Source organism: Neopsephotus bourkii, unplaced genomic scaffold (genome assembly GCF_033783945.1).
Source record: "Neopsephotus bourkii isolate Nb327-2 ecotype Australia unplaced genomic scaffold, CSIRO-AGI_Nbou_v1 NB_1328, whole genome shotgun sequence".
Lineage (NCBI taxonomy): Eukaryota > Metazoa > Chordata > Aves > Psittaciformes > Psittacidae > Neopsephotus > Neopsephotus bourkii.
The window spans coordinates 5,031,579-5,319,936 of record NW_026901808.1 but is presented as its reverse complement, the minus strand read 5'-3'; the positions used below and the strand labels follow the sequence as shown (position 1 = coordinate 5,319,936).

The 288,358-nt window shown below is 38.3% G+C and overlaps 2 protein-coding genes across 4 annotated transcripts; one reads left to right on the top strand and one right to left on the bottom strand.

The window, feature by feature from the left end:
- Window positions 1-92,613: 92,613 nt before the first annotated feature.
- On the top strand, window positions 92,614-215,043 carry SEMA3C (semaphorin 3C). Its single transcript, XM_061366376.1, has 18 exons — window positions 92,614-93,045; window positions 96,107-96,247; window positions 162,696-162,856; window positions 165,286-165,348; window positions 169,142-169,261; window positions 172,969-173,059; window positions 176,905-177,024; window positions 178,549-178,691; window positions 180,736-180,850; window positions 182,011-182,080; window positions 184,438-184,582; window positions 188,012-188,234; window positions 197,316-197,404; window positions 201,516-201,557; window positions 202,815-202,972; window positions 205,915-205,982; window positions 209,148-209,278; window positions 211,133-215,043. The coding sequence occupies exons 2-18, from the start codon at window positions 96,145-96,147 to the stop codon at window positions 211,544-211,546; spliced, it is 2,256 nt and encodes a 751-aa protein (XP_061222360.1). The 5' UTR covers window positions 92,614-93,045; window positions 96,107-96,144; the 3' UTR covers window positions 211,547-215,043.
- Window positions 215,044-233,337: 18,294 nt separating this feature from the next.
- Window positions 233,338-264,099, bottom strand: CD36 (CD36 molecule). Of its 3 annotated transcripts, none has more exons than XM_061366379.1 (14): window positions 264,083-264,099; window positions 257,250-257,486; window positions 248,326-248,486; window positions 246,064-246,208; window positions 244,283-244,462; window positions 244,051-244,142; window positions 243,539-243,585; window positions 241,827-241,896; window positions 239,978-240,165; window positions 239,078-239,196; window positions 237,678-237,751; window positions 236,854-236,908; window positions 236,491-236,655; window positions 233,338-235,783 (listed from the first exon to the last, which is right to left on the bottom strand). In XM_061366379.1, exons 2-13 carry the CDS (start codon window positions 257,367-257,369, stop codon window positions 236,491-236,493), a joined length of 1,416 nt encoding a protein of 471 aa, XP_061222363.1. In that variant the 5' UTR covers window positions 257,370-257,486; window positions 264,083-264,099; the 3' UTR covers window positions 233,338-235,783. The 3 variants fall into 3 exon arrangements, with proteins under 3 accessions (XP_061222363.1, XP_061222361.1, XP_061222362.1); XM_061366377.1 differs by lacking the exon at window positions 264,083-264,099 and adding an exon at window positions 260,408-260,561; XM_061366378.1 differs by lacking the exon at window positions 264,083-264,099 and adding an exon at window positions 260,408-260,555 and having other exon boundaries at window positions 257,250-257,483.
- Window positions 264,100-288,358: the final 24,259 nt, after the last annotated feature.

The following is a 288,358-nucleotide window of genomic DNA, read 5'->3' as shown; positions in this document are numbered from 1 at the left end:
TAACAGTCTAAATAAATAGCTTGAAAACAGCACTTCAGCTCTGAAGTATAGAACTCCTTTACATACTATTAATTATTTGAGGGTTGTATTTACACCACTAAAGTAAACAGGGCAGGACTCTAGGTTCGAACACCAATAAGAGGTACTGCGTACTGGTGAACATGCCCTGTGGCATGGTTTTGGCTTGTCCCAACTAATATCCTCTGAGATACTGCTAAGAACAGGGCTACTTCCAGCAGACAGCATGGATAAGGGTGCTCTGTCTAGCAGAGGAACAGAGTTTAGCAGTATAGATAAATACTATGGACATTTGGTGCCTGAGAGGCAGAGAGTGAACCCTATCCTATTTTATTTTCAAATACAGATGGAGCTTAAAGGAAAAATCAAAGAGGTTAACTCAGGCTGCAAGCAATAAAACTTTTACAAATAAGCCTTCACAGAATCATTTGGGTCTTTGTCTCAATTGCAAGTTTAAAAGAGTTTTTTGAGGGAAAGTCATGAACAGAGTAAAAGTGCTGTATTTATCACACAAATCTTACTTGGTGGCAATTTAGCCAATTTTAAATTTGGTTCTTTGCTTCGTTGGGAACTAGACTTGTTTATCTGAACACAGAAAATTGTAAATGTTCCAAAGAATTTCCTGAGGGAGATTTATACTCCAGAAATGTTAAACATTATATACTTCCATCATTATGACAAAGGAATGTTGTCTACAGCGGTAAATTCTACAATTGAAGATTCTAAGGCTTATTTTTTTTTTTTTAACTTAATATAAATACATAACTCTATTAAAGCAAGTTCTAGATAATTTGAGCATGATTTATTGTTCAGATATGTTGAATGCCTCAAGGACTAGAGGAAATGAAAATAAGAAATGTGTTTAAAAAAATTCTTCAGTGTATTTAAAGTATTCATGGGTGGTAGACGAAGGTTTAGGTAAGTTGAATGCATTGTAGACTGTTTATCATGATCAATGTGGTTAATCTTAATTGAAAGACAACAATCTTATGCATGGAAGTGAATGTTTTACTTTTTATTTTTGAGTAACCATATATTAAAATAAAACAATTTAATCCCTTTTCCTGAAGACATAACAGAAGGTGATAATAAAATTAACAGATGTCATATTTCACTTTAAAAGCTACATTTAACAAGCCTTGGGATGTTGTGAAGTTCAAGTATAAAGCTGGATTCCAAGAGGAATTACAGAAATTCACAGAGGAGAGAGGACTCTGGGGACTATCAAACAGCAGAAAGATTTCATATGAAGTGACCAAACCAGGGCTGCCAGAGGCCAGGGAAAATGTCAGGCAATGCTTTCACTGTTCTTTTATTGTTTCCATGAACACTGATAGTGGAACTGTTAAACATAAGATACTGGAAGACGTGGACCTTTCACTAAACAGAATAAAGTTGATATATGCCAGTGAAGATGCTCATTATTTGCTCTTCATCCGTTATCGACTAAAACACATGTACATATTCATTTTGAACTCAGAAAACATACATAAACTATGGTAGAGCAGACTCATAGGACACTTCATAATCAGTATGTCTCTGAAGTTAAATACACAATAACTTTATAAATGAAAAATTAAAATATTAAATTTAGAAAATAACAACTAGCTGGTGGTCCACTATCTTACATTAAGATAACGCTGAGATTCATATTTATGTGACCACCAGTGTAAACTCTATAAGAGACTGAAAGAAAAGTTCCAAAAAAAAATTTGTATAATTCATCAAAATGGGAAAGCCAGCAGTAGAGTCTATACATCTAGGATGGTTTTGGTTGGGGTAGAGTTAATTTTCTTCACAGTAGCTAGGATGGGGCTATGTTTTGGATTTTGACTGCAAACAGTTGATAACACAGGGATGTTTTAGCTAGTGCTGAGCAGTGCTTCCACAGAACCAAGGTCTTTTCTGCTCCTCACACCACCCCACCAGTGAGCAGGCTGGGGGTGCACAAGGAGCTGGGATGGGACACAGCTGGCACAGCTGACCCCAGCTGACCCACGGGATATCCCACACCATATGGTGTCATGTTCCGCATATAGAGCTGGGGAAAAAGAAGGAAGCAGGGACAGTTGGAGTGGTGGTGTTTGTTTGTCTTCCCAAGTAGCTGCTACAAGTGATGGAGCCCTGATTTCCTGGAGATGGCTGATGCCTGCCAATGGGAAGCAGAGAATGAATCCATTTTGCTTTGCTTGTGTGTACAGCTTTTGCTTTACCTGTTAAACTGCCTTTATCTCAGCCCACGAGTTTTCTCACTTTTATCTTCCAGTTCTCTCCCCCATCCCACCATGGGGGAAGTGAGCAAGCAGCTGTGTGGGGCTGAGTTGCCAGAGGGGGTAAACCATGACAGTTCATTCTGGTGCCCAACACGGAGCTCGAAGGGTTAAAGGTTATAGGTTAGACTGGAATATGCTAGATCAAATTTATAACCATTATTGCTGTATAGCTATTAATCAGCAGCCTTCTTTGCTTGCCATGGGGCTTGCCCACCTTACTGTATATTAGAGTCTAGTGCTTGTTAGTGACTGCTTTTTGCTTTTGATTTATCTGTGTTGCTTACCATCTGACTCTGCTGTACCAGGGAACATTCTGATAACAGCAGTGGCTGTGAGCCTGGGCTGGCAGATGGCCAGGGTGTCACTGCTGTACTGGGCAGGCTGGAGCTCCATTGTGAACTTAAGTCGAAGACACTGTGACCTGTATAAGAGTTCACATGGGAGCAGGACACCCCAAAGCATCTATTGCTATGAATAAATCCATACCAGAGCAGACACATCTTGAAATGCCGATGGCCATGGTTATGTCTGTACCACAGCAGGAATACCTCTAACGGAATTGTGGCCCAAGGATAAATCCATGCTGGAGAAGGTACACCTTGAAGCATCAGTGTCTGTGCATGAACTCACGCTGGAACATCTCAAAGCATGTGGCCATGGATATGCCCACAGCAAAGCACCTATACCCCTGCAGGAACTGCAGCCATGGGTAAGGCCATGATGGAAGAGGTGTACCTCAAAGCAACTGTGGCTGTGGATAAGTCTATGCTACAGGAGGTAGACCCCAGGAGACACTGGTTCATAGATAAGGCTCCACATGGAGCAGGTATATCATTAAGGGAGTGGAATTTGTGGGTAAGTCCAAACTGGAGCAGGGGCAAGGGGAAGAATTCATTCCCCCATCTTGCCACGGGATGTGAGCGCGTGGCTGTGCAATGCTTAGTTAGAATCATAGAATCATAGAATAGGTAGGGTTGGAAAGGACCTTAAGATCATCTAGCTCTAATCCCCCTGCCATGGGCAGGGACACCTCACACTAAACCATGTCACCCGAGACTTCGTCCAAACCAAACTGTCCCCTTGAACACTGCCAGGGATGGAGCATTCACAAACTCCCTGGGCAACCCATTCCGCTGCCTCACCACCCTAACAGGAAAGAATTTCCTCCTTATATCCAATCTAAACTTCCCTTGTTTAAGTTTTAACCTGTTACCCCTTGTCCTGTCACTACAGTCCCTAATGGAGAGTCCCTTCCCAGCATCCCTATAGGCCCCATTCAGATACTGGAAGGCTGCTGTGAGGTCCCCATGCAGCCTTCTCTTCTCCAGGCTGAATAGCCCCCACTTTCTCAGCCTATCTTCATACGGGAGGTGCTCCAGTCCCCTGATCAGCCTCGTGGCCCTCCTCTGGACTTGTTCCAACAGATCCATGTCCTTTTTATGTTGAGGACACCAGAACTGCACACAATACTCCAGGTGAGTTCTCATGAGAGCAGAGTAGAGGGGCAGGATCACCTCCTTCGACCTGCTGGTCACGCTCCTTTTGATGCAGCCCAGGATACAGTTGGCTTTCTGGGCTGCAAGCGCACACTGAAGCCGGCTCATGTTCATTTTCTCATCGACGAGCACCCCCAAGTCCTTCTCCGCAGTCCTGCTCTGAATCTCTTCTCTGCCCAGCCTGTAGCTGTGCCTGGGATTGCTCTGACCCAGGTGTTGGACCTTGCACTTGGTATGGTTAAACTTCATGAGGTTGGCATCAGCCCACCTCACAAGCGTATCAAGGTCCCTTTGGATGGCATTCCTTCCCTCCAGCGTATCAACCGAACCACACAGCTTGGTGTCATCGGCAAACTTGCTGAGGGCGCACTCAATCCCACTGTCCATGTCAGCGACAAAGATGTTGAACGATCCCTGAGGGACACCACTCGTCACTGATCTCCACCTGGACATTGAGCCATTGACCACAACTCTTTGCGTGCGGCCATCCAGCCAGTTCTTTATCCACCAAGTGGTCCATCCATCAAATTGATGTCTCTCCAATTTAGAGACAAGAATGTCGTGTGGGACAGTGTTGAACGCTTTACACAAATCCAGGTAGATGACATCAACTGCTCTACCCCTGTCCATCAGTTCTGTAGCCCCGTCATAGAAGGCCACCAAATTGGTCAGGCAGGATTTCCCCTTAGTGAAGCCATGCTGGCTGTCACCAAGCACTTTGTTGTTTTTCATGTGCCTTAGCATGCCTTTCAGGAGAATCTGCTCCAAGATTTTGCCAGGCACAGATGTGAGACTGACTGGTCTGTAATTTCCCAGGTCATCTATTTTTCCCTTCTTAAAAATGGGGGTTATATTTCCCTTTTTCCAGTCATTAGGAACTTCACCTGACTGCCATGATTTTTCAAATACAATGGACAGTGGCTTACCAACTTCATTTGCCAGCTCCTTCAGGACCCGCACATGGACTTCATCAGGTCCCATGGACTTGTGCACGTTCAGATTTTTAAGTTGGTCTAGAACCAGATCCTCTCCTACAGTGGGCCCAAGGTCTTCATTTTCACAAATTAGTTGCTGGCTGGGGTTAAACCACAAGTACAACCAGTGATGATTAGTCAAAATCATGTAAGAAAAACAATTGGGAATCACAATGGAAGGAAATGTTTAAATCAGAACCTTTCATTATGGGAGATTACTCAGAGCATCTGTCTAAAATTTAATTCGCCACAAAGTACGAGATGTATAAACAAAATCAACAAGAAAATGCCAGAATCAGAACATAGTAATCACCCAAAAGTTGTTTGGGCACTCCAAATGGTGAAACAGATGAAATGTTAATAGTAATGTGTAAACTTTTGTAAAAATTGCCATGATATAGAACTAGAAAGTGGCAAAAACTTTAATGGCTCCAGGGTATTTCTGAAGGATACAATACTCCAAGTCTGACTTTTGCTTTTACCAAATTACTAGAAACAGTAATAAAGAAAATTATCTGTGGCTGCCTTCACATATAGTCGGCTTAGGAAGAGTAAGCATAGTTTTTAGAAAAGGATACACTGTCTTTAAAACCTAATTAAACCTTAAACCTTTAAAACCTTGAAAATCAACAAAAGCACGGGAACAAAGGTATGTTGTTGATACAGTTCTGCTTGGATTTCCAAAGGTTTTTGGCAAACCCTCTCAGTATTAACATCTAAGAAAACAAGGAGCAATGTATAAGAAAGAATGTTCTGGCTTAGAGTAATCATTTGTGGAAAATATCAGGCTGAAAAATATGAGCAGCCTTTGCAACAGAGGGACACCAGTGCAGTTCTGCAAGGAGCGGTACTGAGTTATCTTACAGATAATTGACCTAACGCCAGGGGATGATGAGTAAGTTAAGAAAGTTTACAAAGGTTATTAAAATGTGCTTGTTAAATCACATAGTGAAGATGTGATTTAATGATTCTGTAATATGTGTTTAACAATAGAGAAAATGACTTTATGAGACCGAGCTACAAAATAAAATGAAAGATGGTAACCAAAATGGATAAACATAAATCTGGGGGGAAGAGAATTCCAATATCACATGTAAAAGGACGGGCTCTGAGCCACATGGGTTGTGAGAAGTTGGAGTTCTGATCAGTAGTTATGAAAACTTCAGTGCAAAGCTCAGCCAAAAAAAAGTCCAAAATCCAAGCAGTATTAGGAATTATTGGGAATGGAGTAGAGAAGAAAACAGAAAACTCTGTATACATTTGTCTGGACAACTGTATATCTAATCTCCAGATCTCCAAAATTACATTAATACAACTGGAAGAGGTGCAGAGAAGGTAAACAAGTGTACTGAGTAGTTGGAAACCATGGTATGGTTTCTGTAAGTATTATAGGACCTTTTCCATCTGGAAGATGATGACTTGGAAGGTACAGCAGAAGTCTACACTATCATGAATGTCAGGGGAAAGAAGGTTAAGGAAGTACTGTTCATTGTCTTCCAGGATAAAAGCAAGGCAGTACAGGTGAAGTTAGGAGGGATTAAGTATGAAGCAAAAAATGTGATACTTCACGCAGTGGAGAGCAGATGCGTAGAACTCTTCTCCAAAGGATGGTGTGCATGCTAAAAAGGAGAGACAGGGAAAGTTCATGGGGAAAAATAAAGATCACTGAAAATAATAAAACTACATCTATCTTAGAAAATTCCCTGAGCTGAAAACAGCTACAAGCTGGGACAGTATATGGAGAAGCTTCTGTATAGGGTTTCCCTGTTCTTATTCTTGTATAAGTTTCAACTTATGTCCATTGCTGGAGGCAGAATACTGGGTTAGGTGAATAGTTCTTCTGAGCTGATACCATCATTCTTATGTTTCCTTGTTCACACCTGTTTGCAAAAAGGAATAATACGGACCTAATTCACAAGAAGATGGGACACCCTCCATCACAGGGTGATGAACAAAGATGCAGCCAAGCTGCAAATGGCAGTGAGTATTCACATGAGAACACTGTGAAAACAGTTTTTATCATGGGAGCACCAGCCTGTAACTCCTCAAGGAAGATCTGCAGATTGAATGAATGAATGAATGAATGAATGAATGAATGAATGAATATGTGGTGCTTTCCTTCTGCAGTTTTCTGACAGCTTTCTTTTAATCACATCATTACTTATAAGCAAATTCTCAGTCACTGGTGGAATCTACAATGACAAATTTCACATTAAGTCAGTTTAAAGGGTGTTTTCCATGCACAAATCAACATAAAATGATAGCTTTCTTTATTATTTGTATATTGAATTTCATGTGCTTTTTGGGTTAATAGTATTCTAACCTCATTAGCCAACATAATTATTTTTGCTCTCTGCTAAACAAATAATTTTGTAGCAGAAAACATAAAAAGACAGCTAACTGACTCAAGCCTCATAAAGTTTTAAAGTCTTAGAAGGCTTCCTTAGTTTTCCTTTCGTGAGAATCTATGCAGTCCAGCCACTTAAAATACAGGACAGCAAACAATAGATCAGACACCAAAGCTTGACTAATGCTGTAAGTTCAGAAAGAACAGATATAACAGGTCTTATGTGAAAACACTCCATCATTTTGCAGTATAATTTAAATGTCTTTTGCTTCCATCATGTTATTTTACAGGGTTATTTAATTTCTGTCCCTAGTAGTGAGGCGGGGCGGGGGTGAGGTGGGGGGGAAGGGGGGGGGGGCACATATATGACAGCAGACTCAAAGGCAATGGAAATGCATTGCTTAATTTTTTCCTTTATCTACATTAATAAAAGAACCTCAAACATTCATTCAATATCAGAAATTGCTCCTCACCTTTTTAGAATGCAACCATATTTGCTTTTTAAAATGAGGTATGAAAGGTGTTTATATGCTCCCGTTACCATTTCTGTTGCCTCTTCAGAAGTATATGGAAGCTGTAGAAAGAGTCAGACTCAGTAATTTGTTATTAATAAGACATTACATTTGTGCTTTTTCAACTTTATGCTACTTTCCCAGATGCAGGGAACTACAATAGTCTCACCAATGCCATTGTAGTGGCCATAAAGTGTCTTTATCTTGGCTATTTTGTAGCAAATATGCTAGTAACATAAAGCTGTATCTAAAGCCAAAGTTCACTCCACATGATCAGAATTAACAGTTTGTTTATATTTAACTGTGGTAATTGCAACCTCCTCTACAGGAATGTGTGGTTATTAGACTCTTTTTTTTGGACTACTTAGTGGATCCACTGGCCTGATGTTTAATGCCAGGAAACAGCTATGAAAACTGTAGAGTTATAACTACATCTCTCGAGTATGAGCCATTATGTCATATGGAACTAGAGGATCTTAAGGTCCTTTCCAGCCCTAGCTGTTCTATGATTCTATGATTCTACGAATGAGGAAAGAAATAGCAGCTGCCTAGACTCCTTGTTACTTCCCTTGCCTCATCCATGAGTTGCAACCTGGACTGTGTTATCAGCTCACTGAAGAACTATTTGAAGAACTTATCCTACTTTCATATGTGTGGTAAAGAGTCAGGAGTCACATTCCTTTGCATTTTGTAACTCAATGATTCTTATGGGTCACTTCCAAATTGAGATATTCTATGATCCTGTAACTTTCTCATTTGAAAAATTGATCTAAGACTGGGTAATTTTCAAAAATGTATACTTTGGTTCAGCAAAATACATATGAGTTTGATTCAGAACTTGCAAGGAGAGATTCTGCAGCCTATATCATGCAGGATGTGAGATTTCAACTGTATGAAAGGCACAAACAAACCAGTCCTATTCTTCTGTTTTCTGCTGCAATCACCTTCAGGCTGTAATCTGCAGCTAAAATGTAGCGGGAGTTCAGAATACATCTTTAATGATGGTAACATCTGATTCCCAAATTTATGTCACATCAAGTCCTCCCAGTAGAAAATTAAATGTAGCCACCAGCAAGGTAATCAAATGAGATGGCAAAGCATATACTTGTAAAAATATACATGATTTTTATTTATAAAATATTTGAGGTTTACCTTCAAGTGTCAAAAAATGCCAGTGAAGACAGAAGTGTTTAAATATAGCCTCTTTTCAGAAACTATTACTCGCATAAGGTCTAAGAAGTAAGGAAAGGAAAAGGAAAGAAACTTTAATAATTGAAGGTCTGTTATACTTAAGGCTATATGCAGACCGCCTTGGGCTAAATGATGGGGACTTCTGAGAAAAGGGTTTGCAGCCGTTAGGTCATGAATCCTCATCTGTTCCTCTGAGGTTATATAAAGATCAGAAACCTTTAACTGCTTCATTCTGCTTACTTTTTTTTTTTTTTTTTTGCTTTTTTGGGGTGAAAAATAATCAGCTTTGGTTTTTAAGACCAGCTAGGATCATAACGGATGAGTTTGTGGATCTTTCAAAGGTCTGCATCCTGATATTGAGTTTTTGTACTGATTCTTCCTAACTAGGACAGACTTTGAATTATTTTTTTTCTACATGTATGGTTTTATGCTTTTCTTGAATAAGCTATTTTATCTTTATTTTTCTCCTATACAGTGTCTCAAAGGATATTTGAGGATTTTAAAAGACTATGTTTTGATTGATTTGTTGCAATATTCATAAAATTTTATTTTTATTTATAATTGAAAACACCCAACAAACATAACAAAAAGCATAAACCCCCTTGTCTAGAGAAAAAAAATAAAGACAAACCATAAATATTTTGTTAGGCTTAGAACTGACACTTGATATCTGTAAATATTAACATATTTATCAATATAAATGTACCAGAATATATATTGGAGTGGCAAGACAAAATATCCTGTTCTAAATAGCTCTAAGGTTGTAAGAAAGAACTACAGTACTACAGTCTAAGGTCTTGGGGGGGGAGGGGGGAGGAGAAAAGTAAGTATGGATTTAGATACTTGCATTATTTCAGAAAACAACCCATGAATAAATATTTGCAGCAGTGCAAAATAAATATAAATTAAACAGAGAGTAATTCTTTCTACGTATTGTTAAATTTATTGTTCATGCTTATCTGAATACAACAGGTTCAAGAATATAGTTAATGAGCTCCATTATAAATTTCGCTTTAAAATGTAGGGCATATTCTCCACCAGTTAGCTGGGCTTTTTCTACAGGACTTAGGAGAGAGAGCAATGCACTCCAGAAAGCAGTTCACCATGTCTCTGCACACAAAATGCAGCCAATCAGTATACATTAGTATCTGCCTCTACTGTATACCATCCATAGCTTTTATCAGTTACTGTAATTGTTGGTTGGTTTATGTCACCCTGAAAGACGTCACAAGCAGCTGAAATTAGAGTCTGTGGTTTCTTTCCTGATTTTGAATCCTTTTACTAAGCACACAGTAAATGGCCAATTTGCCAACTTCTTCACAGCTATGTAAAGCTCAAGGACACACCAGTAATTTATTTCTTTTTAAACGTGTTCACTTTTAAAAAGATTAGTCTAATTTAGCTCACAGAGCAAAGTGAGTCTATAATATTGCCTGTTTCTGAACTAAGCTGCCTTGTGACTTTTTGAGTTTGGAGCATTCATTTCACTCTTGCTCAGCAGTCTAGTTTTTCTCCCTCCTTCAGCTCCCCCTCCCTGATGCTACTGCTTCCTGTGGGAAGTAGATGATCTTAAGGTCCTTTCCAACCCTAACTATTCTGTGATTCTACAATTCTATTATTGACCTTTCCAACACCTGTCTTAATTCATTCTACATAAGGAATGCACGGAAAATTAGTGGGTATTGCACAAAAGCATGCATAATTACATCTTTACAAAGTATTAATTTTTTTGTGAATATTTTGAAATATCTGAATGACTTCATAAAGTTTTTGTGTGGAATGAGGAAGTTTACTTTTTATTAATACTTGTGATCAATATGAAATATGAAAAAGAGGAATAAAGAATGTATGTAATGCTTATTCATACGCCCTCAAAGAGTTTTCATTTCTCTCTTCTCCAGTGCCTTCACCAATTCCAGCTTTATTTCATGCAGGCTTCCCTAAGTACCATAAAGAGAGTGCCTTTTGGAGCTGGTTAACTAAAACATATAAATCATACATGCTTCTGAGACTTCCCTCCAGACATTCACCTAAAGAGCATTCAGTTTTGCCAGGGAAAGCAATTTGAATGGATAGCTGATCAGGTCAAGTCGAGAGATCCTTTCTGTATCTGATGACATCATATTAAATTAGGGGACCTTGGAGAGATCCTAGCCTGAGTTTAAAGTCTGGGGGTCTTTTGAGGCTTTTTGGAGAGAAGATGATGATGAAGTCATCAGACAAGCTCTTATTTCCCATTTTTAGCTGTGAAAAACTCCTTTTGAGAATACAGCTTATTTCTTAAGGTCTAATCCTGCTGTGGAGGATGCCAGACCCATTAAAACACACCAGCAACAACAAAATTCACTAGAAAAATTGTTCAGCCTTACTGACATTAGAGGACACACCTAAAGTGTCATCTTTGGGCAGATTAGGTAGCTCCCAAGATTTCAGAAAAAGAGGGAAGGAAATGCCATCCATAGCCCTGACCTCTCTTCTGACATCCTTTGCCTCCTTCTGTCCCTTTTGCATTATAAAGGAAGAGGATGGATTTGTCCCTGTTGTTGAAAAAGTTTCTAACCATCCTTCCCTGCCTTTAGCACTAACACAGTGTGTGCTGTGACCCTGAAGCCAGTAAGGCAATTCCAATCTGGCAACAGAACATTTATGTCATGCAGGATCTTGACAGAGGAGACTGATACTAGCCTAGGGATAAGTGTGGTATAGACATACACTTATATTTCCATATGTCTGCTGAGAGCATGACTTTTGGTTTCATTCCTGCATGAAATCATCTCACTTCATAAGCATCGAAATTATATACCAATATGTTTAAATTTTTAAACAATCTTCATTGTATTAGGCAATGTCTAGACAAAAAAACCCACCACCCCACAACCCAACCAAATCCCCCCCTTTTACAGGGGCTAGTTTTGAAAGTTCAGTAATAGTTTTAGCAAAAGTATAACATCCATTAGTTTTTTTTGGGGCAGCATTATTAAACAAACTGATGGCTAACAAAGCTGTGTTAATACAGCTTCTAAAGGCATTAATTTCTGAATCAATTTTAGTGATTTTCACTCAGCAGGTTTATAATTAGGCACATAGATATACTTGTTACAACTGCCATGTATTTAAATCTATAGGAGAGTTAAAAAAGCAGAGCAGCTGAGTGAAGCAATATTATAGGGTCTTCTATATTGAGAGAGGGTGAAGAGATGGGATGATAAAAATGCATTTGAAATTTAATATTACAGGGGAAATATATATATAGCACATATTACTAATGTGTGCATACCAGTACTGGAAAAATAAAACTTGAACTGAAAAGCAATCTCTGATACGTAACTATTCTCTGTTGGTGTTATGATCATGGGAAATTTGGGATTCAGAGATGATGTAGAGTAAGGAGGGAAATCAGGTATATGCTCAAAGTATATTGGCTCATATCATTAATCATTAACTAGTGCTGAGCCCACTTGAAAAAATAATAATCTCAGTTTCCTGATAGCCCAGGTTTCAACTTTTGATGCCTTTCTTTGAGAAAAGGGAAAGTCTTCAGCAGGACAAGAGTGTTAGTGAAATCAATCAAGCTTGTTTTAATAGAAGAGTGATGCTATCTGCAACAGCAACCTTTGTATCCATGCTGCAAAGATTCGATATCTCATAGATTCACATTAAAGCTGCAAATAATGTAACAGGGTAAAAAAAAAAAAAAATGGAGAAAGGGGGAAGAAGCCAAAAATAAATAAATAAACACCCCCCCCCCCCAACATTTGGGGGGTTTACATGGGAAAAAAATTGTGAAAAATTCAGTATATGATGAAACATACGATTTTTGTACATGACAGAAGGAATGAAACATTCACACCAGATTAAAAATGTTTGCCCTTTTTTCACTTGCACCAAGGTTTTTAAAAGGATCAATCAGGAGCTCCTTAGGGCCATCTGCTTTTCTGCTAGCACAGCCCAAAGGCTGCCCTAGCCCTACCCAGCCATGTTCTCTAGGGAAGCATGCATCAGTTGTGAGACAGCAAACAGGCCCAGGTACACTCTCATCTACCCCAATATAGAGAATGAGGAATTGGCTGGCTGCCTGGAATAACTTCACAGAGAAAAGAACATGGAGAACTTATGCTTATAGATCTGGCTATGGTAAATAAATACTCTCTGAAAGAAGACAGGAGAAGACACCATACAAATGAGGTTTAGACAACATAGCCTGCACAATGTTCATTGGAATAGTGTAAGCAGCAATTCTTTACTTTCAACAACATGGAATACTAAAACATGCATGGCCTACACCTTCATAAATACCACCCTCACTCTGTTTTTTCTGATATTTGCAAAGATTTAGGATAAAACTAGTCTTTTGCAAAAGCAAGTTGTTTTTGAAGCACATTTGGTTTTCATGACATTGAAAACTGGAAGATTTTGCAGTGAGACAAAAACTTATAGTCTAGGGATGGCACTGGTTCTTATCATTTCTTCAAACTAGAGACAAATCTGAAACACTTACTTATGTTTATTACCAGTTTTCCCCATAAATAGTTCCTTTGAGCAATTATATTTCTTTACCCTTTCCTGAGCACAGTCTTATATGTGGCCATGTATAATGCACTACTGTTTGCCTAACCTTTTCCTGTCTGCTTCTGTTGCATTTTTATTGGAAAGATTCCAAAAATCTTTGTTAAAAACTGTTCACAATGAGATCAACAGAACACTTGTGCTTTGTTGGAGTGCTGGTTGGGAAGCACGCATGAATAGCATTCCCTGTATAAAAACATGTTAAATATGAAACTCAGTAAAACAAAATTCATGATTATAGAAGAACACAGTCACTCAGACGAAATCTCAAATGTTACAAAATCACACAAGCAGTGAAGCTGTCTATGCCTCAAGTAAAAAAGAAACCACAACGTGGTGTCAACGAGTAATTCTTGGGTGACAGTTTTGCAGAGAACATTCAGACAACAGACAGAAAACTGTGCATGGTCAAATACATTGAATAAATGCATGGAATAAGTCACTGTTATAGGAAAAACTAAAAATGAAATGGATTAATTAAAATGTATGCTGTGGATTGTGACTGATCAATTAAATGCTAGAGAACAAGATACTGGAACAAAGGTTGGACTAGAATTATTAAATGTTATAATAGATTTGATCAAGCTCAAACTGTAATTAGAAATAACAGATGATAACTTATTAATCACCTCATGACCTATTCAGCCATTCTAAAAGTGTCCATATTTACCATTCCAGGGGTAGTCACCACAGTTTTTAGGCATCCTCAACAAATTACAAGGAACCCAGCAGAAAAGGAGACATACGATGCTTTCAATCTAATTTAGCTATTTAAAACTTAAGCATCTCACCTAGTCTTACTTAGGTTCAGGCATCCCTCAGTACTCTGAAACAGGTTTCCTAAAAGGGCCATTTATGGTGTATTAAGACAGGCATCTAAGATAATTCAGACAAATAATTATCCGGAGCTGCTAGTGGGGATTATATGGTTAATTTAAATATTACTTAAATATGTTCAGAATAAAGTAATGAATGAAAAGCGCCTGAATATTTGACCCCTCAGTGTCTCTACTGAGTTGTTGAATGCAGGGTGTTATCATCTTTCATCAGAGTGCAATAAGTAGGATACTTCAGAGGCCATTGCTGTAAGTTTGCCATTATCTAAAGGGAACTCTAGTGTAGATTAGCCACATAATCAGTTCCTGTTTTCTCATGTAATCATAATTCAAATATAGACACAGGATTGATTCTTCACCAGGGGTGTATTTTTCTAATGCCATAAGCCAAGAACACAAGCCCATCATCTTCTTGAGAGCTTAGAAAAGAAAGATGTAGAATTTGTACATTTTGCTTTGAAAACAACAATGGAAAAAAGAAGGAAATCTGTCCAAAAGACCAATATAGGAGTCTAGACAGGAAATATCTAGGGCATGAACTATTATTTTTGCCCTTGATAAAAGTAAAAAATCTGAATTGTTGCGATACTAAGCTTATTTAATGTGAGTGATCTGGCAATTGTACCAGTAAAAGTAGCAACATTTAGACTAGTGTGAAATCACTGATTCTTATAGATGAAACATGAATTAGGTGTGAAGAAATGATTTGGGTAAACTCTCTTTGACATTGCTAGAGGCAGGATTTCCTCTGTGAGTGGAAGCCATAGCACATTATAGCAGAAGCATCATACATCTGCTTACACTCATTTTATGCAGGTGTGATGTGATTAGAGTTGGCGTAAATACTTTCTAGGAAAAAAAACTATTTGCTTAGCATTACAGAATTGCTTTGTAAATCTGTATTCATCTTGTTAAGGCACAAACTGATGTTTCAGTATTTAAAAAATGGATCTATTTGAAATAGTTTTCTATCTGGAAATTCTTTTTAGTTTCTTAGAAATCCACAATGCTTTTAAAAGCTGGAAATTGAAACCAAACATTTGCTTTTCACAAACCAGAATGTTTTAAGGTATTTAAAATTAATCTTTTTTGCTTTGTTATAAATCTCAAAAACCTGTGGATTTTTTTCAGAAACTTTTGAAAATATTTTAGCTTAATAACGTGAACATTGCTATGCGTGACTTACTTATTTAACATTTAATTAATCCTACTCACACAGGCCCAAACTACAGTATCTGAGGAAAGGTCACAGTAAAAGCAGTTTCTAAATATAGATTTTACAGTTAAAGATGAATTGGACATTAGCCAGACAGTTCTAAGAAAACACCAGTACCCTGTCTGTTTGTGCATGCTTCTGTGCAAATAATAGCCTTGCAACAGCAACTGAAAGACCTTGCTTAATTGAAGGCCCAAAAAGTGGGTATGCTTTTCACGGTAGCAGATGTGTAACTGTGGCCACAGCTGAGTTGTCCCTTAGCTAAGCCTCCCCTAATAAAGTGTGACCCTCAGTGACTCTGCTCCTACTCTGCTCACCAGCTCAGCTGACAGCCCCAGTTGTATTAGATAGGAGAGGACTCTCAGCATCAAACAGCATTATCCCAACAGTTGGTACTAGTAGTGGGGCATTTCTTTTAAACCCATGGTGGATAATCAGTGGTTCCATGGTCACTGATGCTTGATTTGTGCACTAAAAAGCAACAGAAATCTGATCTAGGTCTGGTGTGAGCATGTGATAGTGTTTCAGTTGCGGCATGCGAGCTGTGCCAGAGCACACCATATGGTGCTTGGGCTGCATTTGTGTAGCTGCAGGAGAACAGATGATACTTGATCTGATCCTGAGTCTGCCAGGACAAAATTACCCTATCAAAATATTTTGAACAAATTTGAAGCAGCAGTATGAACTCGCAACCGTTCTGTACTTAGTGAAGTGTGGCTTCAGCTCTTTCAGTCATAGAATCATGGAATAGTTAGAGTTCGAATGGACCTTAAAGATCATCACAACCGATGACAAGAAGCTTCCAAACAGTCTTAATACTCTGAGAGACTTCTTAACTTTTTAGAAAAGCAGACTTTCTGATGTGAGCTGCATACAGTAAAAAACAGAACAAAAGGATATTTTCATTGTAGAACTGGAAAGTAAGAGAACACTCTTGATCCGCTTAAGCTACATATTCCCACAAGGAAAAAATCAAAGTATTCTTCCAACTAGATGTAAGTCCAAAGGAAGAAAGTTAGACTTGAAGCCTAGAACTCATTTCTTAAGTGTCAAGACTTTCCAGACTATACCCGTATCTCCCAGAGACTGGGGAGAAATTCAGATATTGACTTGCTTCCATCTCCTTCTTGTAGACCCTTTAGAAAAAACAAATTAGTCTTTTGTTCTTTGTTTAACTAAGGACTGCAAAATGAAAACACGGAGGCCTGGAATCACACCTGCATCACTGGGATTTCCAGACTAAAGAAAAATTCTGGGTTTTTTTAGAAACTTGCCCTCAAACCCAGTAAGCTTTTGGTTAATTTTAAAACATTTCAATCAGTGTTCAATAGAGAATGAGGAATAATGTCTGATTTCAGATCTGGCATTCCTGAAGAACTCAGGGAAAACACCCAGGTAGCACAGGAAATTAAAGTAGGTAAAATCTCCTCAGAACATGTCTGTTTCAACCACAGCCCAAGTCATTAAAGTTCTTTTTTTAACTTTCTAAGCATATATACTAATTTCCTTCGCTTCACTTAATTCTTCTGGTGTTTGTTTTATAGTAAAGCCCTTTCTAAGAGATGGAAACGTCCACATAATCAGTTTCCGAAGGGGATGTAGCTGCCAAACCCAGCTTCTGTTAGCTGCTGCTCATTTATTTCCACTTTTTCCTCTTCTCTGTCTTGTTTATTTAAATATTTTAATGAGCTTGATTTTAGTATCTACATATTGCCATATGTGGCACCAAGCCAGAATTACTTCTCAGGTCATGCACTAAAGAGTTTGGACCACAGAGTATGGTGGTTAATGTCTCTGAAATCTAATCCCACTTTTGTTCTGTCAAGTCTTGCATGGCTGATAGCAACTCAGCAGTAACGAAAGGTCAACTTGGAAGTCAAAGACTTACAACCTCTAAATCTCATTTGTCTGGAGACCAGGCAAGACTTATTTCTTTCCCAGTACTTAAAAATGAGAAGGCCTATTCAAGAAACCACCTGCTTTAGAAAAGACCCGTATTCATTTCCCTGTAAAAATACAGTTCTGGATTAAAACAGAAATAAATTAAATGGACTCAAGAGATAAGTTAAAACTGATAGCCAAAACTTTTGCCCCCATGAGGAGACTCACTATCTTTCAGGATAATGCTCAATAGAGTTAAGGCAGTGATCAATAGACTCCCCATGTCTTAAGTCAAAGTCCTTGACTATGGTCATTGCACACACTGCACTGCACTGCACTAGTAGTGGCCTCTGTGCTTATTTTGCCTTGGAGAAATAAACTTGCTGTATCGTTTCTGCTCTGAACTGCATTAACAGGAAATTACAGCACTTTTAGTTGTTGGCTCCATTTTGCTAGTGAATATCTTTTGAAATGGACTTTAAGGCTCCTGTTGTTCCCACCTTTTTTGCCTATTTCCTTCAGGAGAAATTGTGAGGTCAGAGAAACCTGAAGAACAATATCCTGGGATGGGTATGTGCGAGAAACAGATGTAAGAGACATTGCTTCACATTGCACCCATATATAAGCACATAATTCACCTTCCGTACAATATAGGGCAATATTAGCTCTTCCAGAAACAAACCTAAAACCAAGACAATATCCTAGTTTGCACCAGCAGGTATTCGGAGGATTTTGATAGTTTTTAGACTTTGTTCTTTAATTCTGATTATTTATATATCTCTATGGAGGTCTGGCAAGGTAATGGAAAGGATGCACGTATTCCTTCTGCTGATTACCCTGGAAGCTGTATATAGATTTGAGGACAGATATTGCACAGTGGTTCCTATAAGGTCTTTCACAACAGGCTTTTTTTCTCCGCAATATATGGTAGCTGTCTCTAATTCCCAAGATCTGTTATGAAAGCTTTTGTGTGTGCACCGAGGCTTTTGGCAGAACATATTTCTAAATAATGAAATAAATGAAGAGATAAAATAAATGACCGTATACTTTGCTGTTACTTTATTGTTTGCATAGTATACTTAAAGCAATATATCCTTTCCCATTACCTTTTTATTTCTATTTCTTTTACACTATATTTTAAACCATGATGGAGGGAAAGAATAGAAGTTCGAAAGGTTAAATAACTGTACCAGAATCAGGATAATGCCATGGTTCATTTCAGTCTTTCTTTCAGAAAAAAAATTATTAACACTTTTTCCTTCCTCTTGTGGCTGCTTAATTTAGAAATTATTTAATTTAACTATTATAAATGATCCTGTCGAGGGAAGAAAATCACCGTGGCCCAAACAAATCATGACGGTATTACAGCTTCTTAATTAGAACAAATCGCTAGTCTCAATTAAAAATGAACATTGGTATCAAGAGTCAAAGAGGTTTTATTTCTCATTCATCTTGACAATTGAGAACACATCTGGTATGTTTTAAATGCATTTTCAGTGCTAAAATAGGTGTAATCTTGTTGCTGAAGTCTTTAGTCTGTCTTTCTGTTCCACTACAAGACTCTGAGACAAGCCATGATCCTGTAGTAAGCTTCTTGGGAGAAGACTCCTACAGAGGTCCCATTACAGGAACTGGGAAGGGGCAGATGTCCACAGGATGGGTGAGAGGATATTGCCAAAACAAGAACATGCCATTACACTACTCTGCAATGAGGAGACCCTGCATTTCTTCCCCACTTTGCTAGATTTGCCCTCAGGTTTGTGTGCTACAAGACCATGTATAAGATAATTTGCTTTCAATCAGTTCACTGGAGAAAAGCCCTATGGCTTGCCAGGAGTACACCTGAAGCAGATTGTTTTATTGATGGCACAGGACATAAATTTAATAGAGGAGTGAGGCAGAAATCTATGAGGAAAAATAAAGCCTCAGAAAGACTTTTAATAGCCGAGAGCTTTAAGGTGTGAAGAGATGCAATCCAATGGTATTAACAGGGATTTTGAGGCACCTAACAGATGTGGACAATTAAGTATTTTCCTGAAAGAGCAAGACTAAGCTGAAATGAAGATAATGTGAAAACAACCTGATGTTGTGTGAAGTCTGTTTTCTAAGGAGAATAAGACAATTACTCTATGACAAAACACATTTGTACCTCCTACAACAAGTGTCAAAACATGAGGTAATAGGGAAAGAAGGATCCTACCTGGGAAGGAATAGCAACACAAAGCAATGGTTCATTTTAGGAGAAAGAAAGGGCAAAAAGGTCAAGAATAAGATGAAATCATGTAGTGGAAGCTGACCAACTATAAAATAAAGGCAAAAGAAACACACTCTCACACATTTTAGGGGGGATGGGAAACTCTCTGAAAAAATGCTTGCAAGTGTGGTAATAACCAGGCTTGAAAATGTGAGAATAGAGAGAGCAATACATACTAGCACATACAGAGACAAGATTAAATGCCTAGGTTTTATTTTCAGTCACTAGGAATATTGCTTCAATTAAGAACTCATGGAGTAATTTTTTTTCATGGGAAACTATATTTGTACAAAATGGAACAGAATAATTTAGATAAAAGGAGATGCAAGAATGTTTAGTTAACTAAAATAGATTAAATGTGTCATTTTATTCCTTCTGCTAGTACTGAAACATATAGCCTTTCCTGAATAAAATTTCATTAAAATCTTCCCTCAGGGTAATCAGGATCAACTACAAGTCCTCATATAAATATAAAAATGTTTACCACAAATCATTCTTCTCCTCAAATATTTTAAACTAAATGGTTCTTCCATTAGAAACACCCATTTGCCTATTCCTAGTTTGACACTAAACTTCAGTTGTGAAGACTTTACAGCTGAAAGCAAAGCTTGCTTAGTTAAATAGGAAAGAGGCACTATATCTATATCGTATTCTGAGTAACCAGAAAAAAATAATTTGTATAATGTCAACAATAGGCAAGAAATATGCAGGACCACACACATGAATCAAATGAACAGAGTAATCCTCAGTGTTCTGTATTATATAACTTTGCTCTAGGCCACACAGCTTGATCACTTGTCTTTTTATAGGTAACTCCAATCATCCAAAGCAGCCAGGTCCAGCTACCTATGATCCTTATTGCAAACAAGGACCAATGGTGGAAAAGAAAGATACATAAGGAACGCTGCTTCTGAAATCTTATGTTACTCATAAACAGTTCGCGTATACTCTTACAGCCAAATATCATTTGAGAGCAGCGCCCAACTGAACAACAAGATTGGACAGTGTCTTTTAGTGTTTCAATACTTTCACCAACAGTTGAAACTTGGGAAGTTGTCAGAACCTGAGGAAAAGAAATACACAAATGCAAAAGGAGAATTCAAAATATTAAGAAGGGTTCTTACATTTTCCTTTATGTAAAACCTTCATGGAAAATAGACTTTTCAAAATTACTGCTAAAATTGTTATGTATCTATTTCATCTATAATTATTATACTGGTGGCTAAAGTTTATCTTTCCCTGAGGATAACATGCTTTGGGGGAAGTTTTGAAAAGTTCAGGACATCAGTGGACCTCATTTGCATTAAAGTTTATGCATGTATAGATAGATCTATTTACATTTCATTCACGTCTGTAAATTCTAAATATTCAATGACAAAACAAAAAATTGTATACACTATCTTCTTTATACAGATAACTCCTACAGTAAATAATTGAAGATAAGTATATCAGCTCTGATGAAAAGAATTTTTTTTCTCATTGGCTGACATATAGTGGAAGTTATAATTTGATCCAGAATTAGAAATCATCAGCTGTTAAAATCTTTAATTAATTCCTTCCTTTTTGGAATACCTGGATCTTATTTTAACTAGTTTCCTTTCTCAGATACTTTAGCATAATAAATTAATCTCCTTTCAAATTATAGATGGTCTCTATCATGAATAGGCCCATTTTCCTTTAATATTCAATGGGCTTACAGTGGAGGAAGGAACAAATTACTTTCTGTGCTTTGCTTCTCAACATGGAGGCTGAGAGACCATACTCTGACCTCTTACTAAACTATTAGTTGAGAAATGAATGAGCTATTTTCCAGGACTTTCAGGTCCAAGGAGCTTCTAACATGAAAAGAAGCTGAGTAGGGAGGTGTATTTGGACCACATGCTGTGTGCAGCTGAGCCCTGTCCGTCTCCCAGAAGTCAGGCTCTGGAAACCTTATGTAGAAGCTGATCTTAATCTGAAACACCCTTGTATTCAGTGCCATCATATGTGAATACAGCCCAAGAGACATTTAGCCTTACATTTCACCTTTACAGCCATCGCTACAACACAGAGATTGTCGTGGCAAACATGTGCAAAGCAGGCAGAAAACTGTAGGATGGGAATGACTATGGGTAGAGCATCATGCCCCCTGCTGAAGTTAAACCAGGCTGCACTGAATAAGGAGAGATGGTAAGAAACTTTATGCACTGGCCTTGAAGGAGTTTCTTTGCCCTTTGTGCACATTCCTTGCTATGTTTTTTCCTGGTAAGTAGCGATACTGCTTTAATAAATGACACAGCCAACTGCCACAAGCAGATCAATAGGTACGTTGTAACCTTCTGTATCTTCTACAGATGTGCTCTTAACCATTTGCATGCAATATATTGCTTTCATTGTATCACACATAATAATCAGCTGTTAACCCTTCATAAACAACATATGAAAATAATATAAAGCATGAGGGATTTCTTAATAATAAACATAATCTAAAGCAGAACAAGACCAGAATGCAACTGTGGAGATACGCAGTTTTTCCCATTAGGGGTAAGGATTCAGGGGTATCTTTGCATCTTTTAGATAACCAATCACTCTTTGAAAGTGTGCAGCTTTCAGATAACCAAGCACACTAAGAACCACCAACAGAAGCAAGCTAAGCACCACTGGTTTAGATGGTTGCTTTGATCCCATTAGTCTCTGTTATTTTACTGTCATAAGACTATCCCTCATTCTGAGCTTCATTTGAAGTAATTGGTTGAGGCTTACTGATATCTGATATAAGTGCTTTAATTTAGGCACTGCAGATCTCAGTGTATCAGTTGTCAGACCCACTTAGATAAACTCACACATATTACTAAATGGGGAGTTGAGATCAGGGTTTGCTTTGGCATGGTGGTTCAGAGTCAGAGTTGCCATATACGTGGTGAACCACAGAACTGAGCTGTGTTACGCTTGTCTTCTTTTCAAAGTTTGATTATACAGTGCAGGACACATTGTGGTAGGTCTGTGTGAGGAAGACCAGAAATGTGGAAATAATGAAAAAAAATAAAAATCTTTCCCTGTGGTTTAGGATGTGTTAAAAAACCATTCCTAAACATAACAGAGTGTAATCCAAAGGGATACAGATACTATCAAAGAAAAAGAAAGAGCATTTAAAAGCAGTTAGAATCCTTAAATCCAGTGCATATAAGTCCCTGCACCCCACTCATATATGTCAAGTCATGGGGACTTCTGGCTTTAGCCCAAGGGGTGAGGTTCCCAGAGCTGTGGTTCAGCACACAGTCTCTGCTGCCTTTACAGCCCTGGAGCTCAAATATGTATGTTTAAGTCTTTCTTCATGCTTCCCAGCAGTATGATAGCCTTTCATGGCAGGGTTATTCACTTTTCTGTCATTCATGAGCTCAAGAGTTATGTATTGGTCTAACAATCTCCCAGTCATATAGATGAGATACATGAGGTCAGGAAGTAAAAGAGGGATGTAGCTTAGAATTAGAGAATAGTTAGGGTTGGAAAGGACCTTAAGATCATCAAGTTCCAACCCCCCTGCCATGGGCAGGGACACCTCCCTCTAAACCATATCACCCAAGGCCTCGTCCAACCTGGCCTTGAACACTGCCAGGGATGGAGCATTCACAACCTCCCTGGGCAACCTATTCCAGTGCCTCACCACCCTAACAGGAAAGAATTTCCTCCTTATATCCAATCTAAACTTCCCCTGTTTAAGTTTTAACCCATTACCCCTTGTCCTACCACTACAGTCCCTAATGAAGAGTCCATCCCTCCAGCAAAGGCTGTGCTGGGCTCCATATACAGCTCCTCTGTGTGTATGGCTCCCAGCTGCATCTATCACACAAAGAATCACATCACATGTGTTACCCAATTTATGTCCTTTTACTGGGAAAGTGGATACCTGTGAAAGACACACTGTGCCTGAGCTGTTCTCAAGAGGCAGAACTGCATCTGTCACCTGGTGACTGCCCAATGAGCTGAATAGGGGGCACAGCATTAGGAGAGATGCCAGTGTGTCTCAGGATTATATGCTCCCAAAAATCATCTGCAGCTTTGATGGCAAAGTGGCTTCAAAGCAGCACTCCCTGAAGGCATGCTCAGAGGATAACAGCAGGTATTTGGAAGCACAGCTCGTGGTAAATAAAAAGCCCTCAGGTCTGGGGCTGAAGCATGGAGGGAAAAATGTTTCCTTGAAGCTAAATCTCATTTTGGTTCTGGAAATCAGTAAATTCTATGGGGAAGATACACCTTTAAAGTCTGCTTTGGAGGAACAGGCAGGGGAAAAAAGAAATGACATTGAGGATAAAAAATTATCTGAATGCAGAAAAGAACAGACAATCAGTAGTAAAGAAATGCTTATGAAAGGTCATTTATTAGACAGAGAGAGGGAAAAGCTGAGATCAGAACTGTGATCTTAACAAGATCCAGGCCAGGGTGATATTCCTTAATGGGAAACTTCTGACAGATCACAAGGGGAAGTAGTTTGAAAACTCATCTTCCCAAAGGCCCTCATGTGATTTTGATTTGAGAGCATGAACAGCTCTGAACCCAAATGGCAGGACATCTGCTGACTAAAGCCTAAGAAAGTGCTTTCAGTTTCCAGTCATTTCTCAGTTGCAACAAATTTCCCCATAGTTTACAACCTTTCTGTTAACTGCTTCTCCTCCATTCTCTCAATATGCATTTTAATGTAAAGTTTTAGGAAAAATGTTTTCCTTACAACAGGTGTCTATTTTTACAGGATAATTGCAGTTTTCCCACGATCTCATATCCAGTTAGCAGTGTTGTAAAGCAATGTCTAGGTCTGTTGACTTACACAAAACATACTTTGCATTTCTGTGACAAGATTTTGTATATCCTTAAATTATGTACAACATAAAAACAAGTAACCAAACAGTTAAATTTTATTCTGTATTGTGGTTCCAAAAGTGATGAAATTAAGTAGGCTTTCACATTCATTTCAGCATTTAACTTGTGCCTTAGCCCAGGCATATGCATCTGCATATATTATGTACTGATGTTTTTTATGCTGTAGATGATATATGCATATGCCAAAATTTGTAACAGAATTGTGAAGCATGTTGGCTATATATGATAGCAGCATTTATGAGTTACTAGATACATATATTATCAGCAACATGCTGATGTGCTCAGCAGTTTGTTTCATAAGATGGTGGTAGTTGCAGCTTAAATGAAAGAAACACACCATTAATCTTCACCTTTGTTATCTTCTGTTGAGCATAAAAATGAACAACTGCAGCACTCCCGCTCACTGCAAAGTGGGACAGATCTGAGGTCTGTATCAACAGGTGGTTTTCCTCTGCCTGCCCCTGGACCTTGTACCCCTTCTGCTGTCCCTGCCATGTTCCTCACTGCCACTACACTCCCTACTTTCATTACTTTAGGACCAGATGCCTACAGAAATGACAATTCACAAAGGTATTTCTTAACAACAGAAACAACGAGTGAGTTGGATCTTATTTACACTGATGTAAATCAGTGATACACCATTAGGTGAGTTGAGAAAGTGGGAATACAGGAAGCAACAGGAGAGTTCAGCTCAGTGTATCCGAGGCTATGTTTGCTTAACAGCCAGTGCCTGGTGATCATAAATTTAGGGACTCTATAAATTTTCTGGGACAATCTAATTAAGGCCAAGCTTGAATAAAGTTCATGAAAAAAACAAATCAAAACAAAAAACCCAAACACTCCCCCCTCAACCTTCCCTTCAACTTCCTCCCCACCCCCAAACAGGGGAAGGAGAAAGAATGAAAAAGAGTAAGAATTGCTGCCCATCCTGATGTGTACAGCTTCACCATCTCCCTGAAGCAGAGTTTGGTATGTGATGTTAAACACCCTGTGAACTAAATGTTAAGACTGATTCTGAGTGACAAGAACCCACCCCTTCTTTCCAGAAGGGCAAAACCAGCTTTCACAGCAGACATTGTGATTTCCTTGCAAAAACTGCAAAACTGTGTCTGTTCTGTAGTTACATACAAGTAACACCCAGTAGGAAGGAATGGCTCAGGACTCCCTTGGTGCCTCAGGGAATTACTGTGATACAAATGAAAGAGGGCACTTTTGCCACAGGGTTCTTACAAAGGCCCACAAAAGTGACCACAGTAGCAATGGCGGGATGGTGTAGCTCAGACAAATCTTTTGCACATTTTCAGCTTATGATTTTTATATGTTGTCAACTTATGATAATAAGTATATTATGGTTTTCTGCCTAAAAAATTCAAATTGAAAAATAAAGGAACTACAAGGCTGTATTTATCATATTCCTTGCATCAAAATCAAAGCATTTGGCCTAAGTTATTCTAAATCATAAATTTATAAGAAAGCATCTGTTTACCAGCTGGCTCAGTAGCTGCCCAAGCTAATCAGAATGACCTCAGCTGGAACAGGCTGACCTCCATCAAGTTGAAAAGTCAATTCCTCCTGTGCATACAGATTCTGCAGAAGTTTTGAACTACAGCCTAGAAACCCATCTTCTGCCTTCTGCACCATATTATTTCCATATATTATCTATATGTCTCAAACTTACCTTTTTATGCACAATAAAATTGGCCAATTTTCTTGTTGGGAAAGTCATGTTTCTATAACATGTTCCTCTGTGGAGGGTAAAACAATTGCATCTAACCTTATCCTTCATTTGCTATTGCCAGAATATATAGATATTTCAATTATAGCAATAAACATTATACTAGTGCCAACGGAAAGAGAAGCTTACACAGCATCTGCCTTGGGATTTGTAACAGTTGTGTATTGTTCTAACTGTTTTTCGAGTAGCAGGGGAGGTTTGCATTCCAGGTGCGGGTTATTTCCTCCTTGACAGAGCAATGAATGGAAATGAGAACAGGACAATGTCCACCTTTGTGTTAATATATAAGTCCTTACTTTCTTGTACAGCGATAATGAATGGGGAAGTATTGACTGGTAAATTTAGAGTTTTAAGTATGTCTAAAACTCTACCTTCAGCTCTTATTCAGGCACTTTCTTCATGGTGGCTGCTTCCAAGACACTAATCCAATTACTCACAGTTGTGAAAACTTTCAGTCCTTAAAGACATGCTAGCACAGGCCCTTTTATCCTGAAAACTGCCCAAATATTTTACTAGGTTCTGGGGGCTGATCCAGTTATGAGTAACCTCATAACTCCCTTCTCTCCCCCAACTGCACATGTGATTGGAAGTTTTGCAATGGTAAATGACCTCAAAAGTCAGTTTCCCTTCATACACGTGGAACATACATGATGTCAAAAAGTTGCAGATTTACTTTCCAGTTCTTTTAGACACTCCTCTCAGTGGAAAAAAAAAATATTGCAAAAGTGATTGAAAAAAAAGCTACAAATCAGAATTACAGTATTTCCAACCCGTTTTAGAAGGCAACTCGTAGTTTACAAGGTATAAAAGAGAGAAGGGGCCCACAAAGTGCTCATTGCAGCAACCACCATGATGTAGGAATGGCTGCACTATGTTAGACGGTCATATGCAAACCACTTGTGTTTGGTTTGGAAGGCAGTATTTTGATTTTGGGTTTTGTTGCTTTTGGGTTTTACATGGAAGAGTTGGAGGGAGGGAGGGAATAAAAAGAGGAAAGGAGAAAGGGAGGAAGAGCATGAAAGGAAGGAAGGAGAGAGGTAAGCATGGAGAGATGGGTGGAGAGAAGGAATGGCAAGGCAAATCAGGTTTCAAGGAATATTACATGTTTCAAACAATGCCTACTTTTAAGTAGGAAACACACTTTCAACAGGAAACACACTACACCAGTTAAAAGGATCATGCAATAGGAGATTCTAATAAGTAACTCAAAATGTAGAAAATAAAAACCAGAAGAAAGTTAGTATTAAAACCTTCATTGGCTTTAGCTGGACATGGATTGATCTCTCTTGCATTTGTTCTTTCAGCTAATCCTGTCTCCCCAAAGATTCCGTAGGCCTTGCTGGATAGAGGTTCAGCCACTCAATGACTTAGTACTGAATCCTGCAATATGTTGTCATGGTTAGAAAAACTGCACTAGCAGAAAATGCCTCTAAACAAGGGTAACTCCTTTTTTATTTATTGTTTGAACCTAATCATACAGTTTCCTGCCTTGCACATCTGGTCCTAGATAGTCAGATCTGGAAATGATAGCTTTTTACATTGTTAACCCCACCCTGTAAGTGTTAGTAAGGACTTGATCCAAATCACAGTTGGAGTCTTTTCTACTGACTACAGTGGAACTGGATCAAGCCCCCACTGAATTACTGCCTCCAGTGGACTGGTAATTAAGAAGAAAAGATTTGAAGAAAAAAATCTGTGTTTTATTGTGCTTGTAAGAAAAGAGCTTTTTTTAATTGCAGCACTTTTGTGTCACAGAAATCTTCATCCCTTCGTATTTATTAACTTATCTCAGTGAACTGAGGTTCTCAATTGCTGTTAAAATATGATTAATTTAGGATAAAAACAACAGACTTGATGCTTTTATTATGTGTCATTCCAGGTTTAACTTTTTTGTTTCATGTACAGATTTATCTTATCAACGTATTCCCCTTTAAAATACTCCCAAGCATCATCACAGTGAAGTAATAGGGGTTTCTTGAAGGGAATAAAATAGGAATCATGTTTCTTGATGCTACTAGTTGTATGACATGACTGTAAAAATGCATTAATAATTTAGGATACATTTAGATTGAAACCCTAGTCAGTTATCTTCACTTAAGAGTGAGACTTGAAGGCAGTGTTACATTTTCCATTTTTCCTTTATCATAGAATCATAGAATAGTTAGGGTTGGAAAGGACCTTAAAATCATCTAGTTCCAACTCCACTGCCATGGCCAGGGACACCTCACACTAAACCATATCACCCAAGGCTCTGTCCAACCTGGCCTTGAACACCACCAGCGATGGACCATTCACAACTTCCCTGGGCAACCCGTTCCAGTGCCTCACCACCCTCACAGTAAAGAGCTTCCTCCTTATAGCAAATCTAAACTTCTCCAGTTTAAGATTTAACCCGTTACCCCTTGTCCTATCACTACAGTCCCTAATGAAGAGTCCCTTCCCAGCATCCCTATAAGCCCCCTTCAGGTACTGGAAGGCTGCTATGAGGTCTCCACGCAGCCTTCTCTTCTCCAGGATGAACAGCCCCAAATTTCTCAGCCTGTCTTCATATGGGAGGTGCTCCAGTCCCCTGATCATTCTCGTGGCCCTCCTCTGGACTTGTTCCAACAGTTCCATGTCCTTTTTATGTTGAGGACACCAGAACTGCACACAATACTCCAAGTGAGGTCTCACGAGAGCAGAGGGGCAGGATCACCTCCTTCGATCTGCTGGTCACACTCCTTTTTGATGCAGCCCAGGATATGGTTGGTTTTCTGGGCTGTGAGTGCAGAAATAACACAGAATGTTTGAGTCCAAAATCAGTTCTGGGAAAGACAGACTTCTTTTACTAGCTGAATTACTGAAGAGCTCTACATAACTCAGGAGCCTTAAGAATTGGTTTGAGACACTCTGCTCTACTGCTGTGGAGTACTTAAGGACTAAAGGATTCTTGCCACAGTACTGTAACCACATGGAAGTATTCCATCATTTTCTGACACATACAGACCTTGTGAAGACTGTTAACACCAGGCTTGCAGAACTCTTTGAAGTAATTCCACTGATAGGGTTTGTATCTGTAGGAAGCCTGAACATCAATGTAGGTCACAAAACTTTCTGGGCACTTTGAGACACAAAGCTGGCACATCATAACACCACTTTTTACAAGTGACAAAAAATCTGCTTTTAGGAACAAGCAGAGCAGTATGAGCAATATCCAACTGTGGACAGGGACTCAAGTATGTTGGCTTTCTGGGTAGTTTCTTTTACAAGGATCAGCATTCGGGGCTGAGGAAAGGAACAGGGAAAGAAAGTGCTGCATCGCTCTGGAATTTTGCCCATGAAGAACAGATACAAGCAATGTCCCTGAATGAATATAAACACAAGGTGTGAGACAACAAGCTTGAGGATAGCACTATTCCCCAGTCACCTGAATAGAAAGAAGGAAAAAGAAGTCTAATTTTCTTGTGCAATAATTTGACCCTGTTTCAAAGAAAAATTCTATGCGTCCATATTAAAGAGACCACATATGTCCCATTTGTAAACCATCCAGCATGGCAGTATCTGGGACTATGGAACAAAAATGATTTTCATGTTTACCTGGGCTATGGTTCAACAAGTCACAGAATTTGGCTTTGGGGCTCTTCCTATCAGATCCATAACTCTGTGGCCACTTGCCACACAGCACTGATCCTGTATAAACCTATTCTGCTGGTTCAGATTTGTTCAAAACAGTTTGAAGGATTAACCAGTGGGCTGTGTGCTGAACCACAGAGCATTTGTCCTCACACAGCCAATAAAAATCTACCATAAAAGCACAAAATACCAGCTAATGCAGTTCCACTTAGTCTGGTTCACATATGTTCTGGATCACATGTGTGTGAAAGCACTAGATTTGTACCACACTGAAATCAGGGATTACAGCACTGCAATAGTGGCCAGGCTTCTCGCTATCACAGTAGTTATCTCTGAACAGCTTTGTTTCTGCGCCGCCTCCACCAAGTTGTTTTCTTTATTCTCTCCCCAATAAATACCCTATGCAGATAAAGTGTATCAGAAGTGGGGCAGGCATTTCATAATGGAATTTAACCAAGTACTCCCAAAAGAGATATAGCAAGGCAAATGACAGCCCTAATATTTCTGAGATTTGTGAGTTTATAGATTTGCTTATTTTCAACTTTAAGAGCATCTATCACTTGATGCTGCTAAGTGAACTGTAAATATTTGAAATAATTCATATACTTCTTTATCCTGGTCCATATTAAAAAAAAATAGTCACATTATTTACCAGATATCCACCCTCCTGTTATCTCTGGCTGGAATCAAGAGCTACAATTTCCTTCCACATTAAAATCAGAACTATGTGATACTTTCCAAAACTCACTTAAAACATTGAACATCTTCTACTGATGTCACTGAGACTATAGTCATTAGCAGCTAGTGAACACAGCTGAGTACCCAACACCCTCCACATACAGATCTCAATTGGATGCACTGCTAGCAAATATGACCTCAAACAACTGTGCCTGTGAGGGCACAGTACAAGAAGTAATTAATTTAGATGCATGATGTTTGTTTGTGTCTATGAACTTCTTATTTCAAAAACTCCTCAGCTCAAAACTCCTTGGGAACTCAGAGAGAGCATTCAGCTGTTTCTGTAACAGTACTCCAGACTTCACAGAAACTACTGACTCATTTATACCAGCAAAATGTTTTTAAATATTTCACTAGGGCTTAAGCAGGAAAAATATGTTGTAGTTCTGGTGATTCAACCTAGGACTTCATAGCTACGCATCATTAATGCCATAAAATGATCTGTTTCATTTATTTATTCATTTATATTTCTCTTATGTCTCCTTTGTTAGATCTCCAGAGATTTTTCTTACAATTCTCTTATATTCTTAAGCTGGAAACAGATGATTTTTTTAATTGTCATTTATTCATCTGAATGCATGTTTTAGTACTTTGAAAGGTGAAAAAGCTTAAGTGAGGGTTTTTTTTTCTCATGCTTCTCTTAGTCTATTCTCTAAATTCTTTTTCACAGATATTTAAAATACAAATAAAAATACCTGTGCTAAAAACATAGACAGCTGCTGTGGAGTAAAACTAAGCAATTCTGAAGCAGCATAGAAACATTGTAAATAATGCATAAAATGGGTTGGAAACTGTATGGTTTTAACATGTTAAAAATATATTTCAGTACTTGAATCTTAATATTTTACTGGATATCCTTTATTCTTACTACTCCTATTGATTTACAAGATAACATAGTGTTTTACAGAGTAAGTAATCCAGAATATTTTATAGCAGCTGTCAAACAAGGAGTAGTATACATGTGACACTGTTTCTACAATAACAAGAGTCATCATTTATTAATTCAGGAAAAGCATTGGTCTCATGTGGTACTATTATTTTGGGACAAGCAGATGCTGTTTTGGGATGTACAGTGTGGTGCTCTGAGCCTTTTGCCCTACTGACTTGATTTGCTTGAGTCTCACTGAAGCACAGTATATGTGTGCACAGTAGAAATTGCAAGTTGTATTAGCAGGTGAACTGAGGTTCCTCATAAGTTTTATCCAGAAAAATCCCAACATTTTTGGTACACAGAGCCCTTATGTAAAAACAATGCCTTAGGTTCTTATTCTTTTTCAAGAGAATAAGTTTTCCACATAATTTTGCCTGCGTAGGTCATGCAGGTTCCTATTTCCTCATCTGCTTTCATGTTCTGTTACAGTTTCCCCTTTCCCATTTCCTTTGTGTTGTTCTCCAAGGAAATTCTTGGAAACAAGTGATTCCAAGTGATTTTGCAAAGCAAATTTTTGAATTTGCAAAGCAAATTTTTTACTACTGTAATGTTAGCTGCTATTGTTTCCTCTCTGAATATATGTCCATTTGAACATTGTTCTTAAGGCAAGAAGCACCTAACTGTGTGGAAGTTGCACTATGCAAATGGATGTTGCAGGATAGTCATATAATAAAATCATCCATTGTGGTCAAATCTGCTCATGAGTAATTTCCAAAAGGTTGAGCTATAACTACTTTACAGTTTGGGAGCCAGGCACTTTCTTTGAAGATTATTGGATCCCTTGTGTACTTAGATGGAGCATGTCTGTTTGCCTTGCTCATTTCAGTTAAATAAAGTTCTACTTAATAATCTCTGATTACTGTTTCATGATGGGATGGCTTTGGAGACAAAATCAATGTAAGCCTTTTTTTGTACCTCCTGATGCTTCTTTCTTATTTTCATATCACATTCTTCCAGTTGATCCAATCAGTACGATCATTTGTATGTACGTGGTGCAATTTGGATTACTTGAATAACCCAGGCTAAAAATAATTTCAGACTGAATAAAGAAATGATTTGAACTTTTTTTGTTACTGAAGCCAAATTATTATGAAACTATGTGTTCTGTGAGCAAGAGCTTGACCTTTATCCTTTCCATAGAGGCCACGTGAAGTCCAGCATGTTTATGAATTACTTTTTTCTGGTTAGAGAAATACATTAGTAACTCACTTTTTTGAGATTCTGAATTTTAATTTCATCAGAAACTTGGAAAGAAAAACAACCTTGTGGAGAAATAATTTGTTTCACACTCATGTCATTGACCACATCAGACTCAGTCGAATCACGAAAAATAAGCATGTATCCACAGAATCATAGAATCATAGAACAATAGAATGGTTCGGGTTGGAAGGAATCTTAAAGATTATTCAGTTCCATGGGCAGGGACACCTTCCACTAGAGCAGGTTGCTCAAAGCCCCATCCAGCCCAGCCTTGAGCACTACCAGGGATGGGGCAGCCACAGCTTCTCTGGGCACCCTGTGCCAGCGCCTCAGCACCGTCACAGGGAAGAATTTCTTTCTAATATCTAGTCTAAATCTACCCTTTTTCGGTTTAAAGCCATTCCCCCTTGTCCTGTCACTACACGCCCTTATAAAAATTCCCTCTCCAGCTTTCTTGTAGGACCCTTTAGGTACTGGGAAGCTGCTATAAGGTCTCCCTGGAGCCTTCTCTTCTGCAGGCTGAACAATTCCAGCTCTTTCAGACTGTCTTCATAGGAATCCTCTGATATTTTTCATGGCCCTTCTCTGTACTTTCTCCAATAGGTCCACATCCATCTTACGCTGGGGGCTCCAGAACTACATGCATGGTCCACCTTTCCTCAAAGGGTTGTTCATTGTCTACAAGAGTTCCATAAATCATGATCAGAAAAGACCCATTACTGAATAGATCGCAAAACAAATATGCAAGGTAGGCTGTCTGTGTATGCCAGAGTGAACCTGCCTTTGAGGTACAGAGAGTGCTGAAGCTTAGATCACTGCACATGGTACTGTGAAGCTGGTAACCAGCATCTTGCTGAGTATGGCTGAGATTACACAGGCCAAGAAGGGAGACCATAGACCTGTTAACCAGCACCTAGGACATTAGAAGCATCATCAGGGATAGTATGCTGTTATTCTCTCTGCTGAAAATACTAAAGATGAAAAATCAGTGCTAGAAATCTGTCTGCAGCTCTATTCTGGCTGACAAATGGAGAGCAATGGGTCCTGATCACTGTGTTCTTTGGGTCTGCAATCTGCTGCTTGGATTCTGCCGTATAACTGATTTTGTACATGTCATAAGCAGCACCTGCTACACTGTGTAGCAATTTGGAGAAAGCCAGGCAAACTGAATACACATATTTTCCTCATGACTTCATATTAACTAAAAGTCTGTGACACACAAAACTTCATGTTGTTACAAGTGCTTCTTCTGAGTAATGACCTCTCCCTCTCTCAAGGGGCAATAAAAGTTTGAGCTGGAAACCTGGGATCCAAATATCTCCTAATCTGATTTGATTTTTCTTTTTTTCCCAGAGGCCCATGCAGAAAATTATGCCTGTTTGCAATGTATCAGAATTACTACATTAATGCATGGAGATTTTTTTTCATATCAGTAACTCTATGTTGCTCAACACTTAGGGTAGGATCTAGAAATAGTGGCTGGAAATACTCATCATAACAGCAAACATTTTGACAATCCCTAAGCGTCTTGCAGATAATAATTAGGTCTAATTTTTATTTTCTTATACTAACAAAAATTAATAGTAACAGGAAATAGATAAGCACATAAAAATGCCTTTGTTATATAGACAAGAAAGAACATTATAGTTTTATCATCCGATCTTTCTAAGACAGGACTAATTCTGCTCAGTCTCACAAACTTGTGCCTCATCAGCATCTTTTCAGTCAGATTAGAAAAATTGTGATGCCTGAATTGTAGTGCCACAAAAAAGTTCTAGGGCAAAATACCAGATGCAGTGGTAAAGCTTAAGGAAAAAATTATCCTCTTGGATCCATAAAGCCTATGTGGACTTTTGTTTTTCTTCCTTTTCCTTATACACACATAAAAACTAGTTTTCAGCAGCAGAGGTTAAATATATTATCAGAAGGCTAAGCTGCTACAGTCTCATGGATAAAAAGAAAAAAGATTTTGTTCCACTTCTCAAAGCTTTTATTCCATTTCTCTCCCTTGCTGGCGCAAGGGCAAGGCTACTCCTGCTTATCTCTGCAGCTGTGTACATACAGTTTTATATACATGCTCTCATATCTTGAAGTTATGGAGTTTCTGTATTGGTATTGTACATACTAGTATTGGTATGATGGGGGAGAAAGTCAGACGATTAACCATCAAGTCATTACAACTTCAATGTGATAACTAGATGTAAAAGCATGCAATAAATCTACAAAGTCATGAATCGGAAAAAAAACATGGACTGGCCTTTTTAACAAAGAGTAAATGTATTAGGTAACTAATTTCTAGCTATGAGAAATGATGAAAGCTCTGTTGTCTTTAAATGAGACCCATCACAGTAAACAACTTTCTAAAACAAAATCATATTACCAAGAAAATAGGATGGATAATCCAGCTAGCCTTTTATATAACGTTGTATGGCTATGGAAGAGCAACCCTATAATATGGGGCCAAAGATTCATTTAACAAACAGTGGACACCCTTAAAGGTTTAAGAAAAAGGCATTTATTTAACAGTGATCTGATACATCACCATAGACTGTATCTTCCTGCTTAATAATAAAAATATCTTTGCATATCTAATCATTTTGAACTCATGTTATTTGGTGTTCCTCTGCACCTTGCCTGCTAACATTAAACAACCTAATTTGTGGAAAAGTAGCTTTTACGGATTGCACCTCCATTAGCTTTCATAAATCATGCCACTGACCCAGCTACCGGTTGAGTCCATTTCTGTCATGAGAGGTTTTGCTAAAATGCTCTTCTGTCAGTCAGCCTGGAGCATGCCTGGAGCAGGGGCACGGTAGGGCCCCTTGTCTAGCTAACTGCAGTAGTCCATCCCCTCCCCTCCTTTGGGGCCAGGAGCCTGAGCTCTTCCACTGACAGCGTCCCAGTAAATCTGTATCTACCAGGTATTTGCAGGCAGGGCACTGACTCTGCCTAGGCAACCTGCATACAGCATCACTGAAATGAGGCAGCACCCCTTAGGTCTGTAGGAGTAACACTATTTCTTCTTGCAGCAGAATTAGTAAGAAGTATGAGTGCAGATTAACAGCGTGGTACATCACGTAAATTGCAATACTTCACTCAAGAGATTGCAACCAAATGCATAAGAAAATGCAACAAGAGGGTACAACAGATGTTCTGGCATCATTAAGTAGTGCATCAGGATAAGTGAACAGAATGTCCTGCCTGGCTATCTCCTACTTATTAAGCTCTGCACAGCATTTCTAACTATACTCCACTACATCTTTGAATGCACAATGATTGCTAGCATAAAGTCAGCATTTCTCAGCTATGCCACCCAAGCTTTGTCACTTTATATTTCTTCCTGTGTCTGAGAAGGATATAATTGCTGAATCTCTACACTTAGGTTTTTTTATGGCAGCTACTATAATTTGATTTCTAACTTTGATGCAGTTTAAAGGCCTAGTAGAGACAGATATTTTATGGGTTTAACATATTTTTTAATTTACCAAGTTAATATTAAATCTAATTTATAGGAGAGATAAATGAAATATTGCATCCAACAGACTAATAAAATCCCTTAATTTGTTCTCTAAATGACAGGATTTGCTCCAAAATACCATCAAATGGAAACAGATGACCTTAGATAAAGATGTGTTTCTGTGCATACAGATATTCAGCAACTTCTCTGAAGTTCCACACTGAACTGGCCATGATGAAGGTTCTTTGTGCTTTATAGGAAAGCACTTATCTCATAAACTATTCACCATAGAGTTTTATGCCCAGGCAGTTTCACATTTAAAGACAGTTCCTCTAACACAAAAGGTAAATGCTTTGAAGCAATTAATCATGTACAAAACTACATTCAAAACTGGAGTTCAAAATATTTAGGGAAGCAATGTCTGATTGGAAAGTCATTTCTTTCTAAACTCTCCTGTCTTCCTCTGGTTATACAGTCCACATAAGCATGAAAATAACTTCTTTTTTAAAAAGTTTTTTAAATATAGGGTGTGGTTTTAGTTTGACAGAATAGGTAGCTTTAAAGATAAAGATGAAACCTGCAAGGCATCCTTTGTCCCTTCTGTGTGGTAAACAAGACTTAGCTCTTAATGTGGTGTCAACATCAGGAGAAGGAAAAAAAACACAAGACAGTTATACAAAATCTACATAGAAAGGTCTGTATTGCTTGGAAAGGCCTCACAAATTGGTGCAGATGCCTCAGAATGAAATGATTAATTGCAGAATTGCATGCAAAAATAGATTATAGGCAAATATCCCAATGTTTTACCCAAAAAACCCTGATCCCTAGGGAAATAATTTTCTCTGTTCATTGTCACTTTATATTACCCATCCATCATTCGGTCATCAATTTCAGCTGTTTACTTGATGCCAAGTCTATTTTCAAGTTTCCACATTCCGTGTCATTGCATCTTCCCTTTCTCCTGTAATGTGCTGACTCTCCATTTAGGTCTTCATGCTGGGTTAAATATAAAGTATGTTTGGGGTCTTGACAGGGTGTTTTGATTTTTTAGGGGCTTTTTTTTTCAACCAATATTTTTTGCCTTTTGTGCTTGCACAGCTGCTCCATTAGTTCACCCAAGAAAGCTGATGTTACTGAACAAGAGTGTGAGAAATAACCTTGCAGAAGTATTTGTGCAGTCGTTGTGGCTCCATGAATGAGATGATACTAATTGTACACTCCTGGGGTACTAATTCATTGCTGTTTATTTGCTTACAGTAGGATGCAAATGTTTCTTTTTCTTTCCATTAAGACAGAGTATTTCCGTTTGTATTACATTTTCTGAGAACCTATGGCCAAATTTCTGTTCCAGCTTACTGTCATCTGAATCTGGAATTTTTCCACTGAGTTAAAACAAAATGTAACTTTCTGCTCTGCTTTCCTTAGGAAGCTCCTTTGCAAAATCCTGTGCGATACTATGATGGCTGGGGCACCACTTTGCTGGAGAGTAATTTGTGTTGTGTTACTTGCAGGAGAAGTGAAACATAAAGTAACTTCTTAAAGGGCACATCCAGAACAGAGCATATGTCTACTTCCCTGGCCAGCTATACACATCTTACGGAATACTTTAAGGCAATTGTTCTTGTAAAACCAGGGAACAAATGGCACACTTCGAGTGCTGCCTTGACTGCTGCTGTGCTCTTCTTTCTACTCTCGTGTCATTTTGTAACCTGAGAAAACAGATCTCCTCAATCAAAAATGGCAGTAACAATAATATCAAAAATTTGTTCCGGTATTGTTGCACTTGAAAAAAGAGGTTTTCCACATCTCAGATAAGTGCCAGGCACGCACCTAAATTCTGCAGTCTTATTCCAGCTGGGGCCACAGGACATATCTTTGTAAGTTCAGCCATCACTCTCGGTAATCTTTGCTAACAAAAGGTACACAGGTAAGTAAAATATAGGTAAACAAAAGACTGATGGGAGGAAGAAAAGGGCTTGATTGGTTCTGTTTGTTTTTTTGCTCTCTAGCAAATCCATCTTCTTAGTAGCCCTTAGTCAGTGTAGAGATTAACCTTTTAAAAACAGAATTACCCCCACTTGCTAATGTTCTCTTTAAAGTAGCATTATCAAAAACAACTGACACCCAGGACATAGTAAGCTATTAAGACTGATTAAGAAAGATGTGGTTGTGCCAGAAAATTACCTGCTTAAAGTTAGGAAAAAATAAAATCAATCGGTGTTTTATCACTTCTATGCCCACACCCAAGTCATTGTCAGCAGGACTAGCTTCAGCCACCAGAAAAAAGCACCTTCTCTGTACTGCTCATTTAGGATCCCTATTCTGGTGATTCTCATCACTAAAAGATGATTCTGACTTAATTTAGTATAATTATTCTAGCATGAAAGTACAGATCAGTGGTATAATCACCTGTATTACTGATTTAGCAGCATTATCCCTGATTTGGTTTTGGCCTGGAACAATTAGGATGATGACTCACATTGTAAAGGCAAGTTTTGGAGATTGATTCATACCAATGACCATGCCCAAAAGGCAATTTTGATGAAGCCAATATGGCTTTGGTAAGAAGATTTAAGCACATAAATGCAGTGTGTGTCATGACAATTGGTCTCAGGGCAAAACCAGTAATTCACCCAGTAGAAGAGCTGCTAAAACAAACTAGAACTCACCAGAAAACAACCAAGACTGCTCCATTTCTTGCCACAGAATTTGAACATTTTTTCATCAGACTTTGGTTACACAAAGAATGTGCCATACCTTAACAAAAGCTGTCCCTCAGACTCTGTTGGTGTCCTCCAAAAATTCTCAAAATAAAAAACAAGGTTCAAAACTCTCCTGGATCCAGAGTCATGCAACAAATTAGGAGTGGGCTTCAGCCTTTGCTGAGGGGACAGCACTTCTTGGAGAAGTAAATTTGTCTGTGTAGATGCATGTATACCTGCGTATAGGTGGTTGGTGGGAGATGGGCAAATTCCCTGATTTCTGGTTAAAAAAAAATATAACATCAAAGTCTTCCATGTGATTTGCTGGCAGAAAGATGTGTCTTCTTGCTTGATCACTGTTTTGCTGTGTCATTTCTTCTAATGTCTTCCATATAAGTATGCATTTTTAATAATAAACCACAAGAATTCAACAATAACATTTGAATGTTACTCTTTTAATAATATTATTGATAACTGTTTTAGTAAAACAGACTTCTTTAAGGTATTGTGTATCCAGAAAGAAGAAATCCTTTTAGTTTTAGTTGGCTAATTAGACTTTTTAATGGCTTTGCTCCCTGCAATGCTCCCTATAAACTCTGCTTCCAGATGTAAACTCTTATCTTCTTTCTTTTATCTTGGATGAAAAAGTAAACCAGATATAACAAAGAACCCACAATAGAAACATGTAAAGAAGAATCTCACAGAATCGGAAACATTGCAAGGCTTGATTGCTTCCCAGGCAAAGACCAATAATCTTCACTTCTTACAACTTGGATAATTGTCTTCTAGAGGTAGAGTCAATAAGAAATGAAAGGAAATGCCTCCATTATCTAATTTCACTATATTTATATACAGCAGAAAAGATCAGACATATACCAAATATCTCAGAAGGGTGGGTCTCTGAAATGGAATGCTGCTTCTTTATCTATTCAGAGGAAAATGAAACCAGAACTTCTCTTTATTTGCCAAGACAACCTTACACAATATTATCACTTTTTTTTATTGCTTACTCTCTTCTGCACCAGTTGGGTGCATTTTTTAATTTAATTTTTTAAATCACAAAGCAGTTTATTTCTGAGTCCGCTTCCTGCTGGCTTTTTAAAAGATCTACATTTGGCAATTGTGTGGTAACATTTTGTTATTATTAGCATTTGGAGGAAAAGAAACAAAATTCAAGTACTTCCCTTCAATGAAGCTTCAGCAATGTAGTGTTTTCACTATTGTTTCCACTGACAGCAGTAACACAGAATTTTAATTGTAAGATACAGTCCTGGCTCAGTGTTTCTCACCAGCATAAGTAAAAACGTAATACCATTCCACAGGATCTTGTTTTAATCCTTATGGCATTAACATTCAGCTTTGTGGCTTGGCGAAAGGACCAAGAGGTGTTTGCTGCAGTAATGAGTAGCTGAGATTGTGATGGATAAGCTCAATGCTTGCCTTTGCCTCTTCCCTTCTTGACAAAGATGAAGGCGAGCAATCAAATCTGTTACTGTAACATAGCCATAGATATCAGAAGTGCTGAGAAAAAAACAACTTGCCTTCACTTTACTCACAACTTTTTCCTTATAACTGGGATATTTCCAGCCAGGGTGTTCTTTAGTGAAACCAGGATCCAGGGAAACATAAAGCCCTGATTTTCCTATCTTTATCTAAGGAACTACCTGCTATCTCTGCCTGAAGGCTGCCCTGGAAATATATAACCATTGGAATATGGATCCGTAAGAACATGCAAACACAACTGGGTTTGTTTTGGTTCATTTCCTTAAGCTGAATAAAAGTAGCAAGGCTTCCTCTTAACTATGCTGCTGATTTTTTTCCTGTGCTAATTATACTTCTATAAAGTTGCTTTAATTGTCCAGCTTTCACACTTGCCTTTTTGCTCTAGCACTTGTCTTAATTTAGACCACAATTGGCTCTATCTCTGGGCTAAGTCTTAAACTAGCTGATTTTTAGTTCTGTTTTCAAAAGTGAATAAGCAAACAACTGACGAAACTCATTGCTCGGGCTCATTCTCTCAATTCCAGTCCTTGCTACCATGATTTGGTTCTTCCCTTCACTCTTCTGATGTGTGCATCTTTTTCTATAGGGCACTTGTTTCTTGACTTTCTTTTTTGTCTTCTTCACTCATCACCTTTTCCCTACTACCTATTGCTACTTCTGTCTTCAGAACATTGCAACCATTTATTTTAGTTTCTAACCATGATAAACCCTGTCCATGTAAATTAATCTGGATGCTTTTAAACAACCCTAACCTACAATGACAGAAGACATTAAGTCATTAAGCTATCTTAGAAACTTACTACCCAAAGAAATTAAGCTCCTATGAGCATTGACTTCTGCCTCTCTAAAAGTCTTTGGTCTTTTTTCTTCTTTTTTTCTATTTTTTTTCCCTTTTATGGAAAAGACATTAAAAACAAACTACTCATTTATTTGTCATGCTCTACTTCAGTCATTGTACAATGACACTTCACCTGTTTGATATCTTACATCCATCATTTGGACAGTGAGGAATAACCCTTTAACCTCCACACAACTGGAACTCACAATGTAGGGAATGTTCATTGTCTCAACTGGCCTTGATCTAGTTTACAGTATGCCATGGCTTTCTGTTATATTTGTCAAGTGCATGAATGGACCACTCGGTGGATAAAGAACTGGCTGGATGGCCGCACACAAAGAGTTGTGGTCAGTGGCTCAATGTCCAGCTGGAGACCAGTTACGAGTGGTGTCCCTCAGGGATCGGTGTTGGGACCAGTCTTGTTTAACATCTTCGTCGATGACGTCGACAGTGGGATTGAGTGCACCCTCAGCAAGTTTGCCGATGACACCAAGCTGTGTGGTTCGGTTGATACGCTGGAGGGAAGGGATGCCATCCAGAGGGACCTTGACACGCTTGTGAGGTGGGCTGATGCCAACCTCATGAAGTTTAACCATGCCAAGTGCAAGGTCCTACACCTGGGTGGGAGCAATCCCAGGCACGGCTACAGGCTGGGCACAGAAGAGATACAGAGCACCCCTGCGGAGAAGGACTTGGGGGTGCTGGTCAATGAGAAAAAGAACATGAGCCAGCAGTGTGCGCTTGCAGCCCAGAAAGCCAACCGTATCCTGGGCTGCATCAAAAGGAGTGTGACCAGCAGGTCGAAGGAGGTGATCCTGCCCCTTTATTCTGCTCTTGTGAGACCTCACTTGGAGTATTGTGTGCAGTTCTGGTGTCCTCAACATAAAAAGGACATGGATCTGTTGGAACAAGTCCAGAGGAGGGCCACGAGAATGATCAGGGGACTGGAGCACCTCCCATATGAAGATCAGCTGAGAAAGTTGGGGCTGTTCATCCTGGAGAAGAGAAGGCTGCGTGGAGACCTCATAGCAGCCTTCCAGTATCTGAAGGGGGCTTATAGGGATGCTGGGGATGGACTATTCATTAGGGACTGTAGTGATAGGACAAGGGGTAATGGGTTCAAACTTAAACAGGGGAAGTTTAGATTGGATATAAGGAGGAAATTCTTTCCTGTTAGGGTGGTGAGGCCCTGGAATAGGTTGTCCAGGGAGGTTGTGAATGCTTCATCCCTGGAAGTGTTCAAGGCCAGGTTGGACGAGGCCTTGGGTGATATGGTTTAGAGCGAGGTGTCCCTGCCCATGGCAGGGGGGTTGGAACTTGATGATCTTAAGGTCCTTTCCAACCCTAACTATTCTATGATTCTATGTTAGAAACAACTGATGGTTAATGAAAAGGAAGAGGAATATGCAAGTTTTTACAGCTGATTCATTAAGTCATATGATCCAGCAAAAAAAAAACCAAAAGGAAACAGTCCCAACAGCTGAGTATTGCTTTATGTTGCATATGGACAGATTCAACCCTTGCTGACTTTAGAGGAGAAAACTTCTGCTTCCTTTCTCCCTACCTGCACTCAATTGCACTAATTTAGACAAAAGTGAAATTTAAAGTGGAACTTCAGAAATGCTCTATAGCTTGAATAAAACTCCTTTTTGTTCTGACAAATTAAGAGAGCTCCAGTTTGAGCAGTGAGTTTTCAAGGTTCATTCCTTCAAATGTCAAGAAACACAAACATCAGTATAGGCTGAATACTAATTTTAAATTTGTGGCTTATATATATGTACAGAGCTGAGCTTACAGTACTTATTTTAATACCCAAATACAAAGTCAGGTTTGACAGAAACAAGACACTACTAAGGCATCTGGATGGAAATGGAGGAGTGACCCAACATTATTTTCAGATTTTACTTCCTTTCCTTTTCATCAGTTATTAATTCTTTTCAAAGTTCTTTGTGTGTATCTCCTGAATGCCTCTATTGGTATCTCATTCTAATCTTTATTACTGTAAGATTTGAAGATGAAATTACACCTAAAGTGACTTACAGAATCATAGAATCGTAGAATGGTTAGGGTTGGAAAGGACCTTAAGATCATCAAGTTCCAACCCCCCTGCCATGGGCAGGGACACCTCACACTAAACCATATCACCCAAGGCCTCGTCCAACCTGGCCTTGAACACTGCCGGGGATGGAGCATTCACAACCTCCTTGGGCAACCTATTCCAGTGCCTCACCACCCTAACAGGAAAGAATTTCCTCCTTATATCCAATCTAAACTTACCCTGTTTAAGTTTTAACCCATTACCCCTTGTCCTACCACTACAGTCCCTAATGAAGAGTCCATCCCCAGCATCCCTATATGACCCCTTCAGATACTGGAAGGCTGCTATGAGGTCTCCATGCAGCCTTCTCTTCTCCAGGCTGAACAGCACCAACTTTCTCAGCCGATCTTCATACAGGAGGTGCTCCAGTCCCCTGATCATTCTCGTGGCCCTCCTCTGGACTTGTTCCAACAGATCCACGTCCTTTTTATGTTGAGGACACCAGAACTGCACACAATACTCCAAGTGAGGTCTCATGAGAGCAGAATAAAGGGGCAGGATCACCTCCTTCGACCTGATAGTCACGCTTACATTTATCCTTTTTGGTTTTGCCATAATGCATCTTGTCACCCTAGGAATTTGTGTTGACATTTTCCAGTCATTCTTTATTGATTTTTTTACAAACTGTGAAAATATTTTTTCCTTTGGATTGCTGGTATAAAACCTGAACATTATATGTAAATATGTTTTTACAAGATAATTTAGGTTAGAACTATTTTTTGAGACATCGTGAAGAAAAATAATGAAATGTAAAAGCATGCAATAAATCCACAAATTCATGAATAATAAATAGCAAAGCAGAGGATAGTACGTTTTAAAACACATACTGCTGAGGCAGCACAGAGAGAAAAGAGTGAGTCAACAGTGAAAGCAGATAGCATACAGTCCACAGGACGAAATCATGATTTGTTAACTTATAATTCAGAAAGAAGACAAAGAAAGGAACTAAATACATGTTTTACGACTAGCAGTCTACCCTGGTCAAGAAGTAACTGAGTATGTGCTTATGCAATAAATGATGTGGTTATCAATTCTGTGCAGGTAGAAGACATTTTTCTCCTTTGTTTTCCACCTGCAGCAGGAAAATTGAATAAGCACAAGCAGATCATTGCTAGTGAGTCTGTTACCTCTTCTGTATCTTTATAAAGCTGCTATTCACAGTCATATTTATTGTTTAGTATAACATGATCCATATACAGGGAAATATCACTTATGTATATGCACATCACTGGCAAACCTCATCCACCTAAAACTGTTTCTAATGTAAATACAATAAAATTGGTTTAGAGATACATTTGGTTTTAGTTTCTTTCAAAAGTACCTGAGGATTAGATTTAAAATCACTGTTTATTTTCTATTTGTTAGTTTATAACAAGCTATATTTTCAAATACTTTTGCAATGAAAAAATTACCCTGGAGATAAGAGATTCTACATGTCACAGAAGAAAGGATGATGAAAATAATTTTAACTGCAAAAAATAGGTTAATATATCAAAATTTTATTTTAACAGCATACAAAAGCATCATATGAATTAATTCCACTACCTGGGAAGATGTCCAAAGGCTTATTATCAGGAAAGCAAATTCTTTCCTGGACCAACCCACACTTCTGGGAAAATGTTACTCCAACAGAGATCATCTGCCTAAGTACCATCTCTAGAGCTCCTTGAATGCTCTCTGGAAAAAGACATTTTTCTGTGCCATTCATCCATCTCTGAAAAATTGATACTGCAACCAGATCATCTACCTCTAAGAGTAAAAATAATGGCTTTTGCCTATTTTCTGACTAAATCAGAGAAGATCAGCCACCTACAGAGCAAGAATCAATAACCACCTTAACCACAGTCCCCTCAAATTAGGCAATAGGAAAGTACCAAAAACAAGCTCCAAGAAAAGGAGCTTTCAACACGCAGAGGGAAACAGATACAAAAATCACAGTGAACTAATAAAATTTTCACAGAAGACAGAACAAAGATTCTAATGCCTGTGATCTTTTTGCATTTTCAAGCTCAAAAAACAGTTTCCTATTTCTCTGTTCTATAATTTAATCTTTTGATGTTTATATTTTGCTGTGGCATTGACAATAACCATTCTACGCTTAAGATCACTCAAGATAGGTTTTTTTAGTATCTAAATTTTAAACAACTGATTACTTTAGGATAACTTCTTCTATTTTATTTCTTCAAAACATTTCAGTTTTTCCTAATGTGAATTGCAGGGAAAAATAAAAAATAAATTTTAAAACTTGTAGATATATAAAAGAATTTTGGAAGGGTGTTTTGTTTTTTTTCTTGGTGGCTTTTGGCATGCATTTAACTAATTGGCCAGTCTTATGGTTTTAGAAGAGGAATATGAAATTTTACAGGTGAAAGTGATGATGCTGGTTAAATTTATAAGCATAAAATTTGGTAAGTATGTATGAATCTTATTCCAGTATTATGAGCTAAGGTTCACCTATGGAGAGAAGTTAAAGTAGAATACCTATTCTTTATTAACCTCCCTACTTAAACACACACTGATTCTAAGATAGAACTGTAATATTTTTGACTACTTTAAACCACTGAGATGATCATGGCAAGGTAACTTATAATCTCTTTCTTTACCAGAACTATGAGATGGAGCTTTCTGGAATCCCTTGTCCACAATGGCAACCCAATTTTCTGGGCACCTTATAAGCTAATTAACTTAGATTTTGATTATTTGCTTGAATAAATGTTTTTTCTGGACAATAAAACCCCAAAGAATTAACAATGATGATTGTAATTGCTTTTACTATTCACTATGGTCACATTATACATGAAATCTGTTTCTAATTCATGCTTAGGGATCTGGGAGACATACTGAGAAGTGCTTAAGAAAATTATTTGTGTAAATAACCATTCTCATTCTTCCAAGCACACTCAGTGATCATCAAAAAAAAAAAAACAAATAATGCAACAGGCTGAAAACTGGCTTTTCAAAAAAAATTGAGGCTTTGTCACCTTGAGGAGTCTTTTATAATACCAAATTTTCAATAATGTAAATAAAAAATGCTCAATATTCAAATTTTAAATGCCTATATGAACAAAACTGTACCATCCTTTAATAAAGTCAATGTAAAGAACTTAGAAATTATAAGGAAATGCCTTATTATCTGTTTTAAATCTAGCATTTAAACAAGAGGGTTTGCATACTAAAGTGCTTTTTATCAAGCATGTATTTCAGGTAATGAAGTAAGAAATTTAGTTTTCAAGATTCCGGAATAAAACAAGTATTGGCATCTGATTTCTCACTTTTTCTATAAATAGTAGAATCATAGAATAGTTAGGGTTGGAAAGGACCTTAAGATCATCAAGTTCCAACCCCCCTGCCATGGGCAGGGACACCTCCCTCTAAACCATATCACCCAAGGCCTCGTCCAACCTGGCCTTGAATACTGCCAGGGATGGAGCATTCACAACCTCCCTGGGCAACCTATTCCAGTGCCTCACCACCCTAACAGGAAAGAACTTCCTCCTTATAGCAAATCTAAACTTCTCCAGTTTAAGATTTAACCCGTTACCCCTTGTCCTACCACTACAGTCCCTAATGAAGAGTCCATCCCCAGCATCCCTATAGGCCCCCTTCAGATACTGGAAGGCTGCTATGAGGTCTCCACACAGCCTTCTCTTCTCTAGGCTGAACAGCCCCAACTTTCCCAGCCAATCTTCATACGGGAGGTGCTCCAGTCCCCTGATCATTCTTGTGGCCCTCCTCTGGACTTGTTCCAACAGTTCCATGTCCTTTTTATGTTGAGGACACCAGAACTGCACACAATACTCCAAGTGAGGTCTCACGAGAGCAGAATAAAGGGGCAGGATCACCTCCTTCGACCTGCTGGTCACGCTCCTTTTGATGCAGCCCAGGATACGGTTGGCTTTCTGGGCTGCAAGTGCACACTGAAGCTGGCTCATGTTCATTTTCTCATTGACCAGCACCCCCAAGTCCTTCTCCGCAGGGCTGCTCTGAATCTCTTCTGTGCCCAGCCTGTAGCTGTGCCTGGGATTGCTCCCACCCAGGTGTAGGACCTTGCACTTGGCATGGTTAAACTTCATGAGGTTGGCATCAGCCCACCTCACAAGCGTGTCAAGGTCCCTCTGGATGGCATCCCTTCCCTCCAGCGTATCAACCGAACCACACAGCTTGGTGTCATCGGCAAACTTGCTGAGGGTGCACTCAATCCCACTGTCCATGTCAGCTACAAAGATGTTGAACAAGACCACTCCCAACAACGATCCCTGAGGGACACCACTCGTAACTGGTCTCCAGCTGGACACTGAGCCACTGACCACAATTCTTTGTGTGCTGCCATCCAGCCAGTTCTTTATCCACCGAGTGGTCCACCTATCAAATTGATGTCTCTCCAATTTAGAGACAAGGATGTTGTGTGGGACAGTGTCAAAGCCTTTATACAAATCCAGGTATACAGTATACAGGTATAGTTTACCTAGTATACAGTATCCACAGTATACAGGTTTTGCCACTGAAGAAAACATGTGCTGGTGTTTCTAGGAGTAGAATCATTAAGGTGCCACAAAACAAAAAATATGAGTCATTCCAAAGACTCTCCCACTGTTATCCCCAAATATCAGTGAATCCCTGCTTGAGAAGTCAGAGGCAGCTAGATATGATTTCCCTTTACCTCAGGAACTAGCTCATTGGTGGAATTCAGCTTGAATATCTCCTTGGCCCTTGTTTGATGTGCTTGAATCAGATCAAAGATCAGACTGCTGCCATCCTGTTGCTGTTTCACACCTTTCCATTTACACAGCAAATTTAAGCAGCTTATTCCAGGTCACAAGGAGGCAGACTTACTCCTGAAGATAGTGCTAATCTTTGTAAAATCATAGAAGAGCCATTTTGACCTTAGTTTCTATAGGTGTCCGCTGCTGATCTGGGTCAGGCTACACTCACTGTTCAATGCTCATTTCAACTATATATTTTACTTGCTACAGGGTGTATTACATTATAACTGTCACAGCTGTTCAATGTTTTCCTACTGGTTATTATAATGGAAGAAAATATTTTCAGTGAAAATACCTCTTTGCCTTTTGAAAACATTTTAAACAAGAAAACAACGTAGTAGTTTAAATATTAAAATACTTTTCATTTATAGTTTCATTTTCCTTCCTTCCCTTCTCTTTTCTTCCCTCCTGTATTTTACTAAGGTTTTCTTCATGTGTATGTTAAAAAACAATTATCATTACAGTCTGTGTAATTTTTCCTTTCCCTAATCAATTAACCTTGGAAGTCCCTCTGGATGGATTGCTACAGGTCCTTTCCCTACTGAACTGCCTTACTTGCCCTGCCTTCTGTGCACCTGTGATGCCATAAATTAGTCGCAGATGTCCTGCTAAGATATAATCACTATCATTTCTCATGAAGTTGATAGCAGTATCACTTTCTCTTGCTCTGCAGAATCTTCTTGACAGGTCAAAATTTCTACCTCTGTAAGATCTTAGGAAAGACAGAAAGAAACAGATACAAGGGTCAAGCTCAGACAGGATGCCAGCCCCTTGAAATGGAGAAACAAACCTCATATTGGATGCCCATAATCCCTCTGTGCTGGGTGTGGAAACTTTAGTGCTGGACCGTGAGAGCTGAAACAGTGAGCATCATGAGATTTCCAACCTAATGCTGTCTTGTAGTTATCCAGAGTGAGGTAAAACACAAAAGATGGAGGCAGATGAGGTTTTTTTTTTTTTAAATCCTAGAGCCACAATGAGGTGTCTCTGTCCCTGCACTCTCACTACTGAAAGATGTTTTTTGTTTGCTTTTTCCTTTACTCTGAAGGCATGAGTCAGAAGAAAAGGATTTATTTTGTCCTTGTAATAATCTATTAGTTATAGCATCTGCCCAGGAAGTTAGTAAGTGGTGTGTTTTCTTTTTTCTTCCCTTACTAACATACAGAAATGTCTCTTAACTTTTCCAGGAGGACCTATTCAGCTTTCGGGAAAGGGCCACAAGCAGCTAATCACCCTCCAAAGTGCTGGCAGGTACAGCTGTGTGAGAAAGAGCTCAAGATGAAGAGGAGAAAAGGCACCTGACTGTATTTCTGGTAGTGGAGATGTTAACCTTAGGAGATCCAGACCTTGGTTTCACTGCCTGTCACTGGAATCACTGACATTCAGATCAGAACATCACTGGCCTGTGGAGCTGGACAGGCAGGAACAGAAACCTGAGACTAGAGCTTAAAAAGTCCTAGTGTAAAAAAGGCTTCATCTGTCTACCATGAGACACTGCAGGACTTGTACAGACTTCCTAACAGTCTTCCTGGTTACAGCAGTTCTTTGTTCTTGGATCTTCTTGCAGGTGTTCATTCCTGTTTCCCAGTAAACTTATTTTTTATATCAGTCTAATTTTAATATCAATCTTAAAGGTAGATGAATTACTAAGTTTGGCAGTTTGCCACTACAGAAACTGCTATAGTAAGCGAAACATTTAGTAAATATCAATTTTCAAGGGTTTTTCACCCACTACAGTAACTGGTATTGGAGAAGAGAAATAGCAAATGACCAGGGTTTTGAAGTCAACTTTAACAAGACAGATGAACCTTGGAGCCAGAAACCATGGACACATCTTTCAGGAGTGTGACAACGAACTTTTGGATGCTCGCCTTGGAATATTTCCCAGGGACGAATGTCTGAAAATCATAAACCTTTAAAATCATAGCCTAGATGTCCTGGTTTTCACCACTAGATTATGTTTGTGCTATTACTTTTGCCTCTCAAAGTTAAATCTCAAAAGCTTTACAAGAAAAGTTGTGAAAGATTCATCTTACAAGCCCAGACAAATGATCTGCATCCAAACAAATCAGAAATTGACCTCAAACCAGAATAAAATTGGCCCAACAAGATATTGGGACCTGATGATGTCACACTTTGTCCGCATAAAGTTTATCATTAATGTAAAAGAATAGCTAGCAGCTGGTGCTTATTTACAAGGCAGCCTGTTCTATGGGTGTTAAGAGTGTGTTATGTAGCTGAAGAATTGCTTCATGATGCTCCTACTGTAACCTCTACTGAAGCATTTTTAGTTTTTTATCAGGAAAATTTTCATTGATTGAAACTATTTTCCACTGCTACAGTTATACTTTGTACAAACATGCCCATTTCCTAAACTAAAGGAAGGAAGCCAGATTGCCACACACCCTATCAGTGTCCAAACCACTGTCAAGTAACAAAATCATTGTAAAGCATTTCTGTGTTCTACTGAGTATTTAAATACACAATACAACAAAGAAAAACTCCATCAGCTGTATACACTGTAACAGGATAAAGACAGACCTTCCTGAGAAAACAGACGCTATCTGTGGAAATATTTTCACACAAATTTAGAAATACTGTGACCATTTTAAAGTCTAACTTACAGAATAAAGGGGATTTTCTTCCTTTCCTAGCTCTTCCATTCCCTTTTCTCCTCTCCGTCTTTTCCTATACAAAATTACCTGGAAATGTTAGTCAGCCTGTGAATAGAGTTGAACTGATTTAAATTGCTTTTTACAGCAAATTACCTTTAAGGTTACCAAATTCACACAACTCTTTCTTTAAAATAATCTTGCTCCATTTAAGTTTGTTGGTAACAAATTCTGTCCCAGAACATGCACACATCAGTGTTGTACTGCTCTTAGATTCTGCTTTCATTTTGCATGTAGAGATATTCTTGCCTATTATTTATATCTCATTGTAGCTTTTTTTTCTTAGGAGTTTATTGGCATGTTCCCAGAGCCATAACTTCAAACAAAACAGTGGTATTTATTTTGATGAGGCTCCACGTAGGTGAATTTAAGTGTCATATTTTTGTCAACATTAGCTAAAGCAGGACAGAGAGAAATTTGAACATATTTAATCACAGAGTGCTGTCATGCTGCTGTGGAAAGTCATAAACAGTCAATTCCAAGCTGGGAACACTGGGAACACTGTGCCAAACATTTGTATCTGGGACAGTACTGTACGTTCCACCAGTGTGCTGCAACAGGGAGACTATAACGCAGGGAGTTTGGTACAAGTAGAGAAAGCTTTCAAGAATCAAGGCGGTCAGGGCAGGGGGATGGAAAGCGCCTGGAGCATGTCGTGTATCCAGAAAAAAAAGAAAGAATCATGTCTTCTGATCTGGGACAACACTGAGTAAAATTATTTCCTATACAATCCATTCTCCTATACCACCCATTCAGAAAAGAACCAAGGCAAAGAATTCTTGTGAGACAATGTTTCCAGTTTTCTTTCTATTATACTTAAAATAAGTTGTTATGAGTGACAGACAACTGAATTCACCACAGTTAGTATACATCTTCCACACTGGCAATAAGATCAAACTGAGGGCTGCATGAACACTGTATACCCATCATGTTACTAAAAGTTTTGGTAAGCATAAGAAGGAAATGATACTTCTTTGATGTTACTTTTGGCTTTCAGGTCCAGGACTTGGATGAAAAAGGACTGTAATGATATTTTAACCTGCTTATAGGGATTCAAACCCATATTTCTCAGCAGAGTGCCCTAACCACTCTGTGGTTTGGGGAAGGAAGCACACTCCATATGCCTACTGCTGAAATTGCTCCAGGATTCACTGGTGGAGGGAGAAAAGGTTGGAGAGGCAGATGGGAAACAGATTGTATTCCTGTGGTAAGGCCTTAACCTTGGAGAAACACAGTCCCTCTGCTAATATTTGCACTATCACAGGGTGTGGGTGGAATGCAAGCCTCCTTCCAGGCTTCAGTCCCAACATCTGGGATCAGTCCCAACAGCCTGGATCAGCTCAGTAGCATAACTACAGAAGTTTTTCACTGAGTTAGAACAGCAAGTTCAGCACCTTAAACACCAAGTGCAGGGTCACACTTTCCTGTAGACTTTCTAGCTTCATTTTGATCTTTCACTTTCAGAAGGTAGGATGAAGTCTGTTCTAAACATTGTCTTTACCATATAAACTATCAGAGCATTTGGGACCCTGTGAGTTGAGCAGAGAAGCCTCGATCTGGATCTTTCAGGGATGAAGCAAGAGTGCAGATGCAGGTCTGCACTAAATACGTTCCTGCTTAAGTGCAAGTTTTGAGTCATCTTCCTGATATTTCTAATTCTCCCCATGCAGTTACTGGAGAGTCAGTGAGTTTTATTCAGTGTTTTGGCTTGTTTGAGGGCCAGGCTGACACTCTTCAGGGCACCATGCTGCCTTACTTGCAGATGCCTGCATCTGTGTTCTATGCCTTATGCTCTACTTCAACACAGACTTATATCTAATTCCTGATTAAACAGTTCCTGTGCCATGAACTTCTTTTTTTCTTAGTCTGCAGGTATTCATGAGTTCATTTGTACTACTAAAGTTCACCTTATTTCTAGCTCTCCAACAAGATTGTCCCTCTCTTGAGCTGCCTCTGCTGCTATGCTGGTCTTTGTCCAACTCCTAGTCAAATATGCTCAAATTTATGCAGGTGGCTTAAAATCTATTTTAATTAGTAATTGAATGAGAAGTAAAGCAAAATCAACAGACACTTCCCCTTAGCATACATGATGTTTTCTGTTATCAGACTGTTTAAATTATGGAATGTCTGGTCTATGCCTTTTGCTATTTCTTGAGAAGCACTTAGTTCAAGTAAACAGGGTAATTCAGCAAAAAAAACCTAATCTAAACAGAACACTCCTTGATTTACTCCAAAAGTACAAATTAGAATAAAGACAAGTCTATATTTTCTTATATCTCTGTTTTGAGTGGTAAACAATGACTCTGTGGGCCAAATTCCCCCTTCTTCAATTAGAGCTGCATATTGGTTTCACAATCAAATGACCACACACAAATTGTTCTGGTCTAGTGCCCAGACAGTACATAGATTTCTTGTAGAAATTATTTTAAGAAATTTGATTTCTGCATTTTATATCTTGTTTATTATTTAAAAATTTGATATGCATTTTTTCTATGTAAAGTGCTTTTTACTAAGGGGATACTCTTACTCCAGATTTCCATAAAAAAATACTGCATTTGCTTTTATTTCCCTTAAGTGCTCTCTAATACAGTTCTATCATTTCAATGGTTGTTGGATTTTTTTCCACCAAAACTCTTTCCCCTTTGATACCAAACCTCAAGGTAGCTGAAAACCATCATTCAACAACATGAGCAGGAATGAGAATCCTAAAATTAGGTACCTTTAGAATAATTTCAGATTTGCCCAGACAGAAAACTGCCTGCTAAATACCTGCCAGAACATTAAAAATCCCATTTACTTTAATTTCAGTCAATCTAAGTTGCTTGAATTGAAAAAAAACCTAATAGTTTGTTTTAATAAAGCAAAATAATACAAGTTTACATGTCTTCTTGCTATTGTTTGATTTCCATCTTGTTAGTTTTGAGAAATCCTGTATCACTCACATATACCTCTAAAACTGGGGGCTGTTGCCTAGGATGAACAGGGCAAACAGTTCTTAATCTACACAGTGTTTTTCCCTAGTGTACACACCCTGTAACTTAACTGTATCCCAAATATGCTACAGTCATTTAAAGAATATGTGTCTCGGCTTCCATTCAACAACTTTTTGGGCTTGAAAACCATACATCTGTAAAGCTGAGTCAGAACAATCTTTTACCTATTTTATTAAGACAATACAGAAGACAGCATAATAACAATGACCTAAAGTTACCCTTCCTGACCTCAGTGGAGTTGCTGGGAGTTTCTCACTGACTTCATGGAGCCAAAATTTTGACCTGGGTTAAGTCCAACCTTTGAAGAGAACAGGGTGAGCAGCAGTTGCAGTCTCTTTCACACTACTGAGTTTATTAGGATATGATGAAAATAAATATTTTCTCCCAAAATGAAAGCTTTGTTTAGGCACCCTTATGATTCAGCTAGAGGAAGATAGCAGAATTACCCCAAGAACAGTGGAATTAGTTAGATACAGAAATATTCATATCAATCTCATGTGTTTTACTTCATGTCACTCAGAACAGAGCCACAATGAGAAATGACACTCATCATCCTGCAGAATATGGGCTCCCAAAACAAAGTGATGCGGAGCACCTTTATCGCAAGATTTTCTGTATCTTTCTTTCTGAAAGAAGATATAATAATGTTAACAACAAATGATATGATTATGCCAACAAAGCCTACTGAAATTGGTGTGTGTGATTTCAGCTAGTTCCCACAGAGTGTAGCACTCACTGCTATGAATGATGGTTAATGACCAAGAGCAAACTTTAGACGATTAAATGCAAACTAAAATCACATTAAATTTTTAAAACAACTTTTTCCTGCCTTGGCCTTTCTCCTCTCTCTTTATGTACCACAAGATAAGTCTAATGGCTTTGTTATCCTTCCCTTCTGCTCCACAGGTACCGTCTTTCTATCCCACTGGATAAAATAATAACAAAAGACCCAGAACAATCATTCTCAACTTTTTCCCCCAATGATGATTTATTCTTCTCTAATAAAAAAATATTTCTGACTGCAAACTTTGCCCTGCTCAATAGCATCTTTAGATCTATCCACAGGTAACTCATTTCACACAAATATTAGCACTTGACATTAAGGTTGTAAGTTAGGTAGTGAAATAATAACAAAAATATTTTATACCATTGCTGTATTTCAGCTATTGTGAAAGCAATGATCAGCAAATTATGAAACATCAAGGTTGCTTTTGTAGTGTTTCATCCTTCTTGCCATGCTGGAATGAGTGTGTCAAAAGCAAATCTTCGTATGTTCTGACTACTTGATTATACACCATGTTTATTTAAAGAAGAATTATTGTCTCAGTTCATCAAACTGTTTCAATACAGTGACTGGAGGCTACTAAAGTGGTGTGATTTTACTTGTAAGAAAAATAATTTATCACCAGATATAGAGTTAAATTCTATAATTTATAGAGTTAAATTGCAGTTATTGGCATAACCTGATAGTTTTGCAGGACAGGGCCTAAAGTGCTTAATTCAACATTTAAGACCGAGTTTCAGTAAAAGGTATGCTTTTCAGTTCAGTGCCATAAGCCATAAAATCCATACTTCAGCTCTGCACTCCATGCTCATCAAACATTGTCCAATTTATCTTATTTCCTACCCACCCTTGCCAGCACAGAAAAATCCTGGGCTATGAAGCTCTTGCTTAAAGTCCAACTGCAGTTCAGGGCCAAGGGAAAGAAACATCTTCATGTCCAGGAAGAAATATGGTTCATTATGAGTGCCTCCAAATACAGGTTTCAGCACAAAGCATTGTTTTCACTTTGTTTCATTGTGATAGTGACCTTCCTCCCACTATCTGCATAACAGAATCACAGAATCAGCTAGGTTGGAAAAGACCTTTAAGATCTTCAAGTCCAACCATTACCACAGGACTACCAAGACTAAGTAATTATCACTGAGGGCCTCATCCACACGGGTTTTGAACACTTCCAGGGATGGTGATTCCACCACTTAGCTGGGCAGCCTGTTCCAATGTCTGACCACCCTTTCACTAAATAAATCTGTCTCCCCATTAAAGGATACTGCAGGAAAACTGACCCAGAGGATCCAAACACCATGTAGTCAGGAAATTAATTTTAAAATATGAGAAATCGGGATTTCAATTCCCTCTCCAACCTGAGGGAATTAAAACCCATGCTGATGACTTCCAGAAGTGTTCTAAGAGACATGCTGTTGAAAATTTTTGAGATTTGGTGAGCATAGAAAATGAAGGTACACAGAAATTTGGGGATTTGTTGAAGCTGGGTCACTACACAACCAGTGATGCAGGAATTAGGCATCCAGAAGAATGAGAAGAAAAAAAAAATTGTGGACTGCTACCTCATTTTCAAACTATTTCTATTTTTTTTTTTCTTATAGCTTGTTAAATAGACTTCCCATGTAAGACCTGCCCTGAATAAGGATGTTTAAGCTAACAGGGGAAGGAAAAGTTTAGAAAAATTTCTATTCTTAGTACATCATCTTGGCTAGCTGAGGATGATGTCCTGATCAGTAAGTAGCCTTCAGAGATGCCTTAGTCTCAGCCACACTGCTTATTCTTAATTTCCTTGCTGTTTGACAACCTAAGTAAGTGCCTAGTTTCAAGAATTGTTAGCTGTTAGTTACGTTACTTGGACAATTACTCTAGACCTTAACCTCAGAGTTTGCCACTGAAATTATTTAAGAACTCAGCTTTCGACATGGCATGATATTTTATAGCTACAGCTGTAGTAAATAGCAAGTGATTCCTAACACCTTGCATTCCTTTCAAAATAAAAAAGCTTTTTCTTCTTGCAGGAGGGTGAAGACAGATTGCTCTTCCTTAGTTCTCTTAAATAACACATATGCCTCTTTTTAATAACTTGTTTAGATCTCAGTGAATTGCAGTAAATGGTGGCATTGAAACCTCTGTGGACTGAGAATTTTGCCCCAACAGAGAAAGAAGACAAACAATAAGGATTTGCTGTTTTGTAGTTGCCCTGTGTGGGTCAGCCTTTAGATTTGTCAAGCTGTATATATGTAATAGGAAAGCTACATGTGCTAGTTAACATGATATATGTCAGGTACCATAGTTATAAACCATTGTATCAGATACAAAGCTAGCAGTCAAACAGTAGAGCCTTGTTCAGAAATAAACTGAGGCATTTTCCAAACTCTTTGGGAGGGAACACATTCCCTTAATGAAATACTCATTAGATTTTACTATTACACCATAAGAAAATGACCAACAAGGGAATAAAACCTTGTGTAAAAGTTATGGTTCTGATACAAATCACAGTTTAACTAGTAATTGATGCAAACATGTACCACACACATTAATCAGTAATAGAAAAATGAACAGGATTTCAGAAAAACCTATTTGGGAAAAGATATGCTTCAACACATTGCCACTGTAATTTCAAATGAATCTAATAGAACTGAATATGTACTTGGACAAAATTTGGGCAGTATTTATGTTTACCAGTGGGATATACTATCTACATGTAATTCCTAAGTCAATTATGATGCTGACCTATGACCAATTTTTAATAATGTGGATGGACAAATATGTTTAAAAATTAAGTAAAGCCACAAACGTTGAAAACCTGTATATTTCTTAGCTTATTTCAAAATGCCAGTTTGTTGTGATATATACAAACAAAATTGAAAGTTGCCCTAGGTTCAGCAGTAGCATTTATTTTTTCTCCTTCTTAGTAGCGGGTGCAGTGCTCTGTTTTTGACTTTCAGCCTAGGAACAGCGCTGATAACACCAATATTTTTAGTTGCTGCTGAACTTTTAGTAACTTTTAGTCTGACCAAGGACTTTCTGAGTCTCATGCTCTGCCAGGGAGAAGGGTAGCCAGGAGAAAGGAGAGACAGGACACCTCACCCAAACTAGCCAAAGAGGTATTTCATACCAGAGCACATCATGCCCAGGATGTAAAACTAGGGCCAGTTACCTGGAAGGGCTAGATCACTGCTTGGGTCGGGCTGGGTATTGGTTGGTGGATGGTGAGCAGTTGTATTCTCTTCCCTTGTTATTTCCCTTATCATTATTATTATTGGTGGTAGCAGCAGTGGTTTTGTGTTATACCTTAGTTACTGGACTGCTCTTATCTCAGCCTGTGGGAGTTACATTTTTTCGATTCTCCTCTCCATCCCTCCAGGAGTGGGGGGAAGGAAGGGGGAAGAGTGAGAGAGCGAGCTGTATGGCTGGGCTTAAAGCACGACAGAAGTACCTGCCACTAAAACTACCATTTAATGGATCCCTTTGCATTGATTAATCCTGATTATTTTATTCTAGCTAGAATAATTGTTTAGCACAGCTGTTCTTGCCTTTCACCTCAGTCTAAAGGCAGAAGTTTAAGAAATTGCAACCAGTTCATCAATTGTGAAGCTCCAAAGGTACAGCTGAAAGGAAATTTTCAAGACTTGCGTCACTCTAAGCATTACAACATCAACAGTTACAGATAAACCCTGCAAAACAGACAAAAGGCACCAAATCCGTTCTACTGTTACCACCATATCATATAATCTACTTAGTAATTTTGCCCAGCACCATCCTAAAAGAATGTATAAACCTAATTTTCCTATGTACTGGATGATCCAAGACATCCTTTTAGTGCCTAGAAAGCTTTAGCTTTCTAGACTATTTTAATTCATTTGCAGTTTATATCCATTTCTTTTGGTATCAAAACTGTCCTTGTATTAAAGTAACTTTTATAATCCAGTTTGTTTAGTAACTACATGTCCATTCATAGCCACCTAATGAAAAACAAAATGTTGCAATTGATTTTCTTTCGTTTCGGTGAACCTTCAGTGGGACTTTAGTGTCCAGTCTTGTCACTCATAAAGTCAGTGGCCATAGGGAATCAACAGAAACAGGGCTGGATCTCTAAAAACATAAATAAATAACTAACACTGATGAATTAGCTTGCATACATCAATCGCTTTTCTCCAAATTTGGTAGCTTCACACCCTGTGAAATAGATTTCTTATTATGGAAATGCAGAAGAATAGCAAAAAATGCTTTAAATGTGTGTGCACGCACACACACGTATAAAATATATTTGCATATATACGTGTGTATGCACATGCATATAAACTTGTACACAAATATGCATATATGTACACATTCAGATACATATATATTAATACATTTGTATGTATACGCATACACATACATTTTTGAAACTATTTGTACATATATATATTCTTATGAAGAAAAGTGCCAATACCATTATATAAATCAATATATAAGATACAAGTACTCTATTGCTGCTCAAGAAAACTCATTTTCTGCAAAGGAGAAAAGAAAAGCCTGGACAAATTATCTTTCTTCAATTAGCCCACATTACATACAAATGAATCTATTTACAAATACAAATCTGTGGCTTGAACTCAGAACATCATTGAAGGTTGATAAATGAGTCAAACCACAGGATGAAGCTGGAATATTGTTCTCTAAGCACACTTTCACGAAACAAAGTAAATTCATCTTTTAATTTGTTTAAATTCCCCATTTCAATTCTCAACACTGTTTCTTATCTGTACTCTGACCTATGAAACGCTGTACCTTTTAGATGTGCAGTATTACTGAGACACAGAAGCTCCAGCAATTCACTCCAAATTTCAGATCAAAACACCCCATGGTACAGAGCCATTTCAACAATATTTGCAACACCTTCTTTCTCCCTTACATTGCTAAGTACACGGTATGCATAACCATTACCTAACACCATTAAAAGGAGCCTATAGTCAACTTTTTGTCTGTATTTTAGTTGCTTCAGCCAACCACCTTTCCAGTCCTTGGATTTTTACAGCTCTCCTGTTGTGGAAAGTATTTCCCCTTCTTCTTTTCTCACTAATAGTGTCCATCCATGTGTTACTTTCACACTTTTCTATACAAGAGACAAAGAGGAAATCCTTTGTATTGGTACTCCAGATTTACTTCTCCAGTGGAAAATGAAGCTCTTCACAAAAGGTGTCTATGGTTTACAATAATCTACTCTGGATGTGAATGACATTATTCTGCCAAAAAGCATTCTTGCAGCAAAACTGCAGTATCCATACCTGGAAGGCTGAAAGAAACCTGCTGTTTCACTAGAACATCCCATATAACCTTGAAAGCACTGAACCCTTGAAGTCTGTTCCAGTGATGAGGTCCTCCAGCCTGAGGTCATGACTGAGCAGATTTCGAAATAAGCTTTCCATATCATACTGGCATGGATGAAAACCGTGTTACTGTTTTTGAGCTCTACCAAATATTTATTACTTCATATCTTGGCACTTGGTTATTCAGAGGTTTTGTTAGGTCTACTGTTTTCTGTCCTCTGAGCATAAGACAGAACTTGCATTGGTCTCCTCCACTGCCAAGTCCATAGGCAGCTTCCGCGGTATCGTATAGACCACTGAACAAAGAATGTGTAGTGTAAAAGGATCATTTTCTTCCTGAAACTGTTTTTTTTTCTTACTCCTCTTCACCTTCTTAACCCCTGGCACATAAATACACATTTTGAGGTCTGGAAATCCCATATCTGTCTCAAACTCTAGTTGCTCAGACAGAATTTGGAAGATCTTTCAGCTGGCATTAAGCCTATAGGTTTCCCAACTGCTTTCACATTCAGCTCAGCATGAATATTATTCTCCTTTAACATATTTTCATATGTTTTTCATTAATTTTATTGGAAGCCAAAAATCTAAGAATTTGGAATTGTGATTCAGCTGAAAAAAAAGAAATAGAGTTTGGTTTCAGTTTGGTTTTATATCTAAAGTTCTCTGCATTTGAATCTAAATTGAGAAGGATGATCTACAATGCCTTTTAGTTATAATAGCAAAATTAGTTTAGCCATTCAAATGCATTCCTATACTGGAACTCAAACTTCAAGGTTATATTCTTTACTCCACCACATAAACATTTGTCACAAAACTCATAGTCCAGGAGATTGTGGAGACTGAGGCCACAGATTGCATTCCTAATCTTCAGCTGTTTCAGAGATTTAGGGAGCCCCAAAAGAGAAGTATTTTACATTAGACTCTTTCAGCTAGAGTTTGAGACACATAGCTTGGACTCGCTATACTACAAAGCTCTGGAATATTGTTCATCATGTCAGAAGACTACCTTACAGCTATATACTCATTCCTTTTGTACTAAGCAAAAATATTGCAGACTCCTCTGATGTACAGTTTCCTAAACCATGGAGTAAAATTTCTATCTACACTTGAACTATATGAGAATTGTTGATGCAAGGGAACTTACTTAGTATTATCTGAAAAACACCAAATATAATAAATACCTTCAGAGAAGTGAAAGTTAAAGGTAGCCACTGGAAATCTAACATCATAACAAATAAAGCAATTGAAATTTAATAATTTCAAATGGCATTCACCCTATTACTTTGCCAATCTAAACCAAAACTAAACATCTAAAAAAGCATGTTTTTTTTTTTTTTTATTTCAACTTTTTTTTATTCCTATCTAGAAGTTACAGTATTGTAACCGCTTCTAAATCTTGGAAACTACGTGATATACCCTTCTTTGGGGAAATTTCTAAGAAGTTTTCACAGATGCAAAAGGCTCAAAGAGTTCTTAAAGTGCTAAAAGCCATCCTGACTTTGAGGTATTTATATTTCTGAAATATTAAAACCTTTTAAGTTTTGTTTCCTATTAATCATACTGGAAAGAACTGTACCAGCTACAAGGAAACCCTATTAATATTTTTTCTTTTCATAGAATCATAGAATCACAGAATGGTTTGGAACATCAAAGTTCATCTGTTTCCACCCCCCTGCCACAGGCTGGGACACCTTCCACTAGTCTGGGTTGCTCAAAGCCCCGTCCAGCCTGGCCTTGAACACTGCCGGGGATGGGGCATTCACATTTTCCTTTAAAAGAAGTAAAATGCAATCATTAATTAAATCCTTTCCTGTTTGGCATTGCACTGCTTTTTTTGCAATCTCCTGTTTATTAAACGTAATGAAGGTTTTCAGCCTTGTGATTTCTAATAAGACTTACAGAGAGGTATGTCACTGTGCTGAAGTGACAATCCTGTTCTGCACTCCATTCAGAGTAGTGAAGCATCTGGCAAAAACGATTAAGGGTCCATCTACCAACCATTTCCCTTCATTCTCTATTTAAACACCAAACTCACGAAAGTTTATAAAAGTTTCTTAATTTATTTAAAAACAGATATAATTTTGCCTATTTCCACCTCTGAAATAGCCATAAGAAAATAATTGGAAAAACAGCCTGAAGAAAGACATTCTTCAGGCGTTTTTTGACTCAGCTGTAGGGAGCAAAGAGCTAAAAATCTCACACATGCATGGGAGACAAAGACAAGGTCAAGGACAAGGACACCAATATTCATCCCACATATCTTTGCAGGTATCATCATCATCATCATGTTTTCTACATTCGATCTAGTCAGCCTTTCTATACAATCAATAGAAAGAAACAGGTAGCATGCTATTATCTGATTTACACTAGCTTTTTACTTTATGATATTAATTGTTCTCTTCTTCAAAGGTTGCAAACAGACTTCAGTTAACTATCTCAGGTGTTGGGTAGGAAGGCACAGCTGTTAAGATAAATCCCATTCAGGCTATCTGCATTACTTGCACCATATGTATTGGCTCCTGTGTCACTGTAGTAAGACTGAGCCTACTGTCTTAATGACAGCTTTGAAATCCCCACATTGCTTTGCAATGTATAATATGTATAAACAATTTCCAGCAAGCTGTGTAGTTTAAATCAGCTTCAGTTTGAGTATACTGTCTTTTTTTGGATGAAATTCTATCCCAATTATGTATTTTCACTGACTTCAATGAAGATGCCCCCCCGTAGCTCTCATGAGCTACTTTTTAATATATTCCAAAGGAACGATAGCTGGCAAATGTTATTAAGACAAAAAATATCAATAAATTGCAGTAAATTGTGTCAAAATCAATCATCCCAGCTTTTAGGTGGCTTAAATCTAAACAGACCAATGTTTATATTGCCACCTCTCTCAATAAGGTCTTTCCCTTCAGATGGATTGTGCCATTGTTGCTTTTTTCTGTCTCCCTCCTTTAAAATGAAGTCTAAAACAGGATTACTTTTGCTTGCTTGAAAGGGGAGGCAAGCGGGGGAGAGCTGGAGCTGAAATAAATATTTTACTTGGATCTCCATTACATTTACAAGGCTGACTCAAACTAATTTTTTCTTTTGAGTGTTACTGAGCTACATTTCCTACCTCCCTGGAAAGTGCCACAACTGCTGGTCACAGTGATTTTGTCATTCATTGATACAAATGTCTTCTTCTGACACATTTTATCTTACACAAATTGTGAAATATTTAGAAAAAAAACATTCTGAGGGAATTTAGTAATGCTTACAACAGCAAACAGTTCTCCTTGGATTTGCATTCTATTCAAAATTAAACAGTTGAAAGGTGAGAGGTAGAAGAACAAACTGAAGAGTTCCAGAAACATAAAGGATAAGGGATTTCTCTGAAAGACTGAAAATCCCTGTTCAAATTTCTGTAGGAGAGTGGAAGTACCTGGCAGTGGTAGAAGAAAGGCTTGTCCAGAGTATAAAAGAGAAATCATACAACGTACTGCCTCCATCAACCCACTTCCAAATCTGGCCCTGACTTTTTCCAGAAGAAAACAGTAAACTCAGGGTATGAATAGCTTTGGGATTAATGGCATTACATTTTTTAAGGCATAAAGTATTTGCATATCCACAGATGTGTGTTCACACTTCCACATACTGTTTCCAGCTTTCATTTGACATTCAGTTGCTGAAATGTGCTACTTCTTAGGCAGATGCTTGACATCCAGAGCTTCCCTTGAGACCTGTATTTCATAGTACACCAGGTTTTGGCTGGGCCAAATGATATTTCAGAGATTCAGTTCAGCTGAAGTTGAGAGTTCCCTTTCCACATACATACAGGTAGCCAAAATGGAGTAACCTGAATTAAAGGTGTTTTTTACAACCACACATTAAATATATTACTACTGTATTTAACTGTGCTAAATGCTTCTGCCAGGCAGCAGTCCCTGATTCCCCAAGCCAAATGATGCAGAGTGGCTTGTGAGCATGCTAATACTTCCCTTAATGCACACGAGCGAAACCACAGTATGCAACACTGGAGAGACACTTGTCTTTCTGGCTCCATATGTTCCTTCTGTTCTCTCAATACACAGTTACTGTACGTGTGGATTTTTTCAGTGAAGACTGTGTGAAATTACATTAGCGCTGTGTTGCTGAAAGCATGGAGAGATGGGGCTTGTTGGGGTAGCATGAAAGGACTATGTAGGGAGCTGAATCTGGTGCATTTTCATCTATGTTGTTTATTGAGCAGCCCTGAAGCATGTTATCTTCAGAATAAGAAAGGAAAATTAACTGACAGCCTTATAGACTCACCTGATTTTCCTGTCCTAAATCATAACTTTGGGGGAATTAATTTGTTTTTGTCTGGTACTATGGATCAAGATAGTTAACTCTTTCAACAACTTTATTTGGTATCATATACATTTTTGTTGGGTTTCTTTGTAACACAAAATGACTACATGACTTCATGAATTTTATACAAATATACATTCTCCCCCATATTACCCCCCATATATCTTTGAACAACATGTCATCTGACTGCTACTTGGCACTTCTAAGTGCTATATATATAGTTACAGTAAAATTAATTCCCCTTTCTCACAGTATGCTTTTGGCTGGCATCTATTCTTTATAGGTTTATTGATCTCAGAAGGAGGGGGTTTATTACAGCATCCGATGCCACAGTGTTAGACACCCACCCAAAGCACAGCTGTTAACATCTGCACTAAATATCTAAATTGCCATATATATGCCTGAGACACATCCTGAATAGTCTAAAGGAGCTTGATTAAATGTGTTTATTCTAAGTTATTATTAGTTAAAGACAAAAACAATATCAAATGGAATCAAACACATGCAATTTTCCATTGATTAAATCAGCAGAAATGGTCCTTTATTTCTATTATAGCTATTTTAGGGCTAGTCTAACCCCTTCCTGCTTGAAGTTTAAATAGCAAAAAATTCCAGTGTGCACAGGAGGCTTCCCTTCATTTCCATTATTTTCCTCGTTGTGTAACAGTGGAATAGAGATATAGACACAGACTGGGAGTACAACCATACATACCCTGTGGAGGTTTCAATGTGACCAGACCCAACCCTTGTTCAATGCAGATGCATCAGTGTTTCACTGCACCTCAGCAATAACTGCAGAGTCTCACCAGAGCTCAGCAGGTTCAGTATAGGGCTATGCTAACATAGCCAGCTCACTGACAGATTGGAGCTGGCTCACATCCACCCACCCTGGAGTACAGACAAAACAAGTTCAAGTCTATCTGCACGTGTTCATAAAAGCCATTGCACAGCTGCATGGCCTAAAAGAGGAAGGGAGTGGCTCAGGCTAGAAGCTCACCCCACTTCCTACACATTCACTGCCTAAAAAAGGAGAGGAAGCTGAAGATTCTGAAGTTAAAAAAAAAAGAAAAAGCTCTGGCTTGTCTTGTCTGATGACACAATACACAGAGAGTTGTGCAAGAACAGAGGTATGGAGCTGCACTCCCTGCACAGAAAGCCAGTGCTAAATGGCACAGCTAATCCTTCAGGGTATGAGTACGACATTAGCCTTTGAGCCTCCTTTAAGTGAGCCAGCTGTGAAAAGGAGAAAATACTTGGCAGTTTGGGAAGAGAAAAGCAGGGCAATGTGCAAATATATTTGGCTCTGCATTTCTCCCATATGAACGCTATGGTTTTATTTTTTTTAGGTAGGAAGGGAAATCTGTTAACAATTTAGCTTTGTGTGTCTCATCTTTGTGAATTCGTTTTTTATTCCCTGTAATGGCAGAATTTATAATAAACAGTTCTTATCAATATCTTAATGAATTTCAGATCAACTTCTTGGTTTCAGCTTTAAATTTTTCATCTAATTTAAACTAAATTCACAGAAAAAAAAATGTTATCTATGTTATCAAGACAAAGACAAACAAAACTATATCTTTGGAAGAAACATACTAATTTATTCTTGCTTGGCTCATGAAAAAGCTATGCTAGCTTTAGTAGGTACAAATGCATAGAAATTCGATTAAGATTAGCTTCTGAAGAACAGGAAATTACTAGAAGAGCTTAATGTTTATCGGTGCATCTTAAAGTTTATCATACATCTTTTCAGCTAAAAAATAATCACACAGGAAGACAGAATCATTAGAATAGTAGATATGATACAGAGCAAATAATCTGGTTTTATAAAGGGCAAATCATGCCTGACTGGTCTAGTGGCCTTCTACAATGGAGTGACTGCACCAAAGGACAACTAGAAGAGCAACTGACGTCATCTACCTGGACTTGTAAGGCCTTTCATACAGGCCTCAACAATGTTCTTACTTCTAAGTTGAAGAGATATGAGTTTGATGAATAGATGATTGGATAAGGAATTGGTTGGATGGCCACATACAGATAGTTGCAGTTCTATGTTCAGATGGAGATGAGTAAGAAGTGGTACCCCTCAAGGGTCCATACTGAGAACAAAATTATCTAATATCTTCATCAATGACACAGACAGTGGGATTGAGTGCACCCTCAGCCAACCGGCAGATGACACAAAGCTGTGTGGTGCAGTTGATGATACATTTCAAAGACGTGATGCCATCCATATGGACTTTGACAGATTTGAGGAGCAGGCCTGTGTGAGTATCATAAAGTTCAACAAGGCCAAGTGCAAGGTCCTGCACCTGGGTCAGGGCAATCCCCAGTAGCAATACAGGTTCATGGATGAATAGATTGAAAGCAGGCCTGCGGAGAAGAATTTAGGGATAGTGGTGGATGAAGACATTGGGCATGAGCTGTCAATGTGCACCTGCAGCCCAGAGAGATAACTGTATCCTGGGCTGCATAAAAATACCCCAAACATGGCCAGCCGGTCAAGGGAGGTGGTTCTGCCCTTATAGCCTTTTTTCATGCGACCCCACCTGGAGTACTGTGGCGAGCTCTGTGGTACCTGGTACAGGAGGAAATGGACCTGTTAGAGCAGGTCCAGACAAAGGCCACAGAAATGATCAGGGAACTGGAGCACTTCCCTTGTGAAGAAAGGCTGAGAGTTGGAGTTGTTCAGACTATACAAGAGAAGGCTCTGAGGACACCTTAATCCAGCCTTCAATATATAAATATGGCTTATAGCAAAGATGGAGACTTTTTACCAGGGTCTGTAGTGGCAGGACAAGGCAAAACAGTTTTAAATTGAAAAAAGGTAGATTTAGACTGGACATAAGGAAGAATTTATTTTTTTTTTTAGAGTGAAGGTGGTGAAATACTGTCACAGGTTGCCCAGAGAGGTTGTGGAGGCCCAGGAAGTGTTCAAGCCCAGGTTGGATGGGGCTTTAAGCAACCTGGTCTAGCGGAAGGTATCCCTGCCTATGGCAGAGAGGGTAGACTAGATGATTGCTTAAGGTCCCTTCCAACCCAACCCTTCTATTATAAACGTAGCCCAGTGGGGCCTAATTCAATAAGGCAGCTATTGCTTGTCAGTGCAGGTATTGCTTTCCGGAACAGGCAATTAAAACGGTGCAATAGCTGAGTGCAAAAGATTTACTGCGTGAATTGCTCATTATATTCTCTATGTCATTACATCAATTATAAAGGTTATTATGGGGTTCAAAGTTAGTAATTTCGTAAGTTCGTAACATGATAAAGGTGTTTGCTATAGCAATCTGATGTCAAATAATAAGGGTTCTATTTTCTCATCAAGTTGAAGGGGTTTGAAGTTGTAAAAACTTACAAATAACCTTTCTAAATTTTCTATAAATTATAGCAAGATTTATCACTAATAGTTCCAAGCAAAATGGAATTTCATCCACTGCTGGGCATAATTTATTATCCACAGAGATCTGCAAATAACAAGGAAAAATCTTAAAAATAAGAACTGTACTTTTTAAACCACAGGAATTATCAGGAGTAAGGTAAAACCAGAAACAACTAGTGGAATTTAAAATGTTTTAGCAGCTTTCTTTACTGAAACTTTCTTTAATTGCCCTCTCTCAGTTTCCATTGAAGGCTTGTTTTTAACTTTTCAAAAGCTTTTTAAACTTTTTTTTTACTTTTTTCTTTTTTTTTTCTTTTGTGTTTGTTAAATAAACCTGAGATTTTGGACCATTTTTTATAGATATGTTGTCTTAATTGTCTTGCCATGTCTGCAAGTATGCTTCATTAGAACTACATATACTACACATTGTACAAATGAGCATTCATAAAAAGTGGAATCAACACTATTTGTCTTTTGTCACTCATGAATCAAAAAGCTTAAATATCCACCTAAGGCACGCAGCATATCTGAAAGGCTTCTTTGTCAGAACAGTGACTGTTTTTAAAGGCAATTTCTGAAGAAAAAAAATTAGCGACTCACAACCTTGTGTAAAAGGGTAATGACAAATATAAAAAGGCAAAGACACTGGTCACATAAAGAGTTGCCTGTTTTGTCTTGTTATGTCTGTGATCATCAAGGCAGTTTTTACTTCTTGGGTTTGGTAAAGATTTCAATCAGCTATTTTTTTGTTGTATATATCATACACACAATTATAATAAGCTCCAGACCCCTGACTTGGCAAGAGTTTTCTAAACAACACAAACAAAGGACAACACCATTGCAAGACACTCAATAAGTCTGGAATGATTTAGATCCAGCTACTCTACTGAACTGTTATGAGTTGTCTTTATAACCTAGCCAGAGAGCAACTACTGTGTTTTTTTACCATAATCAGGAAGCCTTACTTAGACACTTCTATCCTTTTACATTATCTGTCTTCAGTAACAAACTCTAACAAGTCTGTGTGTTAATGTTCAGAGGCTTTGATTAGCATTTTTCTTGGAAATTAGGCAAAATTCTGCTCAGTCTTAATGTTAAAGAAAATTAGCATATCATTAACAAATCACCTTGATGTAAATACTGAGAACGGAAGAGTGCTGGAGAGTATTTACACTGCTACTAAAAGGTAAAAACATCCAGGAATGAAATTAAGACAAGAACTATAAGGTCAAAAAGAAAAAACCTTGAACATCTTTTATATTCAAGTGTAAGGGGTTTTCCTTTCTGCCCATGTGCACTGTAACATCTCAGTGCTCTTTCTTTTTTATGCTACTTGTAGCTCCCTCCATTTGAATAATACTAAACAAAGGAAAACAGCTTGACTTATAGTTTAATCCTATGAGATACTCAGATTGCTACTGAAGATGTTGGAGGCAAACAAACACACCTTTTCCAGTATTTATCAACAATGAGATGAGGGTGGACTTCAGCTCATTGACTGCTCATAAAAAATGAGGGTCCTGGATTAGGACCTTCAGGATTTAGTCTCAAAATTATATTATGAAATGAATTCTAACAAAATGTGAATTGTAGTAGAGGGCTTTTTGTGTTTGGTGTTTTTTTTTTTTCCTTGCCTTTTATTATTATTTCCTTTCTATGGTACATTGGTGGCACTAAGTAGCTCAAAGCAGCCTAGCAACAGTTAGTACATATTGTATGTGTGACAGAAACACCACATTCCAGTTCTTATGATTTCTGGGATATAGCCATGAGAAAGAATATATGTCCAGATCACTGCTGAGTAAATCAGAACTGGCTGCTCACAGCTGGGTGTGTCAAAAGAGCCAGAAGAACCTCTGATGTCTTGTCAAATGCTTTACAATAGGAACAAAAATTCCACATCAGCACCCTTTCCTCACCCTTAATCACCCTACCATTGTCTTCTAAGAAGGAAGCAGCACAATAATTCAAGCAAACTTTGTAGACTTTAGCATATATTTGCATATGATGAATTAGAAATTGGAAAGATTAAGGATTAGCTTTGATTGGAGCAATCAGTATGGCTGCAGGAGCACAGCTTCAAGGGCAAATAAAATTTCTCTACCACAAGAACAGCATTACATGTCTACATCAGCACTTCCCCAGTAAAGCTGCAGATACTGTGAAGCGCAGCATAACTCCATGGGAAAAGAAGCCTTTGGACAGGCTGTAGGAGTTCAGAGGCATTCAAAATGATTTCCGAGCACTAGTAGGCTAGTAGAACTGCAGGGAGAGGAGGCAGGAGTCCATGCCTCTCTTTTAGATTAGACTCTCTTTTGCAGTCTACTCAGAGGTGGTGTGCTAGTGTGAAGTAGGTGGAAGGGGATGTAGGCAAAGATGCAGGAAGAGTCGATCTTTCAGTCGCCTACACAGTACATGATCACCAGATGCAGGTGCAATTCCACACATGCCAGAGCAATTTTTCACTTGGTCCTCTGAAAAATGCCCAGATGAGCTCTTTTGCCTACTCTTTTATGAGGTTAAGGTGACTTTAACATATTAGCTTCTGGTCTTCCTCTGCTGGTAAGGGTATGGGGAATCATTCTTATCAGCCTCCCTTATCACTTTCCAGAAAGGGTAAGGCAAAAAGGCAAAAAGGCAAAAAGGCAAAAAGGCAAAAAGGCAAAGGAAAGGAAAGGAAAGGAAAGGAAAGGAAAGGAAAGGAAAGGAAAGGAAAGGAAAGGAAAGGAAAGGAAAGGAAAGGAAAGGAAAGGAAAGGCAATGGAAAGGCAATGGAAAGGCAAGGCAAGGCAAGGCAAGGCAAGGCAAGGCAAGGGAAAAGAGGAGAGGAGAGGAGAGGAGAGGAGAGGAGAGGAGAGGAGAGGAGAGGAGAGGAGAGGAGAGGAGAGGAGAGGAGAGGAGAGGAGAGGAGAGGAGAGGAGAGGAGAGGAGAGGAGAGGAGAGGAGAGGAGAGGAGAGGAGAGGAGAGGAGAGGAGGGAAGGGAAGGGAAGGGAAGGGAAGGGAAGGGAAGGGAAGGGAAGGGAAGGGAAGGGAAGGGAAGGGAAGGGAAGGGAAGGGAAGGGAAGGGAAGGGAAGGGAAGGGAAGGGAAGGGAAGGGAAGGGAAGGGAAGGGAAGGGAAGGGAAGGGAAGGGAAGGGAAGGGAAGGGAAGGGAAGGGAAGGGAAGGGAAGGGAAGGAGAGAGGAGAGGAAGGGAAGGGAAGGGAAGGAGAGAGGAGAGGAAGGGAAGGGAAGGGAAGGAGAGAGGAGAGGAAGGGAAGGGAAGGGAAGGGAAGGAGGGAAGGAGAGAAGGAAGGGAGGGAGGGAGGGAGGAAGGGGAAGGAAGGAAGGAAGGGAGGGAGGGAGGGAGGAAGGGGAAGGAAGGAAGGAAGGAAGGAAGGAAGGAAGGATACAGAAATATGAAGAATAAATTAAATAATAAGTTCCCGATAGGGATTCAATCCGCACTCCCTGTGTGATACTGTATAAATATAATGAGATTAAATACTTACAGTAGTAAGGATCAAAGGCCCTTTTTACAACACATTTTTGGCAGGGATATGCAGAAACAAGTCATTGCTTGGCGGCCTACAGATGCCTGGTAGGATGGTCCTATCTCCCACTGAAATCAGGGTAGGTCAGAAACTTCTGAAACCCCATTAAGTGCCTTGATGGCACTTAAGTGCCTTAAGTGCCTCTGTGTGTCCACATACCTTCTGAAAGTCTCTCAGTTAAACCATCAACCCAAAAATCAGAAGATAGCAGCCAGCAAAGGATTACAATTCTCATCACAGTTTCTACCTCACCCAGGAAAAAGGAAAATGCAGAAACATGAAAAATAAAAATTATGATTTTAAGAGTCTGTAATGACACTAAGAATTTCACATCTGTGTTTTAGATACAAATTGATGCACTGTTATCCCCAAAAGCAGACAAAATCCAAGATGTGAATACCAAAACATCAAAGCAGTTCTAATTTTTTTACAAGTCTGATTGATTAATGTTCATTAAACTTAGCTGACAAGACAGTTCAACACAGCAACAGAAACTTAGTGTGATCCTATATACTATTAGAAAAAGCAGCATGGCATTCTTCCTGTTTAGATTATTGGTGGGAAGTTGCAGCATAGATGTCACTGGTCTTTCCTATGTGCACCATGCCCAGTATCTCCATGTGTTTACTGGATACACAGTTTGATTCTGTGCTCACTCATTTACCCTTTAAAATTCCGAGCCCAAACAAAAAGACAACACTTGCATCATACGCTCAGTGACTCATACCATAAAATCAGGCTTCCCCTTTATTTGAACCTTGAAAACCTGGCATGACCCAAGATGTAAGAACTGTTTGCAGAAGAAAAATAGTAGCAATTTCCCTTAAGCATAAGCAGAGCTGGTAATAACAGACATCAGCTTACGTGGGTTAACAGGGTCAAGGAACTATTACTTTTATTTTTTGCAGTGTGAGTTTCTGAAGTTCTGTGTAACTTTTAAACAAATGCTATTATTGTACCAGAGAAGGGGGGGGGAAGCAATCCCAGCAACCCTTATACAAATAATAGCTCTGCTAGTTAGGAGAGCTCTAAAATCTCACTCCTTTATGCTGGAAACTTACTGACTACTAATAAATATGCTGTCAAAAGCACAGGGGGCAAACAATTTAGCATACAATGCAGACAACAATCAGTACTCTTTTTAACCTGAGCAGATACCACTGCATTAGATACTCAATTTTTGTTTCAATTACAGTTTCTATTTAAAAACTCTATTTTATTTTAACTTTTGAAGGTCTTCATTGTTGCCAAATCAGAATTCCCAGCTATTTCACCCTCTCATGTCTTCAGATTCAGTTAATGTCCTGCATGTTTAATCCGTGCTTTCCATCATTTGTACATCACCAATATTCATAAATATTCTGCAGACATATTTTTCTTCCTGTATTACCCTTATTTTTCCTTTGCTTACACCTGAACAACCCCATTGCCTTCAAAGTACATCCTAAGGTACACCTGGGCAACGTTGCTGAAAATAATGGCAGTATAATACCCAATTATATAAAAAAGCAGTTTATTTATAAGCCACTGTCCTTGGACAATACAGAAATTGCCGTCTCAAAGAAATAAGAGCATAAAAATCTAACACCAAAAAAAGAATTACATAGTTTATTCATATTAACCCAGTGCAATCAAACCATGCTCACAACCATAAAATGGTGCAGTAGTAAAAAGAGATCATTTATTTTTCTCAGCCAGAGAAAAGCACAGGTTACCTAGGTGGGGTTTCACTAGAGTACTAATCTATTTCTGGAATAGAAGGGGATTCAGTGACAATTACATCTTTAGCAAAATAAAACACAGAAAAATATCAATAAGTTTTAAGCTTCAAGCTATCGCTGTGATTTGTCATAGTGAACCAAACACAACCACCAAGTAGAAACAGGGTTTTGACAATCAACAGCTTGCTGCCAAACATTTTTGGGAATTCACATGTATGATAAAACATCTTCAAATCTTGAAATCTTTTGCCTCTCTGCCAGACAGATAGGAATTGACTATGCAGAATTGCAACCTTTTCTTTTTCTTTCCTTCCTCCCCTCTTCCAAGAGCTGCCTGGTACAGAGAAGTGTCTTTGTTAATAAAAACAACTTAAAGCTTGAAAGTTTATATCAATGCTTGCTGCCAACACACAGAAGTGAGGAATGCAAGAGTTAGTCACAGCAGTGGAGTAAGGGGGTAACATAAAACCGCTCCTTTTTGTTCAGCCCCCAGCATTCCACGTGCTGGAGCTCAGACTGCCATGGAAACATGTGCTGAGTCAAGATAGGGGAAAGCTCATGGGCTGTTCTCAGACTGCTTCAGACAGATCCTTTACTTCAGAGCAGAAATTCATATTCACAATCCACATTTATCCCTCTGTCTTCGATGAAATGATTAAATCTGTATCTGGGCTTGCTGAGAGATTTTGGCTGAAAGATCTTAGATCTTATTTTGGTAGTCAAAACCTGCCGGAGACAGCTTCTAAAGAAGGGTACATTTTTTTGATAACTGCATCCATCTCCTAATATTTTACTATTATCGCGGCAGTGCTTCATCCAGAATAGCTTTTTAAGATATCCAGATGTCATGTGAAATATATGTCTGTGTCCTTGCTTTAGACAGATTACAAAGGCTCTAAAAATATACCCAGGCTTCACCTGGAGTAAACTGACATCATCCTCCTCAACTTGCTTACTGTCTACAGTCAAGATGCTCAGGGCTGCCAAAATGGAACCTGCACATTTTATACATCCCTATACAGCCATATAGAAAAAATATGCCAGTACATAAGGAAAACAAAACAAAACCAAAACAAAACCAATTTAATTCTTTTTCTCCTTGAATTATAGGAAAGTTCAATAAGTCATCTTTATTATGCTGTGAGGATTCCTCCTCCTTCATAAGGGCTCTTTGTTCCAACGTTCCCTCACCAAAAGCTCATGAAGCATTTTTATGAGCCATATAAGAAAAGGTTGTTCTTATTATTCCATACTCAAAATAACGATATCTATTGTCACATGCTATGATTTTAAGCCATTGATTGGTGCCTGTTTATTTGTTTCTATATTACATACATGAGAAGAAATTACTTTATGTTTGGATCCCTGATGCAAAGCCAGTGCATTACACTGACTAGTCATCTACTAAATGTCTACAATCATCCTCAGGATTTCTGTTTTATTAGAATGCATCCACATATAGGGCGTGAAATATAAATCATTTTGACTTAGCACACTATTTTTCTGGGACAAGGCTTGAAAAATATTGTATCCATACAAAATCAGAGGGAAAATGTAGGCACCACTATAAACAGTACTTCCACCTAGCTCAAATTTGCCAAGAACCATGGTGCTAACATCTCCATTCTTGTTAATCACCAATCTGGGTAAGTGCTAAGCCCTGCAATTTTGCAAGCCTACAGATGTTTCAGGAGTGTTTTCACTTCAGACCTTAAATAAATTATGGGGTATTTAATAATGGCAAATGATCAGCTTTATGTCTCATCCAGTTTTATGGATCCCCATCAAAATATCGGAGGAGAGTAAGATCAATTTAATTACAAAGACTGAAGAAGACTTGCTTATTATTCCTCATCTTCATAGCTCCTACATGTCTCACTGCTGTATGAGTCAATATCAACAAGCACATTATGCTAGACTTCTGCATTAAATTGCTTCTCTTTAGACAACAAAATGAAATACAAGAAAAGAGATCCCCTTAAAGACTTTCCGTGTGGAAAACTTTCTGGTCACGTACGTTTAAACAAAAAATATTATCACCGATTTGCAGCTCTTTTCTCAAAATTGCAGACAGCTAGGAAACCCACGTCCTTTGGTGGCAGCATCACTGCAGGTAACTACTTCTAATACACATCTTTCGATAGTTTTTATCACGTATAAAACCAGCCACTCTGTATTGAGAGTCCATCTAGCCAAGTAATGTCTCCAGAAGTGTCTACCTGTGGACATAAAGGAAAAAGAGCATTGGAGCAAGTGTGTATATTTCACTCATAATATTGTTTGCCTCCAGCTACTTTCAGATTTATTTTCTAAGTGCTCATCCAATCTGTCTGTTAACCCATATAAATGTTTTGCAAACAAAGCATCTTTTGGCAAAGAACTCCACAGTCATAAAACCTGTTGCATGAAGAATCACTTCTTTTTGTTTGTTTTGAAATTCTCTACTCCTAAATGATAGTAGAGACCATCTGATGGATCTTGTACCAGAAAAACATTAATTGATTCCTATCTACCCTCTCTATGGCACTTACTATTTTGCTGATCTTTATCACACTCCTAAACTTTCTCTTTTGTAGGCTGAGGAGATTCAACCTGCTCAACTGTTGCTTGTATGAAAGCTGCTTTTTGTTCAGCCTTATTGCCCATGTTCCTTTTTTCTGGGGTAGCAAAATACACAGATTATAAAACAAGGAATCATATAATGGCTTAATTGTGGGGTTTGGTTTTGGTTTTTTGTTTGTTTGTTTGTTTCTCTCTCTATTCCTATTCTAAAAAAGTCCTCATACTTTTATTTTTTTTTTTTGATCACTGACCACTCTGAGCTTTTGATTCCATAGAACTAACATACCAGTGAGATTAAAAGAATTATAGAACTAGTTCAGTGTATTTTAAACCTGTGAGATTTTGCTCAAAGTAGTGATGTGCTAAAAGTAGTACTGGTAATAACCATATGACTATATAGTAGAGCTTTTGTTGCTGAATTTAGCTGTAATGTTTCAGGGATGGGAGGGGGACATTCAGCTGACAAAGAAGTTACCATCTACAGCAGCTCTTATACTGGAATAATCATGCCTGGCTATATTCAGAAATAGTATTATGAAAAGGATAAGGCAGTATTAGCCTTCCCTATAAATAATAGCTGGTAAATTGTAAATTGTATGCTTCTATGACATACTTGTAGTTATGTGGCATCCACATTTACAACTGCCCTGGCTGTATGTTCTATTAAAAATCCCAAGAGTCAATTTATACTTCATTGTCTAAGCTCAGTCAAAAATTGGGACAGAGGCTTAGGAATTCAATCTGAAAGTTTCAAGTATTCACTTTTGTGCTAAAAAACTGTTGTAAAATAGCCACACTGCCACATTAATAAGGTGAGGGCTGTTTTGATATGACTAATTTCCTGGGTGGTGCAGAACCACTCTGGTAGTCATTGGCTTCTTATGTGCTGCAAATGGTGGTTAGTTTGTTAGTCTTAAAAATGTGCTTATTCCAGAAACTTTCCAACCGACCACTGAAACACTATACATTAATTCAACACTACATTGTCCCAGACTGCAGCCACTGTGCCGGGATCTCCTATTGTGACATGTGTGTAAGGTCACGCAAAGAATGACCATCATCAGAGGTACTAGCAAGAGTAGTTTTAATATGATTTATAAAGGTACAACGTTACTTATCAAAGAATTTGATGGCAAGGCTCATGACATCTCCCATTTTGTGCTCAGGTATGTTTTTAGACAATGAAGGTGTCATGCTGTTTCTCAGTGACATGGGTCTTATATGAATTAGAATTGATGAGAAAGAGTAAATCTTTGCTGTTGCTGTAAGAGAGACTGGAGAATAAGAGCTGAACTATCTGAATATTTCACTACCCTGGTTTTAGTTTCTCTTGATATAGCTCCTTTAAAGACCCAGCAAGAGCTTTTGGCAGAGATTTCTCTTCCCATGCACAATGTATGCAATATTATCACTCCTCATTAGGTACTGTTGATTCACTTTGGTTTTAAAGGAAGCCAGGATAGATACCTGACCACTTGAACCAAGATCAGTGACATACTTTCTACTTTTACAAGTGATTGTGTAGCTATTATAATGCAGTGTGTAAAGACACTGATTCAGGGACAGAGAACATAGTACTGAGAATATGAAATGTGAAGAGGCAAAATACAGATTTCTCTTTATTTTTCCAAAGGAAGAAAAGGTTCAGAGTACTGTAAAAATAAAATAGCTGCAAAGAGCAACTTACATGTTTCTTGTTAAAGCCAGAATTTAAATTATGGGTGACTGCTTTTAAAGTACTGTAGGAAAAAGCAAGGATGCCAGGTTGGATAGCTAGCTTTAGATGGAAAGCCAGAATAAGGTGTAGTTTGAGCAGAAGATCAAAGAAACAGATTTATGGCAACTCTATCATGTGCTGGCTAGCAGCACAGGAAGCTACAGTCGAGGGAACCAAAGTCAAAGATGCAGTGCAATTATTTAAAAACACAAATGAATGCAGCATGTCCCTGCTTGGCATTCAGATCTGTCTGTAACTCTGTAACTCAGGCTGAGAGTGAACTCCTATTAGCAGGGAAAGTAAAGAGAAAAAACATAACATGCTTTGCAGATCTGGATATCTCTAGCTTCACTAGTGAATCTGTCCAACCCAGTGAATTTATTCCAGAACATAAATGGTTGAGCAAACCTTACAGGAAACAGAGGACAAAATAGGAAGAAAAGCACATGATATTGTAAAAAATCAACTGACTGCTTAAGAGAGATTATTTTTTTTCTCTAGTAGTGTAAAAATGTCAGTGGCAAAGTCTCCTGCATTGCAGAATGATTACTGTCTCCACACAAAACTTTTAGACCATTATGTTCATGGAACAAAAGGCCCAGAGGATTTACCCTGCCAAGCTACTCTAACCTTCTTCAGGATACGGGCCTTAGGATTTCTCTAAACTGACTTTTATTTAATCACTATATGCAGACTCATAAAACCAGGACTACAATTTTAATCTCACAATGTACTGAGACAAAAATGGGTTTTGATTCTTTATAAGCTTTATGATTGAGTTGATTGCATACACAGATATTCCTGATAAATAAACATGACAAAGAGCAAACAAACAGCAGAGAACAAGTCATACGATCTTCAACCAATGATACCATATTGATCAGCATATACACGATAGTGAAGATACAGGCTGCATCTTCATCTATTTGCTCCCAAAGTTACAATGAGCTCTGGCATCCTGATCCATCAGTCATTCAAGCTGGCACACAATCCAACACAGTCTGCCTTTTATACCAAGTACCCAACTTTCCTTTGCATGGAAATAGGCAACCATTCATGGGGGCTACAGTATAGATGAGGCAACAGCAAAGTTGTATCTGTGAGTTGGTAACAAAAGACATTTGCCTGGTTAGATTGTTGTCAGCAGTATCATTCATTTTCTTTTTATCTCAGAAAATTTGTTTGCAAACTGCTGAAAAAGTCTGCCAAATTTAATGTACTGTATATTCTACTAATGCAATAAAATATATCATCACAACTTTTCCTCATGTCTAACTAGCATGTCATCATGGGCTTTAAGATCCTGCCAGTTCTGTTAAGTAGTTAAAGGTTTTGTCCTTACAACTCTTTCCTTGCTGGGCACCATTTAAATTATGTGAGCCCTCCCACTGACTTCAGGGAGATTGCTGGAGTTATTAATCATAAACCCACATTTTATCATAGCATCTGTCATTAGATAATGTCAGCATCTTCAGGAAGCCTGGTATTTTCTACAATGGGTGTAAATACACAAATCTAAAGAAAACTCAACTTGCCTTTGGTAACCCAGAGCATCCTTAAGAAGCCAGTGCTGTAGGTGTTGCAGTTACTTGTGCATTTTTGGCAAAAGGCAGGTGTGCGAGGCTCAAAGTTTCAGGTACACACATTATTCTGTCGTATTTCAATGTTTTGGATTCCATACATCCTCCTTTTCACTTCCTTATTTTTTCTGCTTTGGAAGACTTCCTGTCCAGTCAGGATACATGAACATTCATTTTTCCACAGAATCAAAAATGCCACGTTCACTTCCAAACCTTTGTTTCTTCTCGGCCAGCATGCAATGCTGTCAAATCCAAACTTGTGGGCTAGATGTGTTCTTTAACAAAAGTAACCTGAAACTCTGTAAGCTTTGTATAATGCTGACATCTGCATTTATTCAGCTACAAATTACATGCACGAGGCTAGCTCCTAGTTGGTGTAAACAAGGACAGCTTCTCTGAAGTCACTGAGGATTGCCTCCACTTACACAATCTAAACATATGGTATATATTCATCAGTTCACTTCCCTTACACAAAGTTGGTCAGATTGCCAGTGAGGTATTCATTCACAGACTACTCATACATAGTCTTTCACTATGAATTACAGCCTTCAATTACAAATTCAAATATATATCATTGCTCAGATCAAGGATGTGCTGAGGCAGTTTCATCTGGTACATACAGGTCCTGAAGCCAACATTTAAAAAGGAATCTCAGAAAGTTTAGCTCTCAGCTGCAGCTGTGCTTTTATGCACAGATTGGCCAACTGTGCTAGCTCTTTCTCTCCTCCATGACCACTTAGTTGTGAATGCAGAAATCCCCTCATCTTTTGTATATGGAAGAGAAAACCTTTTTTCCCCCCTGCCTCACATCCTGTCCCCAGCTTTACCTCATGGCCACTCACCCATGCTCAGAATCAACTGAATTTTGACACCCAGAGCCTGTCTTAAAGGCAAGGAAGAGCAAACAGAACTAGAAAATAGGACAGCAAAGTGAGAACATCAGTCTTGAATACGTGAAAGGGAGTTGCAAAGACAGATTCTCCTTGCAGGACACAGTGAAAGGACAGGGGACATCAAGGAAAGAATGGGCCAAAATCAACTTAAGGAAACTACATTTAGACACGGGAAAAAATTCTTTGCTATGAGAGTGCCTACGGGTAGGAGCAGGCTGCTCAGGGAGGTGGCAGAACATCAGTCCCTGCAGATTTTCAGGACCTGACAGGACAAAAGGCAATGTGATCTCACTTTGAGGTTGGACTTAACTCCAGAGCTAGTCCTTTTTTGAGAGGGGACTGAATGAGATTAAATTCTTGCAATCCCAAATTATTCGGTGATTCTGTGGTTCAGTTCAGTTCCTGTTTCAGATGACAAAAGTTTCAACAAGAGACAGTTTCAGTGACTGTGGGTGGGTAACACTACACAAACGTGAATATAATTTACAACAAAACCTGGGCACTCCTTTATGCCTAGAATTATATTATATATTATATATTTTAATATGCTATGGTATGATGATATAATATATAGTATAATTTTTTCATTTAAGCACCCCCCAGCAGATGACAGCCTCATCTTTCTGTGATGCTCTGATAAAATCTACAATTTAGGCAGACGTGAAGAATGAAAAATACATTCAGCTATTTGCTATAGAATACAGGTTTCCTGACCTAACACACCAGCTTTGTTAGCTTACAAGATGTTGTTTCATCCTTGGAAAGAAATATCTAAAGAAAGTGTAGACTTTAAAGAACAGGCACATGAAACAGTATTAAAAAGAATGGATCATTTCAGTGCCTGGGATTCTCTGCATACTTTAAATACCAAAGGATTTGAATTTCTTTTGATACTAAAGATTAAAAAATAAAGGCTTTATTGGTTATTTTATCTTGACACATTTTTTAGATCTGTAGATGCTAGTAAAACATACTTTATTTCTAACTTCTTTAGAGTTTATGATGATAACTGGATGTTATGCTTGTGACTTTTGCAGAAAGTGAACTCTTTACTCTGAATTTCCCTAAAAGCTATTATTTGCAGTTTACTAACACCAGCTCAGATGATATAACTTCCAAAAGCAATCTAAGGGATAAAAAAGTCCAAAAGCATTTTTAGTTTGCTTCCCTCATACTACTACAGCCCATATAAAAATTACTTTTGTTTAGACTATGTGCTGGGGGGGGGGGATCTGTTCAGTGAAAGCAGCTGACCTGTACAAATTCAGTGTTCCTCTGTCATAAGAAATGAATGACCTCATATATGGAAATCATGTTTTTCACTTACTGTGATTGTGCAAAGAAAACATAAAATTAAAATTTCAGTCATTCTCTTTTGATTGCAATTTACATCACCCTGCACCTGTGCAAACCACCAAACAAGGTGTGAAGCAGTCAGCAGCAAGGACCAGAATACCTCTTCACTGGCAAAGATTCTTTGAAAAGATTATTGTCAAAAATTAGTTTCTATGATACGAAAAGAGAATTAGCATCTTTAAATATTTACAAAGTGAATGTGTATTTTAAAACCAACTAGGAAGTCAACATCCTCTCTCTAAGATGTAAATAGAGTCTGACAAACGATTCAGAATGAAAAATGTATTCAACAACTTGAACTCCATTTTCTTTCCAGGCATCATTTGTGAATAGACTTGATTTGTGATAATGCCCTCATTATTCTAAAATATTTTAACCTGTCATTACCTGTAGATGAAGATAAGCAGGAGTAAGTCCTGAGGCAGTTTGAGGTGGCTCACAAATATTCATTTGCACTTTAAAAGGTTGGGTTTTTTTGCATATCGGAATTGTTCTTTGAATACTCACAGACAGAGTTAGAAAGATGACAGAAAATACCCTTGGTAACCGTTCTTTCTTCTGCAATGCCTCATTTCAAATTTAGATAGGTTGCTTACTTCATGCCTTCTCTTGACTTGAAAGGATGTCTCATACAAATACAGCAAATGTGTGACACTGCTTCTGACAAAGATTTGTACAACATCAAAAACACAGGTATGTTCTGGTGTTACTGGATTTTGCTGAAGGCTTCTTAAAAGCTCTTCAGTGTTTGAGTCATAATGGATTTGTTTTAAAAATCTATCTAAAGACAACACAGCATTAGGGGAAGAACGTATTGAGAAATATATCCTTTCTGAATAGTTTCCTATTGAAAGAGAGAAGCTAGAGGAAGAATGAGGTGAGTCTCCTTGTTTCCTGTTCTGTGGGAGGTAAATTCAAGGCCCATCGGAATGAAGACTTGACACATAGGGATTAACCATCAAGATCACTGAAGAAACTTAAGAGTTCAGCATTTATATGAGGCTTTAGCAGGGGAGTGATGGTTGGTGGTGTTTGCTTGATTGCTTGCATGCTTACTTTTAATCCCAAACCTACTGCAGTAGATAGAAAATACTTTATTATCTCATTTGTTTGTTGGTTGGTTTTGTTTTTTTTTTTTACTTTTTTTTATCAGGCCCAATAAAACTATTGTCCATGAAACCAAGTAGAAACAGGAGAACAGGACACCTGGGTACAAGCCTGAAGCATGTAGAAGGCTGTAGGTTTCCTTCAGAGTGATGCCACAATAGAGACTGAAGGAAAGTGTACCTGCTGGTCTATGGAAGCCAATGACTCTTGAAGTGATAACGTATTTTCATCTCAGAGAGTAGTAATAGCTCTTTCATACGTGACTACCCTGCCTGTTTTCAAAACAGTTCTAAGGAACTGTCTAAAATAACAGCTCATAAAGCAGTTGTGTGTTTAAATGTACTGGGAAAACACTGGAGAACCTTAAACCCTGTACTTAATGTGTGTTCCCAGGATGCATCATGTTTGTGCTAAAGAGAGAATTGAAACAACAGAAGGAGAAACACAGTCTTTCTACTATTGCCATCATTGTTAAAAGATAACCTAACATAAGCCTGTTTCTAATATAAAGGAGAAAATTGCCTAGTAGAAATCTCCTTGCTTCTAAAGAGGTGCATGCTATTGCATGTCCCTCAACAGTTGAGTCTTAAGGATATAGAATCATAGAATAGTTAGGGTTGGAAAGGACCTTAAGATCATCTAGTTCCAACCCCCCTGCCATGGGCAGGGACACCTCGTACCTGTCACAAAGCTCTGTCCACCCTGGCCTTGAACATTGCCAGGGATGGAGCATTCACAGCTTTCTTGGGCAACCTGACAGAAGTGCCTTCCTTTCCATGAGCCGTAAGACTTGTCTGCACCTAGAAGGCCCAACAGTTATCAGTATAATTCCCTCCTATATAATTTTCCAATTATTTACACAGCAGTAGCTGGTATGTTTGACAAACAGAAATCTTACAATGATGTTCAGGCATATATGTGAATCCATACAAGCAGCTCCACAAGTCATTCCACATGCAGAGCAAACACAGCACTCCCAAAAGCAGGCAGTCACGGAGTTGTCTGATTTCAAAATTTCCCAATAAAGACACCAGTTTGTATGTTGGAATTTAGCCAGGTCGTAGTCCAGCATTTCAAATATTTGTTACCTGATGAATTTAACAAAAATCCTGACATTGTTCCTAGAGAAGAAAGAAGGTGAAAAATCTGAGGTTGCAGACACATAATTTAATTGATCTGATTTCCATTTTTAATGGCAGGAATTACAGTACCAATACTGAGGTATCATTGCCTTGGGGAAAGATATGCAGGTGTTAACATAAATTATTTGTCAGTTCATAATTCAGTGGATTTACCGGCTTCACCAGAATAATATTTTTTGTGCCAACTGCAGCACCAGCTTTTCAGCTCTTCATGTAATGCCCATGCAATGATGAAGTGGATTGAAACCCACAAATCTTTCCCTTACATAATTATTTTACTTAATAATTCTTCATAAAATTATCCAGATGATAAAATTACTAATTCAGCTCTTCATTTCAACCACCAGTTTCTGCAAATAACAGATTACTTCTGGATCGCCACATTTTTCTGGTACACAGCAATGGAAAAAAAGATCTGACAAGCTGGAAAATACTCAAAACGTATCTGAAAGCAATTTCTATTCTGTCAAATTGTTTTTCCCTATAGTTGTTAGTGAAAGTAATTTAGAGGTAGAGATCATGTGATAAATTACATAATTCCAGGAAACAGGACAATGAAATACATCCTTGGTGTATGCTAAATACTATTAAGTCAGAAAATGATGTTCTGAGAGACTCAAAAGAATCCATTGCTCGTTGGAGTGGACAAGGATGATGCAGCCAAGTACTTGTCTAGAGACATTTGCAGTACTTGATAGAGCAGGAATAGAGGATAAGACATAGACAATCACTGCTCAGGACACCCAGTATGTGTGATCACAAGTCTGCCTCCTGAAGAGCAGAACTGCAGCTTACATGGTCACAGTTGGGCTCTGAAAACCCCACATAGTGCATATTTTTTAGTTAACAACTTTTCTTGCTCTTGTTCCAGAATGAAGATTTTTTTATCTTTCTGGGAAACAATCCAATATTCACCGACATTAGCAGAAGTCATTACATTATGCTTTTGGATCTAAATCCTACTCTGAATTTTTCGGTGGGGAGGGGAGAGAAGAGACAACAACTCTTTTTCATCCCAAAGGTTGAAAAACCTTCAGGTCCTTATTTTAATACAGTACATTTTTAAATTCCTCCCATTCTCACCATCTACGTCACTTATAAAAGGTGTTAAAGGCTCAGGTTTAAGTTCTTTCAGGTTTTCTTTGATTCACAGCAGGAACTTAGAATGCACATCTTCTGTCTCACACATGCTCTAATTTTTCTTCAGTCCTATTTTCATAATAAAGCTGCAAGGGTCTAATTTTTGCTGCCTTGCTGCTTTTTTCAAGGGAAGCACTTCAATGTATCTTTAAGTTCTGTTTGCATGGAGAGCATACGTGCTTAATGTTAACCCTGCCTAGGCATACTTCTGAATTGCGTCTATTGGTCAAACCACCATTTTTTGGCTTTGTTGTCTAGTAATTTATAAAATGCAAAATGAGTACTTTGCCTTTTCTTTGGTCTTCCCTTTTATTTTTGGACTATCCAGTAAGAAAACCCAAGATAGTGAACTATGCTTGTCCCAGTAACCCATTTAAGGTGGTCCTAATTACAGAAGTATTCACATTTTTTACTCCTTTGACACGCAAGTGGAGTTCTTGAAACATTTGTGCTTATATTGACATGCATTTTCTATTCTAAGTGCATGAATAATGCCCTCTTACGGCAAAATTTAGGGATTCCCCAAAATTTAGCTCATCTAAGATCATTTACATTATCAAATTATAATAGAAAAAACCCACTTACCCTGGAAGGAAAAAATAGTGATTAAAAAAAAAAGCATGCTGTGCAAGATATCACAGCCATAATGAGTTACACTAGTTTTTTTCTTTATACTTCCTGCACTTATGTGATATTTGAGAGGATTATCCAGTTTTAGAAGCAATTTTTTTAACAATTAGGATAAGGGTCTCATTTTTAGAACATTTTGATGAGTGCTCTTTGCCAATTGCTACATTAAAAGGAATGTACATAAAGCAAAGAGCAAGCATCTATTATACATATATTTATTGATATTGACAACACACGATTTAACTGATTTCAGGAAGTGTTTGTAATATAAGTAAACTGTAAGGAGTAAACAGGGAAGACTGTGGTGAAATATTACTGAAAATGTTTATCTCCAGTTTCACAATACTTTGGAAGTACAGTAAGATAAATTTGTGTGAAGCAGTGTAAAGTACGTGTTTTAAATGTCAGCAATAGCGAAATAGCAAATAATAAAGGTCTTAAGAATTATTTTGCATCTATTCCATGTTTTTATTTTGCTTTTTCTTCTTCCTAATTGACTTTAAATAATTGACAATGAATAAATTGATTTTACATTATAAAGGTGAAATTTGGGAAAAGATCCTGGCTGCCATCCAAACTGTAGGTTCTTTTCCTTTTTTCCTTGGCTTAAACCAAACTACTGCTGATAGATTCAAACAGAGATTCTATTAACAGATGTTCTGGGGAGAGTCAGATTAAAAAAAGGTAAATATTTAGTGGAATGTTTACATTGTTTGAGAAAAAATTCAATGTAGACTCACTTTAAATTATGGTTCTTTTAAGAAGAAGTCAAGTTAAAGCAATATAAGCTTTTCTGTGTGATAGAACATTCTGAGACTTGGTGCACAATGTTAGATTACACGATGCTGTACTTCTTGTGCCTCAGGTGCTTCCATGAAGCCTGTGCTAACTTTGGGAAAATAAGTAAAACAATAGGCATAAGGTATATTTTTACTCCACAATAGCCAATACATTGGTTGGACAGATCCTATGACTGCTTCTCAGTCCTTTTTTAACTAATAAAATTTTATTTTAAAATGATGACTTCATGTTATTTTAAATTAACCCATACCCTGATTGTCCTGAGGCCTAAAGAATTTCCAAAGAAATTACTAGACAACCTCAAACCCCTCAGAACATACACTGACTTCACAGGCTTTCACTCTCCAAGCCAAGTGTTTGCTCATGCTTTTTACACCACACATTCTAATGAATATAGTGGGGTAGTTTTGAAGAAGGGCTTTGGTGATTGAAATATGATAACTTTATATACTGCAAAAAGTATTTTTAAGAGCCTTTCAAAACATCTACTGCACAGTGAAAAAAGGAAAACAGAGCTCCTTGTACCCATGAATCACAATCATTCGAAGGCACTGTATGAATACCTGTGACAAAGGAAGGAGAGCATTCACACAATCAAGAATACAGCACAGAACACAATAAAGACCAGAGCTTCCATTTTATCTTCCTTAGGACCATAGAACAAAGCACAGGTATGTATACAGCAAAGCACTGAAATGATCAGTATTACAGCTAAAACATCAGTACAACACCATTCATACCATGCTGATTCCCCAGACAAACCTTGGTTCATAGCAGACAATATGACAGCTCTTTAAGAAATTGAACATTTTGCTGGAAGCAAAAATTCTTCCTTAATGCTGAGATAATACTGTGGTAAAGAATTAGGACTTGAATCATACAGCATCTCAATTGTTTCCCACCTTGGGGTTATTACAGGATACTTTGGATTTACACTAAAATTGCCACTGCTACTTTAGTTTCTTAAAGAAAAGGCAAGAATAATCATAATGGGTCACTTGAAAGAACAAGTTTAAAATCCCAACTCCAGTGATAGCAAGACTGGAATGCAAAAGAATCAGGCTTGATGAGTAGGAGAAGGAGACATCTCTGGGGCCTGTTCCACCTCTGGTCCACATGCATCTCCGGCAGCCAGTGGGCATTACTTGGATTGTTTCAGTCAGTGCTCTTCTTGGCACATATGCTTTAAATTATGACCCTCTTCATTAGTTTTGTTCTTCTTTAATCTGGAGACACAAGTCCTTTAACTTTTACTTCTTCTGCATGGAACAAACTTACTTGTTTCATGGCAGACAACATTTCAAATTAAGAAGTTGAAAAGAACACTTTGGCAGAAGCAAAAATGTTTTCCTTAATGCTGAGGTAAGACTATGGTAAAGAATTAGGACTTGAATCCTACAGCATCTCAATGTTTTCCACCTTGGGGGAAAGTATAGGGACAGTGTCCAACAGGACATGTTTAGGGAAGGACAAGACATACAGAATGGTCCTTCTGCTCCTCTTCCAAAGTAACAGCTTGCAGAAAGAAAACAATATGCAGTGAGCAATTAGCTGACAATCTGTAAAGCCTGAACTGTACCTACAGAGAACAAAGCAAATCAAAGAGTGTAAGGTATGCATCTTCATTTGAAGATGAAGGACGGTGGGAAGTAGGACTGTGCTAGTATATGATCTGGGACCAGACTGTAGTGGGTAGTTTTATATAATCAGGCTTCATACCCAAGATAAGGGAAAAATCATAAGCTGCTTTTTTTTTTTTTTTATTTCTTTTTTATTTGTCAAACCAGTGTTTCACATAATGCTTTATAAACACTGAAGTATCAATGGTAAAAAAAAATACCTTTCCAAAATCTCCTTCCAGCAGAGTGAGAAGACTCCTTTGAGTGCTGTGAGCCCTGTAGCATATAGCAGTGGATCAAGCACCAGGCTGGAGAGTGGCATGTGGTGCTGGAAATGGCCATGATGCCCAAGGTTCTATCACTGTCCCACTCTACCCTGCAGTAATCTTCTCTCCTCCTTTCCTCTCCTCTATGTCTGGATAAAAGGCTTCTTTCTCCTTAACTGCTCCTTCCTTACTTCTGTGTGTGTCTGTACAGCTCCTTGAACCATAGGACTTTCATTCCAAGCACTTGAAATGCACATATTACACAATGTTGCATCCTCTGTGCACTTGTGCTTTCTTGCATTTATAGCTTGCTTGGCCTGAAGCCATCCTTGGTATATTAATGACCCATTCCTTTACATTCAAGTCTTCCTAATACATATTCTTACTAATCACCTTGCGAAATAATGGTGACTTATTTGTTAGAAACTCAGACCCAGCTTTGTGCAACCAGAGTGACTCTGGTTATATCACTGACTTCATCTAGTCATAGTGGCTAAAAGGTGGAAAATCTGACCAAAGCACTATTTCTCCTAGAAACAGCTATAATGCGGTTGCCTCACTGAAAGGGGGAGGCATGAAAGCCCGGTAGCATACCAGGAATCAACTTACATTTTGTGTACAGACATAGAGTAGTTATTTGATTATGACCTTGCCAAAATCATAGCCTGTTCAATGACAGAGGTCACTATGAAGTGTTAGCTCACTGACTTTCAGGGAAGCCATTCAGAGCTGGGTCTATTTGATGAGACAACTGGAGTTCTATCAAGCTAAGAGTATGTTTTCTTCTGTTCCCATACAGATAATAGCTTCATTAATGTGATTATAGTGATCCTGTTCCTAAGCACCTAATTTTTCTTAAGCAGTGAAAAGACAAATTGTCTCCTGCAAATGGACTTTCACAGAACCTGAAGCAGTCAAAAGCAAACTGATGAATTCAGTTTGACAACTCATTTTTAGTTACATGCCAGCACTTTTTTAAGGCTTTGACCTTGATGATGAAGTCTCACTTTTCATGAGCAGCCCTTATGTGACCCACTTGAATAAAGCCCATTGACAAGTTAAGGCACACTGTGTCCAAGGACCTTACACCATCTCTGATCACACCATGGTATCACCAGTAGCTTTCTCTTTCCTATCGCTTGAATCTTTGGACAATTTGTTGTGAAAAAGAATATAAATGGCTACACCTTCAAAACAAACACCCAATAGCTTCCCCACAATAAACTGCTGATGTATTTCACACTTTCCCCAGTTCTTGTAACTGTAAGAAAGAAAATAACCAACAATGAACTAATTGGATTATCTAAGGACCTTGCATGTCTAAAAGGCAATTCAACACTAACAAATAAGGACAGAAAAAATTAACATTTTCTCTCATCACTTGGAATCTGGACACCTACTGTATACACAGTTCCTTTTTTAAGGAAGGAAGGGATTACATTTGATGGTCACTTTATCATGCCTTTACTACATTTTTCATTATAACAGGTAGTGTTTGATCCTGTCTGAACTGCAAGCCTGTGTTTCTGTTCAAAGCAGAAACTGATTATTGAGCCTGTTGATCTTCTTAATGGCTAGCTGTTACCAATGCAGTGGAATTATTTGATTCCTTTCACTTTGCTGTCTTTAACCATCCAAATGTGTCTCAGGAGGTTCCTGTCCTCCTCCTCTGCCACCTTCATCCCTCTGAAGTTTCTTTTCTCTGTCTTCCCTCATTTAAACCTTTGTTCCTTCTGGTTCTACTGCCTCCTGTAAACTGTTCACTTTTGCAGGATCATAAAATCTAAGTGGAGAGAAATAAAACAAAGCAAAACAAAAGAAGAAAGCCACCCCCCCCAAACAAAATGTTAAGTAACTGTCCATTCTTGTCTTTCTCATTCCTGGCTTCAGGTAGTGTTTAGGTCTAAAGCTAGGCCTGGGTCCATTAGGACGATTTGTTTGGGTAAGAAGCAAGCACCACGCATAGATACAACAAAATCAGTATCTGTTTGTTTTGGCCATGAGGTTTGGCTTGCTCAGATCACATTGCAAGTCAGCACTGCTCCGACCCCAAAGCTGAGAGCCGGTGCCTGACTCTGCCCTGATACAAGTGATGCAACCTGGGGTAACTGCCCTTAGTTATAAATCTCATATGCAATGAATCAGACTGAGAAGCAAATGGCACGCCACCTCGTATGCTTTGTGTAATAGAAGAATGATTAAAAATCATCAGCAAAGCAGGGTCCAACTTATTTGTCTTCATCCCCTGCTACCCTGTAAAATACACAGCCTGGAAAGCAAGTGTCTTGCATACTTTTCATTTCACTCACAGGGCTGATTCATGCCAGAAAATACTGAAACCCCACCTCATAGTTTGGAGAAGTAATTTCCATTCCATGAGTTTTGCTTGAAGCTAATAAATGCTATTACAAAACATCTAAAGTCAAACTTTAACCATTTCGCTTAGCCCAGCTGTGAAGTTCAAACTGCTTTTTAAAGTTAATTATCATGCTCTGACCTGCACATATGCACATGTTAAATACAAATAAATCAATATGGCATGCTTATTCTTGTTTAAAACAGTTTTTTGTTTTTAAAATTAGCATACTCTTGCATTGCCTAACAGATATATGAGTGTGATGGTATCTCACAGATTAAAGTTTTGTGTTTGTCTCTTTGTAGTTCATTTGCTATTTTATAAACCCAAAGTCCTTGAGGGAGTGTCGGAAAGCCCCCTAATTTTCCTCAATGTTCCATTTTACCTTTTTATCTCTGATGTAGCCAGCACATGTAAAGAAAAAATGCAGATAGCCAGATGGCTTCCAAGTGTCCAGACATACAAAAGCACTGACAAATACAAGTGACTTTAACTAATGCTGATGTTTTCTTGAGCATATTCTTTTTCTTGTCTTTTTTTAATGCTGTATTATTAGGAATACGTGTTTATGATTTTACCTAGAAGATTATTATTCTGAATTGTAAGCAGAAAATGTAGAATCATCATACTTTTTCTTTTTTTTAGTCTTTATGGCAAAAATACTTGTGGAGGAATCATTGCAATTCTTAGTGTATTTCACGGAAACATTTTTGGTTTCCTTGATTGGTATTGCCACCCATTACACATCTCCTAAACATCTCCTAAAAGAGAAGTTACTTCGTATTTGCATTGTGGTTTTGTGTGCACTCTCCTCTGAATCACCCTGCATAGGCCACAGCAAGATGGAGAATTAGGTGATTCACTCCTGTTGCTTGGTGTGGTGATATCCAATTGCACTTAGCTGTGGGGATTTTCCAAGGCAGACAAGTGACTTCTCCCTTTGCCAGGGTGCTGCTGTCAGGCCAAATCATTTGAACATCACACATTTCAAGGATAAGCAGCATAATGTTCGCAACCATGTTGCCTGCCCATGGAGAGAACAAACTCCGATGGCTTAGTTTAACTGCTCTCTAGGACAGCAAATGTTCACACATTTCGTCATAGTTTGTGTTAAGGAGGAGAACTGGAAGAGCACCGACATTTGTTAAGACTCATCATCTAGAGAGTTTATTCATCTGATGCCATCACCTAATTCATCCTCAAATTACGATCTGAAATGACCATGTTTTTCACAATTCTGGACTCATTTCTTTTCTGGCATGAGTTGCAAATCTGATGGCTCATTTCAGAGGAAGGACCATCCCATACTTTCATGTTCTCTGGGATTACAAGTGCCTTATAACGCTGGAATTTCTGACTTGAAGAAAGCATTAACTTTGCTAGGCTGTCACTGAATCCTGGGGGTGAAACGGTCTTTGAAATATGTGTGACCCTAACTCATGCAGATAAGCTCTGACGTGAAGTAACCTATACACACAGGTCATAAAGACATCCACAAGTATAGACAAAATTTGTTTACTAAAGGCACTGCATTGAGGCTACTCCCTGCTCTTTGGCTATAATGCATTATTATTATTGTCTGCTTTGGTTAGTATGGCTACTGCCTAATAGTTGGACACAAAATTATAACTTGAGTGTGTGCACTGATTCATTGTGGGTACTTGTTAATATATTTCTGCCTGTGGGACAAGGCTGCAAGCGGATGACCAGATGTGCACTACTGCTGCAACAGTACCTTACAGCCTAGCAGGTCAGACCAGCACACAACACATTTGCAAGACAACTTAGGCAAACCTTACCCAGAACCCAAATGCTGCTGTTTGGAAAATCTTAGATCCTTTAACGCCACTATGCTGCAGTTCACATTTTCAAGACACTTGAAGGTAAAATTTTCTAAGCTGTCCCACTGCCACGAAAGCACGTATCTCACCAAAACCAGAGAGTTTGCTTAACACCGTGGGGACAAATTCAGCCTGAGAAATTGAAGCTCCAGGCATGCTAAACTGAAGAAGCGCTTTCAAAACATGGTGGTAAAACTCCTGGAACAAACGGGACACTAAGCTACAAACCTAACTACTGCTCGAATACTCTCTTCTTCCTCTTCTTCGCTCAATTTCCTGCAGAGCATCAAATCGAGGAAATAATTCAGAAGGGGGGATCCCCTCTGGCCGGTGCTGGACGCGACCTGGATTTCTCCTCACTACAGCCCTGACTCTTTCCCTCTCTTCACAGTGACACCTACCGGCCTCCCCCGAAAGCTCTCCGGAACCCTCCGCCCTCGCCGCTCCCCGCGATTCGCTTCTCTCCCCAACCCCGGCGCCTCCGCATGCCCCCGGACTCGGCTTCGACCCCGGCACTGCCGTCGGGGCGCGCAGGGAGCCGCGGGACTGCCCGCATAGAGGGGTAGAAACTTTCCTGGCGAGTTTCCCTCCCGTCTCCAGCGAGTCCCGCTGACGCGCAAACTGCGCGGAGTGGGAAGTGGATGCGAGTCGGACGCTACCTGGCGCTGAACCCCCTTCGGGCCCAAGACGAGGGGGGACGGGTGGTGTTGCGCTGTGTGCTCCTTAAAGAGCTATTGACTGCATTGTGCCCCCCTACCCCGCGCAGCGAATCGCGGGGCACGGTATGTGCAGTGCGCTGTGCTGTGCTGAATGGAGCCGTCGCCGAGCTGGGCGAGCAGAGCTGCCGCCCCACGCTGCCCGTTCCGTGCAGCCGCCGCCACCGCGCTGGGCGGGGTGTGGCCTCGCCGTTATTTATGAGCTCCAGCCCCGCTCTGCTCCGCTAATGATGCACCGGAGGCCGCGGAGCCGCGCCTCGGTAGCGTTGCGAGGGCAGGGCAGCGCCTGTAACTGGAAACCAGAGCGGTTACCGTCACCGCCCGGCCGCTTCCCATTCACTCTTAGGTGCTCAACTGAGGGCCGGGGAGAAGCGCTCCTGGTGCGTTAGGAGTGCGGCTACAGGGATTGTTCTACAGAGGAGCCGGGAGTACCTTTGCAAACACCAGGAGGAGAGACTTTATTTTCTTTTTCTTTTATTTCCCCCACACGCACACAATGAGCCAGGTTTGGAATTAAAGTGTTCTGGTAGCAGCACTGGAGTCTGTAAACTGATAGAGACCAGATAGAAATCTGTATCACTGGTTCCTCCAATTGCTGGGTAAGCATAATTGAAAGTTCTCTTTCTTTGCTGTGATAGATGTGAAATGTCTTTGATGGTTTAATTTTCCTGCTGTTCACAGATAGTTAAAGCAGTATTTTCTGGATTAACATAGTGTCTGTTTGTTGGTGGGTTTTTTTTCCCTTCTTTCTTCCTTTGTTTTTTGTTTTTTTTTTTTTTCCCCTAAGTGATTTTCCTCACAGATTTTACGGGTAGGACTCTTACTGTAGCGGATGACACCTGCACAGCACTTCACAGCAGAGCTGTATAGTACTTTCCAAAAGCAATACAGCATGCTGCAAGTGCCCTCTGTGGCAGGAAAACTTCACCACTTCACTTTAGTAGTGGTTTGCCAGTTTGTTTACAGTTAGAATAGGGTATTAGATCAGAAATGTAATTAGACACTGCTTTTTTGTCTGTCCTGAAAGATACTTTAAAAGTACGTGGAAGGTTTTAAGGTCTGTGGGTTGTCAGCCCAGATATGTGCACGGGACATGCTGAATATAGTATCATGACTTACTGAGATAAATTCAGAACTGGGATATAAGCCCAAACCAAGAGTCAAACCTGCAGTGAGTTTATGTTCAGTTACCAACTATGTAAATCTCTGAAATTAAACCTATTTCCATTAGGTAACTCACATGTCAGACACCCTGAGGTACCTTTTTGGCACTATATGCATTTTTCATTTATGTGTCTAACAGCTGGGTAGGAACCATGCAGCTCAGAAATCGAATCTTACATTTGCCTGTCAGTTCTGTGTTAACGGTGAAGATCTGCAATTTGAGCAATGAAATGTAGCAATATTTCACTCCTGCAACTGATTGCAGTAGAATTGGCAGGAGGCATGAGAGTGGGAGGGAAAGAGCATTGAAAGGGTTTTTTTTACTATTATTATTTCCTCCAATATTATTTAAAGGAAGAGAGGAAAGCCACACACTTGTTCCTCTTTGACTTTTTATCTCTATTGCAAAGAAAACATAGTGCTGCTACTGTAAAGTACTAACCCCATTGCATCTGTTAAGTCACATGTTCTGTATGATTGGCTATTTGTTTTGGCCTGACAGAGAAATTTTATCTGGATTTAATGGCCTTTCTCTCCTAGAAGAGGGGTAAGTTAAAGGGTATCCCATGGGCTAGTCACAAGGTTTTAAATTTAAAGCCCAGAAATCAGCATTAATACTGGAGTTCAGGCAGCCTGTTTAAAAATTATTCTTGGTGAAAATGCTGCAACTATCGTTTTATTAGTTAACAGACCCTTAGAGGTAATTTGGAATGGGGCCACTATGGACATGTTTCTCCTGTAGACCAGCTTTGTAGCTGGCAAATTCCTGACACTGGTGTTTTTGTCAATTAGCAGACTTGTAGCATTACTTGCTCTGCATTTCTTGGTACTCCAGAACAAATAATGGGGAGTTGAGAGTGTGGGCTACAGAGCTGTGTGTTTGCTCCATCCCCCCTCCAACTTACTATAAAGTTCTCATGCAGAAGGAAACCTTGCAAATGATTTACAGTGAGTGGATAGGGAATGACAGAGGTAGTAATGAGATCCTGGGCTTTTACTGCTAAGGCAGTAGTGTGGATCTGGCCCAAATTGGTGTCCTAAAGTCATCCCTGCCTGACAGCTCATTCCTGCCATGCTGTGGTGGTTACAGCCAGCTCTTTTAGGACAGGTGGGAATCTCGGAGGGGCTAAATGACCAAGCATGTAGAAATACTGGCTTCCACTGGAGGGACTGTAGTGCTAAAGCAGAACCAAGGTAAAGAAGTGTAAGAGGATTGCATGGGCACAAAACTCTTAATGATATAAATGTATAGCCCTTAGTGCTATCTTCCAGCTGTATCCTTCAAAGTGTTTCCAGTTACCATAGAATTGAATATATATCACCTGATTAACCAGTAAGCCCTAGGAGAAAGGCTGTTGATGCTAAAAAGAAAACGTACATATAGCAGGGAATTAAAATGGGCCCAAATGTGTTAATAAAATGCATTTTGCATCTGAGCTGCAGAACAAAGTTGTTATCACGAGTGAATGGAGTTTGGAATTCAGTTTTTTGAGAGATGCCATTTAGGAGCATTATAAATCTGCAATATTCAGCATCTAATAACTGCTGGGTTTTATGGGTCTGGTCCATTTGAATTGATAACGAAGTGCCACTGACTCCCATGAGCAAAAGCTCTTCCTGAGCTAAGAAAAGATACAGATTTGTTTAGGAATGTTTTCTGGTTTTCTGAAGAGCTCAGTTTTCTCAGTAACTAAACCATATAAAATTAATGTAGATTCAGCAGATGTGCAGGAGGAGTCACAGAAGCATTAAGTGCAATGCACTGCCCAACACTGGGTGTTCTTAATGCTCCGCAAAAGTCTATGACAGCAGGTAAGTACCTCAAAAGGAGCTGGTCCAAATAGCAAATGTTGACTAATGCTTTCAAGCATGTTGAAATACTTTTGGTCTCAATGGCTTTGAAATTAGTGATGTACATGGTCAGGATTTCATCTTAAAAGAAGACCTAGAGGGCTATTAGAGAACTTAATAAAACTTAGAGCTCATTTCCAAGCACCTTTGATTTCAAATATTAAAAGGAAAAATAAAAAAGGGGGCAAAACAAAGAAACAACAACCCAAACCTGCTCCCTCCCCCCAACACAAGGGAGATCAAATATGATGTAAGGAGAGACAACTAAAAATATCAGCCAGCTTTTTATTAATGAAACTTTATCTCCTGTCCTTGCTTTGCTTTGCCTTGACATTTAGTATAATTATCTTTCCAACAGGTGGAATTGTCCTTATTTTAAATAAACTGAATCTAATGAGGTAGTCTGCCTTAGCCAAAACTCAGGCTCTGTTGGTTCATACTAACAGGCAGAGAGGTACCAGCACAGCAGACTGCTGGGGAAAACTGTTCTTAACTGCACAAAGGCAAAACAGAAGTGGTGTACCTCCTTCACACTGTCATGTATTATGGCTTTGGCTGGAAGAGCTTTCCAACACAGGTCTTCCTGTAGTGGTGTTTTTGCTCCCTGCAGCGGTGTAACAGTAATGCAATATCTCTGTCTTTCAGGTTTCGTTTCTTGGATATTAAGTTGCAAATCTGAAGAAATGGCATCTCTTGCACTGCACGTGTTGATTGGGATATTTATTTACTTTAGCAGTGTAAAAGGATCTTCCCAGCCTCAAGCAAGGGTATTCTTAACATTCAATGGTAAGAAAGAAGATAAACATTCTTAAGCAAATGTTATGGTTGAACATTTTCTTTTTCCCCTTAAATTCAATAACAGAGTAGAAATTGGCTTTTTGATCTGCGGCCACAATTATTTGTGGTTTGTGTTGCTGAGGTACCCCTCAGCCTACATTTGATTTTTACCTGAAGTTCATTGTTACCATACATAATTAACAATACATTCTCTTTATTTTGATAGTTATTATGGATTAATAACAACTAAAGCTTTTATTTTTCATACTTAATTTTGTTTGGGAAAGATGATAGCACATGGCATGTAATGGAAATGTAATGACTTGAGTTGCTTTCATTCAGTGCCCAACTGAGACATGTTGTACCCGGAAAATCAGGCTTCCTGAAGGCTTACCAAGACGGTCAGCAAGGCACAGGGCCCTTTGACAAAATAGCCTTCTTTGTGCTCTTCGTACAGTGTGTTAGATTTGCACTGCATAGTGCAATCACTGATGCCTGCATATTATAAACAAGCAATCAAGATTATTATTGTTAACAGAAAGATGCTTTTACTTCTGATGTGATGAGCGGTACCTTGTTGCTGTCTTTACCCCAGTATTACTTTTAATAGTAAGGTAGCTTATTCTCCTAGTATTAATCCCAATCTTAGATGCAGATTTTAGCCACCACTTAAGCATGTGTTCTTCAGCTTACAGTTTCTGTTATATCTGAACAGAATTTTTCTGTCACTAACTGTAGGGTTGTTGGCTTTGTTCAGCCCTCTGCCTTTTCTGTGACTGGCTTTGAGGCATAAGGGCTACTCGCTGCGCCAGTACTGTCTGCATTAGGGTGTGTGGTTTTGTGGTTCACTCTTGCAGGCATGCACTGCAACTGCCATGGGGGTATTCTCTGTGCTCTAAAGAGTCTTTAAAGAATCACTTTTAAAATAATCATAGCTAATAAGTATCTCAAACTGCTGTTTGCCACAGTGATCAAAACTGTACTCTCAAGTCAGATCATGAAAGACAGCTTCCAAATTAGACCTTCCACAAACACCAACCATCAGGCTGAACACATTACAAAATACTGTGTATTGTATAGAGCCCTAAACATGTGAGTGCAGTACTTGATAGGTAAAAAATGGCATGGTTCCAGCAAAAGCAACAGTAGATACTGCATTCCAAGGAGGGACTGCCAAATGAAGAAGTAGGTGGGAATTTCTTTTCCTTGGTTAAATAATGCTGACTTAATGTAGATGGTACTGATTCAGCACGACTTGACACACAATCAAGTTTGGCTGTGGTTATGTGTTACACCTGTGGGTTTCAGTTACACAGGACAGGCTGATTCGTATTTCCACTTCATGTCTATGGTGGCCATGAAAGTAAGCTAGGATTCCTCTGAGCTCTGGTATGAGCATGAAGAAGGAAGTAGCCAGGTTTTGTGGTATCCAGCCTTGTGAATGGGAAAGAATCACAATGAAGGGTAAATGGCTTTAACCTGGTCTGAAGAGATTTGTGTTTCATTCCTTGGCTCACCACAGGTATCCTGCAAGTCTGAAACACAGAACTACCCATAGGGCAAAAAAACACAAACCTAGGGATTTAGAGAAAATACTGGCTGTGTGAATGGAAACTTTCATTTTCTTTGTGAGAGGAGGTTGTCCCTCCGTCCTTTAAAAGGGGCTATGACAGCTTTATGTCCCAGCAACCCTTATGTCTGTCTGGTGAGCCTCTTGGGCCCCAAGAGCTCTGCCACACTATGCCAGCCCTGGGGATACAGTCCCAGCTCTCCAGTTCCAGACTGTAACCCTGCTGGGCTGCCTCAATTACAGCTCATTTCCGCAATAGTGTGTACAGTCATATTGTGTGTCCTGTGTCCTCTCCTTGATTTTTAAAGTAATGCTTTGCATGGGTAAAACTGAGTCTCTTAAGACACAGTGGAATTTAGGGGAAATTGTCACTAGAGCCTTGCAATAATATTGCATTATCTTAAAATGGACATTTTACTTTCTCTAATACTTATCTCAACATTCAACCTTAAAGCATTAAAATGTTTTAAAGTCCTTGATTTTTATTTTTCAAAATAAAAAATTAATTATGCATTTTATAAGATGACAAGAAGTATCTGAAATAAAGGGCTAAGCTTTTTGTATAATACAGAGCCAGTAACTTTATTTTTAAGCCTGGTTACCAGATGGTAAGAAACAACTTTCATAGTGTGAGAAGAGTTTGCAGGTTGTTATGTATAACAAGGTAGTGGCCCCACCTGTAGCATGAACTTTTGTTCTATAAATCTTCGTTTATTTGTATGGGTACTGATATAAGAGGAAAAAAGAGAAACTTCAAATTGTTCTCTAGCCAAGTGTGGTAGCATATTCTTTCTGCATAAGCTGCTTCATAGCTTATTGTTTTAAATCATGTAGAAATACCAAGTTATTGACTGTCTTCATGCCCTGAGAAGTTGTCAGTTATTATGGAGAATTGTCACTCTTTTGAAGTGCATGATTTGAAAATAAAACTATAATTAGGACTCCTTATGTTTTAAATGACATTAGACAATAAAGACAAGTCATTCAAGCTTAGGATACTTACATGATATTTTTCAAGTTCTGAATTAGATTTGGCTTGGTGTCTGTAATTACATTGCCTAAGTTTTGGGGGTAGAATGTATACAGGAGGAGAAAATGAGTGATGCGTTTCAAAGCTAACCTGCTCCTTTAGGATCAAGTCAATTGAGCTTATTCACATCACGACATTTCTCATGGGAAAATCCAGCAAGTATCTTGACCTATTCTGTTGTTCATCAGAAAAGATAAAAATGTGAATCGTTTGAATCATGGGCTGCTTTTCTCTTTGCCATCTACTTCATTAAGAATCAAATGTAATTAAAAAGTAAGCCTGGGTAATACCTCAAGAGCCTGATAATAGGGATTGTGCAATTAACTTCAATGGAAGAAGGACTGAAACCCTAACTTCTGTTTTTGAAATCAAAAGCCTGGCCTCTTGTCTAATTAAAATGTAGTTCATGACTTAGCTGAGATTGTTAAATGCACGTCTGATGTGAGCATGGAACTTACTGCTGTCTGCACCCTGAGTGTCTTGGAAATTGCAGTGCCATACAGAATCCTGGGGCCTGATTTCTATTGCTTTGCACTTTGTATGGCCATTTACTTGGGTGAAGGGAAAGGTCAAGCTGGAGCTGAACTGCGTACTTTGCACAGGTATACATGGTTATGCATGGCATTAGGCCTGCAGAGAATTAGACAAAGGGGATCTCAGGTTTTTTTGGAGTGACTTGTCATGACCTAATTGTCCTGTTCAACTGCAATGGCTCAAACCCATCAGTATTTGTATATCTGCATTTGAAGAGCTGCTGCAGTTGGAAAAAGAAGGATGGCTCTAGCTTTTTCTGACTCTGCAATCGCAGAGATGTGAAGCCTGTGGTGCAGAGGCTGTGTTAGTGTTGGAGAGTCATCAGCTGTGTTACCATGGAGGATGCAAGATCAAAGGGAACCTGTCACAGAGGAAGTAAAGGGCTCAGGACATCTCCCTATGCTATTAGTGTACCATCCCCCCCCACCCCCTTACCTCTTCTGGCTGCTCCACAGAATAAATCTTTAATCCACTTAAATCACCCATCATAACTTAAAGCACCATAGTTTATTTCTCTCCACAGCAAACAATGTACCTTATCTGTTTATGAGCTATCAAGTATAGTGCCTGCTGTTTCTCGAGCTACATGCGTTCTCCTCATTGCTGTATGTCCCTGAACAGATAACTGGGAGCTGTATCCTTCTGTTTTTACAGGGCCAAAGCCTTTCTCAAATCAGTGAGAATATTATCAAAATATGAAAGGAATTATTAGATGCCAGGATAGTGTCAGACTTCTATTCAAGCCCATATTTACATTTTGAGGTTTATTGCAACCCTAAAATTTTGGGCCATACCATTTTAACAACAGATTCTGAATTACTTAAAGCAGGTCCAATACTTGTTTTTTAAAATAAACTTAAACAAATCTTCTTTGAGCTTCGAATTTATATGGAGACACACAAGCAAATGATAATTTTGCAATTTACTGGGAGCATTTCATGCATTCCTACCTAAAATACCTGGTCAAGCAGATATTTTCCATGCAGATTCTCCCATTGTCTCCAGTGAAAATTCCATATGAGAAATCAAGGCTAATTTGCAGACAGTTTTTTTCTTCTTTTTGTCAAGAAATTGCTAGAACACCTAAAGCACTTTTAAGAAAGTATCAGTCAGCTTCATTAATGACAATTAAAAAGCATAAAATGTCACCAGAGCAACAGCAGCACTTATTCAACTGTCAACATATTTTAAAAGATTTAATGCAACCCCTGTGGTTACCCTCAAGGAAAAATAAAGGAACTGAGAACCATTTTCTTTGAGCTCTTGAGCAACAGAAGTACAACTTGTTTTTAAACAATCCCTCATTGTAATGTTAATGTTACCGCAGTTAATAAAAAGTTCATTTATTATTTGGGGGACTTTGTGCTGATGACAGTCTAGTAGGCAATGGTTTATGCTCAAATAGTTGATTGGCTCTTCTGTGATGTCCATGGAATGAAAGCAACTTGAAAAATGAAGTAGAGGTAAAGCTTTAAAACCCCCCCCCCGGAAGAGACAGACAGAACCATCGTTTCATTCTTGTTTATATGCTGAATTCATAGAGAAATCTCTTTATATAGTTGCATAATTTTCAGCAAATTGTGGGTCAGGTTTTTTCAAAAGTAACTGATTTGTGGCTTTCACAGCTTCATAGATCTTAAATCATACTAGTTTATAAAGTGTTGAACACCAACCATGTGAAAACTCTGCTGCTTTGGTTGTCTCACAATCGAGACATAAAAATTGAAATCACTCTTAAATTCTATCAACTAAAAATAATTTTTTTTCTGATCTTTACAAGCAAAGTTGATATTTTTACATTTGATTGAATTGACACCTTTGGTTGTTCTTCAAGACAAATACCTAATTCACAAATTGAAGTCTTTGGGGTTATTATTGTAGACTTTCCCTGTATATGGAATTTTTTTTCTTGCCTTTTCTGTTGTTAAAATAAGCAGAGACATAACAGAATGTCTCTTACTTGTATAGAAATTGAATTACTTGAATTGATTGAGTTAGATGTAAAAAAAATAATTAAAACCGATATTAAAGGAAGCATTATATAAAAAGATAAGTATTATTTCAAGAGTTCCGTGGGTAGAGGTCCCCCATACCAAATGGCATTGAATCTGCTTGTTTTCACACTCGTTCAGTAGCAGTGTCACTGACCTGGCTTTACTGTCGTTATTGTTGACATGAATGTACAGAAGAAGAGAATTTCAGATATTGTTTCACTAGTTAGATTGTGCCATGTGCTGTGGCTTCAGTTGTGAAAATGGTCATGCAGTAAAACTGAAGTCATAAGCAATGTCTGGTCCAGTTCTTTCCTTGTTCTCTGAATTTACCACAAGAGGTATCTTCATAGGAAGGCACAAATAAGTACATGGTCTTCAAGGTAGTTTATCAGCCCCCAAATTTAGGGGAAAAGCTGAGAAATTTAATTCTACCCTTGGATGAACTCATCCAAGTTTTGCTAAATTTGAGAAGACATGAGTGTTTCTTCCATGAAAAAAAAAAATTATTATCTGAGTGATTACTTATTCCCTTTAATCTCTTTCTGTTCCCCAGCTCAGTCAATTTGACCTGTCTCTGAACCATGTCTTTTTTATTTTTTCTTTTGATATGGAAAAATCCAACTTTATCGTAGAGCATTTTGACACATTCAACACATCTTGGCGCTCTCTACTTGCCATAGAAGAAAGCAGCTTATCTTGGCCAGTTCCACTGCTCTCTCTTTACAATTCTTCCTTGTGCTGCCTGTCCAAGGCAAATGCCGAAGTCCCTACATAGGCAGTTGTATTGCCATTATGGTATAACACATCTTCTTTTATGTTTAAAAAAATGCAATGAGAGAAAAATGGCATAGACATTTCTAATGCCCTATCTTTTCCAGGGCTGTTCAAGCACCAGTTAACAAGAGCTCCTCTGTGAGCCATTCCCATATTGGATGAGTTCACAGTGCACTTTAATATGTGGTGCTGCACAAGTCTTTTTGTGTATCAGATGTAATTAGTGACGTGACTCACAGTAATTACTCATTTTATTGAAGTGCGTTGACTGAGATCCTGCCATGCATAAATACATAGAGCAAGACCTTATCCTGTCATTTGAACTGGCCATTTCCTCAACGTGTATTTTATTCTTTTCGGTGCTTGACTCTTCACTGTTTTCAGTTCCCTCAATAAAAAGACTAGGCATTCTTTGTCAGGGAAGGGCCTTTGTCATAGGGACACAGTTTGCTGATTCAGAGTGTGCCTTCGCATCTCATCTTACATTCAGATAGCAATGGCTGCAGCAGACACTGTTAAAAGAAGACTGTGTTTTTCTCCTATTCATCTGACCACAGACTTGGGTTCAGGGATGCATCAGAGGGCTGAAAAATACTGTTACCTGTGTGAATTAGCGTGATGTTGGATTTTCTCACTGTGAAGTGTGCAAATCAAGATAAGCGCATGTTTCCAGTAATGAAGTGAACAGTGGTAATTAATGGAGGGTTTATGCTATCTGCCCTTCTACCCTTCACTTCATACTTCCATCCTTTTTCAGTATAATATTGGTACAATTGTATTTGCAACATTACTTCATCCATCGTCTATATGGCTTCTTCCTGGAAGCAGATATCCTGCTTACTGGTTTGCTGAAGCTAAGACTGGTGTCACAGTGGAAACAAGATAAGGAATGATAGCTGTGATTCTCCCATGAAACCACTCTTGAGCTGGGACCATTTTGCCCTTCAGGAGTTCAGTTTTTCGTATCTTTGTGAATATAATGTTAACTGTCTCTCCTTGAGGAAAAGTCTCTTGCCTCTTGAGTGTATAAGGTTGATGGAGGTTATGTTTCTTTTCAGAAACATAGTATAAATATTTTTAACTAATAATCTTAAAATAGTTATTTTATATTCCAAGACAGTGATACAAACAGGAGAGAACATTTTGGAGAAATGTCCTGCTTCTCTCTTATATCTTACATGCAAGAAACTGTAGCTCATGGTATTCCATCATTACCTGATTTTATTATTTTATTTTTTTCTATCAAACCATCTTGTTTGGTAGAAAAATCTCTGGAACAGCATTTCACCAGGACACAACCCCAGTGAGTTTAATCAAGGAGTGCCAAGAAATGCAGGATCTGTTAAGGAGTCTGTGTGCTGTTAGGGAGAGAAAATGATTTTCAGACCTGGTGTGTGAATGCCCTCAAATCACAGTGATCTTATAAGCACCTTTTGAGTTTTAGCTTTACATCTATGAACAACTAATTTTGAATTTGGCCACCATCTCAGGTGTGATATGACTTTTTAATGACATCGGTAATGTGTGAAGAAAGAATGGTTTGGGTTGGTTTGTTGTGTTTGGGTTTTTCTGGCATTGTTTTTTTTTTTTTTGGTTTGCTGTTGTTGTTTTGTGCCATTTTTTTAACTAAGTTAAAACTTCATATTAAACCCTATTTTTATGGGAAGTTTTTACTTAGTGTACAAAATCCAAATGCACGTATGATTTTGTGAAATACAACCTTTAGAAATAGTTTGGAACAATTGCCCAGACTATTGAATTGTTCTCCTTAATTTTACTCACTGCTGTGGGATAAATGATTGCCTCACCAAGATTATCTTCTAGAATGTGGATGAGGAGATATCAGAATCACCCTAGATTGCCAAATTGCTTAATGGGGAAAAACTGCGTCTTGGCAGTTGGTTTTATTTTTGAAAAACTGAAAATACAAAATTTAAGCTGAAGATAAATTCTTTAATTAAAGGCATCACCTTCAGACATTAAGATGGTCAGACAGGCATTCTGAAATGAACTTTGCTTCAGAGTTGCACAGTAATTGTGTGGCATATTAAAATTCATTTTCAACTATCAGTTGGCTCAACTACTGTCTCCTTTTAGTATTTCCTTTGCAATTTCATAGTTCTGTATTGCTTTGCAAATGCCAAGTGGAAAAAAACAATCCTTCCCTGAGAGTATTAGGCTTTCTCAGTCACCTGTTTTGATCATCTGTTGTTTCTTAGATTTTTTAATTCTTTTGATTAATACCATTTTCTTTTACCATTCTTAATGAAAAATATATTTGCTTTTAAAAGTTTCATGTTATGCAGGATAAATCAATTTCTGTCAGCTCAGAATCAATTAAATTGGGCAAATATTTGGCTCTTTATTCTGTGTAAATCAGGCTATACCTCTCAGTCTCTCAGCTTAAAGGAGCTGCAGAGTTGAATTTGCAGGGATAAGGGAAATATGTGAGGCAAATGTCTGATTACTTACTCAATTCAATGGCTGAGAAGGATGAGGTTCCTTTTCTTTCCTTATCATGTAACAGACCAAAAATGCATACTTTTGAACAGCAGCAGCAGAAGATAAGTATCATACTATATATGCACACAAGAATTAATAGTGTAATAGGAAACAAAGAGGAAAAGATAATAGGTATCTGTATTGATATTCCTGCACTAATTTAGTTTTAATGCAAAAGGGCATTCAAAACACTGTGTCATACGTACATCAGTAGGTATGCCAGTGATTTCTTCTTTTTGATCCCAAACATTTTACTAGGTGTGAACCTAAAACTGATACAGAAACTCCATGGAATCCACTACTGAACTTACAAGACAAGAGTGGCGTTTCTTACCCTCTATTGAGCCAAACTGAGCTGGGGACTGAAACATTGTGTTTTTTGGGGGGGCAAATGACATACTTCTTTGGCCTTTCTGGTGCCTTTCAACAGCACAAGATAGCTTCTAACACATTTAGTTTCTACAGTTATTAGAAATTCTTCCTTGTCTGAAATAACCAGCCTGCATGCCTGTCATTGCAGGTTTTTCAGATAGCCTCTCTGTTAATATGTTGAGTGCTCTTACATGGCACAATATCCAATTAGTATACAAAAATGTGAGCACTTGCAGCTTCAGAATGACACTTTCTATATTTTTTTAATATCAACCAATTAAGATGTTATTTTTTCAAGGAGAGGCTTGGCATTTTTTCAAAAATTTACTTTTTGAGGCCTGAAAAGGACTTTGTTGGCATTGAGAGCTGATCCCAGGCTTAGAATTTTCGATGCTTCAACATGAACACAGCTGGAATATTTTAAGCTGATTCAGCTAAAAACCCACTTCCTGCCACTGTTGAAAATAATGCACTATAATTTTCTTATTTCTTTTTTTTTTTTCCTAAAGCAGACAAACCTACAGCAAAGACAAAAGAATTTAAAGCCCACGTGAGGTGCTTTATTGTGGTTTGCATTAGGGAAATAAAGCTGTGCATATATGGCTATAAAATATGCAAATTAATATGCCTCTAAAGCCATAACTCGTCTTTATAGCTTTGGTAAGACCCTTTAAAATAAGAAGGGCGTCACCCATTCATTTCTCCAGTAGAAACCTTATTTTTTCTTATGGATACTTGCAAACTTAATTTTCAAAAATAGAGTAAGAGAAGAATCAAATGTCAGTGATTTTTATCTCACTGGATGTTTCTTCAGACTCCCTCTCTACCAGTTACTGATCTCAGGTAAATATGCTCTTAAGCTCATACAGACAGCTGAAGAAGTCTGGTCTTAAAGTGGCAAAACTGCATATAATTGCAAAAATAACCTGAAATTTTCAGACATGGTCGGGTATACCGCTATCTGCACTAGCAGTGTTCACAAAGTGAAGCAAGGATAAGAGTTACAAACTTGACCAGCACACTTTGGTCCACCAGCCAGGTTCAACAAACAACAAGCTTATATTTAGCGGTGCCTTTTCCTTGGAGCCATGGGAGAATTTTTGCTTGTACAGTGTGTGCTTTCTTAGCTGATGAATTCTTCCTCCCACTGCCGCATCCTGAAGACGAGCAGTGAGTTCATGAAACACCTAGCACGTCTCTCACAGAAGAGAAAGAACACGAGTCTTGCTGGGTTCGTGTGTATGTGTGTGACTGGAGTAATTAAAGCTGCTGCTGTGTCCATGTCAGTAAAAGCAGTCACTGGGGGAGAGGGGAAAGCACAGGAATGCAGCATCTCCCTAGCAGCTAGGGAGAACAGACCACCCTGATGCAGGACCTCTGAGGAGGGATTTATAGGGGAGGTTGTGCCAGCTGAATCAATACTAGGGCAGGTTTCATACTTGTGTGGTAATTTACATAGATGTGTTGGGGGGAGTGATCTAATACAATTAAGTTTGTTTTTTTAAAAAAAAACAACCACCTTTCTTGAGTTGGATTTGTTTGCAGATACAGGAATCTGCCACAAATGATGACTTAATTTCCATTTGCTATTTCAAAAAGAAGATACATTTCATTCCAGATTCTCAGGGTGTCATTGCCAATGAACTTTCCTTCATAAAAGCATTCCAGATGCATCCAGAACTGCAGTGCAGCAATGAGATCCCTCTCTATTATTATTTTCATCATCATTATTATTATTACTGTGCCTGTGCTAGGTGTGGCTTTATTAGTATTGGTATTTTAGTGTTGGTATTACGATTGGTATTGGTACAGGAGCCAGGCACTGATTACTGGTTTTGAAGCAGCCTGACCTTCTCCTAGTATATTCAGTTCCTTTCTTATCTAAAGAGATAAAAGAAATCTGCCCAGACTTGTCCAGAGGCACCCAGCTAAGTTTTTCCTTCTGGCTCTGCATGGTGACTGTGAAGGACCTTTGCTTTAAGGTTGTTCTCTTTGTACACATGAGGGGACAGTGTCATTGGAAGGAGTTTACAGCTTGCTTATGGCTGATGAAAGCTTCTCTAGCCAGCTGAAGAAAACTCCCTTTCAGCTCAGGTTGGATGTGAGAGAAAACATCTAACATCCAAGCTCAACTAAACTTGAGATTGTGTAACATCAATAAACCACAGCGCTCTGAATAAACAAGGTGGCCACTCACTGTTTACTGTTCCTTTTGCGTATTTTTCCTGCTCTGTGTCTGTGATAGCCCCAACCTGTTTGCTGAGCAGTTGAAACTGAGTTTTGTTCAGAGTGGATCTCACTCTTGGCTGATGGGTATGAGTCCAATCTGGAAATGTGTGAGAGAGAAACAGCAGATTGTGGGATGCTTTTTCCCTTAAAAGGCCCTTTCAATAAAGCAACTATTTCTCTGTGGAGAGTGAAGGGGTGATGTAGCAGTCACCAAGAGGTGAAAGGGTCTTGTGGAGATTACTCACAGGCACAAGGAGTTGGGATAAAGTTATTTCACCCCAGCTCACATTGTATGAGAACATTCAGCCATGAAGTCTGCACTAGAGGTAATCTCTAGCTTGTTGGAAGCTGACTTCAGATCTGATACCGGATCTTCTCATGCTGAAGAAAGTACACGTGTGTATTCTCTTTAGGCTCAGTTAGGAGGCAAAATACTGGTTTTCCATACAGGGATTGAACACAGTTCTGGCCTAATTTGTCATTTATATGTAAAGGTTTCTGCAGTCATGTCAATTTATTAGTTTTGATCTGTGGAGAGGAATGGTCAGGGAAGCAGATTTCTGTATTTGGTTTTGTGATCTCCCAGCATAAGAGGAGCTGGTGATTTGGAGGAAGCCCCGTGCAGGGCCACTGAGCTGTTGTAGGTGCCAGAGCATGTGGTACATAAGGAGACTCTGAGACATCTGAATTTCTTCAGCCTGGAGAAGAGAAGGCTGGCTAAGGGGCATGTCATGCTGTCCTTAGCTGTCTGATGGGAAAGAACAGACAGAGCCAGACTGTTCTCAGAAGTACACAAGGCAAAAGTCTCAAGTTTTAGCATCATAAATTGTGTTTAGGTCATAGGACTTTTATTCACTGTGGACATAGTGAGAGATTGAAACAGGTTGTACAAGGAGACAGGAGACTCTCCATCTCCCCAGGTGTTCAACACTCAGCTAGACATGGTCCTGTGCAAACCCATCTGACTGCAGCAGCTAGCCCTTTTGTAAGCAGGACTCTGGCCAACACAACCTTCAGATGTCCTTTCCAACCTGCATGCTTTGCGTTCTGTGATTTTATCAGGGATCAGCAGGTGTGAGAATTAAGATGTAGGTATCTATTTTGGCAGTGTTTCCAGCACAGCTTATCTACTGAAGTACTTCTGAAGAAGAGAGTTAACTTTTCTCAAAAAGATCAGTAATCTGACCCAAATGACCTGGCAGCCTGTGTCCACAGTGGAAGCTGTAAGCACTCAGCATCAGGAATTTTTATTTAGATGCCTACTGCAAATTATTGTGCCTAAAGTGTGGATTTCCAAGTTTAAAACCTTGCATGTTGTGTAAATTGTTTTCTTATGGTTTAATGCAATAGATTTCCCTGGTGTAAAAGAGAAAAACATGGATTTGTCTGTAGCTGCTCAATAAAACACAAAAATTCTTCTTCTAAGTAATGGCAGAAATCCTGCATGTGCAACATTACATGACATGATCTGAAAGCAATGTCAGATGCTTCTACCTATATTTTCTGTACATAATCTCCTTTATCTCTTGTTTAAGAAAAAGAAATCACCTTCTTGTTAAACTGAGATCATTCATAATATGATGAGTAAATTACTACAATTTATGATGGAGAGCGCAGAATGTAAATAGATTAACAGGTAAAGACTTTATTCATATTAAAAATTCAACAACTTCTTTAATACCAAATTAAAATTTTAGTTAAAGTACTGACATTTCTGTCAAATTCCACAGTATGCATTTGGCCTCAGGATGGATATTACATCTTTACTTACTGTGACTTTTTTTTACTTACTATGACTATGTCTTTGTCACTGACATGGACAGTGGGATTGAGTGCATCCGCAGCACGCTTGCCGATGACACCAAGCTGTGGGTTGATACGCTGGAGGGAAGGAATGCCATCCAGAGGGACCTTGACACACTTGAGAAGTGAGCTGATGCCAGCCTTATGAAGTTTAACCATGTCAAGTACACGATCCTACACCTGGGTCGGAGCAATCCCAGGCACAGCTACAGGCTGGGCAGAGAAGAGATTCAGAGCAGCCCTGCGGAGAAGGACTTGGGGGTGCTGGTTGATGAGAAAATGAACATGAGCCAGCAGTGTGCACTTGCAGCCCAGAAGCCAACCGTATCCTGGGCTGCATCAAAAGTAGCCTGACTAGCAGGTTGAAGGAGGTGATCCTGCCCCTTTATTCTCCTCTTGTAAGACCTCACCTGGAGTACTGTGTGCAGTCCTGGTGTCCTCAACATAAAAAGGACATGGTACTGTTGGAACAAGTCCAGAGGAGGCCACAAGAATGATCAGGGGACTGGAGCACCTCCTGTATGAAGACAGGCTGAGAAAGTTGGGGCTGTACAGCCTGGAGAAGAGAAGTCTGAGTGGAGACCTCATAGCAGCCTTCCAGTATCTGAAGGGGGCCTATAAGGATGCTGCGGGTGGGCTCTTCATTAGGGACTGTAGTGATATGACAAGGGGTAATGGGTTCAAACTTAAACAGGGGAAGTGTAGACTGGATATAAGGAAGAAGTTCTTTACTGTAAGGGTGGTGAGGCAGTGGAATTGATTGCCCAGGGAGGTTGTGAATGCTCCTTTCCTCGCAGTGTTCAAGGCCAGGTTGGACAGAGCCTTGGGTGACATGGTTTAGTGTGAGGTGTCCCTGCCCATGGCAGGGGGGTTGGAACTTTTTCTGCCTTGGTGAGGCCACATCTGGAATATTGTGTCCAGTTCTGGGCCCCTCAGTTCAAGAAGGACAGGGAATTGCTTGAAAGAGTCCAGCGCAAAGCCACGAAGATGATTAAGGGAGTGGAACATCTCCCTTGTGAGGAGAGGCTGAAGGAGCTGGGTCTCTTTAGCTTGGAGAAGGAGACTGAGGGGTGACTTCATCGATGTTTACAGATATGTAAAGGGTGAGTGTCAGGATGATGGAGCTAGTTTTTTTTCAGTGATGTCCAGTGATAGGACAAGGGGCAGTGGGTGTAAACTGGAGCATAGGAGGTTCCATGTGAACATCAGGAAAAACTTTTTTTACTGTGAGAGTGACAGAGCACTGGAACAGGTTGCCCAGGGGGGTTATGGGGTCTCCTACGCTGGAAATATTCAAGGCCCTCCTGGACAAGTTCCTGTGTGATGTACTCTAGGTTACCCTGCTCTTGTAGGAGGGTTGGACTAGATGATCTTCTGAGGTCCCTTCCAACCCTTGGGATTCTGTGATTCTGTGATCTTAAGGTCCTTTCCAATCCTAACTATTCTATGATTCTGTGACATTTGGTTCTAGTTTAATTTCAAAGTTTGTATCTGTACATGTGTATAAGATTACATAGAACAGATAAAGCAGACTTCTACAGTATATACTGTTTGTGGAGATATATGTGTCTACTTCTGGGCAAGTTTTATGTTATCTGATGTATGGCAGATGTATAGAAAAAAAAGTTTGCAAAAATGATATTAAAATGGCACAGTCCAGAGTAAAAAAATCTAAACTACCTGGCCACATCCTGTTTCATATGTGTATCAAACCAAATTTGCCCAAGCTGTGGAATTTTCTTTCTTTTCAGTGGTTGAGTTTGCAAGATTTAGCTGTGTTCTTTAATGATAAACATACAAACACACACATCCACGCATGCGTGCACAATCAGCACACAGAAAACTTAATGATATATATGCTTCTGAGCTTATTGATTTCAGTCGTGTGATTGACACTGCATTTTATTTAATATTTGAAAAAGTCATTAAAAGGTCATTAGTTGTTAGGCTATACAGACTTAGGGAAACTTTCTTTAAACTCTCTGAAAGTCTGTAATGGTCTCTTATTGACAATGTTTAACAAAACTACTATATTTTTCGTGTCATTCACAGAACACTGAATCTTGTGGGTTGGAAGGAACCTCCAGCCAACATCCTTCTCAGAGCAGGTCTGATTAGATCAGGTTGCTTTGACACATTTCCACTTCAGTTTTGAATAACTCCATGGGTGGAAATCCCACCTTTTAATGTCAATGTTCCAGTAGCCTCCCAGTAGGACATTGTACACAGCAGTAAGAATTCTCCTTTTCCTTTGCTTCTTAAAATTGAACAAACCCAGTTCTCTCATCTCTCTGTGTATGCTATGTGCTACAGAAACTTTGTTTGTTCTTTGGCTTATTTTTATTCTCGGAAAGTGATTCTTCCATTCTGATGGTGAGCTGCTCACTTCAGTAACTGCTCACCATCTCTTCATCTCTGTCCAGTCATATTATAGGAACAGTCTGCCTCTGTTTGTATTACAGTAGTTCATTATTCAGCCACTTTAAAACTGAGTATGATCAGAATCGAGACTATATCTGCCTGTGTATCCGCTTAATAATAATTACTAAATTGTTTTATTGTCCAGCCTGGGAATAAAAAGGAGGATTTCATTGGTTCCAGTGGGGTTAGAGTCAACTATAGAGGTTTTTTTTTTCTGGCGAGTGTGAACAAATGTGAGTGTGGTGTTCCATGGCAGTTGAGTATTTCTTGAGCCTGGATATCATGATATTATGAGGAACTCACTTGGCAGCTGTTTTTAGAGCAGTTTCTCTTTGATTTTCTGAGGGGATACCTTTTCATTCCTACCTGTAATTCATATAAGCAATTTAAAAGGAAAAGCCTGTGTATCCATTAGCAGTTCCATATTAATTTACAATTTGAGCATTAATTCCCAAGCCCAAGAGCCAAAACATTGTGTCATTTTTTATAATACCAAAATAGGACCAAAATAGCTTGTATATGAATAATAAAAGAAAAAATATCTCAATTCACTTCTTTAGACTTTGTGCAGACCGATTAATTCTCTGTGTGATAAAGGATAGGTGGATTTTTTTTGTAAAGAGGTATTCATTCTCATTTGATCTCCATTAATCCTGAGGATATGGGTTCAGATCCCAAAGCCATCAAAAATATTAGTTTGATGCTTCTGTCATCCTTCAAAAGCTCTGTGATTAGAAGGCTTTCAGCAGCTGTTATCTACTATAGTAAATGCCAATGATAAAAAGGACTAGAGAAGATGAAGTTTTTTCTTTTTTTTTTTTTTGAAGAACAAAACTATTTTCTTTCTAAATTAAGTTGGGGGAAAAAAAATCCTTTGATGATCTCCTTAATGCCAGAAAATATCAACAACATTGTTCTTGGTTAAAGCAATTGTTTTTTTCCACAAATATTGCTTAGGATTTGTGGGTCACAGTTCATAGTGAAATATGCCGCCTCTGTTTGCCCAGCTGCCACACCTTCTCTGCCTTGTCTCCTTCTGCACGTGAAGGAAGAGTCTGAAAGCAAGGTAAAGGGAATGACAGATTTAGTGCTGCTCTGCTTCTAGACCATAATGAATGTAAATGGCATTACAGGATTAAGGTTTTTTGCTTCCATGTACATATCCCACCCAACAGGAATGCCACCCTAGTATTTAGCACAAGGAAGAGAGCATAGTCTCTCACTGTGGTTTTGGCTAAATAGGGACATACAGCGGTAATCCAGAATGCAGGAATAAGTCTTACAAGGTTTGTTATTGTGATTCTGTTTTCACTGTTAAGTCAAGGTTGTAACAACTGAAAATTGCTCCTCCAGCATAACCAGGGCAGTCTAGACAGAAAAGGCCTCCAGAAAAGAAGCAAGGCAAAATGTCAAAACTAAAGGAAACTCACAAGGAGACAAGGGACATGGAAAGGCTGTTTCTTCCAGCTTTCATTCCAAGTTCAATTTTATGGATGTGACACACAAATTAAAGTAAGATTGTGTTACAGAACTGTATGTTCCAAAACCTTACGGTACAAAGCATAAAAGAAAAAAATACGCACATTCATGTTTGTGACTCCATACACTTCGAACAGATGCATTTTAATTCCAGAGTGGTCTGCAGAGGGTTATCCATAGTTTGCATTGCAGCAGTCTCTGCCTTACATGTTTCCATTTGGTTTTGGCAAAGTAAAAGGAAACAACAGCTAAAAAGAATTTTGTTTTGTAGGGGGAAAAAGAGACAAAACAAAGAGTATTTCCTTCTGAAGTCCAGTGTTGTTAATGAACGTTGAATTGTGATCATGTTTTCCAGAGAGTTCTGTATTTCAATTAGAAATCTACACTTACTCACTCTCCACCCTAAAAGAATGTGTGCAGTTACAAACACAGTGATACATGGCAGTGTTCAATGATTTTGTTTTCACTGTAAGAAAGTATTCAAATTTCCAATTAAAGTTCGAATGAAACCAAGAAAGATTAGAATCAGTTTCTGTGTTTTTACAAATTCTTCTTATGTCCCAGTTTCAGCATGAAGCATTTATCCAGATCAGAGGTTTCAGAGCCTGTGGAAATGGGGATGCATTAAGAGGGTGGCACTTACACATCTCAGGACAGGCCTGGCTGCTCCCATTGCAATTATGAAAAGGGTACATGTTTGCTGCTGTCCCTTCTTCACTGGCCATGGCAGTAATTGCCACTTTGTATTATTTATAGAGGCAGAGCTGGTTTTCAGGTTTGTTTTTTCCTTCTTTTTTTTTTTAACCACTACCCCACACGACTGTACCCAAGCTTTTTGTTGAGGTTTGTCTGGTGGAAGCAGAATTAAAGATTATTGTGTACTTTGCCATCTTATGACAAATGGCAGCAACTGAACTGAGGCATGTCAAGCAACTACCACAGAAAGAAATCAGTAATTTACAAGTTCAGACAAAGGTTAAAGAAACAGACCTTCTCTGTAATTGTGCTGTCTCATACAGTTAGTTAATATTGTTACATTTGAGAATATTTAATTTTCCTAATTGAGGGAACGTTGCACTACAGTTCAGGAGAGAAGGTGAAATCAAATGCAAAATACTCCGATTTTCAGCAGAGCAGTGCTACCACTTCTGTTAGTCAGTGGGAGTGGATGGGAAGCAGTAATTCATTACTGTCTCTCCTGCAGTCAGTTAAATATACCTCATACCTAACTGATTAATGCTGCCTTTTTTTCCATTATGATGATAATAATAAGATTCTTCTGAAACAGCCCAAGAGTAGGACTGTTTCTCCCAACATCTCAACTCAGTAGAAGAAGGAAAAAAGTAAACCACAAGTGCTAGTCTTAGTAGCTCGAGTCTGATTATGCAGAATCAAAATAAAATAGAGCTTTTTCAAAATCAAAAAACTAAAATGCTCTTGAGTGTCTTTAATGAAAACAGTCTCACAGGGATTCATAAAATATGAGATACCTAGAAATGTTTATAAACTTTTTAAAGTGCTAATATGTATGTGGCTGTTTGTGCTAATGCTGCCTCTTTATTCACAGGGGTTTAGAAAAATAGAAGTTATTAGTGACTGAGACTTGCAAATACTTGAGTTATGAAAACCATATAAGTATTGAGGGGGTAACTGTTCTCTACAAATACAAATTCACATTTTTATAGCTGTAAAGTTTTTCTTCCTACTCTGATGTTGACTCCTGTTAACAGCCAGACCTCCTGAATCTTAAACATATGTTGCAGTTTTCACTGAAGCATACAAAATTCAGTTTTCAAACATTACAAAAGCATAGGTCAAAAATCTGGTGATCCGCTGTGTAAATATAGGTTTAATAGATGAAGACCCTACGTGAAATTGTGGATCATCTCATGTAGCGAATGAGTTCCTACTTTCTGTACCCTTCCCCCATCCCTCACTTGTCTGCTAATCAAATACTATAATTACAGAAGGTTTTCATAGAGCTGATCTCTTTAATATCCCTTTCTTTCTATAGAATCTATTGTTACTTATTTGTAAGCTGTTTAAGAGATTGAATACTATGTTGCTATGCTAACATTGGCATTGCCCTGACAATTGTTAACATACTGTTTCCTCCAATTTGATTCACATGTGCTGCCTTCTGTATCTAGTTCCCTGTCCAAGTTAAAAAGTAAACTAAAGTATAAGAGATGTTTGGGCCTCTGAACCCATTGCTGAAAGGTTCCTTTTTCTGCACAAAAGTGTTCAGAGTATTTCTCACAGAAGAATAGCATAAATTATGGAGATTGAGTTAACAGAACAGTGAATGGTATTGTCAGTTTGCTTAGGAAAAACTAGTGGGGTCGTAAAGAAATACTGTCTACTTTATTAGAGTAAAATTTGACAGCTGGAAAAACAAGGGCAATAGGCTGGTTTCCATTTTCCATTGATTTTAGCCCCCAACATTCAGAAGACTTCCTTTTCTGCAAAACCACATTCACACTGCCTACACACAATGGTCTTTTGCTTCAAGCCAGAGGCAGATTAAACTTCATTAGGAGAGTAAAGCTTAAGGAAAGTTCAAACTGTAACAGATAGTAATTTGACAAATAAAGAATTGGGGTTTGTTTTACTAAAGCCAAAATGAAGGCTAGAGCAAGGTTCCCATAGTTCTTTTGTGCCTTTAACTACTGGGTGGGAATACAGTCGCTTTTCACAGTCCGGTTTACATACCCAATAAGCCACATACCAAGGCTTTTTTAATGCATTTAAGCACCACTGGAAGCACACATCTCTCTCATTAAATAAAAAAAAATGTGCCTATAAAGTATTTACCTTAGAGCAAGAAATAAGAATTGGAACAAGAATATATGTGTTCATAGTATACTTAGGTAGATGCACTAATGGCTCAGATTAAAAGAAACAGGAATGAATGCATTTTATATCTGGATAGATAGAACTAGCTTTCTGTAGGAACATTAAATTCTCACCCAAGCATCCATCTAGTGACAGTTTCCTAGGCCTTGCTCGCTTTAGGATAAAGGATGGATCATTGCAGTTGAGTGGCAGATACCTGTATTAACTGATGAGCCATGATTTGAGAACTTAAGTTATTCTCACTCAGTTAGCAAACTCTGTAATGGCTAATATGCTGTGGCACAATCATAGACAAAGGTCTCTAACATTAATACCATAAAACATTTTGTTAATATACATAGGATGAACCTTAACAGACAAATTACCAGTGAATGATGCTACTTGCCATATGGTATATGCTGGAATGCACAACATACTAAATAGTGACTGTACGCAAACAATATTGCAAAATGATGGCTAAAACAGCAAAGGAATAACATGATGAAATACATGTCTGGCAAACACATGACATGACTGTCTCCTGGAGTGGAATTCAAAGCCTGTGTTAGGTGTCTGTGCTTGCTTTTGAGTCCATGAGGGGTGTTAGGCAGCCCAGACTGAGAGATGAAGCAACCCTCTCAAATAAACAAATGCTGCTGAAAATAGTCATACTTCTTTAAACATTACCTGGAAATAGCTAGAGGAAAATCTTTGAGTACAATAATAGGACACAAATCTTGGTATTTAGTTGACTTATTCAGGTCTGCAGGGAGATACCTCCATCAGCCTGGGATCCACACAAAGGCTCATTGCCTGAAGAGAAATGTTTGCATAGTTTACATTCAAAGAACTGAGTAAAGATTACTTTTTTCTTTTCTGCATTGTATGTAATAAAAAAAGAAAAAGGTTCAACTTCCATCTGAATTTGGAAGCAAAGGTGCAGTTCTAATTCCAGACCATAGAATCACAGGATAGTAAGGGTTGGAAGCGTCCTTCAAAGGTCATGTTTCTTAAGTAACTGTTGTAAGTAGGAGATATAAGGTGAGGTAATCAGAGAAGTGTACTTTTCACTCCTCTCTTTAAGATCTGCCACTATACACAATAAAACAGTTCAGAATGAACTGAACTAGACTGAGCAGCATAAAGGACAGTATATTAGGTCTGAGTCCTAGCTGTAGTTTCTTGTTTTCATAGTTACAACTTTATTTTAGTAGCTCTGTAAAACAGAGACTGTCCATTAGGAGCAGTCTTTGGGATGGATGAAGACTGGAGGTGTGGGCAGCCACTGTTCCACTCCTCAAATCCACCAGATGATTCCTGTAGCCTACTGAAGGGGGGCATTAGCCACCTGGCCCCAGAATCTTTTCTTTGTCTTCGGCACAGATCAGGCCTCATAGATCACCAGCTGTGTTGAATCTCCAAGGCTTGATGTTGGGAAACCTCTCATTTTAGAGGACTGCTAACTCTTTGGCCTGGCTTTAGGCTGGATCATAGATCCCAAAACTGAGTTAATTTGGTGTGTTTCCAGAAGATACTCCTGTGCTTGGAGGGTTTAAATTCTTGCTGCTGTAAGTGAGCAAATCTACCATTTTATATGCTAGTGATCCCCAAATGCTGCATACAGACATACAAAGACTCCTGTGTTCTGAAATGGATTTAAACCCTGGTCTGTATCTCCTTTAAAACATTGATGACGTTAATTAAATTGTCGTTTGGTTCTTTGTAGGAACAATTTACCATATGACTTGAAGGAAACTACTGCACCAAGTGCAACTATAATATTACAAAGACTATGAATTTAGTTTTAGAGGTTAGTTTTGCAGAAGTGAAGGGGGGAAAAAAGAGATAAATCTAGAGTCAGGATGAAAATAGTACATTTCTTTGATAAGGCATACTTTGTAGTCAATATGTGTATCAGAATAATCCTGAATATACTCATTTAAAAATCATGAAATGCAGAGCAATACATGCTTAAAAGCTTATTCTGAAGTGTGTAATTAATAAAAATTGCCCTATGTTGCAATTACAGTTTGTGCTGACAGGGAAGAATACAGTTTGAAACCACACATTTAGGCTGACTCCCTCTTCTCTTTCCGTCATTCAAGTAGCCTTCTCAGCTATGTATGTGGGGGCAGCTGCATTTACCTCTAATGAAACTATGCCAGCAGAGAATTTGGCTCTGTTTCAATAACTTCGTTTCTTGGAGCTTTTATGTCTCATTCCCTCAAGCAACAGGATAGAGATCAATTCAAGATATGTGTGAATTCAGAACACTTCTTAATTTTTGCCTCAGGGAAGAAAGAGATCTGAATATCTTTCTCTTCCTAATATGTACATATGTACACACACTCCTCTAGCCTGTTGTCTACGTGTGCATGCACATATATAGTACACACATACACACAGGCACAAAATATCATTATGAGACATCAGTCTAAAAAATAGATCAAATCAATTTTAAAATCCAGTCCTAATGAAAATGCATGTGTTATAAATGTAGGAATCTTGAAAATTGGAAATATTAGAAATCACTAACTCCTCTAATCCACCTCATTTTAATAACAAAATGTTTGCTCCAGCACATTTTTCAAGTGCTTTCTCTTGTTCAGCAATGAATGTCCTAAGCACAGAAACTTTTTTCTGAGCTGTTACTTCAGGAAGAAGAATTATTTTCTAACTATGAGCCTTTGTTTTCTATTTTGAAACTCTGTAGCAGAGAATTATACTTTTGTACACCATCCTAATCCTATTCCTCTGAGCACAGAGCACTCACACAGAACTATTGTTATGTTGCTTTACAATCATTTTTGGCCTTGCTGGCCATTCTTTGGTTTGCTTGTTCATGTTTTCTTGATGTTCCTTCATAATTTGGTCTCTTCAGTATCTTGAATACTTAGACTTGTGCCCATTTTCCTCCCCATTACTAATACTGAAGAGCTTAGCGAGGGAGTTCATTATTCCATGGATAATCTCAGGGTGGTAAAGGGGTGTTCTATGATGGGATTCCTCCAGGTAGGGTTCAAAGTAATGCTAATACAATTCAGTGCGTTTTTAATTTATTTCTTGCAGATGCGTATGCTTCCATTGTTCTAATGGTAATTTAATGTTTGCAGATCCAGACTGACGCCCTTGAAGTCAGTGAATATGCATCACCTTCCTAATTGTGTATTAAGGGATTAGGTTTGAAATAGCAAAAATACAGTGAGTGAAGTGCATAGGCACACTAAGGTATCACCAGTGGCACAGTACTAATGAAGTAGCAGCCAAGACTTTGGAGAACTCTATTTACATGCTTATGTGCACGCTTTTTCCCGAAGCTTGTCATTTTGCCATTGATTCACCAGCTGTACAAATGCGTAGGGCTGCACTCTCAGCATATTAATATATTCAGGCACATGCCTATTCTTGCCCTCTAAAGACCACATGTGTAGTAGGACAGAAGCGTGAATTAGAGGATACATCATTTCAGAGGTTTCCAGACTGGTAATTCACACTGGATTTTGACATTCAGTTTAACTGGAGATAAAAATCTCAGGTTTTACCTACAAAAGGAAGTCATACCTGAAATCACACATCAGAAGGGCACTAAAGTAAATTTCCTTGCTGATGCCTGAGACAGGACTACCTTGGCAGGTGTGATGTTGGGAGACCCATACTAAGTAGGGTTGCTGGTAAGAGCAGGAAGCAATGCTGCATGAGGCTGCTTTCATTGCAGGAATTTGTCTCCCCCCTTCTCCCTGCAGGACTCTGACTCTGCTTTTAGGCGTCAAGGCAGTCTGCTGTGGTAGGTACATGCAGACAAGAAGCAGAGAGATCCAGATGCAGTGTTGTAATACTAGAATAAGGACTTCATGATGTGGGAACCAGTTATGTGTTTGTCGCTTCATGACTGCTATTATCAGTATCGTTACCAGTGCTAGAATACTCCAGTGAAAGCAAATGTAATCAGATTTGTTTGTAACAGAGACTTGCTGCCAACTATGAACCCTTTCTCTATATATTTTTCATGGGTATGAGTATGGCTGTTCTGCTGAGGGCTTTCTTCAGAAACAGGGGTTTAACTTGCTCTTAGAGACCTGTGCTCTGAACAGCCTTGTACTTAAGCAACAAGCATATTTAGTTCTCAAGTTTTCTGTGAGCCTCAGGCTTGCTGTAATACAGTTTACTCAGACAATTGTCACTGGTGCCAGCTCTCCTTATTACACAACTTAGAAATCTGCTGCCTCCTTGCCCCTCTTACAGTATCAAGGCATATTCCAGAGACAGCAACCTCCACATTTCATCCTCTCTGCATGCTCTGAAAGAAGATAGTGATGGAAAGGAGATGAAAATGTAGTTCAGCAGTACAGTCTTCGCTGCTGTTGTGCAATCTGCATGTAAAATCATCTCCTTATGCCTGTTGTTTACTATATAACAAAGAAGTTGCACTGCCGAGGAATTTGCAGTCTTAAGAAGAAAAAAGTTCAGCTGATCCACAGTTCTTTGAGCTGGAGTTAAAAGGAGCAGAGAGAATCAAGGCCTGAGGGGAGTGACTGCACTTTTGTTAAAGAACAATAGAAACCAGGGAAGACTCGCCACTGATGCTCAGGAAGAGCTGTGTTTTCTATAATGCTTAAGATGCTATTTTTCTAGTAAATGTATCTTTGCAAAATACAATCCAGGTAAATCAAACTAACAAAATTAATTAGATTTATATGTGTTGTTTGTTTTTATTTCATTTTAGGTGCGTAAGATGCCCAAAGGCAGTTTTAACTTGCATAGGCTTCAAAGGACTGTAGAATCAGTTATATGATATATGCAAAATAAGAAGAATTTCTGGTTTGTTCATTTGCTTTCTTTATGGTTGTCTAATCTCTGTGTGCCATGCAGCAGGCAGGTTTAAAGTGCTGAAGTGTTTAGGTATGCAGTAGGGAATGGTGTTTAATTATCGGTGCTTAATTAATTTGATGCTTCTGTTTAAGTAGAGTAAATGAATGTAGGCTGCACCTTTTGAGCCCATTAGCTTTATCACTTCCTTGAAGGTATGAAAAAATTTGGAAGAAGTATTAGAACAAGTCTGAAATAAAATCCAAGAAGCTGATATTATTATTGGGATCATTAGAATCTTTTCTTGGATTTTAAAGCAGTTTTTCATTACGTGTTGTGAAGAGTTTTTACATAAAACCCCGAACACCTGCATGAGCCCATTGTGCAATACTAAGTATATCAGAAGGCTCTACATAGGAGAACCACTGATTAAACTGCAGAAATGGCATTAAGAGCTGTAAGACTTGTAGGAAAACAAGGCTCTCCTATCATTTTACAATCTGGATTAGACATCAGAACTGAATATAAGAGAGGGGAAGTCAATCCTTCCAATCTCCAGTTTTATGTCATTTTCTCTCCAGCATTTCTCTATTATTACTTTCCAAAATTAAATGCAGATTTTTGTATATAATGCCATAGCAACTGTAATGATCATTCTTCCCAAGGCTGGTTTGATCCTGTGCTTCTCATATTTTCACATACCTACGTCTAAACAGGGAACTAGATTTTACTGGTGCCGTGAATGGATGGGGAAAATCTGACCATCACTTCCTACTGTCTGTGTCCCCATAAGAGCAGCATGGCTTCCTATAGACTGCTGCAGCATCTAACACTGCAGAGAGCAGTGCCACTGGCCATGCTGGGGGTGAGCTCCCTTGGCTTTATTTCCAGATGGCAGAGCTGTCCTGTGAGCTGCTCCGGGGTCACGGCTGTCCCCTTGTGCCCGCGGCACAGTGCAGAGCAGCCTTCCCGGCCGGAGATGCCACTGCCTGTGGGCAGCTGCTTCTCACACAGTGTATTTTTGGAAATCTCTGAACTTTACATTTGAAGATGTGCCAGAATTAGTTAGGAAAAGTTCAGGAGGCACTGGGCAGTTGAGCGCTTGATTCCTAACCTGCTGGTCTGACAGTGTTAATAAAACTGAGTTTGACAAGTCCTTCACTGAATTTAAGTGGATAAAGCTTACAGCTGAGGTTAGTTTCAGTTACCTCATGCCCAGCAATCACTTCTGCTCATTAGAAACTCCCACTGTTTGTTAAAAGAGATCAAAATGCATTTTCAAATGTCTAATGAAGGAGAGCTTTTAGGAATATTTTTTTTTCAGGGATTAGAGACCTGTGATAGGTGCTGGAATAATGAGCATGAGCACCACCAGTGAGTGTGCTGCAGTTGGGCTCTGCTTGGCAGTGGTGGAATGAGAAGGAGGCTGGAGAGGAGGAGTGGGGAGTGATGGCAGGAGGAGGGCAGAAGTGGACTCTGCTATGGAATGAGCAGACCAGCCAGCAAAGTACTGAACTGAATTAAAGTGGGGAAGACTTTTTTTGGTTTTCTTTTTTTTTTTTTTTTTTCCCAGAAAAGGAGCAATGAAAAGCTTTGGTTTGTCATGGAGTCTAATTTACTTAATCTCAGTGGGCCATTTATCATCTTCCAAGGAAGGAAAAATTCTGTATCCATTAAATCATGTTCAAGATGAATAAAAATTTCCTGTTGCTTCAAGTATTCCACCTTTTCTTTCTGTAATGCTCTGAAGTATTTCCCACGAGGGACTCATTTTCTGCTCAGGGGATTTAGCATTCATGTAACAGTACAGAAACATAACTGTCTCATGATTTGGTATTACAGGAGCATTTTGAAGAGATTTATTGGGGAGAGAGCGATTTGTGAGGAACAATACAGCTCCTGCTGTCTTTTCACAAGTTTTTGCTTCTCCTCCCATGCATTTTGGCACTTGCAAAGGGCTCCGTGTGTGCTGCTCTTCCACTGTACCTGTTCCACCCCTGTGCGCACTCTCTGGTAATGGATACTGCTTTATCTGCCTTCATTTCTCTGTGCCCATAAAGTGGAAGCTCAGAAATCATTAAATCACTGAAATGTCTAAAACACGATAATGCAGTGTTTTACTTTTGCAAACAATTTGAACACTTGTGATGAACTCTGCTTGGAGCAGAACTTCAAAGCCTCTCGGAGCAGTGATTTCTGATCTGTCCACCCATACATAAACACATCCAATATATGTATTTTTATTTTGTAGCTGATATTTGGCTCTCTAAAACATAAATGACTGCAGGTTTTCTTTTGATAATTCCTTCTGTTTTACAAATAAGCCTTGCTTATTTGTAAAAAGAAGCTCTGGAAAACAAGCTCTTACTTGTAGAACAAGCTCTGGAACAGACAGGTAAAAAGATTTGGGGCATTTTGGGGTAAAAAATGGTTTTCAGTCTAAATATTAAAAGTATTAATGAGACCAGACTGGATTGCAACTGGTCCAGGCTGCTACTAAGCTAATTCCTGAAATAAAATGGAATTTGGAAGCAAAGCAGATTACTGTGAGAATCTCATGAGCTGCAAATCTAAATTTAGGGACAGAAAAAGGAAACACTTCCTCCAGTGGTCGTAAGTAAGCTCCAGTTCCTTTCAGGGCTCACCTTTCAGTAATGATTGACTGTCTTTAATCATTACTAAACCAGGATTACTTAATAAATTCTAAATGTTCTTCTGGTCATATGAGCTTCTGAACTGGGACATTAACCACTACAGCCTACTTGATGGATGTGTACAATATAGGAACAGGTCCTTTACATTTTCTGCCTGATAACTGTCTTCTTGCTTTCTCTCATTGTACTGATTTTGAACTGCTTTGAACCCAGAAGTGAGCACTCTTTTCAATGGGTAGAAAAGTTCCAATATGCTTAAATCTGAGAAGACTGGATAATGAATCCCTGGAGCCAGTGCATGACTTGACAGTTTGAATGACAAAACCTTTGTTTTTAGGCTACAATTTGCAATATTTCTTCCTGAGCAGTCACCTAATTTTTGTAACTGTTTATTTTCTTTATATGTTTTGGGTATCTGCCATGAACAGGACACTGTTTACATATAGGAGAGTTTGCGAGTGTATTCATAGAGATAATTGTGACTCGTCCACGCATCAAAGTTGGAATTTATAAGAGTTTGACACAGCTTTTCCGAGGTGCCTCAGTTGAAATCCCTTTGAAATGTTTAACTTTGCCACTTAATGTAATTTATTTTACATGTCCACCCTAAAAAGTTTCAATAAACCTGGCTTGTTTTACTGCTAAACACAAGACTTCAGATATGCCAAATACTGGTCCAATACATGTGTGAAGGCATTTTACAGGGAAAAGCTGGAATCTCATTTGAAAAATCATTTCCGTAACATTCTGCCCCTGTAGCTATTTTGGGGTAGACACTGTGCAGACCTTTGGTGTGAGCTAAACCAGCTTGCTTTATATTCTAACGTAAAGCCCATTAAGCATGTCACAGAAAGACTCTTACAGATTGCATGGCTGTCCGGCTGTCTGGCCAGGCTCTGTACAACAGGTGTTTAGTTATGATCTCAGTCACATATATACCAATAGTCCCTTGTGCTGCCTCTCTATACTTTCATTTAGCTCAAAATCTAATGGTTTCAACTTGATTGTGTTGTTTCAACTTTTTTTGCTATTGATTGTAACTCCAGTGCTAATGAATTTCTCTCTGTGTAACAAACACAGAAAGATCCAGTCTGAAGATCATTTGGTCTAAATAAAGGCAGTTACTAAGACAGTTATTAAGAATTGTAATAGTTTACAAAAAAAAATAAAAAATCACTAAGGCACCTACTTTTTCAATCCTTTTCTTTTTAGCCATCAACATGTTTTACCCAGCAGGTCTAACAAACAGCCATATGCTCTCTAGTCCCAAGGGAAGTAGTTCCAGCTTGAAAATCAATATGTCACTACCAAGCTGTAGTAATGGATGCTTACAGCAGCAGGTTTATATAAGCTAATGGTACACTGTGCAACAGCAGCTCATTTAGATGAAAGGGTTGCCTAGTCTCATTCAAATGTTTGAGGCAGCAAAAGATGAATGTTTGTAAAATCTAATCAAAATGGTAATTTGTTCACTGATGAGCAGGCTGTCTATAGTTGCTACACTGGAGATCATACCAAGGAATACATTCAGTGTACACCATGGGTTTTTTTTCTGGAAGATCTAAAGACTGGGGCTACCCTATCATCCGTCATAAACTAACATATTTTAAATTGAGGCTTTTTCTTGCGTGAGTATTGACCCCTCCGGACTTGATTAAGCTGGAAGAAACCTGCAGAAGAACAAAGTTGTAAATATTTGTGTGAAATTTGGTAGATGATAGAAATACCAACAAATCATCAAGACCTGTATTTAATGTGTGCTTTGAACAGAGAAAGCCTAAGTGAAAGGCCTAAAATAAAGGGGATTTTTAAACGAACCACTTTTTTTTCATGGTTTATTGTGAAGAGCAATGATGACAAGTCATATAGATCAATCTGATGAAACACTGTATTCGTGCTGTGTGCCCTTGCAAAGCCATTCACAGTGCTGCTAGTGACATCCTGCTTGTTTCTACAGAGGGCTATTTCAACTGCTGCTACTAATACATCATACCCTAGTGTCTTTCAGAGGAGTTAAAATACTCTTCCAGAGCAGTGGAAATCAGTCTCTGTGTCATGTACAAAAGAAACTGCAGACATGTACATTGTTAAAGACATGTACGGTTTTCCTTTCATACGCTATATGGTAATGCTCAGAGGCTTGTTTCTTTCCTTTGCTTGGGACAATCATAATGTATTTTTTCACCTTGAGTATGTGTTCTAGTTAGCAAGGACAAGAATGAGATTTTGGCTAGAAAATGCAAGTTCATAGTGTTAAACAAGATTTCTGTCCTTTCATTATGAATGGTGACCAACAAAATATACAGACTTACAGGTTAAGCTGTCATCTATCTAGATTCTTACCTAGCGTGTAGTACATAGACCACATTACAGAACGTGCTTCTCATTTCTGTCAATACCTTTTCAAGATAAGTTTGGTCTCTAGACTTCCTTCCATTTAATACAAGAGGTCTTGAGACACTCCTTTCCAATCCTTTTCCATTCTTTAGGATAAAATAACATGTCTGAATATTTCAGATCCACTCACTGGATTTTGAGTTCAGCCCTAGAAATAAGCAAAATTGTTTGCAGGAGAAAGGGATGTGATTCCTGATTGTGTCTGTTTAATTCTAATAAGCATAGCTTGTGGGGGTTTGTTTAAAAAGTGCTGAAATGCATAGCCAGTGTGTATCTTAATCTCCTGTTCAGACATGGTGTTCTTAGTTTAAATAACTAGTTAAAAAGAGGTATTTAAGCAGACCTTTGTAACCTGTGGGAGCCAAAGCTTGCCTTGTTGAGCTTTTAAAATGTAAGTAAGCAGTGTTTTGGTGATGTATGTGTAACTCTTTCTGTTTGTTTATTTCAAACTCTTCCAGCAGCTTGTTTTACATATATTTATAACTGAAGTTTCATCGAGAGGACATGTGGCCTCTTGTTTTCACATTTACAGGGAGCATCAAAGGGCATTATAAATACAGTGAAAATTTCCTCTAGCAAGAAACAAAACCACCAGGTTATTTGTGCACTATGCATGTTTATAGCCTACTTCAAAGGCTTTGGTTACCTTAGCTCTGAGACTTGGAATCTCTCTTGCAATGTATGAGCAGGTCAAGAACTCCTACATATACACACTGGCCTGGCAAACTAAGCCTGATGTTGTCACAAGTGTTGACACTGGTGTGTTTCCTGTTGTCTGAACAGCGATTTCAGATCACTGTGAAATACAGAGAAACACCCACTTTTGGTCTCTTTTTTAAAATCTGATCCGCTGTCCCTTGAAGTCATTTGAAAGATTCCCATGACCTAAATGTTGCTGTGGAGTCTCTCGTCTCAGATGCAGCCTGTCATCATTTTCTGATAGGATCCCAGGTTGGGTAAGATGTGAAAAACTGACAGACTATATTATCAAAGATCAGAAAGCATAAGAGCTTGTGAAATGTGAAGTCTTTTAGTATATTAGGTCAGCTATTCACAGAGCTCCCCCTTCACATTAGCCTGGAAATAGAACTGATGAGTGAGCACGGGTGAGAATTAGACTCCTTACAAAACTCATCCAAAACTCACTTATGTGAGGAGAGCATTACTGAAGGATCAAATAAATCACTAAAGACTAGAAAATAGGAGCCTAAATTTCTCTCAGCTGCTTTTTGATCATGTATTGTGAAATTATTATGCCTTTTTTTGTAGGCTACCTCCATGTTTGAAATTAATCAGAGCCTGAGATACAGTTCCTAACTGTGCATCTCTGTCACTTATTTGCAGAAGGTACAAAGTGAAAAGGAAAAATTTCAGCCTCATGTTTCTGAGGGAACTGAGACCTCTCCTTGTCTCTCCCACATTGACAATGCTAGGTTGGACAGTTAAGCAGTGTTTTTAGCTGGTCTCAAGCTGCTGTCAGCAGGGATGAGATTCCCGTTTGTTGCAAAAGTGACAAATATTTAAACTTGAGAAAAGAAAATAAACACCATACAACAAAACATAAAAAGTGCTATTCAATAGTAAAGTCTATAAAGAAATATATCCTTGTGTCTTCAGGTGCATACTCAAATTTTTCTTAAATTCTTCATCTGTAAGTTAGTAGGCATGTTATAATAGTAATGTAGTTAACATTTCTAAAAGCACTAAGGTGCTACTGAGCAGCATTGAAAAGCCCCAGTGGAATTACAAATATTCTCTTCAACAGAGGTTGAGTAATTCCTATCACAGAGGAATGATGATAAAAAAATGCTGAATGACTTCCAGGTTATTCAATATTCCATGCACTGAATTAGTTAATTGGAGTACTAAGGAAAAATGTGCTGTTGTAGTTAAGAAACGTGTTATAATTTATAATACTATAATTCACAATAACATAGTGCTCAAATTAGATTTTATTCAGGCAGCTGCAGTCTTCTGAGCACTTTAATTTGTGGTGTTAAGTTTTCCTTCAAAGCAAAGCTGAATGAATGAATGAATGAATGAATGAATGAATGAATGAATGAATGAATGAATGAAAATCATCACAAGTGTTTTAAAAAGCATTCTGAGTGCCTCCTTCCTCTTCTGCTGAAATTCTACCATTGTCTTAATGCATAATCATAAGCCACATACGATTTTTGAGGTCATTTAATCTTCTAACATTTAAGCGACAAAAGCAGTAAGATGACCTTTGTTGAAGTTCCTTTTGACCACAGGCCAGCCTCCCTCCTGGTGTTATCCACTGTATTTTGTTGAAGGACTTACCTCCATATCCTGCCTGATCTCGTGTTGGAAGGGCAGAAAGGGTGTGAGACTGAATTTGTTGAAAGGGCTTACCTGAGACAAGTTTCTTTCTGTTTGGTCTAGCATCTTGGCCTGACATGCAGTATTTGGTCCAGGCTGGAATATGTCTCTGCTGGGAACAGGCAAAGTATAATTTCTTGAAAGTGCACATTTTGGGCACACATGGGTGCTTCCTCCAGAAAACAGAAGAGGAAATTTCACTGTGAGATTTCAGAACATCCTTTGAAAGGATGCTCAAGCTCAAACCCTTTATAAGAAAAGTTATTTACACTTATTTACACTAGCATGGTCAATATGACATATAATCCTTAGCCTCCTTTTATGGAAGAGCAGAAATGTGTAGCTGAAAATTTCCAGGGTTTCAGCCCAAGGCAGAGGGCCAAAATAGAGAAATTTAGCCCTAACAATTTCAGTTAAGCGATTGAAAACAAAAATGTGAGTAACCTTTGATTAGTCTAAACCCCATATAAGACTATGATAGGGTGGTCATTTCTGGCTACTAAACTAAGTAGATAGGAAAAAAAATCTGGTTAGCTACGTAATTTAGGAAAGGCCTACAAAGAAATTGAGCAAAAATGTAAATGAATGCTAGTATCCTTGCTTTCTTTTGGTGTTGTAGTGCTTTTAAGCAAACTGAAATAGAAGCTTTTATAACGATACAAAACTATTTTGAAATGTGCGTTTTAATAATAAATCCACTAACTTTGGCCTAGAAACACTGCTTGTTACTTGACGAGTCAGTGAATGAACTGCTCTTATTCAGAAGTGTTGCTTTAGACCAGATTGACAATTTACTATAAGCCTGATTCTGAAGTAATCAAGTACTGCAGAGATTTTTTTATCTTGTGGGTCTTGATACAAGTAAGAAATGCAAAAGAGAAGTACAAATCTGTAGCTGACTGAGAAGAGAGCAGATAAGCATATTGTGGTTACAAGCTTAACAGTTTAACATGAAGAAAGAGAGAAACACTGATCGTAATACAAGAAGAACAAGTTGAAGGATATTTATGCAAGATAGATATTTTCAGTTGTGAGAGGTTGATTAAGTTTATGCTAGACAAATTTAAGGGAAATATAAGGAATCCTTCAGTTCCAAGGCTATGTTTGTACTATCAAATACAACATTCTAGGAACTTTCCTGGGTACTGATGTCATGGGGCATGAAACAGTACAGGTCTCCTCTAAAACCTTTCTTTGTCTCCAAAACAGGGAATCTGCGTCCAAAACATTTGTTGGGAATCATCCTGGAAATTCCTGTACTGCACCCAACCTTGGCTTTGGTTGGGACAGTGCTACCTGGCACCAACCCCAACAATGCCAGGCTCCTGTTATTACAGTTTAACACTATAGACTGTGTCTTAATTTTTAATCCCATAATAGATGACTTTTTTCTTACTTCCTAAGTGCAGCATTAGTGACTCTTTTCAAGAGTCTTTGGAGAATGGTGATGTCTAAGTGGGTCAGAGCATGGTCCATCAGCAAAGACGAGGTTGCTCTTTGCAAAGATACAAACAGAAGGTTTTAAAAAGTACAGACCTGTCAATAATACTGGAACCAAAAATCTTCCAAATTAACCAGAAATTTTGTAATGTCGGTTTAAATGCATTTGGTAGAATAGTGAGAAGAATAGAATTAAGCAACGTGGATTTATAAGGACTAAAGTGGATTTTAGTCTGATCCAAATTCCTTCTTTGATAGAGTGACTGCTTTTATGGATGTGAGGAACTGCATCTGTTACAGCTTCACTTATCATCACTCTTTCAAAGTCATTTAAGCAAACTATGGAATTAAGGTCTAGATAAATTTAATATATGCTTAGTGGGTGGCAAATAATTTAAGGATGCTGTTTTGCTGTCAGACTGGAAAGACTTCTGTAGTATGATTACACAATGCCTGCTTGGAATCTATTTCTATTACACATTTTCAGTAGCAGCTTGGATTATGGAATAGAATTTCCACATTTGAACATGACACCAACCTGAGAGAAGTTGTAAGATTTTTAGAGGATAAGGTCAGAGCTCAAAATAATTTCACTGAATTGAAAAATGGCCTGAAATCAATAAATTGAAATTAAATCAGGAGAACTGCAAGTCTGTATATGCAATTAGGGAGGAGAAATTAAATGGTCAAATCAAAATGGAAAAACTCGGGCAACAACATCACAGAACTGGAGCTGGGTGTACCACATTGTAACTGAGTAAGTAATAACATAACTGTGTCGGATAAACTGATGGAAATGTCCATTTCAGGCACAGGAGTCAATTTGTGTACTTCACACTAATGAGTGCAGTTTTGGTCACTGCACTTAGCAAAGATGTAGGCAAAGTGAAGAAAGTCCGGAGGACAGCAACAGGATGATAAGAGGTAGAAAAGGTACGACCTCCAAGGAAAGCTTGAAATAACAGTGTTTGTTTAGTCTGGAGAGGAGAAGACTCATAGTGTGGGAGAAGGGAACATGATAACAGTCTTCAAAACTGTTACAGCAATGGTAATTATCAGTTGTTCCCCACATCCAGAAAAAAAAGTCATTGTAAACCTGCCTATGTATATTTATCCTTCTTCAGCGTAGCAGGATAGTGTAATAACTTTGTGATCCTTACCAACTCTGCTTCTCCATTTTTATTTGGTCCAATGTATTATCTTCCATGTAAGTGGTATAATAAATAAAACCCCATGCGTTTCTTGCCTTTGCTGAAATATAAATTAGTCAAGTAATCGGCAGCAACCCATAACCATTAACATTTTTTAATGAAAGCTGTAACTTATCATAGAGGACAACCCGTTGATATTTGATAATGATGAATTACACATTTTTCATGTATCATAAATGAATAATAATGTGCCATACATTTCTGTATATTCCACATATTCCACATATTTTCATAATACATATTATAAGAGTTACCTCATTTTCATGGTCTCTCCACCACAGTCTATGCTAGGGCTGTATGGACTACTTATTAAAAAGCAGAATGTCTAGAAGTAAGCACATATATACTTACAGATGAAACCTTTCCTCCAAAACTGTACTAATGGCCATAATTTTTGTCTCTATTACAGATCCTTTTTCAAAGTGAAAATGAGCAAACCTAAACCTACTATCTGAGATCCATAAAATCAGGCAATATTTTGCCACCAACCCCAGTCGAAGCAAGACAGATATTTTTAATGAGCTCCAAAATTAACTTTTTGGTTGCTTTTGCAAAGTTGCGTATTTTCCAATACAGGTCTGGGATGACTGCCATCTGTCATTGTTTGTGTTGTGGTGCATAGTATTATAAGCCTGGTGTTCTCCATGTTTCATTCAGCTTTCATACTTTCCCCCCCTCCCCTTATTTTTTCCCCTATCATACTGTGTTGAGCTGAGTTTCCTGTGCTGAAGGTATCTATTAATACTTCTGGGCTCCCTCTAGGGATGTCCCATGTTCTTACCCTAGTTTGGGCTGAGAAAGAAATTTAAACATAGCAGTACAGTATGCCCCCCCAAAATGCAATTTGAGCTATTGGAATGAACCATGCATATCAAAAAGGAAAATGTCAGTTGAAATATAGTTCCATTGTTGCTGCCAATAAGTTTTGCCAAGGCAAGTCCATTGGTTTCATAGCTTTGTAACTTGATTTTGTGCATTAGAGCATTCTTTGTGATCTCAAGTGTTTGCTTACCCTTAATTGCTGCTCACTGCTTCTTGAGTGGCTTTGGTCATTAATATTAAATGAACATGAATATTGAACTGCTTCACATACATCTGTAAAAGTGCGCCAGTCCGCCTTCACTACTGGAGGCGAGGTATGGTGTGGAGTCCAGGCTTGTGAGCTCTCTGAACACATTAGGCAAAGGCTTTGAGTATGTCTCCAGCAGACACCAGCACCCTGAGGGAAAAGAAAGAAAGCAGGGGCTGGTGAGGATGCAGCAGCAGGGCTTCAAGGGTGAATAAAAATGCAGTGACACAAGGCAGGAGAGGAAGAGAGGGCATCATGTTTAAAGACCAGCTGTTAAAAGTTTAGAAAGCAATGTACTACAAGAAGAAATAGAAATTTTGTACCCTGATTTAAGATGAAATTTATTAAATCCCAAGGATTCCACAATCCTTTCGAAAATGAATAAAATTATCAGATTTCAGCTCCCACACAGTATATCTTCAGTATTTTGAAAACGGGTATGTAAGTAGTCTCATTTTGCTTCATAGTGAGTATGCTTTTCTGTAAAGTGTAGAGTAAATTAAGTGTATTGATCACATTTTCAGTCTGGGAAGTACAAAGAGAAGTAACTTAATTTTGTGCTATTCATCCTTTTCAACCTTAAATGTGGTTATTGCAATAGCTATTTAGCTAGAACTAAAACCGGAAAACTGCTGCTGGTGTAGTCTAAACATACAAAAGAAAGATTTTGCTTCCATGTAGTAGGTCCTTAAACAAACAAATTATGAACAAAGAAATCCAGGAAAATAATAATTTTTTTCTGTAACAGCTGTAGTGGCATTTTGGTATTATCTCAAAAGGCTTCACTTCTACAAAAAAATTCAGTAAGCAATATCAGTATACAGTGGGTTTCTGGAGTAGGTTTTAACCAGTATTTACTGTTTGTTAAATTAGACTATGCATTTGCATCAAATATGAACATACAACAGAAAATTAATTACTTGGTTCAGTGAATTTGTCTTTAAAGGACACAGAAGTTGGACTGGTATTTACCAGCTGCTTGACTATGACTTCTTTATGTCTGCAAATAGTGCCTATAAGTGACCTCCCCACCAAGATCTGAACCAGCCTAGATCTGCCTAGATTTGACAATAAATACAGGAGGGATTTAGCCAACTTAATTCACGTACACATAAAATACATTTCTGTGTAAGTGTTACGGTATCTGTATGTAACTTTCTGGGCCAAGACTGGTCTGAACTAATGATGGCTCCACAAAGATGTGGAGTGAATAATTAGGTGATGAAGCTGATTGTGAAAGAATGAGCCAAGATGAGCCACCATCCCTCATGGACCAGGAAGGACAGAAAGGATGGAGAGCTTCTGGCTGAGGTCAGGTCTTGGTCTTTTGATGGTTTGTAGTTGGGTTTTACTTTTCAGTTGAGGTTTAACACGGTTGTTTTACTTGGATTGACCCCTCCATGCTTCCACACCTGAGCTAAGCACAGCAGAACTGGAATTTAGATGCATTTGTCATGTTGGATTGATGTGATTCATTGTACTGATCAAGAATAATAAAGGCCGCAGAGAACTAATGATGATGAGGTGGGTTTGGCTAGTAGAAGTGAAAGATAAATAATGCATCTGGTTCAAACATTAATGAGTTAAAAACACTGCTGGACCTTCAGAAAGGGGAGGCATCCCCAGTGTAAGCTGTAAATGCATTTATTTTTTTTTCATCCATCACATTTTTGTGAAAGTCAGACTTTCCCTCACATGTTCCAAATCCACTTGCCTGTTAGCTTTTCTTATCAGCTACTCCTATAAAGAATGATGAATACTTAATGTGCTGGATATAGACAGTATCTATTTCTGATAGGATTCCAGCTGTAAAATCACTTAATATTTCCATGATCAAATATTAGGGACCTACAGGGAACATATTTGTTTGACTGTCTGAAACTGCTACAGCTCCTCTAACAGCCTGAGTTCTGGTAACACGAATCTTGCATACATTTTGGATCCAGGATGCGTCCCTGGAACTGAGAATCAAGTACACCTCTAAAAAGCACTGAAATAAAAGGAAGCTTCAAATTAGGTTTGCAATTCTGAATGTAAGTGCTAGACTAAACTTATCCATATGGAGTAAAAGGGAGAAACCATAATCCGGGAGCAGCATCATGTTTCTTATCTCAGCCCTCTCCTGTGCTCCAGGAAACTAGGTTTTCCCATCAATAATTAAGATTTCTAGATTATATCAGAAATGGTTTCTGCACCAGAAATGCAACAGGGTACAGGCCTTGCACTTCTAGATGGGTTAATGCTCTTAAAAACAGCATAAGCATCAAAACATAATTACGTACCTCACACTGTACTCTTAGGGGTAGGATAGATGTCTTCTCTCTTGTTTACTTTTAACTGCAGAGGTATGTACAAAAAGTCTATCAATATAGACTTAAAATAACAACAGTGTATTTTTGAAGGTAAAATTACTTTGCAGTAATGCAGAAAGTGGAAGGAGATGACACAATGGGCACATACTGACACAAATCTCATCTTCTGGTTGTGCAGGTATTTGAAGCTAATTTACTGGATGGCAGGAATGGCCTTAAGGATTCATAGTTGTTTTAATTACAGTGGGTTTGAATCAAATATGTCTTCAACATTTATGTGCGTAACTGTTCTGTTCTGTAGCTATAGGAGGAACTATTCCTAAGATACAACTATGACCACAGATGTGCTCCTGGTCTGCCACACTGATCCCTCTGCTATCTGAAAGACTTGATACAGCTCAGTAACTGTGCAGAACCATTTAACAAAGACACCCACCCCTTTGAAACAATGCATCGTGTTTGACCTGTAATTGAAAATTCTGGTAACTGCAACATATGTAACCCTCACCTGCTGAGACAATAAAACCTTTGATGTCGCAATGTCTCGCTGCATTTGAGAGAGTATGGTTTTCTTCACAGCCTGCTGGGTTGGATTAGAATCAGAGATGAGTTTCCAAGTCAGCATGTACAGCACCCTGCCAGATAGTTGTTCTTGGAGCTGCTGCTTCTTTGTAAAATGTGTGTGTATGGGGGGAATAAATAAATAAAAGGGAGGAATGGCTACTGGCAGCTTTTCCCTCCTGTGTTTAGGATGCTGTAGAGACAACAACCAATACTGTCTGGACTTTGCTGAAGTTAAAACTGTGTGGGCAGTGTGGTTTCTCACTCTTGATAGGTTTTGTTGTTAGCACACTGCCAGAAAAGAAAGGAGAGCTTTCACTGAGAGTGGCAACACTAGCAACATGCATTTAATATGTGAATGAAGCAATAGTTCTAGCTTTTATCAAAAACATAGTGTAAAGTTTATTATATGTTTTACAATTTCATATATACCCTCAAAAGGAAAAGACTGTTTTGGAAAATGTAAAAAGTATTTTCCCACAAGTAGCTAAAAAATTTTAAACTTCTGTAAAGTGTGAACCAAACCATTAAGTTCACAGGGATTTTTCCAGCCTACACTACAGAAGTATGTAAAGAATTTCAACATAGTGGTTGTTTGTAACATATTCGGACCTGTTTTGCCGACTCAAAAACTTGAAGCAATAATAACAATATTTTGCATTTTAATGATGTTTTTAGAGAAATAAACATGAAAAGCTTTTCAGGGGGTGCTATCCAATAGGTGAACTGAAATACAGAGAAATAATCTCAGTTGCCCAAGGTCAAGAGAGGCTACACTAGCCCTTTTAGACACAGGAATGGGCATGATAGAGCAGCCCCTCTGCTTTTCTGAATGTTACATGCCCTGGTCCAGGTTTTAAAGCTTAAGGGAGCAAAATCAAATTACTTCCAGTTTTACCTGGATACTTTTTTGGCAGAAGGCTGACCAAGCAATGGGGGTACCTGTTGCAGAAGGAGATTCACCTCCCTACTGCTTAACAGCTTCTCAGTGGTGCTTTGAGCAAGTACCTTAGTACTCTGTCTGTAATTTCTCATAAGTGGATCAGTATTGGTTCTACATCACAGCTATGCCATATACAAATCTGACAGATATTATGGCAGCTATATGCATATAAGATAGAACGAGAACAGCATTTATTAGTGTGTGTGCCTGGACTCAGTCTGATTCACCTCAACAGGAATTCAGTAAAGTCAGGGTCAGTGCAGTTCACAGAGAGTTCATAATTAAGACTTAATTTCCATTATTTACTTTAATCTTCAGTTGTATCTAGTTAGGCTATATATAAATATCTAAAGGGAATTCCATCTCCTAGACCTTCACTTTGCTGATCACTAATCATGAGAGCTCCTGTATACTTGTCCATACAGAGCTACACAGAGTGTATTGGGAGAGAGGGACAGTTCACAGTTTATTTAATTAGTATTATATATAATCCTATCAAACTGGCATTCTAGAAAAAGCATTCTAAAAAAATATATATATAGTTGTAGAGCAATTGTTTTGATACTGTCCCTGCATTCCTTGTTGTTTAAAACCTTCCCTTAAAAAATGAAAAAGCATGAAAAGACGTTACTCATCCAGCTTCTTTACTAGCTGCACTCTTTATGAGTTCTGCATCCTCAGTTTGTAACCTTAAATGGAATTACTGCGTTTGCTAATTGTAAACTAAGTTCATGATTAAAACAAAGTTCCTTTTCCGCATTTGGCACTGCTTCCTATCTTTCTTAGTTTATGAATTTTGGCAGAGACTATAGGATGATACATATTTGTGAAATACAGTATACTGTATGCCTGTATTATGAAATGACCCTTTTATTTTTTATTAAAGGGTGGGGCTTTCAGAAGCAATTATGGCCTGACAGGACAAATCTTACCGAAAGTCAGTTGAATTGCTAAACTTTTTAGATGGAAAATTCTTCTCATACTTTTCACATTACAGTAATGAAATCTGTATAATTTATTCCAATCAGCAGATGTGCAATGTGAATCACAAAGAAAACAAGATCATAGTAATATAAAGCTATAAACATATTGAAAGGGATACTTTTTGCTTACAGCAAACATTTTCTTCTTGGAAGCAGCAGAAAGAAAAGCAGTGGGCTTGTTAATGTCAGCTGGCTCTGTTCTTTGAAGTCTTTGGAGGTGTTACCAATTTCCTTAATAGGCAAAGCAATGAAGAACATGAAATCCAGTTCGATAGTAAGAAGGAGAAAGCTGATGTTCCAGAAACCAAAAACCTTTTTCCTTGCTCACCTGGGTGACAAAGGTACTATAGGATGCTCTCTCTTGCATTTTGGGTGAGATCTGTTCTCTCACAGAACTAATTTTGCTTTGTGGGCCAAAGCCAAAGATGCCTGTACAGAGGGACCCACTGTTTTCCTTGCTCAGAGGTCCATGATACCCCTCTGAGTCATGGGGAGCCTTAGAGAAGGATAAACTTAGAGGTCAGGCGTGATTTGCTGATAAGAACAAATTATCCTGGCAGAGAGCATTAGCAGCCTTACAGTGCAGCCTGACAGATCTTTCAGGATCTTCTTAGCTTTCATCTTCTGTCTGGTGGATTGTAGTGCCTTCTGCTGTGCCTTGGTGTGAACACCATTTTCCTCAGGCCTCATTGTTACAAGCCGTGGAAAAGCTTTTGCTAGTGTAGCATTGGATTTTTTTGACTTGGTTAACTAACCTGGTAGTGAAGCTTTTCATGCCATCTGCATCATGTCAGCGAAGTAATCTTCAGATTAGACAGCAGCTGGGCATGGTTTTTCCTGACAGATGGTATCCTGTCATCTCTTTAGCAGCTGTTTGGACATGGCTGCATATCAACGCCACCATGATACAATCATTGTAGTCCTATGAAGCGAGCCCAGTGTGACCCTTAAGGCACTTGGCATCATGCTGGTGGTGGCATATTTTTCAAGACTATTTTGAAGAAAGGGTACGGAAACAAGAAATCCGAGCACGTGTCACATATGTCCTTCCTTTGCACACTTTTATGGGGAGCGACAAATGTGTTCAAGCATCTTAACAGTAAGTCTTTTGCTGGTTGCAAACCTAAATTTTGGATTTAGAAAGCTATATAGAGTTACTATGAAACCGTGCCAGTTTTGCAGTAATGTGACATGGTTCTGGCTTTATTCCACTGATACTGAATACACAGTCTTTTATATTTAGCATTTAATTAAAGTTCTCTGTCTTGTCAACCAACAAGTTTTTAAATCAGTGAGGGAATATTAGTGTAAATAGTGGAAAGCTGCTTTGAGAATGTACACAGATCTTTTCTCTCACTTGCTGTATGGACTCCTGGCAATTCTGACTCAAGATGGGGGTACAGGAGTTAACAGAAGTCAAAGCTCTGAAGACAGCCAGCAAAAGAATAACTTTCCATTGTGGAATTTAAATGTTTAACCTGGATGGTATAATAAGATTCTTTGCATTTTTAGACTCTTGTATTGTAAATTACAAGCTTTAGCCATGTGTTTTATATCTGAAAGCTCAGTTCTTTTCACTGTTTAATGTGCCCTCAAAGATGACAATGTCCTTTTTTCCTTTTTTTTTTCCACGTATGCATCTTCCACTTAATCACATTATGTGCTTTTTGTTTGCCTATGGTTGAAGTTCTGAGTGCAACAGATGTGACACAGATCCTTGGATGTCTTGGTGACTAGCCCCACAGAAGACTTGGTTGGCAGTCTGTCTGAGTCGTGTGAGTCTGTGTTTATATATACACACATACATACGCTTGCATCCAAGCCACTTTGGCCACTATCTCAGAGTTCAAAGAATCTGCAGTATGAGTGCTAATTTTGTCCAGATGTAAGTTGTTTTGGTCAAACCGAGTTGTACGTAGGACCTCACCACAGGAATCTCCTTTCCAGTGCCTCCTTCCTTGACCTTTTCTGTGTAGTTAATTAACAAGTATTGGGATTGTTGGACAGGATTGGCAGGTGACAATTAGCTTCTCTATATCCATGGGGTATATTATACTTGATTTTGCCACAAAGCAAAACAGCTTTGGTCAGTTATATGCACAAAAAAACCTCACATGGCCATTAGATCATTCAGAATTCCTCATTGTTGGTTAAGTCTTAAAGAAGTTCAACACACAAATAAAGAACATACAATGCAGTCAAGTGTATGACAATAGATTTCTTAGCTTCTTTAGGGAGTTTTCTCTTTGTTTGTTTGCACTTTTTTGCTGATGCTGAGAATTAACAAAAATATTCCCAAGATTATTGTGGGTTCTCTGTGCTCAGTAGCTATGGAGGCTTAACATGCTATTTTTGGTTGAATTCTCCCTTACAAAGGAGCAGTGAATAATAGCAAATACACTACTTCTCAGTCATCATTGTTTCCAAAGGATGGTTTAAAAAGGATTTCAAGGACATGGCATTTTTCAAGGGTGACGAGTGGGCTTTGTTTTACTGAACTACAACATTAAAAGACAAAAAACTTTGCCAAACATCCCAGCCTCTGACTTTCTGAGGATTCCACTTCTGAGTGTGAGATGCAACAGATATTTGTTAATGGTTACAAATCATGTCAATGAAATAGACATCTGTGTCCATGTGCCCAGGTTACATCGTTTAAAAGTCTTCTGCTCCAGGTTGTGGTTTGTTGATAATCTGCTGCACTATCAAAATATAAATATATATTTTGGCCTGAATGCTGTGCAGTCAGGCTACCTCTCACAAATCCTAGCAATAGTAAAAAAAGAATGAGGAAATATCTGAATGTCCAGAACATCAGCATGTTAAAATTGATCTGTTGACATGGAAAGCATTTTCTTTCTAGCATGCTTTTTAATAAAACAAACAAACAAAAAACAGAAATAGGGGGAAAAAAAACCCCTTTTGCTTATTTTTGGCATACATGTTTTCCTAGCATTTTACTAGCTAATTAGTGCTCATCTTGAAGACTGATCTCTGTAATGCTTATTTTCAGCCTTGGCAAGTACGGCTGAGAGCACCAGCCAGATCCAAATACCTGGGTGTCATTCTCACCTAGAGAACGACATGAAGTATAAACCAGTATTGCTGACAAGTTTCCAAGTCGATGCTCAGAAGCCACTGAACCCTTGTCTTCACTGTCAAACACAGCTTTGTTAAATTTTTAACTGTAAATTCTGCACATTCTATTTTTCCACATGCAGCAAATTAATGTGGCTTACAGACAGCTTGAGACATCACTCCACCTAGATTTTGCAGCTGCTCTGGTTCGCACAAGGATCCTGACAGCGCTTGAGGCTGTGGAGTTAATGGGAGCTGGATCCACATCCAGGCACACCCAGCTGCTGCTGTAGTTTGGATGATGGCTCAGAGGCTGACTATCCCCTAACACAGGGCAGCCAGGATAGGATCATAGAATCATAGTATAGTTAGGGTTGGAAAGGACATTGAGATGACCTAGTTCCAACCACCCTGCCATGGGCAGGGGCACCACACAGTAAACCATCTCACCCAAGACTCTGGCCAACCTGGCCTTAATACAGTTTGATGGCTTTGTGCTGTTGGAGGTGCTAGCCTTTAGGTGAAATGTTAGAAATCAGGTTACTACAGTTTGAAGACTCAGACATACAGTGTGAATCCATATATAGCTGTGTAAATTCTAAGCCTCTGACTTTTGTGTTTGACCTACCATCTGCAGATTTGGCTTCACTTTTATTTTTACCCCCAAGCTTGCTTGTTGTTTGCTGTGTGGTATGAAACAATTATTCCCTTTAACTTGGAGCTGGTTGTTGAGAGATATGTTCTCTGTGCTGTATTCTCTGTGCTGTGTTCACTCTTCTCCAGGATATGTTTTAAGACTTAATTAAAGTGGTTTGAGATCCTTGGGGCAGTGTTACTGCATGTTACTGTTTTATTACCTGCTGCAACATAAATGTTGGTTGCTATTTTCTTTTTTAAATTGCATTGTATATGTGACCTAAATTTGTAAATTTGATACTCAAAATGGCATGTAAGAAGAAACTGATGCTTTGGAGATACAGTGGTTCAGTTTCTTACCTTCTACTAAGTTTCCTTATAGGACCTACAAAACTAAATGAACAGTTCCATCCTAATAGCTCACATCTTATTCTCCTAAGTGAAATTCAAAAAAAAGAATACTAAGTTTCATGTCAAAGCAGCTGTTTGGTCATGGGAGGGTACGTCAGTCTGATCAGGTAGGCCATTCCTACTCAAGATTAAAACCTCCGAAAGTTAAGCAGGCCAATTCCATTGATTTTGCCTGGATATATTTAGCAAACAGGAATAGAGCTCTTCCTGGACAATGCCTGTGAGGCTGCATGCTTCCCTGGAGGGAGAAGGAAATAATTCTGAGAGACAAAACGTTTATTTATGAAGTGCAGTAATACATCCATTTTATTTACTATTTTTGTATACTATTTTCTGTCATTTTTTTTTCTTGTGCTGTGAACACTTCCATTACTGGTTTTACCCTATTAACTAATTGGTACATGTAATTTTTTGCTATTTGAATGCTTGCATTGTCTCATAGCTAGATTTGCTGTTAGGCAATTATCGTTATTCAGTCAGCCTGGATGAATGGAGTTGCTGTACTTAGAAAGCTGAATACTTTATATGGCTCTAACAAATTAATTAAACCTGCTATTATTTAGCCTGCAGGTCTAGCTGTATACAGCTTAATCCTAGTTGTAACAGATACAAATGTATTATGACTCCATAAAGACCTATATATTTCTAACTAGTATTTATGATTTCCCTGTGCAGTGTTAGACAACAAATGAAAACTTCTGTGAAACATTTGTGCTGGGAAACATTATATAAACCCTCATTATTATGTGGCCTGTTTTTACAGCTCAGTCGGTTACACTGATGAGGAGAGCCTCAATAAAGTTTAGATTTAGTTCGCTGCTGGTAAACACAATAAGTCTGGAAAACAGATTTCATTCTATCTGTGTTGAGTCCTTTCTCAGACTTACTTCTGCCTGGAATTAGAGTCACCGTGTTTGACAATGTGTACACTGTCTCCCTGACCTACTGAAAATAATGTTTTCTATTGCATTTCTATTTTTTCTGGTTTTCTATTGCTGCTATTACTATACTTGATGTCTTTTATCAGAAGAAACATTCATATGGCGGTCAGCCTCACATCAACTGCTGTCATGTCATAGTTTTCTACTGCTCCTGGACTGGTGCGTGCCAGGATGTGTTATCCTGCACTGGGAAAATGAACTTGCTGAGCAGAAGGACCAGGGTATTGCATCCTAGGAAGAGCTCAGGAACGCTTTCTGTAAAACATGTTCCCTTGCAGAAGTCCTTGGCTTCAGCCCCTGGCCGGCGTGCCCTGCTGCCCTCTGCAATTGCCCTGATGTGGGGGATGCAGCCATTCACACGACCCTGCGTGTGGAGCCTGGTGTGTCCTGGAACAAAAACTTGGGAGGTCTCTAATGGGCTTGGACCAAGCCCTGTGTGAGTCTGCATAGATAATTGACCACCTCTTTGTCTGAAATCATGCTTCAGTTTGTGTCAGAGGAAAGGCTCTGAAAAAGCAACTGAACTTCAGGAAATAACAAGACACTTCCGAACAAACTGGAGGTGCTACCACATTTCCCATGAGAGCTCAGCTCTTCTTCTAGCTGAGCTGTAGAAGAATAGTGGGAATCAGCATTCACAATAAGGTTTCTGGGAAGAATTTACCAAATTTCTTTGAATCTTAGTAACTGGCCTCGTTTTGGAAGAATAGAGAAAGTTTTATTGTTATATTTCACACAGATTGAGTCATCCTCTTCTCATTATAAGACAGAAATAATTTGCTAGTTTCCAAGATTGCTTTATGATCTTTGCAGTATCAGTAACTTTCTTTTCTTAAATCTTCAACTCCCCATTTCTTTTAGCAGAAATGGCATTGAATTAGATTTAGTCACGCTTCTCCTCATTCCTATCAGTGTAAACCAATGTTTGGCAAAAATTACGACACTCGTCTCACTATTCAGACTGCTCTGAACACTTCTTTGCCAAGTGTATTTGTTTGTTACTTTTTTGCCTCTGAACTTTTGACTTGTGTAATATTTCTCAAGGCAGTGATATTTATAAGAGTAATGAAAATTTGCACCTCTTTTGATGACATGAAAGAGAGTGGCAGGGTTAACTGGAGACAAGCATATCCTGCTGCTTCCTTCCGAGCACACAGGAGCAAACATACATTCTTCTTCCTCTCTGAACTTTCTTTGAAGCACATCTCTGCTATTGGACATGTCAGTGTTCAAAAATTCTTCTACTTTTGGGGCCAAAGGCCTTACATTTTGCACTTGGGACGTTGACTGACCAAGATATACATGCATGGCCAAAATACATGGTTTTTTTTTTTAGGGAACTGTAGAACTTTTTTTCTCTCTGGATGTGCATCTGGGTTTTCTTTTTCTTTTCTTCTTATTCTGACTCAGTTTTTGATTTTTTGTTTTCAGGGTGGTGATGAGTTTATTCATTGTAATAGCATTCTAATGCAGTGACATAAATCCTTTGCTAATAGGAAACAGAAACAACAAATAGCTTCATATACATTCAGTGCAAAGCATATTAAATGTAGCAAGAGTAACAAAAGTCAAATAAGAAAAGTCAGAAAACCTAGGAATTGTGAGTGGACTACACTGTCAGTGACAAGCCTTTGCCATTTTGCATGTTGTACTTGGAGGCTGCTGTGTACTGCAAATAGGGTTGCTAGGTTGCACACTTATTTCTTTCCAGAATATCCGTGTTTGGACATTTTTTTCCTCTTTTTCCTCCTTTACAAGATAAAATATACTTCTTTTTGCCCACATCAAACTTTCCCTTGTTCCTCAAACATTATTATTAGTAGCTGTTAACCAAGTGCAATATATACCATTAAAACACAACAGAAGCATGCTTAGGAGGTAGGAGAAGCAGATGGGCTGAATGATATCTTAGCTCAATTTTCTGTAATGTAGGAGGTTGGGAGTGAAACCTATTAGCGTGGGCTTTATAAAAGCCATCTTCCTTCTGACAGGCTTTCTGGGGATATACAACCCAACCTATCCTCCTAGGACAGTCAAATTTGAACATCTTTGGACTGAATCTCATTAAATGTCTTTGTCACTGCACAGCAAAATTCGAACCCATAAAGAAAAAAAAATCAGATTTGTTTTCAGCCTTTGTTATTTTTAGTTAAGCCACAAACCATTAACGTGTTTTTGAAGTAGGAGGTTCCACATTTTTCTCCTCAAGCATGTGCTGTTTAGTTGCTGCCCATGCAAGTATGCAGCCAGAGTAGCTGGTTCCTCCAAGGACACTGGAAAAGCTTCAGAGGAGCCAACTTGCACTGGGCTTTGAGAAGCAATCATGGCTCTGCCACATACAGCCTCCTCAGGGATGACCGATCCCAAATCATTTCTCCTTTGCATAAGGAGAGGAAGGAGAGGTCAAAATACTACCCTTGATCTTTTACAGAATATGAAAGTGGGCCTTGGCAGTATGTAAGATTCCCAGTTAATGGTCTTGGATGACTTTTGGCAGGTCACTTTCTCTCTGTGTTTCTGATCTCCCTTCTTTGACTTGTTTACAAAGGTCCAACTATTTCTGACAGATGCTTGTGTTCCGCTTTATGTTTGTGTTGCACAAAGAGTTGCAATTTGCTTTGAATTTGAAATACATTAATGCTGTCTGACAAATAAATTATCAGATAGATATATTGACATCTTAAATTTATGAGAATTATCCTTCCACCATTCTTCGTTTCCTTTACTGAGAAGGCCTCTTGAAAATGGCTGTTCTTAAATGTATCCAAGCAAGACTGCATTGAGGCAGGAGGAGGAAAACAGCATGAAAACAATTTTCAGCTTTACTGGCAATCTTTTTTCTAGAACAGTATTTTCTCCTCTTCTTGGTCTTTCTTTCCCCTCTTTATCTCCATAACCTTGTTATTGCTTGTTGATTATTTCCTATGCTGGAATAGCAATACATAATTGTGGCAGCCCAGTGTTTATTTGCAACTTCCAGCTAAAACTTAACTTCCTATCTTTCAGTATTTGCCATGTATTTTAAAACACTGACATCACTATTGCTATTTGTAGTAACTAACCCAAATAATTGTCATTTCCTTCCTTGTTTTCTTTCTTTTCCCTGATACATCACTGTCTTTCTTCACTATTTTTTTAATCTGAAATTAAAAATTGGTCCAACAGATCATTTAAAGATTGTTAGCTTGCATTCCTGAGAAGTCCTAATGGACTCTTAATTGCTTAATATTTTACTAGAGTAGACCATATTACAATTGTAGCAGATAAAAATCTGCCCCTATTTTCTTCTTGCAGCTTGTTTGAGTTTTTTAGAAGTTCCTGTTCTATTTCAACCCCTTAGCTTTGTCCTGTAGAAGATACAGCCACTAATCTTTCAGTAGAATCTTATGATTCCCACTAATTGCAGAAGAGGTTAGTGCAAGGGTAAAGATCTGCAGAGGCTAGATCAGCTCTGAAAGTGTTTAATCTCTTTGGAAGGTCTTAAGATGAAAGTTTTGTTAATTAAGGTTACAAGTTGTTACTCTCGTGTTGCTAATGATACCTCTAAAAGATATGCATGACATTGCAGTATTCTAAAATATGTGCAAGAAAAAATACATAACCACTGACCCATGGGCCTGGTGTTTGGAAAAATGTCCATGATCTTTTCTACAAGGAGGTATACTTTCCAGCTGTTCTGAGATCTCATAGGGAATTGACACCATTAGGTGTGCTCTTGTGCAGACCAAGTAAAGTGAGAATTATTTTTAGTTGGAGTTAGAGCCTCACCTCTTCAAGGCTGTTTCAACTCAATAAATCAGGGCAAGTTCCTTCGGAGGGAGCTTCAGAGAACCTGAGCTACTCCTCTGCTCTGTTTAATCCTCTGGTTTTAGTTTCTTGGTGAGAACATCCATAGAGTCTAGAAACTGGGTTCCTAAATTCAGTACTTCAAACAAGATGCCTGCAGCAGACTGTATGGGTTTATACAGCCTGCCTGATCAGTGTATGGACAAATTCATATCTTGGGATTTGACTCAATGGAAAAGAAAGACTAATACAAGCCACATCCTTACCTTTAGATAGCCTAAAACTCTTAAAATGGCCCTCCTGAGACCCCTCTTAATTGCTTATATATTCACTGACTCAGAAAGGGTGATGGAAGCAAGAGGTTTTGGAAGAATGCCCATGCTTTTCCTCCTCCTATAACTTTTGCATGTCTGTTGCCATTTAAAGGCAGTCCTGAGCTAGGTCTGTGGGTTTGTAATGCAATAGAAAGTAGTTTTGACCTTCCACTGGCAGGCCTTGTTTAATATTCAAGGGTAGTTGTCACATATCACTTTCCTGTGTGTTTCTTTGCTCCACAAAATTATGCTTAGATTGTTTATAATCCTAACAGCCACAGAGGATTTGGCTTTGGTTTGAGTTGTTAATGTGGTGAGTGACTCAATAGCAATGATAGAATATTTATCCTGTATCTCCCAACAGAGTGAAGCAGACAGGAGGCAACCTGAAGGAAAGTTCAAAATCTTTTAGTCAAAAGCACTGTTTAAAAACTAATAAAAACTAATAAGAAAAGAACAGGTGTTTGAATGAACACGCCCCCAAATTGTTTAAACCACTATTGCATTGATATTACAACAAACTGAGATTATGAAATACGCTGTCCATGCCCTTCTGCACAGAGGTTCAGAACCTGTCTGTGGCCCCATGTTGAGGAGTTTGTAATCTAAATAAACAAGACAGACCAAAGCCAGAAGGAGAAATATTGCACCCAGTTATTCAGCTGGCCAGTAGCTGAGCTAAATTAATCTAAAAGATCCTTGTCATCAGAAGTACAGGTTTTTCCCATAAGAAAAGCCTGAGTGATGCCAGCTAAAAGCCAGGTCCATTGGCTTTCAGCAGCTACTCACTGTAATTTTAGAGGCAAGACACAGGCAAATATATGTCGACTTAATGAATTTGCAAACTGAGACAAAAGATTTAGGAGCATCGTCTCCTGTGTCATGAAATGGAATCAGAAATAACATGTCCCTTATCACAGTGTGGTATTCTGACATATGCATCCACAATAATTAAGTGCTTTTTACCTTGACATACAGCAAAAGAGACAAGATTCTGGGAATATTTTAATATTTTGTCTGTTCCAGAATGGTAATGCACGTTTTTATGTCCTCATATCTAAATCATAAGCAGTTATTTTATGCCTTTCCTATTATTTTTTTTTCAGTAGAGGCAAGCTTGTTTAAATACTTATTTCTGATTAGAATGTATTTCCCAAGGCTATTGACACAGTTTCCTTTGTTCAATTAAATATAGCCAAGTACTAATGTTTCCTGAGTAACAGTATCATTACAGCATAAAAAACAGTTCAAACAAATTACATTCTGTATTCACTTGTTAGGCACACATCCACACTCTACCACTATTAATTAATGTAATTGAAAGATCTTATTTTAATTAAACTAATACAGTAGTTATAAATAACCTTGTCAGATATTTAAACTATATTTGAACAACTGAGCAGATTTTTAGTATTAGCTACTTGAAGCAGAATGTTTACAATGTGCTAATAAATGAAGGGCCAGTGCACTGCACAAAAATTGCCCTTTAACAACTGCATTTTATCATTTTGAAAAAGAAATGTTAACCAATGTTTGGAAGTATTCTACCGTTCACACTTGGACCTGGACTGCCTCTTATCTCAATTGATGTGCACAGTGAAAAGCATAGTTATTTGTCCTGTTAGAGAGGTGGAGAAGGGGTAGCAGAACTGATGGAGAAAAAAAAAAATGTACATTATATAATCTGCACAGTGCTCTGTGTGAACAGCAGTAAAATACTGGTAAAATGCAGCCTGGGTGGACTTGCAAACATTTATTCATGTGATTATTTTTTTGCACCTATGAAAAATCACATTCTGATTGCTTCTATAAATGGCGGGTTTAGGGCCTTTGGTTTGCATTGGCATAGAGTGTGAGGGGCAGGGGGATATTAGGTGGCATTCAGTGTTAGCAGGAAATTAATGTAAATGTATTCAAATTGCAGATATGTTATTGTCTTCCCTTCCTTCCTCTCCTTATGTGTCACTTGCTTTCTAAGACGATAAATCCAACAAGTTAATTTATTACACTCCTGTCTCTTTGGTTTTTGTCCTGCTTGGAGGTTTCTGATGCAATTACATTTGAGTTCAGCATATTTATAAAGAATCAGATATTTTTTGTTTCAGTGCCTCAAAGCCAGTCATTGAAAAGAACCCAAAACCTTTAGTTAACTGTTTTCAGACTTTTATTTTTTTCTTTTCTTTTTTTTTTTTTTTTACTGTTACTGTTACACTTGTCCCTTGATGTACCAGGTGAGTAAATAACAGGTGTATTTTTACTATATTGAGGAAGTTTGCCTACTTCTAGTCTTGTCATCTAAATGTTAAATATTTAGTCTGAGTTAGACATCCAGTCTTCTTTTCTAATCACTAGAGAAAAATACAACAAAACATGAACCTGCAGAAAAAGGTTGAAATTAATGACAGAAAACAAAATCCTGTCAGCGTGGATGAGTTAGGTTCTTGTGTCAGTGTCTTTTCCAGAATCCCAGAAAAAACCTGAGAACAATCACTTTATTTCTCCCTCCTTCAGCAGAATGGTTCTCCTCAGAATACTCATTGATTGTTAAGATTTCCCTTTGCTCATACCCAACTCTAAAAAATACACTGCACTCATTGTTTTGTCATGTTTCAAGCCTGAAGAGTATGTATTTTCTGGCAGTGTAAGACTTTTGACCATATCATTCAGTGTGAGAAACACTGATGGATGAATTTCATGTGTTCTTTATGTTACAGGCTGTAAATCATTAATCATTTCTATGTTGTTCTATTTCTGGACTACCGTGCATTGATTTGATGTGGTAAAGGGATGGGACATCTGACAGACAGTGACAAGCCCAGGACAGCCCACTTATCTTCCTGTGATTAGATTTAGGTATTAGACATCTGATCTTACCAATATTGTATCTGCATGATCATTCAATGTGGCGCATGTAAAACAGGACAAAGAACCAAAAGGAATAATAAACATAATAATGATGATGATGTTTCATCAGACTCCAAAATGTTTTGTTTGTTATGAAATCAACAGGTATTGATGAATTCTTTTGGTAGACCTACTCCGGAATATAAAGTGACATTGCTGTACTGAGTTTACCCATAGAAGAGATGACGGTAGTTGTGACATGCCCAAAGTTAGAGAAGGGTAAGTGAAGTATAGAAAGAAAGAATAGCAAGGCACATACTCAGTACACCAGTTATGCACCTAAACTGGCATCTAGGAGGGAATTAAGAGCCTAAGTTTAGAATATTAATTTAGGAAAATCCAGCCTAGCTCATATTCAGACATTTCCCTAGATAAAAGCTATACTACTAAGCATGCCCTGCACAGTGTTTTTAATTGCCTTAGGTTGGCAAAGGAAGTAGCTGCCTAAGGTTTATTGGCATGCAGAGCAAGATCATTTCTCTCCCTAAATTCTTTGCTGAGCCTGATATTCATGGTCAGACTTTACCAATCTGCACCAAATGGCCTGTTGTACCCTTAAAAAAGTGGCAGAAAGCTAATGCCTGAAATATTCCTGCAAGTAGCTTGGTACTTGTGCTCTTCCTCAGTTCTGCCTTTATGGTTGCTGTACCAGAAAGAGTCTGACAGGTATTTGCAAAGCTGAGATTCACATTTCTGAGTGATTGTCTGCACTCTAGCTCAATATTAACACCAGGAGTAGAGCCCAAACATCTGAACTTCTAGGTTATTTCTCACCCTGAGATTATATTTCAATAAGTTCTGAAATTTTAGTTGCAGTCAGCTGGTAAATTTGATAAATTTGGAGACTGCATTTCTAACGGTTGAAGGGATAAGAATTGACTCCTAATGCTTTAAATGTATTTTGCGCCACTGGTTCTCTGTTGATTTTATTGGTGTTGAGAGTGTAACATTTGGAGTTGGAGCAATTCACTGGTAAATTAGATCAGCAGACTACTGGTCAGTGATCATAAAACCCAGGGCTGTGTAAAATGTAGCAATTCTCTGGCTAATTACAGTCTTATAGAAAGAGTTTTAGTAAGAAAGATTTTATAACTTCTGCAGTACAAATGATAAAGATAAGTATCTCTATATTATAGTGTCTTCAGTGAGTAATACTTAGGCTTTACAATAGATTGCCACCAAAAAGGCATACAAATAAGTTGAAATTATTTATTCTGCACTCAATACGTATCTTATGGAGGGGACCCAAGCTTTACTTTCAGTGTCAGTAAACCACCCAATAACTCAGCACTGAATAGTAAGCAGAGACAAGGAAGGGGAGCAGCTATGAGAGATCAGTTTAACAAAGTTATTACAGTTCTTTTCAGTTTTTCATAGCTGATAAACAGTTGAAGTATACTGTGAAATGCTATGAAGGTGAAGCTGTTAAATGGAACTAGTCAAAATATGTCACACATAATAGTGAAAGCCCTATTAAATAAACACTAGCTAAAAGACTTAAACCTGTTAAAAATATTTTGCATTCAAGTTAAGAGTTCAAAAGGTCGCTCTGGCATTCCTCCTTGTGGGCAAACTCAGTGAAGTTTACATGCCTCTAGTAAACAAACTCTGCTTAAAAGCTATTCAGAACTGTCTCTATTCTATCACAACTATGTAGTAGCGATTTCCTTTCCACTACAATAGAATTCATGACATTATCTATTTAAAGGAGCTGAAATGAATTGTGCATAAAGTGAAATTACTTTATACAACACAAACGCTAAAGCATGTGTACCTGTATAAATGTATTATGCAAGAAGCCTAAATGGTATCAGGAACACAAACTAGACTAATACCTTGAACATAAAAATGCCTTTCTTTATATTTTTTTAGCAAACATACATTAGCTGAACTTGATAGTAATTCTGACAGACAGGTATGTGTTGTTATAAACATATAGCAGATGGTTAAATGACATAAATGGAGGGTGAGAGATTTACTGAAGGTCAGAGAGCAAGTGCCCAGGAGTTCTGACTTACAGTTCCCTGTTCTGATCATGAAACAAATCTCCTTTGTTCTAGATATTTGTACATTATGCTTTAAATGAATAGCCATGTTACTTGCTTGTGCTTCCAAAATGAGTACAGGGCATATACAAAGGACACAGTCTATGAATTTTGCCTTTAAAGTTAGCACAACTTTGATTTTATTTCAGGATCAAGGACACAGAGTTACATAATGATGATACTTGCGTCTTCCTCTGCTACAATTAGTAGTTTGCTATGAAGATTAAGTGATTGACTGTGGTTGATTTCTATCCCATACTGTCTGTTACCACTTTCTTCCTATACTTGCAGCATGCCACTCTGTCAGCAACCTAAATAACCTTCAGTTTAGGATTGCTATTCTAGTCTGTCCTCCCTTGAACATGTTGTTTCTCTGCTGAACATGTCCATATAGTACTTTGATTATCAGCGTACATTACTCTTCTTGACTCTTCTTTTACCTGGAAGCAATGTGTTACCTTAGTTTTTTCTCTTTGCAGATGTTCAGTGCATTCAAATGAACCAGTAGCTCACCCCTGTTAGAGCCTACCATTATCTAAAAGCAGTAATCATGAGATGTTTTATAACTGAGAGTTGAATATGAACAAGTAGGTTTTATCTATTTTTATATATCTGTGGAAATGCAAGAGGGGGAATTCTTATACTTTTTTCCTTCTTTTGGCCAAATACTAAATGGTCATCCTGCTGAATAGATAAGGCAAGTCTGATTTAAACACAGAGTGAGTGACTGCAGAAGGTTTATTTATTTAAATGTCTTCCCATTCAGATGAAATCTAAACAGAAAAGCATAAAAGTTATCTCTAAATCCAAACCAGAGTTTTGGCTGAGCTTATTAAGTCTGAAGGCTCTGGACTTCAAACAAACAAACAAAAATCTCTTTTTGCATGTGGAACACACTTGAATAACTTCTTCCAGCCTTTTCATTTTAATTTCAAAGGCTTGTTTTCTGTACATTACCAAGTGCAGCCCCAGAACAACACAGTCAAATAAATTGCCAAACTGTTACTTCCACTTTGCATATATAACTCAAGAGAGTTTATGTGACATGTCAAAGAGCAAAATACCAGCAGAGTAGGATTTAGACTTGAGTGGACTCTAATCCACCAGGCTGTGCTCAGCCCACTAAACACGGCTTTTATTGTGCACCCAAATACCAGCTGGTGATCACTTGAAGACTGATGGTAGCATGCAGCTCTGGAATGTGTCCTAAATTCAGTCTTTGTGTCAGTCTTCATGGTGTGAAAAAGAGTGAAATACAGTAACATTCTGTGTGTTTAAACAGCAAGCATGCTACGCACTAAACACATCTCCCTGCGGGACTTGTGCACACCACTCCTGCTCCCATTAAGGACAGCCACATCTCATAAATGACACCTATCAGTCACAGATCCACTTCCAGCTTCCAGATCCGTACAGAAATAAAGTAAGCTTAATAAAATCATTTTCACTGTACGCATGCTTGGACATATTTTTGTGTTGAAATTGACTTTAAAAAAAACCCAGAGTCTTAGTTAATTTAATATTAAAAGTATTCAAAATAATCCTAGGTGTTCAGCAGCACAAACAGTGCTGCTGTTGTGCCCAGCCTCTGAAGTGCTCCTCGGGAAAGGGCCAAACCCTGTGTCCAGGGAAGCAAATTGTGACATTAGAGTAATGTGAAAAGAAAAAAACCCCAACCCTTAATGTACAATCTGATGAAACCACATGGCTATTTCCTTGATGAGAGTTTAATATACCAGAGAAATGTATTTCAAGAGAAAAAAACAGGAAAACATTTAAGGATAGGCTGGACCTTCTCTCTTCTTACAAACCAAACTTTCCTTGGCTTCAGAAAGAATCCCAAACACCCACACTTAGAAATCAGCTTGCTTCCTGTCAGTGGAAAAGGGCTGGGTGGCCTCCTGGATGCAGAATCAATTTAATCAAAGAGACCAAATTAGGCTACACAGGGTAATTTAACCATACAGAACAACAAAGAAATATAGGAAAAGGAATGAAGAATGTTGTGGAGAAGTATTTTACTATTCTAATATTTGTGTTCTAGAAGTAGAAATACCAAGAGGAGATTTTGATAAATACATTGTGATAGAACTGTGGAATCAAGCGTGGCTGTCTCTTTTGGTAAAGTTTGTTATCTCCAGTATAATGACCCGTCTGGCATCATGTTGGACTAGGGGTTCATTGAAGGTTCACTGAAGGGGGGAAGCCATTTGTTGACCTCTGGCTGCTTTGTTTTCTCACATAGTGGAGTGAGAATAAATGTTTCTTTTATCCTTCCCAGATGAAAAGCAGAACTTTCTAACTTTCTGGGCTTGGTATATAGAGATGAATATCTTGTACATAGACAAGAGTGTGTAGACACCAGGTATATGCATACCACTGATGCCATACTGATACTGATACTGATACAAAACAAGAAAAACACTATAAAAAGGAAGTAGTAGTTTCCCTAGTAGTGTGCCGTACCCACCATTCCACATAGCTGTTTCCTTATTTTTGCCATAGCAAAAATGCTTTTATGAGCATCTCTCTGCATTCAGTATTGTCTGTGTGTAAAAGCACTACCTGTTAATTCACCAGTCCACTGAAATGAATTTACTAATTAAATTCATGTATGAAATACTCCTCTCGGGGCCTTCTTCAGCTCATAGCTGAGTAAATTTTACATTATTTTACTGAAGAATGAATAAAAGCTAAACACTGGGATTTAGCTGGATCTCTTTATGCCTGGTAGCTAATCCTAATTTGATTAAAATGATAATATTAATGAAAATGAAACCAAGCCTTCATATATAAAGTTGCCATTTTTTATATAGAGTAGGTGTGAAAAGGGACTGCCAAAGAAACGGCCAATATGTTTTAAGGAGATCTATGGATAAAGTGGCATGGCTAAAATTGCAGCAGAAGTTGGTAACATCAATAAAGGCAAGGATTACTGCAGCAAGTGCAGTAATGACAATCCTAGATATAGAGAGATTGTCTGAATCTCTGGGGAGGTTGCTCTTTGGAGAGAAAGGCATATAATGAAAAGAGTTCCTCTGCCTCGTCACAGTGAAGTGGGTTCTTACTTTATTAAAGAAACCGTATTGAAATATTGCAGTGATTGAACTGTTTTCTCAATGAGTTTTTATTAGCTCTGCCAACAAGAGTAATTCGACAGCTTAGCAACTGTATGCTAGGACAGAAGAAGAAAGACTGCATGTGAGTTGATGTGAAGAGCTCTTTTGGTCAGAAAAGAAGTTGAGACTGCTACCATACTTTCATATTTAAGGTATCGACAACATTTGGTAGTTCTTCATTAGAGTTCAGAGGCCCAGTTGTCAGTACATCAGTGAAATGTATTAACACCTCAAAACTGCACATTTGGGGAGCAGCTGCCTCTGTCAGTTCTGCAAAGGGCAGATTATGTCTTCACTGTCTACAGGCTACCTCAGTAAGCCTAGAGATTACACTTTTAACACTGAAAGATAAACTTGAAAAGACAACTCTAGCAGTGAAATAACCTCCCTTTCACTCAACCTTACTTATACTTCTCCCTTGCTCCCCAATATTCAAAAACATCCCAGCTGACATCATCTGTCACATTAACTTGTGGGGAGCAGTCAGGTACTCAAACCTAAGCCTAAAAAGGTTTGCTTTTTTGTCACAAAAATAATAGCCTGAATGAGATGCAAAACTAATGAGAAGTCCACTCGGACCTCTCTCTACACCCAGAGGTCAACCCACTAGTGACAAACAGGATGAAGATGAATGAACTGAGGGAACAACTCTGAAGTCTCATGTTGTTGCCCAGTTCTGACTTGGAGAGCAGCACTAGCTTCAGTTTTAATTTAGTTTTCAGACAGAAAATTGCAATAATGCACTTTATTTCATTTCTCATAACTTTCTTTAAATTTGGATCAAAGAGCTTTGGTGTCTGCATACAGTCAGGGCTTCAGCTGGGCAGTGAGTCTGATAGCTGCTTGGAACATTTATTTGTGAGACTAAGCACTGCAGGAGGAAGCACAGCCATTCCACCCATGACGTGATTGCTTGTCCACTGGAAAGTATGAGAGAAAACACAAGAGATTATGATGAAAAGATATGCTGCTCCCAGTAGAAGTAAAATTACGTGAAATTTGTCTGACTTCTCTATGTGAGTGGTGTTTTTTCTTACTCTGTCTCAAAAATAATGTCATACTTGGCAGTCAAAAGCTTCTCACTCCTGCAACTGGAAACCAAATCCATCTTGAGTGCCAATGGCAAAGCCACTGTGTGCACCCAGGCTAGAGGGTGAGATGGTTTGAGCTTGTGCAGTCTTAGGTAACATATCAAGGATCCTTTCCATGTCTTTTGGGATGAAACAAAACGGTAAACTCTGCTTAACTGTGCAGACTTCGAAGTATGCAGCTTACAACTCTTGGAGAGCAGTTTGCAGGCTGCAGGGCTGTCATACACAAGCTCTTTATATACAAGACATGGAGGAGACTGGCTCCCATCCAACCTGACTAACTCAGCTGCAGTAACCTTAAACTCAGCTGGCTTGTCTTTATGGCTTCTCATGCTTGCAAAAGACGTTTCTCTGGGTTTGGGACTAAAAACCTGCACAGGTCAAAAATGGGCAGAAATAAATAAGATAGTATTTGAAAAATCAGATAACTTCTGGAAAGTTCTGTAGAGTGGCAGTATTTGTGATGTCTTCTCAAATAAAAATCACAAACTGCAATTATAAAAAGGAATAAAGTCGATGACCAATAAAATTATAACTGCCCACTACTGACTAAAAAATAAGAAACCAGTTTTTCAATGTTGTTATTGAAATACCTACATAGACTTATTCCAGGTTTACAGTGAGGCAAGTGAAAGAGTAATCTGAAAATGATGTCTGTAAGTATCTACAGCCTAGCGAGACTGGATGGCTGGAGGGTGTGGGTGGTCTTGCATAATTCTTAATGAAGGAATCTCAATACTGGAATATTTGGCAAGACTCTGGATAGCTGTGCAACTGCAGTTTGGAAAAAGTTGACATATTTTTCCTCTGTTTTGGAGTGGGGCTTCTACTGTGGAATGTGGCATGATTTCATCATGACAGTATCTTTGTGAGTAAAAAAGAATCAACATTGGATAGTGTCTGTTCTCCATGATGTAAAGCTTCAGTTAAAAATGCACTTAACCTTGTGGGGTATGTGGGGTTGATGAATGTGCCACAGAGCCATCTTAATACATTTTGCCACACAAAAGCAAGTGACTTTCTCCCATTGTGTGTTTGCCTTTGCTTAGAAAGCCCATTCCTTCTGCAGAGAAATGGCAGCTGCCCACACCTCAGTGGATCTTCCCCTCCTTTATTCTTCAAAGTAGCAATCAAAGATGAAAAAATCTCTCATAGTTTTTGATAATTTTAATGAAACACACTCTGTTCATGAGGGATTCCTCTTGCAGTACAACTTTTAAAAAGCCCTAAGATCAAAAGCCAGTTAATACTCCATTGTGATCTTTTTAAAGTCTACAAATTACCAGGATTTTAGGACTTCTGTGTGTCTTGTGAATTGTTAAAAAAAGACTCATCTAAGTGGCATATGTGAATACTTAAAGGTCAACTGTTAACTGGTATGTCTTTTCATATCAACACATGGTCCCCTTCACAAAGAGCTATTGAGTGTTTTACTGCTCCTAATGTGTATGTTGAGCTGCTGAAGGTGAAAGATTGTTCTTCAGACATGCTAGAGCTACCTCAGGGCCTGATTCTCCAAAGACTTCACCTTGGTGCCATTATTTCTATTTATAAAAGACTGCACCCAATCCAGCAATGTTTAAATTCCATTTTCAACAAATTCAGCAAATATACCAATAAGTGTTCAAGGTGTATATTTAAACCAGATCCTATTTAGATATCATTGACATTCCCGTGTTATTTACTCTTATTCCAAATACAGCAATTAAATTTCCTTCTATCAAATTATACATTTTAGCTCTAAGCAAAGAGAGCTCCTTTTTCAGCCTGTACTTTATGAACTCCCCTTCACCTATCCTCAAAATGATCTTGTTAATTAGTTAGCCTGTGATTTTATGAGCACTTGCAAATCTATTTTCTCCCCTCTTACTCTTTCTTAATTTTTTTTTTAGTAAAAATGCAATTAAACCCCTTTCAAATAGATTCACAAGCTTGCAAGTGTGCACATCTGTGATTTCCAGTCCTTATAAACCTATTATCTTATACAAAAAGCCAAATTTCATTGTAACAGCATTAAAGAAAAGTGTGAAGACTTCTCATGCGTGCAGAAGAGATAAAGAGATAAAGAAAAGGTCAAAGGTCCACATGAGCTTTTGGGCCCCATGTGGTTAAGGCACATGAGGGACTCCCTAGTAGCACATCTGGCTGCCTATGGCTCTTTGGCCAAATGTCTGTGTACCCATTTATAACCAGCTTCACTTGTGAACTGGCTGAGGATTGAGTTTTAGTTTGAACACTGCACGAGCAGTGGAAAAATGTTTTAACAACTCTTTCATCTTACCCCCTTAAGTAGAAGGAATCAATACAGATTTCTTCAAAGAAAAGGAATATTGGCAGTGCAAAGGTGACTCTTTCTGAAGGTTTGAAAGGAAATATTCAGACTTTCCTTGTTCTCTTTCCATATATAAAATTTAACAAATAGTCACATTGTATCTAGATGATCTTAAGGTCCTTTCTAACCCTAGCCATTCTATGCTTCTATGATTGTACCCTCATAGAGTTGAAAGAAGTATTATAAATGGCATAATTTTTCTGCAGGTCCTATTCAAACTATAAAAATAATGCATGTCTTTATACTAAAAAATCAGAAATAAGGCCAAGGAAACAATAATTAAAATCATTCGACTTACAAAATCTGGTATCTTTTAGCTAGACCTTTTCCAGTCATTTCTAGTAATAGGGTACAAAACAGAGAAGTTAGTCAATGCAAATTAGAAGGGAAAATATTTAAACTAAAATAAAATGGAGCTTTTTTTCTGGCTGAAGCAGTTTCTGAAATGATTTTTTGCAACTTTGCAGGTATCTCTGATTCCACTCATATTTTTTTAAAGGTACAACCATTTCTGTCAGTGCTACCCACATTATGTAGTGTCTCACAAAATTTATTTATGCAGTTTATTTTTTCACCTGTTCAAAAGTGACTTCCTGAGTAAAAGGGAGCCAGTTCCATCTGATGCTGTAAGCAAAAGCATCTTTCTACTTAAATATTTATTTCTGAGGGGAAAAAAAAGAAGAAAAAAAGAATATTGCTTTTGTTCCAGTTCCTAGAAGGTGAGATTTTACATTGCAGTTTCACATTTGGCATGGGCTGGCTTATCTATTGGCACAAACTGAAGGCTTAATGAGGCTTAAGAGAGTCTTACAGCCTTCTTAACTAGAAGCTAATGTCAAGCCTACTGCTATATGTACACAAGGCCTGTTGGTGGTGCATCCCATACCCCATGGGGCAATAAAATAAAATAGCGTTATATTGCTGACTTCCAAGTCACTAAGGCTACATAAAATCCATACCAATTTGAGCAGCAGAAGTTCCCTGGGGAGAGGTAGCCCATCTTTATGGAAAGCTGTGTTTGTCCCCTTCACTGTGGTGCTGCATGTGAAACTGGATGGTTTATAAATATGCTTTACTCTCTGCTTTTTTTGAGGCACATGCACCAAATCTCTGATTCTGATCTGAACTTCATAAAAAACCTTCTGAGGATGAATCCTTATGCCAGCAGGAAAGAGGAGGAAAACATATTATTTATTGTACATTACCACAGGGGATCATAAATTAAAAGCTTGACAGAGCATTCTAGATTTGCTCAAAGAAGCCCTGCTAAGCTGGAAACCCAGTGATGGTGTAGTGCAGAGACAACTGTGCCCTCTGTCATGTATCCACAGCTTATCATCAGTGGATAAACTCGGTGCTTTGAACTCGTGCTGGGGATGCTTGCCTACCATGGCTGTAGCTTACCAAACCCTGCAAGGTAAAGCAGATTATGTTGAACTCAGTAACAAGTGGTTAGGCGGTCTGCAAATAGAAAATAATCATGTTTTGGGAAGGTCCTGCAAAAAATTGTATTAGTTTAAATGACATGTGCATCAAACATCCATACTAGTATAAGATGTCTACTGAAGCAATCACTTATATTAGGTTCTTAACTTAATATTAGGTATTATTATATTGCTTATGTTAGGAAAGTCAGGCTGTGTTTTCAGCATTGTGACACCACTGAATTTGAATTAAGGAGTGATGAAAGGTTGACATTCTGTGATTAAATAAGACATTCAGAGAACCTGATGGGTAGATACAGCTCATATACCCTTGTGCAGGTTGGACAGTATGTGTATAACAGGGTGTGTGAGATATTTTCACCTTCCTAGGTTTCCAGTCTCTGGTAGCTCTAATTTGTTTTGTCAAGGGCAACACAATGAGCTTGAAGTGTTACAAAGGCTTAATTATAGATATTACACAAATACTGTGTTATTTCTCCTCCAGAAATGCAACTTCTAAAAAATAATGCTTTCATTAACTTTTTTTTTTCTGGTGAATTAGAAGGATAATTAAAGAGTAGGTGTTAAACTGCCTAATTGTCAGCTGTACACTGTGAATGGAGAAAACTCCCAGTCATTAGCATCTCCAAAATGTGCAGGTCATTAATAATAATAGTTCTGGGGAGAGAGTTCACTGTAGCTCTTATTTTTTCATTAACAGGGACAAGAGCTATACAACCTGTCCTCTAGATCAGATTACTGATGCTATGGATCAAGTTGGTATTAGCTTTATAATTGAGGAAAGCCAAAACTAAGTTCACTGACTGATGAAAAAAGGGTGAACAGAGATTGTTCTTGTATCATTAAGAATGACAGTTAGTTGCATGTGAAATATAGTGTAATCTTTTGTTTTATTGTCAAACAAAAATGTTAATATTCAGAGAGAGCTGTCTGAAACATCATTCTCCATGGAGAGTTTACTGCTTTGAGTATTTGGTTAAATTCCCAGAACATGGATTAGAATTTGCCTTGAAGGTCAGGAAATGTTCAAATCATTTTTTTACACAATATTTTGGAGATGAAAAGGAATGTGGAAGACCTTACAGCATATTTCCAGCCACCACCTTTTCCAAGTAACAGTGCCCAGATAGTAAATCTTTAAAAAAACGCAGTTCTCTTGGATGATGGTGTGGTAAAATTTGTTGAATGAAAAGAAAATTTGATCAGTTAGAAATCCCCTCTCCACTGGCTTGAGTAGCCCTAAGAGGCTAATAAGCCAGAAGCTTCAGCACCAAAAGAAATAAAACTAATAAATCTGTATGAGAGTATTTGTTTCAGGGCTTTCTTTCCCCTTGTGGATGGCATTGAGTTTCCATAGTCTAGTGACATGTCATAAGGTATTCTCCTCAGCAGCTTGGAGACATATTACTATTCAGGTGACTTAGAAACCATAATACCATTGCAAAGAGATTACTAATATCAGAAAATAATGGTTTTTTTTTTAATAAATTAAAGGTGTGGAAATCACATATCTTATGCTATTTTTCTCTCTTGCTTAAATAGAATTATCATGATCTTGATCAGCTTTTTTGATAGGTTATTCATTGTCAGTTGTCAGTCACTGAAGCAGTAAGGAGGGGCATTATTCTGTGCAATCACTATGCTCACATTTACTTTATGTTGTGCAGGAAACTGCTGCCTCTTACAGTTTATCTGTGCTTTCCTTGTACATCAAATACACAGTATGAGAAGGTTCAGTTTACCTTCTAGCTGCCAAATATTACAGTAAAGTTAATAAGGCCACCGGGAAAAAGGATGAGCACTAGCTTCTCAGGCTTCTAATCAAAGGTCAGTCTGAGAATTTCAGAGGAGGCAAAAGGATTGCATTTTAATGGAACTGTGCTGCTGAGTCTCCCTGGTGCCTTGAAAAACTCTAGCTAAAAGCTTACAGGGAGGATTGTTTTTTTTAATAAAGTAAAGCAATTGATTTTTCAAGCACTGATGAAAGACTTCTAAAGGTGATGTGGACAATTTTCATCTACATTTAATGAGTTGAAGTGCTTAGGTGCAGAGTGTAAATCTTGCTTGTGTGTTCATCTTCTGTTGAGGGACATACAGAATCATAGAATAGTTAGGGTTGGAAAGGACCTTAACATCACCTAGTTCCAACCCCCTGCCATGGGCCCAGGGACCTCACACTAAACCATGTCACCCAAGACTGTGTCCAGCCTGGCCTTGAACACTGCCAGGGATGGAGCATTCACAGCTTCTTGGGCAACCTATTCCAGTGCCTCACCACCCTTAAAGAACTTCCTCCTTATATCCAATCTAAACTTCCCCTGTTTTAACCCGTTTCCCCTTGTCCTATCACTACAGCCCCTAATGAAATGTCCCTCCCCAGCATCCTTGTAGGCCCCCTTCAGATACTGGAAGCTGCTCTGAGGCCTCCACGCAGCCTTCTCTTATGAAATAGAAGTATTATTTGTGTGGGGTTTTTTTGTTTTGTTTTGTTTTTTAATTTTACCATAAGTAAATGCGCATAGGCACCTAAGTGAATCAAACTTACATATCTTTCATTAACCAAAGATATTTTCCATCTTTCAATGACTTTAACAATCATTATAATAATTAATTAGAGCCATGTACCATATTTATCTATGTAAATTATATTCTGATGTGTTATTTCCATCATTAGAGCTCTATTAGAAAGGTTTAAGTCCCAAGACTGCAGCCTTTGTCTTTATGTTGTCCACAGCTTGTCAAAAATTGCTAAGTAAATTATGCTTCCAGCTAAATGTGTTTTGCAGAAAGTGCATACTTTAGGCACTATTTTTTTATCATTATAAAAGAGCACATATCCAGAAATATTTTTGCTTTGAGAGTTTTGTTTTCCAAAATAATATTAGCCCACATTAATCTAGTCATCTAAAAGATTTAGATAAATAATTCTGGATAAGACATCTACTGTTTTCTTAAAGAACTAATGAGAAAAAACTGTGCTTTAAGCAAAAACTGGGCTTTAGTAACAGTTACAAGTATGGTCCCACACAAACAGTTTGCAAAAGGGATGTGGATTCAGTTCTTAGATTTATGAATAAACATTATAGCAAGGCTTTATTTTCATATGTACTGTGTATTGCCACACTTTTAGTCACAGGAAGAACAATCCAATAATAATGTTTATGAGGTAAGAAAGCATAATTATATGTTAAATATTTAAATAAGGACAAATTGATCATTAATGTTTTATTTTTCCATTCTCAGCTTTTGAGAAATATCCCTTCTGTTATTACTGAAAAGAAGAATATCTGAGTAAGGGCCAAAACATATTGGCCAAGGAAAGACAGGAAGGCTGAGCTTTCTCATGGGCAGCAAGTAATACTTACATTGCAGATGCCTGTGCTTTTCCTGTCACAGGCCTGATCCTGCACTGACATCAAAGGATGTTTTTCACTTCTTTTCACTGAAGAAATTTTTAAGTAGAAATATAGAACTAGTTCTACAGTTCTGATAGTTTGGTCCAAATCCCATTTGGGAATAACTGAATAAATGGACACATTTAGGCTTGACTGAATACGTTATTTTTTTTCTTTTAAATAAGCCATGCATGGTGATGAAGAACTAAAATAAGGAAAATAAAATTGATCTTGAACACAATAAAGCTATTCCTAGTGAAGCCCCCTGTTAGGGAAAGAAAGTAAACTGTTCTTATGTAGCTTTCATTGATCTTGTGGATTTTCGCTGTCATAAACTTCAAAGCGTATTAAGCACATTGATTAATTTAATATATGATCTTCCTTAAAAGCCAGAGGTGTAAATAATTATATCCATTAGAATAAGAATTAATTAGGTGAATGAATAACAGCAATGCCTGATTTTTATGAGATAGGTCAGGCTATTTAATGTATAAAAGAATTACACTCAAACTGGGAAAGGAAAATTTGTTCTATCTCATTCTCAACTATCATATTATTACCAAGTGTTTGATGAGAGTTTTTCTTCTGTTATTGACCCTACTTGTGTTCAAAAATGTCTTTATTTAGAACGAAATTCAGTTGCAATGCAAGTAAGTCAGCTACATTTTTTTACTGATTTGTTGCCTTTACTATTTCAGAGCTGCAAGAAACTAAGACCTCTGAATATCACAGAATATCCCACAGTCCTCTGGATTACAGGATATTATTCATGGATGAAGATCAGGATCGGATCTACGTGGGCAGCAAAGATCATATTCTGTCATTGAATATTAATAATATAAGCCAGGACCCTCTCAGTGTAAGTTGGAGAACTATTTTTACCCAAGGTTGCTTCACTACATGCCTTTCTTCTTAAGACAAAGAATGTGCTTTCCATGCTTTTGCAACAGGCAAAAGTCCAGACCCTGACTGAATCGTTAGTCCTTGTTTTATGTTTAATGCAAGATGAACAAGCTATTAGCATGGCTGCTCCTCAAACACTGTTTAAAAACACCTGTTTATTAATTTTGAAGTGATGTTCAGCATGGCTTGGCCTCATAAGGAAAATTGTAAGGGTTGATAGTTTCTGCAGCTCTCCAAGATTTAAGAAAATTCAGAGATGCACTTCTAACAGAAGACTGTAAGGAAGAACAAGATAACATACTATCATTTCAGGCTGCAGGTCAAAAAACCAACAGGGACAGAGTTGCCTTTAACCTTGGACTATATTTATTATCGTTTTGTACTCTGCAGCCTGATCACCCAACTGTTTTCAAATCTTTTGTTATGTCTGTGTCATCCCTAGGCCTTCAGTTCAGTAGTTGAGACACCTCCTGTCTGGGGTTCTTTGGACACTATGAACCATATCTCCTTTTCAACACTGCCTGTTTTGTAGCTCCTTCTCTCACTTATCAAGATGCCATTTTCTAAGGACTGTCTGTGTCCCACCTCCCCAGACTGTAGTAGGTAACCTGTGTATGAAAGTAATCAAATTAATCTGCTTTCACAGATTCCTCTCTTGTCTGCAGAGACAGTTCAAATCCAGCTTCTCTGCTTTTAAAATAGGTGGCCTGCAGAAGAACTAGTGTGCTCGGAAGTCTGACTGTTAAGATATTACCTCTCTACAGACTTTGCCTTGCGTATCTTGAGATTATCACAGCTACAGCACTGCCTTAAAGTGTGCCTTAAAGGCCTTGTTCTACCAAATTCCTTTAATCTATGGGCTTTATTACTGTACCTCAGGAGTACTGAGGGGCAGAGATATCCAGCTTGCAGCAGTGAAGATAAATGCTTTCCTTAAGAGGCAAGGCTTTTAATGTGTCAGAAGAGAGAGAGAGGCCCCGCTACAGGGTGATTAAGAGCAGTTAAATTAGGCTTTGCTCTGAATCACCCTCTGGATATGCCTGTCTATCTGAATTGATTGTGCAGGCAGCCCAGGGAGGCTAACTCTAACTTACACATTTAAATTAAATGCCTCATGTGTGATGGCATGAACCCTTCCACCTTCTAATGGTACAGAAAACTTCCTCTGAAATGGGGTCACCTTTTCTAATCTTAAATAGCTTGTGTGACCTTTTTGCTAATTTCCATCTCACCACCAGTGATACAGGCACCCTTACCTGGAAGGTGCATCGCACACTCCAGCCTTCCCTTAGCAGGATGGTTTTAATTAATTCTGTGCGGAGTTTGGTTAGATAGGAAGGCCTTTGTTGCATGACATATATTCTGCAGTATAAAGCTGCAAAACATGGGAAAAGAAGAACAAAGAAAAAGTCAATAGAAAGCGCAGAAAGCAAAAACACACAAAATTTTCTGGTAGTGGATGTGATCACCCAGTATTAGAATTAATCTTTGCAATTCCACATGTTCTTCCATTTGTTTATTTATTTTCATAACAGATTTTGCTGATCTTATGCCTCTATACGTATGCATGCATTCCTACGACTCTCTCTATATGTATGTGCATATATATATGGGTATGTGTGTATATATATATGTGTATATATATATATATATATATATATATATACAGAGATCGTCTATCTGTATTATTTATGTTATCCTAAGGCTAATAGTTACCAGACTCTGTCACCTACTAAATTTCTAGGAAGAGATTTCTAATGGATGTTTTCTATTTGAAATCAAAATAAATAATGGAAGAAGTTCAAAATCTTTAGAGTTTGAGTATAGATGAGATAAACATTCAGGCATTGAGGTGTTTGTCAGAAAACAGTCTGAAAGAAATCAGCCTGAAATCTCAAGATTTCTATCAAGTTTTTTCATAATCTATCCAAACCTTTGCTGTTAAAACCAGCAAATTGTTACAAGAGCCCTTCTTGCAATATTTTGTTCTGGTTTCTAGTGTGAATAATTTTTAGTTCAGTAAAAGCAAAAGAGTAAGACCAGACAATAGTTTAGGCAATGAATTAGGCAATAATACTGATAACATCTCTCTTATTTAGAAGAAAGAAATCTAAATAAATTATGTTAAAAATATGCAACAAACTTTATTTATATCAGCCAAAGACCTGGGGCTTTATTTTGTTTACTGTATGCTAAGACTATATGCTAAGACGTTTACTGTACGCTAAAGTTTTTTTCATTTATCAATGGAAATTCTTTTTTTCCTTATAATCAATGTATGAAAGATGTCAAATTATTAATTTACTAGTTTAAATCTGGCAGCAAAATGTTTTGCTTACATTATATAATAATTATGTTACTTAAAAGATACTTCTTTCCTCACAGATTTTCTGGCCAGCATCAGCAAACAAGGTTGAAGAGTGCAAAATGGCTGGCAAAGATCCTACAGTAAGTTATAATCCACGTGAACATGCACAGGCACACACATATGCAAATTACATAGCTGGCAATAAAGTAAGAGCATCTTAAATGCAGCCAAAATGAAGCAAAAGAAGTGTTTGTCATGCTTTTGAAATGCTCTTCAGGCCAACCGATAAAGTGAAGGTACAAAAAACAGTCTGTGTAAACAGAATGCACTCTGAGACTATGACAGATGGAAAGAGGTACACACTGTCCACTTTCTTGCCTTTTTGTCTTGTCGGTACTCAAACTAGGTAGTGCTTTTCCAGGTATTTCCTGGGAGTGATGCTGAAGAGCCCTGCTAAGCTCTTGTTCAGGGTGGGGAAGTGCTCTGCCTGGCTGCTTACCACAGGACGAGACTCTACAGGCAGGAGGTACTTACTGTCTGGAGCCTGAAGACCCCAGATGCAGGAACACTCCAAACACCTCTTTCCAATTTACAATACATTTACAGTAATCCACCTGATCCTGTAACAAAAATGTGTGGGCTTTATTTTGAAAATCTATTGCAAATGCTGATGAATGTAAGGAAACCAGAAGGTTGGCCTACTGCAGTACTGCTGTAATACTGCTATTTCAAATTACTGTGGAGACTAATGCAAAGCAATAGAATGCTTCTTAATGAATAACTGTATTATGGTTAGTATTGAAGCTTATCTACTTTCTTTTCTGATAGCTATAATAGTGAAAACCAAGTATTTTTCCTATTGAATATCCTTATATATATATATATATTTACATTGTTCTAGTTACTGCAGTTTGCAGTAAATTCAGTAGCTAGCAGACTGTTAGGTTGCACTAAATGAAGGGAAAACATACAGCTTTGTTAATGGTAATTAATATTGGATAGTAATTTTGCCAGTTGCATCACCAACTTGTCATAGACTGGTTAAGGAATTTTCTTTTCTTTGAAATGCAAAAAGGTATTAGCCTTAGTCATGTTCCCAAGATATGATAACATTCTTCTAGGGCAAAAATAGGAAAAATGTAGACATTCTAAGCAGAAAGTAGTATGCAAAATACGTAATCCATAGGAAAAAAACCTAAGATCCTACTAAGTACTGGATTCTCTGGAGGACTTTTAATCTTGGGTATTTAGTGGTGAGACTTTCCTAGTTTTTAGTCATACTGAAGTACCCAAATGTTGCTGCATTAGTGGACAGATTTCTGGATAGAACCTCTGTTTTTACAACAGTTTAATTGTGGGTACAGCTAATACCCTGTAATGTAGTTAAGCATGTCTATGTGCATCAATTTCAACTGATTTTTTTATCCCAGCTGTGCACTGCAGAAGAAAAATCAAGTTTCAAAAGAGGAAATAAAAAGGTACTGAGGAGCAGCTGCTGTTCTCACTAAAATCAGTGATGTATCTTATTGAAAGCTCCCTGAAGTATTGAGAAAAAGAGAAACAAATGCTAAATCACTGCTTGCAACTTAAAATACGTAGTTTGTTTTAATAGCATTCTTGATAGTATGGGAGAAGCAGAGAATGAATTCAGAAGAATTAAGCATTTCAAATTTAATAAAAAGGCGTGGTGGGGAGGAGAGGGAGGGAATGAGTGATAGCATTTGGCCTACCAGAGAATAGTGATTATTATAGAGGAATAGATATACTTGGAGAAGCCAGTAAAGGTCTTAATGCAATCAATGAATTCTTTTCCCAGGAGATTTGGAGGGTGGTCGTTTGACCTACCACTAGACAATCATAGGTGTCTGACTTTGTCCTCTTTGGCTGCCTTTATTGTTACTGAGAAGAAATTGTCACCTCTAAATAGTATGTTCACTGGGCTAACTTAGGTGCTTACGTTAGTATGACGTCTATTTCTCTCCATTTACTGTGATCCTGGGGCATACATGTCTGACTTTCAGATTTCTATGGTAAGAGAGTTCCCCAGACACTCCAAGGGAAGCACCAGTAGTATGTAAGTATCTACCTTTAAAAAATGTCCATCCTAAAGACAACTATATCATGTCACCTCAGACCAGACTGATTTAAAAGCACAAAGCACTCCGGTATCAAGGAAAGGGAAATAAACTAAGCATAGGTGCTTTTGAATGCATTCCTACAGAATATATTCTGAAGTAACAATTTCTTGCTTTGTTCAGTTGTGGAGTCACAGCGCAGTACACAGATTAATCATGCAGCAAATGGCAAAATGGAGTTCAGTTGTTTAGCACTAGAGAGATGTGCAAAGGCTCAGGGATCATAAAATGGTCTTCCTGACAGACAGGATTAAAATGAGAGAATATTGGTATTGAGTCAACTTGTGTTATTTGTCTGTAAATCACCAGTGAAGAGACATGAGGACACAGTATGTGTCAGATGGTTACCTGGAAGGCTGTCCTGAAAGAACCGTTCATATAACCACCCCTATGTTCTCGACATAAACACTTTGGAAAGCCATGACACAAAGCAGAGTAGGAAGTGCCACGTACCAGTACTGTTCATATAGACATTATTTCCTGGTCCTGATCCTGGAAGACTTTCATTCTGAGATTTCTCAGCGTGAAATGAACCTTTATCTAGGAGTCTTTTAGATAAGTCTTGCTGCAGACAGCAAGAAAAGAAAGCAGTTTACACCCTGGCATATATAAGCTAGTGGTATACCTTCACCCATCCTTCTTCTCTTTGCACAGCAGTAATGTGGCATTACTGCTGGGAAAAACATGATTTTGATAGCAGGACACTACTAAAGCCATCTTTGGGCCAAACTAAGATAGCTTAGTTTGGAGAGATGAGAAAATGGAAATATTTAGGAACAGCCCTCAGCTTTAGAGAAACAATGTATTTTGACTGGGTTAAAGGACTTTTCAGATGTGTCTGGAGCTAACACTTAACTGAGGGCACGCAGTGTTCCCTTAGAGAAACTCCTTCTATGAACTCTGAACTACCTACAGTTACGCACTGCTTTTCAGATGTAGTAAAGTACCAGCTCCTGCTGAACCAAAAATGTGAATGCCTTTAAATATAAATAAACTGTGCAGTATGCTAAACAGGGATTAACTCTACTGATTTTCAGGAGCATGACTGATGACAGTTTCCAATCCTGTGCTCACAGAACACATGCAATTCTCAGTGTCTGGGGTGAAGGTTTGGATGATTGAATATGAAGGCAGTTCTGGAATCACAGTAAGAAATTAACAGTTGATCATAGTGAAAAAAGGAAAGAGCAAGAGAAGAAAGGGGTATGCTGGAAGGAGAAAACTGTAAATGCTGTGGCATGAAATTGTGTGGCCATTAACATTCTGTTTTAGTTTTCATGTTGATTTGAAGATGTTACTGCTAATCTTCAGTATTAAGGAACAATTCACTTCAAACTTCCTTTGTGTTGTTTAGTGTTCTAAAATTTTAGAAAGAAATTGTTTATAAAAATGATGGGATCTAAGATTTGGGTTTGCTTTGCTTTTTAAGTGTCTCCAGCAATGATGAGAAAATTAGGGTGAAAAAGTGACTGTTCCTGAAAAGGCCCTGCTTCCTTCCATGCAAGATACAGAGAAGTCTGTAGATGAAAATTAGGTTGCTACGTGGAAATGGGAATATTACACACACTCCTTTGTAACTCCTCTATAGTGCCTTATCAATGCCCAGTTCCCAGACTAAGCAAAATGGTGTGAAAATACAAGTCTACAGCTGTTCAAGCCTAGAGACTACCACGCTCAGTAGATGTTTTCATGATGCTTTTAAAATTATAAACCATGTCTGTTCCCATAGTTCCCAGCATCCAACAACATTTGCCAATGTGAAATGATTTTTTTCCTTTTTTTCCTGTGTTCCCTGCAGCATGGCTGTGGAAATTTTGTGCGCGTGATACAGTCATACAATCGCACACACCTCTATGTGTGCGGCAGTGGCGCCTTCAGCCCCGTGTGTGTCTATGTCAACAGAGGACGCAGGTCAGAGGTAAGTCCTTTTGCATTTTATCCATCCATTTTGTGATGCATCCTATTAGAGTTATGCAAAGCACAAAATGCAGAAAGCACTGATCCACATAGGCTCCTTCACGCATGATAAATAGAAAAAGAGCAAAGATCCAGAGATTTCTGACCTGTTAGCAGCTAGAAGAAGCAAGGCCATGATCAAAAACCATGCCTCAAATACAACGGCTATCCAAAATTCCACAGTCATATCAGATGCTGGGCTACATTTAATACTACTTTTTCTTTGACATTGTCTTGTGAATTCATTCTTGCTATTTGCTGGAAAATTTGCCAGGAAATACTTGAAAAGAAATAGCCATTTAGATAAAAAGTAAAATATGCAGTCCACTTTTAATAACTTCCATGTGTTACTGATTCCTGGGAGAAGTCCCTGAGTGGGCTAACTGCTCAGGTATGTGAAGGTTTTCTGGACTTTAGCTTAATACCCACGAGATGCAGTCCCCAGTACAGGTAACTTTTATCTGCTGCACAAGTTTTGCCCCATTAGATTCTGCTGGGGTAAAGTTAGTTTCACCATCATGGCGTAAATCTTATTCTCTCTAGATGAGTCTCCAGTGTTGTTTTTTTTTCTATATTCAGTTTCACTGTGTATTTTAAGTGCTCAAGTACCAGATGTTTCCAGAAGTATATAGTCCAGATTTCCTGATTTGAAACTGAAATGTTTGTTTATGTGCAAATGTAATAGGTAATAAATTAAGCAACCAGAAGGAGAAAGAAAGGCACTTAACTGAGACCCAGAACCTCAGTAGCTTTTGGGTCAGATCAATGTCTGCAGGCACAGGGGTGCTCAGTATATTTTCCTGAACAATGTGGAAGCAGATGTTTTGTGAAGAAAGATCCGAGCGTGCAACCTGGAGTTTTGCCATGCAAGGGCAGTTTTAAAAGCTGGGCTAGCTCCTAGGGAAGACACTGGAAGATTCATCACTATTTCATTGGGAGTGGGATGGGACTTCTGGCCAAAACCCAACACAACGCTACTGCAGGGAGGTGATACATCATTGTTTCTCCAGGTAGGTGACTTTGGGTAGATCCCTACTTGGCATCAGCCTCCTTAACAGAGTGTGTTGTCTGAATCACTATACCTTTGGTCCTAATGAACAGACTAAAAGTAGAGTTTCATAGGCCTGGATTTAAAAGCATAAGCAAGCAGAACTGAATAAGCAAATCCATCCTTCTGATTAATGGACTTTGCATTAATTTATTTGGATGTATTTTGAAACAGAGGTCAGCTTTCCTCAGCATCATCCTATTTCTTGACAAATTATTAAAAACATGGAAAATGATCTCATTTGTGTCTAATTAATGCAATTTTCCTTTGTCAGTTTAAGCAGTAGTACTGTAGCCCAAATCTCATTGTTTTATGGGTTTCGCAAATTAGATGGGGCGGGGGGGAGAGGGAGGGCAGGAAACTCCACCTCCAGATGATGCAAGATGTTAAATTTCTTAAGTTAAAAATAAGAATACATGTCTTGGAAGAGCAGAACTGGCTTCACTTAGCCTGTCTGTATAGCTACATGCCTATGATCAATTGATTAAATAAACTGCTGTTTCAGACGTCTGGAGTCTGTCAGACACTTGACTGTAGGCATCGCATGCTCAAAGCTATTACTGTACAGGCCAACAATAGCATAACAGTTTAAAACCAAGCATTTCCTTCTGAACTCGCTGCATATATCAGTGCATGACTAATTAATAGGGTCGAATGAAGAACTATGTAGAACTCATGGGACTAGTGAGAATTCATTTTTTCTCTGCTTTTATCATTTCACCTTTAATTTAGTACAGTTTTCCATGCACAGAAGGCTGGTTTTGCACATGCAAAATGGATATTTTAGAAATCACATCTGTTTTTCTCTAGAAGCTACAAAGCAGTCAGAATCATATCCAACAATTGTAAGAACTGGGCCTGTTTTGCACTTTTGTCTCCAGGTTTCCACATAATCTCACAGAAAAAGCAGTTTCATTGATGGGGCATTGAAACAGAGGTTAAAAAGTAATTAATTTTCTTGCTTGGCACACTTGATGCTTTGGTCTTTAGTAGTGAGGGTTTTAGTCACCAAAATATATTCTAATGTTAAAGTAAATCCAAACAGAAGGAAAAGTAATCACTATGTGAATTAATTATAGTCTAAAAAGTAGTTTAATATATATGAAAATCAAGTGTAATCCTGGAGCTAGTTTAATAGTGCAGTAATGGGCATTTTGAATTGGTAAATAGCGGTGTAATATAGTAAATATGGATTAACATCAAGCTGCACATTAATCTAGAAGTAAAACAACAACAGCAAAAATAAAACCAAGATTAAAAACTTCATGCTTATGTTTTAACATTCTTTAGAGAGCTTATGACTGGAACAGTAGATAAGATCTCTGTGATTAAATTAGGCAAAACAGAAGAGGGGGAAAAATATCAGGGGTAATGAATAAGAAAACTTCCTGCTGTAGCTTAGTATGTCAGGTTGGGGCAGTCTCGTCTCTAACTTGCTGTCACCAAATGGCTGCTCAGAGATCTGTGTGGCATCCCTGTATCCCTGAGATATACGTTAATTGTTAAAGTGAATATAAAGACTTTCTGCCTTTAGTCGAATAACTGATACATTGGCATCTACATCACAGAAGGCTTATTTGAATGTTTTGTCAGTATCTTGTGTTTTCTGTCAAAAAAATAAATATTTTAAGTTTGGATGGTTGGGTTTGTTTTTTGTTTTTGCAATTTTGTCTTTTGTCCTTTTATTAAAGATGAGAAGTTTGCTATAGGAAGCTAGGAACTAGTCATTTGTTTGGTATACAGTGGTATGTGAGTTGATGTACTATGGATCAATGTCTCTGCCATAACTAACCACTGTTTTTAAGTCATAGACTTGAACCAGAGTCACTTCTTGCTCTTCAGTGTTGCTAGGAACAAAGAAGTGAAAGGGTACACTGTGATGGGCAAGTTTTCTAAAGACAGACAGTTTGTATTTCAAGCTGCAGTCCAGGTTGTTTTTACTTTGCCAAATGGATTTCATATTTATAGATCAGATAAAATATAAACAATTCCCGATACCAAGATTCTTAAGCAACAAGGAAATTCCAAGCTACTTCAGACTTGATAAATCATCTATCACTTGATGGATCTTGAGCTGTACACGTAATATAAGAGATGGTATTGAAGAAAATAACTATGATCTACGGTATTTTCGAAGGTCTGATAGCTCAGTAAAGAACAAATTATTTATAGTAGCACTAAATTACAGTTGTCAGAAGAGATTTTTATTTAATGTATTTTATTGTTCTAGTAGCTTTATTAAAATGTCCTAGACTAGGATAAGTATGACCATGTTTTCAGCAAATAATTGATAAATAACTTCAAATCACAGAAGTTATCTCCATAAATGTTATGGCAGAGACTAGTGAACTTCTCCAAAGCGTAACTGAGCTAGAGGGGAAGATTCTTTGTTTCAATGTCTTGAATTTATAACAAAAGTCTTGGAAAACAACTGGGTAGCAACGAAAAGGTTGTCTCAAAAAGATGACGAAATTCTGAACAGGAAAGCTAAACTGGTGATAGTACAATAAAAGTGCCCAGCAGTGCTGAACATTAATAATGCTGGAAACAGCGAAGCATAAAAATCACTTCACATCTGATGGTTTCTGAAATGAGAAGTGACACACAAATCTACTTTGCAGGAACAAGTCTTCAAGATCGACTCCAAGTGTGAATCAGGGAAGGGACGCTGTTCTTTCAACCCTAATGTGAACACGGTGTCTGTTATGATCAGTAAGTAAAAATACTCCAAGTTGCTGATGTCTAAACCCATCTGATCATGCATGGTGTGGATTAATGGGATATTTGAAATGAGCTGGAGACAGAATTCAGACTCCAAGAAGAAGTACTTGTGTCTGGCTGATGGGCAGAAGGATTTGGTCCATCCTTGTTCCAAGGTTTGCATGAAGCTAAAGGTGAGAATACAAATAAAATGCAGAAAGAAGTTGTTGGAAGAGGGAGAGAGAGAAACAGAAAACAAAAGATTGTGCCTTTTCCAGCTTACACATTTTTTCCCAGGATTGGTTTCAACTATACATTACCCTGTCTAGCATTTTATGTTTGAACAGTTTCTGACCTTGTTCATCCTAGACAGCACTTGTGTCTCATTTAATTATTTGTAGAATCTCAGAGTAGCCAGGGAGAGAAAGTCTGAAGACTTTAGTTACTTTGAATTTCATTTTTGTTGTCATCTCTGCTGTAGAGCCCACCAGCTATTGCAAGGCTCTTCATTCTTCAATTGGCTTTAAACCCAAGCAGTTTTGCAAATTTCTTCCATTTGAAAGACCAGAAAATGATACTCTTGTTAATTGGTGGTGACTAGGGTCAGTGACTATGACAAAGAATTACTGCAGTGCCTACTGCACACCTAACTGAAGACTCAAAGGGCGCATATGCTTTGTGCAACCTAAGTCATCAGTAAAACACTGTTTGTTTGTTTGTTTGTTAGTTTGTTTGTTAGTTTGTTTGTTTTCCAGCCAGGAGATACATTATATATACTTAGTTTAACCCAACCTTTCGCATTTGTAGTATGTTCACAGACTTGTAGTGACCAAAGCCATGTTTTTAAAACATATGCCTAATCCTTCCTATATTTTTGGCGATGAAGCAGCAGTTGAAGAGATTTTTCAGGCTTCCTTAGTAAATAAAGCTTAAAACACAGGTACTGCATATTTCACCCCAGGTTTGCAAGGGAACAGTGCATGGTGTTTCTGCCTTTCAGCTTCCACTGAAGTTGATGTCAACTACATATTGTGCCAGATATTTCCTTTAAAGTTTAAGTCATGGAGCATAAGGGAAGTGTCACACAGCCTGTCCTACATGGTCTGTTTGAAATACAAATTATTTTTTTATTGTTATGATTCCTTATTGCAAATATATTTAGTGCAAATGACAGGTAATTTCATTCATAGGTATGAACTGAAGCATCTATATAAGACAGGTAAATACTACCTAGATACCTGTTTGAACCTTGGCTGCACTTACGTCTCTATCTCATCAGCGATCTATGGTCAGTGTTTACAGATACTTACTGCGTAAAGAAAATGCTTATTCAAAGTCAGTGATGGATTAATCTACTGCTGCTCACTACTGTTATGGTATTATTAAATGAATCAGCTGGCACTAAAAAGTAAGGTTTCCTTTCCTTGTTCCTTCTGTATTTTGTAAAACACCATAAAGGTACATTGTTTCTGAATTGCTGTATATATAGTAAGCTGACTTTTTTTTCTGCAGTGGATCTCTGGAAGCTTTGTTCATCTTGGTGGACTTTATGTTATCTTTCTCAATGTCTCAGTTATGTGACTGAAGAGACCTTCCTTAGTGTTTGACTTATCTTTCATGACATAGTTCATCTACAAAGTTTAAATTATTCCACAAAGGTCACATTCCTTTTCCAAGGAGTCACACAGATTGGGTTTTATACTTTCTCCCTCTTACTACAAAGTCCAGTCACTTCAAAAACTTTACGCTTGAATGAATTTAGCCTCAATATCCATGCCAGAAGGGGCAAGATTTTGTAAGTCACAGCTTGAGTTATGATGAGAGGACCCAAGCCCATATACTGGACTGTTCTTTGAGCATTTTTCTGCAGGAGGAATTCCTTCTCCTCACTTCAGAAGATGGGAAATACTGCTAGACCGGATAATTCTTCCACAACAGAAGAACCAGTTTTAAATATAGATAGATTTTCTTGACAGTTTTGGGCATCACCAGCCTAGAATGCAGCAGGAAAGCTGATTCACCCTTCAGAGGAAAGTGATGCTATAAAAATAAATTCGAACCTGGTGCAGTTTACCACTGGACAAAGCACCTTTGCATCAAAGCAATGAAAAATGTGCTTTGAAGAAGCTTGTCATAATTAATGTGCAGGATGCATGTCTCTTTCCCCGCCAGGACTCTGAGATATTTATAAAAGCAGACATACCTCATCAATTCAGGAATTCCCCCCAGTAACAAAGAGAAATAGCGTGAACTAGTGTGTGTGCAGACCAAGTGCTGTGCAGAGTTTAAGAATTTAACCAAAATGAAGTGAAGCTGATGGTTATCATCTGATATGTGGTTAGCAAGAAGACACTAGGGATGCTTAAGACATAACTAATAAAGTTGATATGTAATAGGATTAAAATTACATAGTGTAGTGCAGTTGTTACAGTGTGTGTGCACAGGACTGTACATAACGTTTAGTGAGAAGCAGAAGCCTTATCTCAACCAATTTATTTCATAATAAGAATAAAGCTCTGATGGATTGAGGTGATGAGATAAATATACAAAATCAGTAATAAATCGGTATAGGTCTAACATCATTCCATCAGGACATGCTCAGGAAATAAATGCTTCACAAACATGCAGTGAAAGTGTTGTTTAAATCCCCTGTATATGAATCTTGTCATCACTGGGAGAGATGAGAGCAGAAGAGTGGCTGCAGAGGTTCAGTTCAGTCTCTAGCCAACAGCAGAAAAACAAAATCTCTAGAGTTTTAATTCTCTTATGAGCCAGTAGTCTTCCATATTGATGCACACACAGAGAGAATAAAAACAGCCTCAAGCACTTCTGAACCTGTGCCTCTTGCCAGCTTGACCACACTCTCTATGTAGTCCAGGAATTCAGACAAAAACATCAGTCAAAGGACCCAGCTGTACTGGAATGTATTCAGCCACCACTCCCACTCTGAGAGAGTTTATTTTAGCTACTGTTTTCTGCTCTGGGGTTTCATTGTCATTAGTCAGTGGAAATTGCTTGGTTATTCACTGAGTAGAAAATGATAGTATATGTAGTTATGATTATAATTATGTATAGGAATATTTATGCAGACAAATACAGATATGCATCCTAACTGATGGACTGAGTTTTCAGCCCTGCACAGGGAGCAAAAGTTCATTGTTCTGTTAACTTCTGTTAACGTAAGAGTTGCGTGTCTAATTCTGTTCAAGCATAATGACCCTATACTTAGAATCAAGCACATAAAAGGGGACAACTGTTGCTTCATTTTACTCAGAGTAAAGTTCAATAATATGATTGTCTGGCCTCTGCAATACTGAAGTCAGCTTGAGGCTGCCTGGGGCAGCCTTGACAATACTGTTGGTAAAAACTGCCGCTGACTCATTGACTGCAATAGATGTTGTGCCAGTTTACACCAGCAATAAATTCAGCCCAGTCATTTTCTCTACTTCCATAACAAAAAAAAAAAAAGCAGCTTTTTGAAGTATATACTTAAAATGTTGAACATGATTCTGTTTGATAACACTAGGCTGATTTTCCAGTGACCCTTTGCAATGAAAGCTGAGCAGCCAAACTTCATATCAAAGAAAGGTTCACCACGTATGCAGCTCTGCTGCTGCATTTAATTATGCAGTTCCCTAAAGTCTTTTAAGAAAAATCTGATGATTCTTGTGCATTCTAGGTTGTGTCTTTGTAAATCAGAGGGAACTCCCATTCCCATGACCCAAAACTTATCTGTATGCACTCCTGTGTAAATAAAGGGCTGACGAATTTAAAATAAAAATAGAACTGTAAATATGGTTTTCCCAAAAGCCATAGCAATGCATTTACTTTTTCCCTTCCATTTCAATTCTTTGCAGATGAGGAGCTTTTCTCAGGAATGTATATTGATTTCATGGGGACGGATGCGGCCATTTTTCGGAGTCTGACCAGGAGGAATGCAGTCCGAACTGACCAGCACAACTCCAAGTGGCTGAGTGGTGAGGTCCTTTGTTTTACCAGAGCTTTTAATGGGTTTCACAGAGATCCTGCTCTGTTTTCTTTAAAATAAAAGGCTTGTCTTTTACAGAGCTTTTCTCGGAATTTAATTTATGAAGTTGAACCATAAAGAAATGTGTGTAAATACATTGTAGACAATGCACAGATGTAAAGGGTCTACTGCGTGAGCTAAGCCCTTAGGCCATTTCATCTGATGGGGTTTTTTTGCATTAAGTTTCAACGAAACTGCAATGGCACTTGTCAAATGGCAAGTGGTCACACAGTCTGACTTCTAAACTGTAATGCATCAAACACTGCCTTAAATTAGATGTGTGATTCTAGGACTCAATTAGTTCAGACTGACATACCTCAGAAGACTCACCACCACTTGCATTCAAAATGTGTGCAGCAGTGCTTTGGGAGATGTGTGCAATGCCACATAGGTGGGCTTGCCAGGTTAGGGCTCTGGGCTTAGGAGGAGATGAAATGCAGGACTGAAATGCTTTGCAGGAAAACGCACAGAAGCCCTGAGTGGTGTAAACCTGCCAGTGTAGGAATCTGGTTCTCCTCTTGCCAGTGGGGCTGGCGTATGCCCGGAGGTATCATTGCAATCCCTCTTAAACGTTTATCCTCACATGCTCCTGTTTACCTATGTTTGGTATGGGATGCTCTAGTGGGCCAAACCACTTGCAGCTCAGTGTGGTGGAGGGAAGATTTTGTTTTGATGTTGTCCCTGAGGATGGGCAATGTAAACAGAAAAATGCTGGAGTCTTACTGAGTCTTCTGTGAGACATCCATCCTTTGTATCAGGTTATTTCAAGATTTTTACTGAATTTCAACCAATCAGACAATCTTGCGTGATAATTAGAAGGTATAGCCTTCATGCAGGAAGATGGTCCACTTCATTCAGACAAAGAAGGACTTTTCCACTGTCCATTATGTGCTTGCTGTTAAGGATATAAATTATTTTGCTTTCCCCTTAATGCTTCTTTGCTGTGTTATGCATGTACACTTTGCTATGTTTATTGACCTCTGTCAGGAACTCAAATGCAGTTCAAGCATTTGTCTACCCTGCTTATCTTTTCCATTTTGTTTTCCTCTCTTATTTATCTATCTTATTTGTTCTTTTCCCAATGAATCTTTTTAACAGTTTAATTTTATGTTTTGCCTTAATGAGGCTTTCCTTGAGTGCCCCTTATAACACACTGATTCTTGCCTCTTCTTTCTCCAAGTCTTTGAATCTCTGCAGTAATCCAATACTTCTGCTTCTGCATTTGAATCAGTTTTCTAAAATCTGCTGTGAGATAAAATGCAAGAATGCAAAAAACTGAAGGCTAACAGCAAGAAGCCATTTACCTGGTGTTATCTGGTGTATATCAACATAAGGCTAGAGCAGTACTGGCACAGCAGTATCTCTATATGCATTACATGATGTTTCCTTGAAGCAGTCACTAACTGTCAAATCATTAATTGCTTATACTGATACATCTTTGATTTTGTCTTTTTGGTATACTGTTTCATTTCAGAGCCTATTTTTGTGGATGCTCATGTTATCCCAGATGGCACTGACCCCAATGATGCCAAGATCTACTTCTTCTTCAAAGAGAAACTCACAGACAACAGCGGCAGCACAAAGCAAATTCATTCCATGATTGCAAGAATATGCCCAGTAAGAACTATTCTGTTTGACAGGCTGTTGGACAAGCTGCTAGTGTGACATGATAAGCTAAAACACTAAATGATTGAAAGGCCTTTGATTTGTATTCAAAGCAAATTTCCTGTTTCAGCTTCTACATTCATAATTAAGAAGAGCTGTTACTGAACGCATAGCTAGGGTCCGAACATGTTATGTATTCTGGTTATACCTATAATGATACGGAATTCTAGATTTGTGTATTTCTCTGTGTCAGAATAGTTATCAGTACTGAATTTCCAAACTTTTGTCCTTTGCCCAAATGAGGTACATTATTTGCTCAGGAAACTGTAAGACAGTGAAGCCTTTCACAAGCACACACAAACACATACACACACAAAAAATCTTTGAAACACATTGGGAATACCAGAGACAACTTTTAAATGGGTTAATTTAACTTTCTGTTATTGTTTTCATTTTTACAATATCTGTCCTTTCCGAGTTCTTGCACTGATGTATGTGTCAGTCTAATATAAAAAGTGTGCACAGGAAAATTAAATTCAGGAGTTATGGCTACTCCTGTGCTGTAATTAATTTACAGTAACAGCTCTCGTTGTCTCTACTTCCTTTTTCATACCTGTAATCAACTGAAGATGAAAAATTATTGAAGTAGCTCTTAACATCTCTGGTGGAATGGATTTTTTTTTAAGGAGAGAAAAATTGTAAATGCACAATTATTGCTAACCTTTTCATTCCTTCTTTTGAAAAGGCTCAGGAAGATAATTGTGAGGGTTTGTGTAGTCTGTCTTTAATATGAGTCTTCTTTAGAATTTGGTGCTCTGTGATGTTGTTGTGTATGGGTGGGAGGGCATCTTTGGGATTGTGTTGAACACTTTGTCTGCCAATATGATGAGTCGTGATTTCTTTTATAATCCCCATTTCCTATATTTTTGTGAGGTGCCTAAAGGCCTTTTTGGGTATTCTGTAAGAAGACATTTCATGCAGTTATAGCTGTATTTGTTATTGTTACTGCTGTAATGAAGCCCAGATGATTTCTGAAAGGCCTCAGCCTGTTTAGACTTACACTGAAGTCAGTGGCAGGATCCCAAAGGCAATGAAAATAAACCTGAGTCAGGCATATTTGTATACTTGTATGCCATCATATTCATATGTCAACGCCTTTGAGACTGGCCAAATATTAGTACAATGGTGCCAAGAAAGAACCCCCAAAAGACTCCTTATAGGTCACCCAAAAAGTTGGATTACAAACTCCAAGAGTACCAATGAGGCATGCACAGCATTTCACTGAAATCACATTTGCCTAGCTTCTGAGTTTCCTCATTCGACGGTTGAATGCCGTAGATAAGAGCAGTATATTCCAAATTGCCTAGCACAATGCTACACAATGAAAGGGAAAAAGGAAACTTAGAAATGAGGAGGGAGCTATCCCCTCTGTGCTGCACCATCTGGTTTAGCAGTAACAGTTTCCACCTTGCAATGGAGAGAGATGGGAAGATCCTAGAGTTAACTGTGACCAAGCCAGCTCTGGACCAAGCTAGCAGGACTTCCAGCAGTGCAAAACTAGTCTGAGCCACGTTAGCCATCACTGCTGAATTTATTGCAGAGCATCTACCTCATGGGCCAGTGTGGCTTAATACATCAGGTGTGGTGATACTGCTGTCACAACTGGAAGACACATCTCTCCATAGGATTATTAGAACTTTCAGAGATAGCATGGACTTCTTCACACTAGGTGTCAGTGAGTGATACAGACCTCCACAGTCGTTCTCAGTCATACCTACCTACAGACACTGCTGTTGCACAAAATCTACTGCCTGACCCTCACAAGACTGCTATCCCAGCACAGAAACTCTGCTCAAAAAGCCCAGTTCTTTCTTTTCCTGTATCTGGAGTGTTTGGATGAAGGGATTTGGTTTAGGCCTATCTATTTTTTATATTTAATTTCCCAGCATAATTGTCTAGTGATGAGCCAAATTAAGCTGAGGAAAATGTGTAAAAGCCCAGTAAAACGCAAGCTGTGTTGTATGGTTTTTTTTTTGAAAATACTGTTTCTTTCCAGAATGACACAGGAGGTCAGCGTAGCCTCGTGAACAAGTGGACAACATTCTTGAAAGCAAGACTTGTGTGCTCAGTAATGGACGAAGATGGAACAGAAACGTATTTTGATGAGTTAGGTATGCCAATAAAATCCCTTAAAAGTTTTATCTATATCTCACACCCTGTGCATATTTAATTACTGAACTTCACACAGCCCCTTAGTCAAGTTGTTGATGGTGAAATTTTGGCTCTAGAAGTTCATGATGAAATTCCCCTTGCAGTTTTATGACAGGAAATGTAAAAATCCTCATAAATCTCTCTGGGTAATAATCGTTAACTTTGAAATAAAAGTAATTAATCTTGACTATGCAAAGGAACTATATTTATAAAGAATATTAGGAAGGGAACATGTGAGGGAAGTATTATTTTGCTCTTAGTTAAGATTGTGATAGAGATTTTTTAACATGCATCTCCTTGAAAGTGTTTCTTATACTACTGTGTAACACACAGCTTTTCTACAATACAGTTTTTCTTTTTTGATCACTGGGTAGAGGCCTCAATAGTTCAAAATAATACTAATACATGCTAATATGTTGTTTTCCTGACACCAGCAATAGTACTGTGAATAAATACAGTTTCTCAGGATTAATTCAGGCACTTAGATTTTCAGTTCACCATGTGAAACACTGCAGATACCCAGTGAATGATCCATGCAGCAGACACAATGGTGGCAAATTCAGTTTAGTGAGTAGGTACGATTTTGCATAGTGCAGTCAGTAAATCCCTACACACTGGAAGCTGGGAGGTTTGCATCTCTCAGTGTCTTCACTGCAAAGCAGTGTGTCATTCATATCATGTTAAAAATGAGTTAGTGAGGTCATCTGGAGTGTGTACTGGACAATAAAACACCTAATTATCCTGCTTTGGATTAAATCAATCGGAACTCTTCATCTTTGACCTACTGCAATTTAAAGGTTTGCCTACTGTTAAGCAGCCTGCTGAAACAAGATCCAGCTGAGAGAAATGTGTGACATGGATCCTCAACATATTTGAAAATCTTTGCCTTCTATCTTCATAAGACTAAATGGCATGGAACTAATCTCCAAATCTGCTTCTGAATGTTCAAATGCTAGATATATGCATATGGTCCATTCATACAAGTCTGCTTTTCCCCATTCAAGTCAGAGACAAAACTACTGTTGACTTTAGCAGGAAAAAAGTCATAAATTAAACTGGAAAATAAAGTTTTTATTATTATTCAAAACTTTTTCTCTTCTTTTCCTTTTCTTTCTTACAGAGGATGTGTTTCTTCTAGAGACTGATAACCCCAGAACAACACTTGTGTATGGAATTTTTACAACATCAAGGTAATTGGGGAGATTCTGAAAAGGATTACCTTTCTGAAGTGCCCAGTTTTCTATATGAAAACTGAAAGTGATGGTTTGTGGCAGAGGCTGTGCTGTGCAATTTTGTATGTCTGTTGTGGCCATCGTTCACATGCAGAAGAGTCTCAATATCACTACTCTTGGTATCGATGTGCCCATTATCAGTCAGTAGTATTCACTTACTATCCAGTTTAGAAAGCATTCAGTGAGCTCCCAACGACAGTGTTAAGTACTAGCTATGACTTACTATGATGAAATTCTCCACAAAGATAGACGAACAGGTGGACCAACATTGTGCTATCTCTACTCTCTACCTTTTCCTTTTGTCACTTTTTTCTGTATTATACAGAGTAGAAATAGTTGCAGCTTGCTGATTTCTGATATCCTGCATTATTTAGCTGTTACTACCTTCAAAAAAGTTTTCTATCTTTTCTGTTTGATCAAATTAGCAAATTATTTAACTTATTACTAATAATTCCTGAAATGATAATTTCTACTGAAAATTCTTGCATGAAAAAATATTTTTTCCGAAATGCTTTTCTCTCTTTTTTTCATGTGGATCCAGTGATCTGCTGTCTCAAATATGTGAATATGATATTATGTTATTTCATTGGGAGAGAAAGAATCCCATAACTTGTAAACGTTTGGTGCTGTCTATATTTTACGCTTCCTACTACACAAAAGGAGAAAATGCTGAGGTTATGTTTAGCAGTAAAACCACACTTATGATTAGCTTGTGGATGCAACATGCCTGAACTACAAACACTTTTACCTAATCCTCCTGGTATTTCTGCAGTGGAAATGAGGTTTGAATCACAGGACCATATACAGTGACAACAAAGAGAAAACTTCACTTTTTTTTATGGATCTCAAGCTGTTTTCTCTCTTTATTGAGGTTTTTACACTCATACATTTCTGTTATTGTGAATCACATGATCTGTGCGTCCTTTCTCTTTGTTCAGTACCTTGGATGTGTTACCTAGCTGAGTACAGCAATTATAAGGATTTTTAATCCTTAACAGTTCCTTTAGCTTCACCTCTGTAGACATCCAACTCATAACAGTAGCAAGAGAGAAACATGTCAGCAAATAATTATTAGTATTTTTATCTAAGCCATACAGAGGGAAACCAAGTAATATTAAAGCAAGTTACTTTAGTGGCATAATCTGCTGTAAATCTAACATAAAACATCTGGAAATAAATTACGTAAAACTTATCAATACCTACTAAATTCCACAAATACCATAATCCACCTAAAAGGTTCCTCCTATTAATCCATATACGACTGAGAGCAATGTGGATTGCACATTCCTTGTTTAGACATTACGTCTAATGTTTTAGTTTTTTTCTAGAGTGTTTTTTTTTCATTTTGTCAATTGAAAACAGAGTTACTTGAATTATCTTCATACTGCAGTTAACATCAGGCAGATTTTAGACCATCTGGAGTTTCCACTTTGTTAGGATACATATTTCGAGCCTTATATGCAGTGAGAGAAAAAAGGGACTTAATTCACTACAGTCAACTTTAGCGTCACTCTGGAAGTTATTGCCTTAGTCCCTTCATCATTAAGGGGTGATGGAGGCCATTCAGGGCTTGTGCTGCCTGAGACCATCTGAGACCACTGCTGAACCCAGAGTGGTGGAAAAAACAGGCCCTTCTCATAAGTGACACCCCGGATTCTATTCAGGAAACATCAAGCTTCAACCCTCTTGCAGAGGTCTCTGTAAGACCAGTTTTGTGGGTGGATTTGAGGACTGTATAGGAGTAATCCCTTTACAGCCACAACCTGTCCTTATTTTGCTTAGAAAAGTTGGAAACTGGTTGTAACAATCTATCCAATTGTAATCGCACTGGATGTTTTGATTAAGATTTTATCCACCTATTTAAAAGGCTCATGGAGGTCTTGTGGTTAATATACTGGTAGGGAGTTCTGGAAACCTGTGCTGAGCTTGGCAGTACAAAGTTTATAAAACTCCTGTCTCACTGAAGTCAGCAATATTTCTGGCATTGATATAACCAGAGCCAGATTATATTTCTTTTATATTGAACATTAGGAAATTTTCTTTTCTCACCAGTAGGGCAGTACCTTCCTTCCTCTTTTTATAGTTCAGTGTTCAAAAAGGTGCTAGGTCTCTAAGGAGTAATGGTGTATACTGGGAAACTAGATTAGTTTATTTTTAAATGTATTAAATCCATGTTGTAGAAGCATTACATTTTATTAAATATATTATTTTAGAGAACTGTTTCATCCTTGGACCATGATGGAAAAGCAAAATGATAGAAAAGCTCTACAAAAGTAGGTAGATTACAATACTAACCTTTTCCTACTGTCTTTCAGCTCCATATTTAAAGGGTCAGCTGTGTGTGTGTATCATCTATCTGACATCCAGACCGTGTTCAATGGCCCATTTGCACACAAGGAGGGCCCAAACCACCAGCTGATTCCATATCAGGGCAGAATTCCTTACCCACGACCCGGCACTGTAAGTATAAAGATGTTTATGTAGGCTTGCCAATTACTTGTCTGTGTTTAATCCATAAATAAATATTATTTATTCTGGGATAATGGACTGTATGTGACTATGACACTTAGTTACAGTTTCTTGCTGCTTCAGAATATTGTTTCCTCAACCACTGCCATGTTATTCTTGGTTCACCTCATGGAGGCTTATGAGGTATTCCAGATGGACCTAAAGAAATTGAGCAGCCCAATGGAAAGGGAAAAAGAAAATTCAGATTTGGATTTGACATGGTGACAGAAATTATCTACATTTTTCAGATGTGCCAGTGAGCTCTGAACTTGAAGAGAAATTCTTAGATTGTAGCTCACACAAAGAATAAAGGCAAAAGAGATTATTTTCAGATCATCATTGATCATTGCTGGTTTTCTGATCACTGGCTTTTCTGTGCTTCCTCAAAATTCAGCCACAACACAGTATCTTAAAAGTATTTTCTAAGCTGGGACTTGTTTGACTTTGCTTTATTTCACTGCCAGATATTGCCACTTTTAAATGTATGCCACAAACTCTATTTTTCACTTATGTCAAAGCATTTGTAAAAATTAGGATGTGGAGGTTTTTTTGCTGCTCAGAACTTGTGTTCAAAGGGTTAACTATGAATAACCCTGCTTGTAGGCTATGGGGCATGTGCCTCTTTCCTCTGGAACATAGGGGTTTTGGCATCTTCTGGGATGCTGAACTAGACAGGGATGCTTTTTAATAGGACATGGAAAATCCTACTTTACTATTGCCTAAAGAGATACTAAATCTCTGGAAAAAAATGCATGTTTGTTGTGTCTCAGTACATTGTATAAACAGTGAAAAGGCTTCAGTATTGCTTCAGTAGGATTAAATAAAGTAATACATTCATTTGGCCATAATCAACTCTGGAGTGTTTGGCTGCCCTTCACTAAATACCAATGGTTTCTTTTTTCTTCCACAAGAAAACCTTACTTATGGAAAAAGAAAGGAAAAAAAATATTACATAATTGGCACCTTGCTACTAAATTCAGTGATGTTTGAGGATAGTTTCCGTTTTTCAGAGTTTACAGAAATAGTTATTGTACCTACGGCATGTTGGGGAATATGCTATAAATTAAAGAATTCTGTTTCCCTCTGCACTCTAGCTGCATGTTTATCAACTATAAGTGTAAGTATTGTATGTCCAAGTCCTTGAATGAGGTGTAAAGGATACACATTCAATCCCTTCAGGAAAGGGATTGCTTATAGGGTGCTTCAGTAACATCTGTTAATTGCCATTGGTTTATACAGGAGACAGCGAAAGAATTAATCTATTAAACATGTTTGTTAAGGCTTTGCTAAGAACAATTATATAATGTAAGTTTTTAGGGTCATACTGGGGTGAACCATAGCACAGACATTTTTGCAGGAAGTCACAAGTGTCTTGCGATCTCCAGTTCAAGAATGGAAGAACTGAAAGTATCAAAGAAAGTCTTCTTTGAACTGAGCTGTGTGGGACAGGAAAGCTTAATTTGAACTGCTTGTGAAACAGAATCCCTCTGGAGAGGAACTGGGGTCTGGCAGATCACTACCAAGTAGAATAATCTTGCTAATAGCCTGCAGATTTATGAACACGGTTCGTTTTTCATCACTTGTTACTAATCTTAGCAGATAGCTCCATACATTTCCTGGAATACTGTGGATGGAAGTGCCACTGAGGGAAGAAGTAGAGCAAACAAGATGATAAAAATTAGATTCTTTTGAGCAATCTTAGTGGGCTAGCCTGTAGAGTCATTTCTAATGAGAACCATACCAAAACTCTCAGAATAAATCAAGTCCAGAAGAACCAGTTGTCAAGGACATCAGATGAGAAGAGACCCCTATCTGAGCTGGGTCCCAGTTCTTCTTTCTGAAGGTAACTGATATAGTTTCTTTTAAAGAATTCCTACTAGACCTGTCCTATTTTGTATAAATAATTAAATCCTAATTGTGCCAGAAGATGATTCAAAAGACTGGTGTTAGGCTGCAGTCTCCTCTCTACTTGGCTTCTGGTATTGCCCAAAAAATTATTAGGCTCACAAGATGGAACATCTTCTAGAAGCGAGGGTAGAAGGGGCACTCCTCTCTGACAGTTAGAGGGATGCCCTGGGAGGTGAAGTCGCAGATTCTAGTACTTGCTTGCATCAGGTAAGCTGAACACATGACTCATACATCCCCAGTGAGTTTTCTTAGTCTCTCAGAGTATGATTCATTTTCTGTAATTTTAGCCATCTAAAAGCAGGGCATCTAGTCTCAATTACTAGCTACAGAGGAAACCTAGATGTCTAAGAATAAATGTCTGACTTTGAGACAGTAGAAGTCAGGTGAGGTAAATCTCTCCTTAAGCTAGTAGCTGTTTCTGTGTCTGTGGTTTTGGCCAGAAATTCCATGCTAGACATAAGAATGGTCCTCATCAAAATAAAGAAGTTTCCAAGAAATGCTTCATATTGAAGAAATCAACATTTTCCAATTGGAAAAACATATTGTGTTGAAACATTTCTGAATAGCTCTAATACTCTGAGGAGAGTTTCACAGCTCAGAAGTCTGGTAATGGGAGAGATAAAGCTCAGGAGCATCCATAAGTGAGATAATGGTAGCTGAAAAAAAGTCATGTAAATTAACATCTAGACTATTGTACCAGTTCCTGACATAGCTCCTGATTTCCCACAGTTTTCTTTTAGTTTCAAAACACCTGAGTTTTCTAAGATTGTTTTTATTTCCTCATGAGGTCCGGAATGCCTCGGGACTAATTGTCTGGGTGGTTCTTCATGACATTTAAAGAAGCATCCAGAGTATTCATGGACCACAGTTATTTCTGGGGCATAGGGGAATCTATAGACAAGATCCTGTGAATGGTCAGTCTTTTCGGACATAAATAAGTTGCCCTGGGACCCCCGCATCAACTCCATATTATTGCTTTTTCAAATGAAGATGAGTCACAGGCCCTTTTGCTATCTCATAATCAGTGCAATAGCTAGAGGGATATTGACCAAAGTACAGTTAAGTATCAGATTTTACCTTTTGCCTTTGTACTAATTCTGTAACAGACCAGGTGCAAAAGCTTGATATCTTCCCATATCAATCACTTGGAAATTTTTTTTTAACAGGCAGTTTGGAAGCATAAAGAATGTGGAAATAGGGCCAGAATTATAGATCTTTGCCATCAAGCTGAGTTTTGAAAATGCAAAAATACATTTGTGTTTGCTTTTTTGGAATTGATGGGAGTTCAAAACAGAGCTATTCAAGCACTTCATTCCCTTTACTGGAACATAATTACTTTCAGTCAGAGTCTGAAGTGCTCTTTTGGGAACTTACTTTGTCAACTATCTGTCAATATTTGTAAATGACTTGGAGAAGAAAACTCTCTGAAGGGTGGCAAGTATTGTTAAGCATTACTGTGCATGTTTCTTACAGTGTCCAGGAGGAGCCTTCACACCTAATATGCGGACAACCAAAGAGTTTCCAGATGACGTTGTGACCTTCATCAGGAATCACCCTTTGATGTTTAATCCCATTTACCCAATACACAAGAGGCCATTAATCATCCGGATAGGAGCTGACTACAAGTATACAAAGATTGCTGTGGATCGAGTGAATGCTGCTGATGGGAGATATCATGTCTTGTTTCTTGGAACAGGTAAGACAAACTTCGTTGTTCCCCCCTATTGCATTATAATTTGCAATCAATTCTGATTTGTACAACTTACAGCTTTCAGAATATTTGTTTAAACATATTTTCTATCTACAAAAATATCTGTAGTAACACATAAATTACATTCATTTACTTTCTGTGCATTTTTATGTTTACTATAGAGGTTAGTTATGTACAAGAGAGACAATATATTGATAGGAATTTTATTTGAGACCAAAATCTATACTAGTGTGTATTGTATTTAATCTAAATTGCAATATGTCGTTTGAATATGGTTTGTCTGCAACATGATTCCACATTAGAATTTGATACTCTCTAACACGAATAAAATTACCAAGATCTGGCTTTGTATTGTTTTGTATGCTCTCATCATCTTTATACAATATATTCTCTATAAACTACTTCTGAAGAAAAACACAATCTCATCAGGATGATACAAAAGCAGAAATAACAATTCTGCAAAAGAAAAGGTAGAACAAGTAAAAATATGGAAGCACTTAGCAGAGCAAAAGAAACAAACAGAGTCTTAGCAGCAGCTGACACAGAATTTGGTCCAAGTATTCTAAAATAATTTCTATCTAATATAACCTACATTTTGTTTTTAGTTAACGTCAAATTTGAATCTGGTCTAACGCTTCTGAAGTCTGCAGTGAACACGTCAAGTGATTCTCATACTGATTAGATTTGATATTTTAAAATATTCAGATATAAATCACACTCTTTTGATTGAAGCAGACAGGCGGAGTGGTACTCTGGTTAGACCCTAGGATTCAGTCACGTCTGAAACTCCCACTGGCTTAACAGGGCATTTTAGGTTGATAAGCGCAAAGGCTAATCTTTTTTACTACAGATGGTTTCAGGTAGAACAAAGGAAAAGAACTCTAGGAGAACAAATACATCTCTGAACATCAGAAAATTAGATATGGCTTGCATTACTTTTATGGTGCACATATTATTGGGGTCCTGGTTGTTTTCTGCTTGTAGAATAACCATGTCTGACAACAAACTCACACGGGGCTGGGAATAACCATCCTGTTATAATAGATTTAGGAAGCTGGTGCTAAAAAGTGTCAGGCTTCTATAGTGGCAGGATTAAAGGGAGCACTTCACTCTTCTCATAAAAACCTCTCAACTATCAAAATCTGCAGGGTGCCCTTGTGCCAAAGGAGGGCAATTCCATGCTGTGTTGTATTAGCAAAAGTGTATCCAGCCAGCAGGTTACTGGAAAAGATTCTTCCCCTGTATTTGACTCCCGTCAGGAGTACGATGTCCAGTTGTGGGCTCCTCAGTACAAGAAATATTTTGACCTGATGAAACAAGATCAGTTGCGGGAGGTTGAGAGAATTGGGTTTAAACAGAGAAAGCAAAGGGGAGATCTTACTGCTGTTGATGACTGTCTAATGGGAGGGTTCTACTAGCTAACAGGAAAACAGATATCTGGACTCATCTCAAAGTGCTCAGTGTCAGGGTGAAAGGGACTGAACACAATTTACAAGTAGATATACAGGAAAAGGTTTTCACCATTGACATGATCAAACGTTGGAAGAAGGACGTAGAAAGTTTGTGAATTCTCCATCCTGAGAGAGTGTGGCCAGCAAGTCTATGGTAGTGATCACTCCCCTGTACTTGGCACTGGTGAGGCCGTACCTTGAACACTGTGTTTGGTTTTGGGCGCCTCACTACAGTTGAGGTGCTGGAGTGGGTTCAGAGAATGGCAGCGAAGCTGGTGAAGGATCTGCAGAACAAATCTTATGAGGAGCAGCTGAGGGAACTAGGGTTGTTTAGGCTGGAGAAGAGAAGGCTCAGGAGAGTCCTTGTCACTGTCTATTACCTGAAAGGAGTTCATGAGTCCTGAAAGGACTCAGTGTTCTTGCATCAAACCTTTGCCAGGTCACCATCTCCTGTACTGTGAATGCCTAGTATACTGTGAGGCATAGTCAGAGTGTAAGCTCTGGGTAATGAATCACATTAGGAATTTCATCAGGTTTTGATCTGGGTATTTTTTATATACTTGGCTGGCACTTGATAAATGAGTTTTAAGGTGTTCATGAATATATCTTTGATCCTATTTGCAGTTATTGGAAACTAACAAATTAATTAGGACAAGGCCTTCTTCAAGGTGATTTTTCACACACACGCCCCAACCTGAAACCACATTGTATTTTTAGTTCAATTAATGCAACTATAGTTCTTGACTTTGGGACCCTTGAGGGTTATTTTCCTGCTTTCCTGCAGAAGAAAAGAGGTTTTGTACACTATTGTAGATGCATCAGAGATGTAGTTACTATCCCTTTTACTGTTATACAACTGCACAAAAAGTTAGGTTTGGCTTTCTGTTAGCTTTATTCCTGTAAATCGCTATGTTTAGCCAGACTAATAGGTTGAGTAGGTTAGTACAGATCTTTCAAACAAACATTCTATGCATTTCTTTAAATAGTGGTGCCATTGTTCTAAAATCCTCTATAGACACCTAATATTAACTAGAGGAAAATTCTACTAAAGATTAGTGGCAAAGATAAAGACATGTAAGTTTCCAACCAATATAAGATGCTTAATGTAGCAGTAGTAGTTAATACTGTAAATGTATTGAATATCTGAAATTTGCATGAAATCACAGTATTGATATATAGCACTTTAATAATTCTGCAAGAGATAAATATAGATAATTTCACTTTATATTTTGATTAGCTTGTTACTGTTTATATAAGTGATCAGTGTGGCCTCACACATACACCTGTGATTCATTAAAAACATTAACATACCTCAGCTTCTTAATCCTCTTTTCGGCATCAGCATGGGATTCATTATGGATCAAACACATAAACTGCGGCTCTTGATACTTTACTTTCATTGCTTTATCTTCTGCATTACACTGGAGATGAGGGTCATTGCCTGCTTTCTAGTTAGTTGGAGTGGAGGTAGTAGCATTCTTCCTGAGTAGGTCACAGGACATTAATAGCTTCCAAGGTCTTCCTCAACAGAAATTGGTGCAATGCAAGTTACTGTGTTTCTCAGCCCTTTTAAATAAAAGGAATTGAGTTTCAGCCACTGAGAGGAGAAATTTGTTTTCTTTATTCTCTGCTTGGGAGGATTTGATAGAGATATTAAGTGTCAAAAGGAATGCAGAGGAGATTTTCTTTGGTGTCAGTTCATCCCGGCAAATGCAAAAACCACATTGTATAGGAGAATTTCATGTGATAATTTCCTTGGGAGCCTGGAGCCCCACAGCCAGAGACAATGGGACTTGACACCTGGTGACAATTACACTCAGCTCAGACGATGAGTTACTGCTGCTGAACTGAGACGTTGCCAGCCATGTCTGTCACTGTCAGTGACCTGTCTCATGCTTGAAATTGGAGTGTTTTATGTCTTGCCAGATGCAGAGCGCACAAAATATTTAGCCTTTCCTCTCTTCCTCCTCTATAGGTTTAGTAATAAATCAGTTCCTGAATGCAAGTGAGGAATAACAGAAGAATAAAGCTCCAAGAACTCCAGTGGTTTTCATCATGCAGCCAAGGCATAGGAGGGTATTGGCAGCTGTGTCATTTTTTCACATTAATGTGAACTAAAATGTACTGTTGCCTTTGCACCCCCATATAAAAGTGCTGAGCTTACAGGAGCTGGTCCATGCCCAGAGTTAATAGACTGCTTTTCTCCCTCCTTTGCCTGCATAGCTAACAAAATCCCACTGACAGACATTGTTCTTGCAGCATTCCACCTGCTTTTTTAAATGATAATAATCTTCTGTTTTCCCTATATTTTTCAACATGAAGATTCCCAAAACACTTAATAAAACTTGCTAGTTTTGTTAAGACCACTCAAAGGGATCTCTTCACCCTTCTGAAATGAGCTGATTTAGGGTAATGAACAAGTCTTTAATGATAGAGGGCAGTGCTACAAGACAACAGTGCTGTATACCTCATCTTCCCAAACAGAAACTGGAGGGATAATTTACCTGGATAGAATGTAATCTCTCATTTGCATATTTGACAAGGGCAGTGCTGATGGTACTTTTTCCCTATGCAATAGGTAATAACATATTCAGTTCAGGAATTTGGGGTTAGAATTCTGCTTTGATTATTCCATTTCTGTGGTAGGATGGGACTCGGTCCTGAAGTCTTTGATTCATCTTAGAGTTTTACTGTAATTACTTTAATCATCGCAGTTATTTATAAAGAACGCAAGCTTTCAATGTTTTCTATTTATTCTTGGATAGATTGTTTTCCATCTGGGTTTTAAAGCATCAGTAAAGCAGCATGAGGATGTTTTCCTGAGATTAATATTTATTTTTTAAGCATGCCACCTACTGCTTGCAGTACGAAAGCCTTTGGTCAAAGTACACGCAGATTGTACAACCGAAAGATTATACATGGGGTTTTTTATTGCTCTTGGTGTTATGAAAATATTTAAATGTCTGGGTCAAACTTGGGTACATTAAACAGCCATGGACACCAATAGGACTTTTTTCAGCCCCTTCCTATCAAGATAGGAAATGTTTCCATAGAAAGAGATCTAAGTTTTTGTCACAAAAAGGTACGTCAGACTTGAGTGTGACTTACTCGGATGATTAATCTGGCCCACCTGCATCTTATGCAGCATGAGGTTCATTGATGTTTCTTATTTTCTTTTCTTCTCTGATGCAACACTTGTTTTCAAAGTCTGGAGGTAGTAAGTGCCTTCAGAGCATAAGGTTGTAATAGTTGTTTTCATGGTGTTATATGATGGCTGTCTTTTTGGAAAATTAAGCATAGCTGACAACAGTAGCCTCTGGTAATGCAGTAGCCAAAATCATGCAATGAGCTACAGATTCTAACAGAAAGAGATAATCTGGTCAGAAGACCAATTTAGCCTCCCATAGGTTTGTTGGCTACAGCTTTGTGACGGTGAGCTTGGCAAGATGATGTTGCACAACACTGGCACAACAGGCGGCAGAGAGAGTCTGCTTCTTCCTCTTGGTCATAGCATCTGAGTCATTCAAAACATTTCAGTGACCAACTCATCCAACTCTTTGCTTTCTTTTTCCCTCTGTAATGTTATTTGTTTTGCATCAGGTTCAACTCAGATCAGAGACCAAAAATAATCAAGTTGCCATTAGGCTGAGTAAATATTTCGGAGGGTCTCAAACACATCAGAAGTCTCCCTAGGAAACTCCTGTCAGTATAGCAGTTCAGCATCCATTGCAGTAATTTCTTTATGATGTGGAAAAGTCAGGGGGGTTATTTGTTGTTTGATTTGTGCGTATGATGTGGCTCAGGGGTAGGTGGGTCCTGACTCTCTTTGAGGGTCACAATACTGACAACTTCAATGTTTACTTAGGGCTGGGGAAAGAAAAGCTAGTCAAAATTCAGAGAATGAGGTTTAAACTCAGACCTGCAGATTCAGCCAAAACACCTGTGCATTTTGCATTGCTGTTCATTTACATTGTTGATCATTGCCCATTGTCAGCCAGACCAGGAATTACTGTAATCAGGCATAGTCCAACTGGCATTAGTGAAGCTTAGCTGATTTATACCAGCCCAGAATCATGCACTGAATATCAAATATTATTATTAATAATACTTATTACTATTATTATTATTAATTGTCTTTTCCTTGTTCCTTGAATTATGTATTGGACCAATTTCCCTCTCTATTTCCAACTCTACATACTCTATACCATTTTTCAGTCTACAGGATGTTAAGCACTTTACTCCCTTGCTGTACCCTGTTTCTCCGTCCTCTCAGAGGTAACACGGTCTCAGTAAGATTTTCTTGCTTGTCAAGCTGAGAGATCTGCAGTCACTCAAGCAGATCTGAAACATTATGAGTAGCTCACGTCCTCTTGACATCACCTTGAGAGAGATTCTTTTTTGTTTCTCCATCTGCCCTTAACTCCCAGGCTGCTGGTCTGATGCGAGGCTGCAAACAGCTCCCAGTGAAAAGTCAGGGAAGTGGTGAACATAAATCTGCTTCTTCACGTCATGCTTTCTAGTGGTGGATTGATATTCTGGAGAACCTATAGCTTTTTTTCATGACCATGTGAAATCATAACAGTGTTGAACTGTTTTCAAGTGTATATCTGTGAGTAACAAGTAAACGGCCAAGGGAACCATCCTGTTCATTTTTAATTTTTTTTTACAGAAACAGCTTATAATTTCATACATTGACATTTCATACATTGCTGGTCTGTTATGCCTGGCTTACAATACAAAAGATTATCTATTGTGAAATACACAGGGAAACAGCTCGCACACTGCTACTTGCACAGCACTGAATCCTTTCCAACCTTCCTTCTGACCCACGGAATTTAGTTTGCTGCTTTGCAAATTCAAGAAAATAATCAAATAGGATTTTCAACATAACTCAGATGTACCATAAGCTTTCTGACATGAACATGTGTAAGTCAGTGACTTGTCAGCTGCTGAGCTTATAGTGGAGACATCGGTTCTACTGAGAAAGGAATAAGAAGTGGTTTTCAGGCATAAATATTTGCCTTTCATTTATTAAGGAAAAGTCTGAGCAACAGTAGAAAAACTGGTTTTAGAATTGGTGGAGGGCTATAACCTATACCCCATGTATTGTTTGAAGTATGTTTATATGTGATTGGAATCCCCTGCTTTAAGTGATTTTATTTAATGAATCGCTTTCTATTGCCTTATTTACCTAAAGTGAATATTTATTTTAAATGTTGTATTAAGTTTCCTTTAAAACAATGGAACATTCCTTTCTGAAAGGATATGTCTCTTATGGTACAACACTGAGTCAAAGCAAATGGTGAAATATTGAGTCAAAGGGAATGAATACCAAGGTAAACACTCCTTAACTCTGTGTATTTTGCTGGGGTGTGACAAAAAGGTAGATAGGAACCTACTTTTCAAATAGGAAAGGTTATTAGGACAAGAAGGACTTGGCGTCAGGTATTATCAGTATTTTCTGTGCCAGTGGCCAGGATAAAATCTCCCCTCAGGTTCTTATTTCAGTTTGGGGCTATGCTTGGGAGCTGAAGACAACTTAGGAATTTTAAATGTGTGGCATGTGCTAATGGATCATTGAAATAAACCGGTTCTACAGAGGCTCAGCAGCCTCACATTCCTTTGCAGGTAAGGTCACCGTCAACATGCTTAGTGCCCTGTATGTCAGGGTTACAGGTAGCTGACGCTTTGCAGGCAGCTGAAAAAAAAAGCCACAAAAAGCTGCAACTGTGCCTTTTTTATAGTATAGTTTAATGTTTAAGAGAGGACATTGATAAAAGGATGCAAAGAAGCAGAGGTAGACTGGACTTCAGCTTTGTATATTTGTGAGTGGTTTATTCCCTCTAGTAGGAGCAGAAATACACACACACATGCACATGCTTCTCCTTAGCTCCAACAAGAGATGCATCTGCAGCAGTTTAAACCTTCAGTGGGTCCTGGCAGTTTGTAAATTTCTCTCAGGTTCTCATAGCTTTGCTAATACTGGCACCCAGTCTAGACCACAGCTGTGCTATCACAAGATTTAGTTTCAGTAAAGTTTCTTCAGAAGGAACTAGTTTATCGTGCCATTGTATAATGAGAATAAATGTTCTCCATAGAAAAACCTCATGAAAAATTCATGCCTAACCTGCCCTAAGCATGTACAATTAATAGCCACATATTTTAGAGTCTTGTCAGCATTCAATTTCCCTTTTCCTTTTTTTTTTTTAAAGACAAAATGCTGCGATGCGGTCTCTGTGTGTGGTCAGACCATTACAAATCAATATTCTGGCTTTGAACCTTATTTTTTAAAAATAAAATATATGATTATTTGCTGGCTTCCTCCAAGGAAATAAGATGTAAATTATTTACTGTAACCAACTTGCCCTGCAGCTCCAGCTATGGAATTCAGTTACTGACCTTAAAGCAAAAGCAAAATTGCCTTTTTTAGTTTATGCTGTCTACATCATGAATTGCCAAACAGGAAGCTGATATTTCCTTCCCCAGTCACAAATTCATAAAAATACATGTAGATACTTACCTATATTGTGCTATATTAATGTTTCACTAACTGCACAAGTCTATATTGCTCATAAAACTTTTGAAGGCCAAACAGAATCTATACCATGTGGTCTCATTCCTCAGAATTCCATATTGAGCAAATACATTCATTCTGCTGAGACTAATTTCCAGGCCTTTCAGGCAAGAGGAATTCTATGTGCTATGCTTTTCCAAGTAAAAATGCTTGCCCTTGCGATTCTCCCTGTCTGCCTTTTCTGCCACATCAGAAATATTTCAGTGGCTTTCACAGCCTTCACAGATGGACCCCTCCACCTCATATATCCTTTCCACATAACAAATTTGGAAAACTAATCACAAATATCCCTTTTGTCTCACTCATCACATCTGCCTTGCAAAAACACTCCCATTGCCCCATCCTTCTTACTTCTTTCTCCTTTGATCTGAGTGGATTTGGAAGGATTGGAACTGTGTTTTGAGAGAGCAGCCATGATAGGGCTACAATATCTTCACCTGGCTTTTCCTGATGGACCAAAATACTAACTCCTACCAATATGTAATGGACTTAATTAATGTCTATTAATCCTGACCAAAAAAAAAAAAGCTTTTGTCTTAGTTTGTTTAGGTATATATAGAGTTATTATATAGAGAATTATTCTTTGGAAGGTTTACCTTTCATGTCATCAGTTGTCATTACACTTTGATTACAGAATATGAATATATATTAAATTCTGTGGTCGCTCCCTTTTACCTGGGTTTATCTAAGATCATTAGGATAGATACTGCCTCTGTCTGTGTGTCTGTACAGCAACTAGTAAGGAAGATACTGATTTTCATTGATCTTTTCGGGTAGAATGTTAACAGTAATGCTAGTTAGTCCGGTCTTACCATGACTTCCTCATATTCATATATGAGAATAATATCATATATAGTATTCCTATATAAGGAATCATCTCATGGTTCTTTCTGACACCAAAACCGTAGAAATTCCTGAACATTTCTTACCTTCCTCTGTGTCACAGTGTTTGCATTGATGCTTTCTTTGCATAATTGATAATAGGTAATCTGTTTTTTTATTTCTCTGTTACATGGTCTCATTTTTTCTCATCTTTTCTAGATCAAGGAACTGTACAAAAGGTTGTTGTCCTACCCACCAACTTCTCTGCAAGTGGAGAACTCATTTTAGAGGAGCTGGAGGTTTTTCAGGTTTGGCTTGCTCCTATTTTTACTCTTCCAATGTGTATGTTCACACAAACACTTTGTTCTAAGATATTTTGGCAAGGACAGCTGTGACTTGATAAAAGATCAAGTAAATGTGCACACTGTCAGCTTGATACCCACACAAAGAGGAATATAAAATGCCCATTGTTATGAAGGATGTAGCTAGCTGAAGTATTTTTTTTCCCCTCCTCTAAGTTGCTAATTTTTTATGTTATACTGGCTAGAAGGATTTTGATAATCACATTTTTATGAGGTCATGTTATAGTAGCTGCCAGAAGGCAACTTTTATCATTGGCATCATGTATTGAGACTGTCACTAATTACAGATGGAATCTAAAGTTTTTGTACATTGATTATCTGATAATGTTCCTGATTCTGACCTGCAGAATGGAACCAAACCAGTATTGTTTTTTGCTTAACTCCAGTTTTTCAAAGCCACATGCCTCTGGAGTCAAAAAAGCTACAAGCTTAACACAGGTTGAAAAGAAACACGAACAAATACACAGAGAAATAAGGGAATAGCCTCTGTCAATCACCCTGACAAATGGCAGCTTGCAATAATCTAAAGAAAATGTTCTTCCTCATGTTGAAAAAAACCTTTCAGAATCCCTCAGGGATCGGTGTTGGGACCTGTCTTGTTCAACATCCTTGTCAGTGACATGGACAGTGGGATCAAGTGTGCCCTCAGCAAGTTTGCTGATGACACCAAGCTGTGTGGTTCAGTTAATACGCTGGAGGGAAGGAATGCCATCCAAAGGGAACTTAACATGCTTGTGAGGTGGGCTGATGCCAACCTCATGAAGTTTAACCATGCCAAGTGCAAGGTCCTACATTGCTTGGGTTGGAGCAATCCCAGGCCCAGCTACAGGCTGGGCAGAGAAGAGATTCAGAGCAGCCCTATGGAGAAGGACTTGGGGGTGCTGGTTGATGAGAAAATGAACATGAGCTGGCTTCAGTGTGTGCTCACAGCCCAGAAAGCCAACCGTATCCTGGGCTGCATCAAAAGGAGTGTGACCAGCAGGTCGAAGGAGGTGATCCTGCTCTTTTGCTCTTGTGAGACCTCACTTGGAGTATTGTGTGCAGTTTTGTTGTCCTCAACATAAAAAGGACATGGAACTGTTGGAACAAGCCCAGAGGAGGGCCACGAGGATGATCAGGGGACTGGAGCACCTCCCATATGAAGATAGGCTGAGAAAGCTGGGGCTGTTCAGCCTTGAGAGGAAAAGGCTGCGTGGGGACCTCATAGCAGCCTTCCAGTATCTGAAGTGGGGCTATAAGGATCCTGGGGATGGACTCTTCATTAGGGACTGTAGTGATAGGACATGGAGTAACAGGTTAAATCTTAAACAGAGGAAGTTTAGATTGTACGTAAGGAAGAAATTCTTCCCTGTGAGGGTGGTGAGGCACTGGAATGGGTTGCCCAAGGAAGTTGTGAATGCTTCATCCCTGGCAGTGTTCAAGGCCAGGTTGGACAGAGCCTTTCTTGGGTGCCATGGTTTAGTGTGAGGTGTCCCTGGCCATGGCAGGGGGGTTGAAACTAGATGATCTTAAGGTCCTTTCCAACCCTAACTATTCTATGATTCTATGATTTTGAATGGGCTGTTCTTTAAAACATGTAGTCTCAGATCAAATGGTAGTATGCATCTATAAACTTAGTTAAGGGTTTTGTCATGAACGTTTCTGTATTTTGTTGAAGGGATACAGAAAGGATAATTTAAGCTTTCTATCTAGACAAGCAGCATTAACAATTCCCTTAAGAAAATTAATGCACTCCGTGTTAACCCTCATGAAGGCATAATTAGTCTTCTTGGGCTTCTGTTGAAGACGTACCAATAAGAAATATATATGTGTGCAATATTACCTAAAGAGTACCCTTCAGCCAAGTGTTACTTCTATTTACTGAAACATAAAATAATACAGCAAGAAGGTAGGTGGGCTGAGAAGAATCCTCACACTAAACCTAGTTTCTGAACCATTGTGCACAGATTTTTTAGCCTGAACCCTAAAAATCATGATATCATAACTTCAGCCATTGCAGTCTGTGCAGGCAGCATGGCAGTATTTTGCTCTCCAAGAAAGCAGGCTGCGTGTTAATAAAAATCCAAAGTAAGCAAAGCACTAATTCCTTTCCAGACTATAAGCAAGGAGAGGAGAATGTGACATCTGACCGAATGTTGTATTCGATCTTGAGTCTGCAGACAGTTCATGAAATACTACAGCAACTCTAAACTCAGAATCACAGAATGGTTGAGGTTGAAAGGGACCACCAGAGGTGGTCTAGTCCAACCTCTCTGCTCAAGCAAGATCACCTAGAGCACATTACTTAGGACTGTGTTCAGGCAGCTCTTGAATATCTCTAGGGAAGAAGAATCCACAACATCTCTGGGACACCTGTTCCACTGCTCAGTCGCCCTCACAGTAAAGTTCTTCCTCATGTTCAGGTGGAACTTCCTGTGGTTTAGTTTATGGCCATTGCCTCTTGTCCAGTCTCCTGGCACCATTGATAAGAGACTGGTCCCATCCTCTTGACACCCTCCTTTCAATTTCACACTGATCAGATCCCCCCAGAGCCTTCTCTTCTCTAGGCTGAACAGACACAGCTCTCTCAGCCTTTCTTCATATGATAGGTTCTCCAGACCCTAGATCATTCTAGTAGCCCTTTACTGGATTTGTTCGAGGAGCTCCATGTCTCTCTTGTACTGCAGAGCTCAGAAATGGACACAGGTCTCTAGGGAAGACCTCACCAGGGCTGAGTAGAGAGGGAGGATCATCTTCTTCGACGTTTTGGCAATGCTCTTCCTAATGTACCACAGATACCATTGGCCTTCTTGGCCACAGCAGCACATTGCTGGCTCGTGTACAACTTGTTGTCCATCAGGACCCCCAGGTCCTTCTTAGAGCTGCTTTCCAACAGGTCACCCCCTTGGCCTGTCCTGGGTGCATGGGGTTATTCCTCACCAGGGGCAGGACCCTGCACTTGCCTTTGTTAAGTTTCAGAAGGGTCCTCTCTGCCCATCTTTGCAGCCTCTCTATATCCTTCTGAATGACAGCACAGCACTCTGGGATACCAGCCACTCCTTCTAGTTCTGTATCATCAGCAAACTTGCTGAGGAGGCACCCTGTCCCTTCATCCAAGTCATTGATGAAAAGCCAATCAATACTGGACCCAATACTGACCCCTGTGGGATGCGCTAGTTACAGGTCTACAACTAGACTCTGTGCCACTCCTTCAAACCTTTGCAATTCACATGGTTTGCACCCAGACTTTCTAGTGTTGGCCTCTCTGCTGTGCTTGTAATCCCCTGCAATTAATTCTAGCCCACTGTTACAGCTTTCCTGTGTGACTGAACAAATGCTAAATCTTGAAAAAGTGCTGAACATTTTTATTACCATCAGTTTTATCATTTATTTGGGTACTAATTGCTTCACTTGCTTAAGGCGATGAATATGATAATTCCTTTTCCAGGTCTTTAACGTTTGGTTTGGACATATGTTAATCAACTGCAGTGATGACACACAGTAGTATACAGTACTGTCTCTGGGAATGCAACATTCAATAGCACACATGCCATTTTTAATATTCCAGTCATTGATAATCTGAATGTGTATGTTGGATGATCACCAACCTGTATGCACTGTACATAATGTGTAGGAGATATACGATGTATTCTGACCTGGATAGTGTGGTAAATATGCATGAGCTATTTTATGGTTTTTCCTTATCCTCATCAAAGAATAAGCATTTTTTTTTTAATTACAAAGTGAGAGTAATGTCTTCAAAACATATTGATCCTATCTTGCTGAGGTAACACAGATGCAGGTTAATTAGAAGTGTACAAAACCTTGTTGATGTACAGGAATAATACTGATGCAGTTGAGTTTAGCCAGTACATTTTGTGAGACATTAATTGTGTATGTATGTTATTTGTTTAGTTCTGAAAATAGCAAAAACTTAGTAAGAGTGAGTGATACCTTTCCAAGATATGAAAAGTTTTAGTTTATTAGATGTGACTTAGGTTTTACTGAATTTTAAATTGACATTTTGGGACAATAATAACAGGAGAGTATAAGTGTAGTTTGTGATTTTGTCTTTCAGAGTAATTCTCCCATAACAACAATGAAGATTTCATCTAAAAAGGTAAAGAAAAGTGGAATGCTAACTTAATGCTTATTAAATTAGAAGAAAATTGACTTAAAGATGTTAGAATAGCAATTGTTGCCCAGAATAGTAAATATAGGCAGGAGATTTTCCATGATGAATATGGAGAAACTTGACTGAAGGTTGCATGAGCTATTTGTATGCCCCAGAGCCACTAAGATAAACCAATTTCTATTCATTGTGTACCATTTCTAAGTCACTGAAAGTGTAAGTTTTTTGTTTTGCTTGACAATTAAAGAAAAAAGTGTACTGAAAGAGAAAATTTGCCCTCCCCATTTTTTATATAAGTCCTAAATAGAAATTTTCCCTTGGAAGTCTGATCCATGTAGAAAGGCCGTTTGAGGGCTGGTAAGTCCTTCATGCAATCGTGCATGTTGGTTTAGTAGTAACAAACAATGGCAATAAGAATTGATGAAAATAGCTGAGAAGATTGCTTCTCAAATGTTAAACACCCAAACTAAAACTAATTCTGTGACTTTTCAAGCAACACATTGCTCAGTATTTTGCAAAACTGCTAAGAAACATTATTCAGTAAATTGAATTCACTGTAATTTTTTAGTTCTATGACAAAAATATCAGGGGACTTTCAATGTTTTTGTTCAATATTAATTTATATTTTAAGAATAATTAAATAATTTTTTCTGAGTAAAAGAACCATTTTGGTCCAGATTTTCATGATGACCTATGCACTTTGGAGTTCTTTTGCAAAAGCTGTCATTTATTATGAAAATTCTTTTGTCTTATTTTTCTAGGTATATAAGGCTATCGGAATCTGGCCATAAGCCTCAACATAATCTCTAGGCTTTATGTCTTGGAAGTCTATGCACTGGAGAATCCAACTAGGAACTCTGCATAATATTTGTTGAAGTGACTATATGCAGAGAAAATACTTTGTTCAAAGGCTTGAGCCAATATCCTACTGAATAAGAACCAAGTTCTCAAAGCTGAGCAGTATTAAATCAGCCTGTCTGCCCCAGAAGAGAACAGTGACATTCAATGTCCAAAACTCATTAACATTTCCCAGTGTTTCTAAATGTTTTCTAACAGGAAGGTAGAAATACTATAGGCCTATTCACCTGGGAGAATTCTATTTATCTTGGCTTTATATATATTAGTGGCTTCCGTCTTTGTCTTGAGGTCACTCTGAAATTAATTGAAAGGATTTTAGGTGTGTTAGCAGAGTCTCCAGTGAAGCTTCTCGACATCTGAAATAAATCTTTGCATTTCCTTCTACAGCAACAGTTGTACGTAAGCTCAGATGAAGGGGTCACTCAGGTATCCTTACATCGCTGCCACATCTATGGGACTGCCTGTGCTGACTGCTGCTTAGCTCGAGATCCATACTGTGCCTGGGATGGCAACTCCTGCTCCAGGTTTTATCCCACAGGAAAAAGGTGAGCAGTATTAAACAGCCCAGTGAAGTCTGCAAGGAAAGGTTTCTGTTCTGCTATGGAGCCTGGGGTGCAGCAAGGATGAAGAAATAGGATGTCACTCTGTTCAGGAGCATGTACAAACAATAACTCTGTAGCTGTTGTGCTTGGCATTGTTTATCACCTAGGAGTGTATGGTGCAGTAGTGTATGATAAAAAGGTTATTTTTTCATGCTTACAGTAATACATGGAAAAAAGGAAAAAAACTCCGTTCCTTATCATAACTATAAATCCTTCTGTCTCATGCACACAAAATTAGTGAAACATTTGTTCCCTTTGTTTAAATTCAGTTGCTCACTATGGATGTAATTATGATAGCCCTAAATACAGCAAAATATCTCTTTGGCTGTCTTAAGAATAAAGTGAAATATTTTTTTATTTCTTCTTTTGCTCCTAAGAGAGAAGAATTATTTCAGGAGAAATTTTAGTTAAATGTGATTTCCGTGTAATACCTGCAGATTTGTTTTTTTTTTGACATGAGATTTATTAAAACAGGCAGGGAAACAATTTCTCTTTAATTTACAACAGAGCTAATAGCCCATCTCATAATTCTTATGCAAAACAGGAGCCTTTTTCCTCCTCCCAAGGGAAATATTTAATAGCAGGAGGCCATGGTGAGCTCTTGTATTACTAAGATTTTACTTCATATACAAACAATGCTACCGAATACACAATGAAGTATTACTGCAGAGGAGACAAACCTTTCTGATGTCCACCAGAGCTTTACTCACTATGTGCCACTGTGTTCACTGCCTGCACTTGAGCTGCAGATGCAGAAGACCAGATACAGTTAATAGGCTTTACCTACATGGAGGGAGACAGTAGACAAAACCAGGCAAAGCTTAAGTCTGCTCCAGTGACCCAACCAGCTGACGACAGTATCACCTCCTGGGATTAAAGACAGTTACTGAATTATTGCAAAGTTTTTTTGACTTATTCCTTATTTGGGATTAAAAGGTAAAGCCCAACCTGGCCATGTAGCAATTGGTGAAGTACCTGAGGTTTTTACTGCTTTCATGCAGCATATTCAGCCTCCAGTCTGCAAAATGATCGTTTTCGTCCATGGAACAAATGTCAGAAGACAGGGGGAAGAATGAACAGAGAATTCCTCAAGTCTCAGGCCACCTAACTCCCACACTAACATAGCTGCTGAAAGATATAATGAGCAGTCAGGTGTACCCCGTCTGTGCAGTTTCCAGGGTTTTTTTACCATCACTATTATGTACACCCAGGGTTATTTCCACTGAAGCTTGTTTTCTTGCTGACATTTTGTTTTAAATTTGCTTTTTATATCAAACCAAAACAAAAACCTAAAAATGTATGGAAAACAATAATCTGTTTTTCATATGTGAAGGAAATGACTTGTCCCTTTATCTAACAAGTAAGATTATGAAGGAGAAAACATTAGTAATAAGAACCAAATCCCATAGTCTAGACAGTAATATCTGCTGGACATATTTGTTTCTTTGCTTCAACACTTCTGTCTCACATGGATTACTCATGGTTCCTCATCCAGCGTTGATTTACCTCAAAACACCTGACAGTATTTATTTTCTAACCACCACCTGCTCAACCTTTTTTGTTTTATAAATATGAAACTGTAAGTTTCAGTTTTCAGAACTGCTTAGTGCAAGTGGCGTGCCATTTCTGAGTGTGGAGCAGTTCACAGTATTCACAGTAGCACAGGAATCCTGACATTCACTCAGAAACTCTTGTCTCCTTTGACTTGTATAAGTAGTTCACAAGGGTTAACATCCCAAGGCATAAGATGAAGTATTTTTGATGGTAAACATCAAAAATATACTTGGAATGTCAGAAATTACTCCTTTGAAACATCATCTTTCAGAGGTTTCCTTTTACAACAACACAGTGAAGGATCAGATGACATAGGGTTATAAACACCATCCCTGGGTGTTTGTGCAGTAGCTGGTATAATGTGGCCGTAGGGGCATCACCCTTCACTCAGTGGTACTGGATCTCCAGGGGCTTTTCATGCATTCTTATCTTGCGAGTCACTAGCGAATAGTTCAGAATATAGCTGTTACATTTCCCAGAAGCATCCATTTCCAGCAATCACCAATACATTTTTTGTTACAGTTGATAAATATTGAACCACCTCACAGAATATTCATCAAACAAAATAATATAAAAATAAAAAGTTCAGGTACCAGATTTTCATGCACTGAATTCTGTGAGCTATGACCCTCTAGCTGGGGAGGACTGAAAAAACAGTATTCTCAACCCCAGTAAGCTCCTTAGCTCATTTGCTACAAAACTGTGACTTTGCATCTGTCATCCAAATAATATAATAAAGTCCCATTTAGAAGTATTCTGAGACTTGGTGAGTCTGAGTATCTTTTGAAAATAGTCACATACTCTCAAGTAGAGGACAGAACTGAATCTTAGCTCTCCACCAGTCTGGATTTATATTTCAATTCACTCTGCTACCAAGGTGGCTAGAGGCACCAAAAATAAGGTGCCTGCTAGAATCAAGGCAGTCACATGCCTTGTATCATCATGTTCTGTTGGTGCATTAGATATGAGCACTGTAACTCATTAATCTCATTTTTAGGTGCTTGGTTGGTTCTGGCTTTGAATGTTAGGTCTTGCAACAGTAAACCAAAGTGTATTTCATGCATCACCTCTAACCTTTTTTCTATGCCCCCTTTACAAAACTACTTTACTTCCTAAAATTACAACCATTTTATAAACTTCATCAAACTGATTATTCACTTTAACAGTATCTTCACTCTAGCAAGCCTGTGAAGAGTAAAGAACACCATCAGCAGGTCATGAACTATCCCTAATGGTTGATAACAGAAAAAAAACAAACATAAAAATGAAAGAACATTTATTTACAGTATAACTATCCTGAAATAACACTTTGTTTTTACAATATATTTCAGGAGGAGTCGTAGGCAAGACGTGAGACATGGAAACCCTCTGACTCAGTGCCGAGGTTTCAACCTGAAAGGTACTGTAATTTGAAGATCCTCATGCTATATAAAGAACACATGGCTTTCCTTTGTGTGATTCATCATAACTCACATTATCTGTGTGGCTTACTGGTAAAGCATAATTATTTTCCAAGTCTGAGTTTTGTTTTGATTTGATTTTAGCATTTTTCCTTGCAGTTACTTGAAACTTGCCTATATATGATAGAATGGTGAACCATGAAATATATAGGTCAGCATACATGAAATGAGAAGCTGACAAGACAGTGTTTGCTTGAAAAAGGTCCAGTTAATCTGAGGGCTTGTCTGCTTCTAAATACCTTCAGTGTTTATTAGTGCATGCTTCTTCATGCATTTAATTCTTGGACCTCAGAATTATTCTGATCATTTGACGTGATACTGATTTTTGGAGCACATCTTTCAGCAAACAGCAGATTCTAGCTCATCATAGTTTGTCTCTTGAGCTGTGATTATTCCCTTCTCTGTTTCCTTGGGAAAATAAACCGTTCCAAATCTTTTTGCAAAGTCTCTTCCTTTGAGCTGTGCAACTCTCTTGGCACAGAGTGTCTGGACAGGGGAGCCAACATTGCCCTCCCAGCTACCACTTCTCCAGCCTGATGGACACCAGTCAGATATGGCCAAAGTTGTATTAATAACAGACACATTCGTAAAGGCATTTTAATCCTCTTCAGCCACATGCGTGAGCTTGACAGTGGCAATGTATGCAATGAAACTAAGGGCACACATTAGAGAATTCTTCTCCTTTTACCTCTGTTTATGAGTAGGTGTTTTGAAGTGCATTCTCTACCATCTGGAGACCAAAAAATAGACCTGATGGTAAATTTTTCATTGAAATTTTTGAAACAATGCTGTAAGAGTTACATGTGGAAGATTCAGTTAATAATAATTCCATTGAAATGGTCTCAGAAGAATCTCCTAAATCAAAACAGACCAACAGTCAGTTGGGTGTAGGTCCCTCAGCCCAAATGTGGCTAATTGTTCTCTAGCTGCCAATCTACAGTGCCAGAGGGTCTTTCCCCATGACTCAGTATTAGGTCATTTATATGAAGCTGAACAGCTTGAGCAGGTAATTACAAAAGATGACCCCACCATTAAGAGTATGCACCTGAGCTCTGAGATCCATATTAAAGCTTAGGCTCAGAATCATGAAGTAACTTGAGCTGCATGTCCTGCCTTGCAGGCATGTGCTGTGACCACCCACCCGCTGTCTTTCCCAAGGGTGGGTGTCTCCTCATTTGAGGTGGAAAATGTGAAAATGTCAACTGTCTGCTTTCTGGGCTGAGGGGAGACAAATGTTTAGACCTCGACTGTCTTGAGAAACAGGTTTCTTGTTTTCCAACCTTTATTTTTGTTTTTTCTTTTTTTTTTTCCTTTTTTTTTTTTTTTTTACTGTGGATGTATTTATAGGTTCATGTGTTTTAGCAGCTTCATAAAGGATGTTTTTATGACAGCAGTGGCATATAGCATAGGTAGATGGCAATTGTTTCCCCAGTGGAAAAAAGATTAAAAGAAACAACAACTTAGCCTTTTTTAAATTATAATTAAAACCATTTATAGCAAAACTACTATATTTGGAGGAAAAGTTATACCTACCTAAAGGACAAAAGAGTAGAGAGTCAGGCAATAGCAAGAAAGCATCCAAGTTCATGAGGAACCAAAGTCTTGAAATTAAGACGTTAAACAGTATAGGTTACATGTCTTGGAGCTCTCAACATGCATAAATTCAGCGGGTTTGGCATACTGGAATTTTTAAATAGATATCAAGAACAAAGGGGCTTGTATGATTGCTTTTTAAATGTTCTGGTTAATACTTTCTTAGCCCTTATGGCCATTAGAAAAATGCATTTGCATTCTCTGAGTCTTTTTTTTTTAGCACATATACAGTAGTATGGAGTAGGTAAGAAGCTATATACTGACCAATTAAACAGGTAAAAATGCCTTTCTGTGGTACACCTCGTTCCAGCTTGCATAAAAATAACACTGTGTTTACAGCTCTGATTCTCAGTGTTCCACTGCTACAGATAGGTCAGCCCACAGGCAGGTGCTTTGCTAGCTTATGGTATTTGAATACAAGCATTTCCACATTATTCCCCTAAAAGGTACAACTGGTTGTGGTACCATCTCATAAATGTGCTAAAAAACTTAAAGGATTAGAAGCAAGCAATGTCTCCTTCCTTTAGCAGAGCAGATTCCAATTTCACATATCAGCTGATGAAAGAAGCTGAAAAGAATGGGATATAGAGTGGGAGGAAAATCAGTCTAAAAACTGTGCAAAAAGAGTCAGATTTTAGGCATGCAGACTTCTCGGTGTTTGCATTTCTCATCATAATTGGTATCCATTGCTCCTTTCTCATCATATGTATTTCATATATGATGTCAGCTTTTAAATCTGGAACTGTATTGTTTTCAGGACTAACGTTATGATTTATGCCAAACAATGAGCATCTAAAAGTTCCTGTCGGTAACTGCCAGTTGTTCATCTATTGAGACTGTAAAGGGGCACAAGAAGTCTAAGCGATGACATATGCTCAGCACTTGCCCAGGTGTTGGTGGAGTGCTATAAATCTGCCCTGCTCTTTGTTGCTGGCCTGCCTATGTACTCACTGCACCTCAGATTTAGAGCCAAGTCCCTTCCTTGCTTTGTAAGAGCGGCAGTGGGAAGCCAAATCCGCCCTCTCTCGCCTCCCTGTGATACTGCACGCAGCTGAAATTGGCTTTTTTATGGCATGCTGCTGCGTTTTGAGTCATACAGCCATATTCCACCAGCTCGTAATTGGTGAAGTGTGAAGAAATATATTAAAAGCTTCATTCTCCTTTGGATAGCTCTAGACAGGCATTCTTGTAGTAGTAGAGAATGAGATCATTTCAGGGAACAATATCCCTGAGCTCAGTTATCCCATCACCAGAGCCCACAGGTATCCTGTTTCTCAGAACAGACCATGTCAGTTTGAAAACGCTGTTATTTGGAACTGGATGTGCTTCTTCACATTTAATTTCTTTAAAAATTCTGTGTCCTATATTACTTACTATTGGCCAATACCAAGATCAGACATACTTCATTTTACCTGTATTGCAAACATTTTACCTCTATTGCAAAGAGATAGTTGCTTTCTGTATCAAATCACCATTCACAGTATCCTGACCTGTTTTCTTTTTCTTTCTAGCATACAGAAATGCTGCAGAAATAGTTCAGTATGGAGTGAAAAACAACACCACCTTTCTTGAATGCACACCCAAATCTCCTCAGGCTTCTATTAAATGGCTACTACAGAAAGACAATGACAGGAGGAAAGAGGTGAGCAAAATGAGCAGTTGCTCATCATGTGTCAGCATCTCCTCTACTCCCCAGACCAAAGGAAGGGAACATTTGTGTTTTCATCAGAAAACCCAGTATAGATGGGACTTTCCTCAGCCCCAGTGATTTCTATCAGATCAGAACAGCTATTACAAAATTCCTGTTAGCCCTTAAAGTCAGGGAATTAATTAATGAATTTTACCTTCACACCTTATTAATTGCAAACTGAAGGTTTAGAGCACTCAGGACTTCTTATTGATCCAAGGAAATAGGCATAAAAGCAATAAACTGTATAAAGTTCATGAAGAAGTCAGAATGCAGTAGCCCTTTTATGCTATTGAAGAGATAAAAGGCAAAAGTGGGAGAAATGCGAAAGGTTTCTTTAGCAAGAAACTAGTCCAGGGTAAGAACACGTATTGACAAAAGCATTTCCGCACCATGGTGCAATCACATTTTCCATTACCGCACTCTCTAAGGCTCTCAAGTTTCAGCACTGTAATACACAGGATGATTGTTTATGGGGCATGTGCCTTCCTTAAGTAATATAAAAGGGGAAAAAATCCATTTCAAATCCAAGGCAATTACTATATGAATAAAAAGTACATCTTTCAAAAAGACCTATTACATAATACAGTGTCTGTTGATAAATTATAAATACTGAAAAGCATTATTCTCATATCAGGCCATTTTCCAAAATCAGAGAGGGCTTTCAAGGCTTTCATGCTGTTTTTCTTACTTGCTCTTCAAAAACTTAAGTCATGTTCTGCCAATTTAGGTGCAATTCTTTAACTCTCTTCTTCAGCAGAACATCTCCCTTCTTGTTCATGGGTTCAGTAACTATGGTGGAATCAATGCAAGACAAACTAGAGCAATCAATGGGTTAATTACATTTCAAGCTGTCAGATTTCTGGAAGTCTTACCTCTTCAATGTCTAAAAAAGTTTACAATAACAGAACATCATAAGAAATAAATAAATGAATTCCAAATAGAATCAGGTATAATGCAAAGTGCAGTGGCAAAATAGAAAAATCAGTCATAAAAATACCAGCACTGGTATTTTGTCAGAATGGGTTAAATTAGCAATTTTTATTTCACAGCTGATATGCAAAGGAACATGTGCACAGTCATTTATACTCAGATGATAACTCAAGAAGCTGTGGTATCTTGCTTCCTTCAGATGATGTGACCATCTCCTGGGACTGTCCAGAGTCTGAAGCCAGGAAGGAAATAGGGGAATAGAAAAATTGCTCTTGGTTTCCAATGAGCTAAGTCCCATCTGAGGCCACTGAGATGAAAACGTTTATACCAGACTATAGACTCTGCAGTGCAGACACAGTTCTTCACAAGTTAGCCCCAGGAACCTGCTCAAGGTCAAAAAGTTTAACTATCAGCTACTTTGTGTTCAATGCCAGCTCAACCTCTGGTTGTCCACTTTTTCCCCATCAAGTCTCAGCAGCAGTCTCTGGTACTACAAAAGACATTCCCAGGGGTGTAACCCTGGCAAACAGAAGTTAACTTCCTCAGTTCTGCTATTTGAACATTAGGAAAACTCTTCTTTCATTTAGTCTTAAGGTTTGCATCTTTGTCGTCATCGTGATCAAGTCTATTGTAACGTAATGAATAAAGTTTTGAAGTCATTCTTTAGTGCCACTTACCTACCTTGAGGTAGTTTCTCTCCTAACAGTAGCAATAACTGTGGTCTCTGGGAGATGTGATAAAAGCAAAATATGGTACATTTAAGAAACCCTTTAGGGAAGAAACAGGTGTTTGAAGAGAGACTTACCGCAAGAGGTCCAACACTTTGTTGTTCCATAACATTTCGTAAAAAGTTCCTTCTGACTTTTTGCTATCTAGGTCAAACTGAATGAGAGGATCATAGCTACTGAGCAAGGACTCCTCATTCGCTCTGTCCAAGACAGCGACAGGGGGCTTTACCACTGCATCGCAACAGAGAACAGCTTCAAGCAGACCTTAGCAAAGATCAACTTCAAAGTGCTGGATTCAGAGATGGTGGCCATCATGACTGACAAATGGTCCCCTTGGACCTGGGCCAGCTCAGTGAGAGCACTGCAGTTCCACCCAAAGGACTTTGTGGGAGCTTTCAGCCACTCAGAAATGCAAATGATTAACCAATATTGCAAAGACAGCAGACAGCAAGGTCAGCAGAGGGAAGAGCCCCAGAAGATGAGAGGGGACTACAGCAAACTAAAGGCCCTTATCAATAGCAGGAAAAGTAGAAATAGAAGGAATCAGTTACCTGGATCTTAATTTTATTTTGTAGTAATAGATAACTTTGTCCTCACTATAGGGGGCTTATATTTGTCTATTGAGAACGAATTTGAGCAAATCTGATAAAAAATATAAATGAAAATCCAACAAGTCTTGGAAAAGATCCATCTCCCAAAAAAATGCAGTGTAACTTAACTAAAGAAAATAATTCAGAGCATTTTCTTTCCTAGGTGCTTACTGACTAGGTTAGGCTCTGTCCTAGAATCAGAACTGCATATTCATCTTAAGCCAGATTCACCATTAACATTGCAGTATTTAATTACAGCTGAACAGAAGGTTTTACAAAATCAATGCATTATCTTTCAACTCTGAACCTGTACCAGCCAGACTCCTGCTGAAAGAATCTGGGTTAAGATACATGCTCAAAGCAGGATGGTACTAAGATTTCCTTGCACTGCATTTGAGAGCATGAGTTTCTTCTTGTTTACTATTCAATACTGGGTTTACAGCTTTCACTCATTGTTCAGATTATATGAATGCATGCTGATAGGAAACAAGGAAAGTGTAGTAGAAAAGTTTCATTCATTCAGAGGTCAAATGAAGGAATGAGTAGGAGAAAAAAAAGAAAAAATATACTTTATCAGAGGAAACACTGATTATTGTGCATAGTATGAGTTGTAATAAATTAATAATGAGTTCTGGAATGTAACTTAAAATATCTCTGTTCATATTGATTTTTATTAAAATAGGGTGTCCTATAACACTACATAGCTTTATAAATGGCACTAAGCTAACATGAGAATGTTCATTTTACGTAGTTTTGAAGAACACCTAAGTGACTTAGGTATTTTAGCAATTTTCAAAGAATTACACTCCATTTTTTTGAAGAGGAGAATGTGAGTATACTGTATGGTGTTTTACTTCAAAGTGAATAATATAGATTAATCTGTTCCATGATTAAATTGGAGTTGGCCTGCAATGTGGAAACAAGTTATGAGCATCTTTGAAAATTTTAAAATGTTATTTTTTCAACTGTTTTGTCAAAGTTGCAAATATTTTAACTAGAATTTTTAAGTTAAACCCTTTCCATTTTACAGTCTTTGTACCCTTTTTCTTTCCAATGTTATATTCACAATTTCCTGTTATTTTTAGTTTTCTGATGAAAATGAGATCAGGAAAAGAAAAAGAAAAAAAAGAGGTAAAAATAAAGAATGGATTTGGGTCAAAATTTATGCAGAAATATTTTTGTTTAAGAAGCAGCTGTCAGGTCTAATCAGTATGTTTAATGGAAAGTTGTAACTGTGCGTCAAGCCATGCTGGGAAAAACTATCGCTTTCTGGTTTTGAGCAACACTAATGCCAGAAAATTGGGAGAAATCCTTTTCATTCACCATGTAAGAGTGTTCCAGAAGCCACTGAATCTGTGTAAAGGAGATAGGTAACAGGGATTTAAAATATGTGAGTACCTTAGAAAAATTATGGTTTATTCCATGATCTTTTATGACAGTATACAAAAATATAAAGTAATGCTCAGCTCAAAACTGAGCTACGTTAAGCTCAAAAAAAAAAAAAAAAAGAATTAGAAGTTATATTTCTGTTAAAAAAAAAAAAGAGTGAAAATAATTTCTGGATCCAGAGAAGATAAGGAAAAATATTTTTAAAAAGTTGTTAGTTCCAGCCAGTAGCAGATGGATACTGTACTTTAAAATATAGTTTTAAACATTTTAATGGGTCTTTGTTGAAATTCTTTGGGCATTATTTTCATTCTGCTTCTATTAGAATACTCTGGGAGTAACTCTACAGCATGTAGAACACCTCTGGGTTTATGCCAGTAGGAATTAAGATCTAGTGCAATGGAGGTAACTGGTATTTACCTGATATCAGTTACTTTATCAGTAACTTTATCATTGTAAGTATCACTTTATCACCACGTGATGCAGAACAGCTGGAAAATGGGCCCTGATTGATCAAACCACTTAGACACTGTCTCTTTGATGCTGGTGGGAGCTCTTTGAATTTAAATTGTGTGTTTACTGTTTGCTTCAAAGGGGATGGTAATGCCAGCCTACTCGTGTTGTCATCTAGTTAAGTGCTTTTCTTAATCAAAACCTAAGTATATATTTCTACAACATGTAGCCACTGGTATTTAAGGTCCTTTTTATGGAAACCGTCAGGAAATTTTGACTAGAGAGACTGGTGAGCTTGGATCTGGCCCCAAGAGCTGGCAAAGCAGACTTTGGAGTTATGAAAAAAAAAAAAAGGAAATGAGATGGTTAAGGAAAAATAAGGTTTTTATTTGTTTCTCTCTCCCCACTCCAGCTGACTTTCAGTGCAGCAAACTACTCTTTATTTTTCTGAGGATGACTGACTTCTGAAGTGTGTAAGTGACAAACCAAAAATTGAGTGCCATAAAATAGAACTACCTCCTGGAATGACATCAGTGCATGTACTCTGCTGCCATGCTCTTTTCATATCCCCAGCAGATTCACTACAGAGTTAGTATGATATTAATGTCTATTGCAAGGATCATAATTGTTTCCAGATGGAATATGGTGATTAATAGGCATTTAATGGTACAATTTATCCTTTCAGTGGTTAGCTACAGTGATATTTTAATAGCCCCCAATTAGGCCTCAGAAATTAAAGTTACACTGTTTTGTAATAGAACATTGGCAATAAGGGATTCCTTTAAAAGAATCAGCATAGCTCAGAGTTTCATAAGATTATAAAATAATATTTTTAAAGCTGCTTCATATACCATTATTATGGTATGACTGTTTAAGGATTATACTTAAACTAACATTTTTCCTGCTGCATGAAAACTTCAGCATATATATAGTAAGCTTCTGTCAGTGAGTACAAGCTACCATGCTTTAGCAGCCTTCCCTTGTGTATAGACTAGTCAGGAGCCAGATGCTCAGCAGGTATAAACTAATGCGACTTCCTCACTGTCCATTTAGCTACTGTGGTTTATACCAGCTGAGGGTTTGGCCCTCAGTGTACAGAAAAGAAAAACTGCAATTTTTATTTCTTTGAAGCAGCCCCTCTACTGTAGGTAACACCAAAACTTAAGACTGTAATATTGTTTGTGCTATTTAATACTTCCTATTTTGAGGATTACTAAATAATGTATATAATTTTATTCCTTAAGAAATACAAAAGCAGAATGACTTCTAGGCAAAGCTTCACCAAATGTAAAGATATGTTCTCTGCTAAGAACTTCACCGTGTACTGATTATTTTTTTTTTGGCTATTTTTATTTTGTGTAGTTTGTAAAGTTTGCTGAAATCTTGACCTAACAATGTGTTCTTTGCAATTGTTGTTACTGTAGATATGCGTGTTTTATTAAGAAAATCCTGTTTTTAACAGTGTAGGTATGTGTATAAGTTCCTAGCATGATGAAACTGTCATTACAGTGAATATGCATTATATAGTGTGTAAGAAAGAACAAAATGTAGTTTAACATAGTGCTATTTAATTGAATATCTAAAATACTATTTGCCTGACAAAATAAAGTGTGTTGCAACAACTTAAAAATTTGCTGTTTTCACCTTTATAGATGTATGTTAAAAAAAGCAATTCCATAGACTTTCTTAAACAAGTTCAAGGAAATACTTGGAGCATCAGGTATTGCTGCTGGTCAGTTCTGAGCCCTGCTCAGAATTCATGAAGAGTCAGCGATTGATTGTTTTGGATATTAGCCCTTATGAAGACCTGCCATATAAGCAGGTTAACTACTAGAAGTATAAAGTCGATCAGGAATATCTGACTACAAAAGGGAACTGTAAATATTTTTGTGCTTTTATTCCAGTGTGGAAAACAAAATGCAACCAACAAAACCCAAGTGCATTCTGTGAAATCCTGCTGGTGAAACAAATTGTGCTGTTTAGCTTTGTCTCTCAGCTGGGACTCTGACCAGCTCTGCAGGGGAGGCAGGCTGGTGGGGCTGCCCACAGGGAGCCACAGCTTCCTCCCATATCCTGGCCTGTACTTGGATTGAAATAACCTGCCTGACACCTACAGTATGCTCCTTTTCCCTGCATCTATCATCCAAGCAGTGTTATTACTGCTCTTCTTATCATCTGTTTTTCCAGATGGGTTTCAACAAGAATGCATACAGCTTCCTCAGTTCTTTGGGATAACAATTAGAAATTCCATGTCACAAATACTGACCTTCACAACAAGGTTTTGGATCGTTAAGCCTGGATTTTGATTTCCCAGATAGATAGGTTCCTGCAAGGCTTTATGAGGTGTGAGTGGATAAGATTACCTCACTCCAGGATTTCCGTACTGGCTGCTCCCTAGATGTGCTGATACTGTACTGATACCTGCTCAGCTCTCAGGCCAGTCTGGGTCAGAAGCTGAGGTTTTGAGCACTCCCACATGCTGTAGGAAATGTTTGGATTAGGCTTTTAAAAAGCTGCACATTTACAGAGTTTTACACTCTGGGAAACCTTTCCCATATCTGATCTTCTGTCTTTATATCCTGCTCAGTTACTTCTAGCTGATCTTCTCCCCCTTCAGTTCTTTTCCCTCTGCCACAGGGTTTCAGCATGGTTCAACACTTACTGCTTCGGTTCCTTAGTTCCAAGCACCGGCAAAACAAGACATGGGACTTCTCTGGATACGAGATGTGAAATCTTCAAGGGTCTGAGCTTTCTCCTTTGTCTTTCAAATGCCTGTTGGAATATTATTTTTTATTATTTTTTTTTCTATCTGGGAGCTACTGCTACAGAAGATAGACTCAGGTCTCTCTTCTGGCAACAAGACCTTTCTTAGGTGTCCTTAAAATGAAAGTAGGATGCAAAACCCACACAGTTTATTGCGATGCATGTCTCCATGCAGGATCCCTACAGCACAGGGCAGTCTAAAGTGCAGCCTCCCCTATGCAGCCACAGAAGCCCAGAGACAGCCAGTGAAAAGCATTGCCTGATCAGGAGTCACTGCTAACAATGGGGTGGCTCCCAGTACTACAGGATGATTGTTACCTCTGGAATTAATTGTTGCCTCCAAAATTAAGTCAGCAGATATAATATGGCAGGACAGGCCGTAAAAACAGGTTGAGGCATTGTGCCTTTTGCCTAAAGCAATGGGCTGTCTCAGGAGACCAATGCTTCTTTATCCTTTGCACTGTAGCTGGCTTGCTAAGCCTTTCTTGTGCACTCCAAGGTAGCCTGGGGAGAAGTGACTTCATGTGATATGAGCTCAAGTAAAACTATGTACAGATATTCACCAGCTGGTTCCAGAAAGATACATATATAAAACTGCATGCATATAGAGAAGCTTTTCTTCCTATACAGTAATTTCTGATCCATTTTGCTTCCTTTAACATTAATGTGTGTTATTTTATACATGCATGTAACTTTATTTTATATTTTTATACATACATATTTTATACATACATGTAACTTCCTTTAACATGCAAAAAACGTATAAAAGAACATAGATGTTCTTTTTCTGCTTCAAAATGGACAGCATCAGACCTTGCACTCCCAACACATCAATAGCCTGTGTATAGAGCAGTTACCCTCTCTGAGAGCATTTTGAAAGACAAGCAGCTGGTCAATAAAAGCCCTTTCTTCTAATCACTCCCCTTTCTAACTTACCTGCTTTTGCACTATCTCAACAAGAACTTCCTTCTCGTATCAGGAGACTAGCACAGTGTAAGGAGTAAAAAATGTGCTCTCATTTAACATGTCTAATCTAAACTAAAGACTGAGATTTAAAGATGCTTTGGCATTCTGAACACTCCAAGACGCAAATTCAACACAGCTGGCTCAGCAGTCAACCAATAATTGCTTTACAGTGATAGACTGTCCTGTATCCCAGGACTCATGATTGGATTCTCTATACAGCTTTACAAAGCACACAGCATTTGTGTATTCTTAGCACTGTATCAGCTTCATTACTCATGATTTGAATGCCAGCCTTATAAACAAATTTTAATGTTTGCTGATCTCCACATTCAAAATACTTTAGGTCAAGGGATTTAAAAATATCCAACACTTTTAAAAGGCACATTTTTTTTTTTCAAAGGAGTTTAGAAAATAATTTAAAAATGGCCATTCTTGCTGTCCATGGGAAACGAGAATCAATAGACAGACTGTTTTATAGCTAAGCAGCTTGTACAGCAAGATGTAGCATGGGGAAGGTGAAGAAAAATACATTTGCTTAACCTTAGGTTCATAACCCTTTTGGATACTTGTTGCTCCTTGACTCTTTGCAGTAGTTCTTTTCCCAGTATCTGTTCTCTCTGTCTCCATTTCAAAGGTAACTCAGAGTTATAGGGTTTATACTTGCTTTCACGTTGATGCCTTAGGACATGATGTCCAGGTCATCCTTTCAGGCTTTTTGTTTAGTAAGACCTTAGTAAAAATAGTATTACTTATAGTATAATCTACGATGTCTGCCTAAACAATTTTAGCAATTGATACCATATTTGGAAAAAAATTTACAATTTTTTGAAGGTTTTTCTCAAAATGATGGATGGAGAAGAACAGGACCCCAGAAAAAAACAGAGTGATGCAACCTGCCATGGTCCTGTGAGCATTGTGAACATTGACTTGCATTTTGGCATATGATGGAAAAATATGATTCTTTCAGCTTTAAAGGTCCAATTTTGCCATAAGTCAAAGCTCAGCAAGATTAATGTTCTTTCATTGCTCACAGCAAGGATCTGGTTGGGCCCTTTCAAGAGCTTTCATGTGCCCCATTTAATTTTATTAAAAATTCAACCATTTTTTGAGAGCTTTCAAAAAGAGCTTTCAAAAGCTCTTCTTCCTTTAGGATTTTACTCTGCCTTTTCTGTATGGACTCTGCCCCTGTTCCTTTCCTCAGCTGAACTCAGGCTACTAGTCCCAGAGGGGTTACTTTAATTTAGATGATTTAATTACAAACCCCGTTCACTCCAATACCCTGAGATATATTACCTAGTACAATCTTCAAAAGATGCCACACATCATTTGCTTCAGCAAGCATGTCGTCTTCGTAGTGTCAGTTAACAAACAAAATATAAAGAAGTACTTCCAAGATGTTTGCAGCCTTTGAGCTGTTTGTTTTTCTTGAGCAAACATCAGAACCAGACCACTTCGCTGAATGTGTATGTTCACACTCAAAAGACATTTGGGTAATATTTTGTTGTGTTTTTTTCAGCATTATATTCATATTGCAGATTATTCTTTATTTCATGCCTGAAAATACAAGTACTCTAGCTCAAGGATTTTGTTTTCAGGAACTTGAGATAAAGGATGAAGAGAAAAATATCAATATATTATATTATACAGATCTATTTTTCAGATTGCCAGTCACAAATATATTTAGTTAAATTAGCTGGAGGAGAACTTACTCTGTAACTCAGAAAGGTCAATAATCAAAAAGACTAGTCTGAACTATCAAAAATAATAAGGACAAAAAAGTGTTCTTAAGACTGTTTCCTTTCGGGGCAAATATCAAATGCCTTTGCCATGTAAGAGAAAGATCACCTTTATCATCACAGCAACAGATCCATATGCATCCTTCACATGTCTGGAACAAAAGCTTTTCTTCCCTTTCCAAGACTTCTAAAGGCTAGAAAGATTTATGATATTATATTACCTATGTATGGATTTGTCCTGTTCATGGATCTGCCCTGGGCTGTCTCCTCCACCTAGTGATGTCTGCAGCTATCAGGAAATGCTTAAAGCAGAAAATAGCATGCCTGGTGGTTTATCCAAGGATCCAGAAGTAGGGAATAATATTTGCTGCCATTTGGTAGCCACCTGGCCCTCTGGAGCATGCTTGTCATCTCCCAGCACAAGGGGCTGTTCTGGTGTGGTACACACCGGCCAAAGAGCCCTAAATGGAGTTAGAGATGGTTCATTTTCGACTGTTGCTGGAGACCAGCTAGGGATTAACAAAGAAAGAATTGCCTTGCCAGTTTATTCGTTCCTGTCAAGAAGGCAAACTGTTATTTTGAAAGGAGCCAGCGACACGATGGCAAAAACCACATGAGCTGAACAGAAACTTCCCCTGCATCCTCCAGCCAACTGTAAAGTCAGCCAGCAGAAATCCTGGAAATGGTACAAGCCTTGCTGCATTGAGAGCACTTGGGTTTGGGTGCCAAGAATAAATCTCACTCTGAGGGAAACCTCTGAAGTAACTGCTGTTGACTGAGCTGTTACTGGCTGTGAAGGCAGAGCTGAGTGTGGCAGACAGTGTCATGCCATACCAGATGCTGCATCCCCACCCTGGCCCCATTTACACCAGGTTTGGCCTTGTCAGTGTGGGAAGAGGAGATTGTGCAGTAAGTCCCCCTTCCTTTGCCTCAGACTGGCAACTCTAGGCCTCTTCTTTAGTTCATGCCAGCTACTCTGCTGTCTCAAAAAGCTGCAACACCCATAAACACTATTTAACTGGTTAATTAAGTCAGTTCACAGCTGCATTTCATCACCAGAATTTTGCAAAGCAACTATTGAGTCTAGGCCATTATTTTAAGTCCCTTCAAACAAAGCACTAAGTTGCACAAAGACATATTCAAGACTTTGGCATCCCAAAGAAGGACATAGCACTGGTAAGGTTGATGCAATAACCAGGAAAACTCTGATTTGCAAATAATGCTTTGTAGTGACCTCTTTCAGCTGTAAGATGGGAGAATAGTTTTTGTAATGCTTTCTGCATGCTGCACACCTGTATTTCACTAAACAAGACACTCCTTAAGGTACTTCACAGCTTGAACTTGAAATTTAGCTACTGAAAAAAAAGCAGGAAAATATAATTCAAAAAAGAATTAGAATTCAAGTCAAAGCCGCTCATGCTAAAATACCCTGACTCTTGTGCAATGTCATAAGCTCTTGGCTAACACAGGCATCATCTAGCAATTCCTATCCCCAGATCCTAGGAAAGATCCAGCAAGTACTTCCTTGAAGACATATTAAAGTGCAGCCCAGTCCAATGTACTCCCTTTTTCAGTTCCTTAAGCCAGGTTCCTAATGAAAACTCCTACTGGTGTTAGTTACTCAGCTTGGATGAGTGAGGGCTGAATAAGGCCTGTGGGAATTGCCTTTCAAGGAATCATGCTCAGCCTCCCTTTCCCTCTGTCCAGGGTCTTCTGAGTTTGAAATCTTTCTCACCACCTGATCGTGAGTGCTCTATATCCCCTCTTCATAAATTCATTCCAAGTCACTGAGAAGAGCACTTATTTTCTATGATGTTATTTGTTTTAGGTTACTATGGCCATAGTAACCATATACAAACTCAGGATATTGCAGAGACACAGTAATGAGAAATTATTCAACTGATATATTTTAAAAAATAAAAAACTAGAGAAAAATAGGCTTAGTTTTGTTAAGAAAAAAATCAAAACCAAAATCAGAATTAAATAGTCCCCTACAGATTCTGGATATATGTAGTAAAACAGAAATTAAAATGCACCCCACTGTTGATTTTATTTGCTAAATCTCTGTCAGAACTGTGACAACTTTATTCATCTCCATACCCCAAATCACTCAGATCCCCAGATAACAGGTTTATTTCCTCCACACTGAGTAATAACTAAATAGTTTCTCCACTGGAGGTTCTCTCTAGTGGGAAGAACAAGGTTTTTCTTCATGAGTGGATGCAGCCCTGAACCAAGCTGGGAGGCACACACAAGTTTGCAAGGCTGGATGTCCTGTAACCGTGCTGATTAGTCCAACAACTGTACCAGTTTGATGAATTGTGACAGTCAGGCCTGTTTGCTAACTTGAAGTTGCCTTTGAAGCTGGATAGGTGGTGCTAGAACACGCTCCTGCATTACATTAGCGAGCATATGGCTCATATTCTCCTTACTGTTGGTCAGAGAGTACTTAAAAGTTGTTGTTACAGCATGCCTCCACGCTTACAAACTATAAAGTGAGCCAGTTCTACAGTCCAGCCCTGGACCAGAAATGATTCACAGTGCCCATTAACTAAATATTGAATTCATTTTAAGGACAGAAACTAAAATAATAATGATAATTAAATCCCTTCCATTATTATAGTGTACAGCTGCTTGGCAATGTACTGGTGCTTTGTATTTCTGAGGGTTATTTTGTCTTCCTCACTATCAAAAGTTGTACCAGTTCTGCGATTTAATTTTCCTTGCCACCACGAATCCTGACCTTGTTCTCCCTGGCTGTCTTTGCAGGGTGGTTCTGTGTTATTGTTTGCTTGTTTGTAACTCACTTGGGTCTCCCAACTGAAGAAACATGTGATGCAATTAATATGGGAGAGCTGCAGAGATGTTTGAGCACAGCCTGAATTTATATTATCATTTGGCTGTTCAGAAAATTGGTTACGATTCAAAATGAATGTGTCATCCGAGATCTCACACTCCGTTCTGTGGACAGCTACACATGCACAGCAACAGCTGAAATGAAAATGTAAGTCTCGGAGGATATTTAACCTCCAATACATTCAACTTCTCTTATCACCACTGACTCCATACTGCATACTGGCCTTTCCACAAAGATAAGAAAAAAAAGGGTTTGAACTGCTGAAAATGAATTATAGCAAATAAATTCAATGTGTACCAATACAGTCTTGGTATTCTGCTTGTAAGTAAACAGTTGCTGGCATTTTATAACAACTCTTGGGAAGATGATTTGGACCTTTCGGGATACGTACTAGCTGACTGCTGTAAAGCCTGCAGAAGCAGCATGCCCACCACTTCACAGCAACTTCCAGCCACACAAGAAAGCTGATCACAGCTCAGCCATTGCAGTGAATGTGGTTGCATGTTTGCAAAATAGCAGGACATTCCCTTTTCCATCCAATCTGAAAACTGGAGAAATGAAGAGATGGTTGTTTTTTTTTCTGGAAAAAATGCAGAAAAGAAGAGAACTGTAAGAGACAAAACATTTTTCTTTTAAGATAAATATTGGTGCAGCTGTTTATTGCCTTATTTACTGAGGAAAACAATACCTCTGTGAGATCAAAGGGCTTTCAAACAAACATTAACACACTTTCTGGAGGAGTAAGTTTCAAATTATTGCAGAAGGAGCTGTGTTGTGAATGCAGAACTTGTTGATTCGTTCATGTAGGCTTTGCTGTTGTCAGTCCTCCCTCTTGAGCAAGACAGATGTTGAGCAAGACTCAGGATTCAGCGTTGGGCTGCTCCATGTAGTAGGCTCTAGACTGGATTTTCAGTGCAATCTGTACAAAGGGGAGGTTTCCGTGCTCAAAGAGAGCAGTGTGCTGGTTTCTCTGCCAAGTGACCACCCTGAGCACTGTGTTATTGAGGGTTGTAAGATTTCTTTTTCTTCTCTTTTCCGTGCAAAGCCAACCATCCTTAGCAAGAGAGATTTAGATCCCCCCTGTCAAGATGCAATGAGGAAGCTAACCTCAAGTTGGTGAAGAGAAGCAGTTTAAAATCTCTTCTGGCTGGGGAGAGATTGTCATTTGAGTTAGGCCCACCACCTAACTGAAAAGGGAGGAGGATAGGAGTTCGTGACTACAAAAGGAGGAGGGGAGGAGTCCTTCTCTTGATTTGCTTAACTCGGGTTGCTGATAGTCTGAGAACAACTACAGACTCATGTTTTGTAATTGGAATAATATCTTCTATGGAAATCCTCAAAAATCCCAAAATCTTAGGTAATAGATATGTTCACATGTAGGCAAATGAAGCTTAGCTACAAGAAGTGTCACTTAGGTCAGTAGGAGTTTTGGTTTAAGCATCCAGAACCAGATGCAACATATTGAAAAGGCAGTTCTCCTGAAGCTAGATCCCTTGGCACACATACCAAAATAAAAATCAGAACTGCCCCTGTAGCACTGGGCAGCCCTAAACATACCAAATATTGTAAGGGGGAGCATGCATACGAGCTACTCCTTTCATGGTCAAAGAGTTAGAAATAAGCCTTTGTTATTTGTGTCATATCTCAAGCCTTAAGGTTAGAGGAATAATGACTCACAAGTACCTCTTTTTGCTCATTAACTATAAAGAGCATGTAATATGTTGATATTATAACCATTTATAATCTCTGGTAATATAATGCATACTCAGCACACTAGCTGAGATAAGCCTCAGCATATCTGGCTCCTGGGATGACTGAAGAGTCAAGCACTAGAATGGGGGAAGAGCAGTAACACCAACAGCATGTATCAGCTCACTCAGGGGCATGCACTGGGACATGTGTACAGTGAGTGCCCTGGGCTCACTCCCCTCTTCCCTCAACTTTGTGTTAAAGGCAGCATACTCTGAAGAGTATGTACCTCCTGCACATTGTGCTGCAACAGTGCTTACAGGCTCCAGGTCAGAGCAGTGGTCTTTTGCTCTTGGCCCTCTTCAGATACATTAATAGGTCAGCAAGGAAGAAAAGAGGCAAAAGGAGTCACAGGGCAGGATAGCAGAAAGGCTGGAGTGAGACTGAGTGATACTGGTGGATATACCTGAATGCTCATTGAACTCCCTGTGCTGCTAGGAAGTTGCTCCCAGGAACTGCCTCCTCCATCCTTTCCAGCTTCCAACCACCAAAAGCAGATGGGAGGTACAACCTTAACGTTCTTTCCAAGAGAGCAATTCAGACTGCCCAGCACACCTCTACGACCACAGCAACCCACCTGATCCAACTTGATTTTAAATTATCTCATTTAATTGCAGGAAATGGCCTTTGGCCTTATGCCTTTGCTTTTAAAGGATTGCTTCAGCTCCAGTCATTATATTTATGCATGAACCACCCACTTTGATATGGAAATTGCTGCAGCCCAAGGGGATTTCATTAAGTAATTAGGGAGGAGGGCATATAATGTCGTTTGCTGTAACTGGATCTGCAGAGCCAATCAATAAGTGACCATATGTGCATGAATCAGGAGCATTTTGATACCCTGTGAAAAAAAAAAAAAAACAATGCAAGAGGTATCTCCTTCATCTTTGACACAATCTTGTGGTCTCAGGCATATTTTCATTGCTTAAAAGAATCGTACGAGTCATGCTGTCATACCAAACTGCACAAAGCAGGCAGATTTATTGTCTGCCTGGAAAAGCGTGGCAACCAGAGAGCTTTGTGGTTCCAAGTCAAGGGCTTGACAAGCACTGCAAGAATAAAACCTGCTTTATATCAGAGATTTCATAATCAATCCATGTTTTGCATTTATATTCCAAGTTTGCTACTCTTAAAGGTCAGTTTTGTTCTGACTCTGAAAGAAATTTGTGGTATTAAGTGCTAATGCAGCTGTAAATACTGCTTTCTAGCTTCTTTTTTTTTTCTTTTTATTTTATTTTTTCCTCCTGTTCTATTGGCTAAAACCCTGAACAGCTGGTGTTTGCTAGATTGCATTCTTAGGGTGAAGAGTTTGTCCTACACACACAGAACGTGTTCATTCCTCAGGAATCAAGTGACCACACCAGAGCTAAACAATATGTATAGCATACGATTTATTTTGCACTGTTATTTCTCCAGATGCTGAAAGCTGGTATATTTATTAACTTTTGACTACAAACCACTGATTTTCAGTAGAAAAATGCATACAAGAAAGAGCAAAACCTTTTTCTGGGAGGTGTTTTTTGGAACTTCCCTCAATGCTTGCTGCTTTCACACCTTCTTGTTTTCAACACTCAATCTCTAAACATAAGAATTACATAAATGAGTTTTTATTTGCAAAAACCCTTTCATTAAGGCAGTGTCTTGAACCAACACTGACTGCAGTAATGGAAAAATTGCCACCTATTTGAAGGCAGAGGAGGTCACCATTTGGATTAGCTCACGCATGGTTTGCAAACCAAACCTGTGCTATTTAAATGGCATGCATAATAGTCTAGCTTTGGGTTATACTTATCAGCTACTCTTTTGGGTAGTTGAGTGTCAGTAAGCTCCATGATCGATCATCCTGCAGTCAAATTTTCAGGGCTTTTTACAACCAAGGCAACCTGACCCTTGAGCACAAGCTCCAGAGACAGCTGACTGTTATTTAATGCCCACTAAAATTAATAGGAGTCATAGGTGTAAGCAGGACTTCAGTTTTGAATGTCTTATGTGTGAAAATTTAAGTTATGTAAGACAGGACTGCTGCCTAAGGGAAGTGCAGGTCCACCTGTGACCACCAAGATCTGGAGCCGTGGTCTGGAAAATGAGTAAAGGACTGTTAATCCATTGATATCACAGTTACAGAATGACTCAATCCTTGCAAGAAATCTATGACTCTTTTCAAATCTTTTTCCTAATCCTGTAAAGCTCAGAAATTGATGGCATCTGAAAACACCTGTGCCCTTTTCTATCAGAAAGCCAGGCCCCATGAACCTGCCAGCCATGGAGGCTTCCTGGCCTCAGGTTCTGCAACAACATGTTGCCCCATATTCTGACCCAACTGTTCACATACACAGAGTAGATCATTAATATATCATGTGGGAAAGCTCAGGACACACATTTTTTGCATTGAAGTATGGAGTTCTTCAGGCAAAAGAGCTAGATGGTATTTAGAGATATTACCAGACTGAATACATCCAAGGCATATTTGCACATCCTTTTCCCTATTGCCTTCACTTTCTTTTTGTTGACCTGTGATGGTAAAGTTGGTCAAGAGGGTGGGGCTGCACCCATTTGAAGGACCATGGTATGCATAATCTTCTCCAGTGAGTTTCTGTTGCCTCACTGACGATTATCTGACTGAATAGTTGGGGATTTCAGGTACATTTGTGAACAGAGTTGGAAAACAATCATTATCAAAGCAAGAGGTGGTTATCAAGGAAGAAATGGGTGAGGAGGGTGTGATGCAGTATACAGCACTATCTTGGGCATGTTTGCAGATGATGTAATGGAGAGTCCCACCCTTATCAAGTGATACAATTTTGTTTTTGTTCTTGTTTATGTGCTTATGTTATAACCATGTCATGCATGCAGCAACTGACTGCTTCACAATACAGCTTTTTGCATGTTTGTTGGTTGTCCATGCCTGCCTGGAGGAGCCACCAAAAGCCACTGCTGGGATGGGGGGAAGCAGACCCATAGGGACAGGAGCAGGGAAAAGAGTGTTTTATATGTCAGCAGCTGTGTGTGCTCCCTGGTGAGTCAGCAGCTGGAGATGAATTCATGCAATGGCAGCTGGCTATGAAATCTTCTTTGGCAAAGCCGGTAATGGAGAAAGTTTAATACACATTGCATATATGTCATTTTAACACGCCTCTACCACCTACTCAGACCTGGAAATGCTCTCCCTGCCCTTCAGGCACTCACCATGAATGCTTCATCTTGACAAGGGATGCCAAGCTACCATGCACAGAGCTTCAATCCAGCAACACGTGCTGAAAAGCTCATTGGCAGAGCTAATTTGGATAGTGGATACAAGTCTCTAAATCATTTGAAACATAACAACACAAAAGCCTTCACTATGGTACCAGCTCCTGAAAAGATCACCTCTGTGCCAAGCTCAGTTTGTACGGGTAAAGGTATTGAAAACTCATTTTTCTTCAGCAAAAGACAGGTGCACCAGAAAAACAATTTCAGTCAGTAGTCAAATGTAGAAGATTTCTTGTTTAAAATATACGAAAGACCAATTAGGTAATTATACGTATGAAAAGGCTATTTGAGAAATTTTATACTAAATTACTGTAAAATTTGTGATGAAATCCTCATCTTAAATTGCTACGAGAAACTTCCATAATGTAGAGTGACAATTGGACACACATTCAGTATCTACTCATACTGGATGTAGGCCAGTCAGCTAAAGCTGTATCTTCAGGACATCCACACATGCATATTGCAAATACAGAGAAGGAAACCTGAAGCAGGCCAGCTACTTGGCATTTTATCTGCTTAGCAACAGAGCTAACTTTTGACGTAGCATCTTTGTCCTTACTTCTCTGAGAAAAACTTAGAGTACAGTTTTAACTCTCTGACCATATAATGTTTGATTTTGAAAAATTAACTGATCATCCATCATTGTGGAGGGTTTCTTGAGTGTTACAGGAAGTGTTTTTACCTAGGTATTAGGATGTCATCTCACTGGGATGAGAGATCACAACCCACAGATTCTCAGGCACAGACTTCAGCATTTCTTTTTTTGGTGATTATTTTGATTATATATAAAATTATATATAAAAACATACATACATATATGCTTATCGTCCATCCCACACGTCCACAAATAATCAGTGCTGGGAATCAAGGTGGTCAAACCTGGCAAAGTATTATTGATGATATCTTCAATTTTAATGTGATTGAATTTCAGGGGGGATTCAAATATTTCTTATCTCTTCCCTGAAGTATATCAATAAAAAAAAAAAAAAAGTAAAAAAAAAAATACATTCTTTTGTCAGAAACCTACCTTTGAGAAATCATTTCAATAACCTTTTCAAAGACCTTTTATATTTTAAATGTTTTTTAGCTTTAAAAACCTGATCACATAAAGAAAAGCATATAACATGGGGGTTTTTAACTAAGTTTGATTTTCTAAATAAAAAAGAAGCTGCTATCCAATCTTCCTAACTCCAGGAAGCACACATATATTATACTTAAAGACAATAAATACATGCAGAAGAATACATACTTTATTTCCAGAAATAATAGACAAAAGTGAATAGTTATCTGCCCATAATTTCAGCTAGACCTTACCAGCTTGCTGAGGTGCTGGTTCTCAGCAGGGTTTGCATATTAGCTTATCAATGGGGATCAGAAATGGTTCATATTCTGCACACTCAGAAAACCCTGAAGAGCACCTTGCAGACACATTTTTGAAGGTAGGCTACAAAGTCAGATTTGCAGTTTACATGATTTATTTAGTTCCTGTCATTAGGGGCTACTATCATGGGCACCCTATTAATTGGATTTTGTTATTATCGGTGCAAATACGTTATCTCAACCTATAACTGTCTGTCCAGTCAATTTTATTGTGCTGTGTGTGTTGTACCTGGACACAAGAAATAGAAACATAACCTCCTTTCTCTACAACCAAAACTCATCCTGCAGTGAAGTCAGTATATCTAATGGCTAGAGCTGGCTTTAAAACAGAAAATCTGGGATGGATGGTGTAACCATATGTAGGCAAATATTTTAAACACAAAATTATACGAATAGATACAGAGCTATTTCTGAACATGTCAGCAGTCTTAGTAAAACTGAGCTCAAATGCTCAAGAAGGAGGTCATAGTCATATGTCCTTATACCACAGGAAGCAGAAAGAATCAGAAAAGGTAGGGTTTCTGGATAGACAATAGGGATATTAAAGAGGATGATCCTTGAAAAGCGGGAGCTGTTGTGCTGATGGTATGCTAAGGGGCAGCAATTGGGTTTGCTGAGCATGAAGGTCTTGCATACTTTCTCAAGTTCTTCACCAGAGGTGACATGCCTGGTTCTCTTGAGCAGGCACTGCAGCATCCACCATATGGCAAGCTGAGCATCTTTCCATAGTTCACAGGCCTGAGAGTATGTGATCTCTTCAAGTTCAAATATTTCACCATTTCTTTATAAGCTGAAATGCAGGTTATTTTAGAAAAAAAAGACATCCTCTAACAGCTATTTCATTGTGGAAGCCATACTCACATAAAAATGTGCATACACTGACATATACATATCATTCATCCCACTCACATATGTGAATGAATTAGCTAACTGTTGCAGCACCACCAAGCTGTGTGAGGTGGTGACCCAACGCTTATATTATGCTCTGGATTAATGCGAAAAAAAGGGCCTCAGCTGAAGTCTCACCGCGTCCAAGTGCATCCGCCCAAACCCCGGTGCAGGGCGAGCCGCTCCTGGCAGGACTTCTGCAGAATTTGGGACCGTCAGCCTAGATATTGCATTGCCATCTAGTGCTCATCGCCGAAACTGCACGGCGAGGACTGGAAGTGAAGATGCGCAGCACTAAATGTGTGTAAAAGCAAGGAGGGTTGTCAGAAATGTTCGGTTAGAGGGTTATTAAGTAACATATACAGCAGGAAAGCCTTAAGAGAAATCTCTAGCTTCCTTCTTTGTTTTCTAGAGAAACAAAAATCAAAGTTTTGAGAGAACAGAAAGAGAGATTTTAAACTCTCAGCCCTTCCATTTTCCTTTCCTGGATGTAGAAGGACCAAGGGAAGACCCCTGCGTGCTCCCTCCCTGTAAATACAGAAAGGACAAGCTGCAGTTATGCCTTGCACAGTATTTCCTCTTTTAGCTCAGTATTTGCTTGCAAATAAAATGCAAATGTGTAACTCATTTCTCATTCAAAATTATTCACTGTTTACACCTGGGATTGCTCCATGGTTTGCACATTACTCCTACACTGTGAATGGTGACACAATGGGTTGTAAAGCATTGATCCTCTGCCACTTCTGGAACTGCTGCATTCCCAAGTTTTGCTGCATGGGTGCATGTGTACCAAAGGAATAGATATTGTCATAAGTGTAAAATCTATATCTAAACATGCAATTCAGGGTTTCAGGCCGCAAGAAAGTATTTGTTCCTAAACACTATTTTGTAACATCCAAGAAGTGGCTGCAAAAAAACTTATAAGAGCTTAGCAAGAGAAGTAAATAGAAATATGTTCCTGAAGTATTTAGCTGGGTATTATTTCATTCATTTCTCTCTTCTCCCTACAGAAAGGTGTAGGGAGGTTCCATAAAAAGGCTCAGGTGGGAAACAAAAATAACAAAGGATGTAAGTTTTAAGTACCTCATCCCTTTTCTATGAATAAGGTAACTTGGCTGCTCAGCAAAGGAGGATTGAGTACCTGAGATGGGGATATGCAAAGGCTAGCTGCTTCAGAGGGAGTCTACCAAAGCTGGCCAGAAAATCCTGGCAATTAGCCTCCTACATTACTTTATGGCCTCCTGTACTCATGACCTCTCTTTTTGCTTGGTTTTCAACCCAGGAACTTTGTTAAAGAGCCCAGTCCTGAAAAATGCAGCTATGGAAAGAGATTATAAAATGATATTGCAGAACTTCTCATATGACACACTCTGGGATATTTGAGATACCTATGAAAGACGAGTAGTATGATATGGACTTTATGGGAGATCAAGGTCTTCCTAAATTATCTGCTAATAAAAAACCTAAGTATCCTGAGACAGACTGCATTTATATAGTTAGGCAATTGAGACTTTGCAGCATTCCTACTGTCCCTGCTTTGCTTGCACATGTGTATGGCACACACCCATACTGGTAGGGTATCAGCAGTGAACAGTTTAGGGACTGGTGGGCAACAAACATAGTTGTACATTATTCCTCACACCCCAACCTGTGCAATGCCGATTGTGACTGCTGTGTTCAGCCATTTACTCCTTCTTGTGGAGCACCGCAGCCTGCCTTTCACTTTATAGCCATCTTCCTGCACACCACTACCTGCATCTGCAGCTCTTCTCCCTGTCCTCATCTTCCAGAGTGCTCTTATCCCCATTGTCTTGCACAGAGGCATACAAATATTGCTGTTATGGATGTTCACTGCGGTTTTGCTGAAAGTCACTATGTGAGTTGCCCTTCCTTCCTCTCTCCCTCTACATTTCATTCCCGAGTTCATAATTCGTATTTTAAAGCCATATATTAGGGAGCAAGCACAGCATAGTAGATAAGAGCTGTTCAGATACAGTTAACATTTCCCAGTAATGTACACCCAAGGCTCAGCAGCCAATTAGAACTGCAAAATCTGATCCAGATTGAAGCATGTGTCAGCCAACTCTATTAGCACAATGAGGGAGGGGAAGCAATGGCAAGATCAAGACAAAGCTGCAGTTACTGTGAAAATGGTATTTGCAGGCATTGCTTCACTGGAAAGGGTGTCCTGAAGCGGATGGTCATCAGGAAGGACCTCTGTAAGTTCTCATCTGGGTTGGCCGCTTTGAAGAGCGTTCCCTTTCTTTTTCTCTTCTCTATTTTGGCTTTCCTTCTCTTGTATATTGGTTTGGGTTTTGTTTTGCCTACTTCTGGGTTTAACCCAGTAAGAACTAAAACCAGCATTAAAAGTGTCCTCTGTACTCAACCAGTATCCAAAGTAGACCCAAGATTCGCTTCATCTTTGTGGTTAGCAGTCAACTTCCTTTAGCACTTTAGCTTTATTTGAAGGAATAACCTGAGTATCTTATTTCTGGTGATGTAAACCAGCAGAGGAAACAACGATGAATTTTAGCCAGTATTACTTTTTAACTGCCTCTGCTGAAATGAAGCAGAACTTGTGAAAATCTGTATGCCCTTTGGGTGGCGCCTGCTGCAAAGCATTTGGTTTCTTTCATCACACATTAGAACTGAGAAAAGTCACAGTCCCGTTGGCTGGGGTGGGTTTTAAGTCCCTGGCTCTTTTGGGTAATGCTTGGAGAGGATCAGAGATATCCTGTATGCAAAGAGAAAACGGGGAATAGAAAATGAATAGCATCTATTTGTAAATGCAGTATACATTTGGTGAGTGTGAGCCATTTGCCTTTCTGATTTGGGGGTTTAGATGGCTATTTAAAAAAATAAATCCAAAAACCAAAGGAAAAGCTGTAAACATATTTTATTCATTTGTTATTTAATTTAATACTTTTAATATAAAAATTATACAACTTATAGTTAATAATTATTATATTTTTATAATTATTATTTATAAATGTATTCATTTTTTAAATACTGCTGATGTGTGCACCCATGAATAAAACAAGTCCTTGCCTAGCCTCACAGTTAGAAAAATAGGGAAAACATCCATTTTCTTTCTTTTGCAGGGTGTGGTAGCGTGTTTACATTACTTTAACAGACACTGGTAGGATAGGTGGGAAGAACAGGTGTTAAGAAAGAATTTGGAAGCATACTTATTTAGAGATCAAGAGCTGGCACACCTGCTCTGGGCTATTAGATCTTGGGTCAGATCTGATTTTCACTGGTGATTTTCACCCACAAGGAGCTGTGGAGGGTGGGGAACATGAGGTGTGAGCGTAGCCAGGCTGGCCTCCCACCCAACCTGCTGAGCCAGCAGAGCAAGTAAAGGATGTTGTAATGTGCGGCTGGATGTGCTAACGCCATGATACCAACACCTCCAGCTCAAGGGATTTGAAAGCAGGTCTGTTTCTGAGCTTGGTTTCCTTGTGTTGTTTTAGAATTGCTTCAGTTTAGACATGCTGGTGCTCAACTCAGCCCACATGGTCTCCTCCTTGTTGTAATTGTCGTGGTTTAACCCCAGCCAGCAATTAAGTACCACAAAGCAGCTCACTCACACCCTCCCTCCCTGGTGGGATGAGGAGTAGAATTTGAGAAAGGTAAAACCTGTGGGTTGAGATAAGAACAGTTTAATAATTGAAATAAAGTAAAATACACTACTACTACTAATAATAATAATGAAAAAGGGAGATAAAAAGAGGGAAAGTAATTAAACCCAAGAAAGACAAGCAATATGCAATACAATTGCTCACAACCTGCTGACTGATGCCCAGCCAGTCCCTGAGCAGTGACCAGACCCTCCTGGCCAACTCCCCCCAGTTTATATACTGGGCATGATGTGCTGTATTATGTAATATCCCTTTAGCTAGTTTGGGTCAGGTGTCCTGTCTCTGCTTTCTTTTGGCTTCTTGCACCCGTCTTCACTGGCAGAGCATGAGAAACTGAAAAGTCCCTTATCAGGGTAAGTGCTATCAAGCAACACTAAAACATCAGTGTTGTTTTCAGCACTGTTCTCAGACTGAAGCCAAAACATAGCACTGCAACAGCTACTAGGGAGAAAATTAACCCTATCCCAGACAAAACCAGGACAGTAATTTAGAGCATAAATGTTGCATGTCACTGATATTTATAAAATACTATGTGAAAGGTGATATGCACTTCTAAGCAGCTGTGATATGCCGAGCACAATGACATAACAAGGTTGGCCATAAGCTTGCTTACTCAACAGTACATAAAATCGACCCCTAGGAAAAGAAAACAAACCAAAAATACCAAGAAAAGGAACAGAGCGACTTCGTTACTCAACACAGAAAGTTTTATTTACAATTAGACATAAAGGATCTTAGAAAGAAGAGTTTGAACTTTACTTTATTTGTATTGTTTATTAACATTTCTAATAAATGTTTATCCTGCACTGTTTGAACAAATGTAAATACTTAGCATTAACCTTAATAACATGAATTAACAATAACTGTAACTGATGCTTTGGATAAAATAACTAGTAATTATAATTCAAGTGTAGTCTAGGTGCTGACCATAGTTTAAAAGTCTAAACCTGCATTGAGATCAATGAGATTATACATATGAACAAACTCTGTGCGCATGAAAATTGGGCCTTAAGACATTTAAAATCATGGTCTGACTTCCTTGATCACTGCTGTTGGAGCATCACATAGCACTACACAGCACAAGGAGAGCAAACTAACTTGCTAACAATGGACTTGAAGCCAAAGAAAATGAAGCTGAAATGCTAGTGTATCAACAACAACAGGAGCATTGCTGTTCCTTTCATGGAAGCATCTCACTGTTAGATTCTGGCACAAAAGACTAGTTCTGTTATAAAAACTTAGATTCACATCTTGAACCACAGCAGAATTGTGCTTATTTTCAGGAAGAAGGTGACTCTGTCTTTAGCTGTCCTCATAGTTTTTTGATCAGTCCATAGGACTGTAGGGATGCTTTTAGTTGTGTCAAACTGTCCCCAGACTATTATGGGAACAAAGCATCACATGTAACACCAGCAATAATGTGGAGAGAAAAGTCTCATTTTTCATTGACTAGCAAGCACCATGAGCAAGAAAATGCATGGGCTTTCTAAGGGGAGCAGAGCTTCCCTTGAGTGTCATGCCATCTTCACATCTCCTGCCCAGTTTGCATTTCCAGCTCACAGCTGGAAAAGAGTGTATAGGCATGTACCACATAGAGATTGCCTTCAAGAATAATCTCTTGGGATTTCTGTGACTCGCCAGCTCTGTTGAGTGCTGCACAACTTTGTCTACAAAGAATATGGGATTAAAACAACAGCATTTTATTCTCTTCGGTTTTCCTCTTCATTTCTGAAGGGCAGAAACACCTTCCTAAAGACGCTTGGCCAAAGATACTGTCCTTTACTAGCAAAACAAAACTTTTTGGTTTAAAGTTCATTGTTGCATTATTTCCAGGCTGTGAGAGGCTTGCCATGTTTGATTTTCCTTTTTCCGTGCAGCTCTTATTTAAGGGCACAAAAGATCCAAAAAGAAACCTTAGAAAGTGCTGAACTTAGGCACTCATTCTGAGTTCACGTGAAGGGATCCCACAACACTCAGTATCTGCCCTATTGACTCCCATTTCTAAGATGTGGCATTCAGATTAAATGAAAAAGTAAACCATTTATGTGGGTGGCAGTGTTTACCACCTGTCTGCAGGTTGATGCACCTCATTAAACAAATGGTTGCACAAATTATCTTGTGGCAGATGGTTTATCAGAAAGAAGTGGGGCTACCTGTTTTCATTAATGTTCTCCTATAGCAAGGAAATAGAACCCTTTGATGTTTGATCCAAATCATTATCTCAGTCCTTCCTGTGTCTGGAGCATTCTGGAATATTTTGTCTTGACCTTAAAGGGGATATATCAGGTCATTCCCTGAGGGAGACCTTGGGCAAAGTGGGTTAGCGTAGAGAAGAGGTGGGTGTTCAAGCAAGAGCCAGAAAGAAGAGCACACAGGAGGCAGCAGAAAGAACAATGGAGCAGATTGGGAGTTAGGGAGTGATTCAGATTACTAGACAGCTGTGGAGACAAGTGTCTATGAAATCCATCAACAAATCAATGACTGTGGTGTGCCTATGAGCCATGTCCATATAAAATGTATAAACCACATATTTTAGTAAGTCTTTTATTAACTTCATGTATTACAGTTATCAACTTTACATAATAAACTTCACATTCAATGCAATTCAAGTCCCTGAATAGAGGACAGAGAGCAGTTCTATTGCAGCAGCTTCCATTCCTTGAAGGAACAGAAAGAAATATTGTAATGAGAGCATCTAGAGCACAGCATGAGCTCAAGGGTGTTGTCATTCCCAGCCTGTGCTCAGAAGATCAGCAAACAGCTTTAATTTGTCTTGCAATCCCAGAAGATAAAAAGTAGCAAGTTGCATAAATGGCAAAAGGTGGACTAAAATCCAAATGCGCCTCAACTCCAATCTGCTTGAATGTCATTTAAAATGTGTAACAAGGTTCAAATAATCAAAGTTATTTGAAAATATAGTTTCTATGGAGACCTCTTTAGTGATATCAAAAGTGTGGACCTTTGGAAACTTCAGCTCATTTGTGTTGATGAGCTGGTCTTCTCAGAATGGAAAAGCATGTTGAATTCCGCAGCATGTAGGACTGGCTGTGCCTTGAATCATACCTTTTGTCTTTGAATTTTAACATGCTGCTTGGCTGAAATTTTGATTAAACACTGACTACTTCTGAAGTCTTTTGTTACCTGTAGTGAAATAAAATCATAATTCAGCATGTGATGAGGTAAATCGTCATCTTAAAAAGCATACTTTTCACCATAACATTAATATCTTGGAACTTCTTTTTCAATTGTTTCAAAATGTGTTTATTTCCATTAATCAATCAGTGCATTAATCAACAACTCAGATATTCTACCCATAAGGGGAGTACATTCAGTCTTAGTGGACTATGCATTCAGGAGATGTTTAAGCTAACATGATGGTGATGCACAACTGAGAGAAAGAATTGTGAAACCCTATCCAACACTCAATAAAAAGTGTCATTTATACTGAGTTCTCTGAATCTCAGACAGGGGTATGTCATGGAAGGGCACAGGAATCTGCAGCTGTGTGGCCTGTGTCCCAGAGAAGTACCAGAGGGCACTGCTGAACAGTTTCAGTCGTGGATAAAATGTCAATTTTCATAAACTCACAGAAAACATGTTTTACTTTGGAATAAAAAAAAGTTGGTCTCCTGGTAGAGTTCTCAATACCTTTCCTCAGTGCGTTCATTGCATCCTGAAAGATTAAAGCTAGGAAGAGAATTTGAAATTCTGGATAATTCCCCACAGAACAACTGCTGAATTTATTAGTACTCAAAAAGTAAAAACAGATAAATAGGTAATGATTCTCAGCTTCTTGAAACCCTGAGAAAAAGCTACTGCTGAGGACTGAGTTGTTAGTGGTTACTTACTTATTTTAATTTCTTTGATCTGCATATGAAGTAGGAACCCATGAATGCGACGAACAGCACAGCACCTGCAATCATTAACACCATCTGCAGCATATTCAGCATCTTGACACGACCGGTGACTTTAGTTCTGAACATTTCTGCTTTCTCATCCCCAATAACAGCAGACTGAAACAGTGCAAGAAAAATGTCAGTGAAAGATGAGTATGCAAGCCCTCACTTGCTGAATATATTCTTGGTGTGTGCAAATCACAGAGTGAGGTCAATTTCAGGACACCAAGACTGGAAAACCTAGCTCATTTTTTTTGCTTGATTTGTTTGGGTTTTTTTAAACAGTGAAAATTAACAGACAGTGAATATACTAACCTCATTTAGCCAAAGAAGAGGAAAAATATAAGGTTTTTGAACTTTTGATAAAGCTCTGAAATGAGAAAATAAGTACAGCATGTTACCTTTAGTTTGGTGCATAAGCCCAGCCTCTACTTAAACATTTTTTTCTCCTCTAACTACATTTCTAACTTCCAGATGTACCTTTTTAGTATAGTTTTGGACTGAAAAAAAAGAAATAGCTTACAATTAATTACATCCAATTTATATATCAGGCAACCATCTCTTTCTGTTTAGTCTTCCATATGTGGGTAGTCACAAAGAAGAAAGGCTGGACACAGCTAGCTGTTGGTGGGAAGGTCTGAACATCTGTGTCACGTTCACCTGCCAGAGGTACAGGATAATGAAAAGCACATCTGTGCATGTACATTTGGGCCAGTGAAGGGAAAAGAAACAGCAAGAGGCCAATCAAACCTTGTGATAAAATCCATATAGTGACAGAGCACACAAATTCTCTCACTGGATTTATTTCAGAGGATGCATTTTGCCTACTATCCTCATGACTCCCATTTGGGTTTTGTAAGAATGTTGTTTTTAAGAACATTTTGCCTTGCAAGTTTCTGTGGGGAAAATCAGATGTGTGTTAAAATGCACGGGCAGTCTCTTGCTCAAGAAACCTTGCTCTTTCGCTGAAATTCATATTCTCTGAAAAGTCAGGACTAAAATGTTCACAAGAAAGACAAAAACAGTTTGGGAAAGTATTTTTATTCCTTCTTTCCCCAGCTATTTCTACTGATACTTTCCTAGACCAATTGCCTCTCTCACAAAACCACTTTAAAGTAAAATAATTAATTAGTACTTACTCGATTTTTGCTGCAGGCTTCACAAGGAGGTTTACTTGTAATCGTTTTGCAAATTGTAGTGTGAAACCGGTGATCTAAAATCAGAAAAGAAAAAAACCCATGCACATTAATTTAAATTTTTGAATTGGATGTTGAAGCCTAGAACATGGACTGCGCCTAAGAGAACTTTGCTGTCATTTTATGCTTGTGCTTTGAAAGATTTAATTTTATGAAATTTTCATGTTTCTAAGGGTCTCACATTTCTCTTAGAAGTTCGGGTTTTGCGGCTTTACCACAGTTACTTTTGTAATTTGCAATTGAAACTTAAGGCAAAAAATAGATTAAAAATACTAAATCAGTCATGAACTGTTTTAGGGTGGGTTTTTTTTTCCCACCAGAAATCAGCTAAATTTCCCTTTTCAAAAAGAAGAACGTTTAACTTGCATAGAGCCAAAAAAAATATAAATGAGATCATTACATATCAGAAAGTACATATCAAAACAAATGTAAGATTTTTCCTTCATCTCCTTCTTTTCCCATTTATCCTCCACAGAACTAAAACAGAGTGTGATTCTTGAAAATTTCATATCAGATTTAGGAAATTCTGGTTGATTTCTCTATTCCAAATAAGGTGAAACAAAGATTTAATTTTAGATGTCTTCACTGAAGTTACACAGCTTAACTGTTAAACTATATGACTAAAATAGTTGAGTGAAAATCCTGAATTTTCTCTTGTTGTACAGATTCAAAGACAGCAAAATAAAATCTTGGAAACATAGAATTCACCACATAGTTCAGAAAACTTTGCTAAATACATTTAAACTTAAGATTTTGGATCACTGGAACAGAAGCATCTGTAAAATTGGATGAAATCAAAATCAGAGCTGAATCATAAATGCATTCCGTTTGGAAAATCTCTTGGACAATCCAAGGCACAAAGACGATATCAGATCTGTTCTAGACTAGTCTGTTTAGACTTCTAGGAATTTGCTTGGAAATAAACTGGTTTATATTTATGTTATTTAAATTGAGATATAATTATACAAATGTGTGTAGCTGTAGAAAATAAAAAAGTCAGTATAGAAGGAACAGAAGAACTTTCTTAGGAAATACTTTTCTCTAAAGCCCTTGCAGGTCATAGAAAACATATAGTATACTTCAAAGTTTGAGGGGGTTCTTTAATCCTAAATTTTCAGTAAGGAAAAATCAAAACTTATTTTCCAAACTTTAAAGGTCAGAATGAGACACAGTTCTGCTCTAAATTTCCCCTGCTAAAACATAGCACTGAACAGATCTTGCAGAATCAAGCATGAAAATATTGTATCTTCTGCTCATCCCTCTGGTAAAAGACCTATTCTACTGCAATTAAATTTAAACATTGCAAGTTCACTCAGTTACAATTATTAAATATTTGGACTTACAGGCTCTACATCTAGAAATGTCTCATGCTCCTGCTCATCTGGGCTCAGTCCTTCAACATCATGCAATATAGACTCGCTTGCATGAAGAAAATGCGGGAGAGAGATAAATACTGGTCTTCCTATTTAAAAACAAAACAAACTCACTTGAATCATTAAGCCTTGTTTCAGTGCTCATCTTCTGAGGTTTTCCATGCAAACACAGTGTTTTACACAGACAGATAATCCTAATTAAAATGTTAATAGTCCCACCCCCCAAAAGAAGTTTAAGCATTTATTCTGCTGCCATGAGGGAAATTTGCACAGTGAAATAAACTGTAGTTACAAATCTGCTTGTCTGTGGGATAGGTATTGCTCCCAGTTTCACATGGAGGTGGGGACCTGAGTTTCACTGTTTTCCCCCACCCTCATGATCTTGTTTTAGCAGAAAGTAAGCTTGAATGGAACTCCCACTGTCCACTCTGCACCAAATGCAAACTCTGTATATTCATTACATTGCACTGATGCTAAACTAGGCCAGTAGTGTCTCTCAGTCTCTGCATGTGTGTACGCAACTCACATCTGCATGCGAGCTGTGTACACACACTGTCACACCCCATGCGTGTGAATTATCACAAATACAAGGACTATCTTGGCTTTTATAGTGTCGCCTGCTTTCCTTTCTATACATGCATTACTGTAATCTCTGTATATGAGCTGTAGTATCAAGATTTTGCAGAGCATTGTGAAAAATACAGAAATATTATAGTCCTCATTTTGTGAAATGTGGCAGGTCTCACAGCAATCTGTACCAGTATTCACAAACCCAAACATCCTGTATCTTAAAGTAGTACATCAGCTACAGGACATCTGCTTTCTCCACAGTTAAATGGCTTGTTTGGCAGTACTGTGTCACTACTATACCTGCTTTGCAGGCGCTGATGTCTAGGACTCCAGCTATTGTGCAGTTCTTTGATATGACTCGGTCTGTACAGAAGCAATAATTATCGCTGACTTCAGCAGGTGATGCAAATGCTTCACGAGGAACTGCAAAACGGTACAGTGAGATTCCCTTCACATTCTGCTCACCCTGGAAAACTCCATAGATCGATCTAAATATAGAAAAGGAGAAACAGGCTTCAGTCATTTGGGTTACAAGTCTGAGTGCATGGCAATACTCCTTAAGGATCCTTCATCTGTCACCTTCTTAAAAGAATTACTCCAGAGAGCCAATGTCCAGGCTCCCTGCACACTGTTCAGCAGTTTGCAGTGTTGTTCCTCTGTAATGGAGAGTATTCCACAACTTTACAAAAGGGTGTACATGCTCAGAGGTGAGCACAACAATACACAAAGCACCAGACACAAATACTAACTGCTAATAAACAATATACACAAGACTATCATATTAACTATGAGCTCTTTTCCCTACATGCTTCTACACCTACTGTTCTTATGAAAGTTTTGAAAGGTTTTGGACTATAGTAGAGATACTTAGCAACATAAATCAGCTCTGGTATAGAGTTTTGCTGACCTAACAGATATTACTAATCTAAGCTTTATGATGGAGGCAATATTCTGCATACATTACATGTGAATCAGAATACCACTTAAGCTTCTTTTCGCTCATACATTATCAACTGGTAGGGAGACATGGTTGTCAAACAGTAAAGTAACCAGGGTAGCAACACTTTGTATTGCAGCAAAGAAAAAAAAAAAAATAGAAGGGTTCTGGCATTTGCAACACGGACAGAACCCTTTTATATGACCCTATTCAGTGTAACCTTTGAGTGACTGTTACTGTCCTTCATTGTTCATTAATTGTGAGAATTCAATAGCAAGAGGGATCTCTTAAACTGCATGCAACCAATCCAAAGAATTTTGTAATTTCTCCTCTGCATAGAATTCCCTTTTCCATGACTTGTGAAATGCTTTCCAGTTTGGGGATAAAATTACTTCATAAAAAAGAAAAAGAACTTGAACATCGTGTAAAAACACTGATCTTCAAAAAGAGCCTGCACAGCAAATGACCCACTTTAAACCCTGTTAAAGGGAAGCAGCTGTTTCCAGGCAGCAAAACAAATAAAGGGGTTGAACCTCCCAAAGTAAATACACTGTGATGCACTTTAAATCTTGTAACATAGCTTTCAGCAATCCCACTGGAGAACTCAGGGACACTGGATATCCGCAACAGAAGAAGCAGGCTGAAAAGCCATCAATATGGGATGTAGTAAGCAGGCTTGCTTGTTTGTAAATACTCAAAAATAAAATATGTAAAAATATCCTGTGAGAAAACAATTTTGAGTATCTAATGTATGACAGTAAATCTTGCTCTTCATAGTGATGTTCTGCAGAAATGCCAAAGACAGGCTGAACCAACCCAAGCTGTACCTACTGCCTTCTCAGACCAAACAAGGAAGGTTAATGGGTCCTGATTTTAAAAGAAGTTCACGACTTTGAACCCTGTCTCAATGTCTTTCACAGATCTGTAACAGCTCACGGGAGTGTCAGGTATCCTTAAATTATACATCTGCAAGTGGCTGATATAAAATACACCATAAATAGTTTGCTATTGTGGCATAAATTAAAGTGGTAGAATCAGGTTCTGAATCATGAGCGCAGCTCACGAATTTATTTGTGTTTAGGTGAAATGCTTATGTTGAACTGCCTTGGTGACCTAGGTCCATGCACAGCCACTGCAGCGATCCTCTGAAATGAAAAAGCATTCAGATGGGACACACAGGTATGTACACACACCAGGAAGGGACCAGCTTACCTGCAAATATCAGAGGAGAAGAAGCGCAGTACCTGATCCTTCTTAACAAAGGGTGGGAATGATGCCCCATCTGTGAATAAAGTAAAATAAGAACTTGAAAGCAGTTCCACTTAGAAAACACAATATAGTTACCAGCTCAATACTCAGCTGTTACTTTCTATAAAGCTGTGAAAAACATAAACAAAATGAGTCACTTCTGGGGAAAATATTTACGTAAGTTATTGCTCAGTGAGAGGCACTCCACAGATAAGATTTTATTGCTTTTGAAAGTGAACCAAATTATGGCAGCTATTTTTTTTTCTCCCACTGATTTGAAACTATATGATCAAGTCTATTAAAAACAGGATACAAAAACCAGCTGTGCTTAATGTGAATCCCAATACCTGATGTTTCAAGGTTTATACAGTCTGAAGACTTAAACCTTTGCAGAGATGCTTGGTCCACCTGTAGTTATGGTGCTTAATGCTTACAAGAAGCACAGTTTAGACTTCAAAACTACCTATTTAATAATGACCTGCTAAAGCTAAATGTTAAACCTTTTTCAACAAAGTTTGCTCAATTGGACCTCTTCTTTGTAAGCTGAGATCCTCTCTATAGCTAAGGGAGAGAAGGAAGCACTTCTAGGGCACAGTCCATCTCACCCCATGGTAGACATGTAAAACAGTTCAGACTACTAGCACTTTAGTGGTGTCTTTGTCTCCATTCGCTATAAAAAGATCATAACCAGTTCAGATGCCTATTTCTGCATTGCAAGCATCCAGGATGAAGTAAGAAGAGTCTGACGTTTTCGCAAACAAGGTGTTGTAACAAACCTTTAACCAATACATTTGTTAGTTCTTGCTACAATTTCTGTTTAGTTTCTTAGTCAGCAGCCATAACCCAGGGATTGAAAACATCTGTGATATCTTTGAATCTAGTTGGCAAGAGCGAGAAAGCTGAATTACAAACTGCCACTTGCCCACTTGACAGAAGCATTTTTTCTTAAAGAAGATCAAAGATCATCCTAGACACACACTCTATTTCTGTTTGGAAGGTTGGCAAATATGGAATCATTCCAATCCCTATACAAGAATATTGCTTAATATTTTTATCTAGACATTTGTTCATACTATGCATGTCGTGCTTTGGTGTGAAACCTCACAAAAAGGAATTGTCATTCTTACTTACAAGACTTTGCAAACTTACAAGCCTGTTTCTCTAAACACATGTTCTCTCCTGAGCAGTTACATTTAATGCTCTTGTAAACTGTGATAACAAGGTAACCTTTGATAACAGGGAAAAGCTTCACATTTTCACTGTGCTGGAGCACTTAAGTCTAGGCAGCTGAGTATGTTTATTCCATCAGATGTGGGAGAACAACAGAAAACTGACCCTGGGCAAAAAGGCTTCAGGCTCCATGAGAAAAACGGAGTTCAAAACCTAAGAAAATATTGTCTCTCATAAATTTAATTCCATAGTTTAAAAAGGAACTAATCCCTCCTGATTCATGAACTTTTGGAAAGCCAGATTACTAATGGATACACACATATCCACATATAATAGTAGTAGTATGTATACATTCCCTATATAGACATTTAGTGTACAGAATACAGATCTGTCAAAGCCCAGGGCTATTAACTTAAATATTGTATTTATTATATTGTGTTTATTGTAGCATTATTGCCTTTCAATATCAAGACATGTGTTGAAGCTTTAAAAAACTTAATACTCACCTGTGCCATTAACCAAATCGCAGTGACCTTCCCAGTATGAAAGATTCCTTTAAGATGAAAAAAAATTCATGCTGCATATAGTATATCATACTGTGTAATCAATTTCATTACCTGCTTATTTGCTAAATATTGATGCTAAATTATATTGCTAAATATAGCTGCTCCAGTATAAGCATGGTTCATTAAGAAAGTCAGAAAACAGATATGTTCATTCATTTTTTCAGATCATCTATATGATGCACTAGAACAAGATGAAAGGGATCTAGCTACTTAAGTATGAAAACCAGAAGTAGCTATTTGTACCAAAGAATCAATAACTGATTTGAATTCAAGCTCTTAACGGAATTATTAAGAGCTAAAAGGAAGAGGTGTTTCTGCTAAGTCCAGGGCTTGATACAGCTTCCTTTGAATTGCTGAAGATTTTCCATTTATCTATAGTTCTTAGTGAATCAAGCCTTAAAAGCCACATCTGGAAAATAAGTATACATTTTAATTATACAAAGCTATGGTACCTTTTGTTTTTATAGCTTTCAATTATTGCTGTTTGTTTAATATCGTTTTGCCCGGTATTCACTTTGTAAAGTCCATCAAACGTCCCATTATACTGTAACAGACACAAGAAGTAGGAATAACAGTTAGAAGTACTGAACCAGATTGTAACATTGTCAGATTTTAGTTCCTCACTGAAGTTATCATTCACAGAATAGTAACTGAAGGCTTTGCCTCCTCACTGGTTTCACTTACCGGGTAGAAGACTCCTAAAACGGGGTCCAAGGGGAAGGGGACCTTGTTTAAGAAGGGATCTTTGTACCCCCACAGTATTTCTTTCACTGTTCTGTTCTGAAGCATGGATGACTTAGAAGCTTTAATCCAAGTATTTAATAGTAGTTGTATAAAAGTGTTTGTATACAAGGCAGGTGCAGCCTACAACAGCAATAAAAATGAATGTTCAGCATACAATTCTGCATGCACAATTCTCTTTTCTCTGCTATCTCAATATGTCACATACTTTAGATTCACTCATGCTATAAACATGTAAGTCAAAGGATACAAGACTTGTTAGTTATTGGCTTAGATAAGTTGTTTAGATTTGCTGCTAAGCTAACAGCAGTGCAACTGTACCCTACATACAACTGACCAAGTGCTGCATCTCCATTATTTCTCTGCTTAGAAAGAACACACATTTGCAACAAACACATCTCTTCTGAACAGCTTTAATTCTAAATAATAGATAACTTTTCCTAATTCAATGGAGAATATTGTAGGTTTACCAGCAGTAATTGTAACGAACATTCCCAGAGGTATAAACACAAAGTCAAGCCCGTAAACACACTGAGCAGTGTGTGGAAAGCAAACAGAATGAACTATGTTGGCCTGTATCAAAATAGTTTTGATAAGTAGATCTGTTTAAACTGATTTTTTACTGGTTCTTTTAGAGTAAATTCTCTCAGCATAGGCCAATTAGTGGGCCACCTTTTCACACGTAGTGCTGTGAGGATAACAGTAGAAGAGTCTCTTTTGTTCTCACTTCCTACCCTTTTCATCCACATGGAAAAGTTTCATCTTGATAGAAGAAATATATTTTTTTTAACAGTGAGGACAGTAAATCACTGCAATGTCATAGAGTCCCCATCACTAGAGGTTTTCAAGGTGCAATTGGGCAGGGTGCTAGAAAATTCAATATAGACTCCCTTTCTCAGAACAGGTTGGATCAGATGATCTTTTAAGGTCTCTTCTAACATGGGCTTTTATATGATTCTGTGATTGTTGGTATAAATCTATTTTGGTTTACACCAAGCACCTCTTTACTCTCCCCCTCTCAGTCACCCTCTCACAGTAATCCTGAGCAATCAGACACCCCAGAGTTAGTGCAAGACAATCAGACAGCACAACCAGGGCTGATTATGAACATGAAAACTGCAAGCAATAGTCAAGTGTAAAACAGTCTCAGCCTGTGATGACACAGGAACATCTGGACTGAAAAGACGCTAGCACTGCTCTAGGTGGGTACTCCTGTGTCTTTCTTTGAAGGACTAAGTTGGGCTCAGGGGATGCCATTGCAGTGGTGCTGAGGGGCACCATGGGAGGCAAGCAGCTGCACTGGTGAGGCCATGCAATACACAGAGTGCAGTATTACGGCCTCCCCTGCAAAGCAGGAGTGAGGATATTATGGAAGAATATGGGAAATCTGCCTTGTACTGTTCATGCTTTATCTCAAAAGAGAGATAATCCACTCACAAACTCTAGATTTGTTCCCACACTAAAAATTGCTAGAAGGATGCTTTTTGATATATTCCATCCAAAAGCTTTTATTAACAAGTTCATTTTCATTTACTGATGAGATTGCCCTGGGAGTATAAGGAATCCTTAAACTATATGCAGTATATCTTCAGTGTAGCTGACATTCATGTAACCTGAGTTCCCATCTATCCAGTGGCAGTTTCAGTGTTACTAATGCTAACTTCTCCATTTCCTCCAGTCTATCAACATTTGAATGTGGACATTATGGTTGTTTCTTTACTTACAACAACAGCAAGGTTGAGGCAGGTGATGGTATCATTTTCTGTCCCAACAGACATATCAGGTTCAAAACGAGCAATATTGGGCAACATGTAGGATATTGTGCCATCAGAGTTTTCTGTGATATTTTCTTTGGGTAAATATCGCACCCTTGAAAGACAAAATTAAAACATAGAATGGTTTTAATATTTGATTTTTGAGACAATACAGCCATGCCTGACTGAAGATTTTTTGAAACATTAATGAGCATTTTTGTTGATGAATGCTAAATAGTTTATAACTATTGAAAGAATTCTAAACTCTTCATATGAATATGTGTAAAAATCCTATTTTCTGTAAAAAATATTACTTTGGAAATATTTCCTTACTGCCTAATGGACCTTTTCTTTCTTGATACTAAAATGGAAATAAATATTTCCTTTTTATTTTCATTTCAATAAATGGGCCTTGTATCTTTTTATATTTTGCTTTAAGTTAATTGCTTTTGTCCTGTTTTTTTCTAAGCTTTCTCGTGGTTGCATGTAATTAGAAGGGAGTGACTCAAAACAGCTGATAAGCACTTTTAAGAATTGATCTGATAGGCTTGTGTTGCAACGAAGCAGGTTACAGGTTAAATCCATAATAGGAGTCACTTTGATAACATTTCATATGCATGTGGAGATTTATAAGCAGCCTTTCAGCTCCACTGAGATTCTCATAAGCCTCTCAATCAAGCCCTGTCAGCAGATCTCTAAGGTACAAACCTCTACTGCAGTTCTAGCTTTATCTCAGCTCTATAAACCCCCATCCTCCTGCTGACCCTTCTGTGGGGGCAGCATCCAGGAGGCATCACAGGACTTGGTCTATGCAGTGGGATTTTAAGGGTACTTAATCAGATCTTCCAGCCTGGGTACGCGTGGACCAAAATGTTCAGAGAATTGCTTCACCATGGTGCAGATGTAGCCAATGCATCACCTCACCCCAAAAGCAGCTGGATCCTGGCTTCTCAAGATTGGTTTGTGTGCATGTCATTTTGATTAATAGCCTAATGTGTAGAGTATCTACCTGAATATTGGGAGATCTTTTTTCTTTTTCCCAACTGATGTTACTTCTAACTGGAAACAAAAAAATCTAAACCAAGATTTCCCAGCAGAATCACAAGACAGTTGGATTATCAAAGCCAGTTGTTCAATGTATTTAAGGGGATATTGAGAGAGAGACTGTTACAGCTATTCAGGTAGATCCAATATCCCAGGTAAGAAATACTGCAATAGTGAGAAGAGCTGTAGCTATCATTTCTTACATAGTCTTCTCTAAGCTTCTGGCAGAGATCTGTCCCTGATACTAAAGGCACCATCACCACCACCAGAGTAAAACATTTCTGTTTGTTGGGAATTAACCTTCATAAGTATTTCTTAACTGGTTAGTTTCATGATTCCTGTGTACCTATTTCCAATGTCTTCCCAGGTACTTTCTGAGCCAAGAGTTCTCTATTTCCAATGAGAAATAAATAATCTTTTAGTCAGCAAAGCAACTCATCAGTAGACTGTGCAATGCACAACCATCTTGCAAATGTAACATACAACCCCAAAGATATCAAGAAAGAAATATCCTTTTGTTTTAGGAAAGCAATCTCATAGCAAGGGTCCTAGCGACAGCTAGATATTGGGATTAATGACTCAGGAAGCATCAACTAGTCCTATGCCCATATCACATTCAAAATTGAAGGAGCTTATTAAAAGCTTCCCTGAATGGGGACGGACTGCTGCCTCTAGGCCCTAGCTAGTACATTCAGAAAAAAAAAAGAATAATTTTCAGAGGAAAATATAAAAAAGTAAAAGCTATAGTTTAAAACTAAGTCATAAAGGAGCAAGTAAGCAAAACACATTATGTAAAATAAATATGAGTGATATATGGGTGGCAAGATAATCTCGGGTTTAGGGAATTTAACATATTTTCTTCTATGTAAAAGTTTGGCAAAAACTGAAAAGCAACAAATACAACATTGTCTTGTTGTGCTAAACATTTTGATAAGGAGTAATAGTTTTTTACAAGAGCAAACAACTTCACACCTAATCACTTACATATATACGCATTGTCCCAGTGCAAGGCTCTGTGCAGAAAGTGTTTGTGATTGCTGTGTGGAGCTGCAGTTTACGCATTTTTGTCAAGTCTGACTAAAATGCAATGCTGGAATTTCAAAAATAAATTGTAACTCAGCAGAACTTTATCTGACTTGAGTAAAACTTGTGATATGACATGTCACACATTCAGGGGCCTTTGCTTACCTGTATGTGTAAGGTCCTCTTTGTTCAAGTTTTGGACGTGCTCCGGTCTCTAATACCTCTGAAGGATTTAGTACATGGAAAATCCAGAATTGCCTGTAAACTGAACTTCCTGGCACAAGCCAATTTTGAAAAGCAATGGTACCATTGGCAATGACAGCTTCCTAGAAGAACAAAAGTAAAAGCTAAAATTAACCACAAAAAGTGATTAACAAGCTGCATTTACTTTCCAGATGATCGTAGAAGATTCACAAGCAAACAGGAAAAAAGCTATCATTGATGTGAGGCATACAGCACACGTTTCTGGCCAACATTTGAATGCAGCCTGACATTCCTGCTGAGTGAGAGCAAAACCAAGGCCCCCTAAAATAAGTAACCACAAAGTTGGTATGTTTGTTAGTCTAGCCTATAGAAAACTCTCCTACTGCTGTGGTTGGGCATTGCCCAAGTTCCTAAATACTTGACAAATCCACTGACGATTCGTAAGAAAATTATTAAATAGAATATAAAAATAGAATGACTGAATGATACCCAGCAGCTTTTAGAATCCATAAACTACTTCTCATATATTTGGAAATAGTCCAAGGGAAGAAAAGAGAGTTATCTCTAAGCATTACTCAGTCATTACTTATTAAAATAATTTTGCACCCAGAGAAAACAAATAGTGTTTTTGCAGGATTGGTTTTTGTCAGAAATCTTTTGTCACTAAAACTGAGACTTTCTAAGCAATCTTTCTAGTTCTGATAAAGTTTTGTTAGAAAAGTTTCACAGTTCTAGGGAATGAGGTTAAAATATGGCTCAGGACATAAACAGGATATCAAGAAACACTTTAGAATAGCCAGCAGATTTATGTCTGTGGCACTCAGCTCTATGTTAAATGTCTATTCAGTCCTTAGGACTGTTGAGAAGGAGAGTTTAGAGAGATGTTTCCTGTATTGTCAGGGGAATGCCTGCTTTCCCTGGTGTACCTCAGGATTCTTTCTATATGATTTTCCCAAAACCCTGGGATAATGTAGTGTTTCTCCTTAATGGTAAAAATTCAAAGTTTTTTCAGTAAGAAGAAAAATCTAGGCTGCCTGGCTCTAACACTAAATGATCTTTTATTAGAGTGGTTCAATATTGATTAGTTAATTTGCAGAGCTCACAAAGTCCCATGAATTAAAAGGCTGGAATCCCTCCAGAGAACAAGGAAAGACATTTTATATTGCAGCTTGCTAGATATTCTTTCTAAGGCTGCCTCTAGAGTTTACTTAGCAGGCACCATCACAAATACAGGTTCTTACCAATTAAGAACCACTGCAGTTGGAAACAAATACCATGTTTTGGAGAACTCATCACATAGTCAGGGCTTTGTCTGTGGAAAGCTGTTTGTATGGTGCGGTTGCAAATGCCTTGCTTATGGTGTAAAGAACTGGGCGTGCTGTCTGAATAACTCCTATAATTAATGCACAATTGTATGAGAGGGGAAGGAAATCTTGCAGCAGAAACACGTTATCAACTTGAGGTCTTGTGCTCAGAGCAGACACCTGAAGTTCTCTTCAGCCTTGTTTTGCAAACCTTCGGAGGTCAAAGACTATCACAGCTCTGATCCAGCACAGGGCAGACCATGTCCTTGATGAAGAGAGAATAGCTTACACGACTCTGAAATCACCTTTTCAGTTTCCACAGAGAACTGCTCTAAGGATCTGGGAGAAGCAGAGTGATAAAAAGAAAGGCTGGACTCGGTCTGCTCAGAGTCTGCCTGTGATCCATACTCCTCAGGGTCATGAGATGGGAAGAGGGAACAGGATTTGACATCCTGCCTCTCTGTAACTGGATTAGGGAAATGGTTAAGGATTCCTGGCAGCAATACATTCAAAAGTTCAAACTAAACTCTCTAGAGGTCAACAGCACACAGGCATAGAGGTGAATAGAGAACTGTCAACCTTGTAGCAATAGATTTTAAAGTCCTGTTACTTTATTCTTAAAAGAAGTTTCCCCCTCCTTTCGTTCCTCCTTACCCTCATAATCCTTTGCTAAGGATTATAATAGCACAGAATTATATGTTAGCTTCTCTTCCACTGCAGAGTTTGCTCAGGGTGCCTGAGCAATAAGACCTCTCTTTCCGTCCTGTATAGACACAGAAATACTCCCCAACCTGCCTCCAGCTCTAGGCATTCTGGGCACTTTGAAAAATGTTTATTCTACAGTGATGACATCCTACAAATTTATGTTGACTTGGAAGGATATAAGGAGATGCTTCCTCACATGCAAATTATTTTTTTTTTCAAAGGGTGGATCTTTGCTGTAATCTTCTTTATGCTATTGCAGGGAAAACCAAGAGTGTGCATCACTTTATGCTGGCTCTTTAGTACAAAGAGGACATCTTTCCATCTAAGCTGAAACTACAGGCTACGTGACAAGCCTTTTTATGTACTTTCTGTACTCCCCTTGCTGCACTTCACTATAATACATACTTTCTTATCAATTTAAAATAAAGAGGTGTTGTGGCTCTCCTTTATTTTTCATTCAAGAATAACTACTATATCAATATTATACCCTTAGGAAATGCCAACAGAAAAATTACTTTGGGCACTGTATGAAGAGACCCCTGGGACCTGAGTACATGGGACAGGCAGGTCACAAAGAGTTACTGTGTGGCTTACAGCTCACCATTTACTATGTGCTAATGCCACCATGGACAATCTGGGGGGATGCTTCAATGGGACAGCTGATACAGACTGATAGTGCTGCAGTCAAAGGTGCAAGCTGGCTTCCACAGCCTCCAGTAGCTGATTCATGTGCCTCCCCATTCCCTTGTGCCAGCTCTCATTCCCTGGGGAGCTGTTTCTGCCTGCTTTACTGGGGAAAGATTATTTTACTATTTGCCTCTGGTGTTTGGGGTTTTTTTTTTATTTCTTTGTGTTTTTTTCTGGGTTACCTTTCTACCAGTGGGAAACTTGGCTCAATGGTCTGTGTAGGGGGAAAGATCAGATGAGAACACGAGTTAAAATAAGGGAAGCAGCGGGACAATAGAGCAAGACCATTGTTTTCAGTGGCATCCAGCCATTACTGTTAGTAACATTTCTCCCACAAAGGAGGTGTGTACGTTTCTGTTATATGGTTCAAGAGTGCAAACTGTGGGTTAAAGCAGAAGAAAATGTAGAGCTATGTCATTATCCATGTCTTCATTTGATAAAACTAATATCCACCACACCAGCAAGCCCTTGAGTTTTGGCTGATCACCAGTGAGGTCAGCCCTAAACATTACCCTGTCTGTGGCTGGTCACTTGTATACTCCCCTAGTGACACTGCCATGCTTTGCAATACTATGAAAGGTGGAGCAATTTGGAAAACTACTAATCTGCAATTGATAATAGAAAACACTTCTCAACTCCCTAGTCATCAGCTCTAATACCTTATGCAATAGTTAACTATTGTTAGCAACTGTAGCTATACAGTATCTAATTGGCTACACAGCCAAGTCCATTTCATGATCTAACTGCGCAACACAAAGTGAAATCAATAGGAACTTTAACCCCTTTGTTTTCTGACAAATTTTTTCTCCCATTTGTGCTGGTTCAGCTGGCAATACATAAATTCAAACAATGCCAAGCAGTCATCAGTTGAAGCTTGCTGTATTTTGCTGCTTTGTGCTGAATTCAGCCAGCATGACTGCTGATGAAGAAATGCAAAATGTAGAACAAAGTTGCTGTCTCAACAAAAAATCTGACCACATGGACAAAAGATGCCATTTTCTGGGAATTGGGAGGTGCCATGAGTAGCTTAGGAGGCAATAAAATTGTTACTAGTTTATTTCTGTGTTGTATATGTTGTGTTGCTTACATAAGCTGGAGGAAACAACTGATGCAACTCTCTAAAACTGGATAAATTAAGTTCCAGGAAAGCAAATAAAATTTTGCAGCTGAAAGTGTGAATAGCCATTTATTACTTTTAAAGTAATGATTATAAGCTTAGTATTAGCTTTTCTATTCCAGCTTTGTTGGACCAAAACTTTTAGTCCTCTTTCAGTCCTTTACAATAAAAAATTATGGAAGCCAATCTAGTTTATCATTGGTAATGATAGAATACATGTGATCACATAGATCATTTATGTTCTGCTGAGAGCCAGCAGTTATTTTAGCTTCATTAATTTAGATAAATAAGTTGCATGTGAATGTCATAAGCACTATTTTAAATTAGAAGTGTTTTCTATGCCTCCAGCAGCTGAGTAGATATAATCTGGACAATCATAGATAACATATATAGACAGACAGATGCATAAACATGACGATTGCTAAAACTGACAGCCTTATTTCTAAAAATAAAACAGACTAACCCTGAGAACACTACAGGAAGAGTTCAGCACTGAGGTAAGGTGACAAATCATATGCAATCCTGTGCCATCAATTCATCAGGAATTCAGTACATTAAGTACCATTTTGTGGCTTCTGTTAATCTCCTGAGCTCAGGGGCTCAGTAGAAAGTAAAAGTTAATAGAGAAGTGGAGATAAAGAGTTTTTTGGCAAATAAACTGGGAGGGGGGGGACACTACAAAAAAAAAATCCCTCAAAACAACCTGATGAGCTAAAAAAAAAAAAAAAAGTTTTATCATAACTGAAATGATGGGAATTTTGCCTAAATAAATGGTATTCTTTTAAGGGAGAGAAAAGTGAAAAAAAAAAAACAGTAATTGAACCATCTCAAAATTTTTCCTTTCCACAATATCAGATGCAAGATTTTTTGATTTTTTTTTTATTCCACTTTCTTTTTGATTTTTTAGTTGTTAAAAATGATGATGTCTAATAATAATGATAATAGACATGATAACGTGCAACCGAAATGTGTGGACTTGGCTAAAGAAGAGCATCCTCATAGCCTCAAAACAATATTCATCCTCATAGCCTCAAAACAATATTTCATGTTTCACTCCTGACTGTGCCTAGGACAGTTTTCAGCTCCCCTAAAACCTTACGGAAAGGCACCTTTATACTCTGGGTAAATTCAGTCTAGGAAACTAAGCCCTTTGGTACTGAAATCAGAGGCACCTCTTAAGGGGGAAGCCTCCTTTCCCTAAATAGTAACAGTGCTGAAATAGCTTAGCACTAATCTTGTTCAGTGGATCCCTGCCAAGATGCTGCTGGTGGTGGTGTCATTTTGAGTGCGGTCTTCAAGTGACCATTTCTTTAAAAAGCCTCTAAAATGTTCAGAAAATACATACAACATTGTCTTTCTTTAAAACCCTACCCCATACTGGAGGCAGGCCTGGAAAAAGCTTATCTACAAAACAGATCTGAGGTTAGAAAACATAGCAATGCTTTTTGTGATAAAGCACACATCTGTTAAAGTGGAACACATGAGGAAATGACATGCTCCATTCTACATGGACTTTGAGTTGTCTAACCATCAATTGTTTGTGAGTAGTGAACAGTACCTGCCTTCTAAGAAATAACAACCTATACCCCGAGAGTCTTTGTCAAATTTGTAAAGGGACCTGAGATTGTCTATGAACTTGCAGTTGCTTTCTCTTTGGTGCAACAACAGTATACAGCCTTCTCAGAAAACATGTCCTGCAGTGTTTATTCAGCCTAATCTCCTAATGACTGCAGTAAAGATGAAATGACTGTGGTAGAGTCTGATAAGCTGCAAAGATGTGCTCTTAAGAGAAACATACTCAGGCTTCCCACTGCTAGCAGAACAAGAATGGTAAGAACTATTGATGGCATTGATTTTTGGAATTAAAGTTGTCCCTATTTATTGGCAGATGCTAAGAAGTTCAGATGGCAAGTAAATTGATTGTAATGCAATTTGAACAAATCTTGGTAACAAGTTAATTTATGACAATTTGACTAATTATAATATGAAGTGTCTTAAAACTATTCAGGAGAAAAAAAAATCAACATTTCTTTCTCTAAACCAGCAATAAGGTTTTGCACCAACATTCATTTCCCCTAGAAATAGAGATTGGGTCTTACTGCACTGCTGCCAACTTGTGCAAAGAACTGGGATTTGCACTGAAGTAGGATAGACAGAGGAACAATTAGGGGTCTTTTTCAAGCTTTGGACTGTGCAGATTTCAAAGCATAATTTTGCTTACAATGGTGATACCTGAAAAAATTCTCCCTTTTATTAAAAGTACTCATTTTGATATTTGTTTTCACTCAGTGGGTGAGGACCTAAGCTCAGGCTTTGCCTCATATAAATCCAAATAGAAATAAAATTGCTTACAGGCCATATCTAAGAGAACATCTTGTTCATTATTTTTTTCCTGTCCTAGAACCTCTATTCTTAAGAAATTCCAAATAAAATAGTCATTGGAACTGATCTATTTCTAACAAAAATTTGTTTAAAAAATAACATTTTCAAAGGCAAAAGATCTCAGAAAAACATATATTTTCAGTACGCTCTGCTCAGCTGACCTGTTTCCTTTACAGTCAGCTCTACATTTGTCATAACTTGAATAACAAATATTTGTTTTTCTTGCTAGCTGTTTCATCAACACAAGGAAATCAGAATTAGTTAGATTGAAATCCCTCTTGAGCATCTGCTGAGATGATCACATATTTCAGCTGCTGTACCTTGGCATATATTTTCTGAAAAGGAGTTGTCTAAAGAGTCTCATGGTCTCACTAGTCAGCATGCTAAACAGAAAGAAAATAACCTAGACTTGTCCTTAGAAAAAAACAACAACATCTGTTCACTTAAATAAATAAAGTCCCTACAAATTTACTCTTACATGTTTTATGCAAATATTGGTTCAACATTTCCTTTTATATACATTAAACAAGCTGCCTTGAAATAGGCACAAGCATGTGAAGCAAGATCACAATGTAGAAAATTATAAAGAGGTTGAAGAAAAAAAATTGCTCCATATAATATTTTACCACTAAGAACTCAGGCAGGTGTAATTTAATATGTAGACACTTGCAAACTATGCTGTATAACTGGTTCATTATTATAAGCAGATGAACCCATAACATCACTAATATGCGTAATTTGTTTTGGAAATATTTAATGGCATAAGACAACACTGGATAAATTCAAAGCAAATATTTATTGTAAGGAGATACACATTGTTAAATTCTGTGCTTCAAGAAAAACTTATTTCCGCAATATGTCAGTCAACTGAAAAAATTTACAAAGACAGAGAATATGACTCTGTAAAGTGTTACAAGGTGGGTGAGACACTCTAGTGAGAAATACTTTACTGTTCTCTATAAATTTGAAAATTTCCTAAAAAAAGTAGGTTTTCATTGGATTCACTGACAAATTTTCAATGTTATATAGAACCCTTTGGGATTTTTTTTAAGTTTTTTTTTAAAAAGTGGTACCAGAATCTTGGCAGGGCCTTGACACTCTTCACATCTCCTGACAATTCATGTATCTACCTCCTCAACTGGCTTCCAAAGCTGTTAATGACAGTATTCCAGAAGTCTCTTAGAATAAGTATGTCTGAGATCTCCAGTTTGTCTTCAGTGTCACAGCAGATCATTAGGAGGACTAACTTTCAGCCAAAGACCTTAAAGTTTCTATTTTTTAATCCTTAGGAGACCCCATCTTCGCTGCAGTGACCCCACAGAGACTCCATGACTCTATGTCTCCATGGTGGACATGGTCTTTCATTCAATACTGCTACATGACATAGACCCTCAGTTATACACCTTTCCCACCAGAGATTTAACAAATTAAGTTTTTATTTTATTTTAAAGACAAAACTAGATTTTAAAGATATAAAATCATCGAAGGAGGTGATCCTGCCCCTATGCTCTTCTCTCGTGAGACCTCACTTGGAGTATTGTGTGCAGTTCTGGTGTCCTCAACATAAAAAGGACATGGAACTGTTGGAAGAAGTCCAGAGGAGAGCCACGAGGATGATCAGGGGACTGAAGCACCTCCCATATGAAGATCGGCTGAGAAAGTTGGGGCTGTTCAGCCTGGAGAAGATGAAGCTGTGTGGAGACCTCATAGCAGCCTTTCAGTATCTGAAGGCCTGAAGGGATGCTGAGGAGGGACTCTTCATTAGGGACTGTAGTGATAGGACAAGAGGTAATGGCTTCAGACTTAAACAGGGGAAGTTTAGATTGGATAGAAGGAGGAAATTCTTTCCTGTAAGGGTGGTGAGGCACTGGAATGGGTTGCCCAGGGAGGTTGTGAATGCTCCATCCCTGGCAGTGTTCAAGGCCAGGTTGGATGAGGCCTTGGGTGACATGGTTTAGTGTAAGGAGCCCCTGGCCATGGCAAGGGGGTTGAAACTTCATGATCTTGAGGTCCTTTCCAACCCTAACTATTCTATGATTCTGTGATTCTATGATCTAAAAAACAGAAAAAAAAAGAAAACCAAAACAACGGCTAAAACACTCTACATCATCTATTCTTCACATTCCTTGAATCAAGCAGATTTATATGATCAGATCCTGCAGTTTTGTGGAGCACATTGACCTGGAACATCTCATCACAGAATGTGAGCTGAATGTATTTAAGTGTAAGATTAGATTCTGCATCAGAAGTTTGTGAAGTATGTAAATATAATTGTATGGAGTAAGTACGAAAATAAAACAAAAATGCACAAAAATAAAGAAGTGGATCATCATGACAGAAAAATAAAGAAACTACAAACAATCATAATTAAAATAAATACAAAAAATGCTTAATTCAAAATTACATTACTGAAAACACTTCTTGAAAACAATATTTTGACTTCTCATGTGAAGAATGAAATAGAACAAGGAAGTAAACATGGCAATATAATGAATATATTTAAAAAACATTGCTAAAGCATCTTTTCTCAGGGAAGTTTAGATTGCACATGTTGCAAAAACTGGGTTTAATAAAGAAAATAGAGAAAAAAGCAGAAGCGGAACAAAAGTTTTAAAAATAATGACCTTTCAGTATCCAAAAACCATGCATGCTGAAAAAAAATGTAAAAAGAAAAAAAGAAAAATATGTACCTTTTTTATTGCTTTGCCTATGAGGTTATCTCCAACTGGTATCAGAACTCCTCCAAAGATAGCCAACACAGCGCCGAAGATAGCCCCAGTGAGGAGCCCACAGTTTCTGTTACAGCCCATTCCTCTTCTTTGTCAGATTGCAGGCAGACAATGTACAAATATCTTGCTGTAAGACTTGATGGTGTTTTTCTCACTTCTTGGTCCCAGTAGACTCACTGGTCTTCCTGAGAGAAGCTGCTAATGTAAGGAGAGAGTGAACAAAAATCACATTCCAAAGCTCAAAGTGCAAAGGGCATGAGGTGAAGCAGGTAGGAAGATAACATTTCAAAACCAGCCGGTGGCAGCCAGTGCCAAAAAGAAAAAATAATAAATTTGTAAGCAATTTTGGCAAGTTAGCCACTTGTTCCATAACATTATCTTTTATTTTTCAGTCCAGTTCTCTCTAAAAGACTGGTAGGTTCTTTTGTTAGACTTTTATTAGGCTTGGGGGGGGGCTCTGTTGCATTAGGCACTGACGTGATTATTATTCTGCTGACACTTTTCCTGACACAAGCACCATCTCTAAAATCTTTCTGTGCCAAAGGAAGAGGCTGTAGCCCTCTGCTTTTATCAAATCCTGCAATGCCCATGGATCCAGCTTCAGGAAAACCCATGAGTTCACACTACCAGTGTGAACTACCGAGGCTGTTTCTGCATTAAGGCAATAAGGAAGCCCTCAAGGTCCATCAGCACCCTGTTCGGCATGTCAGCCTGTAATGAGAGGCACGTAGGAGAAGTCTGTTTTTCTAAATCTGTCACTCCACAGCCCAATATTGAAGGGATAGGGCTTTGTTTCAGCAACTTCATGCAAAAGCATAACTGGATCTTCCTTTTAGACCTACATTCTTGCCATCACTTGGTTTCACTAATCCCAATTGCCTTGGTAAGCAGGCTGATGATGTGTCCTCCAATGTCCCACCAAAGCCAAATCATGTCTAAACCTGAGCCCAGACTACTCCTTTGTCTGCTTTGGAAACCCACTTTTTTCCTGCTCTTGCACTGACAGCAGTTTATGTCTCCCTTGCCATTAACAAGGACTATTTCTGTATATTTAAGCTCACTTGGTATTTTAATAATTTCTGCTTAGATACTTGCAAGCAAAGTGCTCAAAATATTACTTGCAAGCTTTGAAAAATACCCCTCCTATTAAAGTCAACCAGCCCATCCACGTGGAGGTACACCTAATGTAACTGCAGGTTCACTTAGTTGCTTATCTCTCCACCAGCTGTTACCATGTGCCTTTATGCAAAACAGCAATAGAACACCAATTTATTAAAGATTCTTTGACGTAGTGGATGAATGTGTAATGCAGCTAATGGCAAGCTTCAAAGTAAACTCAAGTTAGAAATATATTAGACCTGAAAAACTTTTGAGTTCTCATTGGTTAGGTGGTGTGGGGATTTAAAAATCTGATTGCTGTTACACATTGTAAGAAATCTCAGGAGAAGCAGTTCTCAACATAATCAAATTCTGAAAATTAAATATTTCAAGTTGATCTTCTTCCCAAATATTATCTATTCTAACAGAATTATTTTTTTGAAACATGGAAATACACATTTGAAAATTTATAATTGAAATTATTTCTTTCATAATGTTTAAAGAGTTCTTTTAAATATATATATGTATATATATACTTTTTTTGGCTTAAAAACTGAAGCTTTTCAAATTCAACAGAAATGCACCTTCCGTCAAAATACATTTCCATCTAAGTTTCTACAAGCTGTTCCAATGGATTAATTTTGTCTTAGTCAGACTAGGTATCTCTCATGAGCACTAGCAATAAGCAGCTAGAAAGCAACTGGCTGCTAATAACTTGTGTCTATTCCAAGGTTTTGCAAACTGTAATATATTCACCCTTCTCCCATCAAACACAATGCAATAGCAGTCTAGACATATCTCCGTTTATGCAATTCAAGTTGTCAGTTACACAACTGGAGTGAAGAGCACTCACAACATAACGCTCAATTTCACATGGAAGTCAAGCTATTCTCATTTATTACAACTGAATGTAAAATATGAAGATGAAAGTAGGAATTTCCAATAAGAATGCAGTTGTGTCTGGGAATTCAAGTGGACATTATTTACCTTGAGCTGAACAGAAAGTTCCATACTAAAATTAGATATTATCTATGAGACTATGGTATCATTTAAACTTAGATTTGACAACAGGATTAATATGAATGTTCACCCTATTCTAAAGTGTTTGGTATGTACTTTTAATATTGTTTTAAATGTACTTAAGAGAATATTGACAATGGGAATGGTCCATTCAAATCTCTGAAAAGACAATTTATAAACTGAATAGGAGAAAAAATGCAAAATGTATTAAACTTTTTGTTCCCTACATAACTTATACTTCTGTACATGTAAGTTTAAAGCAAGACTTGATAAAAATAAAACAGCATCATCTTTATTTTCTTAATGATTTCTCCATCTCTAACAGTATTTTTTTAAACATTGCTTGACATGGCATTCCTTCAATCTTGCAGAGAATCAGACTTATTATCCCAAAAGAGACAAGCTATATGGAGAACACGAGTGTGTTTAGTGAAAATTAAAACGGGGTTTGAAAATTCTTATTAAGAGGTTCAACCCAAACCCATGGTGCTTATTTAAACATAATTCCAGTTTCTCCAAGGTCAAATGGTGAGATTAAAAATCCTGAAATTACTGACAGATAAATTTGCAGGGAAGATGTTTTTTCTCCTTTTAAAAGCATGAAAATCACCAACCCCAAAACTAATTTGACCTATGTTGAAATTATAGTTTTGTCCTTTTCATCTGCAGTAGTAAATGCTACAAATAGAACTTTAAGAGGATGCATTTCTTATAAACTCACATGACTTCAGAAATGTAGGTTCAAGAATATTAAATAACAAAAGACAGAATGAACTGGGAAAGCCAGCAATACTGAACATAAAATACCACTGCTAACAGTAACGAAGCCGTTTATTAACAAACGTAAAATTTCACTGTTCCTTGGAAACAGCTTTGCAAAATCCTGCACTTTTTTCTTGTTAATTGCAAATAAATGTTTTCAAGAGTTTTCCACAAAATGATTTTAAAAGTATTTCTGAGGAAAACCCTCTGATTTTTAAACAATGTATTATATGACTCACCTTGAATAAGGGCAACTGACTTTTCAGCTGAGCATACAAGCACTTAACACATGACTTGCATCAAGTTACGAGTAGACAAGCAGCTAAATCTCCACACCAAGCACATAGCCTCTATACTCCGAGGGAGTGTTTATATATTCCAAGAGATGTCATTTCCCTCTTTATCTTTCTGCCAGAAGAAGTTAAGTTGTATTGGTGTTTGGGAGGGGGGGTTATTTTTGCAGTCTGACTAAAAGCCACTACCTACATCTCGTGGTAATATACTTAGCAGCTGCAATCTTTGTCAAATTTTGATCCAAGTGAGTCAAAGGTCAAGGAGACAAAAGGGTAACTTACTTATTTGATTCCCAGTCACTTCTTCTCTAATAGCCATTTGGTTTAAAATTGCTTATATTAGCAAGTTATGACAAACCAGTTCCTGACAGCTTCTTTAAGATACAGAATATTTGCAAATATTTTTTGCTATATAGCATGCTCTGCTGTATTAATAAAGCTTTACTACTTCAGTCATTCTCTGTCAAAATAAAGGCTAAACATCTTTGCATCTCAATCATTGTTAGAGTATAATTTCAAGCAACAAAAATCAGGAAATGTTAGAATATTTTTGAAGGGATTTTTTTTTCACAGGTTGGATTACATTTCCTCAGCAAGTGCTAAAGCTCTTCCTCTTTTACTGCAAGTTCAATGAAGATCCCAGAAGCTTTGTTTTCTTAATGTATCTAAAAATGTTATTATTTTCACTGACATTTGTGTAGACCAAAGTGTCTCCCAAGCACAGGGTCTACTAATAATTAACAATAACCAGTTTGGCAAGCTTTCTCACAAATAACTTTTAAATAACTCCCCATCTCCTGTGAATTAAATGAATAGATTGTTTTAAAAGATTCTTCTGGCAGCAGCAAGAGGACATGGTTGATATTTGGCTTATTTTACCATAAGAGAGAAAAAATTCCCAAAGAAAAGTTTTACATCCAGACTTCCAGGGTATAGCACTGAATAGTTTATATGTTTAGCATTTACTGTATGCTTTCACTGATAGTTTACTATTCTGTTTTTTTTATATTGCCCTGTTTGAAAGTTAAGCTTTGGTAGCATGATTTTAATTCCCATGTTTTTATAGTCATGGCACTCACAGAGTTCTTCTTTACCTGCCTGTTATGAAACGTGTAAGAATTAATCTTGACATTAATCTCTTGTCAGGTGCAGAGATGTTAGCAGATGTTAGCTGAGGTTAACAAGCAAATTGGAAAACCCCAGGAAACTGTCTGTACCTTTGTACACTCTGAATTTGTCAGAGGAAACTAACCTTAAAAAAACAAACCAAAACAAAACAAAAATAACCTTCTGGTTGTTAAGTAAATGCCAAACTCTTGGACAGAAGTTGAGGTTAATGTTCTCATCACTCATAACATGATTTTCTATAATCTTTTGGGTACTCTCCCTATTTTGATATAAAGGATTTATCTGGGTTATTAGCATCATCTGATATGGCTTCTACATTCCCTATCCAAAATCCTGTTGCCACCACTCAGTGGTCATCTGGTTCCTCCAGTTATTAGGTTTCACAAAAGGGGCAGTATCTGATTGAGCAGTGCAAGATTTAAAGCATGCAGGAACTCCACAAAAACCCAGAACATGTGGCTTCTGTCCCCAGATAAGCTCTTTCTGACTCATATTCACTCATGGGCATTTAATTCAGGAGAAGAATGACAAAGGTGAATCATCTATGTAAGAAAATATGCAATATGCCAGCATCTGGATGAGACTTCTGCCCCTCCACATGTAGTGGAGATACTAGGAGGTCTTCTTTTATAAGGACTGAAATACTGTGTGTAAGAAAGGTAGTTTGATTTCCTATAGAAATGAAAATCTTCTGTGCATCATATCACACAATACAGAGTAAGCAGCACATAAACCATTCACTCAGATCAGCCTCAACAAATGCTTTATTTCTGTTGCACTAGAGACTACCTGAGAGTGATCACAGCCTATCTTCAAGTGCTGCCTATAAAGAACTGAAAGATATAACACATAAATTATAAAAATAATAACATAGAACTATTTCTTTTCTTAAATTATACATTCACTGTCTTTGTCTCAGGTAATCTTACTGTAACCACTATTTTGCACCACCTCATTTTCCAATAGAATAGAACAGAGTTAAATGGCAGGAATACTCACCTCACCTTTATGAAGGAAGTATAAAGATATTTCAGTTGTTTCAGTTTTGCTTTTAGTATCTTATTTTCAAGGTCCTGTAAGAAAAGGGAGCCTCAGTTTTGTAGCAATAAATTTTTTTTTATTTAAAGTTAATTATAAATATTTGTTGAAAATAACTTATCCAGGTAAAAGTAGGCATCTGGACTAAGGAAGCTGAAATGGTTTCCTCTCCTCTCAGTGGATAAGTATGAGCACATCAATGAGTCATACCATCTACCTTAAATGCTTATCTTAGGCAAGGATGTATCATATTCTTTGGAAGTCCTGATGCCTGTTCTTTAACTGCAGAGCATCTAAACAACTCACTTAAATTAGACATCTAACTTTCAGAAGGTTAATATTAGAACAATTCTACATGAACTTCCTAAAAAGGTGTTCCAGTTCCTCTCCTCACTGGTGCACTGTATCATCAATACCAGGACAGCTATGCAAAGTTCTCTTAAGTGCAAACAAGGTGTAAAGCAAGAAGAAAATGCAATAGGAAAACTTCAAACCACCTGACATTAATGGAAAGTATAGCCAAAAACTGCAGACACGGTGTAGCATTCTTTTGCCCACCTCTCATCACAGACTTTTACTGCAGATGTGTTGGCCTTCAAGGCTTTCCAGTGTATGCCCTGAGGCATATTCCAAACATTCATGTCAAAAGGTCTTCAGCCCCCCCCCAAAAAGCATCCTCCAAAACATGTATTAATATCTGATTTATCATCCAAAGAGCTTGAAAGGCTCATTCCAAATTGCTATGTACTCTTTCAATATCCACTAAAGACTCCAAGCTGTAGTTTTCCCAGCTCTGTGAACTGTTAGGACCTAAGGTGCTGTCCCTTGTGATCCTCAGTGTGTCCTGATGATATGGAAAGCCTCCTAAAATACTATTGGCCCAAGCCAACTTGGCAGCACTACAGTGGAAACAGCGTGATATATTTGGCTCCTGCCAGTGATGAGCTTCTCTCTCAAACTGTAAGGGAAAAATGGGTGATGAAAGACCCAGTAGCTGCTTCAGTTCCTTTTTCCTAGAAATCCTGATTCTGAGCTTTTCTTCACTGACTGTGGCATGCATAAGCTGCTTCCTTCCTCAGACCTCAAATTCACTTTTAAAGGGTATTTTCAAGTTATTTTAGTAGAGGAATCAGACGAAGAAAGCATGAAAGGGTCAAGGGTGGAATGGACCTTGATTCTTCCACTCACGTGAGAGTCAGAACATAGGAAGGAACTTCGTCAACTGAACCCAATACAGAAGCTGTAATGTAAGTTAGGCTTTTGGGTAAGTCTGAAGCAACAAAGAGCTATAAAAATCTGTTACTTAAAGGGCTGGCTCAGTCTGTTACTGATAGAGACGTTTCTTACTGAAAACTAAGGAGGGCACTGAGAGGAGGCCTCAGTGGTAGAGGAGAATAATCTTAAAAGCAGACATCTTTTGAAAGTCAAGAGAAATTTAATAAGTCTTGTCCCTACCTGGATATACTTCACTTCTTGCAAAACTCTTCATGTTGGTTCAGAAGTCTCAGAATAATGAAGTAGTTCAGAACTCCTTCACTAGTGCAACACCTAGTTGAGAAATAGTCACCATAATGAATCATCCCAATGGCAGTGACTTAGATGAGTGACTGAGTAGTCCTTAAGTTAGCCTTTGCCTACCAGCTACACCGTAATTTTGTCTGCATGATAATTAAGAGCAACATATATGCAGGGGATTTTTCTAATTAATGAAGAAGTAAATTTCAGGTTACTTTTTTGATGACTTCTCAAGAATTAAAGCCCAGTCAAATAACTGACATCATTTTCTTTCAGCTCACATGTTCCAGACCTGGAGGCATGTCCTTGGTCAGAGCAACATGCAGATCTTCCCTGGGACTTCAGTTCAGTCTCAAAAGGTATTAAAGTCAAACCATGAGCCTACTGCCAGAAAGAAAAACCCTGCTTTTCATCAGGCCACCACAAGAAGAAATCTTTAACCAAACTCATGTATTGGGACAGTTACCTAGCCCCACTTTAAGAATCAGAATCTGTAGTTGGGATGATATCAGGGGATCCATGTCTCTTCTAGCAAGGTATACATATTTCTACCAAAAGAAAGTGAGACATAGAAAAACATCTGGAGAGTAAATACAGGCCAAAGACCTTCTTGATAAAGCTGTCTCTCTTGAGGGGGAATCTCAGAGATGACAGCAGTGGCACCATGAAGCTGGAAACACCCATAAAAGCAGATTTTCCCCTCCAGCTGGCAGCAGAGGTACAGAGCATGTGGGTCTTGCCTGGTGGTCTGGGGGATGAAGCAACTCTCAGGCAGTTGTAAGAAAACATAAAGACATGCACTGACTGCCATGGAATTTTTCAACTTTTATAGCCTTTCCCTATGGATCTGTTGAGATACCTTTAATTAAATTTCTTTATTATACAGAAACTTTACTATACAAATTTTTTCATACTGTCATACTATCATTTATTCTAAGTGCTAATGTGCTACTCTTGCATGACAGAAAAGGAATTTTTTCCTTTTGTTCATGTTTTTTTGAGATTGTATTAAATTATTACAATGAAAATATGAAACACAGACACCACACACACAGAAACCCGACTAAAACTGCAAAATAAAATCACCCTTGACACAAGAGCTACATTGGCAGCAGCTGAAGTTTTAAAGACATTAGGAAAATTTGTGTGCTATTACTGCATATTAAGAAACATTAACAACTATGAAGAACAGAGCAGTAGAAAAAGTACCAGTTGTGATTTCTGTGCACTAGAAGTGAATGAAGTAGGAAACTAATAGATACCCCGAACTTCTCAAATTATGTAATTTTCTGATGCTAAAACATGGTATTATTCTTTCATTAAATGAAACCATGATACAGAAATATTCATATAACTATCAGTTACACAAAAAGAATTTCTAAAACACAATAATTTAACTGAGAAAACCCTACAATTCTGATCATTTTCCTGGGTCTGCCAATTATATAAATGCTTCTGAAGTCTCACTTGAGGTCAGAAAAAAATCCCCAGAACTAGACAACTCCAGAGTTCACATTTTTTTATGAATAGAACACTTTTTGCAAGTTAAAAAAAAAAAAAAAAGGAAACCACTGAGTTAATAACATAGTTATTGTACCAGTTGCCAAAGAGAATCAGGTCACTAAAACAGCACAAGTCATTAGTATCTATATGACTATGCTATATTTATTGAGTTGATCTCAGGACTTCCATACCCATATTAATTTTAGGTACGTTACATTAGCATTTTGCTGAACATGAATTATAATTTTAGATCTGCACAGAAATGAATTTATATACCTTTTCCTACAACTAGTAATTGCTACAGTATTTTCAGATGCTAATTTATAACACACTTGTAAAATATGTGCATTTTTTGATCAGCCATAACTTTGTATTTCTCTTCATATTTTTTATAAATGCATATAATCCTTTATATAATAGACTTTTATATATAAAAGAATAATTCACAAATTAATAATTACACTTGTTACACCTTACAATATGAATATATTAATTTTTAATTACAATGTAAAATTAAATACTAGTAACATATTGAATATAATCAAGATACTCATATGCAAGTGAAATAATTTGATTATCAGTATATTTGCTCTTTCTAAACTTTAGTGAATAGTGAACTTTATGAACAGTCAAGAAACAGAGACTGAATGGCATCTGTCTTTGCCTTTAATAATTCCAGGCTGTTAAGAGCATTTTGCTAGCAATAGATTGCAGTAGTATGCTCACACAAAATTAATATGATGTCCAACTACCTGTTAAGAAGCTGCATTTAGTCCAGAAGCAGGATCACATACCTGTAGGGAGGGAGAGCTTTTCTCACTGCTCTCGCCACCAGGAACTGGAAAGCTTCAGAAGAGCCTGCTATGTTGGCTCCTTATTCACAGAAAAATCAAGTTGCTGTAGCAACCCTCTAGCAACCCTGGCTGCCCAGACTCCTATGAGTCAGTTGATCTTTCATCAGCCACAAAGAGAAATAGAAAGTTGCACAGACCTTTTAAATGCCTTGGTATCTAAGCTGTCTCAAGTGATAAGGAATTATAAGACCTCTGAGCCAAAGATAATACCTTTTCGTACTTATGCTTTCAAGAAAGACCAGTTTTAAGAAATCCTTTCAGTGCTAGCCTCTTCCTCTGATCTGTTTACCCTCTGCAATAGCCCAGCAATAGTCCTACACAGGCAATGTAACAGATCCCTACTACCAATTCAAAACAAGTCTAATTGACTTTGCTTTTTGCAATAACTCTGAAAACACAGTCTAATCCAAGTTAATCCTCACCATATACTGGAAGCCAGGTAAGGAGTTTCATACTAGAGATAACGCTTCAGATTTGGGCTTTTTAATGCATATTTACGCAAATCACAGACACAGGTCAGAAGGAGGGATGGCAGCTGCAAATACAGCTGTTCAAATTCATGGGACTCTTTCTAATAATTTCTACAGGCTTTGCTTCGCTTCAGAAGTTTGTTGTCAAAATGAACATCTGAGGCAAGTGCTAGTGCTATTGCTTCCTCTGGCTGTCCTTTTGGTTCTTTACTAGATACTTTTATCATAACAATGATGAGCTGTTCAAAATCTTTATAAGAACTATTAATATATTAAAGGTTTTGTTTTGACAGTGGATTGAGGCACCTCCTTCCAGACAGTCACAGCAAATAGCAACAGTGAGCAGCCTGTCTGCTAAGGCCTTTCACAATTAAGATAAAAGCTGTCCCAGAGGGTTAACGTGACCCCAAGGTGAGTCAGTATAACAGGAGCTGTAAAGCTATGTCCCACTAACTCAAGAGGCATCCTATAGCATAAGCCTCTTCACCTGGCTTTATATGAAGTTTCTTCTCTAACATTACTGAGAGAAAGAAAAGGAAGAGGAGGAAGCAAAAATACTCCTGAAATTTCCATTAATCTGGATATTTTCTGACTTATCTTCTTATGTAAATGCTGTTGTTCTACCTTTGTTCTTCTTGGAGTCCTGTTGATTTCTTCCTGTGTGGTTTTCACAGCTGCAGTATCCAGTTTGTTGCCAGACTTCCCTTCTTCCTTCTTTTCTACTTGTGCTTACTTTTACTCCTGTTTTCTTCCTCAAGAATCTCCTCCCTCCGCCAGCTCTCAGTCTATCTTTGCCACTTTCCATCCTATCATCTCAGCAGTCACTCCTCCACCAAGCTCTCCTCTAGTCTGTCTCCTCCCCTACTGGATTACCCCCTAGTTTATTTCCCCACATCCATAATTCACAGCTTTATCTCAATTCTTTCCTTCTACCCTGCCATTAATATTTATGTTTCCCAAAATCTCCCATGAGCCCTTTTTCTTTCTTTTCCTACTTCCCTTTTTCTCCTTCTGCCTGAAGTCCCGTCAGAGATTTCTTCTTCTCATACTACCAGTTAATCAAAAAGCTGATTGCAACTGAAAGTCAGATTTATCAGTGCCCTTTGTTAAACAAATGAATCTTACCTGAAAAGTTTAATTATAAATAATAATTTAAGTTTGGTAACTTAATCCTGTAATGTGTTATTGTTTGTGTTCCTTCCTTAAGCCTCACAGCAGTAAAGCCCATGGCATTCCTGCCCATTACCTCTTCCTTGCCCAGCTGCCATTCAGCTATTTGAATATTTGAATATATTCTCCAACTCCTAAGAAAATGGATATTAAACAGGTTCATCCATACACGAAGAAACAGATGTGCCAGATGAGGAAATGTAAACTTCATCCAGAATGGAGAGAGGACCTGAGATGAGGCTGGGAACAGCTCATACTTCTCTGAATGCCTGGTCAGACAGGTCCAGTGGTGAAGCAGGCATATTGGGCTACCAAAACCAGGGCTATGCCTATCCTTCCAACCCACAACAGCTAGAACATAAATGGGATGTATCACAGAATCACAAGCACAGAATTATGGAATCACAAAATGGTTTGGGTTGGAAGGGACCTTAAAGATCATTTAGTTCCAACCCCCCTGCCATGGGGAGGAATGCCTTTGATACTCAACTTGCTTGGACCATAAAGTTTAATGGACTTTATGGACTGGGCTAAGCCTGGCAGAAAATGAATTGAGCTGTCTTCTACACATTCTATGATGAGCAACAGGAAATGTTTAACTAGGAGTATACTAGGTGTCTGTGAAAACAAGATAGAACTAAGGGCATTGGTCTAGGCCCTGTTGAAGTAAACTCTGGTAAAACACAGATAAAAGAGAAACTTTATTCATGACTTCCAGTATATACGGCTTTTCTGGGAAATTTCATAAATATCATAGAATCATAGAATGGTTTGGGTTGGAAAGGACCTTAAGATCACCAAGTTTCAACCCCCTTGCCATGGCCAGGGACTTCTTACACTAAATCATGTCGCCTAAGGCTCTGTCTAACCTGGCCTTGAATACTGCCAGGAATGGAGCATTCACAACCTCCCTGGGCAACCCATTCCAGTGCCTCACCACCCTCATAGGAAAGAATTTCTTCCTTATATCCAATCGAAACTTCCCCTGGTTAAGATTGAACCCATTACCGCTTGTCCTATCACTACAGTCCCTAATGAAGAGTCCATCCCCATCATCCCTGTAGGCCCCCTTCAGATACTGGAAAGCTACTATGAGGTCTCCAAGCAGCCTTCTCTTCTCCAGGCTGAACAGCCCCAACTTTCTCAGCCTGTCTTCAAACAGGAGGTGCTCCAGCCCCTGATCATCCTCGTGGCCCTCCTCTGGACTTGTTCCAACAGTTCCATGTCCTTTTTATGTTGAGAGGACACCAGAACTGCACACAATACTCCAAGTGAGGTCTCACGAGAGAAGAGCAGAGGGGCAGGATCACCTCCTTCGACCTGCTGATCACACTCCTTTTGATGCAGCCCAGGATACAGTTGGCTTTCTGGGCTGCGAGATCACACTGCCGGCTCATGTTCATTTTCTCATTGACCAGCACCCCCAAGTCCTTCTCCACAGGGCTGCTCTGAATCTCTTCTCTGCCCAACCTGTAGTTGTGCCTGGGATTGCTGACACAAATGTTGAACAGGATCATTCCCTGAGGGACACCACTCATTACTGGTCTCCAGCTGGACATAGAGCCATTGACCGTAACACTGCATGCAGCCGTCCAGCCAATTCCTTATCCACCAAGTGGTCCAGCCATCAGATTTATGTCCCTTCAATTTAGACAAGGATGCCGTGCAGAACAGTGTTGAACACTTCGCACAAGTTCAAGTATATGACATCTGCTGTTCTGCCCCATCCATCAGTTCTATAGCCCCATCACAGAAGGACACCAAATTGGTCAGGCATGATTTGTCTTTCACCTTTTTCTTATGCTTTGAGAAGTCAGGGTACTAGTTAGTGTTTAGCTTTTAAAAACAATCCTTAAAATTACACAGGATGAAGATTACAGAATCATAAACATGCCGTCACAACATGAAACACCCCAGGCCTGTTTGTGGCAAAGTGCACACCCTCTATAATTATACTCAGGCTTCCCTGTTCCAGGCAAAAAGTAACAATAGTCACTTATCAGATTCCCAAAATGGTATTGGAGAGGATTCAGCAAGACACTCCCTATACTTTCTGGGTAGTAACAGCCACAGAATTACAGTCATATGAATGCTCAGTCTCTCCAATTTTTGGCAACCATTTATTCCATGTTGTACTCTGCTCTGTTAGTGGTTTTCTAGTTAGTTTTTTTCCAGCCTTTCTTTCACAATTCCTTTTCTCAGGTGCCAGATTTTAACACAGTCTTCTCATCCTTTCCCTAAGTCTTGTTATAAGACTGTCTGCCGACGTCCTCTCAGAGGATAGACCTTAACCATACCAGAACAGTACCTCTAAAAGTCTTGGATGTGCAGACTGAAATGATCATCTCATCACTGTGCCATGCCTCTGCCTATAGTTTTAATGTGCCTGTGATTCTAATGTATATACACGTAGGTCGTGTCCAGATGCACATTCAAGTCATGGATATGAATCTCCTCATAACAGACAAGAAGAGCCCCAGTGGACAAGATTTGACACCTTTCATCCATTACGCTTACATAAAAACCTAGTAAAAGACAAATTCTTTGCCATTTGGAGACTGCAGATCCCAGTATTCTGATCTTTCATTGGCATATAATGAGAAGAATCTGCATCTTGTCATGACCTGCCTATGCTGCCTCATGAGCTGGTGAGGCTTGTGAGAGAGTTTCTCTTTTTCTTGGGTATTAAATATGAAAATGTATTTTTCTGTGCCCAAGTCAAATGAAAAAAATCCTCTTCTCTAAGAGCAATAGTATTCTATTTTTGACACAAGAAAGGCATTTATCCATTCTTGCATGTACACGTGAACATACATGCAAGTGCCTTGCTTCAATTTAAAGACTATCTCCCGAAACTTAGTGTATAGCTGAGTTCTTTTGCCTCTTATGATCTTGCTTATTGACATTTTACACGTTGCAAACACCCTGAATTCCACCTTTCCTTCAGTGTCCCTCACTGAAATGTATGTGGCTGAGAGGATTTGTGCCTACATAGGCCTTTGAAATTGCTATGAATCCCCACACAGCTTTAACCAAGCCATATTTTTCATACCATTCAGGTTCCTCACCTGAGCAATGGGGCAGTAATACAGACCTATTTCTTTGGCACATTGCCACACTCTACTTAGTGTATTGCTTAAACTGAGGAGCTTTCTGAGGTGCTACAGCCCTCTTTAATGTGGCTACTGCATTTATACATAGCCTTCCTTTCCTTATGATGAAATTAATCCATAAATACATTCCCACCTTTAGAACTATGCCTCATTGAAATACCATTTTGATACTTCATGTTAATTTACATTATGCATCGGCCATGTACCCGGTGCACATTCTATAGATGGGTCAAGACCAACTTCCGAAGTTTAGACCTAATGCAAATGTGTTGACTCAACACATCACCTGATTTCACTTCCGGATCTTTCTAGGTCACCTGAAAACATCTTGTTTGGATTTTGCAACTTCAAGGATCAAAATCCAAAGTAAACCTGTCTTTAAAATTGTCTTTAAACAAAACACTTTAAACTTGTCTTTAAACTATGACATCTTCCACATTATTGCAGGAAACCTTCACGCTATTGTTGGTCCCTCCTGTGAGTCCTTGAGTCCTCTCAACCTTACTATATGATAAATTAAAAGTAGCTCTCATGAGCTACACACCACACATACCTATTGCTCTGCAAAAGTTTAGTTCAGAATATTTCGCTCTACAAGATGAAATTTCTCCTTTTTCTGTACGCAAAAAAAATGAGTATTATTCAATATAGTATGCACAAAAAGGCATGCAAAAATATACTCCAAAGATCTTGAAGGATTTTCAAGATTTCAGAAATAACCTTTATTCAACTTCATGAAGCATTAAAAGGGAGCAGAAACAAATAAAATTGCTTTATAAGCTTGATCTGACCTGGTCTCATCCTCATTTTATAATTTGGACTTATTTAATGCTGGGCAGAGTTTTGTCATGAAAAAGTGGCTGTAGTTAGCGAGACCTGATAAAGTCACATAACCTGAATTTAAAGAGCCTATGGGCATTATTTCTGCATTTTGCTCAGAGTGAATTTCATCACAGTTCAAAGAGCTCATACAACTCTTTATTAAATGATCACAACATGAAATTGGCTCATACTATCTGATTCATTAAGGTTTTTATTCTCATTTGCTCCTGTATTCTTCATTCCACCATATTGTAATTAGTAAAATTAATTTAATACACAATTAAGTAACAAAACTCATCAAACACTCTGTCCTTGCAACTCATGAAGCCTAAGTTTCATGAAATGATGGAATCGCAACCAGTCATTTTCTTCAAGCACTTTTAGAGGCACATAAAGAAACCATCATATGAATTAAATAATTATGGCTCTTAATTAATTAGATATTAAGAAATAAATTATTTCAAAAGTAAGATTTGGCAAGGAGCATGCTAATATAGACACACCATGCAGTGTTGAGTGACAGTAATGAAAAATTATTACACTGACAGATATTTGACACCTATGTCTTTCTATACAGCATCTCTAATAACAAGAAAAGATGGGAGATATTGAAGTATGTTCAGAAAGTACAACAGCACTGAGGTTGTTTTTGTTGTACATTTCACTTCAAGTAAAACAGCAAGATAGCAAGATTGTATTTTTAAAACGAAAAAAAAAACAGCTTCTGAAGTGTTCAGTGGCTCAGTCTGACATGATAAATGGACTTAGAGAGTTTGTGAAGATTCAGAGCCCCTGAAAGTAGTGTTCTACCTGCTTTTTGCTACTAGAGAGAATAATAGTCTCTCAAGTCATGAATAAAATTGTGACGGAAAATTATACAGCGTTAGGACTCCCTATGCATGCTCAAGAGTTAAAAGTTAGTCTGAATTTAGAAAACACAAAGCAGTGTAGCTCCTTGTTTAATGACAACCCATCCTGCCAGACTTATTCAGGTAATGGCAGGTAATAGCAGAATCCCCACAGGGGATTCCCCCGTAAGGGGAAGCTGGAAGAGCTGGCATCAGTAGTGAGTCTAGGCGGTGAGACTGGAAAATCCTGTGTCTCAAAGCAAAATGTTAGAGTAGGAATTTTTCCTAGGCCAGTTGGCTAGGCCTGCTGCCTACATGCCCAGACTTGGTGGCAGCAATTGTCCTCTCCTCCAACTGAGTCTGGATGTATTCAGAGCCATCCAGAATTAGAAACCAGATCAAGTGACAGATCACAGGAATTTACATCAGCAAAGAAATGAAGCTTCATAAATATAAGGCAATGGAAAATCAGAAAATCAGTGGCATTATTCGGTTTTTCAGAAATAAATCCTATTTATTTATCTGTATTTTCTTTAAGTCTCCACATGGCTAAAACCAGCATGTCTGCCTTATTTCTGTAAATCAAACACTGTGATAACCTAATGTACATGAACCCTAAGATTGTTATTCTCCCAAATCAGGAATTACACAGAAATTCAAATTTATGTAGCTGATTTATGAAAAGTGATATTTGCTCTTTGAAAAAGCAGATCTCTTTTAGCTGAAATTGCAGTGTTTCCTGAAACACTAGAGATTAGTATTGCCAAAAATTTTTAAAGTAAAAAAAATCCTTTTTACTTAAAAAATGAAAGTGGTATTTGTACAGTGTCCACAGTGAAAAATAAAGCTGCTGGTTTAGATTATTCCAATCTTGCTAAATAGCAATTGTTTTTAATAATCAAAAAATACAAATCTCAGATCTAGATTGCTCGGGTAGATAGTTCTCTGCTACCTCTTAAAACAGAAGTGAAAAAACTTTCTGTAATCTTTTACACAGATAGATAACCCAGAATTTTGCCCACCAGAGTCAGCTGTCCCAGCAGGGCACTTGGAGTACTTTGCTCCTCTCTTACTGAAAAGATCCTTATCATTTATTTTTCATCTCAGCAGACTGTAATAATTTACAATTTCTTTGGCCTCCCATTTGCCTTTTCCAAATACAAGTACCATATCTGTAAAACACCTTCTGATAAAAATCTAAGGTTGAGCTTGCCTTATGCCTTTTGAACAAGCACTGACTTCCCACATAGCCCTTGTTGTATTTCAACACATCCTTTCTTGGAACATCTTTGTCTGAAAGATTTTATTAACATAATATATTTTCAAAGGCATAAAAAAGGTGCAGCAAGCAAAGCCATAGGCTTTAGAAAGAACTGACAAACAGCTCCTTCCTACTTTAGCAAGCACAAATCATGTACTACCTTACCTTTCTGTCAAATTCAAGAACAGTAAATTTTTCATAGTAATCTCATTGAAGTGCCTATGCCCAGTTACCCAGCTTTTGTGTCAGAAGCTAATCTCAGTAGAAGACATACTTTAAGCAAATAAAGCCACTCAAAATACATTATTTTAAAAATCAGCCCACCAGAGGATACCATAGAATCATAGAATAGTTGGGGTTGAAAAGGACCTTAAGATCATCAAGTCCAACCCCCCTGCCATGAACATTTACATCTTAATATGTGAATTTATTATTTATAAGTTTTATCTTTTAAACTTTTATATACAAACTGTAAGCTTCACCAATCTGGCCATTACATTTCTGAAATAAAGGCTACTTTACCAAGGCACATGAATGCCTGGACTGTTCTTGCTTCCTTGAGGCAGCATTTCCCTATGAATCTACCAGCATTAAGAATTTGATCTATTTATATCTTAAGTAAACCTTCTTTTATTTCACCATTTGCAAACTTTCACAGTTAAGTGAAATTTTCCTTTAAGAAATGTACAGACTTTTTATTTAATGAGAAGCCCAAATCACAACTAGTTTTCAAAACTCTGTGATATTTACATTATTATCAGAGTCAGAATGCAGAGTCTCATATGAAGAATGGAAATGCCTGTCTTGTGCTCAAAGCCTATCTGCCCTACTGGGCAGCTGTAACAGATGCTGATCCTTGTTAATTTAGGAAGATACTGAACAAAATGTCACAAGAATGCTTCTTGCACTTTGTGAGGACTTGGAATCACACATGCACTTTGGGTCTCTAATGGCTCTGGCAGGAATTGTGGGAAGCATAGCAGTGATGCTGGAAAGTAAGAAGTCAAGAGTAAGAAACATACTGTGATTGAGACAGATCTTGACATTGCGTAAATCATACTTAAGTGCCAAGAATGACTATTCAGAGCCCAAAGATCCTTGGCTTCTCTTTTGATTTTTAATCATTTTGTTCCAGACACGTATAAACAATACCTTATTGTAGGAAATCTGAGAGGCAGTTTTCAACTCCAAAGAGTATGTGAAAGGGTAAAGGAAACTGATGCTAATAACAGAGAACCAGACCTAAGAAGCACTATGTGAACAGCCTCAAGAGACTTGACAGCAAATAGACTAAGAGTCCTCAAGCATTACTATGTTGCGGGAGAAAATTAGGAGAAAATTAAAGATTCAAAAGAGATACTGAAAATAACAAAGAAAAAAAAAATAAGCAAGCATGGTGGGTTAACCTTGGCTGGCTGCCAGGTGCCCACCAAGCTGCTCTATTACTCCCTTCCCCCAACTGGACAGAAGAAGAAAATACAGTTAAATGCTCATGGGTTAACATAAGGAATGGAAATCAATTACTTTTCGTTTATTGTCATGGGCAAAACAGATTAATCTTAGGGGAAATAGTTTACCTTATTGCCAATTAGGCAGAGTAGAATAATAGAAAATAAGAACAAATCTGAAACATACCCCCCCCCCCCCCTCTTCTTCGCAGGCTCAAATCCACTTCCATACCTTCTACATCCTCCTGAGCAGTGCAGGGGGATCAGTAATGGGGGTATGTTCAAAGCACTTGACCTCTACCACTCCTTCCTTCTCACACTCTTCTCTGCTTCACTGTGTGGTCCCTCCTCACAGCCCCTTGTGAACTTATCTAACATGAGTCCTTACCATCGGCTTCAGCTCTTCATGAACTGCCTGAGCATGGGTCCTTTCTACGGGGGTGGGGGGGGTGGGGGTACAGGTCTTCAGGAAGAGACTGCTCCAGCGTGGGTCCCCCACAGGACCAGAGGTCCTGCTACAAAATCTGATCCAACATGGGTTCCTGTCCCTGGGGCTGTTATCACAAAAGTCATTTGGAGATTCTCTAAGACTTAAAGTTTCAGAAAGCAGACATTCTTTATTGCAGCGCTGGGCACAAACTCAGCTTCACAAAGGTGAGCACACCTGTTACTTGCTGTTTCCAGCTATATATTTAGCATACTCAGGCCTATTTACAGCTTTTCCAGGAAATTATTTACATATTCATGAGATTTCCAGGAACTAATTATTATATCTTTATTCTGATTGCACATGTGTTTTCTTGCTGAGTGGAGTTCTGGTGTTTGCTGATAGTCTTCCTCACTGTGTTTGCTGACTGGCCTCAGTGCCTGCGCATGCTTGCAAGGTCCTAATGCTGAGTTAGCACGGGTATGTCCTTGCTTCTGTTCTGTTCCAGTCTCTGTTATCTTGAACGTCCTTGGTTATCAGTTCCATGATGTTCCTTCCCCTGTCAGATGGACATTCCTTACTTCCTACACGCCAGCAAGTTCGAACAGCTTGCTGTACTTTACTATGTTAAAGTCATACACATTATTGTTAGTTTAAACCTATAATTTAAGACAGGGCCACAGATCTTGACATGACCCTGCATGGGCATCTCCCTGCTCCAGCATGGAATCCTCCCTCAGCTGTAGGAGGAATCTGCTCCACCACAGACCTCCATAGGCTGCAGAAGTACAGCCTGTCTCACCATGGGCTGCAGGGAAACCTCTGTTCCAGTGCCAGGAGCACCTCCTGCCCTCCTTTTTTCAATGACCTCGGTATCTGCAGGGCTGTTTCTCTCACATATTCTCATTTCTCTTCTCAAAGTTGTTGCACAATGTTTTTTTCACCTTTTCTTTTTCTTATGTTATCCTAGATATTCTACCAGTGTCATTGATGGGCTCAGATTTGGCCAGTGACTGGTCCACCTTGGAGCCATCTGCAACTGTGTCTGTTGGACATGGGGACAGCTTCTGGCATCTTCTTCCAGAAACCACCCTTGCAGCCTCCACTCCACAGTTATAAAAACCTTGCCACATAAACCAAAGGGAAAAAAAAAAAGATGTTCTGGGCATGTGAAACTGAAAACAAGTAGAAATACTTCAGGTAACTTTGACTTTTATGAAATCAGCATATTGCAACCAGCTCATAATTTTACTGTGGATCTTACAGTGTTTGGTGTGGTTAGGCCCCTAGTTGTAGAGCCAAGCCCTAGTATGATATCTTGGCTTTCACATCTGAAAAAAGTTTCTAGCTATTAGAGCTACAGTAAAAAAACTGGAGGAAAAAAAACTGCAATGAAACCGGTTTCCTAATTCTAGAGATGTTAAATCTTACTGTTCCTCCTGTGTGGTGGGCTTGTGTGTGTTGAAAATTTCCATTCTATCTTTCACAAAATTTATTATAACTATGTTTTAAATGTTGGGATATAATATTCATGAATAATTCATGAGAGCAAATAATAATTTTAAACTACATGTTCTCTTTTCTGCATCTCTAGCTGCAACCTAGACAGTGCATTTGTAAAGAAATCAAAAAGAAATTACTGTAAAGAAATCAATGCTGTCTTAGCAGTTCTTAAATAAGGCATATATGTTACTTAAAATACATTATTACAGACTACCATAAAGTGCCTGAAGAGACAACTTCCTCCCTTTGTTTTCACTGCAGATTCGTTACATTTCAGTGTGGGGTTCCGTGTTTCAAGTTGTTTTTTTCTTTTTACTCAGAACATATTTGGACACCACTTCTAAATGTCCTTGAAAATGAACTCCTTTTCCTATGGATTTCTAATCACTTAAATGCAGAAAATTTTTATAATTAATGTTCTATAAACAGTCTTGTTTTCATGGATCAGCATTTTGATTCTTCTAATCCTGCACTGATTTTCTGACAATAATCGAACTGAAAATAAAAGAACTGGTTCTGGAGTTTGAAGCTTTTTCAATAACATTTCAGGAACTAGTTATTCTTTTTAAATGCTCTGAATAAAAGTGAATTAAATGAAATTTAAAACCATTGCTTAGGAAATTGTTCTGTTGGTGATTCCCCAGCGTCACATGATTTCTCTGCACAGAGAAGTACATGAACAAAATGAGGAAGACAGCACTTAATCATGAATCATGAATCAGACAGGCCTTACCTTGTTAAGATTAGATCAAGTTTGAGGGAGGATTTCCCAACTGTTTTTTTGTGCATTGACTATTTCTAGTGCATTGTCATCCATTTAGTGGTTAGAAATTCTGTCACAATTGCTGCCTAAATAAGTAATTACTTCAAACCAAGCAAGTGATTTAACATAGTCTTGTTTCAAAAGAGCAATTCAACAACAGCTGAAGCCTTGATGGATAAACAAACTTATAAACACAGTAGCTGAATTCCAACATCTTCAGTGCATGCTGGGCTTGTATGTGGAAAAAGCCCTTCTAATAGCAATAAAAATCCTTTCAAGAAGTATTTACTTATACTTTAATTAAGCAAGTATATTCATAGATATACTATCACAAGGCAGATCATACTAATTTTGATAACAATACAACTGTTTGCAACTGCCTTGAAAAGTTAGTTTGTATCCATATGTGGTAAATATATATGTGCATGTTTTCATTGTAAATCCTGGTGTTTTGCTAAGGGGCAAGGGAACCAACAGGATTTTGAAGTTAAATTCATTTTGTCATGTCATGATATCTTCCACGGGTATCTGCTTTTCTTGATATGCTGCTGTCATCACTACCTTTTCTTGAAATATCCTATTCTGATTGTTTAATTAGCATAAGGCTTATCCAAATGGCTCAGCAGCACTAAAGATGTTACTATGCTCCTAGGTTTTCATATTGTGTAAACTATTTCTCCTCCTATCCCAAGTCATCCTTCAACTAAACAGAAAAGTCGGGCTGAACTGACAGCTCTGACTGCAAATCCCATCCTTCCTTCCTTCTCTCCCACTTTAACACTCCTATTGTTTTCCCAACAACTGTGATGAAGAAACCACTGGAATAAGTGAGGCTGAGCAGATATGAACGAAACTTGACTTACAGATCCTTTCCCTCTGATAGTGCGAAGATTTAATGCTATAGTCTAAACACCGGATGTGTTTTGTTTGCCTGCAGCTAGGGTCACCTGTGAATACATGAGTCAGGGAGATCGGAGATGGAGGTGAAAAGTGGTATTTTGCTGTTCTCTGTACTTTATTGTTTGAAGAAAGCTGACAGCTCAATTACATGACCTATAGTGGAAGAGTTTCTTCTGTATTCAGGTGTAGTCAGTAAAGAGAAGCTAGGTGCTTTTTTAATTCAGTGAGAGCTGGGGGCAATTGCTGAAATTAAAACTTTTATTTGGGGTGTCCAACTTGCAATTTCTATTCTAAATTATACAAGCCAAAATCCAAGTAAGTCCACAAACCCTGTTTGTATAGACCAACATTGGTGCAATAAATGCCATCACCTTTGGAGGTATATGTCAATATGCCCCTTGTCTGCAGTGAAATAATTTGTTTTTGTTAGAGCAGAATCGTCAATCCACAATAGTAAGTCCAGCACCTAGTGTAGTTAGAAATGGATTGGGATTTCCCCAATTCAGTTATTGTATCAAATTAATACACTTAAATAAATTCTCGTTTTATTTATTTAAAAGATCAATTGTAAGGAAAACCCTGAAATTCTTTCTGACAACAAGAGTTCATCTGAAAATGATACAATAAAAGGTGTCCCAAAGTCTCTTAGAATTGAAACATAGTCTGGAAAAACATATTCAGAAATTATTAACAGAAAAATTCCCTATCTGAATCTAGGTGTTATCCTACAGTACTTCATGTCATTTGTACAGAGCTTTTAGCTTATTCTGCTTTACACGGAGTGGAAGGTTAAAAGGTTAAAAATGCAGTGCAGAAAAGCTCTGGAACATTCATTTTTTTATAGCTCTGGTCTTAGAAATAAATCGAAACAGTAGAAGATTAATCCGTTGTTTATAATTCAGTGTTAATTATACAGGTAGAGGATTAAGATGATATTGTTCTATTTTAAATCATTGAGATATAATGATTATAGTAATTTAACTAATTGCTGAAAGCATGCAGAAGAAACAAATCATATCTTCAGAGCTGCAGTTAGACTCGCTAAGCAGAATTGTTCTGGTTTGTGGTACCTGCCAGCAGACACCACATCTTCCTGGTGAGGATGAGTAATATTCTGGGGAAGTGTACCAGCACCACTGGCAATCTATGGCACCTTTTAACTGTAATAAGTGCTGCTTCCACCAGTCCAGACAGGCATGTAGAAGGGAGGAAGGAAGAAGGAAAGGTGCAAAGGAGAGGCCCAGCTACAAAGGAAGGTACAACAAATACAACTGGTTTACCCCTATTAGGGTAACACAGACACACCAGCATGGACCTTAATAAAACTTTCACTGAAAAAATACAAGAATCCTCAGGCTTTGCACGTACGCACAGTAGGTTTACAGCCAAAGAAGACAGCTGCTATGAACTGAGATCTGAAAGGGAAGAGCTGCACAGAAAACTTAAGGAAGGAAACTCACAGCAATGAGAAACTGAGCAGGTTTGATAAGGCAGTAAAAATAGGCAGTCATCTCCTGTTAGTAGATATGTGTTCTTCTGCCAAGGTGAGCTTCTTCACAGCTATTCTAAAGTCTTGGATTCTTCTCTTCAGAGTATTTTTATTTTGCAGTATGACAGTTAAGTTCTGGTGTTTTAGACAGCAAAGCAGTGAAATGGGACAGGCTGAGAAAGAATCTGGACTTTGATCCTCAGTCTCTAACATTGCACCCTTAACCACCAGGCTCCTACACAAAAGGAAAGGATTTTTGCCAAGAGCACAACAACCTGACACTGGAGCTTAGGTTCATCCCATGCACTAAGGCATGTATGCTAGTGTAATGAATCCAACTATACAGGCTGCTCTGGAGCCTGAAATCTCAAAATATAATTTATAATCTGGTTGTATGTCAAAATATGAAGAACTGCCTCTAGGACTATTTGTTTCTTGTTCTTAGCTTCTTACCTAAAATTTAAGTAGCTGAAGTTGAGAGGAACTTTATTCCAGTTGTTAAATTGTTTGTATTTGTTATAGAAGGCTGACCACGTTTTTGAATTCCAGTCTTCCAGGTCCATATGCAAACATCTAACCTAGTAGTCTGATACCAAACTCACTTAGTACTCAGAAAATTTGTTACTTTGAAGCTGTGAAGTGATTTTGGACACAACATTCACTTCTGTGAGAATGTCCTCTGAATAACAGTCAGAATAGTAAACATAATGTTTGTAATTGTACTGAATTCTTAATCCTGCAAGAGAGGCTGCTGAGGTAAAAGATGACAGTGTTCTGTAAGCAACAGATAAAAGTGAATTGCTATTTCTTCCAATACAGAAATGAAATCTATTATCCTTAGAGTGGAATAAAAAAATATCCAAAACAAAACAAAAATTCTTCTGCAGGTATCCTCCTGTCATTTCAACTAATTTCACTTTGGGGCAGTCTGAAGAGTAGCTTGACTAAGAAAATCACGAGATACAAATACTTGGCAGGATATGTCTTGCATGCAGATGTTCCGATTGTTGCTTGCTGCTTGGCACTCCAATGTTGATTTATGTAGATGTGCCTCTTTTCATGTAGTGGATCAGGAATCTCTACCCCTAGAGACAGTGACAGGTTGGGTGGGTTAATTAAAGGAGTCACAAAGAGTTTCTTCATGAACACAGATGAATGAAAGTTGAGTATGCTACTTGGTCAAATATTTTATTCTGAATTACAAAACAGAGCCACATGGGATGCTCAGTACTAGAGTGAAGTCTTTTACTGTTATAGGGTTTTATTTCACATGGACTCACAAATACAATTAGTCAAGAGTCTCGAGGCCTTAAGAGTGTGGTTTTGTGATGAATTTTAAATTTTACTGCCTATTTAGATTTTTTTAGAAGGGGAAGAGAAAAATCCTACAAAAATAAGAGAAGTACTCAGGAAATATTCAGGTAGCCTTCAAATGAGCCATTAATATTCACAACTAATCCCCATCGACTTTTTTTCAAATTTGTTTTTTTTTTTTTCTAATATTATTTCACCCTTTAAAAAACAAAAGAACTTTTATTTAAAATAGATCCTCCTTCTATATGAATAATTATCTTTCTGTACCTGATTTCAGTTTTCATATTTAACATTCATATTTTTTTACCTATCATACTCCAGTTTCTTTCTACAAAGAATTCTGGCTTTCTCCAACTTAATTCTTATTATTTTTCTGCACAACAGCATGTCTTCCTAATGTTTTCCTTATTCTCTTTTGTATTGCAGCAGTAATGTCCTTGTCCTCTTTTCCTCCTTACTAGTGTGATGTTTTGCTACTTATTCTCACTGACCTCAGTGAATCACCCTGAGTTCACATAGTCATGTTTCCCTTAGTTTTAGTTCCTGAAAAGGATCTCAGTATTTCTGGCCAAGATAACTGATTGCTACATGAGTCCCTGATGGGAAGGATGCCATAAATGTAACACTGACATTAATAATGAAATGTGGTGACAGTATCACCAGAAGCTCTTTCAGACCCTTGCTACACAAAATACCCTCTGGACTTTTCCCACTAAAATATCTTCTCCCAGTTTGTATCCTCTTGCCTTTGAAGTCCCTGATGACCAATACTTTGATTCTTAATCTTACCCCAGAAATATCTGAAGGGTCAAAGACTGGAAGAAGCACAAAGAAAGTTGAGGGTGCCATTAAGGAAGAGTGCCACTGTGAGGTACACAAGAAGGTACAGAATAAACACAGTCTGAGGAGAGGGAACAGGGAATTAGGCTTCCTTATCCTATGGGAGACTAGAGCAGAGAATTATGCTATGCATGTATTTAAGGATGAAATATTGTAACATTTGGCTTCTCTTCCCTGTCTTCCTCTTGAGTTTGAACTCAACTATCTCACGGTCACTACTGTACAAACTGTTACGTATAATCACATTTACCACTTGGGTTTTGTGAACAGAAATTCGAATAGACATCACAAAAATTTTACAACTGGCACATGACAACTGAGAAGAATCAGGACACAAAGTACAGAATTACAAGAGTAATTCTTTATTCCTATGCATGAGGTATCCCATTTAAATTGAGGCACACCAAGTGAAGTTTTAGACATGGTTCTCACCCTTTCAAGGGTTCAGTTACAACATGATTTGGCCATTTACTGCTTAACAGATACATATTATATTTTAAAGCTCAAGAAAGCTAATAAAATTTCATATTATTAAGAAAGTTCATAGCATTTTAAACTATAAAGACTAATTGGTACAATTGTTAGCGAATGAGATTTTCCTGACATAGACCTGTCTGGCTTCTATAACTTTTATACTAGAAAATTTTCACCAACAGGATCTAAAGATTTCTTGGATTGTTTGCACAGAATTATCTTACCCTCCCACCAACAACCTCACAAGGGACACGAGTTTGTAATCAGGACTTCTGTACTAATTTTGATGGCATCTGCTCATATTTCAATTCAGACCCTTTTCACACCAGTATCATCCAGAGAGACTCTTAACGTGGTCTGAATCACTACAGAGAGAGGGAGGAACAAAACTACTTATACAATCACATATAGGAGGAAATTTAGCAACCTACTGCACTGCTGAAATACACTGAAATTCCAGAATCTAAATTTCCTTACTTGTTTAAAAGCACAGTTGCCTAGCCCATGATGAATATGTGCCTGCCTATTGTCCACTGAGATGCTGAAAAGTCTTGGATTTGTGCGAACCTCTATAGATCATCCAAAGTTAATACATCACTAATCTGTCATAAGTACTTTTCCTCATAAATACATACGTAGGTTTGTCTATACAAGCAACCTGAGTGTGCATGCAGGATGTGGTGATTGTAGATTTAATTATCTCTTCAAGAAAAGTATAAATTTCTCTCACCAAGAAAGCCTTAACTATTGGTTTGAAGCCAAAGTCTCAAGCATGATCATGCTTATGTCACTGTTTGCTCTAGCCCCATTATTTAAGAGGTCCCAGTGTAGTTATACTGCTCTTTTACTGTGATTCTTACCTCTTTTTCTCTTTAAGTAGTGTGCTATCAAGCATTTAAGACTGTAATTTGGTAATTAATAGTTCTTCTATTATGTGGTGCTGTAAGATTAAATCTAGCAGTTTCCTGAGTTGGTAGAAAATAGAGTTTTACAGTCCTCAATTTACATTCTCCTATTCCAGATTTTTTCACGAGTCAGGGATCTAAATTGTCTTGCCTATTGTTTTTAAGCTCTTGAAGCAATAAAATAGCAATAAGGCAGTGACCTTGCTGAGTAAGCAGTAAAATGTTTTGAGAAGTTGTTATGGTAATAATATTTTATTTCTGTTCCCAGGGAGAACAAATTTCAACAGAAGTAAATTATACTGTCACTTGTTCATCTATTTGAAAGAAAAACTTGTTCCCAACACACTCTGGCAACTTCCTGGGCTATGTCATGGTCTGTTATTTTCAAACAGTTTTGTGACTAATTAAGCTTCCATCAATGTTCTACCTTTGGAGAAGGCCATTATAGATATAGTTATAGATATATAGTGTCATTCCAGCAAATACACAGTCTAAAGATAAAATAATGTGTTAGTATGGAAAGATGTATCTTTCTATACAGATATTCTAGCTTTGTGGGTTTTTTAACCAAGTATCTTAATGCTTCAGTGAAATCATAAATTTGACATTCAAACTTTAATTCCTTCTCACCTTTCTACATGGTCTTGGTATGTGAAACTAACTAGACATTTTAGATGCTCAGCATGAATAGGCTCTAGTCAGCCTAATAAATAGATGTAAACTTAGGCATACGGTCCCTTTTGGGTCAACTTCACTTCTCACGGGCACCTGTAAAGGACTGTTATCAGTAGCTGCCTAAAGTAGGTGCAGTGCAAGTGCTAAAGCTGACATTAGACTACACTTTTTGCAACTCTGTTAATATGTTGCCGCTTCCAAGGCAGTGTTCTGCCTTCCAGATTTTATGCCAGTTTTATTCTTTGGGATCAGTCCAAACTCAGTGTAAATTCTCTTCATCTTCTGACAAGCTGTTATTGTTTGATGTTCTTTCTCATCATGCTCAGGACAGCAGCCCATGACTGCAGAATGCAAATTCTTCTTATCAGTATTTTCTACTCCATCATCAATATCCCTCCTGTATTCAGTTCTTCCTTCCTGGGTTTTTATCTTTGCCAAGGGCTAAAAAAGAATCATTCCTGTTCTGTGGAAACCTTAGGTTTTTTCCTTAGTGTCTTGCAATACCAATGAATTATAGTAACCTGACATGCTCTTTTTTCTTGCATGTACTTTTTATCATATACAAGTAGAGAGTTTTTTAAAAAATAGCAATTTGTAAACTAGCATGAATAGTAACTTATTTCCACTTCTATCTTCATTTTTCTGTGCATTTTCTGTATATCAGTTATATTTTTATTGGAAATTGCCATTTTTTTAAACAGAAATGCATCATCAGATGTTAGTGCAAATATCTACCCTGAATCAACTTTACTAATAATTAAGTTCATTTATTTTTCTCTCCTCCAGTTGACATGGAGAAAAACTGACCATCATCCTTTTACTACATTACACAGTACTATCCTTTTATGTCTTTCTTAGTTTTCTTGACCAAATAAAGTGCATTCAACCATTCCAGAGTGATCATGCATTCTTGTATTTATATTGGTCTCTCCTCTGGACTTTCTCCAGTTTGTCTGCACTCTTCTTATCATGATTACAGTGTTCCTGTAAAAAGGAAGACTGTAACAGCTTCCTGTAACAGCTTCATTAATACTACATTAAAAGTATACAACTTTCATTGCAATACAACCTTGTTCTTAAAATATCCCAGACTAAGGGTGGTTTGGGGTTTGTTTAATTGTGGAGGTTTTTAATTCTGTACAAAAGTCTTAGATTATTGAGCCATATTGAGATGCTTAAATTTTTCATAAAGATTACACTTTGCTGACTTTTGAAAATTTCAGATAATTTCTGTAGTTTAGTAGGATTTTGCACTGCAGTCTTCTATAACCCTCTAGAGGGTGAAGTGCAGTTATTCTGTTGGATAAGATAGATAAAATTTTGCTATTTTTTGCTGCGGTCTTAAGTTTACAACCCTTCTTTCTCTAGTGAACTGATCAAACATACTCCACTACTTATTTTTCCTTTACTGCTCCTTTCCCATCTTAAAACACACACAGGTCACTGCCTACCGTATTGAACTTAGCACCATGGTCTTTCATATCTGAGCCTTGGCTGGGTGAAATAGTGGTTAAGTAGAGGGCAACAGGGCCCCACCACCTTACCTTAATATCTCCTCCTTTCCTAAGTTGTTCAGACTGCTCAGGGTTCTTTTTTAACTTTAGTTGCTCTGCTCAATGTTCTTGTTCGAACACAGAAAAGTCTTCCTGCTTCAGGAGTCATTAAAGTGTTTGGAGGTCTGGAGAGGCTGTTCTACAGTACATTCCTGACAGCAGAAGTCAAACCTTTCTAAATCCTTAAACTCATGAGTGCAGGTCACCTTGGAGTCAATATCTCCTCATGAGGAACACGTTCCTTCCCCCTCTACTGTTACAGACTCACTTAAAACTCACCTGAATTCAGAGCTTGATGGAACAACCACCCCAAAATAAGATTATCTTTGCTGCTGCTACCTTTGCACAATCCTACAGCTTTGTGCATTACATAATTCTACAGCTGTCTGTACCAAGACTATAACCCACAGAGAAAGACTTGAATGCTTTTTCCCAGTCTAGAGTTCTAGTTTTCTAAAATGCTATGGTCAAATTATGAAGTCGGAAAAATATTTTTCTATTGATACATACACCTAATGTTTAAACTCATTGCTTCTGGTGGAACTTGGAGTCTGTACTCAGTCAGAGGTTTTTTCTGGACCTTGAACAAGGGATTTATTCTACAAATTTAATACTTTTAATCAGTTAAAAAAAAAAAAAAAAAGTAATGTCTTCCTCCAAACCATGTTGATGTTCTAAGGACAAATTTCATAAAACTTTTGTAACCTTCTGTGAGATCTTTAGAAAGAGCACGCTTAATTAATTAATTAATATCATATATTTACCTGAATGCTCAGTGAAGAAATCATAAGTGCTTTTAAAAAACAGTTTCTTTGAAGGGAATAAATTAAGAATGCTGTCTTCTAAATACAAAGTCTAAGCGATAGATGTAAAGAGCCCACAGCACAAAGGATTTGTCTCTAAGAAGCAAGTTGTTAAACGTGTTGCAACTGTGTGTTACAAGCATTTAGATGATGATGGCTGCACATTGCTTAATTAAATTCTAAGACAACTTACGTCAGATGGTGAGCCTGAACACCATTTCTGGGTGATGAAAGTGTCCCGTTGGCCGATGGACAGCTTAAGGACTGCTGCAATTCAAAACTGAAAAATGAGCTTCTCCTGGGCAGCAAAGGGTTTCTGAACAGGGAGAAGGATATTGAAGTTTCTGTTCTGTGACAGAAGATCTCCTAGAAAACTAGTTCAGCACATACATAACAGAAAAAAGTCTTGAGTGTTCATTTCTTCATTGGCTGTGTTATTTTAAGCATTCCTCATCTGTCACTGGGTAGTTGCTCTCAACCCTTGATCTGTCTCTTCCTCTCGGTCATTACAACCAAAACCCTTTTATCCTGGGTTAGTTTCCAGCTGGCTATGTTCTCTAATGCAGTGAATTCAAAGCAGTGCAAACACAGAGAACACATCAAATGGTAAGCATGTAAAAGCTGCTTAATTAGTTTAAATGCATATCTAATGTTTATACCTAATATCTAACCATGGCCTCCAACAGCTCCTTAGGCAAGTTAACCCCATTCTCATAGTTACGCTTGTAACATAATATAAATAATTGTAGAGCTTCTTCAGAGTCAAACAGAATCAGTAAGAAATTACTAAGCACCTCCTGGAAGGATACCCATGTCCTGACAATTGGTTTCAAATATGACTTCATCATTCACTATTGATTAAACTGCAGCTTTGTCACAGCTCAGATAAATGGCAACATTTTTTTGTAGAGCTAAGGATCAGATCTAGAAAGAGATCTGGATCCAAAGTATCACCATCTGTTTCTTATCTCTACCCAGGGAACAAAAAAAGCCATACTTGTAAATGTAGAAGATTGTGTAAAGGATCATTTTCACAAGACCATACTGCTGCTTATGCTGATATGCTGCGTCTACCAGCTCA

What these genes read in the sequence shown, in the direction of transcription:
- SEMA3C (XM_061366376.1), top strand. Translation starts at nt 96,145, where the DNA reads ATGGCATCTCTTGCACTGCACGTGTTGATTGGGATATTTATTTACTTT. An exon ending in AGGAGCTGGAGGTTTTTCAG is followed by an intron (nt 197,405 to 201,515) that starts GTTTGGCTTGCT and finishes TTTGTCTTTCAG; the next exon opens with AGTAATTCTCCCATAACAAC. An exon ending in CCGAGGTTTCAACCTGAAAG is followed by an intron (nt 205,983 to 209,147) that starts GTACTGTAATTT and finishes TTTTCTTTCTAG; the next exon opens with CATACAGAAATGCTGCAGAA.
- CD36 (XM_061366379.1), bottom strand. Translation starts at nt 257,369, where the DNA reads ATGGGCTGTAACAGAAACTGTGGGCTCCTCACTGGGGCTATCTTCGGC. An exon ending in TTCTCCTCTGATATTTGCAG is followed by an intron (nt 240,166 to 241,826) that starts GTAAGCTGGTCC and finishes TTCTATATTTAG; the next exon opens with ATCGATCTATGGAGTTTTCC. An exon ending in CATCAGCGCCTGCAAAGCAG is followed by an intron (nt 239,197 to 239,977) that starts GTATAGTAGTGA and finishes GTTTTTAAATAG; the next exon opens with GAAGACCAGTATTTATCTCT.